This window comes from Bos grunniens, chromosome 7 (assembly GCF_055505025.1).
Source record: "Bos grunniens cultivar Pamir isolate PY7600 chromosome 7, Bosgru_T2T1.0, whole genome shotgun sequence".
NCBI lineage: Eukaryota > Metazoa > Chordata > Mammalia > Artiodactyla > Bovidae > Bos > Bos grunniens.
The window spans coordinates 59,572,010-59,808,525 of NC_141171.1; the positions used below are offsets into that span (position 1 = coordinate 59,572,010).

General features: G+C 38.6%; 6 protein-coding genes and 1 pseudogene across 56 annotated transcripts; 6 read left to right on the forward strand and 1 right to left on the reverse strand.

The window, feature by feature from the left end:
- Positions 1–4,037: 4,037 nt before the first annotated feature.
- On the reverse strand, positions 4,038–163,197 carry LOC147369635 (sperm-associated acrosin inhibitor-like). Of its 7 annotated transcripts, XM_086412319.1 has the most exons (6): positions 162,490–163,197; positions 153,200–153,291; positions 7,310–7,386; positions 6,336–6,382; positions 5,241–5,356; positions 4,038–4,316 (listed from the first exon to the last, which is right to left on the reverse strand). In XM_086412319.1, exons 1-6 carry the CDS (start codon positions 162,526–162,528, stop codon positions 4,274–4,276), a joined length of 414 nt encoding a protein of 137 aa, XP_086268445.1. In that variant the 5' UTR covers positions 162,529–163,197; the 3' UTR covers positions 4,038–4,273. The 7 variants fall into 7 exon arrangements, with proteins under 7 accessions (XP_086268445.1, XP_086268450.1, XP_086268449.1 ...); XM_086412324.1 differs by lacking the exon at positions 5,241–5,356; XM_086412323.1 differs by lacking the exons at positions 153,200–153,291; positions 162,490–163,197 and adding an exon at positions 7,799–8,082.
- Positions 40,638–44,883, forward strand: SPINK13 (serine peptidase inhibitor Kazal type 13). The gene is made up of 4 exons (XM_086412331.1): positions 40,638–40,834; positions 41,868–41,969; positions 43,869–43,906; positions 44,752–44,883. Exons 2-4 carry the CDS (start codon positions 41,900–41,902, stop codon positions 44,881–44,883), a joined length of 240 nt encoding a protein of 79 aa, XP_086268457.1. The 5' UTR covers positions 40,638–40,834; positions 41,868–41,899.
- SPINK7 (serine peptidase inhibitor Kazal type 7) lies at positions 62,537–92,103 on the forward strand. Of its 2 annotated transcripts, XM_086412326.1 has the most exons (5): positions 67,718–67,977; positions 87,996–88,119; positions 89,484–89,509; positions 90,283–90,407; positions 91,852–92,103. In XM_086412326.1, the coding sequence occupies exons 1-5, from the start codon at positions 67,876–67,878 to the stop codon at positions 91,895–91,897; spliced, it is 423 nt and encodes a 140-aa protein (XP_086268452.1). In that variant the 5' UTR covers positions 67,718–67,875; the 3' UTR covers positions 91,898–92,103. The 2 variants fall into 2 exon arrangements, with proteins under 2 accessions (XP_086268453.1, XP_086268452.1); XM_086412327.1 differs by lacking the exons at positions 67,718–67,977; positions 87,996–88,119 and adding an exon at positions 62,537–62,753.
- On the forward strand, positions 105,759–116,238 carry SPINK9 (serine peptidase inhibitor Kazal type 9). The gene is made up of 4 exons (XM_086412328.1): positions 105,759–107,344; positions 108,092–108,120; positions 114,908–115,032; positions 116,071–116,238. The coding sequence occupies exons 1-4, from the start codon at positions 107,290–107,292 to the stop codon at positions 116,114–116,116; spliced, it is 255 nt and encodes an 84-aa protein (XP_086268454.1). The 5' UTR covers positions 105,759–107,289; the 3' UTR covers positions 116,117–116,238.
- LOC147369639 (mortality factor 4-like protein 2) lies at positions 120,305–123,073 on the forward strand (annotated as a pseudogene).
- On the forward strand, positions 143,551–150,884 carry LOC147369640 (ovomucoid-like). The gene is made up of 4 exons (XM_086412329.1): positions 143,551–143,605; positions 144,714–144,739; positions 147,653–147,783; positions 150,821–150,884. Exons 1-4 carry the CDS (start codon positions 143,551–143,553, stop codon positions 150,882–150,884), a joined length of 276 nt encoding a protein of 91 aa, XP_086268455.1.
- FBXO38 (F-box protein 38) lies at positions 163,190–228,292 on the forward strand. Of its 44 annotated transcripts, XM_086412293.1 has the most exons (24): positions 163,190–163,276; positions 167,104–167,309; positions 169,551–169,582; positions 171,608–171,798; positions 175,856–175,989; positions 178,503–178,666; positions 178,869–179,034; positions 181,605–181,742; positions 182,900–183,037; positions 185,928–186,021; positions 186,958–187,088; positions 193,841–194,011; positions 195,670–195,812; positions 196,703–196,913; positions 211,811–211,930; positions 213,463–213,642; positions 215,190–215,924; positions 221,027–221,127; positions 221,332–221,434; positions 223,247–223,413; positions 224,765–224,910; positions 226,035–226,138; positions 226,621–226,734; positions 227,429–228,292. In XM_086412293.1, exons 4-24 carry the CDS (start codon positions 171,671–171,673, stop codon positions 227,605–227,607), a joined length of 3,567 nt encoding a protein of 1,188 aa, XP_086268419.1. In that variant the 5' UTR covers positions 163,190–163,276; positions 167,104–167,309; positions 169,551–169,582; positions 171,608–171,670; the 3' UTR covers positions 227,608–228,292. The 44 variants fall into 44 exon arrangements, 39 of the variants coding, with proteins under 39 accessions (XP_086268419.1, XP_086268405.1, XP_086268414.1 ...); XM_086412279.1 differs by lacking the exon at positions 169,551–169,582 and having other exon boundaries at positions 215,187–215,957; XM_086412288.1 differs by lacking the exon at positions 169,551–169,582 and having other exon boundaries at positions 215,187–215,924.
- Positions 228,293–236,516: the final 8,224 nt, after the last annotated feature.

The following is a 236,516-nucleotide window of genomic DNA, read 5'->3' on the forward strand; positions in this document are numbered from 1 at the left end:
TGTAGCCTACCACGCTTCTCCGTCCATGGGATTTTCCAGGCAAGACTACTGGAGTGGGTTGCCATTTCCTTCTCCAGGGGATCTTGCCGACCCAGGGATCGAACCCGGGTCTCCCGCATTGTAGGCATACGCTTTACCGTCCGTGGCTCAGACTGAAGTCACTGGATGCTGTAAATGTTCTTAAATTGTTGTGATGGTTATATATCTAGGTATATTTACAATAATCATTGCATTATACCTAAAAATGACTATGTTATTAGTATATAAATATAAAAATAAACATGTTTAAAAGTAATAAAATACAAGTTGCATATTAAAAGTGCCTTTTATTACCAAAGTTTCAAGTTTTAACTATTATCAAATCCCAAGTTTTTTATTTTCATTATTGAGTAAAATATAAGATTCTTTTAAGAACTAAGTTAGATTACATATGGGAAGCTGCTTCATAGAGCTTTGGTAGACAATAGTGACTCAATAAGAAATGGTTTCCACTCTTAGTGGACAATAATTTTAAATAGTATACTGAAAGTTCTGAGAAAATAGTATTATATCTATTTTTGCTTAACAGCTTTTCCCTATAATATTACTTAGGGCTTGATACATAATAGGTTTTTATACAATATTTTTAATAAAAATAAAAAGAATACATATATGAATACATCAGGGTTAACGGAATAACTTTCAGAATTTTAATTGTGGTAAAATACATATAAATTTTATTGTCTTAACAATTTCTAAGCATACAGTTTATTAGCATTAAATATATTGACACTGTTGAACAATCAATCTTTAAAATTCTTTCCATCTCACAGAACTAAAATTCTCTACACGTTAAACAACTACCCAATTACCCATCTCCCTCCCCCTGAGCCCAGGAAACCACCATTCTACTTTATGTGTCTATGGCTTTGCTACTACTCTAGTAGTACTTCATATAAGTGGAATTATAGAGTATTTGCCTTTTGTTAAAATATGTCAGAATTTTTTCTTTCAATGCTGAATAATATCCTATTGTATGTATATACTGTATTTTACTTATCTGTTTATTTGATGATGGTCATAGGTGTTACTTCCATTTCTTGGCTACTCTGCTGTTAGGAATATTGGCATAGAAATATTTCTTCAAGATCTTGGTTTCAAGTCTTTTGAGTATATGTCCAGGAGTAGAATTACTGGATTATACAGTAATTCTATTTTTAAATTTTAAAGGAATTGCCAAACTGTTTTCTATAGTAGCTGCACCATTTTACACTCTTCCAACAGTGCACAAGAATTCCAATTTTTCTGCATCTTTGCCAACATCTGGGTTTTTTTTCTGCTTTTTTAATAGCAGACTTTCTAATGGGTGTGAGGTAGTACCTCACTTTGATTTTGATTTACTCTTTGAAGAGTTATTTTCTACACAACCTATGTTGGGAAAAGGTTATGAAACAAACTGAATGCTTTTTTTTTTTTTTTTAACAATGTGACTCCAAAACTGTATACTCCATTAAACAATTTCACTAAGAATTAATATTGGAGAATTTAAACAAAGAAAATCCACCATGTAGATCACAAAAATGAAATCACAAAATTTCAATAAAAATGTGAAAATTTTTACCAATAAAATGAGCATGGCTTTTTAATGGCAAATTGTACTTGTCTTTCAGTATATATGAAATTCTACTCCTAGGTATATATCCACAGACATGAAAATATATGGTCACACAAAAACGTGTACAGGACTGTTAATAGCTACAGTGTTATTATACACATCAAGGATATTCAGTCCACTGATAAATGGATAAAGAAAATGTGTTCTATCTATAAGATGGATTATTATTTTGTCATAAAAAGCAAAGAAGTATGATAGCAAGCTACAACATGGATGAACCTTGAAAACATTTTGCTAAGTAAAAGAAACTAGAAACAAGATACCTTCCATATATACTGATATATAGGCATACCTTGGAGATTTTGTGGGTTTGGTTCCAGACCACCAATTAAGTAAACATTTCAATAGTGAGTCACATGAATTTTTTGCTTTCCCAGTGCACAGAAAAGCAATGCTACAATATACTGCAGTCTATTAAGCATGCAATAGCACTATGTCTAAAGCAACCATGTACACGTCCCTTGATTTTAAAATGCTTTATTGCAAAAGAAATGCTGACCATCAAATGATTCTTAATGAGTCATGGTAGTAAATATCAAAGATTACTTATCACAAATCACTATAGCAAATATAACAATAATGAAAAAGTGTGAACCATTACAAGAACTACCAAAAAGTGACACAGGGACTCAAAGGGAGCAAATGCTGTTGGAAGAATGGCACTGATACACTTGCTTTATATGAGGTTGCCACATACCTTCAATCAGTAAAAAGTGTAGTGTCCATGAAGTGCAATAAAGCAAAATGCAGTAAAACAAAGAATTACTGTAGATATAGACCTATATATTCCATTTATAAGAAAATCTCACATGTTATATGATTCCATTGATGTGAAATGTCCCAAAGAGGCAGAGAGACCAGAAGCAGTTTAGTGGTTGCCAAGAATTATAGGTGGGGTCTTGGGAAGTACCTGGGTTTATCTGTTTGGTTTTTTCTTGGAATGGGTGAGATGATGTTCTGTAAGAAGACAGTGGTGATGGTTGCACAACATTGTGAATATATACTTAAAAAACAAAGTTTGTTTTTAAATGGGACATGTTAAGTTTTATGATACTGTAAATCAAGTGTTCTTCAATTAATTTTTAACATTTTTTATAATGGAAAAGAATACACACATAAATTTACCAGCAATTCACTGACTAATATTTCTTATACATGTCTTTTACAATGAAAAGGAACACTGAAGTGGTTGAATGCATTTTAATAATGTGACTCTAAATTTATGTATTTTAATGGATACTTTCATTAGGAATTACTATTAAAAAATGTAAATGAATAAGTAACTCCCATATAGATTATCTTTTAGAGGTAAAAATGTTTACTGAAAAGCCGAGCAGGTCTGATATCACATATGTAGCAGCTTGAAACTTGCTTTCTAGTAGTCAGTCTACAATTCTGTCTGGACCAAGCTTTAAATGAAAACTGACCACTCAAATAAAGCCATTTCTTGCTGGTTGGGAGATAAATAGAGAAGCATCAGACATGGAGCACAAATGAATATTCTAAATCAATAAAGGCAAATTTGGCTGGTCTGCTACTGAACCACTTGGCTAGCATTTATGATCAGAAGATTGACGTGTAATATTTGTTAGAATTCAAGTTCCCATATTCCTCTTCTTGAGGTTTTGACCTTTTAGAATAAAGAGAAGCCCAACTGTTTGCACTTTTAGTAAACTTCCAAGTGATGGATTATTCACCTTTGAGATTATTTCTTTAATTATAGTTACCAAAAGTATTCAGGTGTTTTAACACACTAATCAAAAGCAGAGACATTACTTTGCCAACAAAGGTCCGTCTAGTCCAGGCTATGGTTTTTCCTGTGGTCATGTATGGATGTGAGAGTTGGACTGTGAAGAAGGCTGAGCGCCGAAGAATTGATGCTTTTGAACTGTGGTGTTGGAGAAGACTCTTGAGAGTCCCTTGGACTGCAAGGAGATCCAACCAGTCCATTCTGAAGGAGATCAGCCCTGGGATTTCTTTGGAAGGAATGATGCTGAAGCTGAAACTCCAGTACTTTGGCCACCTCATGCAAAGAGTTGATTCATTGGAAAAGACTCTAATGCTGGGAGGGATTGGGGGCAGGAGGAGAAAGGGACGACAGAGGATGAGATGGCTGGATGGCATCACTGACTCGATGGACGTGAGTCTGGGTGAACTCCGGGAGTTGGTGATGGACAGGGAGGCCTGGCGTGCTGTGATTCAGGGGGTCGCAAAGAGTCAGACACGACTGAGCGACTGAACTGACTGACTGACTGAACCCACTAATCAACCAAAAACAGAAAGGGTATTTTAATAAAGATAATATTACTTAACATTTTTTTGACTGAAATATTTATGGTTACAAACCATATTAGGTTTTCTATTATCGAACACACAATTAAGGTAGGTTTTCAATTGTCAATGTTTAATTGAAGAAAGAAAAAAGGAATCTTTTTCATTGGTGGGTTCTTAGAGTTGGAAAAATTCTCCAACAATCTACATTCTGTCTTGTGTATTACTGAAGGCTTAGTCTGGTCATCTAGGAATTTAAAGCCCTGTTTTAGAAGACTAATTGGTTGTAGAATCCATAGAAAAACAGGATTACAATAAAAGCCATAGGAATTTGTGGCTGAGGCAGAGTCAGCAACGACCCCAATGACTAAAATCAAATCTTCCATCTTCTCTGTAAAGAAAGAAAGAGAAAGAAAAATTATTTTAAAAAGTATTTAAAATTGCCTGACTATTGCACTAAGTGCTTCTCCATGAGGAGACTGACTGTGACAGAGCTAGGAGGGCTGTGCTCCGTAAGCAGCAGGGCCCCTTCCAGGCCCCTACTCTGCACAGGTCCTCCTGACCCTCTGGGGCTACTTGACTCTTCCTACATGTTCTCTCCTGACTCAGCCTTGGAACCCACCCAGACCTCAGGAAGAGGATTAGAGATTGTATTCCTGGTTCTCTAAAAGTAGAAGCCCATCTGGGGATTCAGTGAGTAGAAATACCAGTGAGAGAAACTGAGGCAGGAAGTAGGATGGCTGGCTGAACCTTTAGACTGGGAACACCTGCAAAGGGAAGGAGGCAGGAAGGGAGGTTAGGCTGAAGTGTCCTAGATTGCCCTGTTCTCTGAGGAAAGTTTGGAGTCTTGTCATGGAGTTCAGGGGACAAAGTGAACCATCAGAGGAGTTCCTTTCTGACATAAATTGTAATGGATTTAAATTTCTAAAGGCAGTAGAGTTTCTTGCTCAGTTATACTCCCTGTAGCTTGGAGCTACATCATAGAGGTTATTATTCAACCTCTGGAGTTAAGAATTACACTATACTGGCCATCAGACTGCCAGTATTAAGTCAAGCAATTAAATCAAGTAAATGTAGTTGGTTTATACATGTAGGAAACATCCAGCAGGAATATACTTCAAGGTCAAATAAAAACTATTTTTATGAATGAGACTTCAGGCAAAGATACCAGTGTGTTTCTGTGGCTTTTACAGGAAAGAACAGTTATTTTCCATGTTTACTGTGCCTTGGCTATCAGAAACATGGATGTTCCTATTATTTTCTGATTTTGTCTTCATTGTTTTTGAAGAGGCAATAGTGAGTTTTTTGTTCTTACATTTTTTCACTGCAGAAAACGCATTTATTGGAGTACGTTTTGCCATTTGTTGCACAGACTGGATCCATTTCTCTGCTACAAAAATGTAATTGACGAATATATATACTACACTCTGGCTGTTAAACATAAACAGACAACATAATATTTTTCAGGTAACGAATTTCTTGAATAAAATGTTCTTTGTTCTTAATACATCATGGTATATATCAAAATGAAATATAGTCTATATTGAAGTTTAAAAATAGACACAAGTTACTCACATATAAAAAATGCTGTACAGTAGAAACCAACACAACACTGGAATGCAACTATCCCAACTATAAAAAAGTGAATTTGTTATAATTCTCCTGTTTTTCTCAATAGTTTCACTATTAGATAATCTGATACTCCCAGATTACTACTGTATATGTATTCTTTCATATATATTAGTGTTTATAAATGTGTACTTAACCATATACATATATATATATATAATTTGGTTAGTAATGGCAGTGTTGGTAATTTACATAAATAAATAGAAGTGTGTGTATACTGACATAACCTGCTTTTTTTTTTTTAATATATAATACCTAAATTCTTATTGGAACATAGGAATGCTCATTCACTTACTTACTGCTATATGAGCTGACTTTTAGGCATGTTTAAATATATTCATCTGTTTAGTTGCTCAGAAATGTAGTTGATTTTCTTCACCTCTGTATAATATTTCACTCTGAGGTTTTATGAAAATTATTATTTTATATTCCTCCTATAAGTGGAAATTTTTTTTTAGCTACTTTAATTTTAGCCTTTCTCTTTTCTAGGGTAAACAACTCTACTTTAAACACCACTTAACTGCTTTCAGATGATGGTATATAACAAAGTTTATGCCCAATAATAAAATTTTGAGTAAGGGATATTTTTACCTTGTCTGAAATGACAGATGGTTTGACTGGCTGGCAAGATTCTATTTCTTGAACTTAGTGTAATAAGGACACTTTATCTTACTTTCTGAAGAATTATTATGTGGTATTTTTTTTTTGTAAAATTACCTTTTAAACTAAATAATGAAAAGTTTACCTTTTTCAATTCCCACATTAATCAATATAAACTTACAGCTTCACGCATTTCACGCATTTTTCTTGAAGATGCAAAAGAAGTTTCTGCAATCAACATACAAAAGGAAGATTAAAAACAAGATGACGAAGAGGGAAAAACAGTCTTTGATAGGATATACCCACAGCTACACACATCACCTACACAAACACAGCAAGAAATGAGGTGAGGCTACTGTGGCAGTATCAGAATAATAATTTCACAAAATAACTCCGAACCTGGAAACAGAATTCTAAATTCACCTCTCTGTGAAAAAATAACTTTAAGTATGGTTTAATAATCACCAAAACTTCCTATGGAGATACCTTTTTTCCTCATTTTTATAAATAAGATATTCTAGTCAGAGAAAAAACACCTTGCTTAGTGCAACTTAATATGCTTGTATGAAGTCACTTAATATGAATAAGTTACTTACTACTTAATTTCTTCAAACTCAGCTCGAGTATCATGAATCACTTTAATACCTCACAGCTACTCTACTCTGAAATTCATGGGTCACCTTGTGCTTTATGAAAGATAATTGGTCAGCATATGGATCAATCAGTTCTCTCCTAACACAAATTTTGACTTTAGTACACTCAGAGCTGGCAAGCAATGAGTAGGATTGTTGAGGAATACCAGATCTAGAGGACAGTATTACTTCCCACACTCTGCATTTAGCAACCATGAAATCCAACCTCCAAAAATGGGGAAAATAAGATAAATATTTTTAGTCCTAAATGAACAAACCTCTAAATTCTACTATTCATTCTAACCACCCTTTCTGTCTCTACCTTTCTAAGGAGGAAAATGAGAAACCAATCAACTGACGCAATTTGTGAAAAGATATTTGTAACATATCCCGTTTCATTTTGCCAGTTTAAGTATTACACACCCAGGACATCAAGCGCCTCCCTTCCTAAATGATGGTAGTTGTTTCCTGCATTTTCTATGATGTGTGAACGGCTTCATCTAGGATTGAAAAATTTACTCACCACAATAAAGAGGAAATGCCAAGCCAATGATTAAAATAGCTTTGATCCATGATGAGAAGAAAGACATTTTATCAAGTCTGTAGAAGAAATGCATAGGAATGCTCATAACACACCGGCACAGGAACAAATTGCCCATTTCCAAATGAAAGTTTCTTACTTCTAAAGGAACTGACCCACTCTCCTAGATTTGTATTTATGGTGGGAATCTTGCGGCAATCCACAGGACATACAGGTGAACAGAAGGCCTCGCAGAGGCTTGAGAGAAACACTAGGACAGGTCCTCTTTGCCCACTTTAAGAAAGAGAAGTTCACTCTCCAAACCCTTGGCTCAGCCCACAAGGAGCCTGGCTGCATTTAAAGAAATATGCACTTTGGACGTTTAGTTTTTCCTCAGAAAATAAATAGTTGTTTCAGAAAGGACTGACCTGGAGCAGTCTTCTCCAGCGTGACACGCCAGGGCTGCCTCCAGAGCATCCCCACCTCACCTACCTGACACAGAGAAGGTGGCAGAGTGTGAGGGCTGCAGCTCCAGGGACTGCGCCCGTAGGATCTCCTCTCAATTTCCCCCAGCTGAGGAGTCTCCTTTAATGGACTATAGGTGAGGAGCCTGGTGCAGGGACACAGATGACCCTGAGCAGACAAGACCCTGAGGTTTTTTGTGTTCTTCCTCGTAAAGATCTCACACAGATCATCTCTCAGCAGGAGTTTGGGGCAATTTTAATCGGATGAACATGTATGAGGAAGGGAGAAGGTGACAACAATGCTTTGAAACCCTAAGGTATAGAAGAGATGGAGAGCTTTCCAAGCTCCTGAGTTGAAAACAAAGGCTCATCAAACCACAAAGAGAAGAATGAGTTTCGGGAGCTATAATTAGATACATACCTACACCCTTAGTATTTTGAAGGACACTAGAAGCCCATTAGACCCAACTGGAGATTTGATTTTCATTATACTTTTTTTTTTTTGTAGTTAAATGGAAATTTTCATAAAGCCGTAAGCACTAACATAGAGAGGTACTGTGTTCCTTTAATCAATTTTCCCCAATGAGAACATCTTGTAGGATTATAGTACAAATTCACGACCAGGAATGTTCAAAAAGCTCCCAGGTGACAGCCAGAGTAGCCAGCTTTGGGAAGTTGAGCTGGAGGACAGCATGTGAATACCAAGGAGAGCAAGAAGGCGTGGGAATACAATTGAGATCACAAGGGACAACACCCTAAACTATATGATGAATATAGTTTACAATCTTTAGTCAAGTAGGAAACCACACCGAGTTTGAAGTAGTAGGAAAAGATGTAGTATAAACTATGAAATCTGCTTCACAGCCTGAAAGTCCAGAATTCAAATGCCGTCTACCACTCAGCAACCTCGAGATAATACTCAGACTTTATAATTTACTATTTGCTAATTTTAAATGTGAGAATAATAATTTCTGTCTCAAAGATTTGTCATAAATATTAGTGATAAAATATTAAAACAGGATGAACTTGAAGTTGTGTTAGGCTTACATTTGTTACCCTACTCTAACCTGACTTTTTTCCACTGAAGAAAGCTAAGACTTAGAAAAGAACCTTTGAATACCACTATTCAAAACCCACTTAATGGGTTTTGAACAAAATCTTCTAAGTACAAAAATCTGCTAAGTACAAAATTTTTTCCTTTATTATAGTGAAGTTATGACAATGCTTCCACTAGATTTTTGAGATATTACAGAGATACCATCAGACACGTCTATGCAGATAATCCTGGCACATGACATTAGAGGAGAAATTAAACAAGTTTAGAGTTGAAGTGAATGTAAAGGCCTTGTACTGGCTTTTTTTCTCTATGTCCATTTGTTATTGGAGATTAAGAGCTGGAGACACTGCCTGTGAAACAGAACAGGTCACAAGTTTTCTAAATTATCCACTAAAGGAGTGTTAGATATATGGGTTATTTGATGCATATCTTTTCTGAAAATGCTTACATACATAAGTATATTTATATGCATAAAGGTACAGGTGGCACCCCACTCCAGTACTCTTGCCTGGAAAATCCCATGGATGGAGGAGCCTGGTGGGCTGCAGTCCACGGGGTCGCGAAGAGTCGGACACGACTGAACGACTTCACTTTCACTTTTCACTTTCATGCACTGGAGAAGGAAATGGCAACCCACTCCAGTGTTCTTGCCTGGAGAATCCCAGGGACGGGAGAGCCTGGTGGGCTGCCGTCTATGGGGTCGCACAGAGTCGGACACAACTCAAGCGACTTAGCAGCAGCAGCAGCATACTAAAATCATACATAAATATATGCATGTGTATATATGGATATATTCATAAATGTATATATAGTTCTATATACATCTATATATTTACAAATATACTAACATATATATATATAATAAAACATATATGTAATAGCATTATCATTAGATACAGAGACATCTATATACACATAGTATATAAATATACACATATATACACACACATATATATAAACATAAGTTATCTAAGTGAGCCCTAAATATCATCACAAGTATTCTTAAAAAAGGGAGACTGAAGGAAATTTGATGCAGACTCACTAATAAGGTCAAAATGAAGATGGAACTAAGAGAAATTTGAAGATGCTGGCCTTAAATATGATTGATGATAGATAAGAATAGAGACAAAAATAAAATCAAGATACTTCCTTGTAATTAGTTTTTAATTTGAAAATCAACAGTATATCTTCACATAACCATATACAAATACAAATTCCTTTTAAGTTATTCTTGTTAAATACTTTTGCCAGCAATCTTGTAAGTTGTGCAGGTCACCACATGTTCATTCACCTAATTCTACATTTTAGTAGTTGCATTGTTGAGTCAAATAATCTGTGCAGATTAAATTTTAAAGATAAGACCAATTTTCTCTTCAAAACTCTTACATCATCTTTCTATGGAAAAGACAGACTACAAGCATGCCTGTTTCTCTGTACCTCATTAAATGAATGCCATCTGAAGTATTTATGTTTTCACATACACATTTAAACATATATACAAGTAGAAAATGTTCATATTTGGAAGATTTTGTTTAGGAACAAAATTTCTCCATTTGGGAATAAATTAAATCTGTTTACTAATTAAGTTAATGAAGTAATAATTTCCACTTTTTTATTTTTAAGAATTTTCATCTACAAACATGGTTTAACTTCCTATTTATTTAAGTCCAGAGTATGTGAAGAAATTAATTATTCCTCTCTAATTAACACAATTCATATCTATGATCTGCAAAATGAGAAATTTGGAGATCTTTGGTGAAATCATGTTATATATAACACACAGAAATGTATCAGCTTATGTGAAATGGTGATGCGTGAACTTTGGATACCTGTCTGTTTTGTATATTTAGAGTTAACTCTAGCTGGAGAATGCTGAAATATGTGCTTCTTCTCTAATATACCAAGGTTTATGGTGCTTAAGAGATCCTGTTAGATGTTCACTGATACAAGATAGTTTAGTCTGTCTACATGGTCATAAGATCCCCCCATTCCTGCTAGAAGAAATATATATATGCATATATTCCAGGTTTATTGAATATGACAAAATAGACTACTTTGGAGATATGGCAGAATTTGGTTCCAGACTATTGCATGAAGTAAATATTGCAATGAAGTAAGTAACACAAATTTACTGGCTTCCCAATGCATGTAAAAGTTATGTTTACAGAGCCTGGCAGGCAACAGTTAAAGAGTTGGACACAACTGAAGGGATTTAGCACACACATATACATGTAACCTATAAAGTATACGGTAGCATTACGTCTTAAAAACAATGTACATACCTTAATTTAAAAATACTTTACTCAGCCATTAAAAAGAATACATTTGAATCAGTTCTAATGAGGTGGATGAAACTGGAGCCTATTATACAGAGTGAAGTAAGCCAGAAGGACAAACACCAATACAGTATACTAACGCATATATATGGAATTTAGAAAGATGGTAACGATAACCCTGTATACGAGACAGCAAAAGAGACACTGATGTATAGAACAGGCTTATGGACTCTGTGGGAGAGGGAGAGGGTGGGAAGATTTGGGAGAATGGCATTGAAACATGTGAAATGTCATGTATGAAACGAGATGCCAGTCCAGGTTCAATGCACGATGCTGGATGCTTGGGGCTGGTGCACTGGGACGACCCAGAGGGATGGTATGGGGAGGGAGGAGGGAGGAGGGTTCAGGATGGGGAACACATGTATAATTTTTTTAAATTAAAATTGAAAAAAAAAAAAAGAAAAAAAGAAAATAAAAAATGTTTCCACCTGTTGAAAAAAAAAATAAAAATACTTTATTGCTAAAAAATGCTAACCATCAACTGACAAAACAGGGCTGCAACAAACCTTCAATTATCAAAAAAACACAGTATCTGCAAAGTACAATAAAGTAAAGCTTGGCAAAGCACTAATGAACATAGATGAAACAGTCCCCAGCAAATATTAGTGTACATAATTCAGCAGTATGTTAAAAGGATCATACAACATGATCAAGTGAGATTCATCCCAGGGATACAAGGATGATGCAATTTCTACAAATCAATCAATGTGATACACTAGGGCCTCTCTGGTAGCTTAGTTGGCAAAGAATCCGCCTACAATGCAGGAGACCCCAGTTTGATTCCTGGTCTGGGAAGAGCCACTGGAGAAGGGATACGCTACCCACTCCAGTATTCTTTGGCTTCCCTGATGGCTCAGCTGGTAAAGAATCTGTCTGCAATGTGGGAGACCTGGGTTTGATCCCTGGGTTGGGAAGATCCCCTGGAGAAGGGAAAGGTTACCCACTCCAGTATTCTGGCCTGGAGAATTCCATGAACTATATATTCAATTTCCACAAATCAATCAGTATGATACACTACAGTAAGAAATCAAGGAACAAAAGTGATAAATGATTTTATCAATAAATGAAGAAAAAGCTTTTGGCAACATTCAACATTCATTTATGATTAAAAAAAAAACTCTCAAAAGTGACTATACAGGGAACACAATCAACATAATAAAATCAATGTATGACAGTTCAGTTCAGTTCAGCCGCTCAGTTGTATCCCACTCTTTGCGACACCATGAATAGCAGCACGCCAGGCCTCCCTGTCCATCACCAACCCATGTCCATCGAGTTGGTGATGCCATCCAACCATCTCATCCTCTGTTGTCCCCTTCTCCTCCTGCCCTCAATCTTTCCCAACATCAGGGTCTTTTCCAATGAGTCAGCTCTTCGCATCAGGTGGCCAAAGTACTGGAGTTTCAGCTTTAGCATCATTCCTTCCAAAGAAATCCCAGGGCTGATCTCCTTCAGAATGGACTGGTTGGATCTCCTTGCAGTCCAAGAGACTCTCAAGAGTCTTCTCCAACACCACAGTTCAAAAGCATTAATTCTTCAGCACTCAGCTTTCTTTAGAGTCCAACTCTCACATACATACATGACTACTGGAAAAACCATAGCCTTGACTAGACGGACCTTTGTTGAAAAAGTAATGTCTCTGCTTTTTAATATTCTATCTAGGTTGGTCATAACTTTCCTTCCAAGGGGTAAGTGTCTTTTAATTTCATGGCTGCAATCATCATCTGCAGTGATTTTGGAGCCCAGAAAAATAAAGTCTGACACTGTTTCCACTGTTTCCCCATCTATTTCCCATGAAGTGATGGGACCGGATGCCATGATCTTCGTTTTCTGAATGTTGAGCTTTAAGCCAACTTTTTCACTCTCCTCTTTCACTTTCATCAAGAGGCTCTTTAGTTCTTCTTCACTTTCTGCTATAAGGGTGGTGTCATATGCATATCTGAGGTTATTGATATTTCTCCTGGCAATCTTGATTCCAGCTAATGCTTCCTCCAGCCCAGCGTTTCTCATGATGTACTCTGCATATAAGTTAAATAAGCAGGCTGACAATATGCAACCTTGACATACTCCTTTTCCTATTTGGAACCAGTCTGTTGTTCCATGTCCAGTTCTAACTGTTGCTTCCTGACCTGCATACAGGTTTCTCAAGAGGGAGGTCAGGTGCTCTGGTATTCCCATATCTTTCAGATCCACATAGTCAAAGGCTTTGGTGTAGTCAATAAAGCAGAAATAGATGTTTTTCTGGAACTCTCTTGATTTTTTGATGATCCAGTGGATGTTGGCAATTTGATCTCTGGTTCCTCTGCCTTTTCTAAAACCAGCTTGAACATCTGGAAGTTCATGGTTCACGTATTGCTGAAGCCTGGCTTGGAGAATTTTGAGCATTACTTTACTATCATGTGAGATGAGTGCAATTGTGTGGTAGCTTGAGCATTCTTTGGCATTGCCTTCTTAGGGATTGGAATGAAAACTGACATTTTCCATTCCTGTGGCCACTGCTGAGTTTTCCAAATTTGCTGGCATATTGAGTGCAGCTCTTTCACAGCATCATCTTTTAGGATTTGAAGTAGCTCAACTGGAATTCCATCACCTCTACTAGCTTTGTTCGTAGTGATGCTTCCTAAGGCCCACTATGACAAGTCCACAGCTAATACTATACTCAATGATCAAAAGTAAAAAGCATTTTCTCTAAGATGAGGGAAAAGTCAAAGATACCCACTCTTGTTGTAACAGAGCAGGATGAACATAGCCCTTAGCAGGCAGCCATTGGTGTGCCTCATTATTCCATATGCTGTTACTAGGCAATGGATCTTGCCCAGCCATTGGTCACTGCCTCAGTGGGTCCTAACCACAAGCAACCAACTGTCAATGAGTGACCATTAGTTATCCTACTCAGCTGTGGTGGGCCCTACCCAGTAGTAACTGCCAATGAGGGACCATTAGGGAAGTGATTCAGCCAGGGGTGAGTGGTGTGGTAGTCAGGTGGAGAATGAGATAAGAGGCAGATTCAGGGCTTCTCCTAGAGGCCCACTAACTTACCCAGCCTTGATCCAGTGGATGAGCTGAGGACCCAAGGAACAGACTGGGGACTACATCCTGCAGGCTCCAGAGGCCTTAGTAAGGCCCTCTACTAGCCTTGGCCCAGGCCTTGAGGCAGTGGTGAGCCTCTCCTCCATCCCCATCTCTGCGACCTCACAGCAGTAGTCATCTGCCTGGGTCGCGTCTGTAAGACCTGGTCTCCCCGATTTGGACAGCCTGAGGAGACTGAGGGCCAGTTGGGTTGGGTCCCTGGCTCCCTCAGGGATCACAGCTGAGCAGGATGTAGGAACCTGGCTCTGAAGGAGCTGCCAACTGAGATCTGCCTCCTCTTAGCCAGGACTGGGACCTCTGAGGGAGAAAGTTGCGCCTTAGTACCTTGCCCTTTCTTGTCAGGACAGAGAATAACATTCATTTGATAGTTTTACAGGAATATCATTAACTGTCTATGACCTGACCTCAAGAACAAAGGATCTGACACCAAGAAGTTTGCAACAACTAACCACACCCCTCCCTCACCTTTTGCCTTTAAAGGGGCTTGCTGAAAGCTTTCAATCGTTTTGGGGTTCTTAGGGCATGAGCCACCCATCTCCATGTATGAATCTGTAGTAAACCTTTCTCTGTTGTAAATCTAATGTTTTAGTATTGATTGACCTCACTGTGTGTTGGGCACACAGACTTGTAATTCAGTAACACTGCCACTTTTATTCCACATATTATTGGAAGTCTAGCCCCAGCCATCAGAAAATAAATAATAGGAGTCAAAATTGGAAAGGAAGAAGTAAAAGTGTCACTAACTGTAGATGACAGGATATTACACATAGAATACTTCAAAGATGCCACCAAAAAAACTACTAGAGCTCATCAATGAATTCAGCAAATGGTGTAGGATACAAAATTAATATACAGAAATCAATAAATTTCTATATACTAGCAATGAACTATCAGAAAAGGAAATTAAGAAATGAATATCATTAAGAAACTAAAAAAACTTTTCATTAAAAGCAATAAAATACCCAAGAATAAAAAGACATGTACTCAGAAAATATAAGGCACTGGATGAAAAAAGTTGAACATTACAAAAACAGATGGAAAGATTTCCCATGACAGAAAGATTAACCATGCTCATGGATTGGAAGAATTAATGTTATATCAAAATACCAATGGCATTTTTTCACAGAACGAGAATAATCCTAGATTTTGTATGGAAACACAAAAGACCTCTAATAACAAAACAGTCTTGAGAAAAAGGAACAGGCTTGGAGGTATCACACGCTATGATTTCAAACTATACTACAAAGCCATCATGATTAAAATAGTATGGTTCTGACACAAAAACTGACATGTAGATTAGTGGAGCACAATAAATGCCCAGAAATGAACCTACACTTACATGGGCAAATTAATCTGCAATAAAAGAGGCAAGAATATACAATGCAGAAAAGACAGCTTTTTCAATAAATGTTAGGAAAGGTGGACACCTACACACATAAGGAACTGTTCTCATACACCAGGCACAAAAATAAATTCAAAATAGATTTTTTTACATGTAATAGACTTACATGTAAGGCCTGAAACCATAAACCTTTCAGAAGAAAACTAAAAGACAGTACACTCTGTGACATCAGTGTCAGCATTTTTTTTAAATATGTCTCTCAGGCAAGGAAAACACAATTAAAAAAAAACCCAAATGGGACTGTATCAAACTAAAAAGCTTTTGGAGAATGAAGGAAACTATTAACACATCTCAAAGGATGTGTACTGAATGTGGGAAAACACATGACAAGGGATTAAAGTCCAAAATACACAAAGAAATCATAGAACTCAATATGAACAAAAAAAAAGGGGCAGAGGATCTGAAGAGACATGTTTCCAAAGAAGACATACAGATGGTTAATAGGCATGCGAAAAGATGCTTCGCATTGCTATTCATCAGGTAAATACAAATCAAAACCACAATAATAAACTACTTCTCATCCGTCAAAATGGCTACTATCAAAAAGACAACAAATAACGAATGTTAGCAAGGATGTGCACAAATGAGGACTCTCATGCACTGTTGCTGAGAATGTAAATTGGTAAAGGCTCAATGGAAAACTTTATGGAGATTCCTCAAAATTAAAAATAGAACTAACATATGATCCATGAATTCTACATCTGGGTATTTATCAAAGAAAAAATCCACTAAGTCAAAAAGATATATTCACTCCTATGTTCACTAAACATTATTTACAGTAACCAATATACAGAAAGAATTTAAGTGCCCAATCAACAGATGAATGATAAAGAAGATGTGATATCGATAAAAATATTTACATACAAAATATACACACATACATAATGAAATATTGCTTAGCAAAATCAAAGAATGAAATCTTGCCTTTTGTGGCAACATGGATAAACTAAGAGGGTATTATGCTAATTGAAATAAATCAGACAGACAGAGAAATACTATATTATTTCACATATGGGGAATCTGAGAAGCAAAAACAAATGATAATAAACACAATATAAAGAGAAAGAGAGTCACAGGTACAGAGAACAAATAGGTAGTTGTCAGTTGTCAGAGGGGAGTGGGCTAGGGGCTGAAGAGAAATAAGGTGAGGGAGCTTAAGAGGTATAAACTATCAGTTACAAAATAAAACGATCACAGGTATGAAATGTACACTGTGGAGAATATAGTCAATAATCATGCAATATCTTTGTATGGTGACAGGTAACAGCTAAATTTATCATGGTTATCATTTTAAAATATATAGAAATATTCAATCACTATGGTTTCACCAGGAACCAACATACTGTTTGTTGTAGTCATTTATATTTCAAAAACAAAGTCGTAGAAAGAGAGATCAGATTTGCAGTTACCAGGGAGAGGTGGGTGCATGAGCATAGTTGAAAGGTAAAACTTCCAATTATAAGGTAAATAATTGTACCATGGTTGTAATGAACAACATGTTAAATATTATTAACACATAGATGTGAAAAATTTTCAGAGAGTAAATTCTATAGAAGTTCTCATCAGAAGGAAAAACTTTTTTTCGTTTCTCTAATTTTGAATTCTATAGGATGAGGGATGTTCAGTAAACTTATTGTAAATATTTCATGATATATGTAAGTCAGATCACAGTGCTGTATGTAAATTATACCTCAGCGAAACTAGAAAAGAAAAAAGAGATATTTAATAACGATTGTTGGTGAGGGTGTGGAGGAAATGGATCCTCATTCATTCCTGGTGGAACTGTAAGAAAATACAACCACTGTGAAAAATACAGGGTTAAGTTCTTGAAAAGTGCAAGATAACTACCACAGGAGGTATTCATTCCACTATTAGGTGTTTAACCAAGAAGAAAAAGACTTGTACAGTAATGGTCATAGCACCACTTTTCTTAATAACCCCAAAATGGTAACAATTCCAGAGTCCATAAACATGTTAACAAAACAAAGCATGGTATACGAATACAAAATGGAAGACCATTAAACATTAAAAAGTAATGAACTACTGATGTATCTGCTATAGTGTGAATGAACCACAAAAATATGCTAAGTGAAAGAAGCATAAATAAAACCACATATTGTTTCATTCTCTTTACATAAAATGTCTAGAAAAGGCAAAAAAGAGAAATACAATGTAGATGAGTAGTTGCCTTGGTTTGGGGGTAGTAAGAAGGCATGACCTCCAAAGGATGAGAGAATTTTGTGGGAGTGATGTAAACACTCTAACGTTGAATTGTGGTGATGGTTGCTTATCCTTCTCTTTCTCTGTCCCTGTGTCTCTCTCTCTCTCTATACACACACACACACACACACACACACACACATATATGTATACTTTTTCTTCTGTAGAAGGACATGGCAACCCACTCCAGTATTCTTGCTTAGAGAATCCCATTAATAGAGTGCCTGGTGGGCTACAATCCACAGGGCCACAAAGAGTTGGACATGATTAAAGTGACTTAACATGTATGCATGCATATAAGTATTTTAACTATTCCATCATGTCTAAAAATGATTAATTTAGGGTATATAAAAGCAACAAGAACTGGTTATTAAAAAGGATAAAATTTCAAGTTTTGTATTCAAACTCTCTTTCATTTTCAAAATATTAGGTTTAAAATATACTGCTAAGTCACTTCAGTCGTGTCCGACTCTGTGCGACCCCATAGACGGCAGCCCATCAGGCTCCCCATCCCTGGGATTCTCCAGGCAAGAACACTGGAGTGGGTTGCCATTTCCTTCTCCAATGCATGAAAGTGAAAAGTGGAAGTGAAGTCGCTCAGTCGTGTCCGACTCTTAGCGACCCCATGGACTGCAGCCTACTAGGCTCCTCCATCCATGGGATTTTTTTCCTCTATCTCATTTTCATTATGTGCAAAATATAGAGCTGATATGTACATAACATGATTTTTCAAAGACCTAAATTGGATAAATGTGGAAAACTGTTTCACAGAACTTTTGAGAACAGTCACACAAAAAAGATGCATTTCCATTCCTTCAGTTCAGTTCAGTTGCTCAGTAGTGTCCGACTCTTTGTGGCCCCATGAATCACAGCACGTCAGGCCTCCCTGTCCATCACCAACTCCCAGAGTTCACTCAAACTCATATCCATCAAATTGGTGATGTGATCCAGCCATTTCATCATCTGTCATCCCCTTCTCCTCCTGCCTCCAATCCCTCCCAGCAACAGGGTCTTTTCCAATGAGTCAACTCTTTGCATGAGGGGGCCAAAGTATTGGAGTTTCAGCTTTAGCATCACTCCTTCCAATGCATATCCAGGACTGATCTCCTTTAGAATGAATTGGTTGGATCTCCTTGCAGTCCAGGGGACTCTCAAGAGTCTTCTCCAACACCACAGTTCAAAAGCATCAATTCTTCAGTGCTCAGCTTTCTTCACAGTCCAACTCTCATATCCACACATGAGGACTGGAAAAACTATAGCCTTGACTAGACAGACCTTTGTGGACAAAGTAATGTCTCTGCTTTTTAATATGCTATCTAGGTTGGTCATAACTTTCTTTCCAAGGAGTAAGCATCTTTTAATTTCAATACTTCAATCACCATCTGCAGTGATTTTGGAGACCAAAAAAATAAAGTCTGACACTGTTTCCACTGTTTTCCCATCTATTTGCCATGAAGTGATGGGACCAGATGCGATGATCTTAGTTTTCTGAATGTTGAGCTTTAAGCCAACTTTTTCACATTCCTCTTTCACTTTCATCAAGAGGCTCTTTGGTTCCTCTTCACTTTCTGCCATACGGGTGGTGTCATTTGCATATCTGAGGTTATTGCTATTTCTCCCGGCAATCTTGATTCCAGCTAGTGCTTCTTCCAGCCCAGTGTTTCTCATGATGTACTCTGAATAGAAGTTAAATAAGCAGGGTGACAATATACAGCCTTGACGTACTCCTTTTCCTATTTGGAACCAGTCTGTTGTTCCATGTCCAGTTCTAACTGTTGCTTCCTGACCTGCATACAGGTTTCTCAAGAGGGAGGTCAGATGGTCTGGTATTCCCATCTCTTTCAGAATTTCCCACAGTTTATTGTGATCCACACAGTCAAAGATTTTGGCGTAGTCAATAAAGCAGAAATAATGTTTTTCTGGAACTCTCTTCCTTTTTCCATGATCCAGCGGATGTTGGCAATTTGATCTCTGGTTCCTCTGCCTTCTCTAAAACCAGCTTGAACATGTGGAAGTTCATGGTTCACGTATTGCTGAAGCCTGGCTTGGAGAATTTTGAGCATTTCTTTATTAGCGTGTGAGATGAGTGTAATTGTGTGGTAGTTTGAGCATTCTTTGGCATTGCCTTTCTTTGGGATTGCAATGAAAACTGACCTTTTCCAGTCCTGTGGCCACTGCTGAGTTTTCCAAATTGGCTGGCATATTGAGTGCAGCACTTTCACAGCATCATCTGTCAGTATTTGAAAGAGCTCAACTGGAATTCCATCACCTCCACCAGCTTTGTTCGTAGTGATGCTTTCTAAGGCCCACTTGACTTCACATTCCAGGATGTCTGGCTCTAGGTCAGTGATCACACCATTGTGATTATCTGCATTGTGAAGATCTTTTTTGTACAGTTCTTCTGTGTATTCTTGCCACCTCTTCTTAATATCTTCTGCTTCTATTAGGTCCATACCATTTCTGTCCTTTATCGAGCCCATCTTTGCATGAAATCTTCCCTTGGTATATCTAATTCTCTTCAAGAAATCTCTAGTCTTTCCCATTCTGTTTTTCCTCTATTTCTTTGCACTGATCACTGGGGAAGGCTTTCTTATCTCTCCTTGCTATTCTTTGGAACTCTGCATTTAGATGCTTATATCTTTCCTTTTCCCCTTTGCTTTTTGTTTCTCTTCTTTTCACAGCTATAATAACTTTAATCAATATATTTAAATATCTACATAATAATCATCTGTGCTTTTGCTTATTATCTTGTTTCTCACATCTGACATAACTTTATATATATGGAATTAAAAAAATACATAAATGAAACATACATGTTTCCTAAATAATTTTTTCACAAAGTCTTCTACAAAGAAAAAGTGATGCAACTGGCTGAAAACATTTTTCTAATGTTGCTCTACAAAGTAATATTCTAATGTATACTTTCCTTAAGAGGGATATTATAGATTTAAATGATCTAATAGCTCCCACAGTAATTACTCTGAAATTTAAAAGTATCCATTGAGAAGAAAGAAGACCAAAATGCCTAGTATAGCATATTATACTATACTAGTATATGTATCAGAGAAGGCAATAGCACCCCACTCCAGTACTCTTGCCTGGAAAATCCTATGGACAGAGGAGCCTGGTAGGCTGCAGTCCATGGGGTCGCTAAGAGTCAGACATGACTGAGCGACTTCACTTTTACTTTTCACTTTCATGCATTGGAGAAGGAAATGGCAACCCACTCCAGTGTTCTTGCCTAGAGAATCCCAGGGACGGGGGAGCCTGGTGGGCTGCCATCTATGGGGTCACACAGAGTTGGCCACGACTGAAGTGACTTAGCAGCAGCAGTATATATATAGATTTCTAGTTGTCATTTGTATATATAGATTTCTAGTTGTCATTCAACAGTCAATCTACATTTCTCTCAAGGTATGAATTATACTCGAGGTATGAATAATCCTTTCTCACACAGCTAAAGCCTGCTTCTTGTGGCTGAAGATGGAGACAAATGGAGAAACATCTGACTGAGACCTAATATAGCAAGTACTAAGTCAATAAAGGCCATATTACCTCCCATGTCAGGAGCACCCACTTACCTCTCAACTGACTTGTGGGACCAAGAATGAAAAACATGATAAATTTTTCCCAAGCATCATTAATCTTTTATTATCTATAGACTTTTAAATTCATTCAGTTATAGCCATAATGTAGGTCTTAGAGTCAGTATTAACTAAGATCCATGACCACATTGTTAATCTGGGTTGCTTCTTAGATTTCAATTCAGACACCTCTCCTACAAGTTCCAAGTCTTTAGTACAGAGAGAATCCATGTTATCTGTACTTTTTATAAACACCCTTAGGACTTCCCCGGTGGCTCAGATGGTAAAGTGTCTGTCTACAATGCAGGAGACCTGGGTTCGATCCCTGCGTTGGGAAGATTCCCTGGAGAAGGAAATGGCAACCCACTCCAGTACTCTTGCCTAGAAAATCCCATGGACGGAGGAGCCTGGCGCAGGCTACTGCCCATGAGGTCGCAAAGAGTCGGACATGACTGAGTGAGTTCGCTTTCACTTTCAATCTAATATTTGGTCATCTTTGGAAAATACCTTTCCGACTATAGGTGTGAAAAATATGTTTGTCTTAACTAATTAGCCAACCAAATAAACAAGGGGCATGTTAAAAAATATATATAACACCATTCAACATTTTATGGAGCAAACATTTAATATTTTAAATTGCATGAGGTTGTACATTATCAAACATATGACTAAGATACTACTTTTTCAAACTCTCATTGAAGAACTAAACACAGTAACAATGCTGAAACCAAAGGATCTTAAAGTTAGAAAGAACTTGGAATATCCTACATTCCACCTTGAATTCTGCAGGGTTCACCTGATCATCTAAGAATGGAAGACACTGAGTGTGCAACTCTAAATGTCTGTAGAATCCACTGCAAAATGGAATCACAGTAAAAGATGTAGGAATGTGTAGCTCCAGCAAAACCTCAACATTTACCATAATGAGCAACATAAATTTGCCAAAACTTTTTTATAAAAAGAATCAGAGAGGAAGGGGGGAAAATGATTAAAGAACTCAGAAAATTAAACACTCTGGCAATACATAAAATGTTCCTAAATGAGGAGATTTGAACTATGAGACATGACAGAAAGGCTGTGTTCTATTTCCATAAGGAGCAGGACCCCTGTTGCTTCTGTCTTACACTGTTCTGTCCCTACCATGGGACTTTTTAATCCTTCCTATTTGCTTAATCTCACAGAAAACTAAGATCAATCTGATCACATGGACCACAGCCTTGTCTAATTCAATGAAACTATGAGCCATGCCATGTAGGGCCATCCAAGACGGATGGGTCATGTTGGAGAGTTCTGACAAAACGTGGTCTGCTGGAGAAGGGAATGGTAAGCCACTTCAGTATTCGTGCCCTGAGAACCCCATGAAGAGTATGAAAGGCCCAAAAGATAGGACACTGAAAGATGAACTCCCCAGGTCAGTAGGTACCCAATATGCTACTGGAGATCAGTGGAGAAATAACTCCAGAAAGAATGAAGAGATGGAGCCAAAGCAAAAACAACACCCAGTTGTGGATGTGACTGGTGATAGAAGCAAAGTCTGATGCAGTAAAGAGCAATATTGCATAGGAACCTGGAATGTTAGGTCCATGAATCAAGGCAAATTAGAAGTGGTCAAACAGGAGATGGTAAGAGTGAATGTGGACATTTTAGGAATCAGGGAACTAAAATGGACTGGAATGGGTGAATTTAGCTCAGATGACCATTATACCTACTATTGTGTGGAAGAATCCCTTAGAAGAAATGGAGTAGCCATCATAGTCAACAAAAGAGTCCAAAATGCAGTACTTGGATGCAATCTCAAAATGACAGAATGATCTCTGTTCATTTCCAAGGCAAACCATTCAATATCACAGTAATCCAAATCTATGCTCCGACCAGTAATGCTGAAGGAGTTGAGGTTGAATGGTTCTATGAAGACCTACAAGATCTTCTATAACTAACCCCCAAAAAAGATATCCTTTTCATTATAGGGGCCTGGAATGTAAAAGTAGGAAGTCAAGAAATACCTGAAGTAACAGGCAAGATTGCCCTTGGAGTACAGAATGGAGCAGGACAAAGGCTAATAGAGTTTTGTCAAGAGAACGCACTGGTCATAGCAAACACCCTCTTCCAACAACACAAGAGAAGACTCTACACATGGACATCACCAGATGGTCAATACCGAAATCAGATTAATTATATTCTTTGCAGCCAAAGATGGACAAGCTCTATAGAGTCAGCAAAGAACAAGACTGGGAGATGACTGTGGCTCAGATCATGAACTTATTGACAAAATCAGACTTAAATTGGAGAAAGTAGGGAAAATCACTAGACCATTCAGGTATGACGTAAATCAAATCCCTTACAATTATACAGTGAAAGTGAGAAAGAGATTCAAAGGATTAGATCTGATACACAGAGTGCCTGTAGAACTGTGGATAGAGGTTCGTGAAATTGTACAGGAGGCAGGGATCAAGACCATACCCAAGAAAAAGAAATGCAAAAAGGCAAAATGGTTGTCTGAGGAGGTCTTACAAATAGCTGAGAAAAGAAGACAAGTGAAAGGCAAAGGAGAAAAGGGAAGATATACCCATATGAATGCAGAGTTCCAAAGAATAGCAAGGAGAGATAAGAAAGCCTTCCTCAGTGATCAGTGCAAAGAAATAGTAGAAAACGACAGAATAGGAAAGACTAGAGATACCAAGGGAACATTTCATGCAATGGGTACAATAAAGGACAGAAATGGTATGGACCTAACAGAAACACAAGATATTAAGAACAGGTGCAAGAATACACAGAATAACTATATAAAATAGATCATCACAACCCAGATAATCACAATGGTATGATCACTCACCTAAAGCCAGGCATCCTGGAGTCCCAAATTCAAATGGGCCTTAGGAAGCATCACTGCAAACAAAGCTAGTGGAGGCGAAGAAATTCCAGTTGAGCTATGTCAAATCCTAAAAGATGATGCTGTGAAAGTGCTGCACTCAATATGCTAGCAAATTTGGAAAACTCAGCAGTGGCCACAGGACTGGAAATATCAATTTTAATTCCAATCCCAAAGAAAGGCAATGCCAAAGAATGTTTAAACTACCACACAATTGCACTCATCTCACACGCTAGTAAAGTAATGCCCCAAATTCTCCAAGCCAGGCTTCGACATTACATGAACTGTGAACTTCCATATGCTTAATATGGATTTAGAAATGGCAGAGGAATCAGAGATTAAGTTGCCAACATCTGTTAGAGCATTGAAAAAACAGGATGTTCCAGAAAAACATCTATTTCTGCTTTATTGACTATGCCAAAGCCTTTGACTGTGTAGATCACAACAAACTGTGGAAAATTCTGAAAGAGATGGGAATACCAGACCACCTGACCTTCCTCTTGAGAAACCTGTATGCAGGTCAGGAAGCAACAGTTAGAACTGGACATGGAACAACAGACTGGTTCCAAATAGGAAAAGGAGTATGTCAAGGTTGCATATTGTCAGCCTGCTTATTTAACTTATATGCAGAGTACATCATGAGAAACGCTGGGATGGAAGAAGCACTAGCTGGAATCAAGATTGCCAAGAGAAATATCAATAATCTTAGATATGCAGATGACACCACCCTTATGGCAGAAAGTGAAGAGAAGCTAAAAAGCCTCTTGATGAAAGTGAAAGAGGAGAGTGAAAAGGTTGGCTTAAAGCTCAACATTCAGAAAAGTGAGATCATGGCACCTGGTCCCATCACTTCATGGGAAGTAGATGGGGAAATAGTGGAAACAGTGGCTGACTTTATTTTGGGGGGCTCCAAAATCACTGCAGATGGTGATTGCAGCCATGAAATTAAAAGATGCTTACTCCTTGGAAGGAAAGTTATGACCAATCTAGACAGCATATTAAAAAGCAGAGACGTTACTTTGCCATCAAAGGTCCATCTAGTCAAGACTATGGTTTTTCCAGTGGTCATGTATGGATGTGAGAGTTGGACTGTGAAGAAAGCTGAGCACCGAAGAATTGATGCCTTTGAACTGTAGTGTTGGAGAAGACTCTTGAGAGTCCCTTGGACTGCAAGGAGATCCAACCAGTGCATCCTGAAGGAGATCAGTCCTGGGTGTTCATTGGAAGGACTGATGCTAAAGCTGAAACTCCAATACTTTGGCCACCTCATGTGAAGAGTTGACTCGTTGGAAAAGACTCTGATGCTGGGAAGGATTGGGGGCAGGAGAAGAAGGGGACGACAGAGGATGAGATGGCTGGTTGGCATCACCGACTCGATGGACGTGGGTCTGAGTGGACTCTGGCAGTTGGTGATGGACAGGGAGGCCTGGCGTGCTGCGATTCATGGGGTTGCAAAGAGTCGGACATGACTGAGTGACTGAATGAACTGAACTGAAGAGACATTCACAGGAGAAAATCAAATTTAATTATGTAACTATGTAATTTCTCATGGGAAATCCAAACATGAGAAATTCCAAAGATGGACAAGATGATACACACATACACACACACACACACACACACACACCAATTCACAGAGAGATATTTGCTAGGTTCTGAGCTGTCTAACACACCAAGTTTATATTATATACTCTAGGTATCTCTGGTGAAACTCCCTTCCTAGAACAGGTCCTGAATCTAGATTCTTTTAGGCAACTGGGGGAAGGTCAAAGGTTCTTCCTGAGTCTTTTGTGTGTTAAATACAATCAAGCTGAAATAATCCTTATGCCAAAGAGATCCCTTTAGAAGTGGCAAATTCTGCTTCCCTACAAAAGCAAGTCTATTAGAGGCTCACTTAATGTTGTTCAGTAAATTTTCATTCTAATGAATACATAAAATAAAGAACAGACACTTGAGATGTCAAGTAAAAAGTAATTATGCTATCACCCTTTCATTTGCAAAAATATTTATAAAGTCATTACCATGAACCTGACATTATATTGATGGTATATTATTGTTTTCAAATATTAATTCTACGGTTCATTAGAAAACATAAATTTTAAATGAGCATGTGGCCTTACAGTTATGCATAACTCTTATCAGTCCAGAGGTGGATAAAAATGGATCACCATCCATCATCTACCCCAAACTGCAAGACTTTGGTTGTGTATGTTAGGGTCTCCTCCAGTCCAGATCTACCCATCAACTTTGGAACCATTACATGGAAAGAAAAACAGTCATGAATGAGGATGCTAACTCTTTTATGGCTGTTATATTAGTTTAGCCTATATCCTAAGAAATACAGTGAACTTCAACCAACCTTTTGTATGGAGCTGCGTATCTTTGAATATTAAGTGTATTTAATATGTCAGTCTCAATCTAATGATGCAGATGACTATTGCTAGGAATGACTAGGAATACCTGAGGCCTGAAGTACTGTGGCAGCCCCATTTTTCCCAGCGAGCCAGTACTGTATGGGTCAGGCCCTTGTGGTTCTTATTATGATTGAAGGACACAATTTAGGAATGCAAAGTGGATAATATTGTCAGTTATGCTCCAGACATACATAGGCCATGTGCAATTTTATGTGGTCTCTAAATTAATCTGTATTTGGGGGTAGGGGAAAGATGGATGAGGAGATCTGACTTAACTAGGTGTCACTTTCTAATAGGGATCAGGAAATCATCTTAATCTTAATATTAGCGCCTTTTTTCCACCTGGCAAAACTAAAACTATGCTAGTACACAAAGTATCACTTAGGTTCTTGAGAACAAAGGAAAAGGAGCCCAAGAGAAGCAACAGGCAATTAGAAGGGAAAGACCTCTGAATCTTTAATAGACAAAACTCTTTTTAGTTGGAAGGTGCAGGCAGCTTTCTTTCTTATATAAATTTAATTTCTAAAGTGCCTCTAATGACACTGAAAAGGTGGACAATAGTGCTGAGCATATTTAAAGACTTTCAAACTTATCTACCTTTCTTTTTTCTCTTTTTCTTGTGACCCATACCTGAATTCAATCTCCATCTCCTGACCCAGAAGCCACAGGTCCAAACATACTTTTTGTCTTATCAGGTAGACTGGCTCATGGATATTCATGAACAAGATTATTTCAGTTTCACAAAATAAAATCTTATACTTCTTCATATTCAAGTTTTACTATAAATAATAACCTCATAATACAAACAATGAAGAGTCAATGGAAGACTTCAGTAAGGAAATAAGAATAGATTTGTATTTTAGAAACAGTATTCTTGAAATCTATCTGAAAGGATAGATAAATTTCCCTGCAAGTCAAAAATAAGGCATATCACATTCATTTATGAAAGGACTATATTAGAGAGGGGTACATCAGCATATCCAACCTGTGGCTGCTCTGGGAATTTTTGCTACTCAATGTACAAAGGCTCTGCTCGACCTTTTCAACTGTTATTTTAAACTTGCCAGAACTTGATATGGGAAATTCCTTCACTTAAGAAGAAGAATAAATAGGAAGACTGGCTGCAAACCTATGAAATTATTGATAATGAAACTAATTAGGAGAAATTTAAAAATGTATACAAATATGAATGTATACAACTAAGTGGAGAAACTGACATTAAAACTCAGCTCTACAGCCCCATCCATCAGCAGACAGGGTGCCTAAAGCCATACTGAGCTCACAGCTACCCCTAAACATATACCTTGACATGGTCCTGCTCATCAGTGGGACAAGACCCAGCACTACCCACCATTGGGCAGGCATCACTTCCTCTTACTGGGAAAACTGCATAAGGCTTAGGACCAAACTTACCCACCAGATGACAAAAACCAAAAGCAACAGGAGCTATGATCCTCCAGCCAACAGAAGAGAGACCACAAACACAGAAAGGCAGACAAAATGAAAGTGCAGAGAAAAATGTTCTGGATGAAGGAAAAAGTAAAAACCCACAAAAACAACTAAGTAAAGTGAAGATAGGGAACCCATCTGAAAATGACTTTACAGTAATGATAGTAAAGATGATCCAAGATCTCATAAAAAGAATAGAGGCACAGACTAAGAAGTTACAAGAAATGTTTAATGAAGAGTTAGAAGATTTAAAGAACAAAAGAGCAGACATAAACAACACAATAGATGGAATGAAAAATACACTAGAAGGAACTGATAGCAAAATAACTGAAGTAGAAGAACAAATACGTGAACTGGAAGACAAAATCATGGAAATCACCAATGTGGAACAGAATAAAGAAAAAAGAATGAAAAGAAATGAGGACGGTCTCAGAGACCTCTGTTGCTGTTGTTCAGTTGCTAAGTCATGTCCAATTCATTGGGGCATAATTCAATGCATGGACATTCACATGACAGTGGTCCCAAAAGGATAATAAACAGAGGAAGAGCCTGAAAAAATATTTGAACAGATCGTAGCTAAAAATTCCCTAATATGAGAAAGGAAACACTCAAGTAGAGGAAGCACAAAAATCCTACACAAGATAAACCTAAGGAGGAACACACTGAGACACATATAAATCAACGTGACAAGAATTAAAGACAAATAAAAATATTAAAAGCAACAAGGGAAAGCAACAAACAACTTGCAAAGGAATCCCTGTAATGTTATCAGCTGATTTTTCAGCAGAATTCTGTAGGCCAGAAGAGAGTGGCACAATATATTTACAGTGATGAAAGGGGAAACCCTGCAACAAGAATACTCTGCTCAGCAAGGTTCTCATTCAGATTCAAAGGTGAAATCAAAAGTTTTGCAGACAAGCAAAAACTAAGAAAATTCAGCACCATCAAACCAGCCTTATAACAAATCCTAAGGGAACTTCTCTATGCAGAAAAAGAAAAGGCCACAACTAGAATCAAGAAAATTATGAATAGGAAAGCTCACTGATAAAGGCAAACATAAAGTAAATGTAGGAAATCATCTACACCCAAATATGATACAAAAACCAGCAATCACAAGAAGACGACAGTACTAGTACATGATAATTGAAAAGGCACTGGAAATTAAGAGACCAGCAACTTAAAACAGTCTTGTACATATATACACTGTTATATCAAAACCACATGAGAAACCACAAACCAAAAATCTACAGCAGATACACAAAAAAAGAAAAGTAATCCATACACAACACTAACAATAGACATTGATAACAAGAGAACACAAAAGTAAGGGAAAATAAAAGACCTTTCAAAAAGTCCAAAACAATTAGACAAATGGCAATAAAACATGCATATTGATAATACTCATATAAGACAAAATAGACTTTAAAATAATGTTACAGGAGTGAAAGAAGGGCACTACACAATGATCAAGGAATTAATCCAAGAAGATATAACAATTATAAATACACATGCAACACAGGTACACCTCAATATATAAGGCAAATGCTAATACCCATTAAAGGAGAAGTCTACACTAGCACAATAATACTAGGGCACTTAAATCAGTGGATAGATCATCCAGATGGTCAGTAATGTAAAACAGGCCTTAAATGACACATTAGACCAAATGAATTTGGTATTTCCATCTGAAAGGAGCAGAAATCACTTTTTCTCAAGTGCACATGGAACATTCTCCAGAATGGATCACATCTTGGGCCACAAATCAAGCCTTGGTAAACTTAACAAAATGGAAAGCATATCAAACATCTTTTCCAACTACAATGTTATGAAATTACAAATCAATTACAGGAAAAAATTGTAAAAAAATGCAAACACACAGAGGCTAAACTATGCTGCTAAACAATGAATCACTGAAGAAATCAAATAGGAAATAAATAAATATCTAGGCCAAATGACAACAAAAAACATTGATCCAAAACCTATGGGATGTAGCAAAAGCAATTTTAAGAGAGAAGATTGTACCAATACAAACTTACCTCAGGATACAAACAAAATCTCAATAAATAGTCTAACCTTACATCTAAAGCAACTAGAGAAAGAAGAACAAACAAAACCTGAAGTTAGTAGAAGGAATAAAATCAGAAAAACCAGGGCAGAAATAAATGAGAGATGAGGAAAACAACAGAAAAAAAATCAATGAAAGTAAAAGCTGATTCTTTGAAAAGATAAACAAAATTGATAAACTCTTAGCCAGATTCAACATGAAGAAAAAGAGAGAGGATTAAAAAAAATTAGAAATAGAAAAGGAAAAGTTTAAACTGGCACCACAGAAATATAAAGAATCATAAGACTACTACAAACAATTATATGCCAATGAAATGGACAACCTAGAAAAAAATGGATAAATTCTTAGAAATATACAACCTTCCCAGACTTAACCATGAATAAATAGAAAATATGAACAGATCAATCACAAGTACTGGAATTTAAAGAGTGTTTAAAAACTTCCAAAAAATTAAAGTCCAGGACCAGATGGCTTTATGGGCAAATTCTATCAAACACATAGAGAAGAGTTAATAATATTCTTCTGAAACTCCTTCAAAAAATTACAGAGTAATGAACACTCCCAAGCTCATTCTATGAGGCCATCATAACCCTGATAAGAAAATCAAACAAAGCTACCACAAAAAATGAAAATTATAGGCCAATATTACTAATGATATGGGCTTCCCTGGTGGCTCAGATGGTAAAGAATCCATCTGCAATGTAGGAGATCTGGGTTCAATCCCTGGGTTGGGAAAATCCCCCTGGAGGAGGGCATGGCAACCTACTCCAGTATTCTTGCCTGGAGAATTCCATGGACAGAGGAGCCTGGCGGGCTACAGTCCATGGGGTCGCAAAGAGTTGGACATGACTGAGCAACTAAGCACAGCACATCACTGATGAACACAGGCAAAATAATTCTCAACAAAAAAATTAACAAACTGCAGCCACAATGCATTAAAAGGATCAAGTAGAATTTATCCCAGGGGTGCAAGAATTTTTTAATACCTGCAGATCAACCAGTGTGATATAACACACTAACAAATTGAAGAATAAAAACCATATGATCACCTCAATAAATACAGAAAAAGCTTTTGATAAAATTTGACATTCACATATGAAAAAAACCCTCCAGAAAGTGGAAACAGAGGGAATTTACCTCAACACAATAAAGGCCATATATGACAAACCCACAGTTATTATCATTCTCAAAGGTGAAAAGAAAGCTGAAAGCATTCTAAGACCAGGAAAAAGGCAAGTATATTCACTGTCATCAATTTTACTCAACACAGTTTTGGAAGTCCTCACCATGGCAATCACAGAAGAAAAGAAATAAAAAGAATCCAAACTGGAAAAGAAGTAAAAATGTTCCTGTTTGTAGATGACATGATAGTACACATAGGAAACCCTAAAGATGCTACAGAAAACTACCAGAGCTCATCAATGAGTTCAGTCAAGTTGCACTATGCAAAATTAATGTACAAGAATCTTTCATAGTCCTATACACTAACAACAAAATATTAGAAAGAGAAATTAATGAAATAATCCCATCAAAATACTAGAAAGAGAAATTAAGGAAATAAGTCCATTTACTGTTGTAGTAAAAAGAATAAAATACCTAGGAATAGACCTGCTTAAGGAGACAAAAGACTGGTACTCTGAAAACAATACAATGCTCATGAAAGAAATCTAAGATGACTCAACAGATGGAATGATATACCATGTTCCTGGATTAAAAGAATCAATATTGTCAAAATGATTATACTACCTAAGTCAATCTATAGATCCAGTGCAATCTCCATCAAATTACCAATGACATTTTTCAGTGAACTAAGACAAAAAAACTATAATTTGTATGGAGACACAAGACTCTGACTTCCTGGCTTCAGAATATACTACAAAGCTACAGTAATAAAACAGCATGGTACTGGCACACAAACAGAAATATAGATCAGTGGGACAGGATAGGAAGCCCAGAAACAAATCCATGCACTTATGGTCAATTAATCTATGACAAAGGAGGCAAGAATATACAATATATAAAAAACAGTCTCTTCAATAAGGGGTGCTGGGAAAACTGGACAGCTACATGTAAAAGAATGAAACTAGAAAATTTTCTAACACCATTCACAAAAATAAACTCAAAAAGAATGAAAGACCAAAATGTAAGATCAGATGCTATAAAACTCTTACAGAAAAACATAGGCAGAACACTCTTATTTTTAAATTTATTTATTTTTTATTGAAGGATAATTGCTTTACAGAATTTTGCTGTTTTCTGACAAACCTCAACATGAATCAGCCATAGGTATATGTATATCCCCTCCCTTTTGAACCTCCCTCCCATCTCCCTCCCTATCCACCCTTTTGGGTTGATACAGGGTCCCTGTTTGAGTTTCCTGAGCCATACAGCAAATTCCCATTGGCTATTTATTTTACATATGGTATTCTTTGATATAAATCTTAGCAATATCTTTTTTGATCTACCTCCTAGATTAATGAAAATAAAAACAAAAATTAACAAAGGGGGTCAAATTAAACCTAAAAGCTTCTGCACAGCAAATGAAACCATACAGAAGTGCAAAGACAATCACAGAATGGGAGAAAATATTTGCAAATGAAACAAGTAACAAGGGATTAATGTCCAAAATATACAAACAGCTTATGTAGCTCAATATCTCCCCTTCCAAAAAAATTTTTTTAATGGGCAGAAGGTCTAAACAGACATTTCTCCAAAGAAGACATATAAATGGCCAAAATAGGACATAAAAAAAAAAAAAGCTCAACATCACTAGTTATCAGAGAAATGCAAATCAAAACTAGAATGAGGTATCACTTCACACCAATCAGAATGACCATCATCAAAAAGTCTACAAAACAACAAATGCACGGTTGGTGGGAACGTGAATCAGTACAATCACTGTGGAGAACAAACGGAGGCTGCTTAAAAACCTAAAAATAGAACTCCAAATTCTCCAGCAATCTTACTCCTGGGCATACATCTGGAGAAAACCATAATTTGAAAAGATAAATGTACCCTGAGATGTTCAAGATGTTCATTGCAGCACTATTTACAATAGCCAAGACATGGAAACAACCTAAATATCCATCAACAGAGTAATGAATAAAGTCCAGTACATATGAGAAAGTTACAGTTAGGCAGTTTGGTAGGGAGTCCAGGGACCCACAAGAAGGAAGAGGAGGCAAACACTTTTCTTCATTTCTTTTGTCTTAGTCACCTAGGCCCTGTAATTGCTCAGTTCAGCTCAGTTCAGTTCAGTCGTGTCCAAATCCTTGCGAACCCATGAACCTCAGCACGTCAGGCCTCCCTGTCCATCATCAACTCCATCATCATCCAAACTCATGTCCATTGAGTCTGTGATGCCATCCAACCATTTCATCCTCTGTCATCCCCCTCTCTTCCTGCCTTCAATCTTTCCCAACATCAGGGTCTTTTCATATGAGTCAGCTCTTCTCATCAGGTGGCCAAAATACTGGAGTTTCAGCTTCAACATCAGTCCTTCCAATGACACCCAGGACAGATCTCCTTTAGGATGGACTGGTTGGATCTACTTGCTGTCCAAGGGATTCTCAAGAGTCTTCTCCAACACCACAGTTCAGAAGCATCAATTCTTTTGTGCTCAGCTTTCTTTACAGTCCAACTCTCACATCTACACATGAATATTGGAAAAACCATAGCCTTGACTAGATGGACCTTTGTGGACAAAGTAATGCCTCTGCTTTTTAATATGTTGTCTAGGTTAGTCATAACTTTCCTTCCAAGGAGTTCAGTTCAGTGGCTCAGGCATGCCCGACTCTTTGTGACCCCATGAACCACTGCACGCCAGACCTCCCTGTCCATCACCAACTGAGGAGTTCACCCAAACCCATGTCCATTGAGTTGGTGATGCCATCCAACCATCTCTCTCTGTCATCCCCTTCTCCCCCTGCCCTCAACCTGACGCAGCATCAGGATCTTTTCAAATGAGTCAGCCCTTCGCATCAGGTAGCCAAAGAATTGGGAGTTTCAGCTTCAACATCACTCCTACCAATGAACACCCAGGACTGATCTCCTTTAGGATGCACTGGTTGGATCTCCTTGCAGTCCAAGGGACTCTCAAGAGTCTTCTCCAACATCACAGTTCAAAAGCATCAATACTTCTGCGCTCAGCTTTCTTTATAGTCCAACTCTCACATCTATGCATGACCACTGGAAAAACATAGCCTTGACTAGACGGACCTTTGTTGGCAAAGTAATGTCTCTGCTTTTCAATATGCTGTCTAGGTTGGTCATAACTTTCCTTCCAAGGAGTAAGCATCTTTTAATTTCATGGCTGCATCACCATCTGCAGTGATTTTGGAGCCCAGAAAAATAAAACAGCCACTGTTTCCACTGTTTTCCCATCTATTTGCCATGAAGTGATGGGACCGGATGCCACGATCTTAGTTTTCTGAATGTTGAGTTTTAAGCCAACTTTTTCACAATCCTCTTTCACGTTCATCAAGAGGCTCTTAGTTCTTCACTTTCTGCCATAAGCTTGGTGTCATCTGCATATCTGAGGTTATTGATATTTCTCCTGGCAATCTTGATTCCAGCTTGTGCTTCTTCCAGCCCAGCAATTCTCATGATGTACTCTGCATAGAAGTTAAATAAGCAGGGTGACAATATAAAGCCTTGATGTGCTCCTTTTCCTATTTGGAACCAGTCTGTTGTTCCATGTCCAGTTCTAACTGTTGCTTCCTGACCTGCATACAAGTTTCTCAAGAGGCACATCAGGTGGTCTGGTACTCCCATCTCTTGAAGAATTTTCCACAGTTTATTGTGATCCACACAGTCAAAGGCTTTGGCATAGTCAATAAAGCAGAAATAGATGTTTTTCTGGAATTCTCTTGCTTTTTTGATGATTCAGTGTTGGCAATTTAATCTCTGGTTCCTCTACCTTTTCTAAAACCAGCTTGAACATCTGGAAGTTCACGGTTCATGTATTGCTGAAGCCTGGCCTGGAGAATTTTAAGCATTACTTTGCTAGCATGTGAGATGAGTGCAATTGTGCGATAGTTTGAGCATTCTTTGGCATTGCCTTTATTTGGAATTGGAATGAAAACTGACCTTTTCCAGTCCTGTGGCCACTGCTGAGTTTTTCAAATTTGCTTGCATATTGAGTGCAGCACTTTCACAACACAGCATCATCTTTCAGGACTGGAAAAAGCTCAAATGGAATTCCATCACCTCCACTACCTTTGTTTGATAGGACCAAATGCCATGATCTGAGTTTTCTGAATGTTGAGCTTTAAGTCAACATTTTCACTCTCCTCTTTCATTTTCATCAAGAGGCTCTTTAGTTCTTCTTCACTTTCTGCCATAATCATGGTATCATCTGCATATCTGAGGTTATTGATATTTCTCCCGGCAATCATGATTCCAGCTTGTGCTTCTTCCAGTCCAGCGTTTCTCATGATGTACTCTGCATATAAGTTAAATAAGCAGGCTGACAATATACAGCTTTAACATACTCTTTTTCTATTTGGAACCAGTATGTTGTTCCATGTCCAGTTCTAACTGTTGCTTCCTAACCTGCATACAGGTTTCTTAAGAGGCAGGTCAGGTGGTCTGGTATTCCCATCTCTTTCAGAATTTTCCACAGTTTGTTGTGATCCACACAGTCAAAGGCTTTGGCATAGTCAATAAAACAGAAATGGATGTTTTTCTGGAACTCTCTTGCTCAAGGACATGCTTATTTAAAAGAAAAAAAAAAAAGCTCTGTGTAAATTTTGTAACAATATATTTCATTTGAAAACTGGCCTTTCTTTAAGTATAATATATCTTGCTTGTGGGAATGCTTTTTTTAGGCTCTATGTCTCTATGTTAATGATTATAATTGTATCAAATCTTGCCTGGGAATCTGTTTCTCAAGACTTGTACCCCTAATTACACAGCAACAGTACATCTTGTCCAGAGAAGTTGCCTGGAACCTGTTATCCCTGGCTAATATGTGTCAAAGTTATCTCAGGATGTATGCCGTGGGAAAGGGTCTAGTGGAACTTTAACAACCTTGAGGCATTCTTTTTATCTGTCCTCAGCAGCCAGTTGAAAAGCATATAATGCCCTGTTTAAACTAGTGAGGTAGGTACTCTCTTACCCACTGCCAGTGTCTTTTGCTGGAGGCTTCCTCTATACTTTTCACTCTACTACTGCTACTGCTAAGTCACTTCAGTCGTGTCTGACTTTGTGTGACCCCATAGATGGCAGCCCACCAGGGTCCGCCATCCCTGGGACTCTCCAGGCAAGAACCCTAGAGTGGGCTGCCATTTCCTTCTCCAATGCATGAAAGTGAAAAGTGAAACTGAAGTCGCTCAATCGTGTTCGACTCTTATCGACCCCATGGACTGCAGCCTACCAGGCTCCTCCGCCCATGGGATTTTCCAGGCAAGAGTACTGGAGTGGGGTGCCACTGCCTTCTCCGACTTTTCACTCTAATAAAAGCTTATTACACAAAGCTCTGAGTTACTGAGACCACATATTTTGGATACTGGAGTGAAATTTTCTCCTTCAGAGACCACAGATACTGGCACCATTCACTGTAAGCTAAGCTATTACAAATATACTATGGAGTATTACTCAGTCATAAAAAAGAATGAACTAATGCCATTTGCAGCAACATGGATGGACCAACATATTATTAGCTAAATGAATGGCAGAAAGTGAAGAGGAACTGAAAAGCCTCTTGACGAAAGTGAAAGAAGAGAGTGAAAAAGTTGGCTTAAAGCTCAACATTCAGAAAACTAAGATCATGGCATCTGGTCCCACCACTTCATGGGAAATAGATGTGGAAACAGTGGAAACAGTGTCAGACTTTATTTTTCTGGGCTCCAAAATCACTGCAGATGGTGATTGCAGCCATGAAATTAAAAGACGCTTACTCCTTGGACGAAAAGTTATAACCAACCTAGCTAAGTCACTTCAGTCGTGTCTGACTCTGTGCAACCCCATAGACGGCAGCCCACCAGGCTCCCCCGTTCCTGGGATTCTCCAGGCAAGAACACTGGAGTGGGTTGTCATTTCCTTCTCCAATGCATGAAGCTGAAAAGTGAAAGTGAAGTTGCTCAGTCATGTCCGACTCCTAGCGACTCCATGCACCACAAGCCACCAGGCTTCTCCATCCATGGGACTTTCCAGGCAAGAGTACTGGAGTGGGGTGCCATTGCCTTCTCCAAACCAACCTAGATAGCATATTAAAAAGCAGAGACATTACTTTGCCAACAAAGATCCGTCTAGTCAAGGCTATGGTTTTTCCAGTCGTCATGTATGGATGTGAGAGTTGGACTGTGAAGAAAGCTGAGTGCTGAAGAATTGATGCTTTTGAACTGTGGTGTTGGAGAAGACTCTTGAGAGTCCCTTGGACTGCAAGGAGATCCAACCAGTCCATTCTAAAGGAGATCAGTCCTGGGTGTTCATTGGAAGGACTGATGCTAAAGCTGAAACTCCAATACTCTGGCCACCTCATGCGAAGAGTTGACTCATTGGTAAAGACTCTGATGCTGGGAGGGATTGGGGGCAGGAGGAGAAGGGGATGACAGAGGATGAGATGGCTGGATGGTATTACCAACTCAATGGACGTGAGTTTGAGTGAACTCCAGGAGATGGTGATAGACAGGGAGGCCTGGCATGCTGCGATTCATGGTGTCGCAAAGAGTCGGACACAACTGAGTGGCTGAACTGAAAGACATATCACTCACATGTGAAATCTAATTTTTAAAGAATCATACAAATGAACTTCTTTACAAACCAGAAACAGACTCACAAATTTCAAAACAGACTTATATCTACCAGAGGGGCAACATGGATGGACAGGGATAAATTAGGATGTTGGGATTAACACATACAGACTACTATATATAAGATGGATAACCAACAGGGACTTACTGTATAGCACAGTGAAGTCTACTCAATAGTCTGTAAAAAGCCTATATAAGAAAAGAATTTGGAAAAGAATAAATACATGTATATGTATAACTGAATCACTTTGTTATGCATCTGAAACTTAGCACAACATTGTAAATCAACTAAAATCCAATAATGTTTTTTAAATTTTAGTTCTGCTCATCCGAGAAAAATAAAGCTTATGTTCACCCCAAGAAATTCCCTAACTTATTCATCTTGTTCAAGAAAGGCATTTACAAGTAGAAAACTGACAATTCAGAAGTGTATTTTGATACAGAGGAAGAGTTAAAAAATATCACAGGGAAGCTAAGTGGCAAATGCAAAATGTGTGTCTATGAAAATAACTGACTCAGTTCAAACAAGTCAAGGGCACAGAGAAACAAGAAGAGAAGGAAACTGCTCTGCATTAAGAGTTGTAAGGGACAAGTGTCAAGTGGACCTCCTTTGGATTTTTACTCAAACTCTAAACAAGTTTGAGGTAATAGGGCAATGTGACTACAAAAAGGCATTATTTCAGATGATATGAAAGAGTTACTCAATGTAAAATTGTTAAATGTGTGAATCTCAGTAAGATTATTTGAGAAAATAATTCTCTGTATGAGAGATGCCAGTTGAAGTTGTAGGGAAGAAATGACAAAGCCTGGAACACTTTATAATGTTTTAGAATTTTTCTAAAAAATGGAATAGGTAAACAAAAGTGCCGATCTTGAGAATTACTGAATCTATATGATAGGTATATATGAGCTCATTATGTTATTTTCTATATTTTTGTGTCTGTTTGAACCTTTTGTAATAAAACATATTAGTGTAAAAAAAAACTATTATAAAGATGTTACTTTTACCAAATTTAAGTGATTAATAAAAATTCCAGTAAGATTATGTCTTTGTGGACTAGATACAGTGTGTCTAAAATATATCTGTGATGATATTCCCAAGAATATCTAAGAACACAGTTTAAAAAAATGGATGGATTTCTTTCTTCCTTCCTTCTGTACATATTACTGTGTATTTATTAATTGATTTAAAAAATAAAACCCTGCAATATACTGCAGTTACAAGGTAAAAATTGGGTAAAGATAGAATTTTTCCATCCCAGAGCATGCAAACTAATTACTTGGGGAGGGTGGTGTTGGGGACGGATAGTATTGTGGAGAGATTAAGAGTACTGACTGTGGAAAGAGGAAGTTAGAAGCAAAGATACTGCCAAGAAAGGCACAGGGTGTCACACAAGATGTTCATGGTACTGGTCTCAGTAAATTAAAGGGGAAATTCATTCTCTAAAATGAAAGAAAACTTAAAAGTAGTGGAACATGGACTTTGGAGTCAAAGGTACCTGTGCTTGAATCCCATCTCTGTCCGTTCATAACTTTGTTAGTAGTTAGTTTCAGCACATGAATTTAGTCCTTTCAGCCTCAGTTTCCTTTTCCCTTATAAGTTGCAGAACTATGTAAACCTCATGTGATTACTGTGAGGAATAAATATGATGGAAAATGTAAAACACATAGCCAGGTACTGGCAAAAAGAAAGGAATGGATGAATGCGTAAGTCCCTAGGTAAGCTGATGTGGGAAGAAGGATAAATACAGAAATGTAGATGATAAATTACCAGAATTATAAGGCAGGGGCTGGGGGTGGGGGGAGGGGGAAGTGGAGCTAGTTCATCCTGCGTTTTCCCTATTCTGTAAAGAAGAGGTGAAATTTACTATTCAAAGTAGTGTGGAGGTGTGTTTTGCTGAAAAAAAAAATTAGATAAAAAAAGGAAATCGTATGGATATGGGTGGCATAGGTAGCAATCTGACATTAAATAAGAGGCCTCTTTAGGAGTTTAGAGGGCCTAGATGAGTAATAATGATAGCAGGATTGTAGAGTTCATTGTATGGAATTTTTTCTACTTGCTCCACAGCCAAGGTCTGGGACAGGAAAACAGGATGCTAAATTTATCCCAGCTTGGAAGAAGGAGGGAAATATCAAGAGTAGGATGTCAAGAAAATATGGTCATGCCAAGGGGCTAATATAAATGTCAGTTTATGGGACTCAGGCTGAGAAGGGAAGACAAACAGCAGAAGGTACACTGACTACTCTAGGAGAGCTTAAAGTGTGTGAGAGAGAAATTTTCCACAAAATGGCAAATTTTCATGCTTGCCAACATTAAGGTGGAGTGGAGGGAAACAAATGAAAACATCAGAAGACTAAGGTTTTGCAGAGATTATTAATTGTGATACTGGACTTTCCCTGGCTGATGTCAGAAATCTTGTCCTAGAAAGAACAAAACAGATAAACCTTCTGAGAAGCAGGATGGGCTAAGCGACCTCTGGAGGCAGACACCAGGAAAAAGAACCAGACTTGTATCTAGTAAAATGTAAACCAGATTGTCTGGAATGAGGTAGGTAATTAATCTGCTTTGCAAATGTCATCTTGTCCTCATGATCCACAATCAAAAACCACAAGTACAGAACATCCATGTGTGTTCCTGCCTGCTGGAGCCTGAAACATCAGAGGAGGTGGTTCTTGCCAAACAATTGGTTGCTCAACTGAGCAGGGAGCCAGCCTCCTCTGCTCAACACGCCCCTGGCCATGGACTCACGGAACAGTAACTTTGCTCAAGGCTAGCTGTAACCTCAGGGTAACTACAGTAGACTTTTGCAGCAAGCCCATTCAGGTAAACAGCTCTTCAGATTCCTAGTCTAAGTCAGTGATGGTTTCTCTCTCTCTTCTCTGTCATTATGTTTGTTTTCCTCCAGCATCCGCTTTTGTTTCCTCTGTAAGGCTAATATAGACCTCCCTTACTTCCCTATGTGCCCACTAACTGCAATTTGGAGAAGAGACAGAATGAATAGAGTAGGGCATAAGGAAGTTGAGTGTAAATAACTTGGAAATTATCTTCTCTCTGGGCTACATATGTCCATTCTTACAAAAGAAACTCCATGTATATTGATACTAGTATCAGTTGATATTCTCAATATCCTATGATGTTCACACTTTTTCTGAGGCTCACACTTCTAAAAACTGCTGAAGCTAGAATTTGAACTTGGATCTCACTGATAGACAGATGTCATCAAAATCATGTGTACCTATATATGAATCAAAAAAAATGATAATATCAACTATCTTGATTCATCTATCAGGAAAGGTATACACAATTTTTATGATCCCCAGATCAACAATTCCATTTTCAATCTATTCTTTGTATTTGAGCACATGTAAATGGCCTGGATGAAGAAACTTAGCTAGGAAACGGAGCATTTCAGTGTGGGAAAAACTGGAAGGAATTAAACAATGTGCATTATAAAGTGACATAGTCCTGATTGTACAAGATAGTCCTCAGATCATACCTCTTTTCTCAGAATTCTTAAAGTATCCATATTCATTAACCTTACTTTATGTTGTAGGATAAATTCATTTATATGTAACATGCCTGGGGTCAGTCCTGGTGATAGCCTTGAGGCTAATTTCTCTTCCAAGTCAAAACAGATTATAATAACACAATGCTTGCTGGCTGGGGGGAAAAAGTTATTTTAATGGTTTTCTTTCCCTCTTCAGGGCAGAAGAACCTTCTTAGGTCTGAATCCTTAGAGACTAGGCCAGTTTGAGACCACCATGATCAAGTTCAGTTCAGAGTAGTGGGTTATCTTAGGTTTGGAAAGACAGCTGTGCAAGAAATGATGAATAAACTGTCTTGAGCATTTCCACAGGCCTCTCCAAGCAGGGCATTAGGTGAGATCAAATGACTGCCTTTCCCTGTATGACCATATTTTTCCTGGAATCCTCTACTTTGGCACATATTGTTTTTTCAGGTAAGCAAAATTAGAAGAGAAACACCTGTTTTTTTCTTTTCATTGTAAAAAAGAAAAAGTCATTTGTGACTGGATGGGGAAAGTTTTGCTGAAACACAGGCCTTTAGGCTTGATAATACAAATTGGGTATCAATTGGGTATCACTATCGGAAAGGGGGGCTTCCCTGGTGGCTCAGACGGTAAAGACTCCGCCTGCAATATGGGAGACCTGGGTTCGATTCCTAGGTTGGGAAGATCCCCTGAAGAAGGGCATGGCAACCCATTCCAGTATTTTTGCTTGGAGAATCCTTATGGACAGAGGAGCCTGGCAGGCTAAAGTCCATGGGGCCACACAGAATCAGACATGATTGAGTGACTTAGCACAGCACTATGGAAAGGGAGAGCTTCCCTGGTAGCTCAGCAGTAAAAGAATCTGCTGCCAAAGCAGGAGATGCAGGAGACACAGGTTCAATCCCTGTGTTGGGAAGATCCTCTAAAGTAGCAAATGGCAACTTGCCTGGATGATCCCATGAACAGAGGAGCCCGACAGGCTACAGTCCATGGTGGTCACAGAGTCAGACATGACTGAGTGACTGAGCACACACACACACATTAGAAAAGGAGTTACTATGGAAAATCCTCCATTATTTTGAAATCAAATAAATAACACATTTCTATATATAACCCATGGGTCAAGAAAAATCGAAATGCAATTTAAAATTATTTTGAACATGAGAAAAATGAAACAAAATGAACAAAAGTTTAGATTCAAAGAGTGTCATTACCTTCAAACCCTTCAGCTTCTACTGAAATTCCATCCTTATTCTTTATGTAACCAATCTTATTAGTCTCTAGTTTATTTTTTCTGTTTCTTCTTGCTCAAATATACATATGTATATTTTATAATTCTTCCTACTTTCTTACATAAAAGATAGCATAGTATAGGTACCTACTTGCATCCTGCTTTTCCCAGTTTAAGAATGTCTTGAAAACCAGTGCATATCAGTTTACAGGGATTTCCTCATTCTTTTATGCAATTGCATAAAACTTTATTGGATGAATATACCAAGGTTTATTCAGTCAGTCTTTAGGTGTACGGGAATTAGTGTGTGTCCGATATTTTGCAATAAAAACAATGCTGCAATAAATAATCTTATGCATATATATTTTTCTATTGTTGGAAGGTTATCTTCAGGGTAAATTCCCTGAATCATGATCAGATATGAATGCAAAGTAGTTTTGTTCAACATTGCCAAATTTCACTTCATAAAAGTTGTGCCAATCTGCATTCCCACCAGTAATAGATGGCATTTCAATATAGTTTTATAGCATTTTTCTTATCATACTGCATTTGAATATCTTTTACAAATTTAAGTGTCATTTCCCTATCTTCAGGGTTTCTGTGTATATACGATCCCTTTATGATAGGTGTTGCAAATATTTTTTCCAGTTTATCAGAATTTTTTAGTTTATATGTTGTCATGAAAAAATTATTTTTATTTGAATGTCATAAAGTGTACCAGTTCTTTCTGTTATTGGACAGAGATCAATGAACCATTACCAGAAAGTCTTTCCTATGTTAAGATTAAAGAGCAATTCAGTTGTGTTATATTTTGATCTTTGAATATTTATTTTTAATGTTCAGATCATATAACCCCAAATAGTTTTTACTCTTTCTTCAATGACATAGCACATTTATAAATGAAGTCAGGACTGTGAAAAAGAATTAGAGAATAAATAAATGGATGAAGTAATTAACAAAGGCAGACCACCTACAAATTTTATTGCCATAAATTATTTTCTACACTTTGTGCAAATAAGTAATTACATTAGATTTCTTTATTCAATCAGTAACTTCAGTGAGTGAAATCAAATTCCATGGAGAACTACTAACCTATTGTGTCTGTTCTTTATTTGCAGAATTCTTCAAACCACATGATTACTCTGAATGGCCTGCGGTAAATTTAAATTCCTATCAGTTTTGAATTTTGATTTTAATCTGATCACTCTCTTGGAGGGATCTCAAACTGCATAGTGGTAAAGTAGAATGGAAGTTTTCTGTGTGACTTTGGGCATGTATCTTAACCTCGTCAGGCTTAAATTTACCCCCATGTAGCATAAGCATTATAATAATAAAATGCATCTCTGAATATTAAATGAAATAATCCCTGTCACTTAACCAAGGCCAAAAAGTTTAACAGTGGTACAATAGCTCAGGGGGTCAAGAATCTACCTGCAATGCAGGAGACAAAGGAGACGCGGTTTGATCCTTGAATTGGGAAGATCCCCGGGAGAATGAAATGGTAACCCTCTCCAATATTCTTGTCTGGGAAATCCCATGGACAAAAGAATCTGGCTGGCTACAGTACAAAGGGTCGCAAAGAGTTGGATACAACTGAGAAGCTAAGCACATGTTCAGAATTTAATCCCAGTCTCAATACAGAACCCTCACTCTTAAGAACTACATTTAAACCCCTGTATTCTAGGAGTTCACATACCTATCTCTACTTACAAACTTCTGAGTTATTGGCATGGGGACTCCATGTTTAAAGAAAAACTTTTCATTTGGGGTTTAAACTGAGTTATTACACTGTTTATGGCTTCAACAGATGATGAATGGGTGAGGACTTTGTAGTCAGAAAAGGAACTTGCCTAACTAAAGCCCAAAGGAGATGAAATCTTGAAAAAGATCCATTAATAAGTAACATCTGATATTACTTTTATGTGGGGCAGAAGTGACAGGCCAGAAATGGATGAGGTAAAATCGATCAGTTATTCATATGATATTTTATGATGTTTGCAGCCCCCGTGTAAAATATATTACCCACTGGATCCTCTTTATGATGCAGACTGTCCTGAAGTGACAGCATATGTTTGTGGGACAAATGGCCTCACTTACAAGAATGAGTGTTTCCTTTGTGTTGATCAGTGGTAAGTTCAAAATAAGATACCATTATTTTCTCTCTATATTTCTTCACAGAAATTTCCAATAATTTTAGCAAGGAACTGGATTTGCTGATTCATGGATTTTTTCTTCTTTAATAGCCTCCATTGGCTCACAAAAGACTGGAATACTGGAGATAGACTACACATATAGTAAAGAGAAAAGTCTTTTTAAAAAAATGTAGTTAGCATTCAAAGTTGACTCATTTAAAAACAAAAGATAAAAAGCTTACACAATGTTTTGGCAGAATTGTACAGAGATTATATTAGTAGATAGTCTATAGATTGCATAAATAGAAATTCATTTTTAAAAAAATCAAATTTTCTTTAACAACTTACAGTGACATACCTATGAATAGCACCCATACCTTAGCTTGGAAGAAATAAATACAGGTACTGATACAGACATAGATACAGACATAGACAAAAACACAGGTGTAGATATACACATGAGTAACAAAGTGGTTATGTGGTCTTACATGGATAAAAATTGACAGTCAACTTTTAAAACTTTTTTTGCCTTTCAAATAAATTCAATGGGAAATTTAGATTAAAAATAATATTCCTTGTAATATGTTTTAGCTCTATTTGAAATTGTTTTTACAAATCAGTCTTGTTGTGTCTTGTAAGTAACTCTTTCATAACCTACGAGATCCTCTCTGTTGGGAGTTTCCAAGACTACCCTCAAGTTTGATGGTTCCCTAGTAGGACTTATAGAAGTCAGAAAAGCCATTATATGCATGGTAACAGTTTATTACAATGAAAGGATATGGAGTAAAATCAGCAAAGGCAGAAAACTCATTGGGTAGAGTCTGGGAGATCAAGCACCATCTTCCAGTTGTCCTCTACCAGGGGAGTCACAAAGGTAGTGCTTAAATTCTCCCAGCTATGATGTGTCATAACTTGTATAAAGTAATGCCAACCTAGGAAACCCACAAAAGCTTTGGTGTCTAGGCTTTTTAATGGGGACAGGCAACACCTACCTGACTGACAACTACTAGTCTCCAGCCCCCTCCCCTCAGGAGTTAAACTGATACAAAGTGACTTAGCACCACAGGTAAATAAAAACATTCACCTGAGGGTAAACTATCTGGCATGGCCTACGGCCCTAGGTTACAAAGTCATTCTTAGGCAGAATATCCCAAGGGTTTATAGGACTTCCTGGTGGCTCAGACAGCAAAGCGTCTGCCTATAGTGTGGGAGACCTGGGTTCAATCCCTGTATCAGGAAGATCCTCTGGAGAAGGAAATGGCAACCCACTCCAGTATTCTTGCTTGGAAAATCCCATGGACGGAAAAGCCTGGTGGGCTACAGTCTGTGGGGTCACAAAGAGTCGGACATGACTGAGTGACTTCACTTTCCTTTGATTTGAGCATCTTGAGTCTGCTGAGCTTACTTCTTTATCCGTATCTTTCTTTGAGAAGAAACTTCATGGATTTCTGGCATCATGTTACCATGCCAAGAGAATTATTTCTGAGCACTGAAGGAAACAAGGTGTAGAAATTAGTCCAATAACAGTAATACTGGCTCATCTTCACAGCAAGTAGTAGCCTCAGAGGATGACTTTAAAGGAAAGAATTGGAAACTGAAAAATGTGAATTAAACAAGTATCTACCACTGATTTCTAAGAAAGAAGAATGAGAGTTCGTGAATATTATCGGACTATGTAGAAGATTAAATTACATAATGTGGTGGTTGTCACTTTCTCAGGCAGGGCTAATTAGGCAAGAAACTTGGAAGTGTCTTCTTAGTTCTTACACATAAGCTTTTTTCATACTGGCTGGTATTTGGGTGCACACCACTACAATGACCAGCATAAGAAGGACCTACCCAGAATGGCCTGGGCTTTTGGAAATTAGAATAGGTTGACACAGAATTACATTGTGGGCTTGATTCTAATGACTACATTACATTAGGTTGTGGGCTACAACCTAATGACTTCTCAAAGATGGTTTTGAGATTTTCTTCAGCCTCAACTAGGAGACTTGAGAAAGTTTTAGAAGTTCTAAGATCATGCCTCCGATCTATTCTGGCTCTTTCTCTCTTTGTTTCCTCCCTTCTTTCATTCTTTCCTTCCCCCTCTCTTTTTCATTTTTCTTTCTTTTCCATTTTATAAGTGTGCCAGAGAATATTGATGCCAATGGCAGGGATGGTACAGGAGACTGTGTATTTGTTTTAATTCTCACTGTGACTTGCATGTATAAACTTGGCCTTTATGCCATTTCTGTATTCAGGGCAAAAAGAACAGTCCTGATGTTCTTTGAGTGAGGTCAAAACACTAAGGCTGTCTTTGCCCTTAGCTAGTGTTTTGAAGAAAAATTCTGATAAATTGGAATCATAATCCTGAGAGATATCCACCATTTAAGAACAATGTAAATCCCTCAGAAAAAGAAAAGAAAAAAGAAAACTGGAGAATACAAGCCTACTCAGTGTAGGGCCCTAATAATAACTACCAAGAAAACACAATTGTATGAAACACATCCCCAACTCTTCATAAATTTGTGGTCTTATGTGCCAAGAAGAAAATATTGCATAAGAAAATTCATGGCAATAGAAAACAGTATTGCTTCTGTTTAACTGGAACAGTGTATCACTAAATTTTTATGGTTGACAGTATTTTTAAAATCAGATTTTACCGAAAAATACATATTTCTAATTTATTTTAAAAAATACAAAGTGAAGCTAGGACTTCACTTGCAAGAAAAGCAACAGTTATCTAGTAGCAACTCTCCGTCCAAATGGAGTCCAGGCATTTCAGAAAGCCACAGTCCCACCTCTCTCTATTGTGGGAAGGTGGCCCAATTCACTTACTTATATTATCAGCTTGGCTCCTACAAACAATTGTTTGCAACCCCTGAACCAGGAGATAAAATCAAATATATATCAAATGTAAGCCTAATATGGGGATTAGGATGGAGAGTCATTTGATGGAAGAGGCAGTTACAGGATAGAATTTCTTTTTTTTTCCAAAGATATTTTTCTCCCCTCCTTTCTTTCTCTGCTCCCTCCCACTCCCCATATGTGTGTGTGTATGTGTGTGTGTGTTTTCAGATTCCTTTCTATTATGTGAAAGTGAAAGCCACTCAGTCGTGTCCAACTCTATGCGACCCCATGGACTATACCAGTCCATGGAATTCTCTAGGCCAGATACTGTGTTTAGTTACCAGTGCTAAACAGTAGGTCCTTGTTTATCTATTTTCTATATCAGTTCAATTCAGTCACTCAGTCGTGTGTGACTCTTTGTGATCCCATGGACTGCAGCACACCAGGCTTCCCTGTCCATCACCAAGTCTCAGAGCTTGCTCAAAATCATGTCCATTGAGTCGGTGATGTCATCCAACCATCTCATCCTCTGCCGTACCCTTCTCCTCCTGCCTTCTATCTTTCCCAGCATCAGGGTCTTTCTAGTGAGTCAGTTCTCCACATCAGGTGCCCAAAGTATTGGAGTTTCAGCTTCAACACCAGTTCTTCCAATTAATATTCAGGACTGATTTCCTTTAGGATGGACTGATTGGATCTCCTTGCAGTCCAAGGGACTCTCAAGAGTCTTCTCCAACACCACAGTTCAAAAGAATCAATTCTTCACTGCTCAGCTTTCTGTATAGTTCAATTCACATCCATACATGACTACTGGAAAAACCATAGCTTTGACTAGACAAACCACTGTTGGCAAAGTAACGTCTCTGCTTTTCAATATGCTGTCTAGATTGGTCATAGTTCTTCTTCCAAGGAGCAAGCATCTTTTAATTTCATGGCTGTAGTCATCATCTGCAGTTATTTTGGAGATCAAGAAAATAGTCTGTCACTGTTTTTATTGTTTCCCCATCTATTTGCCATGGAGTGATGGAACCGGATACCATGATCTTACTTTTTTGAATCTTGAGTTTTAAGCCAGCTTTTTCACTCTCCTCTTTCACTTTCATCAAGAGGCTCTTTAGCTCCTCTTCACTTTCTGCCATAAGGATGGTGTCATCTGCGTATCTGAGGTTATTGTATTTCTCCCGGTAATCTTGATTCCAGCTTGTGCTTCATCAGCCCAGCATTTCACATGATGTACTCAGCATATAAGTTAAATAAGTAGGGTGACCATATAGAGCCTTGATGTACTCCTTTCCCAATTTGGAACCAATCCAAAATTAATAATTATTATTATATAATTATATTATATACTATAATAAATATTATTAAAAGTATTATAAAATAATAATTATATATATATTAGTATGTATATGTTAATCCTAAACTCCTAATTTATTCCCCAAACCTCCTATCCCTTTTGGTAACCTTAAGCTTTTTCTATGTCTGTGAGTCTATTTCTATTTTGTAAATAAATGTATTTGCATTATTTTTAAGATTCCACATATCAGTTCAGTCGCTCAGTCGTGTCCGACTCTTTGCAACCCCATGAACCACAGCACACCAGGCCTCCCTGTCCATCACCAACTCCCAGAGTTCACCCAAACCCATGTCCATGGAGTCAATGATGCCATCCAACCATCTCATCTTCTGTCATCCCCTTCTCCTCCTGCCCTCAATCTTTTCCAGCATCAGGGTCTTTTAAAGTGAGTCAGCTCAGTCCTTCCAATGAAAACCCAGATCTGATCTCCTTTAGGATGGACTGGTTGGATCTCCTTGCAGTCCAAGGGACTCTCAAGAGTCTTCTCCAACACCACAGTTCAAAAGCATCAATTATTCTTCTATGAGTCTATTTCTGTTTTGTAAATAAGTTTATTTGTATCATTTTTAAGATTCCACATATAAGTGATATCATATGATATTTGTCTTTTTCTGATTTACTTAATATGATCATCTCCAGGTCCATCCATGTTGCTACAAATGGCATTATTTCATTATTTGCTATGGTTGAGTAATAGTCCCGTTGTGTGTGTGTGTGTGTGTGTGTGTACATACACACACGACATCTTCTTTATCCACTTATCTGTTGATAGACATTTAGGTTACCTCCATGTCTTGGCTACTGTAAATAGTGCTGCAGTGAAACTTGGGGTATTTGGGTCTCTTCAAATTAGTTATATCCAGATATATGCCCAGGAGTGGGATTGTAGGATCATATGGTAACTCTATTTTTAGTTTTTTAAGGAACCTCTATATTAGTCTCCATAGAGGCTCTACCAATTTACTTTCCCACCAATGGTGTAGAATGGTTTCTTTTTCTCCACAGCCTCTCTAGCATTTATTATTTGTAGATTTTTAATAATAGCCATTCTATCTGATGTAAGGTGATAATTCATAGTTTTGATTTGTATTTCTATTTTAACTAGGAATGTTGAGTATTTTTTCTTCTGTATATAGACTATCTGCATGTCTTCTTTGGAGAAATATCTATTTAGATTTTCTGCCCAGATTGGGTTCCTTGTTTGTTTTTATATTAAGCTGATGAGCTGTTTTTATATTTTGGAAATTAATCCCTTGTTGGTCTCAATGTTTGCAAATATTTTCTCCCAGCCTTTAGGTTGCCTTTTTGTTTTCATTATGGTTTCTTTTGCTGTGTAAAACCTTTTAAGTTTAATTAGGTCCCATTTGTTTGTTTTTGTTTTTCTTTCCATTATAAGACAGATCCAAAACCTTACTGGTACGATTTATGTCATTGACTGTCCTACCTATATTTTGCTCTAGAAGCTTTGTAGTTTTATGGTATCTGGGCTTACATTTAGGTCTTTAACCCATTTTTGAATATAGTTATTAGAGAATGTTCTAATTTCATTCTTTTACATGTAGCTGTCCAGTTTTTCCAGCACCATTTATGAAGAGGCTATCTTTGCCCCACTTATATTCTTGCCTCCTTTGTCAAAATTAAGGTACCTATGTGTGCATGGGCTTATTTCTTGTTTATATCTAGTTCCATAGGTCTATATTTCTGTTTTTGTGCCAGGACCATACTGTCTTGATGACTGTAGCTTTGCCGTATAATTTGAAGTCAGGAAGGTTGATTCTTCCAGCTCCATTCGTCTTTTTCAAGACTGCTCTGGCTATTCAGGGTATTTTGTGTTTCCATATGAATTGTGAAATTTTTTGTTCTAGTTCTGTGAAAAATGCCTATGTTAATTTGATAGGGATTGCATTGAATCTGTAGATGGCATTTGATAGTACAGTCATTTTCACAGTATTGATTCTTCTTACCCAGGAACATGGAATATCTCTCCATCTGTTTATGTCATCTTTGATTTCTTTGATTATTGTCTTATAATTTTCTGTGTACAGTTCTTTTGTCTCCTGAGGTAAGTTTATTCCTAGATATTTTATTCTTTTTGTTGCAATGGTGAATGGGGTTGATTACTTAATTTCTCTTTCTGCTTTTTCATTGTTATTATATAGAAATGCAAGTGATTTCTTTGTATTGATTTTGTATTCTGCAACTTTGCTAAATTCACTGATGAGCTCTAGTAATTTTCTGATACTATCTTTAGGGTTTTCTATGTACAGTATCATGTCATCTGCAAACAGTGAGAGCTTTACTTATTTTCCAATCTGGATTCCATTTCTTTCTTTTTATTCTCTGATTGCTGTAGCTAGGACTTCCAGAACTACATTGAATAACAGTGGTGAAAGTGGACACCCTTGTCTTGTTCCTGATCTTAGGGGGAATGCTTTCAGTTTTTCACCACTGAGAATAATGTTTGCTGTAGGCTTATCTTATATGGCCTTTACTATGTTGAGGTAGGTTCCTTCTATGCCCATTTTTGGAAGAGTTTCAATCATAAATGGGTGCTGAATTTTGTCAAAGGCTTTTTCTGCATCTATTGAGATGATCATATGGTATTTATCTTTCAATTTGTTAATATGGTGTATCTCATTGATTGATTTGCATATATTGAAGAATCCTTGCATCCATGGAATAAACCCAACTTGATCATGATGTATGAGCTTTTTGACGTGTTGCTGAATACCGTTTGCTAAAATACTGTTGAAGATTTTTGTATCTATGTTCATCAGTGATGTTGGCCTGTACTTTTCTTTTTTGTGTGTTGTTTTTGTCTAGTTTTGGTATGAGGGTGATGAGTTTGGAAGTATTCCTTCCTCTGCAATTTTTTGAAAGAGTTTTAGAAGGATAGGCAAGAGCTCTGCATTGTCTGTTGTAACCTCTCCTTTTTAATTTCTAATTTTGTTGATTTGATTCTTCTCTCTCTTTTTTTGGATGAGTCTGGTTAAAGGTTTGTCAATTTTATCTTCTCAAAGAACCAGCTTTTAGTTTTATTAATCTTTACTATTGTTTCTTTCATTTCTTTTTCATTTATTTCTGCTCTGATTTTTATGAATTCTTCCCTCCTACTAATTTTTTGGGGTTTTGTTGTTGTTGTTCTTTTTCCAGTTGTTTTAGGTGTAAAGTTAGGTTGTCTATTTGATGTTTTTCTTGTTTCTTGAGGTAGGACTGTATTGCTATTAACTTCCCTCTGGGACTGCTTTTGCTGCATCCCATAGGTTTCAAGTTGTCATGTTTTCATTGTCATTTGTTTCTAGAAATTTTTTAAATTTCCCTTTTGATTTCTTCAGTAATCTGTTGGTTATTCAGAAACATATGGTTTACTCTCCATGTGTTTGTGTTTCTTACAGTTTTTTTTTTCCTTGTAATTGATATCTAATCTCATAGCATTGTGTTCAGAGAAGATGCTTGATATGATTTCAATTTTCTTAAATTTACTGAGGTTTGATTTGTGACCCAAGATGTGGTCTATCCTGGAGAATGTTCCATGTGAACTTGAGAAGAAGGTGTATTCTTCTGCATTTGGATGGAATGTCTTGAAGATATCAATGAGATCCATCTCATCTAATGTATCATTTAAGACTTGTGTTTCATCTAATGTATCATTTAAGACTTGTGTTTCCTTATTAATATTCTGTTTTGATTATCTGTCCATTGGTGTGAGTGGGGTGTTAAAATCTCCTACTATTATTGTGTTATTGTCAATTTCTCCTTTTATGTCTGTTAATGTTTCCCTTATGTATTAAGGTGCTCCTATATTGGGTGAATAGATATTTACAATTGTTATGTTTTCCTCTTGGACTGATTCCTTGATCATTATGTAGTATTCTTTCTTATCTCTTGTAATCTTTACTTTAAGATCTATTTTGTCTGATATGAGGATTGTTACTCCAGCTTTCTTTTGCTTCCCATTTGCATGGGATATATTTTTCCATCCTCTCACTTTCAGTCTATATGTGGCTTTAGGTCTGTAGTGGGTTTCCTGTAGATAGCATATATATGGGTCTTCTTTTTGTATCCATTCAGCCAGTCTGTGTCTTTCGGTTGGGCATTTAATCCACTTATATTTAGAGTAATTATTGATATATATGTTCCTATTGTCATTTTCTTAATTGTTTGGGGTTGATTTTGTAGATCTTTTTCTTCTCTTGTATTTCTTGAATATTTAAGTCCCTTTAACATTTGCTGTAAAGCTGGTTTGGTGGTACTGACTTCTCTTAACTTTTGCTTGTCTGAAAAGCTTTCTATTCCTCCATCAATTTTGAATGAGATCCTTGCCAGGTACAGTAATCTTGGTTGTAGATTTTTCCCTTTCAGTATTTTAAATATATCCTGCCATTCCCTTCTGGCCTGCAGAGTTTCTGCTGAAAGATCAGCTGTTAAACATATGGGGTTTCCCTTGTATGTTACTTGTTGCTTTTCCCTTGCTGCTTTTAATATTCTTTCTTTGTGTTTAGTCATTGTTACTTTGATTAGTAGGTGTCTTGGTGTGCTTCTCCTTTGGTTTATCCTGTATGGGACTCTCTGCACCTCTTGGACTTGATTGACCATTCCTTTTTCCATGTTGGGGAAATTTTCAATTATAACCTCTTCAAAAATTTTCTCATACACTTTCTTTTTCTCCCCTTCTTCTGGAACCCCTATAATTCGAATGCTGGTGCATTTGATATTGTCCCAGAGGTCTCTGACACTATCCTCAGTTCTTTTCATTCTTTTTACTTTATTCTGCTCTTCAGAAGTTATTTCCACCATTTTATCTTCCAGCTCACTGATTTGTTCTTCTGCTTCAGATATTCTGCTTTTGACTCCTTCTAGAGTACTCTTGCCTGGAAAATCCCATGGATGGAGGAGCCTGGTAGGCTGCAGTCCATGGGGTTGCTAAGAGTCAGACACGACTGAGCGACTTCATTTTCACTTTTCACTTTCATGCATTGGAGAAGGAAATGGCAACCCACTCCAGTGTTCTTGCCTGGAGAATCCCAGGGATGGGGGAGCCTGATGGGCTGCCGTCTATGGGGTCGCATAGAGTCAGACATGACTGAAGCGACTTAGCAGCAGCAGCAGCAGAGTATTTTTAATTCCAGTAATTGCGTTGTTTGTCTCTGTATGTTTATTCTTTAATTCTTCTAGGTCTTTGTTAATTAATTCTCTCATTTTCTCCATTCTGTTTTCAAGGTTTTTGATCATCTTTACTATCATTATTCTGAATTCTTTTTCAGGTAGTTTACCTATTTCCTCTTCGTTTATTTGGACTTCTGTGTTTCTAGTTTGTTCCTTCATTTGTGTAGTATTTCTCTGCCTTTTCACTTTTTTTTAAGTGATTGTGTTTGAGGTCTCCTTTTCCCAGGATTCAAGGTAGAAGTCTTTCTTCCTTTTGGTTTCTGCCCTCCTAAGGTTGGTCCAATGGTTTGTGTAAGCTTCATATAGGGTGAGATTTGTACTAGTTTTTGTTTGTTTGTTTGTTTGTTTTTCCTCTGATGGGCAAGGCTGAGGGAGGTGGTAATCCTGCCTGCTGATGATTGGATTTGTATTTTTGGTTTGTTTGTTGTTTAGATGAGGCATTATGCACAGGGTGCTACTGGTGGTTGGGTGATGCTGGGTCTTTTATTCAAGTGGTTTCCTTTGTGTGAGTTATCACTATTTGATCCTCCCTAGGGTTAGTTCTCTGGTAGTCTAGGGTCTTTGAGTCAGTGGTCTCATTCCAAAAGCTCAGGGCTTGATCTTGAGTTTTGCGTGGTTCTATGTATTTGTTTCCACTGGTCAGGTACTCCTGTCCACTCTCAGCTTGTGTTCTGCATACACTCCTGTGTCTGAAGGTGCATTGCTGATGTATCTGTGGGGAGAGATGTACTCCACATCCACCTACTCCTCCGTCAACTTCAGAACATTTTTTGAATAATTAAGACATGGGTGGGGAATGTGCCAACTGTGGTGATCATGAACAGAAATGGAAAAGAGATGGGGTAAAGGGAATTATAGAAGCAGCTTTCCTTCTCAGGACTTCATTTGGAAGAGAAAGGAATGTGAAGCAAAGCCCTCTTTCTTTATGATACTAATCTCTATTTTTTTCTCTTTCCTTTAGGGAATTTGGTCCTCATATTAAATTTGAAAAGTATGGAAAATGTGATTAATGGATAACCGAATGTTATACTTGCTTATTCTTTTCATGACTTCTGAAAATTATTTCTTTTGAAATTTGAAGATGTATATTAAATAAGTAACAGAACTCTATGCTTCATCCAAATTTGGAACAAAATTGGAAACAAAAGAAAACTAATGGAGAACTGAGTATCACATTGATTACAAATAAACACAATACTGAAAAGGGGGGTATTCAACTCTGGGTACTGATTGTTTCAAGTCACCTTTCATTTTGCTTGGGTCTGTTATCAAATATGTTTATGAACACTCCCTTGAGTCAATTTATCCAAAATTGCTGGTTTATCTGCAAGGTCAGTCCCTGTCCTGCTAATCTCACTTAAAGACATGAACAAAACAGAAAATATTCCCCCTACACTTGAATACAATTGTTTAAGAATTTCTACCTCAAATTCATGAATGAAGCCCACCTTCAGTAGTGTAGAAAAGAAGGGAATATTAATAGAAGGAAAGAAAAAGAGTTAAGAGCTTTGGGGAACAAGCATGTTTTTGAGAGAAAGGGAAAGAGTGCTTATCATTTGACCCTCAACTCAGGCATGCCTAATTCTCACTCCATCCCATCATTCATATTACACTGGTCAATAAATTCTCTTTTCTTTTTTTACTTAACCTGGTCTATAATCTCTCACTTATGGCTGAAAGATCTCAACTAATACAGAGAGATGAAATCACTATATTGAATCTGGAGAAATGAAAAATGAGGAGCTCTCTTCTTAGACTTTTGTGCTCTGTTCCTAGTACCTGTTGCTTCCACTAGATGCCAGCCTCACTGTTCTAACTCACTCTGAGGAACTGAGTCAGCAAAGTTCAGAAAAGAGCACACAAGTCTCTTCATCACCATTTCAGTATATACACAGTCCGTCTCTGCTAATAGGCGAGACCTTTATCCTCTTATACCTTTCTCCCTCCTGTCTCCAGTGCCCTGGTCAGTAGGGTCCATCTGGGTGGCTCTCTGGAGCTGGGGTGATAAAGTTTCAGCTCTCTTGGGCCCCTCAAAGTAAAGAGGCTCTTAAAATACTGACCTTCTCTTATTAATTTTTATCATCTTTTATAGTTGAAGACTACTGCATTATTTCATCTTTCCATCTCTACCTCACAAAAAATAACAAAAGCAGAATCTTTTCCCCAAAAAGGAGGTGAAAGGTACAACTTGTGCTGCTATAGAATAAAAAAGAGAGAACCAGAAAAATTCTTTAATTTTCCCCCTCTTCAAAAAAGAGAGTCCACAATTATTCTAGTTTAGTAGGGAAATAAACAGGAATAGTTAGAAATCTCTGACTTATAAGTAGCTTCTCTGTAGTATGAAAATACTGGGCTGACTAGGACATGAAAAACACATGGTACCTAAGCTCATATGAAAAGTAAACTGAGAATGGAAATACCCATCTGAAGCTTTAGATGAGAATACAAGTATTCCAGAAAAGGAAGGGGAACACTTACACCTTGGCCCAGTCTTATAAGCAGAGGTAAGTACTGACAATAACTAGCCCGTGTTCAGTGAGGACATGCTCCATGCCAAGTACTGTGTTTTATTTAGTCTCAGTGAATCCTCTCCACAGTCCTATGAGCCTGCTACCATTGTCATCACCATTTTATAAATGAGGTAATTAGACAAGGTAAACTATGCAACCTTGTAGTTTACAAAGGAGGGTTGCAATTTAGACTCAATGACCCTGCTCCTAACCACAACCTTATGTTGTCTACAAACCCAGAAGGGACTAGAAATAACAGAGCCTAGAAGCATTCATGGACAAATAATGTATCAAAATAAAATTTTATTTGCAAAATTAGAAAACGATTCCTCAAATGGGAGCCAATTTTCCTGCTTATTTTTTCAGATGTTTAAATTAGCTGATACTCACTTTGTATCAACCTTTTAGATATAATCTGGCAATTCTCTGTTTTCTGATCTCCAGATCTACTTATTGTCTATAAAACAGTAAGATTTTTTTTTTCAGAGCACAGGCAAATAAAACCTATTGATTTGTACAACAAACATTTATTGGGTGCCTATACTATGCCAGAGGAGAAGGCAATGGCACCCCACTCCTGTACTTTTGCCTAGAAAATCCCATGGGCAGAGGAGCCTGATAGGCTGCAGTCCACGGGGTTGCTAGAGTCGGACACGACTGAGCGACTTCACTTTCACTTTTCACTTTCATGCATTGGAGAAGGAAATGGCAACCCACTCCAGTGTTCTTGCCTGGAGAATCCCAGGGATGGGAAGCCTGGTTGGCTGCCATCTATGGGGTCGCACAGAGTCGGACACGAAGCGACACAGCAGCAGCATACTATGCCAGACACCGTTCCAGGTACTAGGCAGATAAAGCCTCTATTCTCAAGGAGTTCACATTCAGATGGCCTTGTGCAGGAGTACAGAGCTGGAGGGAGAATAGTCGTTCAGTTGCTCAGTCATGTCTCTTTGTGAATCCATGAACTGCAGCATGCCAGGCTTCCCTGTCCTTCGCTATCTCCTGGAGTTTGGGCAAATTCATGTCCAATGAGCTGGTGATGCTATCTAACCATCTCATCCTCTGCCACCCCCTCCTCCTTTCACTTTCAATCTTTCCCATTATCAGGGTCTTTTCCAATGAGTCAGCTCTTTGCATCAGGTGGCCAAAGTATTGGAGCTTCAGCTTCAGCATCAGTCCTTCCAATAAATATTCAGGGCTATTTTCCTTAGGATCAACTGATTTGATCTTGCAGTCCAAGGGACTCTCAGGAGACTTCAGAACCACCATCCAAAAACATCAATTCTTTAGTGCTTAGCACTTCTTTATGGTCCAACTCTCACATCCATACATGACTACTGGAAAAACCATAGCTTTGACTATACAGATCTTTGGCAGCAAAGTGATGTCTCTTCTTTTTAATACACTGTCGAAGTTTTTCATAGTTTTCCTTCCAAGGAGCAAGTGTCTTTTACTTTAACGACTGCACTCACTGTTCATAGTGATTTTGGAGACTAAGAAAATGAAATCTATCACTGCTTCAACTTTTCCCCCTTCTATATGCCATGAAATGATGGGACTGGATGCCATGATCTTCATTTTTTTCATGCTGAGTTTCAAGCCAGGTTTTTCACTCTCTTCTTTCAGCTCCAGCAAGAGGCTCTTAAGTTTCTCTCTACTTTCTGCCATTAGAGTAGTATCATCTGCATATCTAAGGTTGCTGATATTTTTCCTGGCAATCTTGATTCCAGCTTGTGGTTCATTTAGCCCCACATTTCACATGATGTACTCTTCATAGAAATTAAATAAGCAGGGTGACAATATACAGCCTTGTCAGACTCCTTTCTCAATTTTGAACCAGTCCATTGTTCCATGTCCGATTCTAACTGTTGCTTCTTTACCTGCCTACAGGTTTCTTAGGAGACAAGTAAGATATTCTGGTACTTCCATCTTTAAGAATTTTCCAGTTTGTTGTGATCCACATAGTCAAAGACTTTAGCATAGTCAATGAAGCAGAAGTAGATGTTTTTCTGGAATTTCCTTACTTTCTCTATGATCCAATGAATGTTGGCATTTTGACCTCTAGTTCCTTTCTTTTCTAAGCCCAGCTCTTTAGAAAACTTTAAATCAGTTTGGAAAATAACAACATTTGTGAAAAGTGTGAACCAATTTTATTGAAAGTCACTCTGTGATAAAATCTGCATGCTCAGTTTTCATAGGATATTCATTCTTTTAAATGTCTTGTCATTTTCATGACCCAACTACAATATCTGTGCAAATGATTTCTTGTGCTTTTCCATGACCTGAGCTTCAGTCCCTTCTCTCCAATCTCCTGCTAGACCCTGTATCTGAATTTTCTATCATCTTACAATCGAAAGGTCCAAATTCAACCAAGCACCTCTCCACACAAGCCAACTCCTCTTCCTGATGGCCCAGTTTTAGTCCAAGGAGATTTATTTTGTTATGAGGCTCAACAATGCTATTCTTCCTTTATCTCCCTAGTGACTCCACCTTTAGCCATAAAGTCACCAAACTCTCAAGTGGAGTTCTTTAACCACTTTTATCTAAAGACCAATTATTTTTTTAATGTTCAACCCTTCAAAGATCAATAATTTTATAAAATGAAAAATGCATTACTAGAAAATTAAATGATAAAAATTTCTCATAAAATTAATTTTAATAAATTAAGTAAATGCAAATACAACATAAAAAAGAAAAAATTAGAAAACTGTACTTGTTTATTGAAATTGAGCAAATAGGTGATTAATATAGTTAATTGTTATTTTTTCACTCACAAGGTATTGTTTTTGCAATTATAATTGAGTAAAATAACAATTCCCAGTAAGAAACACCTACCTGATTATTTTGAAAGAATTGTGTTCCTATAGTTTTATAGGTTTTAATATGCCCCTTGCCGGTTAACTCATCTAATCTTGTCTCCAGAGGATAAAGCTGCCTCAGAGGATAATGTATGTTTAAAACTTTTTCTGTTGTTTTATTTAAATAAAAAACAACCCAAACAATATTTACTTAAGTTTCTTAAGAAGCTATTTAAAGCAATTTCAACAAAGCTCAGGATATTCACTCTTAACTTTTATAGGATATAAAGAAAGTGATGTTGTATTTTTAAAACTGACATTTAATTTTTCATCAGTAACCAGTTCTAAAATGAGTTGTGTAAAATTACAGTTAAATTGAAATTAGATCTGATGAAAGAAACAGATCTGGATCCATTTCATGCATAAGTTTCCTATGCACGAAAGAAATAGATCTGGATCCATTCTATGCATGAAACAGAATCCAACAACATATTAAAAAGATCATACATCATCATACATCATGACCAAGTGGGCTTTATCCCAGGGATGCAAGGATTCTTCAATATTTGCAAGTCAATCAATGTGATATACCACATTAACAAATTGAAAGATTAAAAACCATACAATTATCTCAATAGATGCAGAGAAAGCCTTTGACAAAATTCAACAGCTATTTATAATAAAAACCCTCCAGAAAGCAAGCAAAGAAGGAACATACCTCAATATAATAAAAGCCATATATGATAAACCCACAGCAAACATTATTCTCAATGGAAAAAAACTGAAAGCATTTCCCCTAAATTCAGGAACAAGACAAGGGTGCCCACTCTCACCACTACTATTCAACATAGTTTTGGAAGTTTTAGCCACAGCAATAAGAGAAGAAAAAGAAATAAGAGAAATCCAGATTGGAAAAGAAGAAGTAAAACTCTCACTGTTGCAGATGATATGATCCTCTGCATATAAAACCCTAAAGGTACCACTAGAAAAATACTAGAGTTAATCAATGAATATAGTAAAGTTGCAGGATATAAAATTAACACACAGAAATCCCTTGCATTCCTATACACTAACAATGAGAAAACAGAAAGAGAAATTAAGGAAACAATTCCATTCACCATTGCAAGGAAAAGAATAAAATACTTAGGAATAAATCTACCTAAGGAAACAAAAGACCTATATATAGAAAACTAGAAAACATTGATGAAATAAATCAAAGATGACACAAATAGATGGAGAAATATACCCTGTTCGTGGGTCAGAAGAATCAATATAGTGAAAATGAGTATACTACTCAAAGCGATCTATAGATTCAATGCAAGTCCTATCAAGCTTCCAACAGTATTTTTCACAGAACTAGAAAAAATAATTTCACAATTTGTATGGAAATACAAAAACCCTCAAACAGCCAAAGCAATCTTGAGAAAGTAGAGTGAAACTGGAGGAATCAACCTGCCTGACTTCAGACTTTACTAACAAAGCTACAGTCATCAAGACAGTATGGTACTGGCACAAAGACAGAAATATAGATCAATGGAACAAAATAGAAAGCCCAGAGATAAATCCATGCACCTATGGACACCTTATCTTTGACAAAGGAGGCAAGAATATACAATGGAATAAAGACAATCTCTTTAACAAGTGGTGCTTAGATAACTGGTCAACCACCTGTAAAAGAATGAAACTAGAACACTTTCTAACACCATTCACAAAAATAAACTCAAAACGGATTAAAGATCTAAATGTAAGACCAAAAACTATAAAACTCTTTGAGGAAAAATAGGAAAAACACTCTCTGACAAAAATCATATCAGGATCCTCTATGACCCACCTCCCAGAGTAGTTATAAAAGCAAAAATAAACAGACCTAATTAAATTTAAAAGCTTTTGCACAATGAAGGGAACTATAAGCAAGGTGAAAAGACAGAGTTCAGAATGGGAGAAAATAACAGCAAACAAAGCAACTGACAAAGATTTATCTCAAAAGTATACAAGCAGCCCATGCAGCTCAATACCAGAAAAATAAATGACCCAATCAAACAGACATTTCTCCAAAGAAGACATATAAATGGCTAACAAACACATGAAAAGATGCTCAACATCACTCATTATCAGAGAAATGAAAATCAAAACCACAATGAGGTACTATCTCATGCCAGTCAGAATGGCTGCTATCAAAAAGTCTACTAACAATAAATGCTGGAGAGAGTGTGGAAAAAAAGGGAACCCTCTTACACCATTGGTGAGAATGCAAACTAGTATAGCCACTATGGAGAACAGTGTGGAGATTCCTTTAAAAACTGGAAATAGAACTGCCATACTGTCAGGGGACATTCAACTTTAAGGGATCCAATATGTTGCATTGTCCTTTGTGTGCCATTTCTCAAGGACTCTGTGTTCCTTAGCAGTTCCTGGAATACAGGAACGAGTAGAGCTGCACGCAGTTCTCAGGACTGAGACCATGGGAAAGGGCACCTGCTTGGATTCCTTTTAGTCACTCCCTTCAGTGACTCTCTTCAGTGACCTTGTGTTTATTAGATTTTGTTGCAACTGGTGGAATTTCATTCTTTGTAATGGCTGAATAATTATTTTACTGAAGATATATAAGCATGCATTTCTGCTAATGAAATACCCTTGTTCCACTAGAGACTTGGGTCCCCTGCGTCCTTCTTTCTGTCTTCATTTTACAACCTGCAGTAAAGGGGTTGGGTATATAAGCCCAATAAGTATGATTAATTAATTCAGCTTGAGCAGGGGGAGCAAAAGCAAGCAAAGCAAGCATAGCGACAAAAATATTTTCTGGATTCTGAGGCATTTCCTGTTGAGAAACCAGATTTTCAGCTTGATTAGCAAGGGTTTTTAATCTGTTTCCAAGCAGGGAGATCATGAGGTAGATGACGCTGAGTGCGGTGTTTTTTGGAAATCTCTAAAGCCACTATGGCTTGTATCGGAACCTCTTCTTTCTGGGGATTTTGCCTTTTCCTATCTTGAATGCCGGTAGTTCCCTGGGGGCAGATCTTTTGAAGAAGGAGCCAACTGACTTTGTTGGATCCATCTGGAGAAATATAAGCATATCTTTTTCTCTGTAATATTAATTTTTCAGATTTCCATTGTTTAGTCAACCCATCTTGATACCAAATGGGCAGAGGAAGGGAGGTATCTTTCAATGTCTCAAAATGTTTTTCTGCTGTTGTCAAAATATCTCCTTGTGGTAAGTTTAAAAAATTTAAAACAAATAAAGCTGTATTAACAATAGTTATAGCTGTAGAAAATAACTTATGTTGGAATCTAGTAAAGTCTGCTTTAGATAAGGAAGATAGTAGTGTTCCTGTGTATTCCCCCTTTTTAAATTTTGATTATTATTTTTAGTTTCAGTGTGTGATGTGTCCGTTTGACTATGTTTTGTGTCTGTGGATTATAAGGAATACCTGTAACATGTTTAATAGAAAATGAGTGTAAAAATTGTTTGAAGTGTCTAGAAATACAGGCAGGGCCATTGTCTGTTTTTATAGAACTAGGAGTTTTCATTACTGTAAAGCAAGTTAACAGGTGGGTTATAATATGTTGTGTAGTTTCACCTCGGAGAGGTGTGGCCCATATAAAAGAAGAATTTGTATCAGTTGAGACATGTAGGAAGGAAGAGGGAGAAAGTTCAGGGCAGTGAGTTACATTCATCTGTCATAGTTCATTGGGTTGTAGTCCTCAAGGATTGATACCTTGTGTAATGGGTTAAAGATGTAGGGGCCTACAAGTAGAGACATTTTTAATGATTTTTTTTTTTTTTTTTGGTATGGCAGTATGGAATTTTTCAAATTTGGTGTAAGGACCCAGGACTATTGTGTAATAAAGCATATTGTTTCTTGGGAGTAGCAAAAGTAAAAAGTAAAAAGTTTATCAGCTTGTTTATTCCATGAGTCATAGGGCCAGGAAGGCAGGAATGTGTTCGAATATGGGTAATATAAATGGAAAGAGTGTGGTTTCTAATAATAGATTGTAGTTTGAAAAAAAGTTATTGAATAATAGGTTGATTGGAGTTTATAGTGGAAGTTTCTATATTTTATAATACAAAAACAATATAAGGAGTCAGAGACTATATTAATAGATTAAGGATGTAGGCGAATAACTTGAATAAGACCATATAATTTGTTTTGTTGAGCAGAATGAAATTTAGTATAAAAGACTTCATATTTTTTGAGAGACCAGAATGATGCTTTGGCGTTTTTACTCTCATCTATATAGAAAACATCAGCTTGAGGTATAGGCTGTGAGTTGACGATGCGGGAGATAATAAACTCAGTATCTTTGAAGAAATTCCAGAGCTTGTTAGAAGGATAATGAAACGAAATTTCTCCAAAATATTCCAGAAAAGTTATTTGGAAATCAGTAGAAGTTTGTAATGTGTCCTCAAGATTTATTAATAGGTATTACAATTTTATAAGGATCGGAGCCAATTAAAGTTTTAGTTTTATTTCTTTTATTGATAATGATTAGAATGATTAAATTAAGATAGGATGTAAGTGATTTTATCCCTCTAAAATGGGTATAGATCCATTTTATTGGGTGTTTTTGTTGGGCAAGAAGTCCTGTGGGAGAATGAAGAGAGGGGAGTATAAATAATTTTAGAGGTAAATTAAGTCTAATATGTGTAAGAAATCACTTTTGCAATTTATTTTGTATTAAATAGAGTTTTTCTCGTGTTTCTTGTGAAAGTGAACGAGAGCTATTTAAATTGAGATCTCCTTTCAAAGTATTAAATAGATTAGTCAGTTGATAATTAGCAATGTCTAAAGAAGATCTAACCCAATTTATATCATCTAAAATTGAAAATCATTTAAGGTTGATAATTTATCAGTACGAATCTGTGTTAGTAATATGTTGTCTATTAACAACAAATCTTAAGTAATGGTAAGGTGTAGAGGTTTGAATATTTTCAGGGGCAATGATTAATCCAGTCTTTCAAGCATTGTTGAGCTATATTAAACATGTATTGAGTTTCTAAAACAGATGGAGCTGAAAACAATATATCATCCATGTAATGAATAACAAGAAAGTCAAGAAATTGTATTCTTACAGGTTTAAGGGCTTTGGCTATATAGTATTGGCACATGGTGGGAGAATTTATCATTTTTTGAGGTAGTACAGTCTATTGGTACCTTTTATGAGGCCCGGTGTGATTAGGATAAAGAAGAGAGAAAGCAAATCTCTCTTGGTCTAGAGGGTGCAAAGGTATATTTAAAAAACAATCTTGTAAATCTATAATAATAATATGCCAGTTTTGAGGAATAATGGTAGGTGATGGGATTTCTGGCTGTAATGTACCCATAGGTATTATAGATGCATTAACTTTTTTAAGGTCTGGTAAGAGATGGAGAAGACTCTTGAGAGTCTCTTGGACTGCAAGGAGATCCAACCAGTCCCTTCTAAAAGAGATTAGTCCTGGGTGTTCTTTGGAAGCAATGATGCTAAAGCTGAAACTCCAGTACTGTGGCCACCTCATGCGAAGAGCTGACTCATTGGAAAAGACTCTGATGCTGGGAGGGATTGGGGGCAGGAGGAGAAGGGGACGACAGAGGATGAGATGGCTGGATGGCATCACCGACTCGATGGACGTGAGTTTGAGTGAACTCCGGGAGTTGGTGATGGACAGGGAGGCCTGGTGTGCTGCGATTCATGGGGTCGCAAAGAGTCGGACATGACTGAGCGACTGAACTGAACTGAAGAGATGCCATTTGCCAGATTTCTTTTTTATAACAAAAATGGGAGAGTTCCAAAGGGAATAAGATTTCTCAATATGTTTTCATTTCAATTGTGTATCTATAAGTTCTTTAGCAGTTTGTAATTTTTCTTTTGTAAGGGGCCACTGCTCTGTCCAAATAGGCTCGTCATTTTTCCAAGTTATTTTAATAATTGCATTGTTTGTTAAATGAGCAGTGGCCTCTAAGAAAAATGTGGAATGTATATCTGAGTTTGCCATTGCATAAGTAAATCCCTTCCTATTAGATTAAGGGGTGCATCTATCACATAAGGTTCTAATGTTGTAGGCTGGCCTTTTGGTCTCTCACAAGGATAAATTTGAATACTTTGATAGGCTTCTTGTATTTTGGTTTGAGAAACTCCTGTAATTTGGCAAGAAATTTTTTGTATAGTCCAAGATTTGGGCCACAAGTGTTTGGAAATAATAGTGATATCAGATCCAGTATCTAGGAGACCAGAAAATCTTTTACCATTAATTTTGATATTTATATTTGGTCAGGTATATTCAGATACCAATGATGTCCATAAGGATTGTTTTTGATCTGTATTTTCTAATTCATTTGTCTGTATATCATTAGAGGAGTTAATAGAAATGTAAGGTAAAAGAAGTAATTGGGCAATTACTGGTGCTGGGCATATACACCAAGGAAATCAGAATTTAAAGAGACACATGTACTGTGCTGTGTTCATCACAGCACAGTTTACCATAGCTAGGACATGGAAGCAACCTAGATGTCCATCAGTAGATAAATGGATAAGAATGCTGTGGTAAATATACACAATGGAATACTACTCAGCTATTAAAAATAACCCATTTGAATCAGTTCTAATGAGGTGGATGAAACTGGAGCCTATTATACAGAGTGAAGTAAGTCAGAAAGAAAAACACCAATACAGTATACTAGCACATATATATGGAATTTAGAAAGATGGTAATAATGACCCTTTATGCAAGACAGTGAAAGAGTCATAGATATAAAGAACAGACTTTTGGACTCTGTGGGAGAAGACAAGGGTAGGATGATTTGAGAGAATAGCACTGAAATATGTATATTACCATATGTGAAATAGATCACCAGTCCAAGTCTGATGCATGAAACAGAGCACTCAAAGCTGATGCACTGGGACAATCCTGAGGGATGAGATGGGAAGGGAGGGTGATGGGGGTTCAGGATGGGGGACGCATATACACCTATGACTGATTCATGTCAATGTATGGCAAAACCCACTACAATACTGTAAAATAATTAGCCTCCAATTAAAATAAATTAATTAATTTAAAAATTTCCTATGCATGAATATTCTTTTGAAGGAAAATTTAAATTAGATACAAATATGTAAGATTTTGGTCTTAACTTTTCACAGACATTCAACACCAAATTTATCACTGCTGCTGCTGCTAAGTCGCTTCAGTCATGTCTGACTCTGTGCGATCCCATAGATGGCAGCCCACCAGGCTCCCCTGTCCCTGGGATTCTCCAGGCAAGAGCACTGGAGTGGGTTGCCATTTCCTTCTCCAATGCATGAAAGTGAAAAGTGAAAGTGAAGTCGCTCTGTCGTGCCTGACTCTTAGCAACCCCATGGACTGCAGCCTACCTTACTGCTGCTGCTGCTGCTAAGTCACTTCAGTCGTGTCTGACCCTGCGTGACCCCATAGACGGCAGCCCACCAGGCTCCCCCATCCCTGGGATTCTCCAGGCAAGAACACTGGAGTGGGTTGCCATTTCCTTCTCCAATGCATGCAAGTGAAAAGTGAAAGTGAAGTCGCTCAGTCATGTCCGACTCTTAGCGACCCCATGGACTGCAGCCCACCAGGCTCCTCCATCCATGGGATTTTCCAGGCAAGAGTACCAGAGTGGGGTGCCATTGCTTTCTCCGACCTTACTAGCTATTGATAATTGTTAAATCATCATATATGTCATAATAATTTGTAGATACTCTTTTCATCCAAACATCTAACTTTTGTTTTTCACCTTTGCTCATTAAAAAAAAAAATTTTACACTCCTTCTTTGAATTGATATATTAAAATCATTAAAAATACTCAACATATCAGACAAATAAGTCTGGCTTATTCATATCTTTAAAATTTGAGATCAAACTGGTTTCAGGTCTTGCAGAAACAGTGGGAGTATATTCTGTGGTAAAATATTCAACAGATCATTTCTTTCTGACAACCACAGAGAACAACCATGGTTAAGATCAACATCCATATTATCATATAAAAAAAGACAATAATATCCAAGTGGTAGTGCATTAGCCATATATAATTCACAATTCTTACGATGTCATTAAGAATATTTAGTTCAACTACTAAGAGTATTTTTCATAGTGAAACTTTCTCCATAAAGGGTAGAGCGATTTATATTCTAGTTCAACCTCTTTAATCTAGAGAATCATTAAGCATGCTTTCTTGTCATTAGAGGTTTGCTGCTGCTGCTGCTGCTGCTGCTGCTGCTAAGTCACTTCAGTCGTGTCCGACTCTGTGCGACCCCATAGATGGAAGCGCACCAGGTTCCCCCGTCCCTGGGATTCTCCAGGCAAGAACACTGGAGTGGGTTGCCATTTCCTTCTCCAATGCATGAAAGTGAAAAGTGAAAGTGAAGTCGCTCAGTCATGTCCGACTCTTAGCGACTCCATGGACTACAGCCTACCAGGCTCCTCCATCCATGAGATTTTCCAGGTAGGAGCATTGGAGTGGGGTGCCATTGCCTTCTCTGCATTAGAGGTTTAGTATCAGAAAATACAACTAGGCAAAACCTTAGTTTAAGATCACATCTGTTGACAATGTAATGTTTCAGAATTTTGTGTAGATCAGAATTTTTCATATTTTAGAATTACTCTTTCATATTCTTATTCACTACAGGTCATTATAAGATATTGAATATATCTGCCTATGCTATACAGTCAAATCTTGCTGTTTGTCTATTTTTTTATATATAGTAGCTTGTATTTGCTAATCCCAAGCTACCAATCTATTCTTCCACTCAACCATTTCCCCTTTCATAACCACAGGTCTTTTTTTATGTATGTTCCTATTTTGTAAATAAGTATATTTGTATCATAGATCCATAGATTCCACATGTAAGTGATATCATATGATACTTGTTTTTCTTTGACTTACTTCACTTACATGATAATCTCTAGGTCTATCCATGTTGCTGCAAATGGCATAATTTCATTTGTTTTTATGAGTAATATTCCATTTCATGCATATGTATATGAATATACATATGTATATATACATATATATGTATGAAAAGTGTAAGTGCTAGTTACTCAGTCGTGTCCAATTCTCTGTGACCCCATGGACTGTAGCCCTCCAGGCTCCTCTGTTCATGGGACTTTCCAGGCAAGAATACTGGAGTGGGTTGCCATTTCCTTCTCCAGGGGATCGTCCTGACCCAGGGATCAAACCTGGGTTTCCCACATTGTGGGCAGATTTTTTACCATTTGAGCCACCAGGGAAGATATATATACAATTCTATGTTTTATATATTTATATCTTAATATTTATATATTATATATAATTATATATATATATATATCTTCTTTATCCATTCATTTGTCAATGGACATTTAGGTTGCTTCCCTGTCTTGGCTATTGTATATAGTGCTGCAGTGAACACTGGGGTACATGTATCTTTCAAATTATGGTTTCCTTCAGATATATGCCCAAGAGCAGGATTACAGGATCATATGGTAACTCTATTTTCAGTTTTTTAAGGAACCTCCTTAAGTGTTCTCCACAGTGGCTGCACCAATTTACAGTCCCACCAATGGTGTAAAAGGGCTCCTTTTCTCCATGCTCTCTCCAGTATTTATTTCTCGTAGATTTTTTTTAATGATGGGCACTCTGACTGGTATGAGGTGATAACTTCACTGTAGTTTTGACTTGCATTTATCTAATAATTGACAATGTGGAGCATCTTTTTGTGCACCTGTTGGCCATCTGTATGTCTTCTTTGGAGAAATGTCTATTTAGTTCTGTCCATTTTCTGATTGGGTTGTTTTTTTTTGTTTTTTTTTTTTTTATATTAAGCTGATGAAATGTTTGAATATTTTGGAAATTAACCTGTTGTGGGTTTCATAATTTGCAAATATTTTCTCCCAGTTCTCACATTGTCTTTTTGTTTCCTTTGCTGTGCAAAAGCTTTTAAGTTTGATTAGATCCCATTTGTTTATATTTGCTTTCATTTCTATTCCCTTGGGAGACTGCCCAAGAAACTATTGCTACAATTTGTGTCAGAGAATGTTCTGCCCATGTTCTCTTCTAGGAATTTTATGGTGTCCTATCTTATATTTAAGTCTTTAAGTCATTTTGAGTTTATTTTTGTGTGGTTTAAAGGAGTGTTCTAACTTCACTGATTTCCATGTGGCTATCCAGCTTGCCCAACACCATTTGCCAAAGAGATCATCTTTTCTCCATTGTATATTCTTGCCTCCTTTGTTGAAGATTAATTAACTCTAAGTGTGTGGTTTTATTTCTGTACCCTCTATTCAGTTTTGTTGATGTATTTTCTGTTTTTGTGCCAATACCATGCTGTTTTGATTACTTTGTTCTTTTTCTTCAGGATTTCTTTGGTAATTCTGAATCTTTTATGGTTCCTTAAAAATTTTAGGATTATTTGTTCTAATTCTGTGAAAAATGCCATGGGTAATTTGATAGGGGTTACACTAAAAAAAACTTTTAAATTCTTTCACTGTTCAAGTTACTGTCACTTAGAAACAATAAGTGGTATCCCTTCTACTTTCCCTCTTCATAACTTGATACTTTCTAATTTTTATCTCCTAGCTCTTTCCTTCTAAATCAATAGCTTCTCAAATTTTGGCTACTGATCACTCCTAGCCCCTGCTAAACCTCCTCTCATCCTCAGTGCTCTTCCAGATTGGGTCTCTTTACAATGCTAACACTTTTCATCTTCTTCCTTTAGAGTCTCCATTATAAAACTTGGTATTATTCTTCTCTTCTGGTTCCAAAACTCTTTCTCATTGTAGTTAATTTTCCCAACTGGGAAAAAAAGGAATCATAGAAAATTCCTGTGTGATTTCCTGTTTCTTTTCTCCTCTTCCTAGATTTCAACTTCTAACCCTCTATTTTACTGCCTAGCCACTCCTCTGAAAACTCCTTTTCTCCAGTTTTGTCATCTTCTCTAAGCCTTAATTCCTACACTCTCCTCTCACACACCTGCCTCAGGCACTCTTTCCTAATTTCTGGGCCCCTTCACTGTACAATTCAACCCACTCTAATGTCTTCACATTCCAATCTCCTTACCTAAGGACCTGGAGTTTTTCCCTTTACCATCGTTTTGAGGGCATACCATCGGAGGTAGCCTGAGGGTTCTCTTTCACAGACTGGGAAAATAGAAGGCACTAGCCATGATTTCTCCCCATTTGCTTCTTTCTTGCAATGCTGGCATGCCTATTCACACTTATGCTCATGATCTGTCCAAATTATGACTCTGGATGATAGCTGTGCCCACCTACATTATCTCCATTCAAAACTTGAGAAAAGCGATGTGTGAGAAAGAATTCTAAGAAGCTGCGGGCCAAATCCTCTGCCAAGCATGCGCAGAGATTGAATCTAACAAAGAGGAGCTAGGGAAGCTTGTGATGTCATCAGCCATTCAACATGATGTAGGGGAGGAAAACATTTCTTCTACCAGTCTTACATCTTGACTAGGACTCTGTTACAAAAGACATATTAATAAGAAAAAAGCACACTAATATATTTGGTATAAGGTTTACTTACGAAATGGGAGGAAGTAAAGAATCAAAGAAGACCTAAATGTTTTTATACTTGGCTAAACAAAGGGAGGCAATTGTGGAAAAGTAACTGAAATATATGAGGGGCAAAGGAAGATACGAGTTATTTTAATAAGGTCTGTTTGCATACAATTCTCTTGGCATTGACTCTTGTTTCCGGTGATGTGTGTCTTTTCTCCTGGTATAGAGAGGACATCTTTCACATGAGAGTGTTAACTCATGTTTTCATATACTATTCAGTATACCTTTCTTGCACCTGCTGTTTTATAAGTGTCTTTAGCTCAAAATAGTCATTATGCCAAAGTGGCATATTTGGGGGTGGCACATTCTTGCCAAATTTCACTGGCAATCACACCACTTGGGAGGAAAATACATGCAACTGCCTGAGTGATGGGTTCACTTTTCCTGGAGATCAGGGTTAAATAGCTCTGTCCTTTATATCCCAGAGCCATTGTTACCCTTTTCCCACTGATGCCATGTTCTCTCCACGTAGAACTTAAAACATTCTGCACATTTCTCACTCCTTACCATTCTCATTTCCATTCTCACCCCAAGCTGGTGAGATGAAAGAACAACTGACAAGGAAATTCAGGGTAATAAAAAAATATAAGACCTTATAAGAGGGAGATAAGTTTATAAAAATATTTCAGGTTTACTGCTATGTTGGCTGAAAAAATTAGTTCAAAGGACTATATTTTGAAAAACTGTTCTTCTTATCATTTACTAATACTTATTATGTGCAGAGACCTGTGCTGAAAAAACTTTAAAAACTCGACTTTCTGGCATCTTAGAGTCTAGGACATACTCTAGAATTAAAGAGATGCCCCTTTGACATTCTAACATAAAGACAAAATTATATATGTGCTCATATAGATTCCAAATGATGTATAAAATTTCAGGGAATCTATATAATCTCTAATGCTTGTCCCTCAATTTTAATTAAGACATTTTAGTCTTGACATAAAATTTATGGAGATACATATATATATATATATATATATATACACATACTCTGACCCAAAAATTTCACCATCATTGATGTATCCTACTAATACAATGGCTTCCCAGGTGGCACAATGGTAAAGAATCTACCTGCGAATGCAGGAGAAAGAAGAGAAGCAGCTCCAAGCCCTGGGTCAGGAAGATCTCCAAGAGGAGGAAATGGCAACCCACTACATTATTCTTGCCTGGGAAATCCCATGGAGAGAGGAGCTTGGTGGGCTACAGTTCACGGGGTCACCAAGAGTTGGTCACGACTTATCAACTAAACAACAAAAAATACAAAATCGCTTGTAAAAAAGACTGAAAGGAAAATCTCTATTTTGAGGCAGATATAATTGGGGGGTTTTGTGAAGGTGAGGGCAAATGCCATAGGAGTACAGATAGAAAATTGAATATACTATCAGAGAGTGCATCACTGCATCCAGGGAAATTTCTATTGGACCTCCTAATCTTCTTTCTAACAAGACTAAGTCTAAATACATTCTGCTTTTCATCAAGCTTTTGAGACCAGATTTTGATCCATTGTTTAAACTTTGACAAGCACATCTAACAGTTCTGACTGTGTCAAATTGTTTTTTCCCCACTTAGAGGTTATGAATTAATCATTGTCCAAGATAAGAAAGCCAGGCACTAGTTAGAGGTAAGGGTAAATTTTGTTCAGCAATACTACTGCAATAGGGAAAAGAGCCCAGACTGATCTGAACTCAACTTTGATTTGTTCAGAGATGACTAGGCATTTTAAAAAGAGAATGAGGGAGTAGGGGGATGGGTAAGGTGGAAGTTAAGCAGAGTCAGGGAAGTAGAAATTTGTACAAAGGCAGAGAGTAGGGGTTAGTCCTTGGGCTTCCCAGGTGGCACAGTGCTAAAGACTCTGATTGCAATTCAGGAGATGCAGGTTCAATCCCTGGGTCGGGAAGACCCCCTGGAGGGGGAAATGGCAACTCACTCCAGTATACTTACCTGGAAAATCCCATGGACTATAGGCTGCCAGGCTCCTTTATCCATGGGATCACTAAGAGTGGGACATGTCTGAGCAACTAACAAATTCACTTTCAGGGGTTAGTTAACGTGACCAGGCCGTGTAGATTTGCTAATTGGTGCTTCTCCAGGGGAGAAACAAACTTCTTTTATCTCAGTGTCAGGAGGCAATGATGACAGAGCAAGATACCAAAGTTAAGACCATTATACTCCCAAAGAAGGGGCTTCCCTGGTAACTCAGCTGGTAAAGAATCCAGCTGCAATGCAGGAGACCCCCATTCGATTCCTGGGTTGGGAAGATTCCCCTGGAGAAGGAATAGGCTACCCACTCCAGTATTCTTGGGCTTCCCTGATATCTCAGATGGTAAAGAACCTGCCTGCAATGTGGGAGACCTGGGTTTGATCCCTGGGTTCGGAAGACTGCCGGGAGGAGGACACAGCAACCTACTCCAGTAGTCTTCCCTGGAGAATCCCCATGCATAGAGGAGTCTGGCAGGCTACAGTCCATGGGGTCACAAAGACTCGGACATGAATGAGCAACTAAGCACAGCACAGCACTCCCAAAGGAACTGGGAGTAAAAGGGAGAGTTATCTCCCAGAAAGGCTGCATTTCAAAGGGCCAGCTCTTAGGTCCTAGAGGAAACTGTTTGGGTGGTAGACTTATAACTCAAATGGTAGATAAAAGATGTAAAATTGCATTAACCATTCTAACCTTTTAAAGAACATGCTCTAAGTGCTCTAAGAGGGGTTTAAGGGTCTGTCTGCTTATCCCATTGTGGCTATATCAAATGCTAAATTCTTCTTGCCACATTGGGCTTTCTCAAGCAGGCATTTTAAATGGGGCTGGGTCATCCTAAGAATGATTTTGAGCTATTTCAAACTATGTTCAAGTCTCTCAGAGGTGTTTGTGTGTGTGTATGTGTGTGTGTTAGGGGTGGGGGTAAAACTATTTGTGTTGAGAATCTACAGTTTTTATAGGTCAAAGTTGAAGCCAAGTTGAGAAGAGGGCTCAGAGGAGCCTGACTACAGCATAATCAAGGAGAGTCTGTCATTGTATCAAACATGGGTAAAGTCAATTAAACCCAAGATGCATTGACAGAGAACCTAATTTTAGTATAGTCATAGGCTTTCAGAGTTGGATTGAGGACTCAGAAACCACTGAAACAATCTCTGACTTCCTCTATAATATTCCTAATGAGCTAGCATCAACCAGAACTTCCCACTGATAGAAAATTCACCTCATGATGAATTATGAACATTGTTGTACTGGTTTGATTGTTAGGAGCATTGCTTACCTTGAGTCCAAACCTACATTCATGGTGCTTTCAACCATCAGAAACTTTCATGACAAAACAGAAGGAGCTTACTCTCTCCCAATTAGCAGCAGAAGATAAATAACCTGTCTTCTACTCATCTGTCATCATTGTTCAGTCCTGTAAGACTCTTTGTGACCCCATGGACTGCAGTATGACAGGCTACCCTGTCCTTCACCATCTTCGGGAGTTTGCTTAAATTCACAGCCATCAGGTCGGTGATGCTATCCAACCATCTCATCCTCTGTTGTCCCCTTCTCCTCTTGTCTTCAATCTTTCCCAGCATTAGGGTCTTTTCCAATGAGTTAGCTTTTCGCATCAGGTGGCCAAAGTATTAGAGCTTCAGTATCAGTCCCTCCAATGAATATTCATTACATACTTAATTTTCTACTCATTACATACTTAATTTTCTTTTTCTGGGGGAATGGGTGTGGCTCCAGTTACTTTATTTCGCACATTCTGTTTCCATTGTTTCTTTGTAGGTATTACCTTAATTAACACAGCCTTTAGGTTAGTGGGTAAATTTTTAATTATGTGTGAACACTTACATGGGCACATGGGGTAGCAGCTAAGGAGAAGCAGGCGGTGGTTCTTTTTCACCTCTATTCTGTAGTGAAAGAAGCCCTAGTCACTCAGATAACACAGTGATTTCAACTTAAAGATGATTTTGAGTCATATCGGAAAAAAAAGTGGAGAATGTGTTAAATGTTTCACAGTTTGCTATTCTTATTAAAGTTAAATTCAATCTAAAATTATTGAACTCTTATAAGTTCCAGTGAGACAGGCTTTATTTATTTTATTTGGCCACACCTCACAGCTTGTAGAATCTTAGTTCTCTGACTAGGGATTGATTCTGGGCCCTTGGCAGTAACAGTGTGGAGTGCTAACCATCAGGGAATTTCTGGCTTTATTTATTTTTAAATTAATTGATGCAAAAGACTATTTCTGCCAAATACTGAGTGAATTCTGTGTTACTCTAGTGTAGTGTAGTATTAGTCACTCAATTCTGTCCAGCTCTTTGCGATCCCATGGACTGTAGCCCACTCAGCTTCTCTGTCCATGGGATTCCCCAGGCAAGAATACTGGAGTGGATAGACATTCCCTTCTCCAGTGTTACTCTACCTTTTGACTAATAATGTGGAATCTTAGGACTATTCATTTATTTAGTAATTACTTAGTAACTAATTTTTACTCTGTGCAGTGCACTGTGCTAGGGGCTGATAATAGGCAAGTAAACAAGATAGGCAAGATCTGCTTCTTGTGGAACCTGCATTCTAGGGGTGAAAGATGAACAATACACAAATAAAGGAAGAGACAGGGCTATGTTGTAATGAATGTTGTGATGAAAATGAGTGAAACATGTTCATATAATAACAAGTGAGACATATCTTATGAGTTAAATAAACAAAGGCTAAATGAATATTTGCAACCATAAACTCCTAGACCCAGATGCCAATTAAAATCATAAAGAAAATTTGCCATATAAAATAAGAAGAGATAAAGAAGGAAAAAGGCAATTAAAAAATATAGATTATAGAATTCTTCAGTGCAGTCTCAGATAGAATTCAGTATAAAACATTTAGCCTAATCACAGAAGACACAGGCTATAGCTTGTCAGATTTACAAGTTGAAAGTTTTCAGGAAAAACTAGCCATTGCCTATGGAACTGGAGAAAAGTGAACCACTCAAGAGGCTTATGTTCCTGTGGCCATTGCACCTCCTATTCCTTCTGTACTGTCTGATTCCCCAGCTCTCCTAGAGTGGCTCCTTCCAATCATTCAGGTGTCTGTTCAAATAGCTCCTCTGATAAAACTTTTCTGATCAAACAGTCAAACCTGGCCCCCACATCCATGTTATTCTCTATCCCAATACCATGATATATATATTTTTAAATACTTGTCAGAACCTGAAATCATCTCAATATTATGTTATTTTTGATCAATTCTTTTTCTACAAGAAAGTAAAGTCCAAGAAGTAAAGCCCTCATCTGTCTTATTTATCTCTGTGACAATAACACTACCTGGGACAGATAAAGGAAATGGTGAGGTTGATTATTACCTGTGTTTTAATAGTAAAGTGATGTTGATATGTCAGGGTAGGGAGGACTTACAGGATTATATGCTGCAATAAGTATTAAAGAAGCTGATCTGTATCATCTGGAGAAAAAAGACCTTGATTAGGCACTTTAGAGCTAGCTGCCTTTGCACATTTGGAATGAGAGAGCAGACACATTCTCTTGATCTCCACTATAAAGAACCAGAATGTATGAAAGCCAGATAGAGGTGCAGTTCTATTGAATATGGTAAAGAACTTCTGAGCAGTCCAAACAGACCAGAAATCCAGTGACCTTCCTTGGTAACTAGTCCAGATACTGATCATTATGACTTTATGTGAAATTGGAGTAAATCCTTATTTCTTAATGTCCAGGAAAACACCAACATCTCACTGCTGCTGCTGCTGCTGCTAAGTCGTTTCAGTCATGTCCAACTCTGTGCGACCCCATAGACGGCAGCCCACCAGGCTCCCCCGTCCCTGGGATTCTCTAGGCAAGAACACTGGAGTGGGTTGCCGTTTCCTTCTCCAATGCATGAAAGTGAAAAGTGAAAGTGAAGTCGCTCAGTTGTGTCCGACTCCTAGCAACCCCATGGACTGCAGCCCACCAGGCCCCTCCATCCATGGGATTTTCCAGGCAAGAGTACTGGAGTGGGTTGCCATTGCCTTCTCCAATGTTATTAAGTATTCTATAACATAATAAGTTAGACTGTGGCAAATTAATTTGGGGGGAAATTAAGTTAAAGTAAAAAAAAAATCTGTACTGTATAAAATTTAATAGAGCCTTTAATAAAATAAAGTGCATTATGACTCTCTCCATCTCTCCAAATGAAATAGTATCTCGGGTTTCCCAAATCTAAGTGACCAGAGAGCTCCTTTTTCAAGAAATACTAGATAACATTTCATGGGATACCAGTGTCTTAAAGATCAAAGGTCTATGGTTCTCTTTACCGAAGAAGGGCATGAATTGGTGGGGCTGGGGGTACAGAGGGGTAAATGTTATGGATTGATTGGTGTCCTTTCCAAAATCCATGTGATAAAGTCCCAACCCCTAATGTAACTGTATTTGGAAAAGTGCTTTCAAAGAAGTAATTGAGGTATGACTGGTATAATAAAGGTGTGGCCCTAGTTAATAGGACTTGTACCTTTATTAGAAGAGTAAGAGTCACCAGGGCTCATATACCCGGAGTGAAGTCCCTGTGAAGACACAGTGCAAAGGTGGCTGTCTACAAGCCAAAGAGAAAGGCCTCAGGAGAAACCAGCCATGCTGGCTCATTGATCTTGTTCTAGTCGCCGAAACTGTGAAAAATGAATTCCTGTTGTTTAAATCATCCAGTCTTTGGTATTTTGTTATGGCAGCTCTAGCAGACTAACACATTCTCTAATGTTGGCTAATTCTGGGGTTACAGATATTCCCTTCAGCACTGAGCACAGTAGATGTGATTTTACTAACAGGAGCCAGGAGGTGCATGTGTGTGTATATAATCTAGATCCAGATAGTGTCAGCTTACTTAGAAGAAACATGAACCAACAAGACAAAATAGTCCTTACTGTTAATTAACATCATCTTGTCCCATTATTGAAACTATTAAGCCTTGGTGATGCAATTAAACTGAATAGAACCAAAGTATAGAATTACTAGATATACTAACTTCCTGTTCCCATGAAAAGTAGGGTATAAGGTCCCATCAGAGGCAAGATCAAAATGCAAATATTCAGATCTCTGGGTCACTGTGCCCAGTGCATGGAGGCATGATCACAATGGAAAAAAGGAAGGGAAAGGAAAAAGAGTTGGAGCAGAATACCCAGTCAGTCCAGTGGTTAGGATTCCATGCTTCCATGTAGGGGATGCAGGTTTGATCCCCCAGTCAGGGAGCTAGGATCCCACATGCCACAACAACAACAACAAAAGCTGAAGCATGCAGGGGCCACATAGGGAAGGGAAAAGAGGACAGATGAAAGGTTACAGTTAGTTCAGCCAGATCTAGGTCACTGATTGCAAACTCCACAAGAAGGCCTTGAAAGTGACGGGTGCCAGTAAGAAAGGCACTGGGCGTTGAGGGCGAGCTGGTGAAGTAATTAGGAGAGAAAAATAGAATCAAGTAGTAGACTTCTGACTTCTTCCCAGCCACTCCCAATCCACAGCCTTATTTATCACTTGAAAACATTAGGGTTCCTTGGAGGGGTTTTAACCTGAAAACTTGAAGCACCAGTCTAATCTCTCTAGTTGTGGCCGAAGCAGAAAGTACCAAATGGTGAAAGGACTGTCACAGCATTGCATGTTTGACAGATGAAGGTGGGGGACAGAGAAGGAGGCTTTGTCCCCTGGTTCTCAATCATCCCCTCTCCCACTGGAATCCTCTTCCTTTCCAGATGATCCTCACACATGAAAATGCCATGCACCATGACCTGGTGCTCAGCCCCCTCTGCCTGCTCACTTGAGACATCAGCTATCCCTCCTGACTAGTCTGATTTGGCCAGTTTTACTCCTATTACTCCAATTTCCAACATGTCTTCAAGGCTACCTCTTAGATTTAAAGGCAATATACCAGTGATTAAAAACATGGACTCTTAACCTTAACCATAAACTCACTTCTCTAAGTCCCTGTTGCCTCAGCTAAGTAACAGGGCAAATAGCAACACCCATCTCATGAGATGGTCTTAAACTATTTCAAGCACACAGAAGGTATAGCACAGTTCCAGCACAAGTAAGTGCTTAGTGTTTGGTGGGTTTTCTTATTTTAAGGTTCCCTTCCTACAGCCAATCTTCCACACCTAATTACTGCCCAGCTGAGATACTGGCTTCCCTCTTTCCCTCCAGCTAACTGAACAAAACCATCCCAAAGAAAGAGAAATGCAAGAAGGCAAAATGGTTGTCTGAGGAGGCTTTACAAATAGCTGAGGAAAGAAGAAAAGCAAACGGCAAGGGAGAAAGGGAAACATATACCCAACTGAATGCAGAATTCCCGTAAATAGCAAGAAGAGGTAGGAAGACCTTCTTAAACGAACAATGCAAAGAAGTAGAGGAAAACAACAGAATGGGAAAGACTAGAAATCTCTTCAAGAAAATTAGAGATACCAAGGGAACAGTTCATGGAAGGATGGGCATGGAAAAAAAAAATGGCAAGGACCTAATAGAAGTAAAAGAGATTAAGAAGAGGTGAGGGAAAAAAAATACACAAAAGAACTATACAAAAGGTCTTAATGACCCAGATAACCATGATGGTGTGATCACTCACCTAGAGCCATACATCCTGGAGTGGGATGTCAAGTGGGCCTTAATAAGCATTACTACAGACAAAGCTAGTGGAGGTGATGGAATTTCAGCTGAGCTGCTTCAAATCCTTAAAGATGATGCTATTAAAATGCTGCACTCAACATGCCAGCAAATTTGGAAAACTCAGCAGTGGCCACAGGACTGGAAAAGTTCAGTTTTCATTCCAATCCCAAAGAAAGTCAATGCCAAAGAATGTTCAAACTACCATGCAATTGTACTCATTTCACATGCTAGTAAGGTTATCCTCCAAATCCTTCAAGCTAGGCTTCAACAGTATATGAACCAAAAAATTCCACATGTACAAGCTGGATTTTGAAAAGGCAGAGGAACAAGAGATCAAATTACTAACATCCCTTGGATCATAGTAAAAGCAAAGGAATTCCATAAAAAATTCTACTTCTGCTTCATTGACTATGTTCAAGCCTTTGACTGGATCACAGCAAACTATGGAAAATTCTTAAAGAGATGGGAGTACCAGACCAGCTTACCTGTTGCCTGAGAAACCTGTATGCAGGACAAGAAGCAACAGTTAGAATCAGACATGGAACAAATGACTGGTTCAAAATTGGGAAAGGAATACATCAAGGCTGTATATTGTCACCCTGCTCATTAACTTCTAGGCAGAGTACATCACGCAAAATGCCAGGCTATATGAATCACAAGCTAGAATCAAGATTGTCAGGAGAAATATCAACAATCTTAGGTATGCAGATAACACCATGCTAATGGCAGAAAGTAAAGAGGAACCAAAGAACCTCTTGATGAGGGTGAAAGAGGAGAGTGAAAAAGCTGGCTTAAAACTCAACATTCAAAAAACTAAGACCATGACACCCAGTCCCATTTCTTCATGGCAAATAGATAGAGAAAAACTGGAAACAGAGACAGATTTTGTTTTCTTGGGCTCCAAAATCACTGCAGACAGTGACTGCAGCCATTAAATTAAGAGACGCTTGCTCCTTGGAAGAAAAGCTATGACAAACCTAGACAGCATATTCAAAAGCCGAGACATCATTGTGCTGACAAAGGCCTATATAGTCAAAGCTATGGTTTTTCCAGTAGTCATGTACGGATATGAGAGTTGGACCATTAGGAAGGCTGAGTGTTTTTGAACTGTGGTGTTGGAGAAGACTCTTGAGAGTCCCTTGGACTACAAGGAGATCAAACCAGTCAGTTCTAAAGGAAATCAACCCTGAATATGTATTGGAAGGACTGATGCTGAAGCTGAAGCTCCAGTACTTTGGCCATGTGATCTGAAGAGCCAACTCATTGGAAAAGCCCCTGATGCTGGGAAAGATTGAAGGCAAAAGAAGAAAGAGGAGACAGAGGATGAGATGGTTAGATAGCATCAGCGATTCAGTTGACATGAATCTGAACAAACTCGAGGAGATAGTGGAGGACTAGGAGCCTGGCACACTATAGTGCATGAGTCATGAAGAGTCAGACGACCTAGTGACAGCAACAACTGTCCCAGGAACTCTTCACTCAGGCCCAGTTCCAATTTAATCCTCTCGCCCTTCTCTAAATTACTAATAGGTTGCCTTTCCCCTCCCTATGACATCTAAAATCCACTAGGGAAGGAATCCTCATACTCAATCTTTTCTCTCATTTCATTTTTATATTTTTCTTCACTAATTCTATCTTGCCTTCCCTAGAATGGAAGGATGGGCATCATGATCCTCTGTGAGACTTCAAGTTTCCACTCCTCCCAGGACTATGGGAATGAACAAGCAAACTGCCTTCAGCCTAAAATGCACTGACTACTTTTTTTTTTTTTAATCTTCAGAGCCTTCATCTTTCACCCCCAAAGAAGTCTCCATAATCTGTGGCTCACTGTGCAGCTTGAAATTTTCTTCTCCATGTATACAGTTACCAAAAGTCAAAGCAACCCTACACTGATCCCCTGAACTTACTTTTTCCTGACCTTTTTGACTCTACAGACATTTACCTCCACCCGATCTTCATCTACTTTATCTTTGTACACAGCTTGAAGGTCATTATCTCGGCCCCAGCCCTGAGCAATTAAATAGGACACTTTGCTTATCAGCTACAGCTTCCATAAACAATTGTTCCTATTCAACACACCTACTGAGTGCAAACTTTGCCTGAACCTTGACCTCTAAACCTACACTGCTCATACCTTGCATAGTTCATCAACACCTTGTGAAATAGTTGACTCCCTTGCAAATCTACTATAGTCTTTATGGCCACCCTCAAGTCTCTGATGTACACACTCCCTATCCATAACATCATTTTTTCCCAGTGATTCAGTGTCATATTTGGGGAGAAATATTAAGCATGGTACTGATTGGGTCTGCTAAAAAATAGTACTAATTTTGTCTAGTGGCCACCAATTTTATATCCTTTGTTGATTCTCTGACTTGTTCCCATCAATTTCTATGCCAAGCCTTCTTCATTCTACTCCAGCTTTCAGACAAACTTGATTCTTCCACTGCAAAAGGCAATCCCAGAATATAACAGTCAGAGTCAAGCTTACAATAGGTTCCCCTTCATCTTTTTTTCTCTCTTTTCACATCTGTCTCTACACTCATCTGCTTTTCTCTGCCTTCCTGTCACAGGGAATGGTGTTACACCTGTGCTCTTAGTCTTATTTCTTATTTTTCTAGACTCCTCTAATTAGCCCCTTTCCATCAAGTAATCTTAAATTTCTTCATCTTCCCTTTGACTTTAAAACATGCTTAGTCCATCTGAGACCTTGCTGCCTTCGCTTCTTCCATTCTCCTCCTTTGACCATCAAACATCTAAAAAAATAACCCTATCTTTCCACTTCATCCTAATCACTCTTTGATTCCATTCCCAATCCTTTTAGTTAATATTGCATTTTAAACTGCAACAAAACACTTTCTTGAAATATAATGGCTTTTTCTTAGTATTCATTCTCTTCAAACAAACATAGCAAACAATAAAGCTTATAATTAACTCTATTAGAACATTCACTCCCCCTTTTTTCCATGACTGAACTTAATGGTTTCCTAAATTAATTGGCATTATAATCTTGGGAAGATCACTTAAATCCTCTGAGCCTCGACTTACTCACTGATAAAATTAGGGTAATAAAAATTCCTCCCTCAATGAGTTGTGATTAATATCACATTCCCTATAATTAGTTACTATATATCAAGCTCTAATTATGATACTGATATCTGATACATGCACACACACACACCCCAGAGATTTTACATGTATATATATATATATATATATATATAGACTATATGTATGCATATATATATACGTATAATTGCATTTCACACTCAAAACCACTCTGAGGTAAATATTGTTTCTACGTTACAGATGAGGAAACTAAATATCCAGAACTTAATCTACTCACTCAAAGTCACACAACCAATATTTATTCGAAACAAAAGATCCATGGGACTCAATGCATACGTTCTGTTTTAAAATTTAAAAAAAAATTTTTTTAGGCTGCACTGTGCAGTATGTGGAATCTTAGTGCCTTGACCAGGGATCAAACCTGTGTCCCATGTAATGGGAGTATGGAGCCTTAGCCACTAGACCACCAGGGAAGTCCCAAAGCACATATTCTTAACTAAGATTATATTGCTTCCCAAACAAATATGAGTCAATATTTGGAGAGGCATGCAATGTCATTTATTATTATCTTTTGTAAGTGCTATGCTTTGGAATGGACTATAATACATCTGAAAGCAAAGCACTGGTGGAACAGTCTACTGCCTTCCCCCGGGGTTTTCATACCTATGTCTCCAGGCCCAAAAGACGAAAACAATGGTCATTTGGACAACTGTACCTGGACAATACGGTTTACAATCTAATGTCAGCAACCCTAGCAGATACTTTTGGCCTGTCAATAATAATAAGACTTATAGCAACAATTACATGCACTGCACTTTAGAACAGACTTTCATGTAAAAGACTTCAATTATGTGAACTGTACTGGGGCTAGTAACAGGTCCCACTTGACATGACATGAAACTAATGCTCGGGGTGGGGGGGTGGGGCTCTGCATCATTTGCCAATTATTTCTAGTTCTCCCCATTCTGGTTTTCAAGAGACAAGGTAACACTGTATTCCGTAATCTCTATGGTTCAAATCAGATCAGTCGCTCAGTCGTGTCCGACCCTTTGCGACCCATGAATCGCAGCACGCCAGGCCTATGGTTGCACACGGGTAAACGATGGCGAGGCAAAGTGACATAGGTGCCAATTCTGAGCTGGAATATTCAATTGCTGTAAATGCAAATCCTTAGGAATACATCTTTACTTCACTTCACCTTGACAGTTAACAACATTCCAAATGGTGACTATCCTGTATCCTGTATACTTAGAACCCACTGAAGCAATGGTGCACCATCAGCTGACCACCATTCATGTATAGCTTGTATGTATGAATAAAAATAAACATGTATTGCTTTAAGTAACAGAAATGTTGGGGCTGTATGTTCAGTCAGTCAGTTAGTCAGTTCAATCGCTCAGTCGTGTCCGACTCTTCGCGACCCCATGAATCTCAGCACGCCAGGCCTCCCTGTCCATCACCAACTCCCGGAGTTCACTCAGACTCACGTCCAACAAGTCAGTGATGCCATCCAGCCATCTCATCCTCTGTCATCCCTTCTCCTCCTGCCCCCAATCCCTCCCAGCATCAGAATTTTTCCAATGAGTCAACTCTTCGCATGAGGTGGCCAAAGTACTGGAGTTTCAGCTTTAGCATCATTCCTTCCAAAGAAATCCCAGGGCTGATCTCCTTCAGAATGGACTGGTTGGATCTCCTTGCAGTCCAAGGGACTCTCAAGAGTCTTCTCCAACACCACAGTTTAAAAGCATCAATTCTTCGGTGCTCAACCAACTCTCACATCCATACATGACGACTGGAAAAACCATAGCCTTGACTAGACAGACCTTTGTTGGCAAAGTAATGTCTCTGTTTTTGAATATGCTATCTAGGTTGGTCATAACTTTTATTCCAAGGAGTAAGCGTCTTTTAATTTCATGGCTGCAGTCAACATCTGCAGTGATTTTGGAGCCCAGAAAAATAAAGTCTGACACTGTTTCCACTGTTTCCCCATCTATTTCCCACGAAGTGATGGGACCAGATACCTTGATCTTCGTTTTCTGAATGTTGAGCGTTAAGCCAACTTTTTCACTCTCAACTTTCACTTTCATCAAGAGGCTTTTGAGTTCCTCTTCACTTTCTGCCATAAGGGTGGTGTCATTTGCATATCTGAGGGTATTGATATTTCTCCCAGCAATCCTGATTCCAGCTTGTGCTTCTTCCAGTCCAGCGTTTCTCATGATGTACTCTGCATAGAAGTTAAATAAGCAGGGTGACAATATACAGCCTTCACATACTCCTTTTCCTATTTGGAACAAGTCTGTTGTTCCATGTCCAGTTCTAACTGTTGCTTCCTGATCTGCATACAAATTTATCAAGAGGCAGGTCAGGTGTTCTGGTATTCCAATCTCTTGAAGAATTTTCCACAGTTTATTGTGATCCACACAGTCAAAGGCTTTGGCATAGTCAATAAAGCAGAAATAGATGTTTTTCTGGAACTCTCTTGTTTTTTCGATGATCCAATAGATGCCAGCAATTTGATCTCTGGTTCCTCTGCCTTTTCTAAAACCAGCTTGAACATCTGGAAGTTCACGGTTCACGTATTGCTGAAGCCCGGCTTGGAGAATTTTGAGTATTACTTTACTAGCGTGTGAGATGAGTGCAATGGTGCAGTAGCTTGAGCACTCTTTGGCATTGCCTTTCTTTGGGATTGGAATGAAAACTGACCTCTTCCAGTCCTGTGGTCACTGCTGAGTTTTCCAAATTTGCTGGCATGTTGAGTGCAACACTTTCACAGCATCATCTTTCAGAATTTGAAATAGCTCAACTGGAATTTCATCACCTCCGTTAGCTTTGTTCATAGTGATGCTTTCTAAGGCCCACTTGACTTCACATTCCAGGATGTCTGGCTCTAGGTCAGTGATCACATCATCGTGATTATCTTGGTCATTAAGATCTTTTTTGTACAGTTCTTCTGTGTATTCTTGCCATCTCTTCTTACTATCTTCTGCTTCTGTTAGGTCCATACCATTTCTGTCCTTTATCAAGCCTATCTTTGCATGAAATGTCCCCTTGGTATCTCTGATTTTCTTGAAGAGATCTCTAGTCTTTCCCATTCTGTTGTTTTCTCTATTTCTTTGCATTGATCACTGAGGAAGGCTTTCTTATCTCTTCTTGCTATTCTTTGGAACTCTGCATTCAGATGCTTATATCTTTCCTTTTCTCCTTTGCTTTTCGCTTCTCTTCTTTTCACAGCTATTTGTAAGGCCTCCCCAGACAGCCATTTTGCTTTTTTGTGTTTCTTTTCCATGAGGATGGTCTTGATCCCTGTCTCCTGTACAATGTCACAAACCTCAGTCCATAGTCATCAGGTACTCTATCTATCAGATCTAGGCTCTTAAATCTATTTTTCACTTCCACTGTATAATCATAAGGGATTTGATTTAGGTCATACCTGAATGGTCTAGTGGTTTTCCCTACTTTTTCAATTTCAGTCTGAATTTGGCAATAAGGAGTTCATGATCTAAGCCACACTCAGCTCCTGGTCTTGTTTTTGTTGACTGTATAGAGCTTCTCTATCTTTGGCTGCAAAGAACATAATCAATCTGATTTCAGTGTTGACCATCTGGTGATGTCCATGTGTAGAGTCTTCTCTTGTGTTGTTGGAAGAGGTGTTTGTTATGACCAGTGCATTTTCTTGGGAAAACTCTATTAGTCTTTGCCCTGCTTCATTTCATATTCCAAGGCCAAATTTGCCTGTTACTCCAGGTGTTTCTTGACTTCCTACTTTTGCATTCCAGTCCCCTATAATGAAAAGGACATCTTTTTTGGGTGTTAGTTCTAAAAGGTCTTGTAGGTCTTCATAGAACCATTCAACTTCAGCTTCTTCAGCATTACTGGTTGGGGCATAGACTTGGATTACTGTGATATTGAATGGTTTGCGTTGGAAACGAACAGAGATCATTCTGTCATTTTTGAGATTGCATCCAAGTACTGCATTATGGACTCTTTTGTTGACTATGATGGCTACTCCATTTCTTCTGAGGGATTCCTGTCTGCAATAGTAGATATAATGGTCATCTGAGTTAATTTCACCCATTCCAGTCCATTTGAGTTCACTGATTCCTAGAATGTTGACATTCACTCTTGCCATCTCCTGTTTGACCACTTCCAATTTGCCTTCATTCATGGACCTGACATTCCAGGTTCCTATGTAGTATTGCTCTTTACAGCATCAGACCTTGCTTCTATCACCAGTCACATCCACAGCTGGGTATTGTTTTTGCTTTGGCTCCATCCCTTCATTCTTTCTGGAGTTATTTCTCCAGTGATCTCCAGTAGCATATTGGGCACCTACTGACTTGGGGAGTTCCTCTTTCAGTATCCTATCATTTTGCCTTTGCATACTGTTCATGGGGTTCTCAAGGCAAAAAAACTGAAGTGGTTTGCCATTCCCTTCTCCAGCGGACCACATTCTGTCAGAAAACGTCAATGCCTTTCTCCAAGCCTCAAAAGGGCTAAGGTCACTATTCCTTTCACTATTATTTTTCTTTGATTCATGGACTTTTTGCCTCGAAAGTAAAACAACATTTTCCCAGGAGCCAAAATATAAACCTAAGTGTAACCTGTTGATTACTAGGTCAGGAAGATCCCCTGCAGAAGGGACAGGCTACCCACTCCAGTATTCTTGGGCTTCCTTGGTGGCTCAAATGGTAAAGATTCCACCTGCAATGCAGGAGACCTGGGTTTGATCCCCAGGTTGGGAAGATCCCCTGTAGGAGAGCATGGCAACCCACTCCAGTATTCTTGCCTGGTGAATCCCCATGGACAGAGGAGCCTGGCGTGCTACAGCCCATGGGGTTGCAAAGAGTTGGACATGACTGAGCAACACAGCACAAGTACAAAGTGTAATCTGACTGATCTGAGTGTAATAATCTCTATTTTGGTGAAATACAGAAAGTTTGATATTTTCATTTATTCTATAACTGTGTCAAGTAGCCTATACTTAATCTCTTCTACTCTGAATTTTAGAATTTAAAGGAACAACATTCCCCACCCCTAGAGCAGGCAGAAAAATACTTCTCACCTTGAATAATCAATTTGTTGATCAAACAGGAAGTAGCAATTAAGTGGCAAGGACTGTAACACCACCCAGGGTGTGACATTGTGCTTTGAGAGCCTCTCAGAGCCAACCCTGACTTTGCATGACCTCACAGGAAAGGCGGAGAAATCAAACATTGCCTTATAAACATGACCCTTTCCTAGAGTATGGCTGATGCAGTTGTTGTGACCATCCTGAGTAACCTCTGCATCACAGCAGTCTCCATCATGAAGACCACTGGGGGTCTCCTTCTGCTCTGTGTAGTGGCCCATCTCTGCTCTTGCTCAGGTGAGTTAAGGGTAGATAGTGCCCTTAATAGCCATAAGCTTGTTCTCTGACATAGCCCCTCCTAGGATATGAACATCTCAGAGAAATGTCTGGTCATGTGGATTTAAAGGATACTAGTTTGTAATAGCGGAGAAGGCAATGGCAAGCCACTCCAGTACTCTTGCCTAGAAAATCCCATGGATGGAGGAGCCTGGTGGGCTGCAGTCCATGGGGTGGCTACGAGTCGGTCGCGACTGAGTGACTTCACTTTCACTTTTCACTTTCACACAATGGAGAAGGCAATGGCAACCCACTCCAGTGTTCTTGCCTGGAGAATCCCAAGGATGGCAGAGCCTGGTGGGCTGCTGTCTATGGGGTCGCACAGAGTCGGACATGACTGAAGCGATTTAGCAGCAGCAGCAGCAGCAGCAGTTTGTAATAGAAACAGCCCTGGCCTGGAAAGGGAGAATCTTAAGTCCCACTTGGAGTTGAAGGGTTTGAATCTAGAACATTCCCTTTCAAGGATTTTTATTTCCATTCATGGGACCAAAACCAAAAACACACACTCATTACTTTTTTCATAAGTCTACCATCTTATTGTGTGTGTTAGTCGCTTAGTCATATCTGACTCTTTGTGACCCTGTGGACTGTATCCCACCACATTCCTCTGGCCATGAAATTCTCCAGGCAAGAATACTGGAGTGGGTTGCCATTCCCTTCTTCAGGGGATCTTCACAACCCAGGGATTGAACCTGAGTCTCCTGCATTGCAGGCAGATTCTTTACCATGTGAGCCACTGGGGAAGCCCATTTTATTAGGACCTGGAAACTGCCGGTGTTATGAGATACTACTTCTCATCACAAAGATGCAGAAAAACTTGAATCTCTCTCCAAATTAATCCAGGAAAATAGGAAAAAAAATTATCCAAAACCCAGGAGTCAACAATTAAACTTTTATATAGTGAAAAATTACTTAAATAAAATTATAATACCTTAGAGATATTCTACTACTTTTCTTCATATCAATTAGGAGGGGGAGACTATCAAAGATGGTGCTTCAGGCTCTTAGAAATAGTGAGTGCAATACTTTTATTGCTATCTGATTTAAAACATTATCAGAGACACAATGAGCTCCAGAAAACATCCCGTGGTATATAAAGGGAGGAAATTTGGATAATTCTCTTACTTGAACCAAGGATTACCTAACACAGTGGCCATCTGGCTTCTTCAGAATACAGTTGGGTTTTGTGAAGGGACAGGGTAGGTGCTGAAACTAATTACCAGAGGAACCACAGAGTCTTATTCGACAGACTGACTTTACATTAATTAATGAGACCTCACAACTCTGCTTTATTTTTAACATTTCCAACTGAATCTCTCTTTCAGAAGCTGCTAGCCTGCCTTTGAAAACAGTGAGTATACTGAACCACAATTTAATTTGTTTAATTTCCTACTTAGTTTAATTTTATATTTACTGTATTTACTCAAAAACACTTGAGAAATACATATGAAAGGTTAATTCAGTATGCCTGTGGTGGGGTGAGTGGACAGGTGAAAGGCAAGGCAGCTGTAGGTAAGTTGCCTCTACTTTTCAGAAGGCAGCTGTAGAAATGTGATATACATATAAGCAAATAATCTAAGTGTAAAGAAAATGTTCCAGAATTTAAAAAAAGAGAGAGGGTACTTCTAGCTGAGAAGCTGGTGATGTCTCCATGGAAAAGGCAACATGTGAGAGGCAAAAGACAGTTACCTTGGTTAACAGCACAGATTCTGGATTCAAATCCCAGCCCTACCACTAGCTAGCTTTTATATTATACAAATTCCCTCTTTTTTTAAGCCCAGATCTCTCTCATCTATAAATAGGGGTAATAGTAGAACCTATCCACTTCAGTTTTCTGAAGATTAAACAAACAAACAAAAAATCCATGTAAGATTTAAGTTTAATGCCTGGCAAGGAAATACGCAGGAGCTGTTAACTGTGTGTACTAGTAGTAATAGAAGTGATACTGGTGGTACTAGCTTTTGTCAGTGTGTTCACAATATTATCAATAGAAGTAGCACACCAGTTTCAGAGTATAAGAGCTGGAACTTCCGGATGGTACTGTGCTTCCTGTCAGATAGAGGCCAGGGTAGCCTAGCTTAAGGATGAGGAGAAAAGCAGGACATTCTCTTGCGTATGTTGCAGGTGAACTGCAGCATTTACAAGAAGTACCCAGTGGTGGCCATCCCCTGCCCCATCACATACCTGCCTGTTTGTGGTTCTGACTACATCACCTATGGGAATGAATGCCACTTGTGTATTGAGAATTTGTGAGTATCTCATGGGAAGGAAAAAAAGCTAGGGCACCGTCCTTCACTGCAATCTTCTCCTCTTTCCACTAGAATGCTCAGCTCTCTAAAAACTGTACTTACGCACCAAGAGCGTCTGGGAGAGAGAAAACTTGCTGCCTCACAGTCGGATTAAGGATGAGCCACCTGCTCTGCCAGCTTGGACTGGTCCCTCCATGACAGAGCCTTTAATTCCCATCTGTCAGCTGAAAGTCTAACAAGACCAGAAGCCTTCAAATTACTGTCTCTAGAGCCCAGAGGTTCTGTAGAGGGAAGTTAGGAGTCACCCAAGAGGTTACAGAGTTCATTTGGGGAGGTCTCCAATTCGAACCAGCTTTGGACTCTTTTAAGTAGTGGAGCTCCACATAATTTCTTATTGGAAGAAATGTTTCTGAATCCCACACTAAAAAATAATTGAAAACTACTATCCTATCATGTAGAATAGAAGCCTTTTATCCTACTTCTCAGAGACTTAATGGCCAATAGATTATTCTTAGATAAACTGTGACCAGAAGGTCTTTATCCTCCTCAATTTCCTGGTGGCTGTAAATATCTGTAGCCTGAGGCAGTAGGGAGGATAAGGCTACCACAAAGATTTTTTTCTTCAATCTGAAATAAGGAATACAATAAAGTCCAAGCTGTCAGGACTTGGGCTAGAATCCTCATGGACATGCTTTAACTATTTTATTTGGCTTACTCAATGTTTTGGAAGGCAATATAATCAGGCAGAAGACACTTCTTTCATGCAAAATAGGCAACTCAGGAGTGGTAACAACCAGTTCCCTTTGCTCACTGTTAACTCTCTTTTAGACCCCTGGGTTTTGGCCACTTAGCTCTTGTGTTTTTCTTTTTTTTTTTTTCCCCATCTTTGTGATTATCTTAACAAGTTAAAATATCACATTAGGGCCTGAGCCCAGAATGATATGTCTACACACTGATTCCTACTCAGGGGCTTTTATTTCACAGAAGGGAAGATTCTCTAATGTGCACAGACACTGGGCCCTCAACCTAGAAAACAGCTTGCATCCAAGGACACTGAAGAGGACGCGTGGTGGATGTTCCCCTTACTAGCGCAGGGCCCAGCCTCACCACGGGCCCTGCGGACCAGGAAAGCCCGAGGGGCCGGCCACCCCAACTTCCCTTGCCAGAGGTTCTCCTTCTTTGCTGGTTTAAGACACTGGGTGATTAGTCTGGGCTCTAGGATCGGTAGAGGGAGCAGGTGGGATGAAAATATCACTGGACTAGGGACATTCTGCTACTCGCTCTGTCAGAAACTGCCTGTAGCAAGGACACTCCTTTTTAAGGACTCATTTTCCTCATGTGTAAAATTAGGCTATGGCTGCAATCTCTGTAGTTCCTTTCAGCTCTAAGATAATGTAAATTTTCCTCCTGTGTTAATGATCCTCTTAATTGTGTCTTCCCATAGGAAGAGTTATGGAAAAGTTCAGTTTCTTCATGAAGGAGTATGTTAACTTCCCTACAGATGTGGATACAGAGCAAGGATATCATCATTGCCATCATCATCATTCCTGGTTCCAGGAGGGGGGAACTGGTAGGGAGGGGGCAGAGACAGACCCAGAGTCATCTTTGTTGGGTGGGGAAAGTTGTGCTCTCCTTCAGACTTCTGTCTCACTGACTGACAAATACATGTCAAAATAAACTAAAAAGTACAACGAAATTGTAACAGCTCATTGTTGAGTTCTAAGCATCAAAATAATTACACTTATTAAAAACTTTGCAGAACTACTATCTACCTAGTAACTTCAATAGATCAAAAGATAAAAACCTACTTTAAATGGAACATAAGGAGCAACATATGTGCAATGCCTACTGTGGTTGTTCAGTCACTGAGTCAAGTCCGAATCTTTGTGTCCCCATGGACTACACCCCACCAGTCTTCTCTGCCCATGGGGTTCCCCAGGCGAGAATACTGGAGTGGGCTGCCATTTCCTTCTCCAGGAGATCTTCCCAGACCAGGGATCAACCTCACATCTCTTGCACTGGCAGGTGGATTCTTTACCACTGAGCCACCAAGGAAGCCCTTTGTAATGCCTATAGCACAGTCATAAATATTTTCAGGAATGACATGGCTTCACAACTACAAATTTATTTCATAAACACATTTTATAGCAAAAATTATCAAAATAAACCACTGAACTCTCTGACATAGCTTAAACAATCTAACTTATTCCTAAGGTTTTTAAAAAGTATATGTTTAAAATAAATTGACAAAAATTTTTAATTTGCAATAGGGACCCTATTTCGGCAATTAATTTCCTAATTGTTCTAATGAAACTCTAATTCCTAATTGAGTCTTCTTTACTTGACATACCAGTCTGTTTTAACAAGGATGCTGTGTGATTCTACTCAGAGAGGAAGGAACAGTTGCAAATCCTACTTCAAATTTAACACAGCTCTGAACCATCTTTATCATTTTAACTATCAATCTAATTGTGCCACAAACATCAGCTATTCCATATTAATAAATCCTGACCCATGATTTTAGATTCTCAATCCCCTAATTCTAATGTTAAATGCCTAATTTATCCATAATCCTAGATAGTTCATAGTGCTTAATTCAAATCTAATATTTCTCAGTCTTTGATCTTCGTGACACACCTTCTCAACCAAATTGTAAACATGAAGAACCAGTGTCTAAATGCACAAAAGAGAAGAAACCCTGGTCCAGAAATGCTGAGTAGTGAATAAAAACAAAACCTCATCATTTCTCCTTTCTTTTCATTTCCCTTTTCCTCTCTCTCAAATAGTTTTCCTTTTCTCTATACTATTTTTTTCTTTTTCTATATAGTCCTTCCCTGTTATCTCTTATTGCAAACTTTTCCTAACTTTTCCTTAAATTCATTACCTTTTCCTCACTTTCTATAGTTTCTATAAGCATCTTTTATTTATTCAAAGCCTTCCAGCCTCCATATCTCAAGGTCTGACTATACATCCCTTTGTAGCAATCGTCAGATAAGCACATATGCCCGTATAAACACTTGGGGAAATTTTAAGTTATTAGACATTTGTCTCAAAATGAAGAGACCTGGGGACTCACTTCCAAAATGTCTACCACGTATATTATTCTACAGTCAAATCCTTATCTAGGCTTATAGCCTAATTGATAGCTTACACCTCAACATTTAAAAATAAATTCTAATTTCATATAAACCCAAAATTCACCTTACATCTAAATCCCAATTTTTACCTTTCACAACTGCTCTATAGCATAAGGCTTAACCACTCCCTTCAAAGGCCAACTCTTTATTCTATCATTTAAATCAAAATTCAAAACAAATCTTTAACATTAATCTTCATGCAATTCATTTCATATAAATGAATCTGAGAACCAACACCGAACTCAGTCCTAAACTTTAAAAACTGTAATCCTAATGTTTTGCTGTCTCTGGGTCTTACTTCTATTCATCGATTGAACTGAAATGCCTATGTTTATATGCATGTTGCACTCTGCGTATGTGTGATTACGTCATGGGAAACTACAATCTCACTGTATGCTAGTAACTACATAGGTGTATGTTCACATGTGACTCTCTTTATAGATGACCAGGTCATGACTGGTGGCCCCAGTAACCTGACCTTAAGAACTGTGTTTGAAAGTCAATATGTACAAAAATATAGTGAGTTAACTCATTTTCAGTTAATAAACATGTAGATTGTTTCATTTAGTATCTTATTGTTGACTATTTACACTATGACAAATCAGTTCCTGTTGTTGGTTTCCCCAAGTAATGAAAGGCTAAAACTGAATTAAAGTAAAAAGCTAAACCACAAACTAACAGAAAAAATAAAACATGGCTAAGGAATTTATAACACTTGTTATAAATGTTTTGTCATAATCATTTATAACAAAATAATTTTTCAGCCTGAACTGTTGTTTTGATCCAGTTGCTTTGAGTTAAATGATTTCAAACCAGTTCTGTGCCTCTGTGACAAGCTGCTTCTATTGAGGCTTAATTGAGTTTGCCCAATGGCACCCCACTCCAGTACTCTTGCCTGGAAAATCCCATAGACAGAGGAGCTTCGTGGGATGTAGTCCAAGGGGTCACTACTAGTCGGATATGACTGAGTGACTTCACTTTCACTTTTCACTTTCATGCATTGGAGAAGGAAATGGCAACCCACTCCAGTGTTCTTGCCTGAAGAATCCCAGGGATGGGGGAGCCTGGTGGGCTGCTGTCTATGGGATAGCACAGAGTTGGACACAACTGAAGCAACTTAGCAGCAGCAGCAACTCACTGCATGTCTCAGTCTGGATCTCCTTTTGGTTATTAGTTTGTGGCTATAAAGCTGACAATAGTATCCTTCCTAACAATCTTATTTGTTTCCTACCATGTCTACAAGCAGTCTCACAGAGTTGCCTGAGAGGTGGGGCAAGCAAATGGGTTCTTCATGTTCCACAGTTATTCTGCCTGTACCAGTGAAGACACGATGCACTTGACTTCCTTAAGCCAATGACCTGGACCTCTTTGTTCTTTGGAAACTTTGTGGAAGAATGGATCAGTCTTGCCCCCATACTTGGGGCTCTGGATTATCTCTGGTTCAGGAAAGCCAGACATCCAATCATAAATGTAAACGTCAAATCAGTTCAGTTCAGTCACTCAGTCGTGCCCGACTCTGTGACCCCATGAACCGCAGCACACCAGGCCTCCCTGTCCATCACCAACTGCCAGAGTCTACCCAAACCCATGTCCATTGAGTTGGTGATGCCATCCAACCATCTCATCCTCTGTCATCCCCTTCCCCTCCTGCCCTCAATCCCTCCCAGCATCAGGGTCTTTTAAAATGAGTCAGCTCTTGCATCAGGTGGCCAAAGTATTGCAGTTTCAGCTTTAGCATCAGTCCTTCCAATGAACACCCAGGACTGATCTACTTTAGGATGAACTGGTTGGATCTCCTTGCAGTCCAAGGGACTCTCAAGAGTCTTCTCCAACACCACAGTTCAAAAGGATCAATTCTTCGGCGCTCAGCTTTCTTTATAGTCCAACTCTCACATCCATACATGACCAGTGGAAAAACCACAGCCTTGCCTAGACGAAACTTTGCGGAAGTTTTTAATATGCTTTTTAATATGCTGTCTAGGTTGGTCATAACTTTCCCTCCAAGGAGTAAGCGTCTTTTAATTTCATGGCTGCAATCACCATCTACAGTGATTTTGCAGCCCCCCAAAATAAACTTTGTCACTGTTTCCATTGTTTCCCCATCTATTTGCCATGAAGTGATGGGACCAGATACCATGATCTTAGTTTTCTGAATGTTGAACTTTAAACCAACTTTTTCACTCTCCTCTTTCACGTTCATCAAGAGGCTCTTTAGTTCTTCTTCACTTTCTGCCATAAGGGTGGTGTCATCTGCATATCTGAGGTTCTTGATATTTCTCCCGGCAATCTTGATTCCAGCTTGTGCTTCCTCCAGCCCAGCATTTCTCATGATGTAGTCTGCATATAAGTTAAGTAAGCAGGGTGACAATATACAGCCTTGACATACTGCTTTTCCTATTTTAAATTTATTTAAAAAATTTTAAATTTCCAAGTTTAGGCCTTGGCAAAGACATAATTTTATTTAGTTTTACTCGCTTCTCTGTACTTGTCAACATTTGCGTCACTGAGGTCTTTATCATCCTCATCATCACTGTCTTCATTATAAAACTCCACCAAGCAACTCAGGAGAACACAAGGAAACTTTAAACAGAAGACTGTGTGTTTACCCCAACGTGAACTTTTACCAGGTGTGTAGCTGTGGGTAGGTACTCCAGGTGTGCAGTATCTTTTCCTTTACTGTTTAACATATATTGTGAGAATCAGATGAGATATGCATGTGAACATGTTTTGTAAATTATAAAGTCTTATAGAAGTGAAAATGGATGATTATAATGTGTATCCCCATTCTTCTCCATCACTTACAAAGGCATAAAAATATATACTACATTCTTTTGGAATACGCTTGCCATGTTAAATACTCATGACCAGTAAATGCTCATGTATTTTTCTTGGTTTGAGAAATGGTAACATTTCTGTTCATTAGAAATTGATACTAGGAAGAGAAAAGGAGAATGTGTAGTTTAAACATGTAAGATTGCACACATTTACTTATATAGTTTGCCCCATTTGAACATGGCCTCACTTAAAACAATAGCATGAGCAAAACCGCAATAAAAATGATATTTGCATAATCTCAAGGAATATCACTACAAAATATTTATTAATTTTTAAACTAAAAAGAGTAACTTAATAGTGGATAACCTGGAAGTTATTACCAGCTTACTCAAGTGATTAAAGTTAGCATTGTTAGTGATGAGGCAAATCAACATCATGTATGTGCACATCAGGGGTGGGTCCCAGTGTCCAGCACCTGGGAAGGAGTACTCAGAGGTCCCTTTCTAGGCAGGAGCACTCAAGTTCCACCCAACTAATACCACATTTTGGAGCCAGATCTAGGGTCAAGAGATCCTGGGGGAGCTCTAAACAAAGGCATGCCAGGTCCGAAGAAGAAGCAAAACCATCTTCATTCCTGGAGCTACAATGCCGAGCAGTAGTCTGGGACAAACACAATGGAGAAAGGGACACAAACTTTGGTTGCATCTGGACAGAACCACAAATGCAGTCCATAAGTTCACTTTGACCACGTGGGCCTCACTCGCTTCAGTGTTCACCTCCTTGGCGACAGAACACACAAAGGCAACAGATCCTTAGTGAACCTGACCCTCAGGGCTTCTACTCTAAAAACTGGGGAGGAGATATCACCATCAACAGGGCTGTGACAGCCATGGAGCAAAGAGGAGACCCCTTCCATTATCCAGTTCAGGTTCTGGTTACTGTACCATCACACCTTTTATAAAGGAGATAAAAACCAGCACATGCTGAGGAAAGAAGGGGGTGGCATCCATACCAAAACAGCCCTGGCACTGAAAACACCAGACTCACACAGTCTACACAGGGATAGTCCCACATTAAAACATCCCTTGAAGACCACAGTAGATAACTGTTTCCCATAAACTCAAGGAGACAACGAACGTTAAGTAACATGAAAAAGTAGAGAAACTATTTCCAATTAAAAGAATAGAGAAATCCCTTGAAAGAACAAATGGTTAAACAGACCTCTCAAGTCTACCAGACCCCAAGTTCAAAAAGGAGGTAGTAAAAATGATGAAAAAATAAGAAAGATTATCAATAACAATGCAGATCAGTGTAACAAGGAACTAGAAACTATAAAGGAACCAATCATAATTACACAAGTCAGTTGCAAAGATAAAAACCAAAATAAAAGGAATGAATATCAGACTAACATAGAAGAATAAATAAGTGATCTGGAAGACAGAATAATGGAAATACTTCATCAGAGCACCAGACAGAAAAACAAATAAAAAGAAAATAAAAGCAACATATGAGATGTATGGGATAATATAAAGGTGTGTGAACCTATGTAAAATTAAGATTCCAGAAGAAGGAGAAGAGAGTATCAAAAATATATTTGGAGAAATTATGGTTGAAAACTTTCCAAACCTAAAAGAAAACAGATATCCAGGTACAAGAATCAGAGGGTCCCAAACAAGATGAACAGACCCACACCAAAACATAATTGAAGTGGGAAAACTCAGAGAGATAATTCTAAAGGCACCAAGAGGAAAACAAAGAGTAAGTTACAAGGGAAGCTTCATAAGGTTATCAGCTGATTTCTCTGCAGAAAATGTGTAGGCCAGAAGGGAGAGGTATGACCAATTGAAGTGCTGAAAGGGAAAAATCTGTAACCTAGAATACTCTATTCAGTAAAATTATCATTTATAACAAAAGAGAGATAAAAAATTTCTTAGAGAAGCAAAAACTAAAAGAATACAACAGTACTAAACCTAACAGCAAGTATTTAAAGGTCTTCTCTAAATGGAGAAGAAACAAAAAATTATAGGAAAGGAAAAAATACAACAGGAGAGGCAAATATATGAAAGGATTGAAGATTATTACATAACCCAGTAGATTAGGAAACCATCAAAAATTTTATAAAAGCAATTTTAAATTATAAAACTATAATCAATAGCAAAAGGATAAACAAGAACATGTAAAATAGAACATCAAAATTGTAATGTGAAGATGGGAGAAAAAAATGCAGATCTTTTAGAATGTGTCTGAACCTATATGACTATCAAGCTAAAACAAGCAGATATAGTTATGAGTTAACATACTTGAAAACCAGGGTACTGTTAGCCGCTTACTCGTTAGTCGCTCAGTCTGACTCTTTGTGACCTCATGGAATGTAGCCCTAGGCTACTCTATACACAGGATTTCTCAGGCAAGAATACTGGAGTGGGTTGCCAGAAGTTAAGTAAACAGGGTGACAAAATACAGCCTTGATGTACTCTTTTCCTGATTTGGAACCAGTGCATTATTCCATGTCCAGTTCTAACTGTTGTTTCTTGACCTGCATACAGATTTCTCAGGAGGCAGGTTAGGTGGTCTGGTATTCCCATCTCTTTAAATTTTTCAGAGTTTGTTGTGATCCATACAGTCAAAGGCCTTGGTATAGTCAATAAAGCAGAAGTAGATGCTGAAACCAATACTTTAGCCACCTCGTGCGAAGAGCTGACTCATTGGAAAAGACTCTTTTGCTGGGAGGGATTGGGGGCAGGAGGAGAAGGGGACGACAGAGGATGAGATGGTTGGATGGCATCACCGACTCAATGGACATGAGTTTGTGTGAACTCCAGGATTTGGTGATGGACAGGGAGGCCTGGCGTGCTGCAATTCATGGGGTCACAAAGAGTCGGACACACCTGAGTGACTGAACTGAGATGTTTTTCTGGAACTCTCTTGTTTTTTCGATGATCCAATAGATGCTGGCAGTTTGATCTCTGATTCCTCTGCCTTTTCGAAATCCAGTTTGAACATCTGGAAATTCTCAGTTCACATACTGGTTGAAGCCTCAATAGGAGAATTTTGAGCATTACTTTGCTAGCGTGAGAGGTGAGTGCAATTGTGCAGTAGTTTGAGCACTCTTTGGCATTGCCTTTCTGAAAGGCAACTGAAAACTGACCTTTTCCAGTCCTGTGGCCACTGCCAAGTTTTCCAAATTTGCTGGCATATTGAGTGCAGCACTTTCAGAGCATCATTTTTTAGGATTTGAAATAGTCAGCTGGAATTCCATCGCCTCCACTAGCTTTGTTCATAGAGATGCTTCCTAAGGCCCATTTGACTTTGGGACTCCAGGATGTCTGGCTCTAGGTGAGTGATCATACCATTGTGGTCATCTGGGTCATGAAGATCTTTTTTGTATAGTTTTTCTGTGTATTGTGCCACCTCTTCTTAATATCTTCTGCTTCTCTTAGGTTCATACCATTTCTGTCCTTTATTGTGCCCATCTTTGCATGAAATGTTCCCTTGGTATCTTTAATTTTCTTCAAGAGATCTCTAGTGTTTCCCATTCTATTGTTTTCCTCTATTTCTTTGCATTGATCACTGAGGAAGGCTTTCTTTTCTCTCCTTGCTATTCTTTGGGACTCTGCATTCAAATGGGTGTATCTTTGCTTTTCTCCTTTGCCTTTCATATCTCTTCTTTTCTCAGCTATTTGTAAGGCCTCCTCAGACAACCATTTTGCCTTTTTGCATTTCTTTTTCTTGGGGATGGTCTTGATCACTGCCTCCTGTACAATGTCAGGAATCTCTGTCCATAGATCTTCAGGCACTCTGTCTATCAGATCTAATCCCTTGAATCTGTTTGTCACTTCCACTGTATAACTGTGAGGGATTCCCTGGTAGCTCAGAGGTTAAAGCGTCTGCCTGGAATGTGGGAGACCCGGGTTTGATCCCTGGGTCGGGAAGATCCCCTGGAGAAGGAAATGGCAACCCACTCCAGTACTCTTGCCTGGAGAATCCCATGGAGGGAGTGTATGTGTGCTACAGTCCCTGGTGTGCTACAGTCCATGGGGTCGCAAAGAGTAGGACACAACTTAGCAACTTCACTTTAATAGTCTAGTGGTTTTCCTTTCTTTCTTCAATTTAAGTCTGAATTTTGCAATAAGGAGTTCATGATCTGAGCCACAGTTGTTTTTGCTGACTTTACAGGGCTTCTCCATCTTGGAAGCTTTTCTTTCAGTGCTTATTCTTTTGCCTTTTCATACTGTTCATGGTGTTCTCAAGGCAAAAATACTAAAGTAGTTTGCCAATCTCTTCTCCAGCGGACCCCGTTTTGTCAGAACTCTCCACTTTGACCTGTCCATCTTGGGTGGCCCCATATAGCATGGCTCATAGTTTCACTGAATTAGACAAGGCTGTGATCCATGTGATCAGTTTGGTTGTTTTTCTGTGATTGTGGTTTCCATTCTGTCTGCCCTCTGATGAATAAGGATAAGAGGCTTATGGAAGCTTTCTGATGGGAGAGACTGTGGGAGAAACTGGGTGCTCAGTAAAATTTTAATCCAATTTTCTATTGATGGGCTGTGTCCCCTCCCTGTTGTTTGGCCTGAGGCCAAACTGTCGACCCATACCTCCACTGGAGACTCCTGGACACTCACAGGCAAGTCTGGCTCAGTCTCCCACTGTCCTCCAAAGTCAAATTCCTTGCGGGTTCTCAGTCCCTTTGCCAGATCCCCAGGTTGGGAGATCTGTTGTGGGTCCTAGAAGTTTCTTAACAGTCCAAGAATTTCTTTGGTATAATTGTTCTGCAGTTTGTGGGTCGTCTGCTCTGTGGCTCTATGGTGGGGCTAATGGCGACCTCCTCCAAGAGAGCTTATGCCACACACTTGGTGACCCAGGTCTGCTGCACACAGAGTCCCATCCCTGCAACAGGCCACTGCTGACCTGTGCTGCCACAGGAGACACTCAAACACTCAAAGGCAGTCTCTCTGGGGTCTCTAGGCCCTGGTGCACATGTTTTGTTTGAGCCTTCTGAACACTCTGATGGGTATGGGGTTTGATTCTAAATGTCATTTCGCCCCTCCTATCATCTTGTTGCGGCTTCTCCTTTGCCTTTGGACACGGGGTATCTTTTTTTGGTGGGATCCAACAGTCTCCCATCAACGGCTGTTCAGCAGCGAGTTGCAGTTTTGGAGTTCTCACAGGAGAAGATGAGCGCACGATCCTAATACTCTGCCATCTTGTTGGTGCTATGAAGGAAGCTCTATCTTTGTAGCCCCTGGCAATCATTAACCTGACTTTTCTCTATAGATTCACTATTCTTGACATTATACTAAAACAGAATCATAAAGTATGTGACCTTTTGTCTATAAGATTATTCCATGGTATAGCATGTATCAGGACCTTATCCTTTTTACTGAATAATATTATATTCTACAGATGTAGTGCATTTAATCATCCATCAGTTGATGACTAGTTGGATTATTTCCAATTTGGGGCCTTTATGTATAAAGCTGCTATGAACATTAATGTCTTTAGTGGATATATGTTTTTAATTCTCTTGGGAAAATACCTAGGAATGGAACTGTTAAGTCATATGGTAACTCTACATTTAACTTTTTGAGGAATTACCAAACTATTTCACAAAGCAGCTACAACATTTTATAATATATTCCCACCAGCAATGTATGAGAGTTCCAACATTTTCACATCCATACCAACAACTTGTCTGTCTGTTTTCTTAATTTTAGTCATCTTAATGGATAGGACATAGTATCTCTTTTTGGTTTTGATTTGTCTTTACCTAATAACTAATGACAATGAGCATATTTTCATGTTTTGTTTTGGAAAATATCTATTCAAACCCTCTGCTTTGTTTTTAAATAAATTATTTGGTCATTGTAAGCTGCAAATGTAATTTTTTAAAATATACTCTAGATACTATTTCCTTATCAGATATATAATTTTCAACTATTTTCTCCCATTCTGTGGTCTCTCCTTTTAAATGCAAAAGTCTTTAATTTTTATGATATCCAAATTATCTATTTCCTCTTTTGTTTCTTATAATTTAGTGTCATATCTAAAAAACCATCACCTAATCAAAGGTCACAAAGATGAACACCTATATTTTCTTCTAAGAATTCTATAGTTTTAGCTCTCACATTTATGTATTTAAAGTTAATTTATGTTATGATTTTTAACACAAAATGAGGTGGGGGTCCAATCTCATTTGTTTTGTATGTGAATATCCAGTTGTCCCAAAGTTTTTAAAAGATTATTTTCTTCACTGAATTGTTTTGTCACTCTAGTCCAAAAATCAATTAAGCATACATATTAGAAGTTATTTTTGAATTCCCAATTCTATTAAACACTGTTTTGATTACTATAAGCTTACAGTAAAATTTTAAAATGTTTAGTGTGAACCCTCCACCTTTTTTCTTTTTGAAGACTCTTTTAGCTAACTTGTATTTCCCATAAGAATTTTAGGATTAGCTCATCCATTTTCCAAAAAGGGCAGCTTGATAGACAGCACTGCCATCTTAACAATATAAAAACTTGTTGGATTGGATCATTTTGTTGATTGGATCATCCAATCTTTGTTGATTGGATCATCAACAAAGGCACTGTTGGCACAGATGGTAAAATTTAAATTAGAGTCTTGAGGTGAAGAGCACACAATAAGTTACTTGTTCTATTCTTGCAACAATTATTTCAAAATAAAAAGTTAAAATTTAAAAATGTGTGCTTCCTAACTGCTATGAAAAGCAGGTACTAGTAATCTGATAAAATTGTTCTTACAAGAATTAAAAGTCAAAGCACAGTAGTGACTTCAAAATGTTAAATATCAAGAGAATATGGAAAGGATATGCTATCTACGCTGAGTTTTTAAGTAAATTTTCAAATAAATCATAAGATTCTATCTCCTCCACCTCTAATATACGCTAAAAACATTTTAGAATTCCTTCAGTTTAGTTCAGTTCAGTCGCTCAGTCGTGTCTGACTCTTTGTGAATCACAGCACACCAGGCCTCCCTGTCCATCACCAACTCCTGGAGTTCACTCAGACTCATGTCCATCGAGTCAGTGATGCCATCCAGCCATCTCATCCTCTGTCGTCCCCTTCTCCTCCTGCCCCCAATCCTTCCCAGCATCAGAGTCTTTTCCAATGAGTCAACTCTTCGCATGAAGTGGCCAAAGTACTGGAGTTTCAGCTTTAGCATCATTCCTTCCAAAGAAATCCCAGGGCTGATCTCCTTCAGAATGGACTGGTTGGATCTCCTTGCAGTCCAAGGGACTCTCAAGAGTCTTCTCCAACACCACAGTTCAAAAGCATCAATTCTTTGGTGCTCAGCTTTATTCACAGTCCAACTCTCACATCCATATATGACCACTGGAAAAACCATAGCCTTGACTAGATGGACCTTTGTTGGCAAAGTAATGTCTCTGCTTTTGAATACACTATCTAGGTTGGTCATAACTTTTCTTCCAAGGGGTAAGTGTCTTTTAATTTCACAGCTGCAGTCACCATCTGCAGTGATTTTGGAGCCCAAAAAACCCAAAGTCTGACACTGTTTCCACTGTTTCCCCATCTATTTCCCACGAAGTGATGGGACCAGATGCCATGATCTTCGTTTTCTGAATGTTGAGTTTTAAGCCAACTTTTTCACTCTCCACTTTCACTTTCATCAAGAGGCTTTTGAGTTCCTCTTCACTTTCTGCCATAAGGGTGGTGTCATCTGCATATCTGAGGGTACTGATATTTCTCCCAGCAATCTTGGTTCCAGCTTGTGCTTCTTCCAGCCCAGCGTTTCTCATGATGTACTCTGCATAGAAGTTAAATAAGCAGGGTGACAATATACAGCCTTGATGTACTCCTTTTCCTATTTGGAACCAGTCTGTTGTTCCATGTCCAGTTCTAACTGTTGCTTCCTGACCTGCATACAAATTTCTCAAAAGGCAGGTCAGGTGGTCTGGTATTCCCATCTCTTTCAGAATTGTCCACAGTTTATTGTGATCCACACAGTCAAAGGCTTTAGCATAGTCAATAAAGCAGAAATAGATGTTTTTCTGAAACTCTCTTGCTTTTTCGATGATCCAGCGGATGTTGGCAATTTGGTCTCTGGTTCCTCTGCCTTTTCTAAAACCAGCTTGAACATCTGGAAGTTCACAGTTCACGTATTGCTGAAGCCTGGTTTGGAGAATTTTGAGCATTACTTTACTAGCATGTGAGATGAGTGCAATTGTGCAGAAATCTCAATTTCATAGTGACATTTTAAATCGTTTTTCAGTATAAATCAGAGTTGCCTAAAAGATCTTGTTTACATAAGAAGAAAGGACTGCCATTGCTTTGAAAGAGATTTCTGAGATATTCAAGGGACTTTCTGTCCAGGATTTCCTGGTTCCCAGATTCTGCAACATTATTCTTTTCAGAGGTGAACACTTAACACATATGCACACACTAATAGGCTCCAAACTGGTGACAGCCTTCATCAGAAGCAGAGTAAGTTTCAGAAACTGGATGCACATCACTCTTCTCTTTCACCCTCATTAACAGGATGTATATGCGTGCTTTTACAATCTCATTTGAAAATCATAATCAGCTTGTGCTATGGTGCCATAATTAACTGTATTCTGAAAGCTTGTTAAAGAAAAGTTATTTGACACTTGTCAAAATGGTAAGGAAAGCATTATTCAAGGTATAGTCTTGAATATCCCTACTGTAATACGCCTATGGCAATGGGGAAAAGATTGGGCTTAACTCTAAATACAACAAATGGATATTTTAGCCAAGGAGCTGGGTTAAGTACTCAGTAGATGGAAAATTACTAATAAGAGATACTAAGGGGATTCTTGTTAAAAGTCAGGCCAAGGACTTATATATTAAAAGTGGGGTATGAAAAACTTGATCAAATATAAACAGTGATCAGACATGAAAAGTAGGGAGATGACTTAGCAGAATTCTATGCTAAGACATGCCTGGAAAGGCCAAAGACATGAAGTAGAGGGGAGGCCGAGAGAAGGGAGGTGTAGGGAAGTCAAGGTCCATTTGACAAGAGAACTCAGAGAAGCCTAACTCAAGATTGATAAAGAAGAGAATCTTTGTCAAGCTACAATGAAGACACTGGCAATAGTTTCTCATTATTCATGGTATACCCAAGTTGTATTATAGTCTCTAAGACAGAGTGAATCTTCATTAATAGTCACTTAGTAAGCAAATGAAAATAAAGAAACTAAGGCTTCTACGAGTTCAATAATTTGCACAAGGTCACACAGGGAATGGTGGAAAGTGAAAGTGAAAGTGAAGTCACTCAGTCGTGTCCGACTCTTTGGGACCCCATGGACTGTAGCCTACCAGGCTCCTCCGTCCATGGGATTTTCCAGGCGCAAGAATACTGGAGCAGGTTCCCATTTCCTTCTCCAGGGGATCTTCCCAACCGAGGGACAGAACCCGGGTCTCCGGCATTGTAGGCAGACACTTTACCGTCTGAGCCACCAGGAAAGTCAGGAATGGTGGAGGTGGCAATGAATTCATATAACATTATGATGCCTGCCCTCCAAACCATCTCAGCACAGTTTCCAGTTGTTTTATCCTTCTGAAGGGAAACAAATATGAATTTTAGTCTCTCAGCCTTTGGCACTACCTCCATTAGTGGTATAGACCATGTCTTCCAACACTTATCTACCAAAACTGCAAGAATTGCTTCTGAGGTCTTCTCACAGGGGCACTTTATTCAAAAATGGCACATTCCAAAAAGTGTTCTTGTAGGCTTTATCAAAGACTTCAAGTGAAGCATGGTTTGATGAAAGCACAATTAAGCTTATTTAAATCATGATTAAATGGCTGGTGGCTTATCTATTGAAAGTTATTTTATTAGCAGGGCTTCCCTCACAGTTCAATTGGTAAAGAATCAGCCTGCAATCACCAGGAGACCCAGGTTCAATTCCTGGGTCAGGAAGATCCCATGGAGAAGGAAATGGCAACCTATTCCAGTATTCTTGCCTGGAGAATCCCATAGACAGAGGAATCTGGAAGTCTACAGTTCATGAGTTCGCAAGAGTTGGACATGACTTAGCAACTAAACCACCATCACTGTGTAACTACATGCCAGGGCAAGTTAACATCTCATTTTTGAACCATCAGCCTGCATTTGGGGACCGGATAATCATGGCCAGAGTTTCAGGGAAAGTCTAGCTACTGCATCCACTAGCTCTGTTCTTCGCTACGATCGTTATATACCTCTTTATTATCGGCTCTGGGGAAATCCTCCTCCTAAGGGCTCTTGATAAAGAAGCTTTCACCAGAGATCTGATGGGTAAATGAAGTGTGAGTGCTCACCAGCTCCACCCATTATACCATCTCCCCAAAATGGGATTTGGGGGGAAATTACCCTCTTCCTAAAAGTCAGGAATTATTGCCTGTCTGTGCTGAATCAAGACTTGGATGCTGATACCTTTTCTCTGTTCCCAGTCCAGGGTCTCAACTGCCAACATTTCCCCCTTTGGTTCTAGAGGATAGAAGAGGAAAGAGGGGAACCTGAGAAAATGTTAAAACCTATAAAGCTGCCATACTGATGACTCTTCCTAGAAAAAGCAGTACACCAAAGAATATGTAGTAAACCCAGTGAAATTACTTAACTTCCTTGTGACTTCATTCCCTTATCTGTAGAACAAAGAAAACGGTAGTTACTATCTGTTATGAAAATCAGACTGTGTAACAGGTGTAAAAGCACACAAACTTAAAGAGGTGAGGAAACAATGCCAACTTTATTGGGTCCTATGATCTATTAAAATGTCATATATAATCATCTGTCTTTCACAACAAAAAAAACATTCCTCTTTAGCAGATGTTTCTGCCCTCTTCCCAGGCTTGTTTCTGGAAATAGCTATTTCACAACTGAGACAGAACTCTTGACAATATATAAGGCAGAACCCATTTGGGCTGTGCAGACACCAGAAAGTGACTTCTTTTTCCTCCACTGGACTGCCCTTGGCCACCTCAGCAGCATGAGAACAACAGCCTTTGTCCTGCTCTCAGCCCTGACGCTTGCAACCATCCTCAGTGAGTATCTCCCTCATAACCCTGCCCCTGCCCTGATATTGAGAGTTCATGTTATCTTCTATCCATATAATTCTGAAATATATACAACACATATAATAAAGGAAAATTTCTGAAATGCACTTTTTTCTTTGTACCAATAAATGACCAAATTATATCATCAGGGTGCAAGTGGACCTAAATGGTCAACCAAGGCCAAATTGCCATCCATATAAACATTGAGCATAACTTCTTTGGGAAATGTCTACCCAATGCATCCTTGGACTTAATATCACTTTTTATTGGGATCTCATTTAATCATAAAACAATTCGATCCATGACTGGCAATCTACAGTTGGCAGCATGGACTACTTTAATTCTTCTTCCATTACTGAGTTGAAATCTGCCTCCCTAGAATTTTCAACTGCTAGTCCGATTTCTGCCTCTAGGCTTGTTACATAACAGCAGACACTTTCAAAATATAAAACTTGTGGATTTTTTTCCCTAAATTCAGATTATGAAGTAGGAAAGAACAGCACAAACTCATTATTATAATAGTTATATCATCTTTTGGGCTACACTCTAAACCTACTTCAAAAAAGAAAATGAAAAGTTCTGTGTGAAGAGCTTCAACCTTTAATATTATGCTATACAGCTTTGAAGTGAATCTTATATTTTGATGACAGTCTGAGAGCTGAAACAAATCAAAGATTAGTTTTCTAATAAGATTAATGCTTCCAGAATTTAAATTTCTTTGTCTTTATCTTACAGATGTAGACTGCGTCAAACACCATGAACAGGTCTGTATGCTCATCTTGACATGAAAGTACTACTTTTGTATAATTTTAAAGGCCAGTATCAGTAAAGAAATACTCAACACTATATATTAATTAAATTTCTACATGTTTAAAGGTTTATTTTTTAAGTTTCAAAAATTGTTTCTTTTAAAAACTGTAGGTAGACCTTTCTAAAATGGAAGGGGCAGAACAGAGTGGTTAGACACCTAGCATGAGAATGAATAGGTGCTGATTAAATTCTAGCTGTTTGATAGTGTGCCCATGCGAAACAATACTTGCCTCATATTTCACAATAGTGTGAAATTTAAAGCTGTAATATTTAAAAAGGGCTTAGCACAGTACCTGACACATAGTAAAGCTCAGGAAGGACAAGTCATGACTTAAAATGTTTAAATGGGTCACATACATCTTTGTTCTCTATCTTAAAGAATGAAGATTTTAACTTAACCTTTTTTTCATTACTCATTAAATAATGACTACTGTTGAGAAAATCTAGGTGTGGTAGTAAAAACTTAAGCTAGCTACCAGGCAATTTGGGCTTTAGACTAGCTTTACTGCTTTCTAGCTGCATGACCCTTTGGCCCAGGCAGTCCCTTCCACTTCTTTGAGTCAAAAATTTTGGTTTCCCTGTTAAAGAAAATAAGACATTAAGACTGTAAATTTTGGAGTCAGGATTGAGTTCAAGCCATCCTTCATGATTTTTTAGATGTGTGAGAATGAAAAGGTTCAGTTCACTTCAGTTCAGTTGCTCAGTCATGTCCGAATCTTTGCAACCCCATGAATTGCAGCATGCCAGGCCTCCCTGTCCATCACCAACTCCCGGAGTTCTCTCAAACTCACGTCCATCGAGTCAGTGATGCCATCCAGCCATCTCATCATCTGTCGTCCCCTTCTCCTCCTGCCCCCAATCGTCCCAGCATCAGAGTCTTTTCCAATGACTCAGCTCTTCGCATCAGGTGGCCAAAGTATTGGAGTTTCAGCTTTAGCATCAGTCCTTCCAATGAACACCCAGAACTAATCTCCTTTAGAATGGACTGGTTGGATGTCCTTGCAGTCCAAGGGACTCTCAAGAGTCTCCTCCAACACCATAGTTCAAAAGCATCAATTCTTCAGCACTCAGCTTTCTTCACAGTCCAACTCTCACATCCATATATGACCACTGGAAAAACCATAGCCTTGACTAGATGGACCTTTGTTGGCAAAGTAATGTCTCTGCTTTTTAATGTGCTATCTAGGTTGGTCACAACTTTTCTTCCAAGAGGTAAGTGTCTTTTAATTCCATGGCTGAAATCACCATCTACAGTGATTTTGCAGCCCCCCAAAATAAAGTCTGACACTGTTTCCACTGTTTCCCCATCTATTTCCCATGAAGTGACGGGACCAGATACCTTGATCTTCGTTTTCTGAATGTTGAGTTTTAAGCCAACTTTTTCACTCTCCTCTTTCACTTTCATTAAGAGGCTTTTGAGTTCTTCTTCACTTTCTGCCATAAGGGTGGTGTCATCTGCATATCTGAGGTTATTGATATTTCTCCTAGCAATCTTGATTCCAGCTTGTGTTTCTTCCAGTCCAGCGTTTCTCATGATGTACTCTGCATAGAAGTTAAATAAGCAGGGTGACAATATACAGCCTTGACGTACTTCTTTTCCTATTTGGAACCAGCCTGTTGTTCCATGTCCAGTTCTAACTGTTGTTTCTTGACCTGCATATAGGTTTCTCAAGAGGCAGATGAGGTGTTCTGGTATTCCCATCTCTTTCAGAATTTTCCACAGTTTATTGTGATCCATAAAGTTAAAGGCTTTGGCATAGTCACTAAAGCAGAAATAGATGTTTTTCTGGCACTCTCTTGCTTTTTCGATGATCCAGCGGATGTTGGCAATTTGGTCTCTGGTTCCTCTGACTTTTCTAAAACCAGCTTGAACATCTGGAAGTTCACGGTTCACGTATTGCTGAAGCCTGGCTTGGAGAATTTTGAGCATTACTTTACTAGCGTGTGAGATGACTGCAATTGTGTGGTAGTTTGAGCATTCTTTGGCATTGCCCTTCTTTGGGATTGGAATGAAAACTGACCTTTTCCAGTCCTGTGGCCACTGCTGAGTTTTCCAAATTTGCTGGCATATTGAGTACAGCTCTTTCACAGCATCATCTTTCAGGATTTGACATAGCTCAACTGGAATTCTATCACCTCCACTAGCTTTGTTCGTAGTGATGCTTTCTAATGCCCACTTGACTTCACATTCCAGGATGTATGGCTCTCGGTGAGTGATCACACCATCGTGATTATCTGGGTTGTGAAAATCTTTTTTGTACAGTTCTTCTGTGTATTCTTGCCACCTCTTCTTAATATCTTCTGCTTCTCTTAGGTCCATACCATTTCTGTCTTTTATTGAGCCCATCTTTGCATGAAATGTTCCCTTGGTATCTCTAATTTTCTTGAAGAGATCTCCAGTCTTTCCCATTCTGTTGTTTTCCTCTATTTCTTCGCATTGATCGCTGAGGAAGGCTTTCTTTTCTCTCCTTGCTATTCCTTGGAACTCTGCATTCAGACGCTTATATCTTTCCTTTTCTCCTTTGCTTTTCGCTTCTCTTCTTTTCACAGCTATTTGTAAGACCTCCCCAGACAGCCATTTTGCTTTTTTGTGTTTCTTTTCCATGGGGATGGTCTTGATCCCTCTCTCCTGTACAATGTCATGAACCTCAGTCCGTAGTTCATCAGGCACTAAAGGTTAATTAATATTAAACCTTAGGAGTTTCCTGCTTACACTACATATGATATAAATTCTGGCACTGTGGTTTGAACAGGCAAGAAGTGAAATCATGCTGGCATATACTTGACATCAGTTCAGTTCAGTTCAGTCACTCAGTCGTGTCCAACTCTTTGTGACCCCATGGACTGCAGCATGCCAGGCCTCCTTGTCCATCACCAACTCTCAGAGCTTATGCAAACTCATGTCCATTGAGTTAGTGATACAATCCAACCATCTCATCCTCTGTTACCTTCTTCTCCTCCCGCCTTCAATCTTTCCCAGCATCAGGGTCTTTTCAAATGAGTCAGTTCTTCACAACAGGTAGCCAAAGTATTAGAGTTTCAGCTTCAGTATCAGTTCTTCCAATTAATATTCAGGACTGATTTCCTTTAGGATAGACTGGTTGGATCACCTTGCAGTCCAATGGACTCTCAAGAGTCTTCTCCAACACCACAGTTCAAAAGCACTAATTTTTTGGCACTCAGCTTTCTTTATAGTCCAACTCTCACATCCATACATGACTACTGGAAAAACCATAGTGTTGACTAGATGAACCTTTGTCGGCAAAATAATCTCTGTCCTTTTTAATATGCTGTCTAGGTTGGTCATAGCTTTTCTTCCAAGGAGCAAGTGTCTTTTAATTTCATGGCTGCAGTCATCATCTGCAGTGATTCTGGAGCTCAGAAAAATAAGGTCTGTCACTGTTTCCCCTGTTTCCCCGTCTATTTGCCATGAAGTGCTGGGATTGAATGCCACGATCTTAGTTTTCTGAATGTTGAGCTTTAAGCCAACTTTTTCACTCTCCTCTTTCATGTTCATCAAGAGGCTCTTTAGTTCTTCTTCACTTTCTGTCATAAGGTGGTGTCATCTGCATATCTGAGGGTACTGATATTTCTCCCAGCAATCTTGATTCCAGCTTGTGCTTCATCCAGCCCAGCATTTCTCATGATGTACTCTGCATGTAAGTTAAATAAGCAGGGTGACAATATACAGCCTTGATTCACTCCTTTCCCAATTTGGAACCAGTCTGTTGTTTCATGTACAGTTTTAACTGTTGTTTCCTGACCTGCATAGATTTCTCAGGAGGCAGGTCAGGTGGTCAGGTATTCCCATCTCTTGAAGAATTTTCTCGAGTTTGTTGTGGTCCACACAGTCAAAGGCTTTGGCATAGTCAGTAAAGCAGAAGTAGATTTTTTTGGAACTCTCTTGCTTTTTCAATGATCCAGCAGATGTTGGCAATTTGATCTCTGGTTCCTCTACCTTTTCTAAAACCAGCTGGAACATCTGGAATTTCACAGCTCACATACTGCTGAAGCCTGGCTTGGAGAATTTTGAGCATTGCTTTTCTAGCATGTGAGATGAGTACAATTGTGTGGTAGTTTGAGCATTCTTTGGCATTGCCTTTCTTTGGGATTGGAATGAAAACTAACCTTTTCCAGTCCTGTGGCCACTGCTGAGTTTTCCAAATTTGCTGGCATATTGAGTACAGCTCTTTCACAGCATCATCTTTCAGGATTTGAAATAGCTCAACGGGAATTCTATCACCTCCACTAGCTTTGTTCATAGTGATGCTTCGTAAGGCCCATTTGACTTCACATTCCAGGATGTCTGGCTCTAGGTGAGTGATCATACCATCATGATTATCTGGGTCATGAAGATCTTTTTTGTACAGTTCTTCTGTGTATTCTTGCCACCTTTTCTTAACATCTTCTGCTTCTCTTAGGTCCATACCATTTCTGTCTTTTATTGTGCCCATCTTTGCATGAAATGTTCCCTCGGTATCTCTGATTTTCTTGAAGAGATCTCTAGTCTTTCCCATTCTATTGTTTTCCTCTATTTCTTTGTACTGTTCACTGAGGAAGGCTTTCTTATCTCTCCTTCCCATTCTTTGGAACTCTGCATTCAAATGGCTATATCTTTCCTTTTCTCCTTTGCCTTTCATGTCTCTTCTTTTCTCAGCTATTTGTCCTCAGACAACCATTTGCCTTTTTGCATTTCTTTTTCTTGGGGATAGTCTTGATCCCTGCCTCCTGTACAATGTCATGAACCTCTGTCAATAGTTTTTCAGGCACTGTTTATCAGATCTAATCCCTTAAATCTATTTGTCACTTCCACCGTATAAGTGTGAGGGATTTGATTCAGGTCATACCTGAATGTTCTAGTGGTCTTCTCTACTTTCTTCAATTTAAGTTTGAATTTGGCAATAAGGAGTTCAGGATCTGAGCCACAGTCAGCTCCTGCTCTTGTTTTTGCTGACTATATAGAACTTCTCCATCTTTGGCTGCAAAGAATATAATCAATCTGATTTCGGTATTGACAATCTAGTGATGTCCATGTGTAGAGTCATTTCTTGTGTTGTTGGAAGAGGGTGTTGGCTATGACCAGTGCGTTCTCTTGGCAAAACTGTTAGCCTTTCCCTGCTTAATTTTGTACTCCAAGGCCAAATTTTCCTATTACTCCAGGTATATCTTGACTTCCTACTTTTGCATTCCAGTCCCTTGTAATGAAAAGGAAATTTGTTTTTGTCCCAGGACAAACCACAGGGCAGCCATACCTGACATGGGACACTGCAGTTCCATTTTCCACCAAGCTGTACTAGCCCCTGAAGTCCTCTCCCATCATGTCATGCTTAGTAATCTTTGTATTGGCAGCTCTCACCTCAGCTCTAAAGTTTAGAAGGTTCATAAAGTATAGTAACTGAAGGAGTGGATGAATTAATGAAACATATCTGAAGGGGAACATGAACTTAAGCATATTTTGAGTTATCCAAGTGGAGATATTCAAACATTAGAAAAATATCATGTCTGCAAGTGAACTTATTTTTGAAACCAAATAAGAGTCACAGACATAGAGAACAGACAGGTTTCCAGGGGTGGGGGGCAGATTACTAGATACAAACTAATATATATAGAATGAGTATACAATAAGGTCTTACTGTACACTACAGCGAACTATATTCAATGTCTATATAACTTAAAGTTTACTGTATACCAGAAACTAACACAACATTGCAAATTGTAAATCAGCTATACTTCAATAAAAATAAATTAAAAAAAAAAAAGAAAAATATGATGTCTGAAACTCTGGGACAGAAGGAGCTGGAAATGTAGAGTCTTTGGTAAAGAACTGGAGTTAGTGTAGAATTAGAAGTAAAGCCACAGAACAAAATTAATAGCTATCATGTATTCACTATTTACCATGCCATGTACTGCTAAGTATTTCATACATATCTTCTCAGTTATGTATGTTTTACTTTAATATTACAATACAGTTATTACTGCCTTCATTTTGCAGATAAATAAATTAAGGCTTAGAGAGGGAAAATAATTGTCCCAGGGTTATATAGTCAGGATCTGAATTCCAACATATTTGACTTTAATGTCCACACTCCACAATTTGCTCAAAGATTAAAAACCTAGAAAATTCTTTCTTGGTAATTGCCTACTTGCTCCTGCAGGCAACTTATCACCTTGGCTTTGGCTCCAGAAACTGAGATTAGTGGATCTCAACTACAATGTTAAAATACATCTGTTTGCCTATGCGCTAGTGAAGTGTATATCAAGTACCTTGCTACCAATAATTAATGGCAAATGTTGCTATGATACAGTAGTTCTTATAACTATAGTAGTTATAATAATATATCTCATACTTACAATCAGGCAGAACTTTTGAAGTGAAAGAAAGAAGTAGCAAACTGTACTACATGAGACATGTAGAAAACTGATCCCATGGGAATGGTTGTACTTGTGAATATGCTACATGTGTTGAGAACAGATGCATCAACCAGTATGGTGGAAAAGATTCTATTTTAAAATAAATAATGATTCAGTTACCAGTTATTATAAAGAAGTTTATCATGAGTGATTATATATACGATATAATTTTTTTTTTTTTACTTACTGTATCTTGGGGTTAGATGAGAAAAGACAATTGGAATAAGATACAAATGCACTGAGAGCTTTCTGAACTTGCTTGGAAAATCCTAAATCCTGAGAATAAAAATTTTGCTTAAGGAATTCAAGGCTTTTTATATGTATTTCCAGATTGACTGTAGTAAATATAAAATGTTACCATCAGAAGAAAGATTTTGTTATGAAATATATGCACCAATTTGTGGATCTGATGGCAAAACTTATGACAATGATTGCTACTTTTGTTATGAAGTTGAGTAAGTATTGAAATAGTTTCCTACATTTAAGGGTTAATAATTACGTGTTAAGACCAATGTACTTGAAACAGAAGGAGTTGTTTATGGTATAGAATATGTGAGTCATCCATGCTGACTCTGATTAATAGAATTCTCATAATTTACAGGATTTGGGCGTCACTGGTATTACTGTGTCACTACATATTGGCAGTAAGAGCAGAGAAGCTTAGACAGAAGGAATCTTGGAAAGAAATTTAAAGGTCATCCAGTTCAACTTCCACCTATTAATCTATTGCTTAAACTCTTCCCATGAAAAATTCACCAGTTTGGCTCTCAGCCAATGCTTTGTTTATTTTCAGGGAAAAAGAAATATCCCTCCATCTAGGCATGCCAGTCCACAACTGCTAGGATGAGCTGTATTTATTGTTCAGCTTCAACAACTAAGTCTGGATATGTTAGAGCTCCTTAACAAGAAAAACCTAAAGAACTTGTTCTGAGTATGATTTCTAAAAAAAAAAAAAAAAATTGTATGCTGGAAGTATAATAAACTTAAATTTAGAAAATCACATAACCAAAAGCAGTTTAAAGATTACAAAGTAATCATCCAAAAGATATATTAGTATCAGCTCAAAAAGCACGAAATGATGACTAATATACTAGAGTGTATTTAGAAACTTACAGTTCCCTTTAAGTACTTTTAAAACAAACATGAATGAAAACTAGCATCTAGTATATATGGTATATTGTTCTGATTCTGTTTTATTAAGAAAAAATTATGAACTCTTATAAAAAAAGGTTTACATGTATCTTCTTTAAATAAAAAATCCATTAAAATATATTTTTAGGGACATAAACTGACTATGATGTATTATGAGCCTCATCCTTATGTAATCAGCACCAGCTGCTAAAAAATCCCTAAACTGCTGTCACTCCTTTTAAAAGCATCAATAAATGGAGAGACTTGGCTACATTTTGAGGGGCTCACTGGTGAAATTCGGATGCTAATGAAATGCCTATGGCCTCAGCATTTCTCATTTGTTGCTATTTTTGTCTCCACAGGAAAACTAACAACAAACTTAAATTTGTACACTTTGGAAAATGTTGAATCAGTCTTATGATTACAAACACAAGAGACACATTTCTTCTCCCATATAATCTATACCATATTACCTAATCTTGTCACTATTATGTCTTGATTTGCTTGTAAAATAAAGAAAGTGAAATAAATATATGTCTGACTTTTTGTTTAGGAGTTGAATCTTCTAGATTTGTTTCACTTTTGTGTAATCTCTATAAGACAACTTTAGGGCCACATCCTGGGGGAAAGGGGCCAATTAAGACTAGTAGTACCCACTCCAGTGTGCTTGCCTGGAGAATCCCAGGGACGGGGAAGCCTGGTGGGCTACTGTCTATGGGGTCGCACAGAGTCAGACACGACTGAAGCAACTTAGCAGCAGCAACAGCAGCAGTGAAGCTCCAATATTTTGGCCACCTGATGCGAAGAGCTGACTCACTGGAAAAGACCCTGATGCTGGGAAAGATTGAAGGCAGGAGGAGAAGGGGATGACAGAGGATGAGATGGTTGGATGGCATCCTGAGTCGATGGACATGAGTTTGAGCAAACGCTGGGAGACGGTTAAGGACAGGGAAGTCTAGCATGCTGCAATCCATGGGATCGCAAAGAGTCAGACATGACTGAGAGACTGAATGGCAACAAATACTCCAATAAAAATTAAAGAATAAAATAAAAATAAAGAATGCCAGTCCGCACTGCCCCCCACAACTAAGCATAACAACAATATTAAATTAAAATCAGCATGTTGTTATTTCGCTCTGTTGCTCAGTCATGTCAGACTGAACAACAACAAAGTAGGAACCAGAAAAATCAAAGGAGCTAAAGCTGGTGCCTTCTCTTGCCCAGGCCAGGAAAACATTCTCTGTGCATAACTTAGTTCTGGCCTATTCCTGAAAAATTCCTTAACACATAAAGAGGAAGACTTCAAGCACAACAATCAGGAAATACTGTTTTGCTATATGTCTCTTGTGTTTAAGACACTGAAAGCAACCCTGGGTTGAGACTGCTACTTCTTCCCAGAGAATATGTCTGTAAAACATTTCAAGTAAACACATCCAGGAAAGTTGTGCAAGTTCCCATGAATTAGTTGATGTCTCCCATGTTTTTCTTTCTTTAAAGTCTGATCTCAGGCCCAGGACCTGAAACTTGAAATCCTACTAATACATTATGTATCCCCCAAATTATATTATTATTTATTTCAAAGATCATATTATTTGTTCCCCAAAACAGAGTGTGCCTTGCAAAACTTTTAAATCTATCTGTACATCTATTCAATGAACACATATCTATTAATGCCTATCTATTATACTTTGAGTCTGTGTTAGACTTGGTAGCATATAATAGTGAATAGAATTGATTTGGTCTTATCCTCTTGGAGCTTACATTCTGTGGAAAAATTATTTTCCATGCTTAGTACAGCATCCTGTACAAAAGTGATATTATACAAATATGTTTAGTAACACTGAATCAAAATTAAGCAACATTTCAATTGTATTATAACAGAGTCACATTATATAAGTATATAACATATGAAAATCTAACTATGTGATCTCTGCAAAGAGGGAAAAGGAGAAATCTCTGCAAAGAGGGAGAAAAAGTTAAACTCTTTTGAACTGTGGTCTGATTTCACAAATCCATCAGAAATTTAGGGACTGAGACTGTCCACCACGATGGCATGAAGTAGGAACTCAAGTAGGATACTGTTTGTTGTAGTGGTTATTTTCTTGTTTTCCTGAGTGTTTTGAAAAAAACACTCCTTAGAGAAACTCTTTAAAGAAATTGAAAATACTGACTTGAATGTCATTTATCTTTTCACCAAATACTGATTAAATATCCACATTTTGTTAGATGCTAGAAATGCATCAATAAGCAAATATAAAAATTCATTCTTTTTTTTGAAGCTTTAAGATTACATAGGAATAATAATATTAATAAGATACCAGTCAAATATGTGTGTGTTTGAGTATATGGCGAATCTTGAGACTAGTTAAGCAGAAAATGATCTCTGGTGCAGGAGTGGAGTTGAGGGTAGAGTGGGAGGCAATAGTCATGGTGCTAAGAAGCAAGAAGCATCACTACAAGCAGAGAGAACAAAGTAACTAACACCAACAATTGGTGAGTTCATATTTTTAAACCACTCTTCCTCCCAAGCCCCTTCTATAATCCACTCCCCACAATCTATTTTCCAATTACTTCCAAAGTGGTATTTCTGAAACACCAATCTCATCTTGTCATCTTCCTGCAAAAACTGTTTTAGTGAGTATCACTGCCTAGTCCTCCATTAGTACTGGCCACCTCGCTCTCCATCTGCATTCCTCTCCACTCCACATTTTGATACGAACTGCTTACCACTCTTAGAACCTTGCATGAACTCTGCAATTTTCTACATGCTGCTCCCTCTTCCAGTACTTCTCTTTCTCAATTTCCAATACCAATTTCACTCATTAAAGATTCAGCCCCAGGGTTATCTTCTCTAAAAATCTCCTCCTATGTATTCAGTCCTGCTAGATCAGCATGTTTCACATTATATTCTCATTAGCTTAATAAATATCTATCTCTTTTGTTACATTGTGAGCTCACAGCTGGCACACTGCAGGTGTTCAAATAATGCTTTATAAATTAATTTAATTAAACTAAAATTAACTGAATTTTACTTCTATCAACAAGTAAGGAAACAAACCATGGTGTCTTATCCCAGATAACCCTGAAGTCAGATGTCACTTCCTGATTCACCTGAAATTTTTGCATCTGTTTGCATTCTATATCAACCGAAGCTCTGAATGGTTAGTCAAGTACCTACAAACAGAATCCACAGACACACAAATAATAGCAAATGACTGTTTTCCTAGAGACTGCCACATAAAGACAGAGATGGTGGTTACCTTGCACACCCACAGCCTAAAACTCTCCATTATGTTCCTGTTCTCTATATTCATATCTTGCAACACTGTCTTGTAAGTCAATCTTTATGATTTATAGCGTGAAAACTGCCATCAAATTTTAAAGATTACCAAATAAAATAAAGTAAAAATTAAATACATTGTCAAAACATGTTCCCTATTCAAATTCTAAGAAATCTCATTCTGCTTCTTTTTCTTCCTCATATTTAAGCAAAGCAGGTATTACTACATCCAATAAACCTGTCCTCCTGGAACAAGTAACTCCTGTCTCTCTCCGAAAACTAAGCTAAGTGGAAGCACTGACTTTGACTTTGGAATTTTAATTAACAATAATAGTACAGATCAAGGAAATGTAAGCCAGAGCCAGAAAAACACACCTCAACAAAATATCTACATGGACACACACTGAAAACTTTTCAGAATTTCTGAAGAAAAGAAACTTTGAGTTCACAGAAAATTAAGCTTTTTAAGAGTGCCTAATAAAACTCTACAAACGAACTACTAGAGTATTGAAAAATGCTTCTGGAGAGATCTGAAAGCTACTGGATCCTTACCAGTTGCCAGACTCCTAGGCACTTCCTTCCTGGGATGTAAGGCATTTAACACTCAAAAATAGGTTCTGAGGTTAAAAGAACTACGGCCAGGCCCAGCCAAGTCCTCCATGGCTCATCCATCAACAAGCCCAGTTTTGGGGTTTCACGCTCCCTAATCCCAGTTCCTGAATCTCATTCTTCATGTGGGAGATCCCACCTGAAGCCCCACCTCTATAACTGGCCCAGCAGCCAGACCGTTTGGCTCTCTGCCCTTCCACGTTGTGCTCCCTGTTTCTCTCTTCCTCTCTGCTTTACTGCTCCTAGAAATGAAGCCCAGTGGCTGACACCCCCAATATATTGGCAGACTTCTGCTGTGGTGCTCACCTCCCTTGTCTGCCTGTTTTTAGACTGCTTGTCTGGGCTCCAGTTTATCTATGAGGCCTACACATTGCCTGGACTACCATCTGCTTGCTGCCGCTCTTTAGATATGAACATGTCCCCCAGTCAGACTGAAATTATCTGTGATACAATGGATAAGGTGGTGGTCATTTTGCAAAATGGTATATATACATGTCTAATCATTATGTTGTATACATTAACTAATATTATACATCAATTACATCTCAATTTTAAAGAAAACACAGATTAAAAAACTCTAAGAAAGCTGAAAAAAAAGACGAGGGATTTTGAAGAAAGAGAACTTTGGGGTCAAATTTACATTTGCTACTTCTGAGAAACCTTGAGTTAGTGATTTAACCTCTGAGTTTCAGTTCTTGCATTTCAAAATGGGGGCAAAAGCAGCTGCTCATGAACTGGTATGAACCACTATACATACAGCATATACTATTGTGCCTGGCATATAATTAGCCAAAAAATTAATAAATGATTTAAAAATAACAGAACAAAAACTTGTGGTTGCCCTAAATTTGTATCCTAAACACAATGGATGGTTCTATTTCAGGTTCTGGCCCCTCCCTGTCTTCTTTCCAGCCCCACCCTGTTACCCATGTCTGACCCCACCCTAAGAGACAGAACTATGAACCTCCTGTCAGAGCAGAGCCACAGAAGTCAGCAGAGTAGTTTGACTGCAATGAAATAAAAACACACAGTCTTCTATCAGGAACTTTAAAAAGACTTCTGAAAAGATGGTCCTCATGTTTGGTTTAAAATATATATATCTATATCTATATATATCTATACCTATATATATATCTATATCTGTATATATATCTTCTGGTTTTGAGGCTCAAGAGCAAGAACTTTGGTCCTGTTTATATTTGTATCTAAAATGGGTATTGGTCTATCTGTTTCTGCACTGCCTGAAAAATAGTAGGCAATGCCTGACAAACATCATATATATAATTTTTTAACTGTCAAAAAAGAAAACATCAGAATAAACAGGGTGAATATAATCAAGGCCATGTTTTCAACATCCTAATGGCATCAGGGGTCCCACACTAAATTCTGCATTGCCAGAAAATAACAAAAGAAACCAATATTTAGCAAAGGGCAGAGAACAAGAGAACTGAATTCCTCCACAGACAGAAAAACGTTTCCAGAGTCTGTGGTTGCATAAGTGTCTTTGCCGGAGGAGAGGAAGACTGGTTGAATTAGGTGGGAGCTGGCAGCAGGAGATGCAGTAAAGAATGAGAATTAGGGGCTTCCAGTACTCTTGCCTGGAAAATCCCATGGATGGAGGAGCCTGATAGGCTGCGGTCCATGGGGTTGCTAAGAGTCGGACACGACTGAGCAACTTCACTTGCACTTTTCACTTTCATGCATTGGAGGAGGAAATGGCAGCCAACTCCAGTGTTCTTGCCTGGAGAATCCCAGGGATGGCGGGGCCTGGTGGGCTGCCACCTATGGGGTCGCACAGAGTTGGACACGACTGAAGCGACTTAGCAGCAGCAGCAGTGGCAAACTCAAAAGGTAAAAACCTCACTCAGACAACTTTCTAGAAAATTAACTGACTGAATACTTGCCTGAAGAACACTCTGCTTGGAGGTCAGGACAAAAAGACTACCACCAGAAAAGCTAAGTTAGCTGTACAGTGATGATCAGAAGGTCTGATCCTAATTGCAGAATATCCCTGATTATAGGGATGGGTTGTGTCTTGGGTTGTGTCTCCCACCTCATCTCTCCAGACCACACCAGAAGATCTGTAAGATTCTACCTGTGAAAACACCAGGAGTTCTTAGAAGGGAAAGAAGAAAGAGGATTACTGGGTAGAATGAAAACAGGGTGGAATGAGCTTGGGAAAGCAGGGTGTTTAAACCTGTGGATGACAATATGCAAAACATAACTTTCAAAAATCAACTAGAAGCAACGGGCATAGAAGATGAGAGGGGTCTTTTCAGGAAAGAAGACAGCTGGTCCCCAGCAGAAGAATCTGAAGAAGCACTCCCAGGCAGATGGGGGTGGGGGTGTTGTTGCTCTGCAGAGAACCCCCCTTCAAGATCCATGAAGAAGACAAGAATGAACAAACAGAAGCCTTGTGGAAATGGAGATGGTGGCAACACTAGTGAAGCACTTCAACCACCTTGGAAGAAAAGGGCTCACTGTTGAAAGTTAGGAGGCATTTAACAGTAGAACGGAAAATAAAGATTCCAGAAGAGTTAAAATCATGGCTTGTTGAGGACTCAGTTCAGTTCAGTTCAGTTCAGTCGCTCAGTCGTGTCCGACTCTTTGTGACCCCATGAATCGCAGCACGCCAGGCCTCCCTGTCCATCACCAACTCCCGGAATTCCCTGAGACTCACATCCATTGAGTCAGTGATGCCATCCAGCCATCTCATCCTCTGTCGTCCCCTTCTCCTCCTGCCCCCAATCCCTCCCAGCATCAGAGTCTTTTCCACTGAGTCAACTCTTCGCATGAGGTGGCCAAAGTACTGGAGTTTCAGCTTTAGCATCAGTCCTTCCAAAAGTTACTAGGCAGAAGCAGCTGTTTCAACTCTCTGCTAAGAAAAATGTAGATGTTATTCTACACAGCATTTACAAAAGCTATAAAGAGTATTAAAATTGCAAGAAATTGCTGGGAAATGTTGGTGATAAGGAGTATGTGGTTAATAAAGTTGTGACAGGAATAGAAGAGTATTTCAATGTGATACTGGGCACTCAGCTGCTCTCCACATTTTAGAGACTCCAATATGCCAAAATCCTCTTGGCTCACCCTGATGTGCCAGTGTCCCAGGTTTAGGCAGCACCACACCTACTGAGATTATTTGTAAGAACTGCAGCAATGTTGGCACATACGCCCTTTGATGAGAAGAGTCTTGCATGACATCTGGGCTGTTTGCATGGTTTCCTAAAATACCTGGTGAAAGATGCTGTCTCTGTTTACTGCCAGTGGTTACAAAGTGGCTTCTGCTGAGAACCGCCACAAAGCCCTGAGAGGGTCTACTGAATACTCACTGCTATGTCTGGTATCTGTAAACACTCTTTTTGTTCTTAGTCTTTCTCTTGCATAACTGATGTTCTTTAAAATTGCTAATGTATAACAGGGCTTATGCTTCAGTTAGTTTTCTGTTTTGTTCTAAACAGAAAATAAAAGCAGTACAGGCTCCTTTTCTCATTTCAAAGTTCCTACCAGTGCAGGCAGTAATTAGACAAAGAAGAAACACTGACTAGAACATTTTATTGCCTACTTGACAACATTGCTTGAATGCTTGTGGTTCTACCTCTTTGACACTACACAATTTTCTGTGTTAAAACTGTGTGCAAAAAATGCCCTGATTCCTAGTTCCAAAGGTTCAACTTAATATATATATATACCTGAAAACCCAAGCATTTGTGCTTTTTTAAATAGTGCTTGAAGTAAAAGAGCCCATCCTCTGAAAGTTCATTTGTGTTGCTTGAACATTCTGCTAATATCGTTCAAATTGTTGAAGGATGGTAGTTTGGTCCATAGTTTTTGCATTTGAGTCTAATGCACGTTCTAACATGAGAGAGGCGATGCACTATTGTATAGCCACAGTTTTCTGGAGAAGTTGATGTTTTAGGAATTGTATTTCAGATTTTAAACAAAATTTGTCTCTAAATTTCAAAGCAATTAAAAAAAGAATGGGAATTAGGGAAGGGGCATATAAAATTTATATGATTTTATATAAGACATAAAAGATATCAAAGATACAGCTTGTGCTATTCTTATATTGTGTGATAGGTATATGAGCATTTGTGCTGTGGTTATTGATGATTATTGTTTAAACTGTACCTGTGTATTATTAATACATATACTCTTGCATGTACGATACATGATGAAATAGAGAAAAGACAAGGAGGAAAAAGTGGGAAAAAAAAGTAGATGGTCTCAGGTATAAATTGGCCCTGAATTTGAGAGGATTTGCTAAGTGCAAAGCATCAGTATGTTTACTTTTAAGGCATCCTGTCTTCTCCAATATCCACAGGTCTCTTTGACACCTTTTTCCTCAAGGACAGAGACTTACTCCTTTCCAAAAATAGTCCTAAGTAGACTAGGAAACTAACCCAATACAGAGGCCCACGTTATGGAGAAAGGGATGCAGACTGGCACAGTGCATTACACTAGTAATGCACTAATGTAATAGTGCATTACATTATGCAATGGCCTGAATATCTCTATGAAAGTTCCCATGAAAAGCAAAGCAAAGAGTTAAGGACATTTTGTGACAGAAATTGTTGGTCAAAAAAAGGACCTCAAATATTGATCCAGTGATACAGAGATTTCTGGGTTTCACAGACCAGTTAAATTTTTTTTCATAATTATTTATTGCAAATTAAAGTAAAAAGCACAATATAAATCTAAGACAAAAAAATCACCCACAATATTTAGAAAACATCATTTTTATCACTTATCTGGATATAGAGTTTCCTATATCAGTAATAATATCCTAAATACAGTTTTGTTTGTATTCTATTTTGCTTAATGTTATATCATAAGAATATTTTTTTAATTTTTCTTGTTTCTTTTTTCTTTCCTAACTTCCTAAAATAACCAGTATAAACAGTAACTTAAAAAAAATATATAACTGGGAAAAAAATGGGTAATCCAATGTAGCATTGCCAATTTTGTTCTATAAAGACATTGATAAAAATTACAATGTACTTTCATAACTGTTTCTTAATATCAAATAATAGTTGTAATTTTGCATTCTTTTTATTACTTACTGGTTCTTATTTTTTTCTCATTTTGCCTTGGAATGGCCAAAAGTCTCCTATGAATCAGGTACTAGCATTTAAGAACCACTCATGAAAACCAAGGGTCCTCAAACATCATTCTAAGGAACTCTTGGAAGTCCCCGGCATGGCCTGAACAGTGCGGTAAAGAAAAAGCCGGCCCAGTGATTTGGAATCCTCTACTCTGACGTCAATTCTGATACATTTGCCTTTTATTTATCTATATTGAAGTACAGTTGACTTACAATGTTGTGTCAGTTTCAGGTATACAGCACAGCAATTCAGTTATGTGTACACATACACACACACACACACACACACACACACACACACACATATATATTTTAGATTCTTTTCCCTTACAGGTTCCCTGATAGCTCAGTTGGTAAAGAATCCTTCCTGCAAAGCAGGAGACCCCAGTTTGATTCCTGGGTCAGGAAGATCCACTGGAGAAGGGATAGGCTACCCACTCCAGTAATTTTGGGCTTTCCTTGTGGCTCAGCTGATAAAGGATCCACTTGCAATGCAGGGGACCTGGGTTCGATCCCTGGGTTGGGAAGATCCCCTGAAGAAGGGAAAGGCTACCCACTCTAGCAACCTGGCCTGGAGAATTCCATGGACTGTATAGTCCGTGGGGTTGCAAAGAGTTGGTTATGACTGAGCAACTTGCACTCTCACAGGTTACAAAATATTGAGATATTTAGTTCCCTGTGATATATAATAGGTCCTTGCTGGTTACCTATTTTATATATAGTAGTGTGTATATTTTAATCCCAACGTCCTAGTTTATTCCTCACACCACCCTCCCCACTCCTCTTTCTTTTTTTATTGGGTTATAGAGGATTTTTCTTTTTCTAAGAATATGGGTAGTAAGCAAAAAGCAGGAGTCAAGAATTTTGATGAAGGACTCAGAAGACTATGTGTGGCTTCAATTTTTTTCAAAAATATACCAATGTGTGTCTGTGCAGAAGAGCAGGTGAAACTTTAGCAAGTTGGTGGCAGAAGTTAAGGGGTAAAGAAGTAAGTCTCAGTTAAGATTCTAAAATGTTGTACTAGGGCTTAGTTTTGGGAGAGCAATGAAATAATAATAGATACTTAATTAGAATGCATATTCCTCTTGGGAAGAAATGTCATCTTCATGGAAAAGGGCCATATATTTCCTAATCTCTTCTTCATAATGATCTTTAGCTGGAGCAGACTTGAAGCCATACAGCATTGGAGGCCAGTGATGGAGCTGTTCCATGATGCACATAACAATGTATAACATCTTGAAGACAAAGATGCCAATTGTAACACATACCTCTGTAAGATTTGCAATAAGCTTAAACATATTCTTTTTCTCAGGGAAAAGGTCTCTTTAGGAAATATAGACTCCAGAATGTAGTCTTTAAGCTAGCTGTTATCACTTCTCCCAAAGAGAAGGGGCTACAGGTGAATCATGGATGCATGCTAAGTTGCTTTAGTTGTGACCAACTCTTTGTGACCCTATGGACTACAGCCCACCAGGTTCCTCAGTCCATAGGATTCTCCAGGTAAGAATACTGGAGTGGGTTGCCATTTCCTCCTCCAGGGGATCCTCCTGACCCAGGGATCGAATCCAGGTCTCCTGTATTGGCAGGTGGATACTTTACCACTGAGCCACATGGGAAGGTCCCTCTCCCCCTACCCACACTGAGCACACTAGTTCCTAAAGAGTTTTCCTAAACTTTATGCCATGCTACTGAAATATATGTCATTATTGAGTATCTTATAGCTTATGAAAAATGCATTTGGGGGAATGCAATTCAATGGGGAAGGCAATTCTGTACTTGGAGAAAAGTACAGATGCATGTGGGAAAGAAAAGTCATTTCTTTGCCAAAAAAGGACTTCAGTTATAGCTAGAATATCCTTCATCTGTGCCATTTCAGAAGGCAAGAACCATCTTCATACTTTTCCATCTAAGCAATGTGTTTTTTTGTTTTTTTTTTTAACTTAGACTCAGAAACAAGGTATGAGATTAAAAATCCCCAAGGAGATTAATGTAAGTGCTCAACCTGAGGGTTTGGTATTTTTCCACATGAAAAATACCCATGAAGCAGAGGCTTATTTCCCATTAAAAAACCTGATAAAACTGGCTTAAGGTACCTGGCTAATAGGAAATCACTAGTAGGCACGCATCAGCTTGCTGACTCTTCAGGTAAGCTAAATACCAAAGGAGTGACATGAAAGCAAATCCTTAAAGAATGCTAGTAGAATGCCTGAGGCGACTATAGGATAGGGACTGAGTTTCTGCTTCTGAAGTATCATGTATTTTACCAACTGGACACAAAATGAAGCCTTATATCAGAGAGTGAGCAAAAGGAGCACGGCGAGAAAGTTACAGAAATATTTTCTAACTCTATCACTGGAACGCTGTTTGAATTTTGGCATGTTTTTTATTTCTATGACTCAACTTCCTTTCTCATTAGTTATGTTGGCATTCTGTTTGTACCCTTTTCATGTAATTTTTGTAGGGATTAAATGAATTCATGAATGATAAGTGCTTAGAATATTCATAGCATGGTATAAACACTCAATAATAAGTATTGTTACTGTTTAAAATGTATAATATATGAAAAAGAATACAATACAATCATCACGACTCAATGCAGGAATTGCCATTATAAGATTCTTAACAGATATTCATGCAGTTTCTTCTGGGCTGGGTCCCCCTGAGTGAGAAGGAACTCCCACCTTTCTGAGACAATCATTAATGGGCAACTCTTACTATCAAAACTTCTTATTTTTATCATGCTTAGATTTACTGTATATTATTTACCTTCTCACTTGTCCCTTGGAGCCACAAATAAAAAGTCTAACTGGGAAACTTTTTAGTATTTTAAAGATAGCTCTTTTGTACTTCCTGAGTTTAATATTATCACTTGAAGAAAACCTTCAAACAGGTCTTATGCTAAATGCTGTACATAGCGACCTCCTTTAATTCACAAAACTCTGATAATAAATTTATATAAATAAAAGTTTATAATATTTATCATGGTAAGTCTAGCTTCTAATCTAGTTCTGAAGCATGACAGGAGCTAAAAAGAACAATAAGTTAATGAATAAATCTGCTTTTTATTTCACTTAAGAAAAGTAAGGTTTACAGATGACAGATACACTGTCCAACATAAACGGGAAATGGTAGGGTTATGATCGACAAGAGTTCTGCTTGACCCCAGAGCTCAAGCTCTTAAACACTGCCACACCATGTTCTCTAGTCAACATCATAATCCCCATTCCTATAGCAGCTCATATCACCAGATTCTGGAATCGTTATTCATTTCTGGGAAGACAAACTTGAGTTCTATTTGGCACAGCGCTTCCACGCCAAAGAAACCATGTCCATTAATGTTATGCAGAATACTTTCTAGTTCCTGAACTCAAAAGGCAAGAGCAGCTACCAGTCCTTTCCACTTACCAGTGGTCTTGCCATAGAGCCATGCAACAGCTCTTTGAAATCGTCATTTTCCACTGTCAAGAGTTTTCTTGTAGCACTTAGCAAACATCATAAATGAAGAATGTTTTGTTGAAATATTGGTCAAGATAAGTAAGTTACTTCCTAATATTTGGCATAGTGAGAAGTGCAAATGCTTCTCTTCCTTTGGAAAATGTCAGTGCAGTTGATGATATTACTAGCTAAGTAAGACTAAGACTAAGACTTCCCTGGTGGCTCAGATGGTAAAAGCATCTGTCTACAAAGTGGGAGACCCAGGTTCAATCCCTGGGTCAGGAAGATCCTCTGGAGAAGGAAATGGCAACCCACTCCAGTATTCTTGCCTGGAAAACCCCATGGACAGAGGAGCCTGGCAGGCTACAGTCTATAGGGTTGCAAAGAGTCGGACATGACTGAGCAACTTCACAACAACAACAAGCTAAGTAAACCCCTGGTTACTGGGTGCGAAGAGTTCTTGATACATTAAACTATACTTGATTTCTTCAGGTCAGCCCTATTTGGAGACAAAGCAGTCATGGTCAAAACATGAGGGAGAGCCCAGCTTACGCACCATGGGATTCTTAAAGACATCCACATTGACCCTTATACTGGTGCTTGAAGATGCCAGTGATCTTCTCCTTTAGAAACTTGAATAAATAACTTCCAAAAAAGAGTAACTATATCCCCAATAGTTATTCAGCTAGTTCCATCATTAGCACCACTTCCACCACAAAATATGGGGCTCTCGAGAAAGCCATTTTCTACTGTAGGGCATGCATCTCTACTTTAGCCTAATCAACAAAGACAACGACTGAATTTCTTTGCTTTGCATCCAGTATGGAACAGACCTGCAGGCTTCCAGTTGATGAGGACTCTGTGTAAAGGGCCAAGACGGCTGGTCTTAATAGCTGCACTAATCACTTTATCAATGAACGAAAATGGCACTGTTGCAGAAAATGAGGAACCCAGGAAGCTGTCTTTAAGACTTATTTCAGACATTTACTAGTTCTAATATCTTAAGTGAGTTAACTTATTTAAAACCCAATTTCCTCTTCTATAAAGTGGAGATGACAGTAATAGCCAACTCGGTCTTACACGTGAATCAAATAAAATATATGTGAAAGCACTGAAGAATTGTTTATACACCATCCAATTGCATAAGCCAATTGTTTATGCACCAAATGTAAAGTAGAATCTGGGTCATATTATGTAATCATATTTTACAAGGAAATATTTCCCATGATTCATTAAGTCTTTTGAACCTGTTCCAGGGTCCTGTTCTGGGAAGCAGCTATTTCTTAATAGAGATGACACATCCGGCTAGGATATAATGAAAACCTCAAATGGGCTAGGCTGATAATAGCAGTTCACTCCTCTTGACTCCACCTTACTGCCCTATGGCACTTTCAGCATCGTGAGAGCAACAGTCTCTCTTGGTACTAGAACATTCATTTATTATCAGAATCTCAACTAAGAACCTGTGTCCAGGAAATTGAGATTCTTTCATCTCAAAAGAGAGCAAGTTTTTTGTTTTTTGTTTTTTTTCTTTTCATTTTTCTTTTAAAGCATTTTTCTCTCTCCATCAGGAAATCACTGAATCATATAATCTTAGCTTGGGAGTAGACCATAAAATTCATATAAACCAACTTCCTGACTATATAAGAAATACCAGGAGATCCCTGAGAAGTGAAAATCATCTATCTGGCTTCTGATTTGATGGAAAAAAAAAATCTCTATTCAAAAGGGGAAAAAAAACAGCCCAAACCAGCCCATTCATGACCTGAGTCAATATTCTCACCTTATTCAGTAGAATTCAATTGACTCAGTCACCCATAACTGATATAAAATTTTAAGAATTTAAAAATATATCACTTATTTATCTACTCCATATTTATTGAATACCGAATATGACCTGGCATCACTTACTAGAAAAACCACTCGTGAGTCTCTGTTCAGGGTCCTTTTCCTCATACTCCATTCCTAATCCAAAAGAGCGATCATAGTATTCAAACCTCTGCTGAGTAATGGAACCTGAGTATTATACTGATTCAAAGCCTTGATGAGAACTTCATGTCACCTGGCACACACTAAAAACTGAAGTAAAACTCATATTTTTCCAAAAATAATCGATTTTCATTATAGAAAGTGGTCAGTTCACAACATGTGCTATAGAACTACTACTTTTATGTTATCTCAAAATTGGGATGAATTTTTCTATCTCAAAAATCAAAAGGTCTTCCATGTATCTTGACATGTTTTAGCATAATTTTTCTAGAATCAGAGATAAATCTGATATAATATAGTTTTGCTATGAAGCTGAGTATTTACCCCTTCAAGTGTCAAACCTGGTTCTATTAAAAGAATTTTAAATTCAAACCATTATTAAGTGGAGTCAATAGAGAACAGTGGTCAAGTGTACTGGCTTTAGAGTCAGACAGAATTCTGTTGGTTCCCAGCCTTGTCACTATATGACTAGGACAGATCACTTTAATTTTCTGGACCTCAGCTTTCTCATTTATACTGTAAGAAGTGTTATAGTACCTACCTATTTGAATTTCTATGTGCTTAAATGCTATAATTTTTGTAAAGGGCTAAACATAGTCCTTCCTATATAATAAGAATTCTAGGATGTTTAGCAAGTATTATTATAAAATGCCATGTTTCTCTACTTACTCATTAGAGGATGAAGAATGTGATTTAAATTTTCATTTTGATTCAGAGTGAAAATTATTAATATATTTTAGAGTATACATGTATGTGGTAATAAAAAGTATTTTCCTTAACTCTCTTTGAGGTTAAGCCTTATAAGTAGAGAATAATACATTAGCATAGAAGTTAAGAATATGTTCTTTGAAGTCACAAACTTTGGTTCAAGTAATATATTCATCAATTACTAGCTGTATGGTCTTAGAAATTTTATTTAACTTTCTCTGTTTGGGTCTCCCTTTCTGAAGGACATATTGATGATTACTTCTCAGCCACAGTCTTCTATAAAACCAGGTGCAAAATTGGTTGTTCTCAGCGTACCTCAACCCTTTGAACTTAATGTTATATTTTTCAAGAAATACTGTAATTCTTGTCTCGAGCAGAGTCTGTAGCTCTCCTTGGCCAGCATAATGTTTTACTTAACTCCAGCATCCATCCTAAGACCTAAAAAACTATAGAGACACAACATGTGGCAGCAGAATAAATAAATGCTAGAAGCAGATCAACAGGAAGAAGATGAGTTTAATTTTGGATACGTGATAAGTTGAAGGTACTGCAGAATATTCAGGTAGAGGTGTTCAAAAATTAATTACAAATTCAGAATGGAAACCCTGGGATAGTAGGAGATACTGATGAATATTTTATGTCATCTGGATGTATAACTGAAGTCACAGCTAAACATAATCCCTAAAATTATCCCCAAACTATTTGTAATAATTATGAAAAGGGAAAGTGAAAGTTGGTCAGTCGTGTCCAGCTCTTTGCAACCCCATGGACTATACAGTGCATGGAATTCACCAGGCCAGAATACTGGAGAGGATAGCCGTTCCCTTCTCCAGAGGATCTTCCCAACCCCAGGGATCAAACCCAGGTCTCCCACATTGCAGGCAGATTCTTTACCAGCTGAGCCACAAGGGAAGCCCAAGAATATTGGAACGGGTAGCCTATCCCTTCTCGAGCAGCTTTTCCTGACCCAGGAATTGAACCAGGGTCTCCTGCATTGCAGATGGATTCTTTACCAACTGAGCTATCAGGGAAAGCCCATAATACATTATACTATAAACTAAACATGGATGATTGCTTTAATCTTTCATCACTGCAGATGCAGAGTTTGTGTGATTGTCTCCGGTTTACAGGCAATGAATAGAGCTATGTGCAATTCTATAATTCAGAGGTCCATTTCCTTCTTATATTTCACAGAAGACAGACACGGACCAGGTTTTTGTATTTAGAATCTATCAGACTTAACTGAAAAAGCCAAAGGCATGAAATCAGGAATAGCTCACAAAAGTTAATATTAATATATTATAATATTAATAACACTAGTATATTATTTAAAATATAAAAATATCTTTCTTATAAGAAACAGCCACCAGGAGTAATTATATTTCAAAGTGATGAACCTGTAGGCAAAACCTGTTCCAAAAATTAACATTTTAATTCCAAATTTAAATATATAAACAGCTTTCCTTTATAACTGAAAGGTGTTTCAGGGGATTTAAAGTGTTACACATTTGCTCTAAAGAACAGTATTCTGCTGATGTATAGGATTTTCAGATCTATTATGTTCTTTTTCTCACAGTATAAGCTGTGCCAGAGAATCATAAAATATCCCATCCACACAGCCACTGCTTAACTTCTCTCACCAGGAAGCCCACCAGGTGACCCACCCAGCCATGCTGAATACTTCTATTGGCAGGAAACTCACTCCCTGTTAGTTTATACAACACATTCTAGGACAATGCTAACAGCTAAAAAAAGATTGTGCTTTTTGTTCTATATTTGCCATTTAAAACTGGCAAATGGCACAAATGTTTTGCTAAACCTAAAACAGTTCTGTTGTTCTATAAACCTCAAAGGAGATTTGAAGAATAAATTATATGGACTAAAACAGTCTAATAATTTCAAAGTGATCATCTTACAGAACCTATTAGTACTACTGAAAGAAACAGAACAGAATTACAATTGACCTTAAGATATACATATGTTTCATTTTAATTATTTCCAAAATGTATTGTTTATGAAGGAAAGAAGCATAAAATGTTTCTGGATGTTTATTTAGGTTTCCTCATCCTCTGCCACTTTTTTAAAGTAATAAATCCAGAATGAAAGAACATTTACAAGCTATTTGACACTTTCGAAAACAAAAATTAATAATAACTTGAAATGGTGGTTTTCTTCACTGCATTACATCAGTCACTAAGGTATCCTTGGACTGCAGCCTTCCCTTTAAAATTGTTGACAAATAGGAATAAGTTTCTTCAATCATTATGGTGAAGTCTGATGCTAAGAAAATACTTACACATTTAATATGAATCATTTGTCTTTATAACCTCTCCATGAAGTAAGTAATAATAAATCTGAATTTTTACAGTTGGGAAAGTTCTAAAATAGTTTATAGTGCATTCTAAGCACAGAGGTCATTTATTTGCCAGGAAAAGGATGCCATGCCTTGGGCACCACAATAAATTTAATTGCTTTTAAGTAAAATAGACCTACAGTAAATTCTTTCCAAAACTTCTGGTATAGAATTTAAATCTTTAGGGTTTACTTAAGTCACAATTAATAGCTAATAGATCATTACAGAGTCTCTTTGTACTAGAGTTTTTTTCCTTGCCAACAATGGAAATTAACAGCTCAAAGAATTTAAGACACATGCTTTTTTCTAACCCACACCAAGTAAATAAACCCTAAGTTTTGCTTGATTCATGTGGATTCAACACTAAAACCTGAAAACATGAAAGAATTCATGGGAAGACTACAGCCTTGACTTCTGATACCTGTAAAGTGTACTTTTACCAGGAGCTGCAGGTATCCCCTCAAATATAACATGGAGAACCGCCCTGGATTAGGATTCTCTCTCAGTGTTCCCTTCATCCCTAGTAGATTGGGATGAAGCATCTAGGAAATGAATCCATATAAAGTTATGCATATTCTAGTGGGTCAGCTTCTGTCCTTCCATTACTGTATTTGATCCCTAAGACCCTATCTGAAGTATCTTATACCCTTATTTGATCTTATACCCTTATTTGGTCTTTGGAGGTTTTTCTCTGGACAATCTGGATTGTTAATGTTGAAGTGAAATAGTCATCACCAAATGAAAGGCTAAATTTTACTTCTCATAATTATGACCACAGCCATCAGTGTCATCTGTGAGCAATGCATTGGTTCAATTGTTTCTGGCTAGCTTAGTAACCACAGGAGGATGCCTTGATCATCTTTGAAACTCTTTCATCTATCATTAATCAACCAATCAACCACTAAATTCCTAGACGCATGGTATTGTGCTAGGCTCTGGGGCAACAGAGGATAAGATGGTTGGATGGCTTCACTGGCTCAACTGACATGAATTTGAGCAAACTCCAGGAGATAGTGGAGGACAGAGGAGCCTGGCATGCTGCAGTTCACAGGGTTGCAAAGAGTCAGACACGACTTAGTGATTAAACAACAAAAACTGGGAAAATAATCATAAATGGAATTGACTTTGTTATTGACTTTGTCCCTGCTCTTACAGGTGGACCTTATTATTATTATTTTTTGAAGTTGGGGAGATATGATATACTTAATGCAGTACTTTAAATGTAAGAGCCACTCAATAAATAACTTTTGTTTAAACAGTAACTGGGTTTAGGCAGCATCAGCATTTTCATTGTGCTATTCAACACTTAAAAATTTCCAACGGAACTACATAAGATTTTTATCATTCCATACAATTGGTTAGATTGATTGCCAATTAAATAAAATATTATCATCTTCAAAAAAAAATTACCTCCATGAAAAAGAGAAAAAAAAAATTTCCAACGGATACTCTGAGAATTTAAAGAAATGAGAAATGGTTCCTAACTTTATGGAGCTTGCATCTGGACTTGGGAGACAAGTATATAGAGGGTACTTGCTAAAACAAATAAATAATGCAAGAATCCACAGGATAAATACAAAAGAACAGACACTCGGTACCACAGGTGATCAGAGTATGAAATGATTACTAGGCTGGACCACTGTGAGAATGCTTTTGAAGGACCTGGGCCTTATCCTGTAAATCTGACTAAGGACTTCCTAGTCAGCTTTCATCTAGAGTCTCTTCTTTGATGATTTCTTGGGTGACTCTCCTCCAGCAATATCTATTGTCTCCATTTTTGATGCTACTGTTTACATATTACATATATTTCTATGTTATTTGCCACATTGAACTCAGCTATGCATTCGATATCTTGATAAAATGATTTCTACCTCTACCCATAATGGGTTCTTAAATGCTGGATTGGGTTAAAGGAATAAGCATTAGTTGCTAAAAATGACTGAGAGTTTGATGTTTTTATTTGATTTCCCCACAGTCAAGAAACTGATACTAGAGTCTGTGATAAGGTAAGGTATCCAGAACTACAGTAGGACTAATAAAAAATAGCTAATATTATTTAATTCTTAACATGTTTTAGGTACTATGCATATAAACACTTCTCACCCATTAAATTATTTAATTTGTACAGCAATTCCAGGAGATATTATCCCTATTTTTAGATGAGGAAAATGAGTTTCAGAGAAGAGATTTACCCATAGTTACAACACCAGCAAGTGACCCAGTCAGGGTTTTACTTAAGGGAGTCAGACTCCAGAACCCACATTCTTAACCAGCTAAGTCTGTGCATAAACTTGAGAATGGGCAATATTTACCATAGCTGCATCTGGTATATAAGGGGGAAACACTTCTGAAGTGTCAAATATATACACTTACCTATAGCAACTGCCAGCTTTCTGATGGGCTGTTTCCTTTCTCAGGCTTTCTCCTCCTCCTTCAATACCCTAGAGGGTTTTGGCCCTCCTTTTTAGGAGGGTCCTATATATTGACACACAGGTTCTGTGGTTGTTCTATATTGACAACAACCAAGATTTCCCCTTAGCAAAAAAGTAGTCACCTCAGGCTTACTGAATCACATGGGGTCGAGCAGGTAAGAACACATTCAAATTGCTCACTTTGAGAAGAGCCGATTAGGGGACAGTTTACTAAATTGTGGGAATAGTGTACAGAAATCACTGGGAGTACTCCAGTGGCTTGCAGCCAGGGACAGCAAAAGTGCACATTACCATTCCTAGGCCTGCAGGGGAAACAGGAAGAAACCTGGAAAGAAGAAGGCCGTGTTCTGTGGAGAAAATGGCCTGACACACTGAATGAAAAGTAGTCTGTGGAGACCCTACAGGGAGGGCATCTCCTTCCTCCGTCTCCTGCTTGCACTGCTCATTAGATGAATTCACCAGTAGCTACAGGGCAAAGAGCCCTGTGATGAAGTCCACAGCAGTTCGCATCCTAGGGCACAGAGCAGGGTGAGGAAGGGAGAGGTGAATGGAAGATACCAGGTACAGGCCCTCAGGCTGCTTGGATTTTTCCACCTATCCTGGAGATGGTTTTCAACTGAAGACCATTTGACTATGGAATCAGAGTACTGGAATTTGGAATCTCTAGAAAGGACTTCAGAGAACATCAGAGGCATCCAGATAACGAATACAGAAATCCTACTTACAACATCCCTGACAGCTTCTGCTTAGACACCTCTAGCAATGGAGAGTTCATCAACTTAACATGGACACAACTGAAAGATTCTAATGGTTGGAAAGTTCTTCCTTATACTGAACCCCTATATCTTCCTTTAGTTTCTATCCATGGGTTTTAGTTCTGTCTGGTAGTGCCTACACAGACCAAGTCTGTTTCTTTTCAGAGACAGACTATCATAGGTTTTAAATGACTTTTATGGATCATGCTCGGTCTTCTCTTTTCCAAGTTAAACATTCTTGGAAAATATTCTCATCATCTAATACTTACCAATGATACTTACCAATTTGAGTCAAAAGATGGGTTAAGGACTGGCTGTATCATGGGACCTTGGATCAGTCATTTTTGCTGAGTCAGAGTCCACATCAGCTGACAAAAGTGGAGACAGAAGTAACCCCACTTCATACAGTTAAAGTGAGGACTGTCAGAATATATGTGAGAGGAAACATGTGGTGGAAATGGCACAGGCATTCATATTAAAGAGTGCTGGTCTCAAATCTAGTCTCACTTCATGATTATAAGCCAGTCACTTGTCTTCTCAGAGTTGTTAACGCATTTTTTTAAATGGGAGTAATATCTAGGCCCATGCATTACATTTGGGAGCTGAAGGCAAAAATTAAAATGGAAGCCCATATACCGTATGTATATAATGCGACCCCATGGACTGTAACCCCTCAGGCTCCTGTGACCATGGGATTCTCCAGGCAAGAATACTGGAGTGGATTGCCATTTCCTTCTCCAATGATCTTCCCGACCCAGAGATCGAACCCAGGTCTCCTGTATTGCTGACTCATTCTTTACCATCTGAGCCACTAGGGAAGCCATAATTTACTCAGCCCGGCTATTTAAAACTTATAGCTAAGACACATTTAAATAAAATTATATCCTTCTACCTTGGCAAATAATAGCATTACTGCAATATGAAAACCCAGGTTGAAATGTAAAATTCTCAAACTCCTTAGAATTCTTTCCTGGAATATGGTGGCATGGGAGAAATTGGTCATTGGTCCCTCTCCTGACCTGTAGAAGTTCTCTTCTCTCCACTCCCATCCTGTCATGCCTCATGAAGAGCCCTGTGCACACACACTTGCACACCAAAGCCTGTGTGTCCAAACTTCACTCAAACCCTGGCAAACAGTCACACCTAGGTGACATTTTAAGGTGAAGGGTTTGTATCCCAAGAACACAAGCTGCCTTGGAGAGTGGAGTTGAAGAAGACATCTACGTAGTTCCTGTTAGCAGGATAAAGTCCTCTTGGGATGGGAATTCAGGAGATTACAAGTGTTTCCAGGGCATGCCTTTGATCTACAAGCTCCTATTCCTGTTGGGAGAGGCAAAGAAGTCCTTTTTACAAAGGTTTGGGGCTTCCCTGGTGGCTCAGATGGGAAAGAATCTGCCTGTCATGCAGGAAACCCAGGTTCCATCCCTGGATGGGGAAGATCCCCTAGAGAAGGGAATGGCTACCCATTCCATCATTCTTGCCTGGAGAATTCCATGGACAGAGGAGTCTGGCAGGCTACAGTCCATGGGGTTGCAAAGAGTCAGACATGACAAGTGACTTTCACACACACTAAGATGGTACCAATGATACTTAATTTTCAAAACTATCATAAGAATTAGCAGTTAATGCACAGAAGGGAAGTACTTAGAACATAAAAATGCTATCAATGCTAAAATATATAAACATTGTTGTAGCTATGATTCCTATTGTTATTAGAATATGCTTGAAAAACCATTAGGTGCTACAGGAACACATGGAACATACTGGTAATGCTGACTCCTTTGGACTCTATAGGACCTTGTCATTAATTAAAATATCAAGGAGAATCTACACTTGTCATAGTTTGAACTATGAACTATGTTGAACTAACAATCTACACTTGTTATTCTGAAGAAACTCTTCTGCTCTGAAGTACTTTAAAGTCCAGACCAGCAGTATAGGTAGTATCCCTGAGGAGTTTGAGTCTTGTATCCCATTTCTACTTTCTGGCTCTAAGCTTTCTTTTCCTAAGTGAGAAGAAAACTTCTCCCAGCTCAGCAAAAACTTCTAGCATGCTTTTACCATCTCAAATCACTAAGAGATGATTTAATAATCAAGATGAGCTATCCTGATGAAAATATTACAGGTACAGAGGCTTGGCTGGCACTGCAAGCCCATCTGTCTTGCCGCTCCCTCACTGCCCTTGGTCACCTCAGCAAATGAGAATAGAACTTGCTTCCTGGTCTTTTGCTTTTGCTTTCCATCCATCTTCAGTGTGTATTTCCCTTTCAGCACTGCCCTATGCGTGCCCGAGACAAGAGCAGCCCCATGACTATCTTCTGCCCAAAGAATTCTCAGACACTGTCACCTTACAGCAGAAAATTGTCTTCTTGTAATATTTTAACTACTCATATTGATGTATCATATCCAGGCACTGGGCTAGGGGCCCAAGATGCAATGGTGAGTAAGATCGTCCTTGTCATTAATGAACTCTTTTTTTTTTTTTAATTTATTTTATTTTTAAACTTTACAATATTGTATTGGTTTTGCCAAATATCGAAATGAATCCGCCACAGGTATACATGTGTTCCCCATCCTGAACCCTCCTCCCTCCTCCCTCCCCATACCATCCCTCTGGGTCGTCCCAGTGCACCAGCCCCAAGCATCCAGTATCATGCATCGAACCTGGACTGGCAACTCGTTTCATACATGATAGTATACATGTTTCAATGCCATTCTCCCACATTTTCCCACCCTCTCCCTCTCCCACAGACTCCATAAGACTGTTCCATACATCAGTGTCTCTTTTGCTGTCTCATATACAGGGTTATTGTTACCATCTTTCTAAATTCCATATATATGTGTTAGTATACTGTATTGGTGTTTTTCTTTCTGGCTCACTTCACTCTGTATAATAGGCTCCAGTTTCATCCATAACATTAGAACTGATTCAAATGAGTTCTTTTTAATGGCTGAGTAATACTCCATTGTGTATATGTACCACTACTTTCTTATCCATTCATCTGCTGATGGACATCTAGGTTGCTTCCATGTCCTGGCTATTATAAACAGTGCTGCGATGAACATTGGGGTACACGTGTCTCTTTCCCTTCTGGTTTCCTCAGTGTGTATGCCCAGCAGTGGGATTGCTGGATCATAAGGCAGTTCTATTTCCAGTTTTTTAAGGAATCTCCACACTGTTCTCCATAGTGGCTGTACTAGTTTGCATTCCCACCAACCGTGTAAGAGGGTTCCCTTTTCTCCACACCCTCTCCAGCATTTATTGCTTGTAGACTTTTGGATCGTGGCCATTCTGACTGGCATGAAATGGTACCTCATAGTGGTTTTGATTTGCATTTCACTGATAATGAGTGATGTTGAGCATCTTTTCATGTGTTTGTTAGCCATCTGTATGAACTCTTTTATGTTGAACCAAAATGCTAAATAATACAGTGGTTAAGTTGATGAGCTCTGGAGTCAAATTTCCCAATGGGGTGTCCTGGGTAAATCTGAGAACTGATGGCATTTTAAAAATAAGACTTCTTTCCTTAAGAAATAGGCCTGATTTTTCTCATATGTTTGTTCTGGTTACAATATGAATTAAGCCCCATTGCGCTTGGCCATAACACAACCTTCAGCACAGAATTACTGCTTCTTCATGAACTCCAGGACGCTGCCTTGTTATGCAAGCTACATATTATAATAGAAATCACACATAAAGGACCTGAGTTTTCATGCGTGCACCCTGGTTATTTATTTAATATGTCTTATGTCAAATATGAGATAGCACATGGTATGAGTAGTGAAGTAGGAATGGGTCTGGAAATAATAAAGGGTAAAGAGATCACTCTAGGAAATGATCAAGATGGCGGAGTAGGAGGACGTGGAGCTCATCTTCCCCCAACAAACACATCAAAAATATATCTACATATTCAACAGCTCTCACAGAAAACTAGAGGCAGAAGATCTGTTATATAATCAAACCTGCAAGAAAGATCCCTATTTAACAGGGTATAAGGGAGGGAAAAGGGGCATCAGGATGGGACCAGTGTCTCTGGGAGGAATCTATAAAGGGTGGAAGGTTCTCACAAGTGACCCCTCAGCCTGGGAGGCCCCCTTGCTTGCTGGGAGGTCCACCAAGACAGAAAGAGAGGGTGGAGGGGTCTGGCCTCCACTCATTAGGAGTGTGCATTGTTGGCTTGCTAACAATCAAGGTGGGGAGAAAACAGCACTTATGGCTGCCTCTTCACTATACTTCCCTGTCCAAAATATGCACTAGACGAGGCTGCTGGTATGAATTGCACGTAGGCCCTGAATCTTTGAGAGATGGGCCCTGGGAGAAAATTCAGTCCAGTTGTGCAAGACTGCCAAGAGGGCACCCAAAAGGGCTGTGACAGGCACAGGGCAAAAAGGACGCCCCACTGAACATCCAGTGCAGCTTTTGGACACCACAATATCATTACACTCCCTGTTAAGGTGGTAACAGACAGCACACTCTGAGGAAAGACATGGCTGGCATCCATTCCAAAAATAGCCCTGGCACCAAAAATATTGGACTTACACAGTCTACGCGGGAACAATCTCATGTAAAATCACCCCTTCAAGGGCACAGTAGATAACAGTTTCTCATAAACTCATCGAATCAGAAAAAGCTAAATAAAATAAAAAAGCAGAGGAACTATTCCCAATTAAGGGTATAAGAGAAATCACCTGAAAGAACAAAGAATGAAGCAGACCTCACAGTTTACTAGACAGTGAGTTCAAGATGGAGGTAATAAAAATGCTAAAGGAATTAAGAAAGATTATCACTGTAACAAAGAACTAGAAACTATGAAGAGGAATCAATCAAAATTGGATAACTCATTTGCCAAGATTAAACACAAGCTAAATACAATGAATAGCAGATTAAATAATGCAGAAGAATGAATAAGTGATCTAGGAGAGAGAATAATGGAAATCATCCAATCAGAACAGCATATAGACAAAAAAGAAGCAAACTATGAGAGCTATGGGGTAATATAAAGTGTGTTAACCTATGCATAATAGGGGCCCCAGAAGGAAAATAAAAAAGGAATTGAAAATGTATTTGAAGAAATTATAGCTGAAAACTTCATAAATCTAAAAAGAAACAGATATCCATGTACAAGAAGCATAGAGGGTCCCAAACCAGACCCACACAAAGATATAATTAAAAACAACAAAAGTTAAAGACAGAATTTTAAATGCTGCAAGAGAAAAAACAGAGTCAATAGCAAGGGAACCCCCATAAGGCTATCAGTTTATCTCTCTACATAAACTTTATAGGCCAGAAGAGAGAGGTATGATATATCCCAAATCCGGAAAGGAAAAACCTGCAACCTAGTATACTCTATCCAGCAAGATTATCATTTTACAATGCATGTATGTGTGTGTGTATGTGTGTGTGTGTGTGCGTGCACGCGCGCGCGCGCGTGTGTGTGTGTGTGTGTGTGTGTGTACGTGCACGCATGTTCTGCTGTGTCCAACTCTCTGCAACCCCATGGACTGTAGCCCACCAGGATCCTCTGTTCATGGGATTTCCCAGGGAATAATATCAGAGTAGATTGCCATTTCCCACTCCAGGGGATCTTCCTGACCCAGGAATGGAACCCACGTCTTCTGCATCTCCTTCTTGGCAGGTGAATTCTTTACCACTGCACCACCTAGGAAGGCCAGAGAAAATGGAACCCTCCTACATTATTAGTGAGAATGTAAACTGGCACAGCCTCTAGGTAAAACATTAGGGAATTTCCTTAAAAAACTAAAAATAAAGCAACCATATGATCCAGCAAACCCACTTTTGGGCATATACCAGAAAATATGTAATTAATTCAAAAACAAACATGTACCTCAATACTAATAACAGCACCACTTACAGTAAAATAGCCAAGACATGGAACTCAAGTGCCCATCAAATAATAACATATACACACACACACACACACACACACACACACACATATACACACACTTTCTTAAACCAATCATCTGTGTATATACGTATCACATGTGTGTGTGTGTATATATACACAATGGAATATTCCTCAGTTATAAAAGAGAATAAAATATTGCCATTTGTAGCAACAAGGATGGATCTAGAGAATATAGGACCTAGACCTAGAGAATATAGTTAGAAAAATATAATATATATGTTAGAAAAATATTTCTAACTGAAGTCAGAAAGACATATATGATATCAATTATATGTGGAATCTAAAAAAAAATACAAATGAATGTATCTACAAAACAGAAACAGATTCACAGACATAGAAAATAAATTTATGGTTACCAAAGGGAAAGTGAGGTGAAGAGGGATAAATTAGGAGTATGGGATTAACAGATACAAACTAGAATACATAAAATAGATAAGCAAAGAGAATTTACTGTATAATACAGTGAAACATATCCAATATTTTGTATTAACCTATAATGGAAAATAATCTGAAATATATATATATATAAATATATATATATATAAAACTGATTAACTTTGATGCATACCTAAAAATAACAAAATAGTACAAGTCAACCATATTTCAATTTTTTTTTTTAAAAAGGAGATTGTTCTAACAAAACAGACAACTGCCTTTAGGAAGTAAGAGAGGAAAGCTCCCCCAAAATCAACCCTTAGTAGAATATTATAGTCTCCTAATCCATTGGTTCCACAAAGAGACTAATCAGATTCTACTATGCAATTCAAATGTATGTGTATCATATGTCTGAGTCACACTCTATACCTACTGAATTAGAATCTTTGAGTTGAGGGGACCAAGTGTCGAAGGAAGACATGTAAATTTTTAAAAAGTTTCCCCAAATTACTCATTCCAAGTTCATCTTTTTTTCACATCTGTTTCTTCTTGCTAGTTAAAAAAAGAATATACTTCTATGGAACTGAATAATTTAATAATCACAATAATGTTAAGTCATGCTGTCAGAACCTTAGCTCCACAGACTGTTAGAAGAAACATTTTCTCTGGAAGTCTTGTTCTTTAGTAACCTGATGACTTTATCCTTGATGTCACATGTAAACGGGTTATTTGCTAAGTGACTTCATAATGGGAATCTAAGGTTCTCATAATGGGGCCACTGCTCTCAAATCATCAAGAGAATTGAGGCTTTGAGGATTTGCAATGAAACTTTCAACAGAAGGAACTCCCGTGGATGAATTACATTGTTCTTTATGGAAAAGATGAAAACTTTCTTTGTGGCTCTCATGATTATTGGCTATTTCTCATGTAAGGATTTATCAAAGAACCTCAGGGAGGGAGTAAACAATTGATCTTCTAAGGGAAGTAACAAGCCAATGATAATCGTTTTCTAGATGAAGGAATTTCTGAAATTTTGCATTTCTCTTGGATTTAAAAAATTCACTACCTTGACTAAAATAATTAATGGTGGTTGAATCCATTTTTTAGTATCCCAAGAATTCACCCATAGACAGGTTTAGACTCAAGATATTTTAAGGGATGATCCTAAGAAGTATAACCAACGTTTGACAAGTAATTGATCTTCGACTTTATAATCAGTTTCATCTCTCCTCCCTCTTCTTCCTAATACTTGCACACCAGCCAGAAACCTCCACAAACTTGTACTTTTTGTGTGCACACACACAAATGCCTTCTGCACAAAGCCGTGTCAGTTTCTGATGTGGCTTACTCTTAGAGCACAAGCCAATGATACCAATGTCACCAATAAGGGAAGTCCATGATGGGAAAGTGAATCTGCTGGCAGGATGGCTCAGATAGAGGGGGAGGCAAGGAGGAGCTTCCGTCTCAGCAGCTGAAAGAAGTCAAGGGTGTGAAGTAGACATGAAGGATGAAGGTAATAGGAACCATTAAAAGTTTGGGTAAGCAGTTGCTGACACAGAGGCCAAACAATGGAAGATGTTTCCTTGGAAGCAGATAGAGTTTGGAAAGAGTATATTCAGAAGGACAGGAAATGATTTTTTTAAATGGAGGCAGGTATGTAAGAGTTCTGTCAGCAGGTAGCCAGGATGACTATCAAGAATTAGACTCTGAAATGGATCTAGCAATGTGTGAACTGCCCAGTAGTGGAGGATATGCTGAGTCCAAGATTCAAATCTCTCCTGCTTAAGGTCAGCATTAGAGCTAGGTATGGGCTAAGACTGAGTTCTCAAGTGGCACATTGTGTCTCAGGCACGAGGAGAGGAAGGGAGCAGTGTTCAGGGATCAGGCCTGACCAGACAAACCTTGCGTGAAGAAGCCACATATTTTTCTGTGAGTTTCATGGCTATGAATTTCCATGGGATTACTTAATGGGTGAATTAGCTGTTTACATCTCAACATTACATTTCTTGATCCTTTTCTGAATATTTTGTTTCAGATATTTTTGCTAACATCGGAGATAAGGTAAGTTTGCTACTTCCTGCATAAGAATGATTTTTACAATCTTAAGCTTGTAGCATTTCCATTAGATTGAACCATATTAACCCATATGAAACTGCTAATATTTGATCATTGTTTATCTATAGAATTGCAGATCAGTGGTTCAAGCTAAACATCTCTGTCAAAATAAATGCTGAGGAAAACCAGGGCTCATCCCTGTCTCTTACTGCTTCTTCACCTTTTTATCGACCACTAGATATTAAAGCTCCTCATTTTAATTTTTTAAATATCTTTCTTCCTTCTAAGTGCTTCCCTGACAGCTCAGTTGGTAAAGAATCTGCTTTCAATGCAGGAGACCACGGTTCGACTCCTGGGTCGGGAAGATCCTCTGGAGAAGGGATAGGCTACCCACTCCACAATTCTTGGGCTTCCCTTGTGGCTCAGCTGATAAAGAATCTGCCTACGATGTGGGAGACCTGGATTCGACCCCTGGGCTGGGAAGATCCCGTGGAGAAGGGAAAGGCTACCCACTCCAGTATTGTGGCCTGGAGAATTTCATGGACTATATAGAGTTGCAAAGTTCCATGGACTGTATATGGGTTGCAAAGAGTCAGACACAACTGAGCGACTTTCACTTTTTCCTTCTAAAGTCATTGCTGATTCTTTCATTCAAGTCCTTCTCACTTTTTGCTCATATTATTACAAGAGCCGTCTAATGATCTCCTTGCACTTAGTTAGACCCAAGGGTTTTAGAAAATAGAGTTTTATTGGAACACAGGCATACTCATTTGTTTACATCTTGTCTCTAGCTGCTTTCAACAACAAAGCAAGGAAGATGTAGTATGGCTTTTAAATAGGAAAATATTTACCACCTCGATCTTAATAGGAAGTTTGCCAATCTGTGCACTAATCTCCACAACCATAAGAATGGGCCTTCTAAAATGCAAATCTGATTAAGATGCCACCTTCCTTAAAGAAAGGCTCCTACTACCCTTAGAGTAAACTTTTTGCATATCCTCCTTATCCTAGCCTCTTTATCCCTAAAAGGAGAACTTCCCTTCTCTCACTTTAGATTCTAGCTAACTTTAACTATTTGGGGGTCCTTGCTATTTCAGTGTGTCTTTGTATTATAATTCCTTCTAATTAAATTATCCTTCTTTTTTATACTTATATTCAACTTCAGAAATCCCTTTCATTCTTCAGTTCAGTTCAGTTCAGTCGCTCAGTCGTGTCCAACTCTTTGCGACCCCATGAATAGCAGCACACCAGGCCTCCCTGTCCATCACCAACTCCTGGAGTTCACCCAGACTCACGTCCATCGAGTCAGTGATGCCATCCAGCCATCTCATCCTCTGTCGTCCCCATCTCCTCCTCTGTCGTCCCCATCTCCTCCTGCCCCCAATCCCTCCCAGCATCAGAGTCTTTTCCAAAGAGTCAACTCTTCACATGAGGTGGCCAAAGTACTGGAGTTTCCGCTTTAGCATCATTCCTTCCAAAGAAATCCCAGGGCTGATCTCCTTCAGAATGGACTGGTTGGATTTCCTTGAAGTCCAAGGGACTCTCAAGAGTCTTCTCCAACACCACAGTTCAAAAGCATCAATTCTTCGGCGCTCAGCCTTCTTCACAGTCCAGCTCTCACATCCATACATGACCACAGGAAAAACCATAGCCTTGACTAGACGAACCTTTGTTGGCAAAGTAATGTCTCTGCTTTTGAATATGCTATCTAGGTTGGTCATAACTTTCCTTCCAAGGAGTAAGCGTCTTTTAATTTCATGGCTGCAGTCACCATCTGCAGTGATTTTGGAGCCCCAAAAAATAAAGTCTGACAGGAACCCAATAAAGAATCAATTCTTTGGTAAATTTTTCCCAAACATACTATATGGGCTTAATCATTAAAAGAAGAGCCAGAAGACATAAACATTGTTTCCCACAGTGATTTGAGTATTAGTGATGATTTTAGTTAATATCTAATGACTATCATGTATTACAATAATTATAGCTTTTTTAATGTGTTAGAATATAATAACAACTTCAAATTCAAGACAGCATGGATATTCATACTTAGGACAAATCTAAGGTGAATAGTCAAGTTTAAAAAGGCAGCCAATTCAAGGAAACTTAAAAAAATGGCACCTGAATTCAGAAGGAGTCATGAACCAAATGACTGAAATTTGGGAAACATTACTGTAAGTAATGGGAGCGACGGAAGTTTTGTACACAGAGCAGTAGCCGGAAAAACTGGATGTATGGATAGACTGTGACCTGAACCTATGGAGTAGGGAATTGGGACAGCTCATTCCTAATCTGCTCGTTACAGAATTCTCATGAACTTTTCAAGTCTCTCTGTTGCCTGCAGACAAATTGTTCTGTCACTCAAGTTCCTCTATGCATACTCCAACTCTGGTAATATTGAAGAAATCAAAATAAAATGGGGGAGATACTGGTAAAATTTGAACCTGGTAACTTCTTCCCTCACTATTCCAGCTTCCAAATCTCCAAAAGACTGAACTATAGCCAGTGCCAGAGTGGGACCACTCAGGGTGTCCCAATCTAGGCATAAGAGTTAATGGACAGTGGGTTTGGATGAACTAAAATAACTCCGGAGTCACGTGAACAGTGGTTGTAGTCAGTTATTCCCAGAGAGTGGGTACAGTCATTATTGCTACTCCTCAAAATAATCTACTTCTCCAAGAAGTTACAGATATCAGACAGTCAAGGACCAGGGCTGCAAAGCCTCAACTGCCTTTCAGAGTAAAAACTGCAGACTCTGACTGCTAAATTTAAGATAAGAAAGTTTTCATGTTTGAATTTTAAAAGAAGACATATTTTATCATTATCTCCTCTGTGCACCAAGTTAAACACCCAAGTACTTATAGTAGAAGCCGTTAAGAGAACTTGTTGGGTAGAGAGTTTGACCTGTGAGTTTTGTTTTAGGACATTTCGTGCAGTTATTATCAAAAGAAGACTGTACAACAGAAACACACATGTTCCATAAGAGTCAGCCCAATATGTGCCTCTAATAATGTTACATATTCTAACTCCTGCGTGTACTGCTTTGCTAAAATGTAAGTGAAAACACCAACCCCCAAACAGAACCCTCTTTTGAAAATCTATTGTGTAGCTAACTGATAACACTTCTACATATTTTGGAAAATGTGTGTGAACTCCTTAAGATGTGATTCTCTAAACTAAAAACAATGTTACTGGAATTTCTGTTGTACTTATTGAACCCAAGGCGTGTGGGGTAACTGAGATTAACTGAGATTTTTGAGTCCCACCTCCAACTCTAGCAGAGAACCTTTCCTTTATCAGCGTTGAACATTGGGTTTCAATATGATTTTATGGGGAAAAGGTTTTGTTCCTAAAATGTTTGAAAACCATAGTTGTAAGACAAATCACTCTTTTCAAGATAACAAATCAACAAGTCTGAGGACCTTGGATTGAGTCCCGCCCCTGTGGTTAAGTGATACTGAGAAATCTCGTAACTACTCCAAACCTTGAGCTCCTGTTTAAAATCTGAGATTGTATTTATGATATTTACTGCTTCACTTGCTAAATATCGTTTGACTACAGTGACCTTCTTTCCTGATATTTTCAAACGTACAAAGCTCTTTCCTGCTTCAAGACCCTAGGACAAACTATCCTCTCCTATAAGAATGTTTGCCCCTTGATTTTCATAGAACTAGTTCTCCCTCATGATTTAAGCTTCAGCTTAAGTATTTCTTTCTTACAGATGCCTTCCCTGACCATCCTACCTAACATAGATTTATCTCTGACATTTTCCATATTAATATGCCTCTGTCTATAATTCTTATAACACCCAGATTTTCTATTTATTTCCTAATTTTAAGTTCCATTAAGTCAGAAGGCAGGTTTTTTTATTTATTCATAATACTTAGCACAGTGTCTAGCACCACATAAGCACTGTAAGTATATACTTATTGAATGAATGAGTTCTTGAGGAGAATGAACATAATGGGTATAAAAAGCATTTTTAAACTTAACCCTTTACAGGTTATGTATTTTTAAGTTTTATCACTTGTTGTATTGGCTCAATCTTTCAGACTTGAGCATGTGGTTAAGAGTAAAGACTAATCCTTATAGCCTTGAATTGGAATTTCACCTCTTCTATTTAAACTATGATCTAGGACAGATAATTAACCTCCGTAATTACCTGAGAGGCTGGTCATGAGAATTAAAAGGCATAATGCATAAAGGGAGCCTAGCATAATGCCTGTCGTACAGTAGGCCATTAGTGTTCTTGTTATGTCGTTTCTAACTAGAGGACCAACCATCCCAGTTTGCCTGAGACTGATGGTTTTCCTGGGATGGAAAACTTTGAGTGCTAAAACAGGACAGTCTTGACCAAAACAGTCATCTTACCATCAACATGCTTTCATACCAACCCCTTGTTCTCCTTCTACATTTCCCAACTCTTTTCTTCACTCAGACCATAAAAACTATATCACAGTCATCTTCGGCTAGTACAACAATATCTTTCAGACAATCTCAACCCTCATCTTACAGGCCTCCAAGGTATTGATCACAATAATTCCATGGAACACACTGAGACGCCTTAGAGGGAAGAGAAACTGTATAGATGATTGCTATCTCTTCTCTCAAATTTATTAATAGCTCTTCACTTCCATCTTTTCTTCAAATTTACTATCTATCCACTTTCCTAGGATCTCAAGGTTTCAGGGAATTGAAAAATAACTTCTCAGCACTAAGACTTTACCCTTAGGATTTTAGTTTAAAAGCAGGGTGAATATTAAATTTACTTTGTTAAAGTATACAATTGTCTTTAGTATAGTCACAGAGTTATGAAACCATCATAGCTATCTAAAGGTCAGAATAGTTTTCATCAAATATAAACCTGTATCCATTCTACCATTCCCCTTAGTATCTGGCAATCACTACTTTACTTTCTACCTTTATGTATTTGCCTATTCTAGACTATCAGTAAAAATGGAAGGAATTTAGGGACTCATTCAAAATATCACAGCTTGTTAGGGGAGAAGCCAAGAAACAATTCCAGGAATCTAACATCCAGAGCCCTCAAGCTTAACTTTGAATTACTTTGATTAGAATCTTATGTTTGACCAGAGTTTTAGAATATTTAAAAACAATCTTTCACACTTACCTGTTTCATGAATCTTTAATAAATGCTTAGTAAGTTCTACACACTGTGCTAGGTGCAGGGAAAGAGTGGGGAAGAATAAGATACTATTATTCTCAGGCTATTACTATATGTCACACAGATATATAACTAATAGTCTGCTATAGTTTAGAAAGTATTTTCCTAAACAGGGCACCTATGAAAGCCATACCAATACTGGATGGTAGGCAAGGATGAGATTATTCCCTTTTTATACATAATAAGAAAAGACTCCAAAGTTAATTCCTTTGCTCAAGTCAAATTGGAAGGATTTACGGAAGATGAACAATGTTTTTTTGTTTCCTATGAGGCTATTGTTACTTTTTTTAAATGGACCACTTTTTTATGAAAAATGCAATAACAAAAGTCCATTGACTATAATTTATCGCAAAATGTAGTAATTGGCTTGCTGTTGTTATTACATTTCTGCTAATGATGACTAATATTTTCACTTGTGTTTTCTGCACTGCTGTATTTATCTTTTTCTTGACAATTATGCTCTTTGCCCCCCACAATAAGAATCCTCCCTGTTTGTAGTTCATAGAGCCCTTTCACAAGGATCCTCAAAGAGCCTTTCTCGTTAGGTACCCATAATTATGGTCATTTTACAAATAAATAATTCTGGTTCAGAATACTGAAAAGATTTTCCCATGGTTCTTCAGGGAGTCACTGTTTTTCCCTCTCCCTACTTAAAATACAAGTTTATACATCTGTTAAAAGCCCTAATAATTCACCATGATTACAATGTACAGTGGTTTCCAGAGTGAAGGGAGTATTGAGAGGAGAGGCAAATCTTTGTAGCTATAGGTTATTTGTAAGTTAAGAGTTTACAAATCAAGACTTGTCTTCGCTTAAAATCCCCAAAACAGTAAAGCTAGAGGAGGAGAAATAAAGGTTGTATTTCATATGAATTGTCACTAAATACTTATATCAATTTCTCTTAGAGCTTTGGAATTCACTCTTTCAGTTCAACATTTTGGAAAATGTCAGAAGTTCAAAAAATCTTGACTGTGAAGTGACTTTTCTTTATTCGTCATAAGTGAACCAACCATCATCTTTCCTTCAAAAAGCAAAATTCATTATATTTTCTTATTAAAAAATCAATAAATCTTATGCTATGGAAAGTTCCTCTTTAATTCAAGATATATTTAATGAGACACACCAGAATTGTGTTTGTTTCTAGAAGTACAGAGCTGAGTAGGAAGTGACCTCTGCCTTTGAGTAACTCAGTCTGATAGGCTAATTGGACAATTCATTTATTCAGTAAATATTCTTTAAGAACTTATGAACTGACAGACTTGGCTACGTTTGGGTCCTTAATAGTAATCAAAATAAGTCTGTTCCTTGTGCAGTTTACAATCCAGGGAGGGAGCAAGAAAACAAGATTATAAAAGATATAATACAATGTGAAAAGAGGAAAACAACCCATGACATCCAGGAGCTAACCTTGGCATTGCCATAGCACTCATGGGTCCAAATGAAAAATAAAAAACAAGTGGCCTTGATGTTCTCCTGTTTAGCAAACAACTTTGCAGAATATTAACATCCAACAAAGTTGGTCTGCAACCGTGATGAATCAAGACGAAGACAATACTACTCTATAATTAAGCCTGAACTCAGGCAAAACAAACATCATGCAAACTAGCAAACATCCCCTATTTTAGGTTAATATGAGTGACTGTTGCTTCTTTACCAATTACAACTTTAGCCTATTATTTCCTCCTTCTAAATAAGACTTTTCAAGATGTCAATCATAGAATTACCATGTCCTGAGGGTACCCAATCCAGGGCAAAGCCATTAAAATTTCCCCAAATCAACCTAATAACCCCAAATGTGGACAATAAATCCTTCCTAATATCCTTTTACTGAGGTACCCTATGGCTTCCATTGTTTTCTCTCTCACAGAGATGAATAATACATCCGACCTGTCCAACTAAGGTGCTGCTCATGTGTGGTCTTGGGCAAATGCAAAACTTGAAAGTGGCAACAATACCATGCCTGTTGTTCAAACCCTCTTTCTGGCCTTTCTCTTCAGGGGCATAAGAAACATGAAAGAGGTACTACTGAACTCTTAAACGAAGGGGTAAGGAATATTTTATTCATCTATTTATTCACTCATTGGCTTATATGCTAACTTGTTCCAAAAAATAATTTAAGGAGGCCGATATTATTCAGTGGATTCAGAGGTATAGAGGGGGGCAGCTCCCTGATAACTGTTATATAAAGACAACACTCTGACCTAACAGAACACCTAGAGACAATGGAACCCTAAGGTGGGATGAAAGTACCCCAATGACCCTGATGTTTAATAGGATACCCCTTCCCCAAAAGCTGAAGCTCCCTCTATCCTTTCCTCAACCATATTAATCACCTGCTGCCAGTTGATAGCTGACTCCCTGTCCTTATAAGCATTTTCTTCCCTTTACTGGACACTCTTCATTCCCATCTCCATTGTCGATTCTTATTCACTACTGGTGGAAAATTGGTTCTCAGGTTTTATAAGAAAAACCCTCATTCTTTTTTCCTGTTAGTCTTCAAAAACATAAGAAGCTCTAGAGCAATCTTCAAGTAAGTCTACGTCAAGTCACTCTCAGCCAAACATAATGATTTTCAAGTGACTGCTCTCATAAGACGCTTTTAAAAATATGTTGCGATTTTATTTTTGTTTGTCACAGTGACTGGAGTGGTACTATTGCTATTCAGTGGATAAATACTCTTCAATGCACTACACAATAAAGAAGTGACCCATCCAAAATGCCAAGAGTTGACTTCCCTGATGGTCCAGTGGTTAAGAATCCACTTGCCAATGCAGAGTACGTGGGTTCAATCCCTGCTCCAGGAGGATTCCACATTCTGCAGGGCAGTGGAGCCCATGCACCACAACTACTGAACCAGTGTGCCCTAGACCCCATATTCCACAACAAGAGAAGCCACTGCAAGAGAAGCCTGTGGACCGCAACCAGAGAGTAGCCACCACTTGCCACTACTGGTGAAAGCAGTCAAGACCCAGCACAGCCATCAATAAATAACTAGAATTTAAAAATTTTAAAAACATCTGCTTTAACAATGAACAAACAAAAAACCCAAAATGCCAAACCCAAAATGCCTACTGAGAAACATCTCACCCATAGAGGCAAAGTATTTATTGCATCCAACCCTGCTGCTTCTTCCCATGCCTACCCCAGGTATTGGTAATCAATGAGAGTACACTCCACTGAGTTGGACATGGTTTCAAAATCTTTCTCAACATAGCAATCAAAACATGTTGTGTCCATCAGATTTGGCATGGAAGACAAAATCCATTTGCCATTCTGGCCCTTACTTTTTTAACACAAAGGAAGCCTCACTGTTCTTGAGATGAAGTCTCCATGTGGCACCTGGGTCCTCTTCCATTTCCTTGCCTTGATCATCTATCTGTAACAGAGAAGAAAAAACCTGAAACATATGATAAGCCCATTATCAAGGCTCTACCCCTCAAGTTTGACCTTTAAAGGTAGAACATTTTTCATTCATATAGAAATAAAAATTTGCAGAGTAGAGAGTAACAGTTGGCTTGTTAGAAGTTTACAGGAATGTCATGACCTAGAGCGTCATGACAGCTAGAAGCACAAATGATTCTGGCACCGAGAAGGTTGCAATAACTGATCACACTCCCTCCCCTTTTAATATAAAAGAAGCCTGAATTTTAATTCTGGATACACTAGCTCCACCATCTTCATGATTTCCTGGCTTTCCAAATAAAGTGGTTATTCCTTGTCCAAACACTTTATCTCTTGATTTATTGTTCTGTCATGCAGTGAGCAGTATGAGCTTGGACTTGGCAATATGACCGTTCTCCCAGGTCTTCTAAGGGCACCATCAGCGATGTGAACTCTGTGGCTGGGACTCTGCACCATCCCAACAGATCTGACTGAAGCATCTACAGTTTTGCTCCTTATGCAGTGAGTGAGCTACACCCTCTAGTGGGGAAAACACATGTAGTATATTGAACTTCTTTCGAAGAATAACACCCAAAAGAAAACTCATCTCAGATACTGAATTAAAAAAAAAAAAAAATGGGGTGGGGGGAGGTGGGAGCAAAGTATGGGAGGTGGGGAGGATTTCCATGGCACTTGTACTTGAAAAATCCAGAGAGATCTCTGAATTCAGGCATGGCTCAACCCAGTCTCAAAAATTGTTGCCAGGTGTTTTTTTGGGTCTCCTTTTTTCGATCCATCCATGTTTTCCTTGACATTGTCTTCATTCTCAGGCTTTGACCACTTCACCCATCCCAGAGGTAAACCCTGGCAGCTCCAGAGTTACAATTTCAGTAGAAGAGAACTTTCCTTTCTTAAGACTTCTAGTAAAACATTTGAAGCTTATACATTAGTTGGGATAAGATTGCTGAATCAGATTTTAGGGCCACAAGTGTGCTTTAACTTTTATTGAAATAGACTAAATTACAAGGCACTGCAGGAGCCAGGGGTGAAGCAGCCCTCCTGAATGGACGAGATGAGGATAAAGAACTGTTCTCCAAAGGAACATTAAGGCACTGCTGCTGCTGCTAAGTCGCTTCAGTCATGTCTGACTTTATGCGACCCCATAGACGGCAGCCCACCAGGCTACCCCGTCCCTGGGATTCTCCAGGTAACACTGGAGTGGGTTGCCATTTCCTTCTCCAATGCATGAAAGTGAAAAGTCAAAGTGAAGTCGCTCAGTCGTGTCCGACTCTTCGCGACCCCATGGACTGCAGCCCACCAGGCCCCTCCATCCATGGGATTTTCCAGGCAAGAGTACTGGAGTGGGGTGCCATCGCCTTCTCCACATTAAGGCACTATTGCCAGGAAAATGAAAAAAGTAATTACTTCTGTAAAATTACTTCTGTAAAGAAGTGTACTTCTTTATACTTCTTTACAATTACATGTTGATACTACCCTTTTGGGATTCCACTTTTCCCTCCTCTGAATCTGAGGTTGTCCTCAGGCCTGCCCAAATTTCAATTCCCTGCTATTTTCCTGCCTTTACCACACTTATCTGTATCATAAGTTATGGTACTGCCAGGACCTGAAACACTTTACTATCTTAGTAGAAGGCAAGGAAATATCACCCAGAGAGCTAAACCTTCTGGAAAATACACTTTCATACCCATACAAAATCATTTGATGTGCTGGCCCACAACCATGGGCAGTCTGGTGGCCTCTCAACTTCAAAGAACCCCAGGGCACTTCTGTTCTCACGGTTACTTCTTGCTCCATATCCCTAATTTTGCAGACTTCTTGACATCAGCCCCTCATTTGACCTTTTAATATTATCCACCACTTTGGTGCAGCACTTTGGTGCTTCATTCCTCAAGCATGTTCAAGGCTACTCAGAGTAACATGTTTTCTGAAGGTTTAGGATAATAATCAAGGTTATGGTTTTTCCAGTGATCATGTATGGATGTGAGAGTTGGAGTATAAAGAAAGCTGAGCACCAAAGAATTGATGCTTTTGAACTGTGGTGTTGGAGAAGAGTCTTGAGAGTCCCTTGGACTTCGAGGAGATCCAACCAGTCCCTCCTAAAGGAGATCAGTCCTGGGTGTTCATTGGAAGGACTGACGTTGAAGCTGAAACTCCAGTACTTTGGCCACCTCATGCGAAGAGTTGACTCATTTGAAAAGACCCTGATGTTGGGAAAGGTTGAGGGCAGGAGGAGAAGGGGGCAACTGAGGATGAATTGGTTGTATGGCATCACCGACTCGATGGACATGGGTTTGGGTGAACTCCAGGAGTTGGTGATGGACAGGGAGGCCTGGCGTGCTGCGGTTCATGGGGTCACAAAGAGTCACACACAACTGAGCAACTGAACTGAACTGAGGATAATAGAGGAGGTTAATGGGTAACACAGCGTAGGAAATACTATCAGGAATATTTTTGGTAAAAGTGATGAAATCTAACTGAAACTTATTTTTCTGGGCTCCAAAATCACTGCAGATGGTGACTGCAACCATGAAATTAAAAGATGCTTACTCCTTGGAAGGAAAGTTATGACCAACCTAGATACCATATTCAAAAGCAGAGACATTACTTTGCCAACAAAGGTCCGTCTAGTCAAGGCTATGGTTTTTCCTGTGGTCATGTATGGATGTGAGAGCTGGACTGTGAAGAAGGCTGAGCGCCGAAGAATTGATGCTTTTGAACTGTGGTGTTGGAGAAGACTCTTGAGAGTCCCTTGGACTTCAAGGAAATCCAACCAGTCCATTCTGAAGGAGATCAGCCCTGGGATTTCTTTGGAAGGAATGATGCTAAAGCGGAAACTCCAGTACTTTGGCCACCTCATGTGAAGAGTTGACTCATTGGAAAAGACTCTGATGCTGGGAGGGATTGGGGGCAGGAGGAGAAGGGGACGACAGAGGATGAGATGGCTGGATGGCATCACTGACTCGATGGATGTGAGTCTCAGTGAACTCCGGGAGTTGGTGATGGACAGGGAGGCCTGGCGTGCTGCGATTCATGGGGTCGCAAAGAGTCGGACACAACTGAGGGACTGAACTGAACTGAGCCTAAGTCAAACAAGAAATGGGTGGATTCATGCAATTAAGAGGACCCATGGTCTTAATTCAAGATCAGCAGTATCCCCTGACTTAAGTAACGCAAGGAGTCTTACTGTCCACCTCTGACCTCTGCTAGTCTATGAATTGCACAGAATGCTGGTTTTGTCATCTCCCATACAGATTCCATCTACATGATGATTTAATGCTGTTACCACCCTAGTCATGTGTCCTCATAGCTTGAGAGCCAAAAGGAAAAGGGTTGGGGTGGGAAGAAGGGAAATCATGGGGCTTAGCTACTCCCCATCAATATGCAACTACAATCTGCCAATATGGGGAGTTGAAATTTTTAAGTAATTATAACCACAAAAATATTAAATTTAAGCATAGAAATGAGGAATAAATCACATCTATATTGTAGTTTGGGTTAAGAAATAGTCTACAAATAATTATAATTTAAAATATAGATATTTTAAGAAAATATAACAGTAAAGAATATGATGGATGAATTGTGTGATTCCAATTTGAAATCTTTAACTATTGATTTAAATTTATAATTTTAAGAGAATAAAAATTTTATTAAGTCTGTATTATTTGGCGCTTTGAGAAGTTGTCATTTGCCACATTTATGTTTAACCGAATAGAGCTGTAACATTTGGAAAGAATTTTGTTATAACTGAAGTACTTAAAAGCAAAAATTGAGTACAATTATCCTTTCATTAATTCCTTCATCAACTAAGCTTAACTGTATACCCACCCCCCTATCTGTTTATGTTTGAGAAATTGATTCATCTGGATGTTTGCCTGACTCCCTTGACCAAACTGCAGGAAGAAATATATCCACTTATCATTGTTTGTTTCTTTGCGACTAGTCCAGTGCCTCCCCTGAGAGCAAGCACTCAGAAAATATTTGTTGAATGAATTAATGAACCATGTCAGATTCAAAATACAACCAGCGTTCGAAAACTACACCTGCTTTCTACCTGTTACTTTTGGAATGTAAGGACCATCAGTTTCCATCCCAGTATGAGGCTCATTTGGGTGGGCCCAGTCCTTCAGCACTTTTCATTTCTTTCCTTGTGACAGCTGAATGAGGTTAATTCACCTTCTACTAATCGGGGGGCAACTTGCTCATTTAGTCAAGGTCAGGAGAGTCATAGAGTATGTGAGGGGAAACTGATTCCCGTGTGTCCTATATGCAGCAAAAGGAGACTGAAATGCTAGACTGCAACCAAGGCATACTGGGCCTTGGAATTCCGATCAACAAGAAATAAATGTATGCTTTAAGGTTTAAAGTTTAAGAAAAAATGAGCCATTGACACATTCCTTGTGTGCTTTAAGAAAATTAATCAGATTGTTATTTGGAGGAAAAATTACAAGACTGCACAGGAGGAATATGGATTTTGAAGTAAGATAGCTAAAATTTCACAGTGATTCTCTTTATTTGCTAGCTGTGTGAACTTTAGCAAAATACTTAACCTCTCTGAACCTGAGTTACGTTACCTGTAAGATGGGGTAAACAACACTTACCTCACAGAATTCATAGGGATTAAACATAATGATGTATTTAAAATGACTGGTAGAGAGACATTGAGATTAAACAATGAAAAAACAAAACATTAAGAATTTGCAAGTGAGATACTAGAGCCAGGATGATGAGACAGAGAGACCTAATTAAGAAGTAGTTTGGACTCTATGGGAGAGGGAGTGGGTGGGAAGATTTGGGAGAATGGCATTGAAACATGTAAAATATCATGTATGAAACGAGAAGCCAGTCCAGGTTCGATGCAGGATACTGGCTGCTTGGGGCTAGTGCACTGGGACGACCCAGAGGGATGGTATGGGGAGGGAGGAGGGAGGAGGGTTCAGGATGGGGAACACATGTATACCTGTGGCGGATGCATTTTGATATTTGGCAAAACTAATACAATTATGTAAAGTTTAAAAATAAAATAAAATTTAAAAAAAAGAAAAAGAAGTAGTGACACAAGCTTGTGGGGGAAGGAAAAGTGAGCTGAACTGGGTGTTTGTAATTACTATTTCAAGCACAGCTGCACAGAGCCTGGACTCTGTTCTCTGTACTGCTCGGGTATCCTGACATTCCACTGGGCCAGGGGTTCCCAAACTTCACTTAAGTGTTCTTTGTAGATGTCTCCCAGATTGCTTAGGAGCAGAAACTGCTACATAGTCATCTCTGCAGCCCTAACAGTCTAACAATATTCTCAGGCCCCACACAGCCTTTTAGTAAATGCTGGCTCACGGTAAATAGTTCTTGGCATTTCAAACATCTCTTGTTATAAAAAATATCTTCTTTACTCTCACATCTCTAGAGAGCTGGCTAAAAGATCAGCACTCAATGCAGTTGACAGGGAAAACACAGTAAGACTTTATTACTTAAACTTTTTGAGCTTCTGAAGTTTCTAAATCTATTCACTTTCTTGAGATGTAACCTTGAACAGTATGGTCCAAATTAAAAATGAAATAAACGGCCTTATTTATTTATGCTCACTTAGGCCTCATGTTGGGAGAAGGCAATGGCACCCCACTCCAGTTCTGTTGCCCGGAAAATCCCATGGATGGAGGAGCCTGGTAGGTTGCAGTCCATGGGGTCGCTAAGAGTCAGACTTGACTGAGCGACTTCACTTTCACTTTCCACTTTCATGCATTGGAGAAGGAAATGGCAACCCACTCCAGTGTTCTTGCCTGGAGAATCCCAGGGATGGAGAATCCTGGTAGGCTGCAGTCCATGGGGTCGCACAGAGTCAGACACGACTGAAGCGACTTAGCAGCAGTAGCAGGCCTTATGTTTATAAAAGCTACCCATGAAACTTTTTCTTTTCTCCTTTTGTGTATGTGTGTGTCCCCGCATGTGCACACGCCTAATCTACCACCTTGTGTTTGGTTTTGATAGTGCAATTCACTAAGCATACACCTACTTACAACATCCTTTCACAGTATTTCCTTATGTAACTTGGAAAATTTTAAGATGCTTTGAAAGTGAACTTCAGAAAAACCACATGCTAAGAATTCAGTCCTTGAAACTTCAAACACTGCTGAGAAAAAAGGGAAAAGAAGAGCCTCTGAACAATCAAATAGTAACAGCTAACTTTTTCATAATATTTGCTATGTGCTTATTTAACTTATATGCAGAGTACATCATGAGAAATGTTGGGCTGGAAGAAGCACAAGCTGGAATCAAGATTGCCAGGAGAAATATCAATAACCTCAGATATGCAGATGACACCACCCTTATGGCAGAAAGTGAAGAGGAACTAAAAAGCCTCTTGATGAAAGTGAAAGTGGAGAGTGAAAAAGTTGGCTTAAAGCTCAACATTCAGAAAACGAAGATCATGGCATCTGGTCCCATCACTTCACGGGAAATAGATGGGGAAACAGTGGAAACAGTGTCAGACTTCATCTTTGTGGGCTCCAAAATCACTGCAGATGGTGATTGCAGCCATGAAATTAAAAGACGCTTACTCCTTGGCAGGAAAGTTATGACCAACCTAGATAATATATTGAAAAGCAGAGACATTTCTTTGCCAACAAAGGTCCGTTTAGTCAAGGCTATGGTTTTTCCAGTGGTCATATATGGATGTGAGAGTTGGACTGTGAAGAAAGCTGAGTGCCAAAGAATTGATGCTTTTGAACTGTGGTGTTGGAGAAGACTCTTGAGAGTCCCTTGGACTGCAAGAAGATCCAACCAGTCCATTCTGAAGGAGATCGGTCCTGGGATTTCTTTGGAAGGAATGATGCTAAAGCTGAAACTCCAGTACTTTGGCCACCTCACACAAAGAGTTGACTCATTGGAAAAGACCCTGATACTGGGAGGGATTGGGGGCAGGAGGAAAAGGGGATGACAGAGGATGAGATGGCTGGATGGCATCACCGACTCGATGCACATGAGTTTGGGTGAACTCCAGGAGTTGGTGATGGACAGGGAGGCCTGTCATGCTGCGATTCATGGGGTCACAAAGAGTTGGACATGACTGTGTGACTGAACTGAACTGAGGCACTCTTCTTAGTGGATTACGAACATTATCTCACAAAAAAAAAGAAAGAAAGGCCGTTGAGAAATTGGAACCCTTGTGCACTGTTGCTGAGAATGTAAAATGGTGTAACTACTATGGAAAAATTAAAAATGGAATTTCTATATGATATAACCATCCCACTTTGGGATATATATCAAAATAATGGAAAGAAAGAAAAGACACCTGCACACTAATATTCATTGAAGAATTATTCACAATGTCTATTTACAACAGACATGTGGGAAGCAATCCAAATGTCAGTTGATGGATGAATGAACAAGCAAAATATGATATATGCATACAACGTAATATAACTCAGTCTTAAAAAGGAAAAAAAATCTGACACATGCTGCAGCATAGCTGAACCTTGAAAATATTATGCTAAGTGGAAAAAAACAAACAAAAAGGACATACTGTATGAGCCTACTTATATGGGTACAGAGAGAGAGTAGAATGGTGGTTGCCAGGGGCTGGGCTGCAGCAGGTGGGAATTGTTTAGGACAAATGGAAGGGAAGATGAAAAAAATCTGGTGGTGGATGGTGATGTAGTCACATAACAATGTAAATAGTCTTAATGCCAATGAATTAATGCCACTGTACACTCAAAATTGGTTAAAAACACTAAATTTTTTTACATATATTTTGGTGGTGGTGATCTAGTTCCTGAGTCGTGTCTGACTCTGGGGACCCCATGGACTGAATGGAGCCCACCAGGTTCCTCTGTCCATAGGATTTCCCAGGCAAGAATATTAGAGTGGGTTGCCATTTCCTTCCCTAAGGGATCTTCCAGATCCAGGGGTGGAACCTGTGACTCCCGCATTGGCTGGTGCATTCTTTACCACTCAGTCACCAGGGAAGCCATGTATATTTTACAATTAAAAATAAATCATGTAAGGAATCACTAAGGTACACCCTCAAGACTGTACTGGTGGGGCTACTAGCCTTCCTTTTTGAAGCCTGTGCTAATAAAATCTACATCTCTCTCCCCCACCAAAAAACAGTTAAAGATGGACCCTCAATCTTTAGCTACTCATTAAATTAAGAGGTGGAATCTTACCCTTCTCATTTTGAATCTGGGTGGCTTCCTTGACCAACAGAATGTGACAGAAATGACTTCTGGGACTCCCAAGGCTGAATCATTTGAAGTCCTGTCCTTGAGTTTCCTCCTGTACTGCTTGGAACAGCTCACTTTCTACTCTATTTCTGAGTGCTCGCTATCATAACCCAGCGCTCTGCTGTGAGAAATCCAAACCAGAAGGATAAAGCATGTGTAGGTACTCTGACAGATAGTTTAAGCTGAGGCCCTAGAGGGCTTGCAGACTAAATTGTCCATGATGCAACTTCCATTTGAATTTGCAGTGAAAAGTCTCAGCCGACATTTAACATCAAATGCATGTAACCCCAATTTACAACTGCCCAACTGAACCCAGTCAACTCCCAGAATCCTAACAAATTATGGTTAGCCACTAAATTCTGCGGTGGTTTTGTATGTACTTACCATAACGACATCCCTTTTTTCCTAACAAACCCGAAGCTTAGAGTTGACATCTCAAGGTCACAGAATGAGTACTCACTCTGTGGTTGCTTGAACCCACAGATGTGGACTGCAGTAGGGAAGGCCTACTGTAAACTTATACTCAAATTTTTGACCCCTAACCCCAGAGTTGATCAAGGGTCACCCATATTTAGGGGCAAGGCATTTGGAAGGCAAAAAAATTTGGTTTCAGTCTAGCTGTGTGACACTGCGCAGTTATCTCTGCAGACATACAATGGTTCGTGTCATTTCGGTTAAAGACTGTTGCGGTCATGGAGCCATCAGTCACTGCAGCTGTGCCTAAAGGTGCATCCTACTGAGATTCAGTTCGGAGAAAAACAGGATTATAGACCCTAGAAACCTAAGGTACATATCAAGAGAATGACTTCATAAAGCCCAGATTCACATATTACCTCATACATAAAAAAGAGCTAAATTCATTAATTTGACATTTTGTTTCTTTAACGAGAAGTAATATTTTCACGTTCAACTACCTGCTTTTTTTCTTTTTCAAACTCCTACACATCTGCATGCCTTACCTCTTCACAACAGTCACTCGCAGACATCTGAGAGGCCATCTCCACAGCTAGCTTAAGTCCTCAGCCAGTGCGCTGAATAAAAAGTAATTCCCTAATTCTAGGCTGTGGGGTTTTTTTGGTTTGTTTTCTTTTTTTTCAGTCCACACCCTCTCTGAAGGTAGTTTTTGTAAGGAAAAAAACGGGTCAAATTAACTCCTACCAATACGTCACGGTCGTGGCGAGTGTTTAATTAGACAAAGATGAGGAAATCCTTTGGAAACTATAAAATACTGTAAAGTACGTACATACACAATGTCCCAAATGTAGAGAAAAGCAGACTTAACATTGACGTTTTTACCCCACCTCACCCTCGCCAAAAAAAGTTTTTCTGTTTTTCAGGTAAGTAAGTTTTGGAAAAAAGTCTCTACCGAAATTTAGCTACTTTGCAACCGAAAAACGCGAAACCCTGAAAAGTGCACCAAAGCCACCTAGAAGCAAACCGCAGAACCTGGACTATTTATCCGGCGGCAGACGCTACACACTTCGGGCGTGGTAACGCTGTCACGTGAATGAAGGACTTGCCGCGAGTTTACCCAAAAGCCACGCTTAACATGGCTGCCAGGCCTGGACGCCCGAGCCTCACACCCAACATGGGCACAGGGAATGGGCCAAGCCCCGGATGCCAACATTCCGGAAGTGCCCGAGGGGCGGCGGAAGCGGAAGTGTCCCGGCGGTGGGGTCCGCGGGAAGTGTTTGTCGCGTTTCTCCCTCCCCTTTCACCAGTACAACAAACGGAGGGCTGGCATAGGTGAGGCGGCGGCCGGGTTGGCATGGGGCGGGCGGCGAACTACAGAGCCCGGGGTGCGTACAGCGGGTGGAGGCGGCTGGATCGGGCTCTAGGGCCCTCGACCGGTTGGGCTCTCGGTCTCCGGCCCTTTTCGGGCCTAGAGCTCCTCGAAAAGCCGGGATTGGGTTTGTAGTAGATTGGGTTTGTAGTGGTTGGTCTTCGAGGCCCTGGTGGCGGCGTTTGCCACCTTGCCTGAACTTTGCCCAAGATCCCGGCATATAGCACTCTCTATGAATCTCGATTTCCTGAACAAAATGAGAGTTTTGGCCCGGCTACCTTCTGGGACCCCGTCGTACTCTGGGCGTCACAAATTCCACGATTTTAATGTTAAGTCAGTGTTTTAACCTGTGAATTAAAGCCTGTAGTCAGCTTACTGAGGGGATTATCCGAGCAGGAGGCGGTGAATACATCTGTGAGAGGCGGCCAACCGGGGGATAGGGAGCCCGGAGTTCTAGTGTTACCTCGTCCACCGACTCACTCTGACCTTGCCCATTTCCATTACCCTCTCTGTGGCACGGCTTACATATCTGTAAAATGAGGGTGTTGGGTGCGTTTCATGCCCCTCCGAACTCAAAAGTCAGAATCTCAACTCTCTTTTAAGGACACTTTCCTTAGAAACACGCCTGAAAGCATCTCTTTTTTGCTTTTTTGGGTAACCAGAAGATGATTTATCAGAGGTGTCTACCATATTTGTTTCCAGACACCAAGCCAACCAAGGGCACCTGGGCAGTTAGGAAGCTTGCTGTGTTTCCTGTGCTCTGAAAAGCTCTGTCCTGAAGACTGTTTTTTGAACCTATATCAGCAGTGTAAAACACGCAAATGTGAAAAACAGACCTTTGTCTTAAAACTGCTCTTAAATTGCTGATTTACTTACTTTGGGCAAATACCTTCCTTTCTCTCGACTGGAGATTTCTCATCAGACAAATGAATTAGTTAGATTAGGTCACAGGTTCTTAATCCCTTTTCTCATACTCTGCAGGCTGAGCGGTAAAGAACGCTCCTGCCAATGCAGGAAACGCAGATTGGATCCCTTGGTCAGAAATATCCCTAGGAGAAGGAAATGGCAACCCACTGCAGTATTCTTTCTTGCCTGGGAAATCCCATGGACAGAGGAGCATTGCAGGCTACAGTCCATGGGGTCACAAAGAGTCCGGCAGGACTTAGTGACTAAACAACAAAACAACAACTGCACAAATGAATAAAATAATAACTATAGATCCATGGTTTTCTGGGGGAGGGGAAAGGTGAGATATGGAGGGTACATATTATGTAGCCATATAGATAGAAAAATCTGTGTTTCTAATTTTTAAATCTCATTTTTGACAATTACTGGTCTAGGTTGTTATCACCAGGGCTCTTTCTCTTTAAAATTTGTCATGCTGTGATTCGTATGTCCTCTTTGCGTAAACTTTTGTGTGTGTTTGTTTAAATGACTGTGTCCCTGGAGGTATACTCTTTAGTTAAAAAAAAGATACTAAGATATAGAAAAGAAGAAAAAGGAAAAGCCAGATTATAGTAAAGTGACATAGTGAAATAAAACTGGACTTGAGTTAAAGATACAGACAGCACCGGTACTGGTACCTTGTTACAGCACTGATACTTTCTGGCAAGCCAGCTTACCTCTCTGGTTCTCACTTTCCTTATTTGGAAAATGAAAGATTCGACTGGATGATTCCTAGATATTTTCAGCACTGTAATTCTGTTTTTCTTATTTGTTTGTTTTTTATCTGAGCAGCTTGGTGGATATGGTGCAGCATTTCTTTAGGCAGGAGAGGCTGTTCTAGGTGGTAGACGGAAGATCTGTGAGGAATGGTGTCAGATTAAGTGACATACAATATTACTTTGATATGAGCAAACTGAAGCAAAACAACAACTAAAGAAAGGTGTTAGAAACCTAAGGGGCAGAGGAGCCCTTGACGGTGGAGCTTCGTGGGAGGAAAGGCTTTGCCGTCTATGGGGTCACATAGAGTCGGACACAACTGAAGCGACTTAGCAGCAGCAGCAGCACCTAGTAGGCAATAAAAAAATAATCAAGTGAGGGGATGGTTGGATGGATGGACAGATTGATAATAGCAAGTTTTAAAAAAGGAGTTTCTCCAAAAAATTGTTATTAATTAGATACAGAATGGGAAATTGATTCAGTATTGTGAAAGTCTGAAAAAGCAGAGGTCCCTAAGTTTTCTAATTAATTGTAAGATAAGTCAGTTTATCTCTTCCTTATAAAGTACGTTAGTAAGAGACAAACATGTACCTTGGAGGGTCCAGTGTGACCTGAGGAAGAGAGTAATTAGAATAAGAGAGATGGAAGAGGATGTTGACAAGATGGAACAGGTATAAGAAGATTTCTAAATTGGACATTTAGGGAGTAAAGGAGTGGACTTATGTAGGACTTTTTATAGGTATCAATGATAGAATTGTGTACAATAAGTGTTAAAACTTCTCTAATGGGAATAGAGAATAAAAAGGGAAATGATGTTTGCAAGCAAGGAAATGTTGGTGCTCCTCAGCAAGTGGTAGAAATAGCCTTGAGGGTTAAGGTTTAAAAGAGAGGGATAAACTTGGGAGCAACCAGAGTGAATTAAATTAGTAGAGGATAGGTAGTCTAGTTTGGGATAGAGGGAAACTTGAACTGGCAGGTTGCAAGGAATGAAGCAGCCTAAGAAACTGTGTTAATGAAAAGGACCTTCCTTCCCTTGTCGAGTTTCTCAAATTTAAAGAATACTCAGAAACAACTCAGACTTATCGTTAGTTAGAATGTACTTGGATCACTAGAACAAAAACGACGCTTCCTTCGGCTAAAGTCTGCTACACAGCTTTTACAGGATGACTGTAGAGACCCAGGGCTTCTGTAGGCTATTGTGTAGGAATCAAATTAGATGGACCACGGGCTCTAATTTGTGAAGGAGGGTGTGGTCAGCAGTTTTATCACAGCATCAAGAAGTGCGTCTCCAAGCACTGGGGCATAGTTCTGGAATGCGGCAGGCAGCTGAGGTGCAGAGGACTGCCTTGATGACAGGTTTTACAGTGTAGGCTGAAAAATCTGAATCCCAGCATAAACTCTGACGCTTAATATATGCCCTTGGAAAGTGACTTATACCCGCTGGTTCTGTTTGTCCATCTAAAAATTGAGGAACCAAGTTTGGATAGCATCCTGTTAAAGAGCTTGCGTGTCGCTGTGAAGCCCCTGAAAGTATTTGAGTCTCAAAGTGTTTTGTTTTTTTCTTTGGGGGATGTACAACTGTTGTCATAGTCCCGAATGGGTTTATGATCCACAAAAAATTAAGAACTGTGTGACTAATCTCTGAGGGACCCTTCACCTTTTAACTTTCCTTGAAAATGAGTTTTGTCATTCGGAATGACATTTCTTAGAGGTTTAGAGTCTTAGCCTCCAGAACTTGTGTGCGTGTGCTCAGTTGTGACTGACTCTTCCACCTAGGGGTGCATGCGACCCCATGGACTGCAGCCTGCCAGACTCCTCTGTCCATGGGATTTTCCAGGCAAGAATACAAGAGCGGGTTGCCATTTCCTACTCCGGGGATCTTCCCGGCCCACAGATCAAACCCGAATCTCTTGTGTCTCCTGCATTAGCAGGTAGATTCTTTACCACTGTGCCACCTGGGAATCCTCCCCAAATAACACCTGTTGCTGCAAATAATAGTCTCTATATATTTGTACTCGTTATTTATACTCACCTTTTCTTACCCTCCATAACTCCTCTGCTAAACTTTTCCTATGTGTCATCTTTATCTACTGCTGATAACTGGAATTTCCCTCTTTTCCCCTTTCAGCCTATTGCTGTTTTGGACCGCTCCTACGTTGCTGAGTTTCTCAAGTGACAAGTGGTGATATTTTGGAGAGAAGGGTAGGAGGAAACCAAGACATAGAAGGCTAGTCATCGTAGTTTTCTGCTGTCACCTGCTTTTATCCTTCATTCCACTGAAAGACAAGCAGCAGAGAGAGAGAGTGCACATATAAGAGACTTCATCATCACTAGGTCTCTATGTCTTTCATAGTGTTTTCTTCTCAAACAGGGATACCAGACCCATGTACTCAGTGCTTAGGATTAAATGCTCTCAGCATAGTCTAGTCATGTATTTCACTCAAGTGATGATGAAGCCAGCTTCAGTTGAAACAGTTGTGTGGGGTGTTTTGGTTGTTGTTGTTTGTTTTCAGTAAAGTTTGAGTGGTGGTGAGGGAAAAGAATTGAGTCTTTGAAGAAGTCTTTAATGTCCTTAAACTGCCAGGAGCACTACTGGGACTGGAGAGGACTTGGCAATTTCCCCTAGGTATGGGTCCTGAGCTTTAAGCCCCTAGGTGGAGGATGGTAGTCTTATCCTTTACCCCAGTGTTCATCTCCACCAGTCCCTTCCCCACTGAAGGTTTGTAGCAGGGGCATCACTACTCCACTTGCTGACAAATAAGTAGCTCTGTGACCAAGTTTTCAATTCTAGACTTGATATGGGAACTATATATACAATTTCACCTAAAGTTTTGTTACAGTCCTACTAACTTAGGATCTTTGGTAGTTAGTGTTAATGCATATTAGGTTAAATGGATCTTTGTGGGCTTGCTGGAGACCTAACCTGACCTTTCTATAATGTATAATGTCATATCTGAGTAAATATTTTTCTGAGTTCTAAACGAGGGAAATTATATAAACTCTGTGATATTTAAGGAGCAGTCTATTTGTTTAAAACTTCAAGTGTATGTTGTGCACTGGAGCTACCAAATCTGATTCACACAAAACCTCAGTATTGCAAAATAAGGAGCGATAAAAAGTGGAATCATAAGATGAGGGTAGCAGATCTACACCACTTAGTAAAAGGAGGATGAAGAGCCAAGAAAGATTTTTACTTAAAGGATGAAGTCAAGAACATGGTATCCATGCATGATTAGAGTTAGCAAAGGTGAGGGTGTAAAGGGTGATCAGATCAGATCAGTCGCTCAGTCGTGTCAGACTCTTTGCAACCCCATGAATCAGCACGCCAGGCCTCCCTGTCCATCACCAACTCCCGGAGTTCACTCAGACTCAACGTCCATCGAGTCAGTGATGCCATCCAGCCATCTCATCCTCTGTCGTCCGCTTCTCCTCCTGCCCCCAATCCCTCCCAGCATCAGAGTCTTTTCCAATGAGTCAAGTCTTCGCATGAGGTGGCCAAAGTACTGGAGTTTCAGCTTTAGCATCATTCCTTCCAAAGAAATCCCAGGGCTGATCTTCAGAATGGACTGGTTGAATCTCCTTGCAGTCCAAGGGACTCTCAAGAGTCTTCTCCAATACCACAGTTCAAAAGCATCAATTCTTCAGTGCTCAGCCTTCTTCACAGTCCAACTCTCACATCCATACATGCAGGTGCTAAATAACATAACTGGAGAATTAATCCATGGTTGGATGGGTCTGTACTGATTAATAGTCTTGTCACCGTGTTTGAATGCCTCAGGGGTAGCTATTTTGTGTTCTTACTGGAGTGTGATTATATTTTTGCCAGGGTTACAGGCTTGTTGCTGAGATCGTTGAGTGCTGTGGTGGCAAATAGAATGCTCATAGGAGCATGAAATGGTTCTTAGCAGCTTTGCTGCTGAACACATATGGAAGAATGGAAAGATGATGGATAGTTACACATTAGATGTATGATTTACTACGAACGAGGACTTGTCATCACCCAGTGGCAGGAGATTGAGATTCTTTTCCTTTTCCTGGCAGAGACATAATCAGTAAAATACTATCCAAGTTGCTATGGGAGAAGCATATGTTAGTGAAGTATTACAGGGACCTCAGAAGAGAAGTTTTAGTAGGAGACGTTTTCTCAGAGAACCTAACGTTTAAACTAGATTTTGAATAATGCCTTTAGAATAATGCCTTTCTAGCAAAAAGAAAAAGAAAGGGGAAGGAAGGACTTTATAGCTGGAGTTAGTGCTTATTAGGAATAAAAGATGAATGTTAAATAAATGCATGAACTGAGATTGGTGTGGCTGGAATGAGCAAGTGGTAAAAAGTGAAAGATGAGATTGGAAAGGTGCTTGATCAGATTGGAAAGACTTTATACTCTGGAAACTAGGATTTCTTGTAGGCTGATTTGGTTTCTGTTTGATCATGTGTATATATTTCTTTAAAAACAAATTCAGTGAACTGTAGCTCATGTACCTACTCTGTAGAATTCCTTCAAGCCATAGTACTAAGTTCATTTTAATATTAATCCATCCACAATTCTAAAAATTTATTTCTTTGGTTTTCCAGGCCATAGCTGATTAGAAGCAGCAAATTAAGAGGTTTGTGTGTGTGCTTGGGTGGAGTGCAGAGAGAAGCAAGCATGCTGACACCTGCCATAATTCACAGTGCATAGCCATTCAGTGAGAGAAGAAGAGACCAGAGCATACACACACATGCACACACAAAAATACAAGAATTCACTTAGCCTTGTAGCTTTCTCCCATTGCTGAAGCAAAGGAACCCCAGGAACTCCATATGGTTCACTAATCCCTGAGAATATATTGCAGAATATCATGTATATTCATATTGATCACTTCAGGTCATCAAGAAAAGGGGATGCTTTTATTGACTCATCTCTGTAAGAAAATGGAAGCACGTGGTCCACTTCAGAAACTTTTGGTATACCAATATAATTAAGAAAAAACACTGGTGCATAAAAGGGAGCAATCCCTGTAAATGAGAGACTGACAGATTTGCAGCAGCAATTCTTTGCATCACTGTAACATGATTAAGTTTAAGCTCTGAACTCTAGAGTTCTCTCACTTTGAGTGCAGCTAATTTTTCAGAATTTTACCAGAGATAATTCATAATACTATTTAAATGACACTATTATTCTTGTCCGGGGGGTTCTATGGACAGAGAAGTCTGGTGGGCTGCAGTCCAGCGGGGTCACAAGAGACCACATGGACGTGACTGAGCACAGCACAGTCAATATTCAGTAATAGAAGAACAGTTCAGTAAATTTTGCTATATATTCACTTTCTATTCAAATTCAGTTACTAAAAAATAGGATTTTAATAGCACAGGAAATTTTTCTCATGTTGAGTGATTATTTTACATGAACAGGTAAGTGAAGTGAAGTTGCTCAGTCGTGTCTGACTCTTTGCGACTCCATGGACGGTAGTCTGCACCAGGCTCCTCCGTCCATGGGATTTTCTAGGCAAGAGTACTGGAGTGGGTTGCCATTTCCTTCTCCAGGGAATCTTCCGACCCAGGGATCGAACCCAGGCCTCCCGCATTGTAGACAGACGCTTTACCGTCTGAGTCACCAGGGAACAAGTAAAACTATATATATATATGAGCTCAACCAGGTTAAAACATGCACAGAAAAAACGATTAGAAGGAAATACACCAGTTGCCTTGAGTGGTGTAACTTTTCTACATCTTTATACTTTTCTGTACTTTACAGACTTTCTATAATGAGCACACAGTAACTTTATAATCAGAAAATAATAAAGATTTTATATATTAAAAAAAAGGACACTTTTCACATAGTTCTCTCTTAACCTAACCTACAAAATAAAACAAACCTCTAGGCGGAAGTTCACTCATCTGACTTTTCTCTTTTCCCCCACTGTGTTCTTCCTCCTTTGTCCCTTGCATCACCTCCTCCTTCCCTCAAACAAACCATACATGCATTTAATACAAAAGTGAATTAACTTCTGCTCCTTAATATTTATGGGAGAGAGAGAGGAGAAGGGTAGTTTTATTCTTCTTCTGAAGTTGCATATAAAATTAAGCAGTTTTTTTGGGGTTTTGTTTTTTGTGGAAAAGGTTATTATTTTTTAATTAAGTTCTTAAAGGGATATGTGACCCGCTGGTGGAATTGGATCCCCTCACTGTTACTGGTGGGAGAATTTAAACAGTGGTTCCAAGTTCATAGAAATAATCTGGGCTGACCCAGGACTAGAATCTAAGAGTCTTCTACTTTCTGCTGTTAAGGGCAATCCTAGAATCATAAGCACCTGTATCTAGTTTAATGATCTTACCTTACACATGTGGAGAAATTGAGTGAATTAGCTAGGAAGCAACAGTACAAATAGAATTCAAGACTCCCTACTCTTTGGATTTTTGCTCATTCTAAATAATTAGTTTTTAACCTTTACTTCTCTTCAGAAAAAAAGATACTCTGTGCCTTTTGTGTAATATTTTTGTTAATTTGAATGTAGCCTGTATCATTGTAATAGCACCACTGTCGTGTGTCTGTATTCTAGAATAGACATTGTTTTATCTGTGTTTTATAAGGATAATTTCTGTCTGGGTTTGGCATGTTTTAGTCTCCTCTAATCACTGGTTGCTTTCAGGTGCTTTGAAATCAAGTAACCAAGAGGGGAGATTTGCTCTTTGATCCTGGAGATAACACAGCAATGGGTCCACGAAAGAAAAGTGTTAAAACGTGTCTCGTGAATAATGAAATTCCTGAGGAAGCAGTATCCGATGAAACAAAGGACTATATGAATCAACTTTCACATGAAGTGCTTTGCCATATTTTTAGGTAAGGTTTTGTTTGGTTGATTTTCACCTACCTGGAATTTATAGGTAGAAGCAAATCCTAGAGCTGTCTGTCCAGTATGGTAGTCACTACCTACATGTGGTGTTTAAATTACAGATCTGGTGTGGCTAGTGGCTACTGTATAGGATGGCACAGACAGTGAAGAACGTTCCTTTGTTGCAGAAAGTTCTGTTGGGCAGAAATTATCTAGATGGTTAACATTCCAGGCTTCTTAGAATTCCTATTGACTGATAGACTTGTTGACTTTTATTATTACAGTACCATTTGTGTACAGCATAAGACAGTGTTTCTGACTTTTTGATTACAGTCCACAGTAAGAAACAACATTTTGCTCAGTGTGCACATATATGTAAGTAAATGGAAAAAAAAGTTTTGTGAAATAATAACCACTATATGCAGTGTACACATTAAGATTGTTTTGACAAATTTTTTTCCAAACCTTTTTTAAAAATTATATTTTTATCTAAACTGTACTTAACAACTGTTACAAAAACCAGAAACAAATCCAAAAAGACAACCAAAAAACTCTGTCATCATAATTTCTCCTGCTCTGTTCTTCTTAACATATTTTGTCTCTGGAATGAGAGACCAAAGTTTGACTCTTGAGTCTCATTTGCTAGCTGTGGACCAATGATAGATATAAAGATGTTATTATGAGGATTCAGTGAGATAATTATTTTTTTTAATTTGTTTATTTTTTAATTGAAGGATAATTGCTTTACAGAATTTTGTTTTCTGTCAAACATCAACATGAATCAGCCGTGGATATATGTATGTCCCCTCTCTCTTGAACCTCCGTCCCATCTGAGATAATTTTTTAAAGCACTTTATACACTGCATGACACAAATACTTGGCAAATGTTAGTGATTATGACTGTGTTGTTCCTTTTTTTCATATTACTACATGGCCTTTATCATTTCAGTCACTGCTTTCTATTCTACTATGATATAATTACCTTTATTCTTATATTTCATCTGGATTACTTCTAATTTTTCTCTTAAATAATGCAATTAACTTCTCTAAACATTTGAATTTTCGATTATTTTAGATTATTTACTTAGGGGAAATTTCCACATATGAAATTCCTAGAAAGGTTTTCAATTTATAAAAAATTATTAAATATTTGCAGATTATATAAAATAGTGATAGAGTTACTTTGGGGAACCATTAGGCACTTTATTTTTTTTTTTCAGTATAAATTTGCCTCAGTCTTTGTCTTCTGCAGTTTGTTATTCTGTCAGTGTAGTTTTTGTTCAGTTCTGTCTGGTAATAGAAGGCCCAATTAATAAACCTTTAAAAAAAAAAAAGAAAATAGCAAGATGATACTAAAGTTAATCTGGCAGGAAAAATCCTGTAGCCAAAATTTTCCAGAAATAGCCTGACCCTGACAGATGTTCAAATGTATTCTAAATTATAAAATAATTAAAGATTTGGTATGGGAGAAGATAGCCAGCCAGTTGGGTAAAACAGACTCCATATATGGGCTCCATATGTGGATTCAAATATATGTGGGGATCCAGTTTATGACAGACTAGGTATTCACGTCAGTGAAGAAAAGCTGAGTGGATTATTCAGTGATGATGTCACAGCCTAAAAACTATTTGAAGAAAATAATAAAACATGTTCTTATCTCTCTGACAACTGTATTCTTTTTTAAAAAATTAATTTATTTATTTTAATTGGAAGCTAATTACTTTACAATATTGTGGTTTTTGCTATACATTGACATGAATCAGCCATGGGTGTACGTGCTGACAACTGTATTCTAAATGTTTCACTGAATTAAACAATGAAACTATTAAAATTCTAGAGGAGAGCATAGGTAAATAGGGATTTGTGTTTGTTGTTTGTTGACTAATGGTAGGACATATTATGAACAAATTTGATCATATTTTAAATTGATAGTGGATTCGATTTTAAAGTTCAAACACAAAATGGCAGTAGAAGGAGTGGAATCAAGGATGTACCCTAGTTATTTGATCATATTATAAATTGATAGTGGATTTGATTTTGCAGTTCAAACAGGATATGGCAGTAGAAGGAGTGGAATCAAGTAGAAGGATGTACCCTAGTTTTTATGAAAAAAACATGCAGCAGATTGGCAGAATGTAGTGATAACTGTGAACTAAGCTGAGTGCTTGAATTTGGTCTGAGATGTTTATTCTAAAAATAAACATTTATTTTTTTAGGCTTCTAAAGTTTTTATTTGAAGATTCTTTTTGTAGCCCTGTACTAACTGTTTAGTATATTTTCATGAAATAAGAAAAAACTATGGTTTCCTTAAAAGAAACCCAATCTTTGCTGTACCTGCCATGTTAAACACATCTTTTCTAAAACATGTTTGATCCGTCTTTTGAACTCCAGCTTTTTAACCATGTATCTGTGGAGTAAAAATACATTGTTTATCTAATCTTCATAAAATTGCTAATGTTTCTATTTCAAGGGAGTGTAATATTAAATAATATTAACTAAGGCAAATACTTTGGGTAAAAATTAGTGATATGGGGGAAGATTTTAGTGGCAAAAGTTGATTTAGAAAACAAATTCAATTTTTCATTGTTTATAAAATGCATGGTAATGTAGTTTCTGAAAATTATTTGCATATCTGAGAAATAGAAACTGTAGATTAAGTTGGCAATAATTTTTTTTTGGTAGAAAATTTGACTTTATTTTATTCGCTTTATTTAAATAGTTACAAAGGAGAAAGCAAAGGGGCCAGGTATAGGTGGGGGGAAATAGAGCAGAGAAATATTCAGCAGGCATACTTGGATTTTCCTTTAGAATTAGCTTAATTTTTAGGAAATAGATGTACCTGTTGACATCCATGCTCTTCCACTCTCTTATCTAACTGTTGACATTTTTTTCTGGTTAGCTTTTTGATGAATTTCACTACTTGTAAAGTGGAATAATGGTAGCACCTAGTATATCAATGAGAGTTTTAGCAGAAAGCAAGGTATACTTGGCTGGAATTTGAAGATAATGAAGGAATCATTCAGAGAAGTGTAGGTAGGGTTAAGGGAACACGTAAGAGATGTTAAAGGATTCATTCAGCTAGGGGATTAACAATAGCATAAAGCTTTTGCCCTGCCTTCCACTGGCCAGTCAATTCATAAAGGGATGGGTGGGGGGCTGGGGAACACGGCAGAACAGAGAAGGGAAGAAAAAGGATTGCGGGAGGGCTGTGTTGCAAACAGGAAAAGAACGTAGCTTGCAAAGTTGTGAAATGAAACAGTGGCTATAGTACAGTGTCTGTGATGCAACACCAGGTCAATAAAGAGGAGCTTTGCCTTTTTTCTTTTCCCTTAAATTAACCTGGGTCTGTTGAGAAAGAGACATGAGATTTTTCTGATCTTTCAAAATATATAATATACTCATATTACTGGAAACAGAACAAAAGTAGAGGTTAGTTGAAAAGTTTCATGAAGGAACCAGATAACAGGGGAGGTTGGAAAAAGAAAATTGTAATTCAGATGAGTTTATGCTTATGCAGTACTTAAAGAATATGGGATTAAAAGGTAAAAGATCTAGGGAAAAAGGTACACTGTAAACTTAGTATACAGATCTGTTGATGAAGAAGATAGTAGAGATTCTTTGAGGTGGTGAACGGGAGCAGAAAGGAATATTTTTAGCCACGTTAGGAAATGGATTCTATAAAACTATAAAATAATATAGGTTAGGTTTAAATTAATCATTTCTCTCTAATCTTTTTAATATTCCCATATCACCATACCTTGAAATGTACTGACTTTTTTTTTTCCTTTTAGATTTTCTTTGTTCTTATAAGGAGAAAGGCAGGATTTATACAATGCTATATGGAGGGAGCTCAACAGTTTTTTTGTATGCTTAAGTATTTGCTAATTTTTTTCTTTTTTTTTTTTTTTTCAGTAAAATCCTATGTATTTAATCTTAAAACCTGGTAAATATTCCTAGGGTTGTATTTTACTTGAGGCAGGAGAATGGAGGAAGGAAGAAAATAGCCTGTCAGTTAGATGAAGTAATTACCCACTTGATAAATCCAGGTTTCTTTCTCTTACAAAGGTACCTCCCCCTGCAGGATATCATGTGTATGGAGTGTCTTTCCCGGAAGCTAAAGGAAGCAGTCACCCTGTATCTGAGAGTTGTGAGGGTTGTAGATCTCTGTGCAGGGCGATGGTGGGAATACATGCCAAGTGGTAAGTAAATTTAGCCTGTAATGTACAGTGAGTGGAGCCCCACTGGAAACTAATAATAGTGTTCATATCAAAAGTTACTTGTTGCTTTGGGATAGTCTAACACTTTTAGAAGGTCTATATTAGGTCTTGGAATTTTCTCAAATTATGCCTTGGCCTTGCACGTGAAGAACTCAAAAAAGTTAGTAGCCTAACCATAAAAAATGGACCTCAGGTAAAGAGACCACTGGAAAAAGTCAATGACTTTAGTTAAGCGGAGCACACCTAAAAGGGAAGAATTAATATTAAGAGCTAATCAGGCTTCTTTTCAGTTAACAGCGGTCCTTTAAGTACTCCACTTTAATGCTTAGCAATTTTGAATGTCTTTTTAAACTACCTTTGATCAACAATATTCATATCTTGATATTTTGAAAATGTGCTAAAGCCATGGTGCTGGGCAAATTGGAGTGGTGGGGAGCTTAATAGAAGTGAAGGGCTGAGGAGATTATTGTCTTGCTCTGTTCTGTTATGAGGAACAGAACAGACTGCCTCTGAAATACTGAGATGTTGTTCAGTTTGGGTTGCTACAAGGCCTTTTAAGAGTTCATCAGTCAACTGATAATTTTGTCACTTGATCAGAGTTATCACTATATCTTTTTCTGAAGAACACTGCAAAGACTTGGTGTGATGTTTATCTTCAGATACTTTAAAGAAGCTCTTGTAAGGGAAGAGGATTTATCATATTGCAGAGATAGAGAAAAGAAAAAATTAGGGGCAATGTGAAAAGGGCTGTTATTTGTTTTATTATTTTGCTTTAACAGAGGTTAGGCCAGTAGGATGGAGAAGGAAATGGCAACCCACTCCAGTGTTCTTGCCTGGAGAATCCCAGGGACGGGGGAGCCTGGTGGGCTGCTGTCTATGGGGTCACACAGAGTCGGACACGACTGAAGTGACTTAGCAGCAGCAGCAGCAGGCCAATAGGAATTGTGGAGATGGGGTTAATGCACTAAAGAGACAGGATAGCAGAGCTCCCATGTGGTGCCGTCTTCCAATGAAAATCTCTGCCCCTTATCAAACTAGAGAAGAATGTGTTTTTACATTGCTGGCTTCTTTTAGACTGTGATAAATACCTGTGAGCCCAAGGCTTCCCATCAGTGTAACAAATGTAAAAAAGTGAAATCAAAAGTCTCTAGCCTAAAATAAGATCTCACTAACCCTGCTTTGCTAGTGCCACTTGGGTCTAGTCTCTGGAGTTTATACCCTGATTCTCTATATAATAATACTAAATAAGGTTTTTATAAAGCATTTTATGGTTTACCTATGTGATATTCTTGGACTCTCCCACCAAATGTGTAAATGTGGAACTTTACCCATTCTTGGGTGGGAGGCAATGTGTAATACACAACAAAAGAGGATGGCCATTGGCAAAGGTAATTTCATTTTTCATATTTTTTAATGGGGTGATAAACTTTTTTATTGGGTTGTGAGAGTAGATATGTGAAATGATTAACACATTGAATGGCTTAATCAGTAGAGTTACTATACAGAACAATAATGAGGACTATTGTTATAATTAGAGAGACCAGGTAATCTCTGAGGTCTCTTCTTAATCTTCATTATTTGTAAATTTGGAGTTTACACAACATCTTGACTAGCCCTGTACAACTAGAACAACTTTTGAAAACTGTAGTAAGACTTAATGGTTTGGAACTTTTATTCTTGAAAATTATTATTTTTATTTATTATTAGTGAATAAACAGTTGCCTTACTGATGGCCTCCATTAAAAACAAAAATTAAGATACTTATCTCTTTACTTACCAGGCACTAGCAGCTCGTACTATGGAAGTATTTCTCTCTTCCCAATCTGGTGGATTCCCACAATGGCGCACAACTGGCCTTTGAGATAGTTTTCTGTCAGCTCAGCATCCTCATAGTTTGGATCGCTTATGTTCTCTTAGCTAATTTGCATCTGTCTTGTTCAAAAGAATGAATTGTCTAAAATATCCTGGGAATGATGTTAAACACAGGATAGAGCAATTGTCGTGACATGGGTACCTAAGAGAACCCAGTTTGAGAGGGGATTTCAGTTAGAACTGTGAGCTTCCTGAAAATGGGGATCCTGTCTGTCTTATTTTTTGGTTGTGTGCTCTGTAGAGCATAAAGGTTTTATGGACCAGAAAGTGCCTTTGGGGAAGGAGAGTGGTGGTCAGGTAGGTTGTCCTTCGTCACCACCAGGTCCAAGTCATCTGTGTTGAAAGTATGGTGTTCCTAGTTGAAGATGTCTGTTCTTTAAAAGCAGCAGCAGCAACAACAACAAGAAAATAAAAAGCCTCAACTGTGAAGTATCAACTCAAAATAGGTGGTGTTTCTAATATATTTTCTGTTCCTAAGGGAAATATTTTCTGTTTAACTGTTTGTTCAGCTGTAATGTTAGCCTTATGAAAATTTAAAAAGGAAATCTTTTTGTTGTTGTTAACATTTGATAAAAATTACAAGTGGCGATAAACTTGGCTCTAAATAGTTGTGAACTTCTTAGGCTTCACAGATTCCAGTTTTCTGACACTACTAAAGAAGATGCCAGATGTCGAACAGCTATATGGCCTTCACCCTCGATACCTTGAGAGGCGAAGGGTACGGGGCCATGAGGCTTTTAGCATTCCAGGAGTTCTGGAAGCTTTGCAGGCATGCCCAAACTTAGTGGTGAGTGCACTTGGTTGAACATTTGACATCAACTGATGAATGAAGCACTAAATTAAAAGAATGGTAGAACATGTTCATGCAAATTTCATTCATAACGAACTTTTAAGTTCCACTCCATACTTAGGATCTTATGATATAGAAATAGAAGCTTTGGATGCTAAATAAAAGCCTTTCTTATGCTTGCTTTGGCATTATTTTGTAGGGTGTGGAAACTTCTCACTTGGAATTAGTAGAATCCATTTGGACATACATGCCACATGTTCATATTTTGGGGAAATTTCGTAACCGTAATGGAGCATTTCCAATTCCTCCTGAAAATAAACTGAAAATTCCTATAGGAGCCAAAATTCAAACTTTACATTTAGTTGGTGAGTACATGTTTCTTGGGTTGCTTGTGACTCCTTTAAATGCCATACAGCTGAATATTAGTGGAAAGGGAATAATGGGGATTTTAGAAATAGCTTGGTGATTGCTGATGGCAACCGAGAGGGGTAGGATGGGGTGGGTGGTGGGAGGGAGGTTCAAGAGGGAGGGGACATATGTATACCTATGGCTGATTCATGTTGATGTGTGGCAGAAACAATATTGTAAAGCAGTTATCCTCCAATTAAATTTTTCTTTAATTTTTAATTAAATATTTTTATTTTAAAGTACATATATGAAAAAGAAAAAGAAATGCTTGTGAGACTTGCATAAAAATTTAGATTTCCCACTAAAGAGCCTTTGGGGCCAGGGGCCTGGTGGGTAGGTAAGAAAACTACTATTTCAGAATCAGTCTATTTTCATTTTAATAGACAGTTTGAGTAGTTTGGAAAGTTGTTGGGCTTTTTGTGTTTTTGATTTTTTGAATGAGCTGGAAGCTTGCCCCTGTTTTCTGATACCCACCCTTTGCTCCTAGTTCTACCCTTTAGAGGAGAGTTTAGAGAATAGTTCTCTAGTACAACTTACTGTGATGATGGAAATGTCCTGTGTTTGTAGTATCACATATGGTACCCACTGTGGCCAGTGAAACAGAAGAACTGAATTTTTTAATTTTATTGTAGTGTATCAGATAGCCACATGTAGCTAGTGGCTACTTTATTATCCTCTTCAGTTCTAGAACATGACAGAATAAAAAATCTTAGGTAAAACTCTTAAATTTACTTGTATCTTCTCTAAGCAGAAAACTCCCCCATTTCTTTAACCCAGAGCTTCTGGAAAACTGCCACTTCTCTTTTTCTTTGAGAAATAAGGAGGGAGTGGTCTTTTTCCAAAGATACCTTATTTGCAGTCATCATGGTGTACATTCTTCATCTGAATATTCTCTGAAATTGTATCCCAATAATTTCAAACCTAAGTAAATGATAAGGACAGATATTTTACAAATTTAATTTGTTGTCTTTGGCTTAGATTGCTGAAAGGAATTTCAGGGTGGTTGGGGAGGACTCCTGTTACTATAGTCTGACCTTTAATACTGATTAAGTATTTTATTTAACTTGTACATATTGAGTATCTGCTGTGTTCCAAGCATTCTTCCAGATATTGGGGATGGTCCTGAAGAACTGAATATTTCTGAAACTGGGAAGGGAGAGCAGCAAGAATGATAAAGAGTAGGTCTTAAAAACTATTTAGATGCAGTTATGGGAGACATGCAAAGCTCTCTAGCAGTCCTTCCTTTACAAGATGAATGAGTGGTTCTGATGAAAGACTTGGATATCTAGTTTGAATTTGGATTTTTAGATAATAAAGGAATTCTATAATATCTGAAGTTTATAATATAAGCTCTCTAAAGTCAGAGACTGTGGTTTTATATCTATATTTTCCATGTTTCCAGTTCATTGCAAATATAAATACTTGGTAAATTTTGTTGAAATGCATTAATTCATTTGATTAATTCAACAGTTTAACACTGTGATGGTGATACAAACGTGTATAGTAAATTAATGAACATGCTGGGGAAGACAGGTAATTGTGTCCTTTGTTTATAGAATGGATTTGGGATAAAATGTGAATTGGGCGTAGAATATAACTGTCTTGTCTGGGTCTGTCTCACCCTTGCTGCCCTTGGGTTTCCTAATCAGAACTACCACCATAATGGTAGATGCTAAATATACCTTTGTGAGTTTTGCGTCTTGAGTCTCAGTCTGTACCTTACTTCTGCTTTTCTTCCTTTGGACTAATCACCAGTGAGTCCAGTGTTTACGCATAGTGCAAAGCTAAAGCTATCTATGCTTTTTTGGGTGGACCAGGTTAAGGAGTAATGCTTACAGTAGAATGTGTAGAATTTAGCTTTCAAAGAACCACCGATTTAAGTACTCCCAATTTTGCTTTCTCTAGTTGCTGTTGCTAGCAGGGCTTCTACTGACTCAAGGTTAAAAATTATATTAAACTGATTTTGCCAGCTGTTGCTTTTTAAATGTCATCACTCTGGATCCTTGAATTTCTTTCTGAGAATTTGTCACTTCTTTGCTGTTCCCTAATCTACAGTGTTTAGACTTTGGGGCAAGTTCCTCAAACTGCGTCCTTCCATAAGAATTTTCAAGTTACCCATATTCTCTCTTCTTCCATATCTCTTGACTTATCCTCCTACAGTACATCCCCTTTTCTTTCAGAAATGGTCCTCTGCAAGTATGATTCTTGGTAACTCTTGAAGAGTTACAGAGTTAAGAGAAAAGCTTGTGTGTATAAAATGTTGAAATACTTTATAAATCCCATCTTTCCATTTTCCTTTTCTAAAGAAATTACAAAGTAGTCTGTTTATTGTTTGTTTAAATTGTTCTTTACAAGCCTGTTTTATATAAGCTTATCTTCATAGGAGCTAACTAGGTAATTTGTTCTGATGAAAATATCCAGGAAGGATATATTGTCAACTTGAAAAATAGACTGTTGGACCTGTACACAGCAAACAGTGTTTTAGTGGTTTTCTTGGTTTTTTTCTTTTTGTGTGTATATGCTTTAGGGGTGAATGTTCCTGAAATTCCTTGTATCCCAATGCTAAGGCACCTTTACATGAAGTGGGTAAGACTCACTAAACCACAACCGTTCAAAGATTTTCTTTGCATCAGTTTACGAACTTTTGTCATGAGGAACTGTGCAGGTAAGGGTCTATAATTGTAGTGGAAATATACATGTACCATTCTAAAAATATCCTAAAGCAAACTGCATAGATATGATACATTGTAAGTGAAATTATATTATGCTGTTACTATTTATGTTTGTAACTTACCTTATATAAATGTACTTTTTTTTGTTTTAAAGACAGTAGACATATGATTTATCTTTGACCCTTCACAAAGTGTCAAAAATGTCTCTACATATTTCTTATGGACACTTTTTATATAGGTTTGTTTTAATAAATTGTTGTATATTTTCTTTGTCTCTGGTCTCTTGATCTTTTTGCATGTAAATGTTGTCTGACTTAATATACCTTAAAGTATAAAACATTGCTTTTATGATACTACATTTTTGTTTCAAAACCTTAAGTATTTCTTCTGTCCTAGTGTGTCAAGTGGGAACTGTTCTGCTTCAGAGTTCATAACAATCAGAGCTGTTCTTGATACCTTATTTCAGAGTCCTTTCCAAAGTACCCCTTTTATTGTCAGGCTTGCCTACTCACTGTTCCCAAACAGCCATACCAGCTCTCACCTGAGTGTCTTCTTATTCTTGTTTTCTTGTCCTGAGGTTTAACACTTCCTTCCTCCTCTTTACTTGTATGCATCTTTTATGCAAGTTTTGCCTCATCAACTTACTTCCTTCTCTTTTTTATGTAGTACACCAGATTTGATTTTTGTTCTTGATATGTTCTGCCTTTTTATCTTTTTATCATTATTCATGTTTTATGTCCATGTCAGTTACAAACTCTTTGATGGATAGGCTCCTATCTTGTGATCTTCCATAACACCTAATATAATACTGGTCACATAGAGAGATGTTTAAGTCATTGAGCTATTTATTTTAATGAAAGATCAAATTTTCAACTTGCCTTTTCCCCCCTCAGTTATTTTCAGCTCAAAACTATTGAGATTCCAGGGAATTTAAAAAAATACTATATCTCCAATGTTACTGAAAAATCCATATGCTGAATCAGTATGTGGTTGACTTACTAATGGTTTTGTTTCCAATGATAAATTGTAGAGAGCCAGCCACTCAGCTATCATTTTCAGACATAGAATTTATAAGTTATTCATTTCTGTTGCTGATTTGAAAAATCATCTTGGCAATTTACATTGTTCCATTGAAATTGTTTTTCTTCAGGACCCACAAACTCCTTGAAATATGTCCCTTTAGTAACAGGCCTAGCCTCTGCCCGCAACTTGGAACATTTAGAAATGGTTCGAGTTCCTTTCCTTGGAGGTCTTATTCAGCATGTAGTTGAAGACAGTTGGAGATCAGGTATTCATTTTCCTTTAGTTACTAAATATTTTAAAAATCTGTTAAAAAAATTATTAAGCTTTTATTTAGCTTTTCTACAGAGTCTTTATAAAAGAAATGCTTGTTAGTAATTTTACTTTCTATCTGGTATATTTGATGAAGAATAAGTAACTATGAGTGTGGCTAGTATTCATTTCCTTTTTATGCAGTGTTAAACCTTCTCAAAATGATAAGTCATATTTTCTGGCTTGTTAATACTTATCAGTTAGTTAATGATTCATGGTATATTTGAAATCTTTCTGAGAAATGTTAACAGAAATATCCTAGTGTCTATTGCTGAGAAGAGATATTTTTTGACTTAGACAAATTAGGTCTACAAAAGAACTCAGGCATTAGAAATGTTAACCTAATGTTTGTCTGATACTTTATAGTATATAAAATGTTTTAAAGTTTGTCAGTTGGATACTAGATCACCCATACCCATCAGATGATGGCTTTTAAAAGAAAAAAAGATTTTACTGCCTAGCACCCATAATTATATTTTAAATGATCATGTGTAAGTAGAATGTGCTCCATGTAAACTATCTCCTCATTGTAAGAAAAAGACCAAGAAGTATAGTTATATAGATAATTAATAGTTGGGAACAGAAAATGTAACCTTGAATGTCCAAAATGTAAATGGAAAATCATAGAGTATCATTGGTAACAAATAGATGTTATCATTAATACTGTTAAAATGAGTAAGCAGTGCATTTTTAACATTTTGTCAGTTAATCAAGTCTGGTGCAAGTGTAGTTCATTACATTTTGTGAAGGGAATGGAGACTCCCTCAAAATGAACAGCGCAATTTTTACTCCATGTCTATAGCTAACAAGATTAAAGTCAGAAAGGAAAAGAAGACCACAGTGGAATCGTTCATTAGAAGACCTAGAGAGAGGTGCCAAAAGCCAAGAATTTGCATAAACGGCCTAAAAGAGCAACAGAGACTCTTCTTCCCTAATAAGTGTTTAAGAACAACTCTAATTTTACTTAAGGAGCCAGAATATCTCACACAATAGTTAATTTCAGAAAAATCATAGATCCAAATATAAAAAATAAACTTTTTAAAGGAAAAGTTTGGAGAATGTTTTCTTTAACATTGTTGGGCAGAGATTCGTACATCAAAAAGCATTTACCATAAAGAAAAAAATTGGTAAACTGTGCTAAATTAAAGAGTTTTTTTTGTTGTTCATCAAAAGGCATAAGTGAGAGCTTGAGTAAAAAAGTCAAGCTACAGACTGGGAGAAGCTATTTGCAGTACAGCTATCAGATAAATATTTAGAATACAAAGTAATGCTCAAAATTCTCTAAGCCAGACTTCAACAATATGTGATCCGTGAATGTTGTTCAATCTTCCAGATGTTCAATCTGGTTTTAGAAAAGGCAAAGGAACCAGAGATCAAATTGCCAACATCCCCTTGATCATTGAAAAAGCAAGGGAGTTCCAGAAAAACATCTATTTCTGCTTTACTGACTATGCCAAAACCTTTGACTGTATGGATCACAATAAACTGGAAAATTCTGACAGAGATGGGAATACCAGACTACCTGACCTGCCTCTTGAGAAATCTGTATACAGGTCAGGAAGCAACAGTTAGAACTAGACATGGAACAATAGACTGGTTCCAAATAGGAAAAGGAGTACGTCAAGGCTGTATATTGTCAGCCTGCTTTATTTAACTTATACGCAGAATACATCATGAGAAATACTGGGCTGGCTGAAGCACAAGCTGGAATCAAGATTGCCGGGAGAAATATCAATAACCTCAGATATGCAGATGACACCCCCCCTTATGGCAGAAAGTGAAGAAAAACTAAAGAGCCTCTTGATGAAAGTGAAAGAGGAGTGTAAAGAAGTTGCTTTAAAGCTCAACATTCAGAAAACTAAGATTATGGCATCCAGTCCATCACTTCATGGGAAAGAGATGGGGAAACAGTGGCTGACTTTATTTTTCAGGCTCCAAAATCACTGCAGATGGTAACTACAGCCATGAAATTGAAAAACACTTGCTCCTTGTAAGAAAAGTTATGACCAACCTAGACAACGTATTAAAAAGCAGAGACATTACTGTGCCAACAAAGGTCCGTCTAGTCAAAGCTATGGTTTTTTCCAGTAGTCATGTATGGATGTGAGAGTTAGACTGTAAAGAAAGTTGAGCACTGAAGAATTGATGCTTTTGAACTGTGGTGTTGGAGAAGACTCTTGAGAGTCCCTTGGACTGCAAGGAGATCCAACCAGTCCATTCTGAAGGAGATCAGCCCTGGGATTTCTTTGAAAGGAATGATGCTAAAGCTGAAACTCCAGTAATTGGCCACCTCATGCGAAGAGTTGACTCATTTGAAAAGACCCTGATGCTGGGAAAGATTGAAGGCGGGAGAAGGGGATGACAGAGGATGAGATGGTTGGATGGCATCGCCAACTCAATGGACATGAGTTTGAGTAAACTCTGGGAATTGGTGATGGACAGGGAGGCCTGGTGTGCTACCGTCCAGGGGATCGCAAAGAGTTGCACACAACTGAACAACTGAACTGAACTGAAAGAATTTAAAATACATATATTCTAATTTATGTATTTAGAATACAAAAAGAACTAATACTAGTGAGAAAAAGTCAGAAACAAGAGGAAAAATAGGAAAAAATTTTGAGTAGAAAAGATCTTAATGAAAGAGGATATCTGAACGGCCAGCAAACATGAAAATATGGTAAATTTCACTGATCGTAGAGAAATGAAAATTAAAACCACAGTGTTATATACAAGCACTAAAATGATTATACCTAAACAGTTATCACTGAAAGTGTATATAAATGCTTTACTGAAAGTGCTATGGTCAAATGGGATAATCGTTTTTGTTCCTCTTTTCCTTTAACTAGGTGGTTTCCGAAATTTGCACACTATTGTTTTGGGAGCTTGTAAAAATGCACTTGAAGTAGATCTTGGTTACCTCATCATCACTGCTGCCCGTAGGTATGTTTTCTCTTCACATTGGGTCAGAATTATGTTTTTATCTGTGCTATAAAAATTGGCAGAATATGTATATGACGTTTGATCATGCCTTTTTCAGATTTAAAATACAGAGAAGTTGTTTAAATAGCAGTAGGTTATCATTTAGGGGAAGTCTATACAACTGATGACCAACTGAGCTGCAGTCCAGACCCAGCAAGTGTTAAAATGCGCATGATCTCATCAGAAAAAAGCTGTCAGTTATCTGGAAGTGCCTGAGATTCCAACAGAAGTCAGTACTGATACTTGCTCAGGAGCCATTGTTTCGTCCTCTGGACAGTTTTCTGAATTGTTTTAGTTGGTGATACTTGCTATTTAGAAATCACTGTTTTAAGTCAGCTTTTTCAGCATCCTGACCTTTAACACTTAAATTTTTAACCTATCTTCACATCACTTTATGCCACATTTACTATTTCCTACATATCAAAAGTCTACCTCTGCTTTTACTTTTATAATATTTAAATTGAATTTTAAAAAAGGAAACTTCCTTTCCATCATAGAATATGAAGAGTATAAATAAAACTGTATTTAAGTGAATAGATATTGTTACCTACTATATAGGACTATACTCTGTTAAAAACAGGACTTAATATTCACCTCTAAAAGGTATTGAAGAAATACCAGATTCTTGCCTTGACTTAATCAGGTTCAGGAAAGTACCAAAAAGGATATAAGATTATTATAATTTGTTCTTACTGTGACTTTAGTGTACACATTAGATGTGCCCACACTTTTATAAAATGCTCTTTTAAAGGAAGCATCTCTGATATTTTTTTGTGGAGGAGGCAGTGTTTTTGCATTTGACACTTCAGTACGATAAACTTCTTTCAGAGCGTTACATTAGGAAGAACCTTTTTTGATGGCTTTCATTTTATTCCTTTATGTGTCTCTCATTCGTAGGTTACATGAAGTTCGGATCCAGCCTTCCCTAACCAAAGATGGCGTCTTTTCCGCCCTAAAGATGGCAGAGTTGGAATTCCCCCAGTTTGAAACCCTTCATCTGGGATATGTAGATGAGTTTTTGCTGCAGAGTAAGAATTAGCTCATTTACTGCCCTAAAATTATTGTTGGAAAGTTACCTGACAAAGTAAACCCTAAATTTGGATGTGCCATTATTTTCCTAGACATAAAAATACTTCAAATCTCAGGTGCTCTCACTTCTTGAAAAATTTGAACTTGAAGAGCCAGTGATTTTTTTGTTTTCTACATTGCCTCTGATTTTAGCATATTACAGAAAATGAAGTGATTGTCTACCCCAAAAAAGATCCTTACCTACATTTGATCTTGTCTCCACTTTGCTCCCCAAGTTTCTCTCCCATTCTGCCTCATTGTTTTCACAGGATGTCATCCTTGCTTCTGTTTGCTGAATTTGACCTACCACACTTCTTGAAGCTTTTGCTGGTCCTCTCAGATGAGGTCCCAGCCCCTACCCCTGCTCTTCATTTCTGTAATAAGCCTGCTGGGGGTTCTGGATTTTCTGATAGTGTTAGCATATTTTGGTCAGTATTCATTTAATAATAACTGCTGTTGGAAGGCTTGTTCACACCATTTTCTGGAATGTATTTAAAATTGGGAATTCAATCCTTTGGGTTTGAATGCATGTCAGTTCACTATTCAAACTTTTTCCCACATGACAGTAGTCAGACATGCAAGAACATTTACACCATCAGCATGTTTTTATTTTTGCAAGAATTAGTTTCTTACTCATGTAATTTATAATAAGTCTTTCTTAAACTCTGGGTGTCATACCAGGTGGTGTTTTTTTTTTTTCTTTGGATCTAATTTGCATTGTAAAAGAATGTAAGAAAGCTTTGTTGTTTATGTTGTTCAGTCGCTCAGTCATGGCCAACTCTTTGCAACCCCATGGCGTGCAGCATGCCAGGCTCCTCTGTCCTCCACTGTCTCCTGGAGTTTGGCCAAATTCATGTCCTGGAGTTTTGCTGAAATTCATTGATGCTGTCTAACCATCTGATCCTCTGCTGCCCCCTTCTTTTGCCTCAGTTTTTCCCAGCATCAGGGTCTTTTCCAGTGAGTCGACACTTTGCATCAGGTGGCCAAAATTATTAGAGCTTTAGCATCAGTCCTTTCAGTTACTATTCAGAGTTGATTTTCTTTGGGATTGACTGGTTTGACCTCTTTGTAGTCCAAGGGACTCTCAAGAGTCTACTCCTGCACCACAGTTCAAAAGCATCAGTTCTTCAGTGCTTAGCCTTCTTCATGGTCCACCTCTCATGTCTGTACATGACCACTGGGAAAACCATAGTTTTGACTATATGGACCTTTGTTGGCAAAGTGATGTCTCTGCTTTTGAATACACTCTCTAGGTTTGTCATTGCTTTTCTTCCACGGAGCAAAGATATTTTAATTTTGGGGCTGCAGTCAACATCCACAGTGATTTTGGAGCCCAAGAAAATAAAATCTGTCACTGCTTCCACTTTTTCCCTTTCTATTTGCCATGAAATGATGAGACTAGATGCCATGATCTTAGTTTTTTTAACGTTTGAGTTTGAAGTCAGCTTTTTCACTCTCTTTAACCCTCATTAAGAGGCTCTTTAGTTCCTCTTCACCTTTTTACCATTAGAGTGGTATCATCTGCATATCTGAGGTTATTTCTCCCAGCAACCTTGATTTCTTAAGACAGTCCAGATCAAACAATATGACTGTTGTTTTTCCTTTTTCAGTGAAATTGCTAACATTCTCTGTTTCTACAGTATCTATATAGTAACTTAAAATTATTAGCTTTAGCTTAATTTTATTAAGCTAATAATTTTAAGTTTACTGTATAGTAACTGAAAATATGTTATATATATTACTATATAATAACTTAAAATTTTAAGTTAATAGTAATAGTTAAAATTATTATTGGTAATTTGGTGCTTTTTCTGCAGTCTTGTTTTTTGTTCTTCCTAAGAGCTAAAAACTTAATGGATTTGTATATTCATGATGACTATATTTTAGGTCCACTGAGAATTGTCTTTATAACCAACTATTTCTCAATAGTGTTTGTTTCCCCTCAACACACATTTTCATTTGAAAACACTTTACCTTTTGACTACCATTATCTTATGTTTGCAACATAGCTTATTTCATAGTCTTCTTTATACTTAATAATCTATTAGTTGTCTTTTTATAAGTCATTCTTCATATTTGCTACAGTTCACCCATTTCTCTTATATATGTACTTTCCTCCGTTACTCCAAAGATAAGTCTGGGATTCTCTGTATGGGAATAGGTGCCAATTGCCTCTGACAAACATGGAGAGATTACAGGTCACTGCTTATACTCTGTCACTAATCTCTTGCCTCTTAGCCATTTAGATTTTGAAATATCTTTCCAGGAGGTTGGGGTGGCTCCTGGTAAAACTCGCATCAGTTCTTTGTTCCAGAGATTCTGGCAAAATATAGAAATATCACCTTTGTCCCCATACACTTATGGTAAAAGTGGCAGTGCCAGGTTGGGGAAATGGATGTGCTGAAAAGTAGATGCTGTGTACTAGGAATGTAAGAAAAGTGATCCAAGGATGAACACTCAGAGGGGTTCTTTGTTTACGTGGATTCATGATTTCAGAGCTTTGTGGGAAAGTGCTAGGGGTGTAAAACTCATTCAGATTCAGGAGAAGTATAGAGTAGTCTTTAGTGTTGGGACTTTGGAAAGAAGGAGTGAGATGGAATTTTATTAATCATGGGACCTGGGGAAAATCATTTCTTGGCTTCAAATCACCCAATAAAAAAGTAGAAAACGGTCTTATATCCATTTGACAAGTGAGAAAACATGGACTTTTATAATCTCTTACACTTAGAAAGCATTCAGTAGGGCTTCCCTGGTGGCTCAGTGGTAAAGAGCCAACGCAGGGGATGTCAATCCCTGGTCCAGGAAGATCCCACATGCCTCTAAGCAACTAAGTCTGTGTGCCACAACTACTGAGCCAGCATTCTGGAGCCCTCGAGCCACAAGTGCCAGAGTCCAAGTGCCCTGGAGCCTGTGCTCTACGGGAAGCTACCGCGATGAGAAGCCCGTGCACCACAACAGAGAGGAGCCCCCACTCAGAGTAGCTCAAAACACTATAACAGAGTAGCTCACCACAGTTAGAGAAAGCCTGTGTGCAGCAAGAAGACCCAGTGCAGCCATAAGTAAAATAAATCTCAAACGAAAAAAAAAAAATTCAGTAAATGGTAGCTTTTATTCTAGCTGACCTCTGGGCTGAAGGAAAAAGAAACAATCTAAGTCCTAGGTGATGTAATCAGGGTTCTGAAGAAGTGTGACAATCAGGAGACCCTAAAAATAGGAACAGATATCAAAGGAATGAATGTAAGACATGGATTTATCATGCTAGGCTGCAGCAGTAATGCTGGAAACACCCACTCAGGTTCAAGATGATCATAAGCGAGAAGGCAAATTATACTTCACAGAGCAAAAACAAAGTTTTTACCAGGAGATTAAAGAGTATTTCTCAGCAAAATTATGAAGAATTAGTTAAGGTAAAATGTCCAAGAATGCCAGTAAATACAAAAAACAGGGACCCTAGGAGCGAGACCATGAATTGTATGGAAAGAAATTTAAAGAGGTGGGAGTAAATCCCAGTAATGGGCAGGACAGCTTCACCAGAGCAACAGTGTTTTCTTTGTAGTTTGTGTCAGTTTTGATCGCTGGGATTGTGAGAGACATTTATTGGGTTCCTATATCCCAGTATTATGCTGGACATTGAAAATGTAACTGTAAACTAGGCAGAGTCTAGTTTTTCTTCAAATTGCTCATAGTAAAGTGGACCATCCTATAGAGTAAAGGTCAGGCAGGTAGCAGGAATAATAATAGGAAGCAGGAGACACAGTGTGATATCCAGTGGCATAATCTAGACTGGCTGATCACTAAACCCAGCCCCTACTTTCTGACAAGACAGTAGACCCTAAAGCCCAGACAGAGAGAACAGGAGTGTCTGAGTTAAAAGTCCACTCTCTAAGGTATAAATATTTACTAACCAATACCATAGTTCTAAAAATGGATCCAGATTCTCAAAGTTCACTCTTCTCTACACATGGCCACACCTGACTTGAAAAACAGTATCCTTATACAGCAAAAGAGTTACATTTTAAATAAATAATTAATTAATTTGGCTGTATCGGGTCTAAATTGTTGTTCATCGTGTCATGCGAGATCTTTTAGTGCATCACACAGACTTTGCAGTTGTGGTGTGTGGGTTTAGTTGCTCCATGGCATGTAGGATCTTATTTCCCCAAGCAGGGATCAAACCCACATCCCTTGCATTGCAGGGTAGATTCTTTACCACTGGGCCACCAGGCAAGTCCCAGAGAGTTGTATTTTTAAGATTTTATTTTTCTTTTTAAAAGCTAATAAAACTTTACCATAAATGTAAACCAGTACAATGTATCCGTCAGTTTTGCTTTAAGACTTCACATTCTTTTTTCCTTTTCTAGACAACTGAAAATAATCTGCTAGCTGTCTCTTAACTTTTAACATAAATTTTTATTTTGCAAAATAAAGGCTACCATTTGTACAGAATACCTAACCCAAGATTGTATCTGAACCTGACAATGGACAGATGAAGCAGGACGGTCATAAGAGAGTAATCATCAGATCAGATCAGATCAGATCAGTTGCTCAGTCATGTCCGACTCTTTGCGACCCCATGAATTGCAGCACGCCAGGCCTCCCTGTCCATCACCAACTCCTGGAGTTCACTCAGACTCACGTCCATCGAGTCAGTGATGCCATCCAGCCATCTCATCCTCTGTTGTCCCCTTCTCCTCTTGCCCCCAATCCCTCCCAGCATCAGAGTCTTTTCCAGTCAGTCAACTCTTCGCATGAGGTGGCCAAAGTACTAGAGTTTCAGCTTTAGCATCATTCCTCCCAAAGAAATCCCAGGGCTGATCTCCTTCAGAATGGACTGGTTGGATCTCCTTGCAGTCCAAGGGACTCTCAAGAGTCTTCTCCAACACCACAGTTCAAAAGCATCAATTCTTTGGCGCTTAGCCTTCTTCACAGTCCAACTCTCACATCCATACATGAACACAGGAAAAACCATAGCCTTGACTAGACGAACCTTTGTTGGCAAAGTAGTGTCTCTGCTTTTGAATATGCTATCTAGGTTGGTCATAACTTTCCTTCAAAGGAGTAAGCGTCTTTTAATTTTATGGCTACAGTCACCATCTGCAGTGATTTTGGAACCCAAAAAGATAAAGTCTGACACTGTTTCCACTGTTTCCTCATCTATTTGCCATGAAGTGATGGGACCAGATGCCATGATCTTCGTTTTCTGAATGTTGAGCTTTAAGCCAACCTTTTCACTCTCCACTTTCACTTTCATCAAGAGGCTTTTTAGTTCCTCTTCACTTTCTGCCATAAGGGTGGTGTCATCTGCATATCTGAGGATATTGATATTTCTCCCGGCAATCTTGATTCCAGCTTGTGTTTCTTCCAGTCCAGCGTTTCTCATGATGTACTCTGCATATAAGTTAAATAAACAGGGTGACAATATACAGCCTTGACGTACTCCTTTTCCTATTTGGAACCAGTCTGTTGTTCCATGTCCAGTTCTAACTGTTGCTTCCTGACCTGCATACAAATTTCTCAAGAGGCAGATCAGGAGGTCTGGTATTCCTATCTCTTTCAGAATTTTTCACAGTTTATTGTGATCCACACAGTCAAAGGCTTTGGCATAGTCAATAAAGCAGAAATAGATGTTTTTCTAGAACTCTCTTGCTTTTTCCATGATTCAGCAGATGTTGGCAATTTGATCTCTGGTTCCTCTACCTTTTCTAAAACCAGCTTGAACATCAGGAAGTTCACGGTTCACGTATTGCTGAAGCCTGGCTTGGAGAATTTTGAGCATTACTTTACTAGCGTGTGAGATGAGTGCAATAGTGCGGTAGTTTGAGCATTCTTTGGCATTGCCTTTCTTTGGGATTGGAATGAAAACTGACCTTTTTCAGTCCTGTGGCCACTGCTGAGTTTTCCAAATTTGCTGGCATATTGAGTGCAGCACTTTCACAGCATCATCTTTCAGGATTTGAAATAGCTCAACTGGAATTCCATCACCTCCACTAGCTTTGTTCGTAGTGATGCTTTCTAAGGCCCATTTGACTTCACATTCCAGGATGTCTAGCTCTAGGTCAGTGATCACACCATCGTGATTATCTGGGTTGTGAAGCTCTTTTTTGTACAGTTCTTCTGTGTATTCTTGCCACCTCTTAATACCTTCTGCTTCTGTTAGGTCCATACCATTTCTGTCCTTTATCAAGCCCATCTTTGCATGAAATGTTCCCTTGGTATCTCTGATTTTCTTGAAGAGATCTCTAGTCTTTCCCATTCTGTTGTGTTCCTCTATTTCTTTGCATTGATCACTGAGGAAGGCTTTCTTATCTCTTCTTGCTATTCTTTGGAACTCTGCATTCAGATGTTTATATCTTTCCTTTTCTCCTTTGCTTTTCACTTCTCTTCTTTTCACAGCTATTTGTAAGGCCTTCCCAAACAGCCATTTTGCTTTTTTGCATTTCTTTTCCATGGCGATGGTCTTGATCTCTATCTCCTGTACAATGTCACGAACCTCATTCCATAGTTCATCAGGCACTCTATCTATCAGATCTAGGCCCTTAAATCTATTTCTCACTTCCACTGTATAATCATAAGGGATTTGATTTAGGTCATACCTGAATGGTCTAGTGGTTTTCCCTACTTTCTTCAATACTGGATGTTAAATAGTTGACAGCTTAAGTTGTCAAGATTCCATGACACTAAAGAATCTTTTGTTTTTTAAATCTTTTTCTAGGCAGAATGGCTAATGCAGATCTGGTGAAATATGGTTTGGCTGATGTGGTGGAAAATCCTGGTATTATCACTGATATAGGGATGAAGGCAGTCAATGAAGTTTTCTCCTGTATCAAATATCTGGCAATTTATAATTGCCCCCATCTACATAACCCATACAATTGGATCTCAGGTACTATATCTTAAGTACAGGTATATTTTATTGATGTCAAAATAATACATATCTTTGTTTTCTGTATGGCATTAATTAACATTCCTCATGTAAAATGTAGATTTTTATATAGATTGTTCATAGAAGCTCTGGGAGCCTTTGATAACTGAGTTAGAAATACTTTCAGTGCCTCTTTGAACTCCTGAGATTCTCTGCCTAGAAATTTGCACTTGTCGAGATTATAGATTCAGTCGTACTAATTGTTATGTGTTTTTCTTTGGGCCGGGCATGTAAAATTAAGCTTAGGAATTGTTGCCTGGGATATTATGGTTGTTTTCTCTGTGTTACCTTAAAATGGCATATCATCTGAACAGACAAAGTAGGTATGTATGTATTTTAAAAACTTCAATTAAATGACATATTAAACACGTAGTGAAATTTTCTATTACCTTAAAATTTTAGGCTACTTCACATGATATCTCCCTGCCTGATACCTTGGGTACAGAAGTGTGACTTTTGCACTTGGTATTTTCCCTTATGAGAGGAGTTTTATTCCGCGCGCCCCGCCCCCGCCCCAACCCCAAGAGAGTAATGCTATTTATTTTTTTTAAGGCACTTCTTAGATACCTAAATTCACAAGCCTTTAATAAAGTCAGAGCTAGAGACTTTTCATTTTGACATCCTCGTACCAAACAGGCCCTCTCACTGACAGCTGCAAACCAACACTGACAGCTGTCTGAGCCACCACACAGGGATACTACAGCTCCACACAAAACCTATCTCCAGGCCTATTGCAGGGCTCCTGAGCCTCTGCTAAGATCAGTTGTTAGAATGGCCATGTCTCACCCATGGGAAGAGAAGTTCTACCCCTTGCCCAGCTGCACCAGGAAGCTATTGGAAAGTACAAGCTTTAGGTTGTAGCTGGCATAGATCACTTTTAAAAAATAACATTTATTGGGTTTTTGGTTTGTTTGTTTTCTTAAATACAGAAGAGTATAAAGAAGAAAATAAAAAATGGCCTATAATCCCATCACTCAGAACTCCTGTTAACACTTAAAAACTAAAAGTAATACATGCACTTGATAAACAGTATCAAACAGTACAGAAAGGTACAAAATGAAAGGCCTCCTCTTCTCAAAGGTAACCACCATCAATGGTTTCTTGTATATTTTTCTGGACAGGTTATTTTGTGCATTTGCAGCCTATACATGTATAGCATTTAAAAATGATTTATGTATACTGAAGGACCTTACTATGTATATACATTGTCCTGTAACTTGTATTTTGCATTGAGAATATTTTGGAGAGCTCTCCATATTAGCAGGCTTATTCGGTTCTTCATTCTTTTAGTAGCTGCATAATGTTTTATTAAAGGAATACACCAACATTTCTTTTAACTAGTGTCCTGTTGTTAAATAGGCATGTAGGTTTTAAGTGAATCACATTTAAACAAAGACAGACTTACTTTCAAGTTAACGATTTCCAGTCCATCTGGTTCTCATGAAATTGGGTAAGGAGACATCATAGTTCAGAGTCATTAAGTATTAGAGATCATGAAATAAGATAAAATTTACACAAAGAAAATGGGTTTGAAAGTCTTTGTGACCTATAGCAAAATTCATGAGTAATGGAGAAAGTGTTAGTTAATATTTTCTCTGGCCATGTCATTTCTTCAACAGACCACTCAAGGTGGACTCGATTGGTTGATATCAACTTAGTGCGTTGCCATGCTTTGAAGCTGGACTCCTTCGGCCAGTTTATTGAATTGTTGCCCAGCCTGGAGTTTATTTCACTGGACCAAATGTTTCGTGAACCACCCAAAGTAAGTCACATTTGAGAGAGTTTTGTACTCAAGAAAACAACCTAAGTAACTTTTTTCCCTAATGATATGCCTTTACAAATGATATAATATGACTTTTTACTGCCAGCCTCAGTGAAGGAAGGCATAAAGGTTATAATAATGGATGGCCATATGTTCTTGTGAGTGAATACTAAGGGGTTTCCAGATAAATAAAAAAGTAAGTGGAAAGCTGTCTCCATCAGGTTTATAAAGTTAAGGTAAGAGCAAAGGTGGAAATTTGAGCTAAAGCAAAAATTATTACTTAGAGTAGTTAGTTGAAAGATTAGATCTCTAATTAGCAACCCAAAATATAAGTAAGGATTAGGAACTTATTTTGGATGTTTTGCTGCTACTTTTTCTACTCACTTGCGTATCTGGGGAAATCTGAAGTTGCCCAGTTGTACAAAATGTTATTTTAAAACTTCTTAATGTATACAGAAACTTAACTTATTGTAATAAAAACTTAATGTTTCAATGAATTAAGTTCTCTCTTGTCAATTCTTAATGGTTATACCCTCACTGTTAAAGCAGTGCCATATAGTAGGGAAAGCTCAGCGGTGCTGCATAGTAGGGAAAGCTCAGGGTTTGAGGACAAATTATTTGGTTTCAAGTCTCAGGTGTAACACATACTGGCCATGCACTGTTGGGCAGATCCCTTCCCATTGTACATGTCATCATCTGTAAATAAAGACTAATAACTTTGTCTTGCTTGAGGTGTTATGGGCCTTAAATGAGGTTCTTTATGAATAGATGAAAGTATTTCTTAAAGTGCTATATAAGTATTCTATGTAAAGATGAAATGAAGGAATATTAAAACTGCAGTGTTTAATTCTAACCCAAATTAATAAACATGTGGTTTTGTCTTGCTTCAGGGCTGTGCTCGGGTTGGTCTGAGTGCAGGCACGGGAATTGGGGTTTCCTCGGCCCTTGTTAGCAATCAGAACTCCAACAATGACAATGATAATAATGCCCAGAATAATGCCAACATCCACGACAACAATCACCATCACCCAGATGACTCAGATGAAGAGAATGACTTCCGGCAAGACTTGCAGCCAGGAGAGCAGCAGTTTGCAGCCGACGGTAACCCAGATCTTTTGTGAGCTCCAGATAGAGATGATTTTTACTTTGGGTCATGTTTCTCTGACTTTCCTGTTTCCCTCTCCTCCATTTCAGTTTGTCACTTTATACATTGAGGAACCTTGCTAACAAAGCAGCTGATGGGTGGATGGAGTTTGCCTGTCTACTTGCTTGTTTTAAAGTTGTCTTTGCGACGTCTCTTGTCCATAGAATCTATTGGAGGTACTTACAGAAAGGGAAGGACTCAGATGCCATGAGAATTAGGGTGCAGTGAGCCTTAGAAGCCTGGCTTAATGGAGATTTAGCTGTCAGGATTTGGGTGAAGAAGCATCTTTCGGTATCTTGCTAAACAGTAGATATTCTCTCTCACCATTGAACTTGAGTGTGGAGATCATTTTTGGATGTACCAAGAATTGGAAAAATGAATATCAGATATGTGTAGAGATTGTGTTGGATACCCTTCACACACCTCTCGCCATTAAGTCTTCAAAGCCACCGAGAAAATTAAGCACATAAGCTAATAAGGACCTATGGGATTTCACTTATGTAACTATCCATCCAGTTCTTTGATACTGACTGAGCTCCTGCTCTCTGCCACCCCAGCTATTATTAGGCTTCATCTGCCCATATTGATGAGTGAGAATGGAGTGAAATTGTTTCCTTACAGATGTTCCAGTTTCTCAGTTGACACTTAAGAACTGGAAAAGGAATCTCTTCTAGCCACTTTTTTGGTTGTTGCCCCTTCACTTATTCTCTTGGGCAGAGTAATTAATGAAAATAGGGTGCCCTGGTGTATTCATTACTTTCATAATGAAAGTATTCTGTGTATAATTTCCTTTAAGATCACTCTGTATATGCAGGGCCTGACCTAAGAATCATTTGTAGGCATTGTCTTCACTTCCCTGCCCTACATGTTCTCTCTATAGAGAACTCTCCATTTTGGCTTTTGGCAAAGTCACCAGTGGCTCTTTTATAAAGGTTAGTGATATTTTCTCCACTTGTATCTTCTCTGACATCTCATCTTAGCTGCATTTGTCACTGTTGTCCACTTCTATCTTCCTGAGGTATTTGCTTCTCTTGGCCTTTCTGAAACCATTTTCCTGATTTTTCCTCCTATCTCACTGGACACACCTCCTCAGGTTCCTTCACTTGTACCATCTCCTGTCCTCCACTCTTGTCCTTGCTCTCCCTTTTTCTTTCTATAAGCTTATCCAGTCTCATGGCTTCAGTGCCAACTATATACAGTTGAATTCTAAACCTTTATTTTCAGCTTTGATATTTCTGTTTTTTTAAAGTAATTGCAGTTATATCCAACTTCATACTTCTGATTTCCACAGGAGTACTTTTAGGCATTTCAAACTTCTGGCTAAATCTCTCCTCCTAAAACACAAAAACAAAAGTGCAGAGCCAGCAAGTGCTAGGGGTTAAGGGGTGGAGTGTGGAGTCTGCTGTTTCTTTGCCTTCTTGTCCTTGTGTGCCATCACAAAGATCTGGACTTCAGAGAACACTGACCATCTGTAGGAAACTGGTGCAGCACTTGAAGTGCAGCACTCCACAAATCCTCCGAACGCAGTTGTGTTTGGAGTTGATGTGCTAGACAGAGTATAGACTCCACTAGAAAGTTACATGGCCATTGGCTTCTCGGTATAGAATGGGGGGTGCCCTTCATTGTTAAGTCATATATTGATGCAGCACGAACCAAAACATATGCAAGAATACTGTATTCGATTTAAGAGAGAACAATGAAACTTACATCCACTAACATTTGAAATTAAGGTTCAGTAGATGTGAGATATAATTACAAAACAAATAACTTGAGGTACCGAATTTGTCAGATGTGTTATCTTCAAATGCTGAGAAGTAAAGGAGGTTAGTGACAAAATGCCAAGATTGAGGAACTAAACAGCCTCAACAAGAGGAAACCTAAGAATACCAAAGATGGTGGCAGCATTTTAGAGAAGTGAATATTGGCATGAAACATTAGGCTCCATGGGTCTTTCCAACTTCATGCTATATTTTTGTGTATTTTTATTATTACATACATGTCAGGTTAATTCTTTTAAATAAAAAATAAGGACATGGGGAATTCCCTGGCGCTCTAGTGGTTAGGACTCGGCACTTTCACTGCCATGGCCCAGGTTCCATCCCTTGATGGCACCCACAAGCCACAAGGCACAGCCAAAAAAAAAAGATCTGGAGAAAGGGCATGTGACTGTTGATCAAAATTCAAAGTACAAAGAATTCAAGTAAAAGAAACAACAGGAAAAAAAAAACAAAACAAAGAATGGTATAGGGATTAAAAATAAAAGGGATCATGAAGAATGAATGTTAGCTGAAATGACTAATATTAATGCTTGTACTCCTTAAGTACCAACATAACAATATTTTAAACAGTTTGAAATTGATATTCACATGTCTACTTTACTTACTGTAGAATTTTAGAACTTTTCATAAATGTACTTTTGGATTAGTGCTAGAATGAAGTAGATTTCACTCTGTTGCCCTGTTTAACTTAATCAGCTTGCATGAAGTAATTGCCTGTCAAAGAAGGGCATTGTAAAATTTTAAAGACCATTTAATTTATATAAGTTAAGTGTCTTTGCTAATAAACCACTGAAATAAAATTTGGTGTTTTTTTAGTGAACATTATCATGAAAGTAATAGATGACTCTAACAAAAATATGTTTTCATTGTTATACAGAGTACTATTTAATTTACCAAGATTCAATAATTTGGTTACGGATATTATCTTAGATTTGCACTTCCAAAACTGTTAAGATTTAGAATGCTTTATTGTGAACTACTTATGTTAACTGAAAATCTCAGTTCATTACCTTCATTTTGCAGCACTGTAAAACAGGAGGAGATAGCCATATTTTTTAACAATTCTCATTGTCTAACAATATTACCATCTGTCAAAATCATGCTTCTGTAATTGCTAAAGCATTTTGCCAAGTTATTTAGATATGATTACTTTTGAAGTAATTATAACTGTAAAGCATAGTTTTATTTATATATCATTAACTGTTTTTCTATCTGGATTTAAAATAAATCCCATGTACTTACTGCTTTCAAAAGTGGGGTGCCACTCCATTCCCTCACCACCACCCCTGCAAATTAACCACTAAGTGAAACTGCTCTGCAGCATTTATTTTAGACAGTGGTTCTCAAATTTATATATAAAAGAGACCAGTTAGTGTATATGTAAAATCGCTCAGCTCCATCAAGGTTTATGATTATATTAGGTAACAGGATTTTTTTTATAACTGAAACAACATTTCACCTGAACAGAATGTTTGTTAAGCATTGATATTTGATTAAAAGATAGCTTACATAGTTTCTGTAAGTTAAAATTGTTCTGAAAAATATGTACTTCCTAATGATAAAATACTTTGAAACAAAAAAATCAAAACCAAGAATCACTTAGAACTTCCCTAGCCCCAAAGTACCATCATCTCATTTAATTACCAAAGACATCTATTGAGATATTATCCTTTCTTTTTTTTTTTTAATTATTTAATTGGAAGCTAATTACATTACAGTATTGTAGTGGTTTTTGCCATACATTGATTGACATGACTCAGTCACGGGTGTACATGTGTCCCCCATACTGAAACCTTCTCCCACCTCCCTCCCTCCCCATCCCATCCCTCAAGGTTGTCCCAGTGCACCGGCATTGAGTGCCCTGTTTCATGCATCGAACTTGGACTGGTGATCTGTTTCACATATGGTAATAGACATGTTTCAGTACTATTCTCTCAAATCATCCTGCCCTCACCCTCTCCCACAGAGTCCAAAAGACTGTTCAGTACATTTGTATCTCTTTTGCTGTCTCGCATATAGGGTTATTGTTATCATCTTTCTAAATTCCATATATATGTGTTAGTATACTGTATTGGTGTTTTTCTTTCTGGCTTACTTCACTCTGTATAATAGGCTCCAGTTTCATCCACCTCATTAGAACTGATTCAAATGTATTCTTTTTAATGGCTGAGTAATACTCCATTGTGTATATGTACCACAGCATTCTTATCCATTCTCTGCCAGTGGACATCTAGATTGCTTCCATGTCCTAGCTATTATAAACAGTGCTGCGATGAACATTGGGGTACATGTGTCTCTTTAAGTTCTGGTTTCCTCAGTGTGTATGCCCAGCAATGGGATTGTTGGGTTGTATGGCAGTTCTGTTGCCAGTTTTTTAAGGAATCTCCATACTGTTCTCCATAGTGGCTGTACTAGTTTGCATTCCCAGCAACAGTATAAGAGAGTTCCCTTTTCTCCACACCTTCTCCGGCATTTATTGTTTGTAGACTTTGATGGCAACGATTCACACTGGTGTGAGATGATACCTCTTGTGGTTTTGATTTGCATTTTTCTGATAATGAGTGATGTTGAGCATCTTTTCATGTGTTGGCTAGCCATCTGTATGTCTTCTTTGGAGAAATGTCTGTTTGGTTCTTTGGCCCATTTTTTGTTTGGGTTGTTTATTTTTCTGGTATTGAGCTGCATGAGCTGCTTGTATATTTTTTGAGATTAAATCTTGGTTAGTTGCTTGGTTTACTGTTATTTTCTCCCATTCTGAAGGCTGTCTTTTCACCTTGCTTATAGTTTCCTTTGTTGTGCAGAAGCTTTTAATTTCAATTAGGTCCCATTTATTTTTGCTTTTATTTCCAATATTCTGGGAAGTGGGTCATAGAGGATCCTGCTGTGATTTATGTCAGAGAGTGTTTTGCCTATGTTCTCCTCTGGGAGTTTTATAGTTTCTGGTCTTATATTTAGATCTTTAATCCATTTTGAGTTTATTTTTGTGTATGGTGTTAGAAAGTGTTCTAGTTTCATTCTTTTACAAGTGGTTGACCAGTTTTCCCAACACCACTTGTTAAAGAAATTGTTTTTACTCCACTGTATATTCTTGCCTCCTTTGTCAAAGATAAGGTGTCCATAGGTGCATGGATTTATCTCTGGGCTTTCTATTTTGTTCCATTGATCTATATTTCTGTCTTTGTGCCAGTACCATACTGTCTTGATGACTGTAGCTTTGTAGTACAGTCTGAAGTCAGGCAGATTTATTCCTCCAGTTGCATTGTTCTTTCTCAAGATTGCTTTGGCTATTTGAAGTTTTTTGCATTTCCATACAAATTGTGAAATTACTTTTTCTAGTTCTGTGAAAAATACTGTTGGTAGCTCGATAGGGATTGCATTGAATCTATAGATTGCTTTGGGTTTATACTTATTTTCACTACATTGATTCTTCTGACCCATCAACATGGTATATTTCTTCAACTATTTGTGTCATCTTTGATTTCTTTCATCAGTGTTTTATAGTTTTCTATATATAGGTCTTTTTTGTTTCTTTAGGTAGATTGATTCCTAAGTATTTTATTATTTTCCTTGCAATGGTGAATGGAATTGTTTCCTTAATTTCTGTTTCTATTTTCTCTGTTAGTGTATAGGAATGCAAGGGATTTCTGTGTATTAATTTTACATCCTACAACTTTACTAAATTCATTGATTAGCTCTAGTAATTTTCTGGTGGTGTATTTAGGGTTTTCTATGTAGAGGATAATGTCATCTGCAAACAGTGAGAGTTTTACTTCTTCTTTTCCAATCTGGATTCCTCTTATTTCTTTTTCTTCTCTGATTGCTGTGGCTAACACTTCAAAACCATGTTGAATAATAGTGGTAAGAGTGGGCACCCTTGTCTTGTTCCTGACTTTAGGGGGAATGCTTTCAGTTTTTCTCCATTGAGGATAATGTTTGCTCTGGTTTTATCATATATGGCTTTTATTATGTTGAGGTACTTTCCTTCTGTGCCTGCTTTCTGGAGGGTTTTTATCTGCATCTATTGAAATAATCATACGGTTTTTATCTTTCAATTTGTTGATGTGTATCACATTGATTGATTTGTGAATATTGAAGAATCCTTGCATCCCTGGGATAAAGCCCACTTGGTCATAACGTATGAACTTTTTAATATGTTGTTGGATTCTGTCTGCTAGAAGTTTTTGAGGATTTTTGCATCTATGTTCATCTGTGATATTGGCCTGTAGTTTTCTTTTTTTGTGGCATCTTTGTCTAGTTTTGGTATTAGGGTGATGTTGGCCTCATAGAATGAGTTTGGCAGTTTGCTTTCCTCTGCAGTTTTCTTGAAGAGTTTGAGTAGGATAGGTGTTAGCTCTTATCTAAATTTTTGGTAGACTTCACCTGTGAAGCCATCTGACCCTGGGCTTTTGTTTATTGGAAGATTTTTGATTATAGTTTCGATTTCCATGCTTGTGATTGGTCTGTTAAGATTTTCTGTTTCTTCCTGGTTCAGTTTTGGAAGGTTATACTTTTCTAAGAATTCATCCATTTCTTCCAAGTTGTCCTTTTAATTGTCATGTAGTTGCTGATAGTAATCTCTTATGGTCCTTTGTATTTGTGTTGTCTGTTGTGATTTCTCCATTTTCATTTCTAATTTTGTTGATTTGATTCTTCTCCTTTTTTTCTTGATGAGTTTGGCTAATGGTTTGTCTATTTTATTTATCTTCTCAAAGAACCCGCTTTTAGTTTTGTTGATTTTTGCTATAGCCTCTTTTGTTTCTTTTTCATTTATTTCTGCCCTAATTTTTATTATTTCTTTCCTTCTGCTAACTCTGGGGTTCCTCATTTCTTCTTTTTCTAGTTGCTGTAGGTGTAAAGTTAGGTTATTTATTTGATTTTTCTCTTGTTTCTTAAGGTAAGCTTGTATTGCTATGAACCTTCCCCTTAGTACTGCTTTTACTGAATCCCACAGGTTTTGGGTTGTCATGTTTTCATTTTCATTCGTTTCTATGCATAGTTTGATTTCTTTTCTTATTTCTTCTGTGATTTGTTGATTATTCAGAAGCGTGTTGTTTAGCCTCCATATGTTTGTATTTTTAATAGTTTTTTTCCTGTAGTTGACATCTAATCTTACTGCATTGGGATCAGAAAAGATGCTTGAAATTATTTCAATGTTTTTGAATTTACCAAGGCTAGATTTGTGCCCCAGGATGTGATCTGTCCTGGAGAATGTTCTGTGTGCACTTCAGAAGAAGGTAAAATTCATTGTTTGGGGGTGAAATGTCTTACAGATATCAATTAGGTCTAACTGGTCCACTGTATCATTTAAAGTTTGTGTTTCCTTCCTAATTTTCTGTTTAGTTGATCTATCCATAGGTGTGAGTGGGGTATTAAAGTCTCCCACTATTAACATGTTACTGTTAATTTCCCCTTTCATACTTGTTAGCATTTGCCTTACATGTTGCGGTGCACCTATGTTGGGTGCATATATATTTATAATTGTTATATCTTCTTCTCAGATTGATCCTTTGATCATTATGTAGTGTCCTTCTTTGTCTCTTTTCATGGCCTTTATTTCAAAGTTTATTTTATCTGATACGAGTATTACTACTCCTGCTTTCTTTTGGTCTCCATTTGCATGAAATATCTTTTTCTAGCCCTTCACTTTCAGTCTGTTTGTGTCCCTTGTTTTGAGGTGGGTCTCTTGTAGACAGAATATATAGGGGTCTTGTTTTTGTATCTGTTCAGCCAGTCCTTGTCTTTTGGTTGGGGCATTCAGTCCATTTACATTTAAAGTTATTATTTGTATGATCCCATTGCCATTTACTTTGTTGTTTTGGGTTTGAATTTATAATAAACCTTTTCTGTGTTTCCTGTCTAGAGAAGATCCTTTAGCATTTGTTGAAGAGCTGGTTTGGTGGTGTTGAATTCTCTCAGCTTTTGCTTGTCTGTAAAGCTTTTGGTTTCTCCTTCATATTTGAATCCGATCCTTGCTGAGTATAGTAATCTGGGTTGTAGATTTTTCTCTTTCATGACTTTAAGTATGTCCTGCCATTCCCTTCTGGCCTGAAGAGTTTCTATTGAAAGATCAGCTGTTATCCTTATGGGGATCCTCTTGTGTGTTATTTGTTGCTTTTCCCTTGCTGCTTTTAATATTGGCTTTTTGTGTTTGATCTTCGTTAATTTGATTAATATGTGTCTTGGGGTGTTTCACCTTAGGTTTATCCTGTTTGGGACTCCCTGGGTTTCTTGGGCTTGGGTGGCTATTTCCTTCCCCATTTTAGGGAAGTTTTCAACTATTATCTCCCCAAGTTTTTTCTCATGCCCTTTCTTTTTGTCTTCTTCTCGGACACCTGATTTGAATGTTAGGGTGTTTAACATTGTCCCAGAGGTCTCTGAGGTTGTCCTCATTTCTTTTAAGTCTTTTTTTCTTTTTTCCTCTCTGCTTCATTTATTTCCATCAATCTATCTTCCACCTCACTTATCCTGTCTTCTGCCTCAGTTATTCTACTGTTGGGTCCCTCCAGAGTGCTTTTGATCTCAGTTATTGCATTATTCATTAATGATTGACTCTTTTTTATTTCTTCTAGGTCCTTGTTAAACATTTCTTGTATCTTCTCAATCCTTGTCTCTAGTCTATTTATCTGTAACTCCATTTTGTTTTCAAGATGTTGGATCATCTTTACTATCATTATTCTGAATTCTTTTTCAGGTAGACTCCCTATTTCCTCCTCTTTAGTTTGGTGGGCGTTTATCATGTTCCTTTACCTGTTGAATATTTCTCTGCCTTTTCATTTTGCTTAGATTGCTATGTTTGGGGTGGCCTTTCCGTAGGCTGGAAGTTTACGATTCCTCTTTATTGTGGATCTTGCTCCCTGTGGGTGGGATTGGACTAGTGGCTTGTCAAGCTTTCCTGGTTAAGGGAGCTTGCGTCTGTGTTCTGGTGGGCAGAGCTGGATCTCTTTTCTCTAGAGTGCAGTGAAGTGTCCAGTAGTAAATTTTGAAGTGTCTGGGGATTTGGCTAGGCTTTGGGCAGCCTATATTTTAATGCTCAGGGCTATGTTCCTGTGTTGCTAGAGAATTAGTGTGGCATGTCTTACTCTGGAACTTGTTGGCTCTTGGGTGGAGCTTGGTTTTTAATGTAGGTATGGAGGCTTTTGAATGAGCTCTTGTCTATTAATGTTCCCTGGAATCAGGAGTTCTCTAGTGTTCTCAAGTTTTGGATGTAAGCCTCCTACCTCTGGCTTTCAGTCTTGTTCTTACAGTAGCCTCAAGACTTCTCCATCCATACAGCACAGATGATAAAACATCTAAGTTAATGGTGAAATAATTTTCCACAGTGAGGGACACCCAAGAGGTTCAGAGTTACATGGAGAAGAAAAGAGGGAGGAAGGAGGTAGATGTGACCAGGAGGAGAAGACAGGGAGTCAAAAGGGGAGAGAGCAGTCTAGCCAGTAATCAGTTCCCTAAGTGTTCCAGCCTGGAGCACCCAGAGAGATTCACAGAGTTAAGTAGAGAAGAGAAGGGGGAGGGAGGAAATAGAGGTGACCTGGAGGAGAAAAGGGAGAGTCAAAGTGGAGAGAGCAATCAAGCCAGTAATCACACCCCCAAGTGGAAATGGATACTGAAGATTAGATTCTTAAAAGTACAAAATTGATAACAAATACCAAAAAAGCAAAGATTAAGAATCTAGATAGAGGTTAAACTCTCAAAAATACAATATTTAGAAAAAACAAATCAGTCACAAAAGTTAAAAATATATATATATGAAATTTGCTTTAAAAATAAGGTCCTTTTTTTTTTTTTTTTGCAAGGTAATAGTAGGTTATAAAAATGAAAATTAAAGGAATAGTAAAGAACTTTAAAAAAATTTTTTTTTGATGATAAAAATATTTATAGGATTTTCTCTGGAGCTGTTGTGGGCAGTGTGGAGTCAGTTCGGTTTCAGATAGTTCCTTGTTCCACCTTGTACTTCTCAAGGTCTCTATAAGCCCCTTCCAATGCTTTATTGATATTTACTACAGGGTTTTAATCTTTTGCATCTGTCACTTCCAGAGTCACTTCCACCTCTTTATTTATTTTGGCTTCCTGTTTGTAAGTCTCTTGAGTGTCTAATTTCTGTCCTGACACAAGGGGGCAAAGGTGTTCACTTATTTAGGCTCACTTGTTCGGAGGAGGAACACTGCAAACAAGTATCACTGGCATGTGTGGGGAGTGCTCACAGTGTATGGACCACACTGGGTTTGCCCCAGCTCACTGTGGCCTGTGCTTTCCAGGTCTACACTGCTCAGACTCCAGGTTGCTCTGCAGGAATACTATCCAAAGCTGGCCCTAAGTTGTATGCACTTCCTAGGTCTGAGCTGCTCAGGTTCAGGTTCTCGGGTACTCCGCAAAGGCACAGACTCACTTTGGCATGCGTTTTATGCCCTTCCCAGGTCCCAACAGCTCAGGTGACCAGGTGCTTGGTGAGCGCACTGTCCCAGGTGGACTGTGCATCTTAATCACCTCCTTGGTCCCCCCCACTCAGTTTCCCAGGGGTGCTGCGAGAGCACTGTCTCAGATGTGCTTTGTATCTCCTCTGGGGAGCTGATCTCAGGCTGTGACCCTACTGGCAGATGTCAGTCCTCCAGGATCCTAGGAAGACGTGGTTAGCAACTGGGAGCCTGCTCACAGTTTGGTGGAGGATGCATATCTGGGGTCGAGATTGCCCCTTGCCTTCCAGCTCTGGCTGTTGCATACCTGCCTCTCTGCTTCTGGCAAGGGGGCGGGTCTGTATGCAGCCAGCTAGCTCTCCTTTGGTAGTCATTCAATCCTTTGTTCTGTGAGAGGGCCAGGTTAGAGATGTTCATGGGGAAGTTCTTTTTTTTTTCTTGTCTCTCTCTCTCTGGCTATCCCACAGTTTGGGTTGCTGTCTCACATTAGTTCCCTCAGATTGTCCTCAGGGCATTCAGGCCTGGTCCTTACCCTAAGCATGCAGCCCAAGCCTCCCTGTGTAGCCCCCCGCTCACTGGTAGCAGACACAAGCGTCTGGGCTACTTCTCCACTGGGAGTTGCATTTAGGCGCATATTCTGTGGGTTGTTTTTTTTTATCCTCCTGGTTATATTGCCCTGTGAGATTCCAAAACTGTCCACAGACCCTCCGGTGAGAGGGATTCCTGCTGTTTGGAAACTTCTCCTTCACTACAACTCCCTCCCCAGGACGGGTCTCCATCCCTAACTCTTTGGACTCTCTTTTTTCTTTTATATTTTGTCCTATCTCCTTTCAAAGAGAATGGGCAGCCTCTCTGGGTGCCTGGTGTCCTCCACCAGCGTTCAGAAGTTGTGTTGTGGAAGTTGCTCAGCATTCAAATGATCTTTTGATGATTTTGTTGGGGAGAAAGTGGTCTCCCCATCCGATTCCTCTGCCATCTTGCCTGTCTTTCCCAAGATATTATCCTTTCTTTGCTTTATACCACCACCTATCTGCTCTCTCCAACAAGGAATCTTCAGTAAGTTCTGTTGACTGTCTCTAAAACATCTCCCCAGTCTATCTACATTCTTCTTCCTCATTGTACCAGACCTTTTTTACCTAAATGTTTTAATAGCTTTTATAGCAAAATTAGTTCTTAGAGTAGGCAGGGCAATTTTTAAAAAACAAAAACAGGCAATGTTACTTCCTTTTGTAAAACTTTCTGACAGCTCCCCTCTGCCTTAGAATAAATCTAGTTTCTTGATTTGGGCCATAAAGTGCTACATAATCTGGCTTGTTCTCACCTTGTACTACTCCCCACCTCACACGCTGTGCTTGAATGTGCCAAACTGGCACCAACTGTTGTACTAACTGCTGCCTCTTAATAGAATGTCCTCCCCTCCATCTTTGCATGGCTGGCTGCTTCTTGATATATAGGTCTTAGCTTAAATAGTAATTTCAGAGCTGTCTTTCCTTACCACGTTAGTCGTCTTTTTTTTTCACTTGAGGTATAATTGACACTGTACATATTGCAAAATGATCACAATAAGTTTAGTAAACATCAATCACCATACATAATTAGTTTTTTACTGTGATGAGAAATTTTAAGATCTTCTCTCAGTAATTTTCAAATATGCAATAGGGTATTAATAAATATAGTCTGCATGCTGTGTGTTACATTTCCATGACTTATTGAACCTTTTGATCACCTTACCACTTTCAGTTCAGTTCAGTCACTCAGTCATGTCCGACTCTTTGCGACCCCATGAATCTCAGCATGCCAGGCCTCCCTGTCCATCACCAACTCCCGGAGTTTACTCAGACGCACGTCCATCAAGTCAGTGATGCCATCCAGCCATCTCAGCCTCTGTCGTCCCCTTCTCCTCCTGCCCCCAATCCCTCCCAGCATCAGAGTCTTTTCCAATGAGTCAACTCTTCGCAAGAGGTGGCCAAAGTACTGAAGTTTCAGCTTTAGCATCATTCCTTCCAAAGAAATCCCAGGACCGATCTCCTTCAGAATGGACTGGTTGGATCTCTTTGCAGTCCAAGGGACTCTCAAGAGTCTTCTCCAACACCACAGTTCAAAGGCTGATCAATTCTTTGGCACTCAGCTTTCTTCATAGTCCAACTCTCACATCCATACATGACCACTGGAAAAACCATAGCCTTGACTAGACGGACCTTCGTTGGCAAAGTAATGTCTCTGCTTTTGAATATGCTATCTAGGTTGGTCATAACTTTGCTTCCAAGGAGTAAGCGTCTTTTAATTTCCCACTTTAAGTGCCACTAATTCGTTCTCTTTTATATCACCCTCTTTTAATTTTATTTTCTGATGTTTTTATTGTTGACTAAAAAATAATTTTACTAAAATTTTTTTTCTTCCCCAACTAAACTCCATGAGATTAGAGATACTGACTATAACCACTGTCTTTTAGCACCTAGGAACAGTAACACATTGTAGTAAGCTCTAGATAAATATTCAGTGAATGAATGCAATTAAAGAAGTTTAAAATAACCTTGGGGTATTTATAGTATTTCCACAGGTTATTGTGGCAACCTAAAAAGCAATTGCTGAACAGCTTTGGAAATCTTACCACATAGATAGAAGAATGTAGTTCTGTCCTAGTGGTTTTCTTCGGCCCATAAGAGGCAGTTTTAAGCTTTTCACAGTCTGGGACCCAGGCTACCTTTTTAACTTCCTTTCCTCTTTCACACCCTTACTGCAACTCAAACTCTTATTCTTTTTATCACTGACCTACTTACTCTTCTGGAAAATGTTACATGCTTCCTAGGATATATGAAATATCACTCCATCTCAGCGAAACCTTCTCTGTCCAACAGGAGACTTAACAACTGCTTTTTTGTCCATGTTCCCTTTACTCGGACTGTTCTAGCACTTAATGAGTATGTATTGTGCTGTGCTTAGTCGCTCTGTCGTGTCCAACTCTCTGCAACTCCATGGACTGCAGCCCACCAACCTCCTCAGTCCATAGGATTCTCCAGGCAAGAATACTGGAGTAGGTTGCCTTGCCTTGACCTTATTTTATACATCTTGACATTTCTGCTAGAAGGTGTGTGTTGTCTGAGAGCAGGGACTATAAATTTTCTACCTACTCATCGTCCGTGTTTTTCATCAGTCTTTGGAAATGGACCTCATTTCAAATCCCCTTAAATTGCTAACCCTTCTAAGCCTCAGTTTCCTCAACTGCAAAAATGAGACTAGTAATAATACCCTCATAAGATTGCTGTAAGAAATAACTAACGTATTTGAGGGCATTTAACACAGAGCCAGACATAGTATATGTACACAGTAATTACTAGCTGCTATTTATAATTGCTCTTGAGAATTGAATGAAAGAAGCAAATTGATTGACGTTTATCATATAGTATTTCTTGACAAGGTCAGTCCTTTTTTTTGGCCCTAAATGAAGTGTAGAAGCTAGAGTTGGGCAAGAGTTTGGGATGGGAGGCTAAACATGAGGGGAAATGTGCTGTTGTGTATTTTCAAAACCAAAGCAAACCCCAGTGTCCCTCTGAAATCTCAGACCTCTCTGCTGTATATTCCAGTAGCATTTATCTAAATAGTATGTTTCTGGCATACTCATATTTTACCTTGTTTCTTTGTTGACTGTATGAATTTTTCTTGTCTCCTTAAATAGATTCTTTAGTTCTTTCAGGAACAGTATCTTGTTTTCTTCTGTGTTGGTGTCTTCATTTCATTCAAATGGTTGTTTGATTGGATAGCAGTAGTGTTGTACACCCATAGGTGTTGAGTGGTTCACAGGGTAGACACAGCCTGCCGCCACGTGGGTCCTGGCCATGCTGTAAACGTAAAGGACACTACCGGTATTGTCCTGATTCAGACTGAGAGCAGGCACCTAGCTTAGGGGTCGGGAGTAAGAGGGTACTGGGGTGAGTGCTTTGAATACAGACTTGAGGGATTTGAATTTAATCTTTTAAAATCTTGAAGCTTATCAGTCTGAAATTATTCAATGTGCTTATCATCCGGAAAAATATAAACATTCCCATTTACTGATAGGCACTAATAGCCTTAGAAGACTCAGATGCAGATTAAACATTTGAATGATGCTAAAATGTTAAAAATGTACTTCCTGTGTTTAATAATCCGTGCTACACATGAGCTGAAAATATGACCATATTCTCTAGAGAGCAGCAAAAGAAACAATTTGAGCTTGCCTGCTCAGTGCATCCTGGTTCAGGTGGCAGATACAAGACTAACTGCTTACAAGATGATCATGAGATCTTGCAGTAGCTGGCTATCACTGCCATCAAACAAATAGCTTAGAAGGAGACAAACAGTTGCCTCATATAGCCATCCCTGGTAACATCTTCAGGAATGAATAAGTGCTTTCTTCTTTCCGCTCTTCCTTTCCCCATCCTTTCACCTTAAAATGGTGGGCTTTCTCTACCAAGTAATGCTTTTCCCATCTGTGGTCTCCCCTCCTATAGAATGGGACACTTCTTGTTGATGTCGATAGAATGAAGCACATTCACATGACATTCTTTTAGAATGGGCCTAGTGCTCATGAGACTGCTCATTTCTTAATGGTGCCACAGTTTTGCCTGCCATTGTGGTTTTCTTAGACATCTCCTGGTTTTGCTTTGACTGTGGTTATTTTTGTTTAAGCACTGAATGAGATGGAAGACATGGTGCAAGAAGATGGAGAGGTGATGGCCGAGAGTGGACATGAGACTCCAGCTCATAGTCAGGCAGTTGTTCCTGTGGATGTTGACGAGGAACAAGCAGGTAATCTTGTGACTTCCCACATTCAGGGTTCTAAAAACTAGGGCCTGACTTTAATGAAGAAAGGAAAACACTGAGAATGATGTTTTTTTTTGACATGACAGCTAATGATATGTTACATGCTATTTATTTTTGACTAGACTTGTGTTATTTCTTTCTCTGTGTATGTGTGTATTTATCTTATTAGTTTGTTTTTTATTTTTTTGTAACTGTGGCAGCAGTTCCTCTTTATTGGTATACACACACGTGTGTGTGTGTAGAGAAAAAAAAACACTCAAGTTATAAGTAAGAAAATAACCTGATTAAATGTTCTGCTTATTCTCTCCCTTCATTTTGGTGGGGAGAAGAAGCAGTGGAGAGGTTGATTTGGTATAATAAACAGAACAAGATCTAGTCTCAGTTTGGCACTGGGTCATTTATAGCAGTCATATAATCCAAAAGATTACCTGATATAATCTTTCATCTTTACAGATAGGGAAACTAATATTCTTTCAAAAGTTTGAATGGTTTACTCAAGACCACTCAGCCATTGATCAAGGAACAGAACTGAGATGAGAACTAAAATTTTCTCACTCCTGGTCTGTTCAAATGCTACCTTGCCTTTGAATTGAAAAAATCTTTAACTACCCTTGTTTTAAGTGTCTTACAGATGCAGTCGCTCACTCAACAAATACTTGAGTGCCTACCTTGTGCCAGGCATTATACAGTATGACAGGAAAAAGACAGGAAAGTTCCCTCACTTGTCAGAGAAAAGTGGGTTGTGAGAGCTGAAGGTTTACAATGTGTAATGCCAAGCAGACAAAAAATTTTTTGTTGTTGTTTAGTCACCAAGTCGTGTCTGACTATTTGTAACCTCATGGACTGCCAGGCTCCACTGTCCCTGGGATTTCTCGGGCAAGAATACTGCACTGGGTGCCATTTCCTCCTCCAGGGGATCCTCCCAACCCAGGGATCGAATCCACGTCTCCTGCATTGGCAGGTGAACTCTTTACCACTGAGCCGCCAGGGAAGCCCAAAACATTTTTTACATAAATAATCAAAGACCCAAAGTGTAGCATGCATCCAGCCTTTCAAGAGCATATCTGTGACATCCAGTGCATTAGACCTGTAGTTAAAGAATGCAGAATTCTCACCAGTCTATAAGTGTCAGAGGCTTGCTTTCATTCAGACATTTGCAAAATTAGGAAAATATCTAGCCTATTTTTCAAATCATTATAATGAGTATTATTTTTAGGATAATTATGTGACTCTTTCCAGCAGTGAAGATCTTAAAGGGAGATGCCATATGCTCTTCTACTTTAATTTTCCTTTATAATGTTGGGTGGTATATTAGTCATACTTAATGTTTACATAATGCTTTAGAGTTAAAGTGTTTTCACAGTGTCTCATCCAAGTATATGTGCATGAAAATGAGTGATCAGGGAGGTTTCATAGAGCCAAAGCATCTCTCTGATCCCAAAATACTGGAACAATATTTTGAGTGAAAGCCTTTCTTGGGCAAAAATTGACTGTTAAGCCTTTGCTGTTTGTTTTAGGACCCAGTGGTCTTCAGCGTGTAGTGAAACCAACCCCAATTACTGTTCATGACTCAGAGAGTGATGATGAAGAAGACAGTCTAGAACTCCAAGAAGTCTGGATTCCTAAGAATGGTGCCCGGCGTTTCTCTGAGCGTGAAGAAAAAACCGGAGAGTCTGTGCAGTCTAGGGAATTATCAGGTGAGAGACTGTGTCTTACTCTGACCTGTTAGGGAGTCACCATGAGAACGGACACACTGGTCTTTACATACTGTGTCCCTACCACAGCTTGTGGTACAGTTGACATAACCTTATGAAATGTGACAGGGGGCAAGAAAAGCAGCAGAGCAAGCAAGAGAGGAAAATCTGGGTGGCACTGCCAGGGGCGAGTGCAGCACAAGAATATTGTGGAATTGGGGCTCAGGGAAGAGAAGATGTGAGGTTGTCAGTCCCATAGTGGAGGCTTTAGGAAGGTGTGGCATCAGAGTATCAGGGATTAGTGAGGGGCCTGTGCCTCACGTAAAAGATGACAACCGAGTCATCTAGAGCAGTGAAGAACAACCATTCCCTAGGTGGTCATCTGTCCACTTGTGCTTATTTAGCAAATGTTGGTGGTTAGTTTGGTGCTTGAGGAACTCCTGAAGTATGTTCTTATAATCCCTTGTCTCCCTTTAAATCAGTCTACAACCTTCTGCCATTTGCCTCACCAAGAAACTTTAATTCTGTTAACTTTTAGGTTTATACTTCTTTCCTTGGTCTTCCCTTCTATTTCTTAAAACCATATGCTTACCATTTTCTGCAAAGGATGAGGTTTTTTTAAATTGTCCACTCATTTTTCCTTGAAGACCCTATTCCTTAATGTATCTGAATGTTTAGTATATATGTGTATACATTTAACACCGAATCTGAAATATACACACATTTCTGTGTATGGTAAGCTCAGTTCTTTAGACTTGGAATAACTTACTAACCACTAACTGATTACTCACTTTTTACTTTATTCCTTTTAAGAAATTCAGATTTATCTTTACACTTATTTAAAGGAGTTTTATGGACACTGACATTTAGGAAAAGTCATGTGACCAGCTGACTAATCTAATGTTTCCTAGAAAGTTTAATTTCTGAATTTAGAAACCAGATTTTGTGTCAGCCAGACAAAACCTAATATAAGTATGCTTTTGTATATTCATTCAGCCTTACTGTGCCCACAAGGTACTGTGTTAGGTGTTGTGAGGGGTGAGATGAATAAGTCTTGACCTCTCTGTATTTCCCTCCCACTGTCGGGAACCTCTAGTCTGGTTGAAGAGTCAGGTCAGAAACAGATTATATTTTAGGGCATGTACTATGGTGGCTCTGGGGTGGGAGTGCTGAAGAGACTGAACAGATGTCCAAAGCCCCCCTCAAAAAAAAAAACTGGTGAGAATAAAGGCTCCTAGGTAATAAAACAGGGGTATATTCAAAGAAAAGTTTGGGTGGGGGTATAGAATGTTTATAGAGGGGACAAGAATGGAAGGTTAGTTTGCAGTTAGGTCATGACAAGCCTTGACAGCTGATCTCAAGAGTGTTAATCAGGTAGGCACTAGAGAGCCATAAAGAACTCTTGAGCAGCTGAGTGATGTGGTCACCATTATGCCTTAGGAAAATTAGTGTACATTGTTTCCTGTTCCAGATTTACTCTTACCTTTTGTCCAGAATTTGTACTGAAATCTTTTCTTTTCCTCGGGCCATTCTTCTTTTTCTGTAAGCAGTAAGTGGAAAAGGCAAGACTCCACTTCGAAAGAGGTACAACTCCCATCAGATGGGCCAGTCGAAGCAGTTTCCTCTCGAGGAAAGCAGCTGTGAGAAAGGCTGTCAGGTCACCAGTGAGCAGATCAAAGCCGATATGAAAGCAGCTAGGGATATACCTGAAAAGAAAAAAAACAAGGATGTTTATCCCAGCTGCAGCAGCACCACCGCCAGCACAGTGGGAAACTCCAGCTCACACAGCACTGCTTCTCAAAGCCCCGACTTTGTAAGGACGGTGAACAGCAGCGGCTCTTCCGAGCCTAGCCCTACAGAAGTGGATGTGTCCAGGCAGTGTGTCTGCTCCCCCGGTGGGTCAGAGGACTCTGAGGCCATGGAGGAGGGAGATGCAGAGAGTTCTGTCTGCCCCAGATGCTGCTGTCACAGGCCCCAGGAATCCCAAAGGAGAACTAGCAGGTGTTCTGATGAGGAACGTCCTTCAACCAGCCGAGCCTGTGTTGTGAATGGCCCGGATGGTACGAGATCCGCCTTTTCCTTTAGGACTCTGCCACAAGGGGGGTCTTCAGGCCCAGCACATGATGAGAGGACTAATGGGAGTGGCTCTGGGGCTACAGGTGAGGACAGGAGGGGGAGCTCCCAGCCTGAGCGCTGTGACGTGCAGTCTAATGAAGACTACCCTCGGAGGCCCCTAACAAGGGCCAGGAGCAGACTCTCCCATGTACCGCTGGTATCTGAGTCAGGTATGACAATGCTGCCAGGATTAGCTACTGCAGGTTAGCACCAGAGAAGAGCATCTGCTCATTCTAAAGGTTTTCTTATATAAAGCCAGTTTGGCAAATTGATTTCTGTGTTTGGGTTCTATGATCATATAGATCTTGAGCTAATTTTCAGTAGTGGGATGGGAGTGGGGAGTGGGGGTGGCATGTAAAACAGCTTGTAAGATATCCAGGCACGAAAAGCTTAGATAGTTATGCTTCTAAAAAAAGTATAATTGTGTATATGTATTGACCTTAAATACTGTACTGATTCTGATGTGTTATTCCCAATATATAAACTCTGCTCCCATTCCACATTCAGAAGTCTTAACTTTTAAGACTTAACTAGTTAAGTTTTAAAACCTTAGCCAAAAGGTAAGGACTGTAAGTTGTTGGAGCTGGGGGAGCACAGCATATGGGTATACCCCTATATCTGCTTCTGCAGTATTTAGTAATTTTTTCCAAAGTCTAGTTTGTTTCCAGTCAGGTTTGCCAGGAGATAAGCAGGTAAGTAAGTGGTTTAGCTGAGAATTATTTTGATGAAGAAATACTCAAGATGTACATATGTATACAGTTTCATTAATATTTATTTGTATGCCAAGGCATTGAATTTGGTAGGGGTAAAGCACATTTCTTAATTATAGTTCTGTTTATATTTCTGATCTTATTTTTAAATACTCTCTGCTGCCTTTATTAAGTTGTATATAGCTGTCAATGAATAATAATACATTTTATTATCTCTAAGTCTCACTCAATTTTAAAATTTTTACATCAACACCCAGCACAAAGTACCTTTTTATATACTAAGTAGAGTTGATTAAATCATGTGGAGTTAAACTAACAAAAGCAAGCTTTCGTAAGATAAATATGAGACCTTACTTATGTACTGTTATCAGTCATAAACTCAAAGTATATGAGTTTTATTTGAAGATTTTATTATGCTTTGTAAACATTAGTTCGGCCATGATGAAAATACTTTTCCCAGCTTGAATTTTAAATGCTTTTTATCTTTTTTAATACATAACATGGATTTACCATTTTAATCATTTTGTAGTATATAGCTTATTAGCATTAGGTATATTCACATTGTTACGCATCCATCACCACCATCCAGCTCAACTTTTTCATCGTCCCACATTGAAAGTCTGTGCCTGTTAAACAGAAGCACCTCATTAGGACACTCTTTGTTGTATGGTTTTTCATATTTGTAAAGTCAGATCTACATGTTTAGTTTTGTGATATCTTTATTTTTATGCTGTGGAAAGCCTTCCGTACACCTGGCTCAGATAATTGTTCACATCTCCTCATTCTTTTATTCATGTATTTGTTTATTTTAGTTTAAATCTTTATTATAATCTTTGGGAACTGTTTTTTAATTACAAATTGTCACCTAATTGTCTCAGCACTACTTATTGACATCCATCCTCATCATTTTTTTGAAATACTCTTTTATCATGTACTTTGCCTCTGTTGCAGTTTACCTCTTGGCATGAGGTCCTATTCCAGTGTTCTGTCCTCTTTCATACTCTTTGCAAAATTTCCTTGGTTAGTCATGCATTTATCACTTATTTTTATAGTTTTATAATTTGTCAAGTTGCAGAAACAAACATTCCTATGTTTTGTTTGTAATTCCTTTACATTGATGGACAAAAGATAATGATCAGTTTTTGAGTCTTCCTATTTAGGGACTATTTTTGTCTCCTGTGCCTTGGTAAAGTTTTAAGAGTTGTTACTGTTTTTGGCGGGGGTGGCGGGGGGTGTTGCCTGTGTTTTTAATATGGGTCCTTCACATTAACCATCTTAGGGGAGGGGGTTTGACTTCTTTGCCTTATGTTCTGTTATTCCCTTTGCCACTTTCTTCTGACTTGTTTCGTGACTAGAACTTTTTCTTAGGTTAAATAATTTACTAGAATTAAATTATATAGTGCTTTTTACTTTTTAGGTAAATTATATCTATTGTCTTATTGATTTTTTTAAATTCCAATTTGGGAAGACTTATAATGTCTATATTTAATGTGTATAATGTATATGGTAGGTAAATTACTTTTTAATATTTTTAAACACAATACAAATGTTCATTTTCTTTCAATAACAGCTTTTCTGGGGAAATTTCAAACTGCTGATTTTTAAATTATCCATATCTCTTTTGGGAAGAACAAGTTATGTGGGTGACTTTCAGTTTGCTATTTTTAATCTAGCATGTTTTTTTTATATCTGTTGGCCATTCTGCTTTAAAAGTTTTAAGGAGAAAAGTCCAAACCAGTAAAGGAACAAACATGACTGAGTGTTACAGATATTTTTAAAATCACTTCAAAGAAAATATTTGAGTTTTTAATTTGGTTTTTTATTTATGGCCCTATGTAGTGTTAAAACCATGTTAGAAGTAGTATTTGTCGTGTGATTTCCTATATTAGGAATAAATGCCTGTAAGTTGTTCTTTTTCTCCTCATTGTATAATGCTTTATAAAATAAATATCATAAAAATAACTAACTGGATTGTCAAAGAATGGCATTTAAGATGAGTATGATACAGTTCTCATGAATACTAACCTCTTCCTTAACACCCATAACCGCATTGGTCTGCTTTTCTGTGCTTCTGTAGCATCTCAACTAATGTCGATTACACTGTGTATTGTAATTCCGTGTTTTACTGTCTATTTTTCCAATAGACTATGAGCTCCAAGAGGGCAGGGACAGTGCCTGCTTGCTCACCATAATATTCCCAGCTTCTAGCACATGTCTTACATGGTATGGGTCTTGAGTGAATAATTGTGAACTTAATAAGTGGTAGGAGCCATCATCTGAGGTATGTTGATGCTGGTGGATGTATAAAATCACTAAAGATTGTCCCTAAACAAAGAAGGAGGCATAAGGAAAAAGCACAATGAACTCTGTTTTCTTTTTACATTGGGAAGCATTTGTTTTTCAAAATTATCTACATATAAAATGTGACTTAGTTTTATAATTTTTCTTAGAAAACAAACTGCCAATTTGGGTACTCAGGAGAATAGGAAATTTAACTTTGAGCACCATATTCTGATCAGTTGAAGAGTAGGGGAGGGAAACAATCCATGATGGTGAGAGGCTGAAGACTGGAGCGTGAAAGGAGAGTGCTGATAGAAGAGCCTTATTTGGACGCTGTGATGAAGGAGTGAAAGCAACCCTGTTTTGCTTTTGTGGTGCTGGGAGAGGGAACCAGGACTTACTATTGGTTGAAACAGGTGTGTGAAACTTGGCTGTTGTATGAAATGGTGCTGCTGTTAGATTCCCTGTCAGTGAAGATGATTAGATTATTCATGCAGCTCCTTCAGGAGTACTGTGTAAGTCGGCCTTCAGTGTATCAGTAGTTTTCTTTTCCAGAAACCCGGGGTTTTTTGCTTGGGTTCAAAGTCCTTGGAGGAAGTTTGATAGGTAAAAACTCTTGGACTCCCTTCTAGGCTTCAACCAAAGTAGCTGTCTTCAGTTGTTTTGCGTAATATTTCACAAAGATTTTGAGTGGTAGAGGGAAGAGTTCTGGTATATTGAAAAGAGAAAAAAACCACTTGAACTGGTTGTATAGAGTTCCTATATAACCCCAGGCCTTTGGGAATTTTCGGTATTTGTACCTTGTTTCCCTTTCTTTGTGGTCTTTCAGGTTAGAAGTGAGAGAGTTACCAAGTGGAATGTTTATAATCTAGTAGTAGTATGCAATATGGTGGGATTTAATTAATTAATGTCAACCTTCATTCAGTATATGCTCTGCTACAGAATGACTCTAAATGAAGACAGTGATTTAGTGTCTTGTCTTGGAAAATATATGTGCTTGTTAAGTTTTTGAGATGAATTTCGAACTTGTACTTAAATAATATCAACATGATATTTGATGATTATATAACGAAACAATAATGTTTTAGAACAATACTAGTAAATGAATTAGAGCCTTACTAGGCAGGGTTTGAAAGTGAAAGTGAAGCATTGGAGAAGGAAATGGCAACCCACTCCAATGTTCTTGCCTGGAGAATCCCAGGGATGGGGGAGCCTGGTGGGCTGCCATCTATGGGGTTGCACAGAGTCGGACACAACTGAAGCAACTTAGCAGCAGCAGCAGGCAGGCTTTGGCAGATGAGTAATTGCAGGTTTTCTAGCACAGTCGTAAATACCTTGGTAAACTGTTTTCTTTTTCCATGTCTGAGTTTACTTATTTGTAAAGCAAGGTGAATAATCTATCTCAGAGGGCTGTTAACAGGATTAAATTAGTTAATGTAAGTAAAACCCTGAGAAAAGTGCCTGACACACAGTAAGCGCTCAGTAAATATTTTCTATTATTGTTGCTCCATTGATGTATCTCTGATGCTGTCAGTCATTCAGTGAATGCTGATTGCCATTTCATTCAATAAATGTTCATTTTAGCTCATCGTTAGCAGCTGACATTGATACGAAGATGAAATAAGACAATGTTGTTGTCTTCAAGGAGCTTTTAGTTAAATGGAGACATAAAACATATACAGGGAATTATAGAACCAGATGTTTGGGGATCCAGGTGACTTATTAGAGCAGGTAGCATTTAAGCTGGACCTTTCAGGGATGGATAGTATTTCATAAATTGAAGTCAGGAAAGGTGGGCAGGAAAAGCTAAAATGATCAATGACTTCAGAGCCATTGGCAATAGGAGATGACTAGGATATGGTATGGGGTAAAATTGAGAAAGGTTGGGGCTAAAGTATAGCTCCAAATGTCAGGCATCAATATGTATTCCCTAAGCAGCAGTCAATGATTTAAAATTGTTTAGCAGGAAATCAGTGAGTTTAATCTTACCAGTAGTATTTAGGATGGGTTGAGTGTCTAGAGACGAGAATGTTGATTAGACTGTTGGAATGGCCCAGGTGTGAAGAGCACGGTGTATATTTGATGTTGGTATGTTTGAGACAGTGGAAGGTTATCTTATTTTGGAAGTCATTTGGAAATGGCAGTCTGTTTGTATTCCTTTGAGAATCAAGTAGTAGAACTGAGAGTTGCCTTAATGGAGTTTATACCTATGCATTTGAATGTGCTCTCTTTGAAGGAAAGACAACAAAGCTAAAACTTTAATTTCCTCTCACCTTTTTTAGAAGTTGCCAAAACAAAGCCACGTCATGCCATGAAGCGGAAGCGGACAGCGGATAAGTCCACCAGTACCAGTGATCCTGTGATTGAGGATGACCATGTGCAGGTGAAGGGGAACACCTTCACTCACCTTTCAGTCCTGCCAAGTCCTGAATAAAGTGTCCGTCTTTACATATTTTCTTTGCCCTATAGAGAAGAGATTGGTAGTAGTTGCTTCTCAGTTGTGCCAGTGAAAACATTTTAGTTTTGTTTTTTTAAAGAAAAAGTACATACTCTAGAAGGTACATCTTTTAAATTTTTTTCCTTGTAGGTCCTTGTATTAAAATCCAAAAATCTTGTTGGAGTCACTATGACCAACTGTGGAATCACAGATCTAGTGCTGAAAGACTGTCCCAAGATGATGTTCATCCATGGTATGTACTTAGGCCCATGTCATACTACAGCATCTGACTGAGCTTCAAGGATTAAAGTCTCATAAATGCTATGATAACATTACTGTATTGCTTTTTCAAAAGAATCAGTTAGATTTTTCTAATTCTGTCCTCATTCTGTAGTTCTCAACTCTGTAGTATTTGCAAGGGGTCCTGTGTGGAGACTTAGTTTCTCTTTTAATATAGACTCTCCTCCAGTTTCCTCCTCAAGATAATTGCAACTTGATCTGACAGAGGTTAAGTCAACAGCATTTTTGGGCTTTGGAGTCAAGTAGGCCTCACCTTGAATCCTTCTTTGCTATTTTCTAGCTGTGGTGTTGGACATGTCTTTACGTGTGTGTTTACAGAGGGAGTGGTGACTGGGCCTTAAGTGCTTGACTGCTCTGGATGTGATACCATCAATCATAACCTCAGTTCGAGGCACATCACCCTTAGTCCAGGCCCTACTTTTCTTTCCAGTCCCATGTGTCCCTCACTGCCAGTCCCTTTGGCTCCCATTACCTCTGGTTGTGTATTTAATATAGATCCTTCCAGTACATTTCTCATGTCTTTTTAATATACATATTTATCTCTGAGCAAATAAGTGAGTTATTAAAAGTTTAAAATTTTTAAATTGAAAATGTATGAGTTAAAAGCTTCAGATACATAGTATGCCTCGTGCATTATCTGTTTATTTTTCCATTATACTCAAAATTGTTTTTGATACTATCCATGAAAAATCATTAAGAACTGACTTGTTTCTTGCTTTGTGCAACTTATGTATTCTGCATTGATTTTTTTCGGTCTGTAAAGTGTACATAATTATACTTCATAAAGCATTTGCCAAGGTTTAATGGAGTGATTGATACATGCTTACATATATGTATATGATATGTGAGATTAAAAAAAAGGAAGGGGGTATTTTTCTGAAATTGGTATCTTACTGTAGTTAAATGTGTCACATTTACTTTTCTCTATAACCTCGGATTCATTTTGATATTTGGCAAAACTAATACAATTATGTAAAGTTTAAAAATAAAATTTAAAAAAAAATGGGAAGAATATTTAATCATGTTTCAGAGCAGCACTTTAAGTAGTACTTTCTGCAGTGATGGAATATTCTGTATCTCTATTGTTTTATATGTAACCACTGGCTACTTGTGACTTTTGAACATTTGAATTGTGACTAGTGTCTGAAGAACTAAATTGTTTTATTACATTGTAGTTAATTTAAATTTAAATAGCTCCAGGTATCTCGTGACTACCATACTGGACTGTACAACTTTAGACCAAAGTATCCAAATATTTCTGAGTTGTTTTTTTTTTTTTTTTAAAGGTTCTGGTTTTATACTGTGATAAGAATTGAAATGAGCACTGCTTATTCCCTATGGGCAAATGAAAGATAACATGTGAACCATTACTCATAAAGTTGTATAGGTCAATAGTTGCTATCATTCATCCTCTTCAATAAACATTTCCTAAACAATTCCTGTATTTAAGCAAGTCATTCTCTGAGACTTGAATTTCTTGTCAGTAACATCTTAGATAGGAAAAGGTACCTTCACCTCCCTTCTAGCATGAGGGTGACAGTCCTCCTTTGAATGGGACAGAATCATATTTTCAAGTTATTTTGATGACAGTCACTTGTCCTGTATAATAATACTTGGCCTGTGTTAAATATGTTTTTATCTGCAGTATTTTATGCTAATGAAAGATGTGCCAGTCCTCCAAAGAGGATTCCAAATAGGCTATATTCGTTGCTCTGTTATTTTGTATGAATTATTTGTAGATCTTACCTTTGTTTTCATTTTGTAGCTACAAGATGCAGGGTACTGAAACATTTAAAAGTAGAAAATGCACCAATCGTAAACCGATTTGATTATGCACAGTGCAAGAAACTGAATATGGATCAGGTACTAGACCAGATACTAAGGATGCCTCCTGAGAGAAACCGTATCATATACCTACGCCCCATGCAGCAGGTAACGAGCTCTGCTTCTTTTTGGTGATGACATATTGCACTCATCCTTTTTTTAGTCTTCAGCCTTTTTAAAATTGGCTTTTATTCATTTGCTGAATCCACAGTAATGTTTCTTTGGATTCTCTAGTTTTTTAACCAACCTAGACTATCTTGCAGTTTTCTGCATCAGGGCTTCTCTAATAGATCATTGTGAGGCTTTTAGCAAGTTATATGATGAAGAGAGTTGTTTTTCAACAAGTTTTTATACTTACTAAAAGTTGCCTGTGATAAAGAGCAGACTCTGGTTTCAGACTTCCTGGTTCCAGCTCTGGTTCACTGATCTGTAGCAGATTGCTTGACTTCTGTGTTTTAGTTTCTTCATCTCTAAAATTAGAAGAATAAAAACCTGCAGTTCCTGTAATGGTTAAATTAATACATGTTAAGTGCTAGCATAGTTTCTGGCATATACCAAACAATCAAATGATAGTTGCTGTTATTACCATTATCATTATTAAGAGTAAACATTTTATAGTATCCATATGAGATGATGGCTGTTAGCTGAACCTTTTGTGGTAAAATTTCACAGTGTATATATTACTAAATCATCATGCTATATACCTTAAGTGTATACAGTGATGTGTGTCAATTATTTCTCAGTAAAACTGGGGGAAAAAGAGTAGCATTACATGTAAAACTGCTTGATGTCAAAAGAACGTTTAAAGGAAATAGTAACCTTTAAACAATCAGTGTTTTCAGTCAGTGTTTGAACCTGGCCTGGAAAGAGTCATTTCAGTACACAGATTGCTTGTTGAGTGTTTATAATTTGCTGGGGCTGAAAAATACCCAGATCATCATCCTTCCCTTGAGAAGTTTGCCTTTCCATGAAGGAGGTAGACATGGATGTCATTAAGATGGCAAAGTGGGATTTCATAAGTATAATAGGGATGCAGTGTGAACAAAAGCTACAAGGAAGCAAGGAAATGTGTTCTGTCTTTAGGAATGGACAGTAGTCCAGTTAGAATGAGGTGTATGGTTCTACACTCACAGTTCTATAATATATTGTCTTTAAACCTCTAAAGGACATACTCAGAAGTGAATTGCTGGGATCAGTTACCTAAATCCAGATTCTCTGGTTTAATGTGCGTTTATACAACAGTGAGATGTAAATTGTTGAGCTTGCTAGACAGATGAATTTGCTTAGCCTTATTCCTAGCATGGCAAGTTGTGTTCAGGGCAGAATGTGACTATTTGATTTTCAAATCAGCCAAAGATTCAAAAACTGAGGTCCCAAGGAAAGATTGTTCAAGCCGAGGAGATAGATTGCTAAGGCATTCTCTTCCTTGGTTCCAAATCCTCTCTGGTATTTTCCACAGGTGGACACACTAACATTGGAGCAGAAGCTGTTTAGTGGTCCCTACCCCTATCATATCTGTATTATCCATGAATTCAGTAACCCTCCCAATGTCCGGAACAAGGTGCGCATTCGCAGCTGGATGGACACAATAGCAAACATTAACCAGTAAGTAATCTGCAGCCCTGACAGCCTTCTGTATCATTCTGTGGAGCAAGGACACCCAGAAACAAATTCTAATTGTTTTTTATTTTAAATGATTTCATCCAGGCTTTTCAGGCACTGACACACATGAAATATGTGAAAATAATAAGGGAAATAAGACTTAAAACTAAAATGCATACATGTGTGTTTGTAACATTTTATTTCCAAGCTTAAAAACCACAAGAACAGGCTGTGCATGTACCTTTAGTTTCACGCCTTTAGCCTACAGCATGTTTGGTTGGTTGTGGTGGTTTAGTCGCTAAGTCGTGTCCAACTCTTGAGACCCCATGGACTGTAGCCTGCCAGGCTCCTCTGTCCACGGGATTCTCCAGGCAAGAATACTGGAGTGGGTTGCCATTTCCTTCTCCAGGGGATCTTCCTGACCCAGGTGTCAAACCCAGGTCTCCTGCATTGTAGGCAGACTCTTTAACAACTGAGCTACAAGGGAAGCCCCACAACATGTTTAAAAGAGGTCAAATTAAAGATCTTAAAAAACTCGCATTTAAAAACAAAAAAAAATGATTTATTTTTGGCTCCACTAGGTCTTTGTTGCTGTGCATGGGCTTTCTCTAGTTGCAGTGAGCAGGGGCTACCCTTCACTGTGGTGCACAGCCTTCTTCTAAGGGTGGCTTCTTTCGCTCTGGAGCACGGGCTCCAGAGCATGTCGGCTCCAGTAGTTGGGGCCCACCAGCTTGGTTGCCTTATGATATGTGGAATCTTCTTGGAACAGGGATTGAACCCGTGTCTTCTGCATTAGCAGACGGATTCTTAACCACTAGACTGCCAACCCACTCCAGTATTCTTGCCTGGAAAATCCTATAGACAGAGGAGCCTGATGGGTTACTGTCCATGGGGTAGCAAACAGACACAACTTAGCAACTTAGCATGGACCACCAGGCAAGTCCAAAACTGTGATGTTTTATATCATCAGAATATATCCATCAGTCTTTATGCATTTGTTATTTTAATATTTTGTTTGAGGTCTTCATTAGAATCGAGGCAAGACACATTTTGATATTTCCTTTCTAACTTATATCCCAACTTTTTTTTCAGTTTTATAGTTTTTTAATTTTTCTTGTTGCCTCCAGAGAGCTCATTAAGTATGAATTCTTCCCTGAAGCCACACGAAGTGAAGATGACTTAAAGAAGTACCCTAAGTATCCCTGGGGTAGAGAAATCTATACATTAGAAGGTGAGCATTTGTTTGTAAATGGTTGGAAAGCTAAATAGCTGTTAACTAACTAGATGGAGAGACATGTCTTAGGGAAGATAGGAGTAGGAGCCTTACAGTTTGTCAAAATAATGGGAATATTAAATATCTGCAGGTAGCAGGGCTGAGATAAATATTGCTCTCCCTGTATGAGTCTTTGCCATCTCTAAAATAATCAACAGTATTGAAACAAAAAGTAAAAGAAATTGGAACTTGATACAGCTTGAGTTGCAGTGACTTGAGGGAACCTGTGTTAGCCTCTTTATTTGTGTATAAACATATACACACACACATAAAGGGAGAGAAACTGAGGCTTAATGAAAGCCAAGGATGATCAAAATCACATGACCAAGTAGTAGCAGAGCTAGAATTGGAATCCATAGCTCTGGTGCTGCTTTCGAAATGCACAGCATTTGGCCCTGTCCTTACTTCCCCACCAGTAGCACTGTTGATCTGTCTTCTAGGTGTTGTGGATGGAGCACCGTATTCCATGATTTCAGACTTCCCTTGGTTGAGATCACTACGGGCAGCAGAACCTAACAGCTTTGCCAGATACGATTTTGAGGATGATGAAGAAAGTAATTATGACCTGACTTGATTTTTATTCTCTAGTTTGAGAGTTAGATCCTGAGTATTTTGTTTGCATTATAAGCAGTGCAGCTTTTAATCACTTCCCATATGAATGTTTTTGCTTTTTATTATTATTTGGTTCTCCCCTTGCTCAAAAAACAGAATAGCTCTAAATGTGTACAATAGGGAATCATTGACTTAACTAGGGATGTGTAGGAAGGAGCCCTTCAGACAGATTTTCCTGCCTAGTTTTTTTTTTTTTTTTTTTTTAACCTAAATGTTGATGATCTTGTTACTCTTTTATTAAAGAATTGGTCAATTATATTGTTTCAAAATTGTTCCACTTATACTAATTATTCTGCTAATTATGAGCTGCTGCTTGTTGGGTAGCTTGTGGGAACTTAACAGTTTAGGTGTAGATTTTGGAGGAAATAGATTTCATAAACTAAATGTACATATTTAGTTTATGTACATATTTTACGTCTCTGGTGCATTTTCTCCTTGGGCCTTTAACCATATGCACTGTTTTTGGCATCAAAAATAGTATTATAACCACACTGATGGGAACCTATTCCATGAGCTAAACATACATCAGTACGCTGCATGAGAGTATACAGGCATATCTCATGGACCAGCTTAATCAGAGTAGCTTCCCAAATGATTTTGATAATCTTGTTTCCCCTTTGCTTTCTACTTTCCAAGGCACCATCTATGCTCCTCGAAGGAAAGGGCAGCTGTCTGCAGACATCTGTATGGAAACAATAGGAGAGGAAATTTCAGAGATGCGTCAGATGAAGAAGGGTGTGTTTCAGCGAGTAGTGGCGATCTTTATCCACTATTGTGACGTCAATGGAGAGCCTGTTGAAGATGACTACATTTAACTGGCCCTCTTCTCTCTAGCTGGCCTGGGAGTGCTGCTGGGGCCGTCCAGCTGCCAACAAGCCCCACAGAGACTTGGGGGTGTTCAATTGGGAGGCCTGGGCTCATTTTGGTGTATAGAAAATGTATCAGGAACATTGAAGTTGTATACAAAGATATGTACATAGAGGAGATATACAAAGATACTTCCTAAGTACCAGCTTTATATCATATGTTTATACAATTTAATTTAAAAGTTCATTTTAATGAAGGCAGGTAATTGGAAAGAGTTCATTTTGTTCATTTTTCCAGACTTAGTTCATAAAGTATCACTCTTTGGCTGAGCCCCCATTTACTATATTCTTAATAATCACTGTCATCCCCTTAAATCTGTGCCTTTTTCTTCTCGAGCAAAGCTGTTTGAGTAAATCTGTTGAAGAGTCTTTTTGTCTTGTGCTCTTTTGTGTTTATTAAAACTCCAGCTAAACCTTATAGTCAGAGGCGGCTATATGTTTCTGTACAAAGTTGTGGTTCTTTTTTCTCTTGGTATTATAGTTGCCGTATTTCTTAAAATGAAGTTAAAAAAAGACTCATGAGTTTGAGGGGGAAATGGAAAAGTTTCCAAAGCATTTCTAGTTATTTATTTCCATATTCAGTTGTGTATATGCTTTATCTTGAATATAAAAATAAAAGCTTATTAAAACTTTTTTTCTTGCCTTGGAACTGAATCGCTCATTTTAAAGAAGAGGAGCAAATACTATGCAGCAAAGGAATGTGTAGAGTTGTGTCTAAGTAACATTTTAGTGTAATCCAATTTCTGATCGCTTTTTTAAAAGTTCTGTGGCTGCAAAATGTTGAACTCACAGACCTCTTTTTGATAGAACACAGAGCAGCAGAATTTCCCCAGATGCCTTGTCTTCGGGAAATATCCTTTCTCGAGGAGAGAAATTTACCTGATACACAGCAGTGATAAATGCAGTAGTATCACAGTGTCCAGGATGAAGGCAAAAAAAGCTTTAGAGCAACACCTGCATTTGGGTGCTGGCTTTGCCAGTTTCTAGCTGAGTAACCGCAACAAACTACATAAACTGAAGGTCTGTGGGAATATTTTATAATCTCTTTCCAAATAGAATACGTAATTACAGTCTGTATGAGGTGTTAAGTGTCCAACCCCTTCATTTACAGGGGATTAATTGAAGCCTAGAGGGAAAATGGCTTCCCATGGTCAGGGGCGGATTAAGGTCAAGCTGGACAAGAATTCTAGTGTCTGATTCCTACCAGGCTGCCTCTGTCTTCATCATTAATACTTAAAGACAAGGTGTTGGCAAGTATTTACTAACACTGTTAAATCAGTTTCTTAAGACTGTAATTAAATTTGCCTATTTATATTACAAGAATGGTGTGGCATTCAGTCATCTCTTCATTACCTTGTTTTTAACTCATCTACCTCTCTTCTAAGAGTGTATTCCACTCTCCAGGTGAGACCTGTGACCACTAAAATGTGGGAAACAAATAACAGGACGTTCTAAAGATTTCAAAGTAATACAGAGCCCCCAACTCAGCCAAGACTCATCTAAACCTGTTTTTTCACTGTGACCATAACATGTGTATGTGTATGTTAGTTTCTCAGGCATTTCCAACTCTTTGCAACCATCTTGACTGTAGCCCACCAGGCTTCTGTCCATGGAATTTCTCCAGGCAAGAATACTGGAGTGGGTAGCATTCTCTTCTCTAGGGGATCTTCCTGACCCAGGGATCGAACCCAGGTCTCCTACATTGTAGGCGAATTCTTTTACTATCTAAGCAACCAGTGAAAGTTGCTCAGTCGTGTCTTGACTCTTTGCAACCCCATGGTCTATACAGTCCATGGAATTTTCCAGGCCAGAATACTGAATGGGTAGCCTTTCCTTTCTCCAGGGGATCTTCCAAACCCAGGAATCAAACCCAGGTCTCCCGCATTGTGGGTGGATTCTTGACCAGCTGAGCCACAAGGGAAGCCCCAAGAGCCACCAGGGAAGCATAAACATAACCAAATCTAAGTAATGCTTTTGGCTTAAAACTCAACATTCAGAAAACTTAAGATCATGGCATCTGGTCCCATCACTTCATGGCAAATAGATGGGGAAACAATGGAAACAGTGACAGACTTTATTTTGGGGGGCTCCAAAATCACAGCAGATGGTGACTGAAACCATGAAATTAAAAGACACTTGCTCAAAAGACACTTGCTCTTTGGAAGAAAAGTTACGACCAACCTAGATAGCATATTAAAAAGCAGAGACATTATTTTGCCAACAAATATTCATCTAGTCAAAGCTTTGGTTTTTCCAGTAGTCATGTATGGATGTGAGATTTGGAGTATAAAGAATAGCTGAGTGCTGAAGAATTAATGCTTTTTAACTGTGGCGTTGGAGAAGACTCTTGAGAGTGCCTTGGCCTGCAGGATCCAACCAGTCCTTCCTAAAGGAAATCAGTCCTGAATATTCATTGGAAGGATTGATGCTGAAGCTGAAACTCCAATATTCTGGCCACCTGATGCAATGAACTGACTTCGTTTGCGAAGACCCTGATGCTAGGAAAGACTGAAGGCGGGAGGAGAAGGGTTCAACAGAAGATGAGACAGTTGGATGGCATCACCGACTCAGTGGACATGAGTTTGAGTAAGCTCCGGAAGCTGGTGATGGACAGGGAAGCCTGGCGTGCTGCAATCCATGGGGTCACAAAGAGTTGGACACGACTGAGGGACTGAACTGAAGTAAAATGCTTAGATTTAAAGCCACTAGAGGCCGCTGCTCTCTAACTTTTGTTGGTTTACTGTTGTCTCAATGTCTCACCTGATCCACTCTTAGAACAAGCAGACGTACAGCAGGGAGCGCTTAAATCATTCAAGATCCCCAGACTGGAACAACTGAAAAATGAAACTTGGAAGATGCCTACCATCGAAGGCAAATTGTCTGTAGAATGAAAGGCTGGATAGTGATTGCCCTAAAGCAGCTGTCAGCACACTTTTTCTGTTCAGGGCCAGAGAGTAAATATTTTAGGTTCAACTATGACAACCACTCTGGTGGCTCAGTGGTAAAGAACTAGCCTGCTAATGCAGGATACCTGGGTTCAATCCCTGGGTTGGGAAGATCCCCTGGAGAAGGAAATGGCAACCCACTCCAGTGTTCTAGCCTGGAGAATCCCATGGACAGGATCCTGGCAGGCTACAATCCATGGGGTTGCAAAGAGTCAGAAACAACTTAGCAACTGAACGACAAACAATATGACAACCACTCAGTTTTGCTGTTGTGTGAAAACAGCCATAGAGGAAACCTCAAGGAACGGGTATGGCTGTGTTACAATACAACTTTATTTTTGGAAACAAATCTGAATTTCACATAATTTTCACAAAAGTGTCACAAAATATCTTGTTTTCCAATCACTTTAAACAGTAAAAACCAGTCTTGGTTTGCAGGCTGGAGGATTTAGTCCCTAAGTTCTTTGCCTGTACCTACCTGCGATAGCAGAGTTGCCTGTTGGTCCATTCAGTTGTGCGTAACCAGCCCTTGGTGCAGTGTCTGGCAGATATTTTAAAGACCTTAAGAAATGTTTCATGAATGAGTCGCCAGTCCAGGTTCGATGCACGATACTGGATGCTTGGGGCTGGTGCACTGGGACGACCCAGAGGGATGGTATGGGGAGGGAGGAGGGAGGAGGGTTGAGGATGGGAAACACATGTATACCTGTGGCGGATTCATTTCGATATTTGGCAAAACCAATACAATATTATAAAGTTTAAAAATAAAATTTATTAAAAAAAAATTTTCATGGATGGATTACTGAATTAATGTCACTTTTAGAGAATCAGGCCAGGTGTGTGAGTCCTAACAATCTCCAAATAATAGCTGATGCCACAGTTCTTCCAGGAACTTCATATTGGAATCAAAAAACTCAGGCTCATATTCTGACTCCATCAGATGACTGCTGGGTGCTGTGGCTGGTCAAAACCCTTAGATTGGAGCTTCAGTTTCCTCGTGTAGAAAGGACTAACACCCATGCCACACGGCAGATGTGAAGGTCCAATGAGAGCTTTCAGTAAACTGGACAATGTGATGCAAGTGGAAGTAATGCTTCCACCATAATCCCCTTTATTGTGAAAGGGTTATCTTTTTTTTTTTTTTAACCTAATCATACTATAACCTGTTCCTTAGACCAGATCCCAGGATGATAAGAAGCAGAGATAGAACTGGTGAGGCCATTATGAAGAAGCAATGATACCAAGAGGATATCCCTAGTGACTCAGTGTCTCCACCTGCCAATGCAGGAGACACAGGTTTGACCCCTGGGTTGGAAAGATACCCTGGAGGAGGAAGTGGTAACCCACTCCAGTATTCTTGTCTGCGAAAATCCCACGGGCAGAGGAGCCTGGCAGGCTACAGTCCATGGGATCATAAAAGAGTTTGATGCGACTTAGCGACTAAACAATAACAACAATATGATGAAAACATTTTTAAAATGTTTTACCAAGTGCTGACCATATATATCCTTATACCAACACTTTAAAATATGTATGATCATTAGTTCCCTACTTACTGCTGGGGAAACATGTTCAATAGGTTTAATATCTTGCTTACAAACAGACTGCTAAGAAGTGATGGAAGCAATCTGACTCTAAAGCCCATGCAACTGAGCAAAGTGGCTTAGTTCCTCAAAGGGAAGGAGACCAGGAGAGGCCCATCTGAGACAGCCCCATCCCCACCCTCCACCCCCGCCCAGGGAAGATGCCTATCAGAGTTCCTGCTGCCACTTAAACCTGAAGCAATTTCTTGACCTTCATATGTTAGCACAGCCCCAGAAGAATAGAGGCTGCTGATTTTCTGATGCAGGCCTCAAACGCCCCACTCAGATGTGAGATGCAGTAAGAACATAAACAACACTGCAAACTAGACAATGTCTATCGTATGAGATACAGCAACTCAAAGATGAGGAATCACGTATTGCTGTGACATGAAGCTATACCTTAGCAAAGGTAAGTTGCAGTTATACACTGCATCATCTTATATATAACAACAAACCAAAACCATGCATTTGTATATGTACATTTTGACACATATAAATACACAGAATATGTTCTTAAATTATATAAGCCAGATGAGGAGGGCAGTAACTTCTTGGGAGGGGAGTGGAACTGAGTTGGTATCAAGTGGTATTTTGTGGTATCTTTATTATTTGATTATTTTTACTTATTAGATTTTTATTATTTTATTATTATTAGATGGGGATGGCATGCATAAATACATTATCTGTACAACCCATCATTTATGTAGTCAAACATAATTTGCATATTTAGAAATAAATGTTAAGAAGAGGAGGAAGAAAGCACTGAGCTAGGATGGAGTGACCTGGCATATTTTCAGCCCCCATTTCTGCCCCATTTATATGCTTATGCTGTGTTCTTGGGCAAATCAATTTCCGTGACAAAGTCTGCTTCCTTTTCTAGAAAATGAATCCCTTTCCCCAAGCTGCTGGGAGAGGCTCAGAGATCCCACTGTGAAAGTGCAGAGAAGCTGTAAAGGGCCTGCGGTGCTGAGCTAACGGGACGAATGGGAACCTGTCTGCGTGGTGTTTCAGGTTCCAGCTAGAAACGTGAGGAAGTCAAACTGCCTACCACTGGGGCCACTCCCGCTGTGGGGCCACCCCTGCTGATGGTCAGGAACAAGAGACTAATCTCTTTGGCTCACACACCTGATCCCCAAGGTCCATTGCTGGTTATTCAGTGACTCCCGGCTGTTGAATACTGAGAAGACAGACATCAGTAGGGAAAGGTCTTTCCTTCTGATTAATCTTCAGTCTGAATCCCTGCAATGTTTAAAGATGGAAATTGAGGCTCAGAAAGTGAATGGGAGCAGAAGATACAGCAAGTGCGTGGCAGAGTTTCACTCTGGAATAGACATGTCCCTAGCTGCTATCCAGGCCCCAGGCCTACAGGGAGGGACACTCTCAGGCAGCATAGGACAGGGGCCAGCCTCGGCTTGCTCACGGCTCTGTCCTGGAACGGGGCTCAACATGGGGATGTGGAGTCAGTCAGTCCCAACAAGGGACTGTGTCACACACATGTAGGGCCGTGGGGTTTAGAGTCAGACTGACTGCCAGCATTCCCACTCCAAATCCACAGTTCCCAGGTCTATCACCGTGGACTAGTCACCAGACCTCCCAGTGGAGGTGTGCTCATCTGGAAAGCAGGGCAAAATCTGGTACTTATCTTGTAAGGACTTTATGAGGGTTATAGATGATCCATGTAAAGCACTCACCACAGTGCCTAGCAGAAAGGAGCTCATTAGATGTTCCTTCTCGTATTATTGATACATTATATTACTATTATTATTATCATTTTATTATTACCTAAGACATGTTCTGGGGTGAGCTGAAAAAGAAATGGAAAGAAGAAACCTAATCTGAACCTAGTATAACGGTTAAGCAGAAAATATAAGCAGTTTCACTTCCCTTCCATGTTGCCAAACTGTAGGAATGCAGCTTGTCATGAAACCACATTAACTCAAAGTTTGGAAGCTCCTCTCGGGTAAGACCCCTTTCAACTCTTCTTAGCTTAAAGACACCTCATGGGAGGCGGGTGCCCTAACAGCTCTCTGGTACTCACTGTTTCCCCTTCAAACTGGGAAGCAGAGAGCAGGCTCTATTAAATCTTAATAACCTTGTTTTGTTTTCATTTATTTCTCTCTATGGCTGCTTTCTATTTATGGCAATACTGGTTTTCTATTTGGGGTACTGACAGAATGTTTCTTTCTAAAATAAATCTATGTAAAAAACTTGAATTGACTTAAATAAAAATATAAAATAAATTACAGGCAGGACACATGTTTGGTAAAAATCCTTGGGTGACACATGTTAGAACACTCAACAATCCTACCAGCTCAGAGACTTTCTGCATTTTGTAAATGAGATATGTGAGGCAAGCGCTGGTTAAGGAAGGCCCCAAGTGACACGGTGTCTCAAACTCGAGCCTTCACATCCATCCCTGATTTGTTTACATTCAAATCAAATATTCGGCCTCAGTTTTCTAGATTGAATGGAGAAGAGATTGCATGTTATGGCTAGAAGAAGTAAATGCAGTAGTCTTTTTCCCCCCACTCTAGACCAGCTATTACAGTAAGGATTTTAACCAGAGGAAACCAGAGTCATACAGAAAAAGAGAAAAGCAATATTGATCAAAGCAAATATCTCAAAGAGAGATAGAACACCAAAGAGAAAAACGGATAGACAACAAGGCACCAAAAAGACATTATTTTGTTTCTTACTTGAAGAAAATAATGAAGGAATTTAGTTATAGCCACTCCCCAGCAGCCCACCCCCTTTCCCTCCCTCATCCACCCCATGCCCACCCCCCAACCCTCAGCTAGACAGCAATTTGCTACAGCACAGAGCAAGTTAGCAGCATGAAGAGGAAACGGTGAGATGAAAGGTGAAGTCTCAGAAAGGATTTTTTTGCAGACACATACTTGAGTGTTAACTGAAGTTGGTGTTTTATCATTTTTACTTCCTAGCTGCTGATCATAAGCTGGATGGGGAGTGTCAGGGCCTCTACCTGGACAGCCCTGTGGGCTGGAGAGTCAAGGTGCAGAGCAGCACAGGTGAACCCCCTTTATCCCAAGCATGGGGCGGTCTGGCTGTCAAGGCTAATCTGGCAGATGTGGCTGGGGTCGTGTGCCCTCCTCCCTGGGAGCATCCCTTAATGATGTTGCAGGCTTTCTGGAAGAGGATGACCTCAGAGAAGACAGCAAAATACCTCTTCCTTGAAAAGCTCCAGTTCTTCTCCTTCTGACTCTTCCACACACATGCCATATTACCTAGATTCCCAGAAGCCAGAGATTTAAGTAATACCATGCCAGCAGCTGTCCAGATAGAGCAAGTGTGCCTCTGTTTTGTGAGGCTCCAATGTGAGCATTTGGTGTATCACCCACATCATCCCAGCCCTCCTCCAAAGAGACAGCAAAAGATGCTTGTGAGACTCTCGCTGCAAAAGGGACCATCTTCCTGACAATGGCAAGGGCTCCTGTTCCTGCAGTTACTGTTCTTTCCCTGACCCGGGGTGCATGTGACCTCTACAGACCCCACTCATGGGCTGGCCCACATAAGCATATCCAGAGAGTCCAGAAGATACGGACCCGTGACATGGTAGGGTCTCATTTTCCCATCTATGTTGTAATCTTTGGATCCCTGATGAGTTCAAGTTGCCACTTAATATGGGAGACCACCACTGAGAAATAATATTTTGCATAAGCAGATATGCTTGCTATGCTCCTGGGAAAAGAAACATTTCATAGGGAAGAAATCCTACTGTATTTGTGTATGCATGTATCACATATGTATTATATAGTAAAAATTATTTACTTTGGGAGGCATTAAAGTGTACCAGCTGCCTCAAAGCTAGGATTGTCTTAGTCTTTTCCTAAGAAGTCCTTTATCCTTTGAGGAGAACAAAGACCACATTTAGATAGCATGTGGAAAAGTCTGGACTCCCAAATTCACTTATTTCTGCCTTTTCCATGAAAAAGTGAAAATAAAGGACGTGCAATTCTGAGGAGGCATATTAACCCTCAGCACAGGGAGGTTCCCATCAACGGGGTGACCGTTCAGCCTAGTTTATGTGAGATTGAAAAGTTTCCTAGAATGTGGGGCTTTGGGTGCTAAAACCAGGGTGTAGTTCACCCAGGTCTTATGTTGCATCTGACCACCCTCCCCCAATCTGATGGGTCCTTCCCTTGTGGATGAAACGGCTGATAAGGAGGCAACTGTGGCTTCTGGGATCACTTAGGAAGGAAAGTGGGGACAACAGACAAGTAAAAGGGCAAGGAGAACTGGTGAGGTTAGGAACTTCTGGCGCTTCTTTATCTTGTAGTTCGCATTCTATACACTCCCAACTACCCGCCAC

What these genes read in the sequence shown, in the direction of transcription:
- LOC147369640 (XM_086412329.1), top strand. Translation starts at nt 143,551, where the DNA reads ATGGAAAAGATGAAAACTTTCTTTGTGGCTCTCATGATTATTGGCTAT. An exon ending in GATTATTGGCTATTTCTCAT is followed by an intron (nt 143,606 to 144,713) that starts GTAAGGATTTAT and finishes ATTTTGTTTCAG; the next exon opens with ATATTTTTGCTAACATCGGA. An exon ending in GTGTACTGCTTTGCTAAAAT is followed by an intron (nt 147,784 to 150,820) that starts GTAAGTGAAAAC and finishes AATTTCTCTTAG; the next exon opens with AGCTTTGGAATTCACTCTTT.
- SPINK13 (XM_086412331.1), top strand. Translation starts at nt 41,900, where the DNA reads ATGACTGCCTTTCCCTGTATGACCATATTTTTCCTGGAATCCTCTACT. An exon ending in GGCACATATTGTTTTTTCAG is followed by an intron (nt 41,970 to 43,868) that starts GTAAGCAAAATT and finishes CTTTATTTGCAG; the next exon opens with AATTCTTCAAACCACATGAT. An exon ending in ATTACTCTGAATGGCCTGCG is followed by an intron (nt 43,907 to 44,751) that starts GTAAATTTAAAT and finishes TGATGTTTGCAG; the next exon opens with CCCCCGTGTAAAATATATTA.
- SPINK9 (XM_086412328.1), top strand. Translation starts at nt 107,290, where the DNA reads ATGAGAACAACAGCCTTTGTCCTGCTCTCAGCCCTGACGCTTGCAACC. An exon ending in GACGCTTGCAACCATCCTCA is followed by an intron (nt 107,345 to 108,091) that starts GTGAGTATCTCC and finishes TTTATCTTACAG; the next exon opens with ATGTAGACTGCGTCAAACAC. An exon ending in GCGTCAAACACCATGAACAG is followed by an intron (nt 108,121 to 114,907) that starts GTCTGTATGCTC and finishes ATGTATTTCCAG; the next exon opens with ATTGACTGTAGTAAATATAA.
- SPINK7 (XM_086412326.1), top strand. Translation starts at nt 67,876, where the DNA reads ATGAAAGTGAAAAGTGAAAGTGAAGTCGCTCAGTCATGTCCGACTCTT. An exon ending in CCATCTCTGCTCTTGCTCAG is followed by an intron (nt 88,120 to 89,483) that starts GTGAGTTAAGGG and finishes TCTCTCTTTCAG; the next exon opens with AAGCTGCTAGCCTGCCTTTG. An exon ending in CACTTGTGTATTGAGAATTT is followed by an intron (nt 90,408 to 91,851) that starts GTGAGTATCTCA and finishes GTCTTCCCATAG; the next exon opens with GAAGAGTTATGGAAAAGTTC.
- FBXO38 (XM_086412279.1), top strand. Translation starts at nt 171,671, where the DNA reads ATGGGTCCACGAAAGAAAAGTGTTAAAACGTGTCTCGTGAATAATGAA. An exon ending in TGAAGACAGTTGGAGATCAG is followed by an intron (nt 183,038 to 185,927) that starts GTATTCATTTTC and finishes TCCTTTAACTAG; the next exon opens with GTGGTTTCCGAAATTTGCAC. An exon ending in TGTTTCGTGAACCACCCAAA is followed by an intron (nt 195,813 to 196,702) that starts GTAAGTCACATT and finishes GTCTTGCTTCAG; the next exon opens with GGCTGTGCTCGGGTTGGTCT.
- LOC147369635 (XM_086412319.1), bottom strand. Translation starts at nt 162,528, where the DNA reads ATGGCCTCTCAGATGTCTGCGAGTGACTGTTGTGAAGAG. An exon ending in GCTTCCTTTGTGTTAAAAAA is followed by an intron (nt 7,387 to 153,199) that starts GTAAGGGCCAGA and finishes TTTCTTCTACAG; the next exon opens with ACTTGATAAAATGTCTTTCT. An exon ending in GTTTTCTGCAGTGAAAAAAT is followed by an intron (nt 4,317 to 5,240) that starts GTAAGAACAAAA and finishes CTTTCTTTACAG; the next exon opens with AGAAGATGGAAGATTTGATT.